Below are 266120 nucleotides of genomic sequence, written 5' to 3'. Positions count from 1 at the left end.
GTGGTCAATTGTAAACCATGTACAATCTGTATAGAATGAAATTAGTGGAAGCTTGTGGGAAAGCAAATACATTTTTGCAATGCCGTAATTTATTTTTACTACTGTTTCAGCCCGATGACTGAGAAAATGTCACCTTTCAGCTTTTTTTTAAAGCTCCTGACCAATTTGTTTATGTGATACAAACTGTGTAAGAAGCTATTAAAAAATAAACAGTCTCTAATAAAGTTGTTTTAAGAAGTCCATTTGCTTTCATTACCTTTTGCCCTCTTGTGGCACTCCTTGGTAATGTCCTCAAATAACATGGAATCTTGTCTAAGACTTCCTTCCCACTGCGGGAAAGCATAAACACAGGGACTGTATTTTAAATGAACAAGGCCTGAATGACCACATTTGTTCTAACCACTCCCACTCATAAAGGAACTCAGGCCAAAGGTTTTTGACCCCAATGTAAGTAGAAGCATAGTCTTTGTTGACAGAGCCTACCTGTTATGTACTTCACATGTTCACTACCAAACTCCTGTGTCTTAGTTTACAGAAGTGCATAAGCAAGTCAGAGGTGCTGAAAGATCCCACCAAATGCTTTCATTCAAACTGCAAGTAAAAAGTGCAAAGAGCCAATTTTGCCTACCCTGAATATACAGGGAAGTGTCTAAAGGTACATAATTATGTGGGAGCAGGCGAGCTACTTTTGTGCACACACACAATGATGTCTTGGTCTGGACACTACATGAGTACATAATGGCTTTTTCCAGGAAAAGCTGCATTCCCTAAGAGGTAATCTTCCAGGTAATTCTCTCTACAGATAGAGAAAAAGTGCAGAAAGGTGACATTGGCGGGATACAGACTGCCCCTTTCCCCGATGGATCGGGGCCTCAGCTGCCACAGCGGCAGCCCCAGAGGCCCCGATCCGCCACTTTTCCTGGCCTCTGGAAGTGGCAAAATGCTGCTTCCCCAGGACCTGGAAAGGGGTGTCCTTGGGGCTTCATGCCCCAAGGACACCCCGACAGTGGCGGGGAAAGGGTCCGCTCAGCCCCTTTCTCTTTGTATAGCTGGCACGGCTGTTTAAAGGCCGTGGCAGCGATACGCACGGCCGAAGGAGCTCCTTCTGGCGCCTCTGAAAGGGCGCCACAAGCACCCTCCAACAGCGCCAGGACGTCATGTCTGCGCTGCGCTGTTTGGCTGCGGTGCAGCTGTGACGTAATGGCGGCGTCCATGTGGGGCATCTGGAAAGGACGCCCCGAGGCAACCCTAGTATGTATCCAAGCCGGCGCTTTGCACCTGTCTGGATACCACCTTTATTAATATTGTTACCTCTTTGCGACTCCTTCCCTCGCCAAATCATCTGTTCACCTACCCTTCTTCACAGGTCAGACTGGTGATTTAATGGTAACAAAAACAATGCTGTGGGCTCAGAGGATGTTTGCTGTGGCCTGGATTTCTCTATCCAGGTGACCAGTTACCACTCTGTTTTCTAGTGATCCACTGCCATAGTTCTGTTTACCATACTGAAGACACTCTGGTTTTCTAAATATAATGTGAAGCCTACAGGAGTCCTTTTGAAACTGAACATCACAGAAAATAAAGAAGATATAAAAACAGTCTACATCTTACTTCATTTAGGTGGATTGCTGGGCAATTATCACAGGCCAACATATTGCACAAAGGGATACTTTGTTTTTGTAATCTGCACTGACAGGAATTATGTTACGACAGTGTTCAACAACCACCAGGGGTTCCCCACAAATTATGTTGAAAACTCAGCAAAATACCGGGGATAAATCTTTTTATTTTATCTTTTAAATAGAAAACCATTTTAACAGGTAAAACTATTGGATTACTCACTTTGTTGAATATAATATGTATAAATAATTAAGCTCCGTATATGATCTTGCGGCTTTGCTACTTCTTACGGCCCATCTTTGGCGCCTTCCCAAGGCCTTCAATGTATTGGCGAGGTATATGATAGTCCTCTGCAACAGAGTCAAGCATCAACTAGCAATCAGACTGTATTCAGCAACTGAAAAGCTTAGCACATCATGAAATCTCACTGAAAAAAATATGCCACTTTATTTAACAACACAGCCCTATTTTATGCCTCTTCACCTAGAAATAAGTTAAATCTCTATTTTAACTATTAAAATATGTAACTATTAAATTATATAGCTATTATTTTAACTATTGTTTATAAGTTTATTTAATGGTGGGGACAGATTTTAAAATTGATCAACATATTTCAAAAACTATAACGGTGGAAGTTCTACAGCCCATCAGTTGACCTCCAACAAGCTGCAGAACTTTGGAGAAGAACTGTTTTACAGGTGAGCTAAAAGAGAAGGAGCGTAACGGAAGTCTTGGATACAACACCTTATTCTCACAAGATGACCCCATAAAGGCCAAACGTATACCAACACTGAAGCTACCGTAGCAATTGTCCCTGTTGGCTGGCACAAAGCAAAAGGTCCTAGCCAGGGGCAATTTCTCCACCATGGACTTGTTCCTTCCCCCTATATACACCCTCCCCCCCTTAAGAGAGTTCTGCTCAGATGTAATCCTATGTGCATGCATCAGTGAGTAAGTCTCGCTGAATAAAATAGGGTTGACTTTGGCATAGATCTAGATCCTTATCACACTACACTGTTACAGCACTATATTCTGCTTTAACTGCCATGGCAACATCTTGTGGAATTCTATGAGTTTTAGTGAGGCTGAAGAGCTCTCTGGCTGAGAATTCTAAATAGCTTTGCTAAGCTGCAAATCCCAGGATTCCACAGGCTATTGCCATGGCAGTTAAAGTGGAATAATAATAAGACAAACACAGGCAATGATGAGGGATTATAGGATTTGCAGTGTAATAACATCTAGAGTGCCAAATCCTCCCTCCATCTACGATGTACAGAATTACATGAGTTATCAAACTGATTAAGTGACTAATAGTTCTACTTGCTAATAAATCTTATTATAAGCTTGCCATAGATATAATTACCTAGCAGCAGCTTAGCAAGGTGGTTGATCTGATTGCCTTGTATCTGGACTTGTAATCTGTCTTTGGATCCTGGGACTGTGCTGACAGTGGCACTAGCTTGAACTTTTTGCTGGAGAATGTTGGCAACAACTTGTGGGTCTAGACCATACAGCTCAAGATTCGTAATTATTGTCACCTGCAAGCCAAAAGAGAAGGTGGTATTACTCTGCGGAATATTATCTGATGGGGGCAGTAAAGAGTTAACTAGTTTTTTGGGTATCATTTCACTCTGGAGTGTACATCAGTTAAGCAATTAGAAAAGCTGTATATAGATCCTTTGGTCATATCTTAGCGACTATACCAATACATGCATACCTCAGTTAAGTAAGCCTTTAACAAGAGCTTCTTTTTACAAACTTTACAAAATTTTACAAAAGCTGTTGTGTTTTGAATAAAGTACTGTATGTTGTAACATACTGAACTGCTCTTTTTTTTTTTTTTGGTTGTGGTAGTGGTGTTGGAACTACCCCTATTCTTTCCATGTTATTTCAACCTTTGGTATCAAATTTTCTATTAAAGTAATTCCCAGGAATGTAACTAGTTCATTAACTGAGGTATACCTATATAGGAAATAAAAGCAGTATACATGTTGGTGATTAAATGGACAGAACCATGAAGTGCTTGGTGACACTTGTGGGCAGTTATCCTGATACAGGCCAGTAATCCACTATGGGCACCTGTATGCTGTGTCCTACAAACAAATCGCAGTTAGGAGAAAATGGAGTGGGGTGAAACACCAGTGTACTTCTGATCAAATTGAAACCCACCAGCCCCAAAGCCCAGGAAAGAAAGCTAACCCCTTGTCCAAGAATAGAAAATGTCTGAGACAATTCAGTTACTGTAGCTGCTTCTTTATCTTTCCAAAACCTATTTTAAGATTTCTCCATTGAGAAGAAGGTAAGTAAGGAGACTTGCATTAATAGTGAAGTAATACAGGAAACGTTTTAGTCAACAGACTTCAGGTAATTCCAAGTGGATTATCATTTAGTCCCATATGGACTCAGCAGCAGCAGCAATAGTGATTTAGCCGTGTGCTTGAAGGCCTTAGGTCCTTACCTTTTTATTGGATGATCTCTGTGCTATGGTCATGTTAATGGGATATATCTTTCCTTTTCTCACAATAGGTTCATGTCCAGCAAAGGTTACCTGATGGAAGGTCTGTAGTTGGTCCAGACACCTGCAGAAAGTTGGCACTAAAATGTATACTTATCTCTTATTACCGGTTTAACCATTCCTGCAATAGACTTAAATTAACTGTTAAACTAATGGTTATTCAACCGTTCAGCTGGACCTTATTCACCCACCCCCCTTGATTTTGCAGCCCAGCATGCAGCCCTCCTTGCAAAAACAAAGAAACCCTGCTCCAGAGGGTATACTAACTCTCCGGAGCAGATTTTGAAGGTAGAAGGGTGATGCAGGGGATGGGGAGAAGAAATCACATTCTTCCTAGTTCTGCTGACTGAAGCAGTTATATCAACAGAATGACAACACTGAATCCCACTCACATATAAGTAAATAGTATTTCTAGTGAAAGAGAGCCATGTAGTGTAGTGGTTTGAGCGCTGGACATGAAAACAACAACAAACTTTCTCTGAAAAAAAATCACAAAGAAAACTATGTGCCATAAGGTTGTCATAATTAAAAATTGACTTGAAGGCACTTAACACCAAAAAAATTCTCCTCAGAAAGTAAATGGGGATGCACCATGCCTTATCTGTCTTACAAAATGATTCTGGATCCTGTATTTATGGATCCACATGGAGGCAGAACAGAGTGATAAGAAAATATGCAGAATAGGCCACTAGGTTATGATGCTATCCTGGAACAAGTGTACTGCAGGGGATGTAGGTCTGAAGACTGTCATTATCCTTGCTTAGAAAATTGTTTGCTTTCTAACAGAGTACACTTGAATCCTATCAGCTGTCTCAATTTCATCTAAAAATCAGTTTCACCTCAGAATATAAATCAAATAAAATATCACAATCACCTTTAGGTGATCCCAGATTGAAGTGGCAACTGGTAAAAATCAAGCAACAGAACACTAACTTGTAAACAGAAAAGCACAAAAAAAGAACATAGGAAGCTGCCCTATAATGAAACAGATCACTGGTCTGAATTATCAAATCTCTCTAGTGGCAATGGCTCTCCATTATTTCAGGAAAATCCTATCCTAGCTGTACTGGGAGATCTCACATCTAAATGATCTCTCATTTAAGATTTACTGTTCAACAGTGGAATCAATTGTCTCAGAGAGATTCTGGAATTCTGTGTTTCTAAATATCAAATTAAGCACTGAATGAGTCTTCAGAGAGCATCAGGACTTATGGAGCATGCCAGGAATTAAGTTGTATTTTTTTTTTAATTCAGTCTCCATAAGTTGCAGAAATATGTTTATCTGAATGCTAACTCTAATTTCAAATTCTCTTAAAAGGTTTAATATTCTTGCCTTTAAAGAGGAGAAAGGGGATGGATAATTTTAGCATGCAAAGAACATATGGGCACACTGTTCATATCCACACTGCCTCATAAAATGCATACATGCAACAAGTTCACTTTGTATATACACTATATAACATCACTAATCTAAGGCCTATGTGCACTGATTTTGTCCCTATGTACACTAAAGAACATCTCTGACATCCCACTGCAAATATTAAAGGCACTCTTAACAAACCACAATAAAAAAGCATGGCTTATGTTATAGGAAATATCAAAGAAAATATATAAAGCAGCAACTGCACTCGCCTCACCTACTCAGTAGATCATCCCATTTGAGCTTTGAGATTTCATCTTGCTCTGATTTGTTCAACAGGCAGTCACATAAGACAGGATTCACCTTTACAAAGCTGTAATCAAATAATGTAGATTAAAAGGGCATAGGTGTCACCATGATCTGCTCACTGAACTGGGAATGCAGTGAAGTCAAGAACATACAACACTCTCCAGCAGTGCTTCTCAAGCTAAATGATGAGGGGACTTGCAAATATTGTTTCTGATATGTCAGGGACCAGTACCATATTTGTGCCCATTGGCTACAACTGAAAATTCTCCATGGACTAGAAGACAATGGCTTGTGGACCAAAAGACCACTATTTTGAATAGCACTGCCCTACAGTTTCTTCGGATGTTTTAAAAATTGTTTTCTGCTATTTTGAAAACAGCAACAGGACTTCTAAAAGCAAACTGCCTTTGTACTATAATATTGACAGCTCATGTTACAGTCTTTACATCACAGCTTGATCGGTGAAATCCAGCATTATTCAATGATTACTTAGGGCCCAAACAGACAGGCCAAAATAAAGCTGCATCAGGTCAATTTGGAGGTATGCTGTTTAAATTGTGCATGTGTCCTAAGAGTCTGAAAGTCACACCAAAGCCACGCTCCAGTCCTAAGGACTGGAGCACAACTTTGGTGCAGCTTCATGCCTCTTAAGATGTGTCATTTAAGCAGCATATCTCCAAAGTGACCCGAAATAGCTTTATTTTGGCCTGTCTGTTCGGGCCCTTAAATAACAACATTTTATTTCTTACCCACCTCTCCCCAAGGCTTGAGCAGGATACATTATGGTTGCATGACAACAAGTTCATGACAAGAAATTATTATTATTATTAAACTTTATTTCTAAAGCGCTGTAATTATACACAGCGCAGTATAAAGGAAATATCAATCTCCTGTTCAAAAACAGGTGTGAAGGCCCCATACCTATTGCACACCTGCTACTCATTTGAAGGGGAGGGGGCTATTTCAAATAACCTAGAATAATATATAAGATCCTGTGGCAGCTTAATTACATCATCATTATTATTATTATTATTATTATTATTATTATTATTATTATTATTTTGTGAACTACAGCCCACTTCTTTAGTGCATGAAGTACAATCTAGGGCAAGAGTGGGCATCTGCAGGAGAAAATGTTCTTTTGGGACTCTCCTGGCATGGCTTGCCAAAAAGTCCGATCAAAAAACTGAAAGTGACCAGAAGCCCACTTCTAGTTTTGAACAAACAGGGAAATTTATTATCTTCATTTTCATTATTTATTTATTTGGATGTTAAACAATGCAGGGAGCCTGTGTAACCTAAAGTACTAGAATGTAGTGCGCCAGTTCATCACATCTCCTCTGTAGTTTCCACATTACATTCAAACTATTAGGCACACTAGTAGGGCACATCTCCACAGATTCTTCTGTGTGCTGCACAGGGTCACATCACCATCTGAGTATATTCACCCTGTACTGGGGCCTTACTATATGGTTGTCCCCATCAATACTGCAGATAGACTTAAGAAGAGGACCCAGATAGGTCATTCAAACTTTATAACCATGTGTTCACCTATGGTGCAGGGGGACACAGATTAGAGAAAAGTACACATTCTTTCTAATAGTGTATCCACATTTGTGATTTAGTGTTAAAAGATACTATACCAGGAGCATGGAAAGGTACAGTGAAAAATTAGTCCTTCAACCATTCTGTGTTAATCAGTAAAGAACAACAAAATTGGTATTCCAATCTCTCTGCTCAAGGAAGTTTCAATTTTTACATACTTTTTGTTGGTTTCATCAACCAACTCGTTAGTTTTCACATAACTGATGATGGCGCTTCTCACTTCACTGCTGGTTAGGGTGTGGCCTTTCCTAAGAGAAAACAGTATATTTGTTACTTTCTCAAATATGCTTGAGAAACCAAAGTAAATACTACTTATAGCAAATCAGAGATTAAAATAAAACCCGTTGTAGTAAGGAAGTGGATCCCACTTTAAAACATTTTAACAAACACATGAGATGCAGCTTGACCAAATCAAAATAAACTCTTGAAAGTGGCACCAAGAAACCTTAATATTTTAATCCTCTAACCCTGATAAACCATTTTTCAAAATCACCTTCATAAATATTACTGCAAGAGAAACCTCTTAAGGAAGAATCTAGATTATATATCAGTGCTCTTAAATCAATGTTAACAAGTATGTCAAATAGTTGTTTTAAACTATGGTAAGGCTAAGGTAGATTTCCAAATACAAGGAAATCCAAATGGAACGCAGAAGGAAAAATACAAATAGCGCAGGGGTTCAAAGAAAAGAAACACCATGCAATCAAAGCAAAAATGATATAGAAAGAAAATTTACTTTTGATAGTTATTTAAGCTGGAGATTAAAGTGTAAAGTACAAAATGAGGATTGGTGTTAAACTAGAAAAAGGAATAATTTATCTAATGTAATATCTAGACACAACTGCCTGACATGGAAAGTAGGTATTATGACATGCATTAGTTTGCTGTTTGATAAAAATATTAATAAAAATATTTAAAAAATAAATAAAATATTACTGCAAATCTATAGGAGGGGTGGATAGCTGCAGTGGTTCCAGGGACCAGTTTTCTGTTCCTGGATCCCTTCAGGGGCCATATGCTGTGCAAAAAAATACCTCCCAAAGGGGGAAAAAATCACTTCTGATTTTGAAAAATAGTTGTTGTTTTTTCAAGTAGTAGAACAGGCCTTGCAACTTATTTAAAGGGTGAATTTTTGTGCTCCCCTCTATGTACACACTCTTTTCAGGGGACCAGATAAAAGTCAGTCTGGGAAGTCTGGAGTAGCTGAAAGCCACAAAAACAGCTCTGGAAGGCTGCATGCTGCATCAAGGCCACAATTTGCTCGCTCCTAGCCCAAAGCTTCTTTTTTCCCCTCTGGAATCTCTCACTACCAATTCTTTAAAAATTCAGCTTTTCTTTCTCTTCAAGTGTCCTTAGCCCATAATGTGAGGGGGAAAGTACCAAGATAAATGCAAGCCAAGCATTTGGTTTTCTTGTATATTCCTTACTTATATCCAGATTCCTGGAACAATGGAGCCATTTTTGATGAGATGCCGTAGAGTGGTGTGATCTCAGGAGCATGGTATGGCTGTTCTCCACCACCACTTCTACTGTCTTGGACAGGTAATTCAGATTCTTCTGTTTCAGGTACTACAAAGGATCTAATGCTTAAATTCAAAGGGAAAATTTATTTCACAATGTACTGGTAAAAATAACTGATTACTGCACTGTGAAGTATTGCATTCTTTCTATCTCTCAGGCAACAAACACCTTCAGTAAGTTCTCAGCTTTGCATGTAAAAATCCTCCAAACACAACTTTATTTGCAAATCTCTCAAGGTTATAACTGCTCCCTGAAGATTCTCAAAGCAATGACAACAAAAAGAAAGAGAGAAATACTGTACATGTTGCCCTGAAATAAATGCTGTGAGTGTGAATATTGAACAGTAGGAGATTTTACAGGCCATTAAATCTTTAATAATAATTAAAATTATTTGTGTAACATTTCAGAGTTTGAAGAGCTGCACAGGTATTATCTTGTAATATTTATGTCTTGTAAGATAGAACACTGTTACCATCCTTGTACTGTATTTGAAAAGGGAGAAGGGCATGAATTTGTAGCAAAGGTAAGATTCAGAGCACAAACTTCCTGAATCACAGCTCAGCCACTTTGCCACAGTGCTACACGAGCTATTTGATATATAATTTGGCAATAACAAGAAAAAGTCCCACAAGTGTTTCCTCACAGAGCCTGCATAAGATTTGCAACCTGAATTTTGGAACTAATAATTTAGAGTAATGATTTTAACCCTTTGATTCTCCAGATGTTTTGAACTTCATCTTCCAGAATCCCTACCCAGCATAGCTAACTGTCAAAGATTTGGGGCACTACAGTCCAAAACATTTGAAGAGCTCAAGTTGAGAACCACTGACTTAGAGCTTCTTCTGACTCATTTTGTGTTACCAAGAAATCTGTAAGGTGATTCAACTGACAGTGGGCCATTTAGTTGGCAGAGACTACAGATGACATCCTTGTGTGCCTGGTTAGCTTCCTATACCCAAAGTGAGTAATGGAATGCTCACAAGCTACATGAGCATCATGTGGTTGAGTATGAATATTTATTCATACTAGACACTTCCATGAATTGCATACTCCACATGGGCCATAGAACTGCCACTCCTGGAGCCACAACTGAGAAGGGCCAGCATAGTCAATAGCATCATCTACTTTTAACATGCTTTACAGTCTGGTGGGCATTTGACACATGAACAACCCCTAATCCTCTCTGAAAAGATACTCCTTGAGAGTTCCTGTTCATTTTGATATTTTTTTTTAAAAAAAAATCTAAATGGATACTTTAGCTCAATTGATTGATACACACACACACACACACACACACACACACATATATATACACTCATTCGGGATATTCCAAAATTTTGTTTTTGCTTTCTCTCCAAGTATTACCCCTGCTAACCCTATAGTGTACTAGGTTTTTTTCATTAAAAGATATGAATCTAGATTCCTTCCCCTCAAACTCAGAATTCAACACTGGATATTCCAATCCGAACAAGTTATCATTTTAATGCCTTATCATCTTATTATCTGTTGGAGTTCCCCAGGGCTCTGTTCTGGGTCCCCTTCTGTTTTCTCTCTACACACTGTCCTTAGGAAAACTCATTAGCTCTTTTGGCTTTTCCTACCATCTGTATGCCGATGACACCCAGCTGTATCTTTCTGTCCCCGACCTTTCTCCAAGGCTTGAACAGCAAGTTTCATCTTGCCTCACAGCTGTCTCACAGTGGATACGCCATCAGCGTTTGAAGCTCAACATGTCCAAGACAGAGCTTCTTGTCTTTCCTCCTAAGCCCACCCTTCAACTCTCCTTTTCTGTCTCTGTGAACAACATTTCTATTCAACCAGTCCAGCAAGCCCGCAGTCTTGGTTTTATCTTTGACTCTTCTCTGTCGTGTATCCCTCAGATCCAGACCACAGTCAAGGCTTGTAGATTCTTTTTGTACAATATTGCCAAAATCTGACCATATCTCTCCGCCTCTACTGCCAAGATCCTGGTCCATGCCCTAGTGATCTCACGACTTGATTACTGTAACGTCCTCCTGGCTGGGCTTCCTCTTTCTCACCTCCGTCCTTTAATCTCTGTTCAGCATTCAGCTGCACGCATTATCACTTCCACCTACCGCTCTGACCACATCTCTCCTGTGTTGGCATCCCTTCACTGGCTCCCCCTCCCTTTCCGCATTGAGTATAAGCTCCTGCTGTCGACATTTAAAGCCCTCCATGGACTGGCCCCTCCTTACTTATCAGACCTTCTTTCTCCTCACCTTCCCACCAGGGCCCTCCATTCTGGTAGTCAAGGTCTGCTGTCTCAGCCCAGGATTTCCTCTGCCCCATCCCGGATTCGCCCCTTTTCACTTGCTGCCCCTCACTCCTGGAACCTTCTTCCCCCACAAGCAAGAGCCATCACTTCTTTAACCAACTTCAAAACGGAGTTGAAAACCATCCTGTTCAGAGAAGCCTTCCCAAGCATTGCATAATTGTCGCTTACTATTTGATGTTCTTTTGGTGCCTGTTTACCAAACCATTTCCTGTATCGCTATGTACTGTATATGCATTATCCTACTTGAGAGTATGTTTTTCCCTGGAAAATGATTAACCATCCATTATGAAGCTAAGCCCTCCCTCCAGGCCATCTGCCTTGGTCCAGGCCTTGGAGGTAGAGAGGAACTGCTGGACCTCTTACCCTTTCCCTCCACCACTCCCTTCTCCTTCTGTGTCATGTCTTTTTAGATTGTAAACCCGAGGGTAGAGAACCGTCTAACTAAAAAGATTGCATGTACAGCGCTGTGTAAATTTACAGCGCTTCATAAATAAAGGTTAATCATCATCATCATCATCATCATCATCATCATCATCATCATCTAGTGCCCTCTTAATTTCAGTACTGGAAGCCACAAGCCACAACACAAGGCTATTAAGTGGTAAGCAGGGTCCTTCATTCCTCATCCCCACTCCAAGATGATGGCTTTCTGGCATGAAAATGGGAGGAAGCTCATATTACTAGGGAAAGCTTTTATTGCCAGAGCACAACCATATTCTTCTTCGTGGCAAAGGAAAATAGAGAAAAGGACAAAACAAGCTGGCAGATAAGAATCAACAACCTTGCATGGATACTAATAGGAGCCAAGAAAACATACTAGGATATAGGGTGGCCAGATGTGTTAGGAAACAGGATTCCTCACTTTTTTCATAGTTGGGGGAAGGCCATCCTTCCTCTCTTGATAAGTCTTCACAGTGATCAAATAAATGGAGATTGGGAAGCGTAAAATAGGAAGATCAGTCTCTGAATATTCTCAGAATTAGTCTATAGTAAAGAAAACTATGCAGAACCAGCGTAGTGTAGAGGTTTGAATGTTGGCCTGCGAATCTGGAGACCAGGGTTCAATTCCCCACTAAGCCATGAAAACCACTGGTGACCTTGGGCAAGTCCAATGCTCTCAGCCTCAGGGGATGGCAATGGCAAACCTAATCTTGCCAATAAAAATTCATGATAGGTTCACCTTAAGGTCACCATGAGTCAGAAACTACTAGCAGGCACACAACAACAACAAAAGAAAATTACAGCCTTGGAGTCCAAGAGAGATAATCTCTGGAAAAGTGGAAGCACTGAAAAGTGCTTCATTCATAACTTTAGGTTTCAGTTCTTGCTAAACTCCAATACAGACGTAATCTGAATGCCCCCCCCCCCCCATAAACAGTCTGTGAGATTCCTCGACATCACAAGTACCCATTGTGACAGAGTTCTTGCACTGCACTGCCTGTTCTAGCAAATTACTGTAGGAACCTCTGACATCACATCTATCAAGGGGCAGTAAAAATGAGAGCTTCTTAAAGAAACTGTAAAATGCTAACTTCACAATGCTATGTGTATGTGACATCATAGATGGGTGGGGGAGGAGAGAGTGTAGAACTTCCTGTGGGAAACGAAGACCAGCAGTCCAGAGCCAAGGGTCCAACACCCCACAAGACGATCCTGGAGGACGAGAAGGGAGACGAGGGGCTGCAGTGCATATTCGTCAGTACCAATCCACTGCCACTTTTAGCCGAAGTGGGAGGAAGACTTGCGAAGAGAGCATGGGCAGCAGTAGCGAGAGACGACAGGTAGGCACACCAAGTTCCAATTTTTACAGGAAGAGAAGGGATTCACATATGGGTTGAGGTAGGAAAGAATAAAACACAAAGGGCTGTTCTGTCAATTCTTCTCCCTTCACCATCATCATTGCTTTCTACCAGAGAAGGGCAATGGTGGCCCTCCAGAACCTTCCATCCTGCAACTCCTATGAGCCCTAGCTCACATAGCCAATGGTGAGCTTTTACAGTAGCTGCTGTACAAAAACCTCTGGAGGGCCACAGTTTTCCACTCCAGAATACACTTGTTTTTTGCTAATATTCTGGTATCAAGAGCTTTTCTGACAATAACATGCATGTGATAAGTCACCCACTATATCAAGAGATGAGCTGAATCAGCTTGCATCTTTAATGAGTGTTAGTGTCATGGGATCTATATATGTGTGACCTAAAGGTGCAAGCACCATCAACACACCAACCAAATTGGTTGTTGTTAACTGCCCTTGAGTCGACCTTGACTCATGGCAACCATGTGGATGAGACATCTTCCAGACTGCTTGTCTTCTACTGCTCTGCTTAAGTTTTACAGACTCATGCCTGTGACCTCCTTAATTGAACCTAGCCATCTGGTGTGCCATTTCCTTTCTTTCTTCTACCCTCAACCTTTCCCAGCATTATTATCTTTTCTAATGAGTCATGCCTTCTCATGATTTGGCCAAGGTACAACGGCCTCAATTTGATCATCTTGGCTTCCAGAGGTATTTCAGGCTTGATCTGTTCAAGGACCCATTTGTTTGTCTTTTTGGTTGTCCACAATACCCTCAGCACTCTTCTTCAGAACCATACCTCAAATAAGGTAATATTCTTTTTATCTCCTTTTTTCACTGTCCAGCTCTCACATCCATACATAGTGATGGGGAATACAATGGCTTGGACGATTATACTTGATGCTCAATTATATATCTTTACTCTTTAGGATCTTCTCTAGCTCTTTCATGGCTGTTTTTCCCATTCCTAGCCTTCTTATCTCTTCACGTCAATCTCCGTTCTGAAAGATGTTTGATCCAAGGTACGAGAAATCTTTATTTCAATTTCCTCATTGTCTAATCTGAATTTATGTAGGTCCTCTATGATCATTATTTTTGTTTTCTTTATCTTCAGCATCAAGCATGCCTTTGCACTTTCTTCCTTGGCTTTCCTTAGTAATTCTTCCAAGTCCATGATGTTTTCCCACTAACAATAGTGTGTAATTGATGTATCTTAAAATGGTTGATGTTCCTTCCTTTTATCCAGCATTCCTTGCTAGCATTGGCTAGCAACTAGCAAAAAAGTCCAAATGTCCATGGCTGAGCAAAGACTCAAACGCATGACTCTAAGGTCCTTAATAATTACCACTTCAAGGGATTTGTGGGGTAAAGGGGCAAAAACTGAAGAATCATAGAATCGTAGAGACCACAAGGGCCATCCAGTCCAACCCCTGCCATGCAGGAAAAGACCCAACAGATGGCCATCCAGCCTCTGCTTAAAGACCTCTAAGGAAGGAGACTCCACCACACTCTGAGGGAGTGTGTTCCACTGTCAAACAGCCCTTACTGTAGGAAGTTCCTCCTAATGTTGAGGTGAAATCTCTTTTCCTGTAGCTTGCATCCATTGTTCCGGGTCCTAGTCTCTGGAGCAGCAGAAAATAAGCTAGCTCCCTCCTGAATATAACATCCCTTCAAATATTTAAACAGGACTATCATATCACCTCTTAATCATCTTTTCTCCAGGCTAAACATCCCCAGCTCCCTGAGTCGTTCCTCATAGGGCATGGTTTCCAGACCCTTCACCATTTTAGTCACCCTCCTTTGGACATGCTCCTTTATCTCAATGTCCTTTTTGAATTGTGGTGCTCAGAACTGGACATAATATTCCAGGTGGGGCCTGACCAAAGCAGAATACAGTGGCACTATTACTTCTCTTGATCTAGACACTATACTTTTATTGATGCAGCCTAAAATTGCATTGGCCTTTTTAGCTGCCACATCACACTGTTAACTCATGTTCAACCTGTGGTCTACTTGGACTCCTAGATCCTTCACATGTAGTCTCGTTCAGCCAGGTGTCCCCCATCCTATAGCAGTGCATTTTATTTTTCTGCCCTAAGTGCAGTACATTACATTTCTCCGTGTTGAGTTTCATTTTGTTATCTTTGGCCCAGCTTTCTAGTCTATTCAGGTCATTTTGAAGTTTGATCCTGTCCTCTGGAGTATTAGCTATTCCTCCTAATTTGGTGTCATCTGCAAATCTGATAAGTATGCCCCCAATTCTGTCATCCAAGTCACTGATGAAGATGTTGAATAGCACTGGGCCCAGGACTGAGCCCTGTGGGACCCCACTGGTCACTTCTCTCCAGGATGAAAGGGAGCCATTGTTGAGCACCCTTTGGGTTCGGCCAGTCAACCAATTACAAATCCATGCAACAGTTGCCTTGTCTATCCCACATTTTACAAGCTTGTTTTCAAGAATGTCATGGGGAACTTTGTCAAAGGCCTTACTGAAATCAAGATATACAATATCCACAGCATCTATCAAGCTCGTAATTTTATCAAAGAAAGAGAATCTTTGTCATAATCATTATCCTCCTTACATCAACTAGGTTAACATACATTCTAAAACTTCAAAGACTTATAAACATTTTGTATAATAAAGCTAGAGGGATGGGGTGGTTCAGTGGTTAAGACACCAACTCTGATGATTGCAAGATCAGCAGGTTGGCACTTCGAGGCCCAAGTGCCACATGATGGAGTGACCTCCCACCATTAGTCCCAGCTTCTGCCAACCTAGCAATTTGAAAGCATGTAAAAGTGCAAGTAGATAAATAGGTACCAATTTGGTGGGAAGGTAACAGCATTCCATGCAGCCATGCTGGCCATGTGACCATGGAGTTGTCTTTGACAACACTGACTTTTCAGCTTAGTGATGGAGATGAGTACCACCCCCTACAGTTGGACATGATTTGACAACCTTGTCAAAGGGGAAACCTTTACCTTTACCTTTATAATAAACCTACATTATACAGTGGTAAGAACTACTGCTTACTTGATATCCACAACACTGATGGATAACAAAAGGAGGACAGTTTAGGACTGGCCTATATTTTGCATGTCTGATTGCAAAAAAGCTGCACATTGGCATAGATGGAGAAAGAATGATAACGATTAGGCTTTTCTTAAATTCTTCTGTGCCCTTAATAAGTGATATCAAGAAACAGTTTCAAAAGATATGATTTGATCTGTTTCAGCAGCAGAGAGCTAGCTGAAGGCATTGGCTTTTTCTAACACAATGCAGTTTTTAAAAGACACAAGCACTATCCTTAATCCTGCACATTGCAGTCCTTGACTTGACTATTCTGTTTTGGTGTTTATAAGTAAAGAAGCACTGACCAACCATTGGTCTACTCTAAACTGTTTTTTGTTTTTAGTACTGATGTAATACTATGATAGAAACTGAAATGTGAGTGGCTGAGGAAAGTCAGAAATATAAACAAGGTTATTGTTTTATTGAGGAAGATGTAACCAAACTCTAGCAAAAGTTTTAAAAGATTTGTTCATATTGCATCTATACAAATATATAATGACAGAGAACCATGTATATGAATTACCAGAATAGTGTCTAGTTTCAAATATATAAATTTGGGGATCAGTTTTAAAATATGGATTTAAGATGCTTGTTTCTTCAAATAATCATGTAAGCAAAGCTTTTAGAATCTGTGATTCCAAGCCTAGACTAGTCTTTAATGGGAAACTGATATTACTGCTGCTGATGCCTTGTAGTTAATTTCACCATCCTGAATACGTCATCTTTTCTTTTAAAAATTATGTTTAGCCTCTGAAATCCCAAAACCCAAGCAGAATACACTGACCAGGATTTATTTATTTGTTGGATGCCATGGACCTGTCCTAGATGGGACATGGCATTATCCTTTCATCAGAGATTCAGAATAAAATAGGAAACCATTTTAAAAAGTCTATACAGACATGCTACATCTCAGCATTTGTACAGGACAGCAGGCTTCCACTTTTTTTGACAAAGAACATTTCTATTTATTCCTCTAGTGTAAAATACGCACACACTTTCCCCCATAACATTTCCTCCTTAAACATTAGCAACAGGGGGACAAATATGGGTTGATTTGTGTCATTTAGATTATAAACAGGGATGGTTTTGTTTAAAATTTTCTATCCCTTCTCTAATAAGGCCCCAATGTTTTAATATTCTTCTTCAATATAGCATGCTGTATTTCTTTTTGGAAAGCTGCATCAAAAGGCATACCCAGTATTTGAACTAATCATGTGTAAATAATAGCTGGGAGGAGTTCTCCCCACCACCATCAAAGAGCATGACTTTTTACTCAGTGTAGACAGTGCAATTCAAGACACTGGTTATATCCTACAAAGCCCTAAATGGCTCAGGTCCACATTATTTGGCAGACCATTTCTCCTGGTATGAACCTGCCCGGACTCTGAGATCCTCTGGAGAAGCCCTTCTCTCCATCCCAACACCTTCACAAACAAGGTTGGTGGGGACACGAGAGAGGGCCTTCTCAGTGGCTGCCCCTAGACTCTGGAACTCCCTGCCCAGGGAGATAAGAACGGCTCCCTCCTTGATGGCTTTCCGACGGCAGGTGAAGACCTACCTGTTCAAACAGGCATTTAAGGAATCACTATAAGAACAGGCAGGAATGTTGGACTAATTTAATCATTCTGTTTAATGCATGTCATTTATCTATTTATTTTTAAAAATGTTTTAATTGTACTTTCTGTTTGTTTGTTTTTTAATTGCTGTAAAGCCGCTCTGAGTCCCAGTCCTGGGAAAAGAGAGGGATATAAACAAACAAACAAACAAACAAACAAACAAACTATCTGGTCAGCATTTACAACCAGAATTGCATCTGATACTTAGTTATTCAAGCTTTCTCATATATCAACATGCTTTTGTAGCTTAATAGTCTGCTTTAAATGTCATATTTTTGTTCTGGCTGTGAACCTTTTCCCACAGAATTAACAAGACTTAGAAAGCCCCCCCCCCTTTTCTAATTACTTCAGTCATGCATTCATCTCATCCTCATCCTCAGTTCTCCAATACAAACTCAACCTCCATCTGTGAAGCTTATTGATAAGCATATTGGGCAGTCCTACTTGAAGTTATGCGCAGTGTACATTTATATCTTCATTTGTAAAGAGGCCTTTGTGACAGCTGCTTGCTTACATATTTGGCTCCTCAAAGTGAACCAGACACATAGAAGCTGGTCTAGGGTATTAACTGCATCTTCTATATAGAAGAGAGAAACTTCACAAATGTGTGTGTGTGAGACAGAGAGAGAGAGATAGACAGAGAGAGAGAGATAGGAAAGAGAGAGAGATGGATCTCTTGCAAAAGGAGCAACTTTGGTCTTAAAACACAACTCAGCTCATTAACCACTTTTAAAGTGCTTCAGACAGAAAGCACACAATTATTCAAAACTCTTTCCCATTTTGAGAACAGCTCATTTAGAACTTCTTCTCCAAGATATTAATTCTTATACATGGCTCAGAATTTTACCTGTCATGCCTCCAGTCCACATCCACAATGCTCTCTACCCCCTTACTCAGTTCTTTCACCTGAAGGATCTTCTGTTGTTGCATTGACTGCAGGAACTTGGAGAACTATGACAGAAAAAGCCATTAGAATTTATAGGCTCATACAATCCTGCACAGAGTCTATGGTGTGAAGCACATGGGCCAAAAAGATCGGCTCAAGACAGCAGTGATCACACAGCTTGCACTCAAAGCAGGCCACCGCTGCAGTCGCAAACGGGCAGTCAGCAGGAGCAAATTTAATCCACTCCTGAAAAGAGCAGCTTTTGCTGTCTCAGCGCACTCTTGGCATGGCTTCCAGCTGCTTTGGGGTGCATCGTCTAAATACCATGCCCCCAAAGTGTCCGGAAGCTGTATTATTTGATCCATCTGCTTCGGGCAATTGTTGCAGTGGCAGTGTGAAAAAAGGAAAAAGCTAGTCCAACTATAGTTCCCACCAGAGGGAAGGAGAGGCCCAGGTCTGTGCACTACAGGTAGTATGTCTGCAAGGAGGGTTTGCAACAGACTATACAGATACTATACAGGTACAAACTAATATAATGACCCTGCATACAGTACAACATAGGTCCTTTCCCTTGCTGCTTCTTGATTGGGACGCAGTAGCATCACCAAAATACTCTTGGACCACTGTCAGGTAAAAGAGGGGTACTACAATTGTAATACCAAGTGAATGGATATCATCAAATCATGCAAGTACGTCATCCTCAGTTGCTTACAGCACCCTATAGGGAAAGTTTGGATGTGCAAAACAGTATAGTGGAGTGATGTTCTTTATATGAGTGCATTCATAATAGACAAGAAATGTTAAAAAGGGTACTGGTGGCGCAGTGGTTAAATGCCTGTACTGCAGCCATTCACTCAAAACCACAAGGTTGCGAGTTCAAGACCAGAAAAAGGGCCCAAGCTCGACTCAGGCTTGCATCCTTCCAAGGTCGCTAAAATGAGTACCCAGACTGTTGGGGGCAAATTAGCTTACTTGCTAATTAGCTTACTTGCTGTTCACCGCTATGATCTTTGGAATAGCGGTATATAAATAAAACAAATTATTATTATTATTATTATTATTATTATTATTATTATTAATTATTATTATATAGTAGTTTAAAACATTAGACCCTGTCAGCAATCGTCTTGGGAAACTTGAGACCTCGTGGTTTGAAATACACAAAATTATTATTGACAATTTCTTGGCAAAAGTATGTATTCTTTTTAGCAAAGTATGGGAGATGAGAAGTCATTTAAAAGCATTATTGTGCAAATCTGGCAAACTGTGTTAACCTTTGCAAATATCTGCGGTAAGGAGGACATTGTTCAAGAGCAATGATGTTTTGAATTGTACAGAAATCATAGTAGATATTTAAAGTTAAGCCTTTTTTCTAATGTATCAGAAATCTCTTATTTTGTACTACTTTCAAAAATATGTTTCAGTAATATATTAATCTTACATTAACTTTTAAGATATTCAGTACTGACCTCCATGTAAATCCAAGGGTCACAAAAGCCCTTTTAATAATCATGATATTTTTTCAAAAAACATTTTGAGGCTATATCCTATGCATACTTATTTTGGATCAAACCCACTAAATACAGTGGGACTTATTTTTTGGATTGCCTTGTTAATCTAGCAAGAAAAAACATTAAAGACTTCTGTCTCGGGCAATAATCTGTAAACAGATTACAGCTGTATGAAATGCATAAATAAATTAATGGCTCTTATGAAAGGAGTGCAAGGAGATATCCACTGGAAAAAAGATTATCATCTGCTCACACACTGTGCAAGACTGCACAACGTTGTTTCATCTTGTATTCTTGTATTCTTGCATTAAGTAATTATGATGTAGTTTAAAAAGGGAATGCAATTACACCTTTCTGACCCATTTTTTTCATGATGGGCAGTGGAAATGATAGATGTATTTACAAATAAATGACAAGGAGTAGAATAGCCACAGGGCACTTTTGACTGAAGCACCACATGTACACTCTGAAAATGTCAGCACACCTGAATTCCCTCCCCACCCCAACATTGTATTACATCTATATGAGGGACAGATATTTGGGAAGCTGACAACTAGAAAAATCTTGATTTTAAATCTAAGAAATAGTTTTTCCTCCCTAACTTTCATAGTACAGAAAAACAATTACTCACCTTTTTGTAGCTGGATTTCTTTATGTCAAGCTGCTGACCATTTGGACTATTGGTAAGTTAAAGAAGAAAACAATTATAACTAAAAAGGACATCAGGCCTAAGCATCTGAAATTGTGTTTGTATCCCATCCCGATTTTTCTTACTAAAATACTCTTAGAAGACAAACACACTGAAATTTAGAACTGTTGTTGGGTGCCTTCAAGTCATTTCTGACATAGGGCAACCATAAGATGAACCTATCAAGGGACTTTATTGGCAGGAGTTGTTCAGAGGAGGTTTGCCTTTGCCTTCCTCTGAGGCTGATAAAGTGTGACATGCTCAAGTTTACCCGGTGAATTTCTATGGCTGAGCAGGGATTTGAACCTATCTTCCAGAATCATAGTCCAAGTCCAACACTACATCGCACTAGCTCTCTCTGAAACTGGAAACAGAATTTAAATTCCGTATAGAGTTATGAAATGCAGTTTCCTTCTCCACTAGAAATTATTTTTTAAAAAATCTCATTAAGTTTCTATTGGAACATAGGTGCTCTTCTTCCTTGTGTATGATCCAAGAACACAAAGTACCACATAGATACATAATGAGCCTTTTCAGAGCTAAGCACAACAATGCTCTATGTGAAGAAACTTTTAATCTTCATTCTTTCTTGAGTATACCTTAACAGACTTTGATCCACACTAAACTTCCTGTAGTAGTAATCACTATGGCCCAAAGCCCTAGCACTTCTACTGGTAATTCTGGTAATTGGGGCTCTTTTCACATTATTAACTAGCAAGTATAATTATATACTTCAGTTTCAGTGTGGAAGCCCTACTTAAGTATGAATGGCTGGCTTCAGTTTAATCCAGAATCTCCATACCCACAAGGGAACAGTGGTGTATGCATGAAATCCCTGTACACATGAGATTCTTCACGGTCTGCATCTTTTTAGTTCAGGGTTCTTAACACTGAACGCCACAAGGAAGACCTGTAGGTGCTGTCTGTCAGCACAACCACTGGGGTCCAACAACCACTGGCAGCAACCCAAATGAGCCCTAGTAGTTAAATCAGACCTTTGAGCAGAGCTAGCAATTTTAGAAGCAGAACCGTGGTTCCAAAGGCAGTTGAGATAACAGCAGCTGGATGTCTTCCAGGAACTGAAGAAATGCAGGAACCTCCGGGGACACACAGCAAACCTATGCCAGACTTCTTCTGATAAGCCACCAGAGAAGCTAAGTCTCCCGAAGTGCTCTTTATTCACAGTGCTATAATACAAAAACAGATCTCTCCAAACTCCACAACGCATACCAAACCAACTCCTACTACAAACCCACAAGCTATCACTTGCAACCCCTGGGTTTATATAGACTCCAGACCATGTGGTCTCCCAAACCCAGTGAATTCAGGTGTGTAACCATGACATGTGTCCCCTGTGTAATCCAGGCACATGTTTCATCATCCATGGCTACGTGCATGGGAGAGCTAGCTGTAAACTGCTTGCAGCTCAAAAGATTCATGTTTATCACTTAATGGAAGGGAGGAAGGTATACCTTTGGAATGGCACCAAAACCCAACCACTGTAATATGCATATTTCTCATGCAGAAGATTACAAGCTCAATCACTGGAAACGCTGGTTAAAAGATGGCAGAGCTGAGAAAGACATTTGCATTAAGACTCTGGAGGGCCACATCTGGTTGGGATAGAGTGAATTGAACTAAATGGAATAATGTTTTGTCTCAGCACATCAGCTCTATTGCATTGTATCCAATTTTATCAATCAGCTATTTCAGGGGTGGGTAAAAGTGGCCTAAGTGCATCACCCAGGGCCTTCAGTGTGGCCTCCCAGCACTCCCACACCAATGCTCCATCCAATTTCTTCTGATTGATATTAAAAGACTCATACTATCAAGATGGCACTGGAGAATAATTTCACCATGTTCCCTTTTCCCTGGTCTGTTTTACATTCAGGTGAGCCTGTTTTCTGAACTGGAAGAAACTAGAAGTCACTTCTGATTTTGGAAATGTCCCCTCCACCCCTGAAACAGGCCAAAAAAAGGCCTAATACCTGATAAAATTACCACACATGGACCCTATAAGGCACAAAAAGGGGCTTTTTCAGTAATTTTTTTTAACTGAAGGAAGGGCCTAAACAACCTAAAAGCACCAGAGCCTGTCTGATCTTAACAGCTAAGTATGCCTGGTTAGTACTTGGATGGAAAACCACCAACAAATACCAAATGCTGTAGGTTATATTTCAGAAGAAGGAATTGGCAAAACCACCTCTGAGCAATCCTTGCCTAAGAAAACCTATGAAATTCATGAGGTTGTCACAAGCAGACAGGTGACTTGAAGGAACATTCTTTCTCTCTCTCCCACACACACACACACACACACACACCATGCAGAAAAGTTGAAGCTATTTGACATCTTTGTAAATTATACTGATATTATTTTGGACTTTAAAATATTCACTTTGTATTAACATAATGATTTGGTGTACTATACTTGTCACAGTCTTCAGCCTGAACAATAAACTGAATGAATTATAATGACATGAAAGGCACAGGGAACTCTGAAACAAATCAGGAAGTTCAAATAAAATGCAACATTCTCCAGCAAACTTGCACCCAGCTTTCATAGTGGCTAAGGAACAAATGCCCTCCAGGTATTGTTGGATTGCAACTTTCATTAGGCCAACCGCAATAGTCAATGGTCAGGGATGATTGGAGTTGCAGTCCAACATCTGGAGGGTTACAAATTACTACACAATCAGACTACACCTACCAGCATGAAAACATGTAGTTACGCAGAAAGCTGCTGGCCAACAAAGGGAGCTCTGACTTCTTCACTTTACATTTTAAGGCATGGAAGAAGCACTGATGAAGCAAAACATCCATTTGTTCTGTTGAAAAAAATACAAAGACAGAATATTTCCTCATCAGCACCAGCGCAAAACAATGGTGTGGCCCAATTTACCACAGATCACTTGTCACTTGGTGAACCCTCTCTGCCACTACTTTATACCCCATGTAGTGTCTAAAGACAGGGAATTTTTTTTTACAGGAAACACAACTGCAAACTATTAACATGTAAGTCTTGTAATGGCTTATGCCCCCTAGCTTTGCCCAGTTAATACTGACATTTGAAAAAGACAGCACAACTTCCCAAAGGTAGCAAGATGTATCAGTCTGTCTTGTTATTTAAGCAAACAATTGATATCCTCAGCAGAAAGTTGTTACTGGAACAGAAATGCCTAGCCACATCCCTGCAGTTATACCTTGTGGACTCCTGTCTTCCATCTCCTGAGAAACATCTGGGTTTTCTTCTCTGACAGTTTCATCAGCTCCATCTTCATTTAGTACCTCTTTTCTCCTTAGGTCAGCACACTGAGGAATTTCTTCCATGTTTAGATTTCCAAAGTTTGTCTGCAAGGATGAGTCAACAGAGAGGCTGTTTTCCAGTACTTGGCCCCCTTCTTCATCCTCTTGTTCCTCTTCTTCAGCATCCATCACCTCTGAAGGTTCTCCTTCTAAGGGGGCAATGATGGGTGGGCATGACTTGTCACCAACCCCCCTTTTTAATTTAAAAGAAAACATGTAAAATATTACTCCGAATTCCCATTTGAGCAAAAGAACTGTTCACAGCCAAGAGTCAGGACAGGGCCAATTAAACTATTCACTGGGGAAAAAAATCCTGTTTCAAGGAAACAGGAACAGTAGTAGATATCTGAACACATCTACTCTCAAAAATGTATGGATAAAACAATCTGGAAAATCAAGATAATCAAGGATAACTGGGTGGTGATGTGAGCCATCTTCAAATATCTGAAAGTTTGTCACATTTTCTGTTGCTCCAGAGAGCAGGACATGAACCAATCATTTCAAATGACAAAAAAAAAGAGATTTCAGCTAAATATTCAAAAGTTCCTTCAGATAGTAGAAGCTGTTTGACAGAGGAATAACTACCTGAGATGCTAGTGGATTCTCCCTTATTGGAGGTTTTTAAACAGAGGTTACATGGCCAAGTCTCCTTCCTTAGAGATCTTTAAACAGAGGCTGGATGGCCATCTGTCAGGGATGCTTTGGACTGGATGGCCCTTGTGGTCTCTTCCAACTCTATGATTCTATGATTTTATGGCCACTTTTCAGGGATACTTTAGATAGATTTCATACAGGGGGTTTGATTAGATGACTTCTAGCATTCCTTACAAATGTACAGTTCTATTATTCAGATTTAATATTGTTAATTTACAAGCAAATAACACACTCAAAATAAAACCCTACTTGCACATTCCCCTATAAAGATGTGATTAGATGTGGCTTAAAGCTACCAAATCCCACATCCTTTGAGCTGCATGTTTCATTTTGTGTCTAACACAGGACACAGCATAATTTCACAAGATAACAAGAAAAAAAACAAGAAAAAAACACAAGATAAGCTCCTAATATTATAAAGTCTATGAAATTATTAAAATGCATATATGCAATCTATCATTTGCGATCCACCTATGGATTTAGACAAGAAAGAAGGGGAGACCCAAGCTTATGATATGATCGGTGGTGCAAGATATTTCAGAGGAACCTGCCCCTCCCCAACAACGATGCCACAGAGAGGGGAAGAGTTGTCATGCTCCACCTAAGTGTTCATTGAAGTTTAGGGATAGAAGCTTCTTGCTAGAGTTCAGGGAGAACCTTGGCATAGCAGTTAATGTAGAGCTTTTGGTTGCAGTGTATTATTCATTACTAAATTATCAGTATTTATAGACTACACTATAACAGTAGTTCTGGTCAGCTCATAGTAAGAAAGATTCTGCGTTTGCATTGTTCTCTGGATTCTACTGAACCTAACGACAGCTGCCTACAGGTCATTTTGTGTAAGCTATCATGCAACTTTGGTTAAGCACCTACCATAAGTGATCCATATAGGTATGAAGCACTGTGAAGCCTTTTCCTTTCATTTCAGCTGCCACCATTTCTGCAGTGGACATGTTAGCTATTCCAATGGCAACAGGGGCACTGAAAAGAAAAGAATACAGTATGCTGAAAACAAATAGTATGATTCTTACTTTAACAAAAGAAAGTTATGTACTCGTGGCTCCTGGAAAGAGCGCCAACATGGTATAATGATGTGAGTATTGGGCTGGAGCTCTGGGAAACTAGGGTTTGAATTCTTATTCACTCACTGCGTGACCCTGGGCAAGTCACACACACACAACCTTAGAGAAAGGCAATGACAAATCTCCTTTAAATACATCCTGCCAAGAAAATTCTATGATGCAGCCACCAGAAGTCACAATCAATCTGAAGGCACATAACAACCACCATCTGCCAGACAAGAAAGCAGTTGGTTTAAACATCATGGCCAAGCTGGGGTCTAGCCATCTGTGATGTACTTCAGGTTAATGTGTACTTCTTTTGCTTTAGTATTTTGATTCCCTTTTACACTTCATACTTTGCAGTAACCAGAGGTTACCTTAATGGCCAATTCAGGCAAACTAGCTTCCCTGAAAACCACAGTTTGCCTCTGAACAAGAACCAGAAAATTACCTGAATCAGCATCTTGGTAGCCTATGATAACCAAAAAACAAGACGTGCAAAAAAGAATCAAAACATTTAAAGGAAAGAGGGAGAAAGCAAGCTCTAGCCTGATTCATAATACATGAGATGAATAGTACATAAAACCTAGTTGTACTATTAGAAGCCCTGATGGGTTAGACTGGCATATTGTCACACAAGCACAATCCCCAGAATAAATGGGAAGCTCTTGCTTTCAATTTGTCTTTCTTTGAAACCAAAAAGTAAGTGATAAAACCAGCTGTTCAGAGAAAGAAGAGAGAACTCAGTATGAAGCAGCCTTACATGTTCACACTCATCCACATGTTCCTATACAGCTATGACCAAATCCAACTGAAACATTTGATCAAAACTCACAGATATGTGTGAGAAGCTTTTATGTTTCTGATCAGAAGAACCTAACTCAACTCTTCAAACTTTCAATTTCTAAAAAAATATGTTATTTTTTATTTTTTACATTTTAATGAAATAATTCTTCAGAAGGACTGACAGCCGTTGGGGAAAAGAGCTCAAGAGGTGTAAAAGACAAGCCACAAAAAGCAATAGTGAGGGCTTACATGTATGTTTCTTAAACATAAACTTGCTTAAAATCAAAGCACCATACAGTCTTCACACCTACAAAATTTAAAGAGGAACTAAATATGAACAGGTTAGTCTTAAAAGTGCCATTAAATGTCTCTGGTTATTTTGCCGAAATAGACAAACAGTTTATCCTTTTAAAAACAAAACTGATAATACTCTTGTGATTTTTTTTTTCCAGAACAATTTGCTTAGTCTCAACTTGTCCTTCTGTTGGCCACAACTGGCTTGATCTTTTGTTTACCTTCTCAAAACACACAGTACAAATCCACCCATAGAGTTACAAAACCCCTTCACATTTGTTTTCAAGATAACTCATACCTGTTTCTTGCCAAAGTAACAGAACACAGCGTACCACGATCTACCTCAGGAAGACCACAAGAGGGCACTACAACCCCTGGGAGCATTAGATCTGTAGAAAAAAACAATAATCAGGATCTCAGCAATTTTTTCCAAAACAGTCATCCCTCCTCCTCCATTAAAAAAACAGCAAAAAGAGGGAAAAGATACATCACAGATCAAACATAATATATTATTAATACCAATATCATCTTCATTTATATTCCAACTTTCCCCCAAAATTGGAATGCAAGGCACCTTACAAATTAAAATAATTACAATATATTTTAAAACATACAAAAATTCAACATTAAAATTGAATTGCAGTTTTCACAAAATTAAAACAATTAAAAACCTTCACTTAAAAAAAATAAAAAGCAGTTAAGAACTGTATTGTTTATGCACCACACTGTGAAGCTTTTTTCTTAAAAACCTTTACATCTAAAAGCCTGTTGGACAAAAAGGAAGGGGCCATTCTAACCTCCCAAGGGAGGGAGTTCCAGAGCCGAGGTACAGCCACCACAAAGGCCCTGTCTTGTATCCCCACCAATCATATCTGTGAAGGTGGTGGGCTCGTAAGATCACCTGATGATCTCAGGGTCCAGAGAGGCTCATATGAGAAGATAATTTCTGTCAGACAGCCCCTGTGAAGTTGCCAACCCCTTTAGTAATGTATTACTTCCAACCATAGGATGCCATACAGTCCATGAGGCTTTCTCTTCCACCTCCTTACCTGCTCCTCCAGCTAGTTTATGCAACACAGGTGGCCACGTGGAAAAAGCAGGGAGAATGTGAGGATAAGACCACAAGGTATACACTGTCCCAAAGAGAAAGAGAGAGAGAGAACCTTCTGCATTACTCAAGCACTTACACTCATTCCTTGTCTTCATATCTCCCCCATTTCTCAGACAGTGCAATTATTAATACCACTTCAGTTTTCTAGTTATTCATTTTATTTCCCAATTCCAGAGCACACATGAGAACTTCAGTTTCAAGCAGTCTACAGTATTAGCTACTAAATGGACTGTATTGAGTTAATTTGTGCAGCAAGAACCTTTTCAAATCAGTGATTTTCTTATTTAGCTAGAAATAATCAAATCTGCTGGCAAGGAAGATTCAACAGTAAAGGAAAAGCAGAACTTGTACCAGAAATTGTGTATTCATATGGGATAAAGCCCCACTGAAGATAACAGGATGTGGGCATTTCTTCAGAGTAAGTACATATGGGAAAGCCAGCAAGGTGTATAGGTTTGAGCGTTGGACTACAACTTTGGAGACCAGGGTTCGATTCCTGCCTCGACCATGAAACCCCTTAGGTGACCTTGAACAAGTCATACTTTCTCACATTATGATGTGAATTCGCAGGAGTCACCCTGGTTACTAGCCAGGATATGAACTGATGCCTGGGTCTCTGGCAGAGAAATGTTAAGCATGTTAGAAAAATGTACACATGCAGTTACATTCAAAATTTTGGAAAAGTAACAAGGATGTGTAGCAGTACCCCCCAATGAACTCTTATCCATAACTAAGAAGATGGCCCTATGGATTTAGCATGGGGATCCTTCTTCAAGCCACCCCGTATTATGACCTCTTGAGGTCTTGAAATCCCACTCCATTGGCAGGGTTCTACAGGTAAATTATCCACCCATGTCATAGGTCAGCACATTGAGGGGTTTCAAAGTAAAACAATGTTTCAGGGGTAGCATATGAATATATGCCACCTATGTCTAGCTGAATATATTTACATAGACTTGAATACCCTGAAGATACTAGATCCTGTCTGATCAAGGAAGCTAAGCAGGATCAACTTTAGTTAGTACTTGGATGGGAGACTATAAGGAATATCAGGGGCTGTAGGCTATATTTCAGAGGAAGGCATTGGCAATTCTGATTATTCCTTGGCTAAAGAAACTCTAGGAAATTCATGAGGTCACCATCTGTCAATAGGTGACTTGAAGGCACACACATACATATATAACTTAACAGAGAACACTCTTCCTATTTTATATGTAGAAATGAGGTTTAAAATTATGATGCAATTAAACAAAAGTATAACTCAATTAAAACTTTCCTGGTCCCACAGTAACAAACTGTTCTTTGTAACCTCTTTCCATACCTGTGGGATACATTGTCTTCTCCACTTCAAAAAGGATTGGATTCTTGATGTTGGCATAAACTGTGACAGCATCTCCTTTGTGAGTGTATAATTTAATAATATTCAACTCCTCTTTATTTGGGACAACCTCAGATAACTGTTCAGAAGTGAGGGATGGAAATGTTGCTGCAACATCATTTCGCAGTTTCCTCCTACAAAGGTCAATCGCATATACTACATGTTATTATACACATCACCTAAATAGTCTCACCCTGAAATTTCACCTTTGGCAAATTACAACCTTGAGTTACATGCACTTCCCAAACTATTTGTATGATCCCAACAACAAAAAAGGCAATTTGCTTTTTAAACAGGTTGCACTGAAATAGGTATTATTCAACATTTTAAAATACCAATTTTTCAAAACCAGAACTGGACTTCTGACTATTTACAGTTAGGAGAAAGGTTGAGTTTTTGGCAATTGGTATGGCCTCCAGACAGTCCTAAGGCAGAATATTTACCTCTGGGTCTTCCAGAATTGCCCTTTTTGGCACAGAAGATCCTCTCTGGAATGTGTGGGTGTATGCTGAGGTGGGGGCAAAGCTTATTGTGAAGGGTAGAGTCCTAGTTCTGTGTTCTTCTGCACATATTTTGGCCCACTTGACAGTGCCTATACTCAAAGAAAACATTATGGTTCAATACTATCACACAGAGAATACTTTCTTCCATATGTGGTTATGGCATTTAGGGTGGCTGAAATGTAGCTTTTACATTTATGACTAGTGAGCAGAGGAAAAGAGTGTAAGTACAACAGAATGTGAATCTGCTACTTGAATGTTACAACTGTAATGTTTTGCATATTTTAAACTGAGTGTAGAAAACGGAAGGCAATGTTAATTAAGAAACAGAAATATTCCCTAATCAAATACAGCGAGCCCTTGGTATCCGCTGCGTTTTGGTTCCAAAGCACCTCATGGATACCAAAATCCATGGAAGCTCAAATCCCATTAGATACAATGGCATAGCAAAATGGCATCCCTTATTTAAAATGGCAACATCAAAGTTTTATTTATACATTTTATACATTTATATATACAGTGGACACTTGCCTTACGCAGGGGATCCGTTCTGGACCCCCGCATAAGGTGAATTCTGCCTATGCTGGAACCCCATTCATTTGAATGGGGCTCATGCGCATGGCTGCACACACCCCATTCATCTGAATGGGCTGTGCCATCCCTTGCGCCCCACGCGCTCCCCGCGGCTTGAGTGCATAAGCTCAAAACCGTGTATAAAGCGGGCGCACTGTGTTTAAAATATTTTGCAAACCATAGATGGTTGAATCCGTGGATAAAAAATCCATGGTTATGGAGGACTGGCTGTATAACAATCAGATAAAATTCTGTAACAGCACATTCTAGCTACAAATGCTAAAAAATTTCTTGATCGGAAGATTCCATCTGGAATAGTTGCATGTTGTAATTAGTGTTTGATGCACTGAAAAGAAGAATGGATAGGCAAAGGCAAATCTAAGAGAACTTGTGCAATTATACTACTACATTTTAAAATCTATACCCAGTATGTGCACAACTAGGAGGATACTATGTAGGATTCAGATGAGAGCCAGTGTGGTGTAGTGATTTGAGTTCTGGACTATGACTCTGGAGGCCAGGGTTCAAATCCCGGCTCAGCCACGGAAACCTACTGGGTGGCCTTGGACAGATCATACTTTCTTAACTTCAGAGGGAAGCAAGCTCTGAAGAAACTGGCCAAGAAAACTCTGTTCGTTTTAGGGATGCCATAAGTCAGAAATGACTTATGGCATCCCTAAAAACAACAGAATTCAGATAGAGAGAGACTGACACTCATTCACATTCAATTGCATTGATCACAGTTTAAGATTTATCAGTTAAACAGAGATTCGATAAAATTAAACAAAGTGCTGTTTCATAAGAAAAGTTTAAAAGATGTGCCTCCAAATATACTGGTCAGACAATCCTTACTTATAACTTTAAATGGCTATAAAGACAAAACCATTGAGACAAACTAAATGATAAACTTTCCATTTTATACGATGCACTGTTAAGACTGCATTTATGTTGGGGAAACCATTTGCATGAGTCCAGGCTGACCAGAGGTCCTCCTTTTCCAGGGCATGTCCTCCATTTCAACCGTATGTCCAGGAGAATTCTAAAATGTACTCCCGTTTAAGACAGACTAAGAAGCATGAATTTATATTTCTATGAGTGTTTTGAGCCCCCATTTGGTCATGTCCTCCATTTTTCTTGGAGGCCCTCCATTTTGCAGTGCCTGGTCCTCCATTTTGCAGTGAGGACACATCTGTTTATGAATTCCCATTTTAAAAGCAGACCTTCCTTTTCGGTCCAAAACGCACTGCAGAAATAATAATCCAGTTTGAGACCGCTTTGACTGCCCTGGGGTCAGTGCTAGGGAATCCTGGGAACTGTAGTTTATTGTGGCACCAGAGCGCTCTCTCTCTCTCTCTCTCTCTCTGGCAGAGAAGGCTCAATGTCTCACAAAAATTACAGTTCCCAGAATTCCCTAGCACTGAAGGGCAGTTAAAGCGGTCTCAAACTGGGATGTATTATTTTTTCAGTGTGTTTTGGACCTTTTCAATACGCAGAAACGTTATGTAAATCCCTCATATCGTGCGAGGTTAATAATAATACTAATAATAACAACTACTTTTATTTATATCCCGCCGCTCCCTACGGATCGAGGCGGGTTACAAATACTGTATAGCCAACAAAAGCAAAGCAGCCTTAAAGGGTGAAGACAGACAAGCACCTGGAATAAAATGAAAGGGGAGGGAAACACAACACAAGCAAGGCTCACCTATCAGACCCTTTGATAGCCGTGTTGGATTTCACCCTGAAGGCTTTGGCAAACATGGTCCCAGCAACCCCCAGCCTCCAAATGGCGACAGTAAGGTCCAGAGGCAGCAGAACGGCGAGCTCCAGCGCAGGGCTCTTCCTTCCTTCTCACAGAATGGAGGCGGCCATTTTGTGGTGCAACCCTGAAACCGGTTCGTGCAGCAACACACAGAGGCCTGCCATGGCTGCCTCCTCCTTTACTGGCAGCACAAGAAACACACATACACACAAGACAAGGCCTGATAGGCTGAGGGGGGGAGCTGCCATTTGCATCCGCACTGCAAAAATAACGCAGTTTCACACTGCTTTAACTACCATGGCTTCATGCTGCTAATGGAGTTCTGGGAATGGTAGTTTGAGCGGGACCAGAGCTCCTCTCATAGGAATATAAACCCATGCTTCTTAGTCAGGCTTAAAAGGGAGGACCTTTTGGAATTCCTCCCGGACAGAAAGTTGAAATGGAGGACATGCCCTGGGAAACGAGGGCCTCTGGTGATGCTGGACTCATGTCAATGCTTTCCCCAACGTCAATGCAATCTTAACAGTGCTATCATAAGGAATGGAAAGTTTATCATTTAGATTGTCTAAATTTGTTTGTGGGTCTGTTCTGGTGCCACAACAAACTACAATTCCCAGAATTCCATAGCATGGAGCCACGGCTGTTCAAGTGGAGCCAAATCACATTATTTCCTCAGTATGAATACAGACTAAGGTCTAGAACACACTGCAGAAATAACCCAGTTTGGGACCGCTTTCACTGCCCTGGCTCAGTGCTAGGAAATCCTGGGAATTGTAGTTTATTGTGGCACCAGAACTCTCTGACAGAGAAGGCAAAATGTCTCACAAAACTAAAGTTCCCAGCATTCCCCAGCCTTGAGATAGGGCAGTTAAAGTGGTCTCAAACTGGATTATTTCTACAGCCCTGCAGAAATAATCTGGTTTGACACCTGCTTTAATTGTCATGGCTCCAAGCTGTGGAATTCTGGGGATTGAGGTTTTGTGAGACATTTATCCTTCTCTTTGTCAGAGAGCTCTGGTGCTACAACAAACTACAGTTCCTAAGATTCTGTAGCATGGAGCCATGGTGGTTGAAGTGGTGTCAAACTGGATTGTTTCTGTGGTGCGGACGCAGCGACACCCTATCCTCCACTGCTCTGCTTAGGTCTTGTAGATTCAGGCCCATGACACACACACGCCATTGACTTTGGCCAGTTAGGACATCTGGTCAAACTGCAAAGGAGGACAAAGCACCACAAAATGTAAGACATTCAATAAAAATGGAAGACATGCCCCCCCAAAAGTTCGAAATACTCATATAATATACTTATCATGTACCTCTGCTATTACTCTCTCCATTCGTGACTGGAGTCTGTGTTGCAGTATTTTGAGCCTAAAAACATACCGTTATTTGCAAGGCTGGAGGGAGATGCAGCTGGAGAAAGACATGAGATTCTCTGACATGGCAGGAATCCAAGTGTAGCACTTGGCGTGAATCCATACCTCCTCCTCCTCCCCCCATGTCACAGATCCTTGTATCTCTCTCCAGCCATGTCTTTCACCAGCCTCACAAATGAATGAAGAGGAGCACTGCTGTCACCACCTCAAAATTGGATTTTGGAGCATTTTGTCATGTGATTTACTTGTCTCATTACTGTACTAGTAAGAATTCCGGTTGCCACTGATTTGTAAATATGTTTTTAATAGACATTGTGTCACAGATAAATACTAATGGTACTGATATTTGTGACTTGTTGGTTAATGTTTAATGCCAGTTTGGTACATAATAAAAACCAACCCATTTATGATTTGATAAGGCATGAGAGAACTTAACACGTATTGTTAAGAACTAAGTGAGTGAGATGGGAGGTTGGGGTGACTCATATTTTCCCATCTGGGTACTCTGTGTAGCATCACCCTAGGATGCAAAGTTCAATGGGCTTGGTTTGGAAATTTCAGTTAGTGCAGAATGTGAGAGCCAGGCTGTTTAGTGGTGCCTCCTACCATGCATATGTAATGGTAAAAAATCAGCAAACTAGGGGTCATTCGGATGTTGGGTTTTTTAGCACGGCAATGCAAATTATCTCACTCACGCCTTCCAGGTTTGTTATTCACACTATGGAACTGCATTGATGTGCATCTCTGTTAGGGTTGCCATACCTCCGGACCTTGAAACCGGGGAAAATGTAGGACAAAAATTTCAAATGTAGGACACACAAACATGTGTCCTACATTTGAAATTTTTCTCCTACATTTCCCCTCGCCGCTTGGGCTCCGCCCCCGCTGCAATCGCAGCGAGGCCCAGGGCCCAGGCGGGGAGGGAAAGCCTCCCTGAGTGAAGGATTCCCTCCCCGCTTGGGCCCCCGGCCTCGCCGCGATTGCAGCGGGGAGCGGAGGCCCAAGCGGCGCGGGAAAGCCTCCGCCTTAAGGAGGCTTTCAGTCGCCGCCTGGGCCCCCGGCCTCGCCGCGATTGCGGCGGGGAGCGGAGGCCCAAGCGGCGCGGGAAAGCCTCCGCCTTAAGGAGGCTTTCAGTCGCCGCCTGGGCCCCCGGCCTCGCCGCGATCGCGGCGGGGAGCGGAGGCCCAAGCGGCGCGAGAAAGCCTCCGCCTTAAGGAGGCTTTCAGTCGCCGCCTGGGCCCCCGGCCTCACCGCGATTGCGGCGGGGAGCAGAGGCCCAAGCGGCGCAGGAAAGCCTCCGCCTTAAGGAGGCTTTCAGTCGCCGCCTGGGCCTCCGGCCTCGCGTGATCGCGGCGGGGAGCGGAGGCCCAAGCAGCGCGGGAAAGCCTCCCTCAGCTTGCCACATCCTGCCCGGGGGCGGGGGCAAACCGGGGCGGGACCGTGCAGACCTTCCCCAAACCGGGAAAGTCCCTCCCCCAGGCGGGATATGGCAAGCCTAATCTCTGTGAGTTTGGCTGCTCACATTCAAATAAAAATGGAGTCAATGATGCAGGTGCATTTGGAACACATTCAAGGCATGCAACATTTTCATATCATTTATTCACACTATTGATGATGCAGATCTTTTTTAAAAACTCAGGGGTAAACCCGGTATATGGCTTATTGGGCTTCAAGGACTATGTAACTATATTTGATTGTGATCAGATAGAGATTTAAATAAAAATATTTGACCAGTCAGTTTACTGGATGTGCAAGCAACTAAAAAAAAAACGATTTCAGGATATTGGATGCTCATATAGCACTGTCTGGGTGCTTTTCACCCTGGATATTTCATAACATTTTATTTACTCCATTTAAAAAAAAGCTATGTAACCCAAAAATTAATTTACCATAGGCCCCATACAGACAGGCCAAAATAAAGCTGCTTTGAGTCACTTTGGAGATACGCTGTTTAAATGATGCATGCATACTAAGAGTCCGGAAGCTGGGCCAAAGCTGCACTCCAGCCCTTAGGACTGGATTGTGGCTTTGGTGCGGCTTCTGGACTCTTAGTACTCATGCATTAAAAACAGCATACCTCCAAAGTGACTCAAAGGAGCTTTATTTTGGCCTGTCTATATGGGGCCATAGACAGAGAAGTTTGTATCTATTAAAAATAAGGTTCAGCATGTGTTGCAGGCAATAATTACACATTGTTATTGTTATTCAAGATTCCATAAATCAACCAGCCTCCTCTTTTCAGAATCCATGTTACAAATTCCCTAACATTTTTAATGGATTGCTCACAGTGTAGCAGTGTCTTGGGGATTAGTTGTTAAACCCTGAAGGCTCCAGGACAATCCTAGGATTTTTGCAGCATGGCTGAGTTCACAGACAGCCTAAAATAAAACCTGTTTTAAGAATTTACAGATGACCCAATCATTCTGGCTCCTCAGACTGTTTTGCCCCAAGGATTAATAACAATGGACCACCGTCTGACTGCATGGGATGATAGCTGTGGCAGCATCTGCAAATATGGCTAGTGGCAACAGATCCAGAGCCTGTTAAGGACAAAGTTGCAACTCTCCAATGCAGTGACTTAAGAACTGGTCACAACAATAGTAGCTTGGGTCCCACACTTTTAGCAGACTCAAACATTTCACAAGTCGTGGGTGGTAAAGTTTAAACTAAGGGGAAGGCTGCATAGAGAGAAACGGGACATGATTTGTGAAGGAGTCTCAATTTGGGGGAAAGACAGGATATATTTTATATATACAATATCAATAAATTGATGGATGGAAGGATAAAAGGATTCTGCCAGGGACTAATTCACACTACATAATGAAGAGCAGGATTTCTTATTGAGGAGAAGATATTATTCTGATTCTGTTGTTGTGTTCTTTCTCTTTCGCTATCCTTGTCCACTCCAGCAGAAATCAGGGGCCCATTCACACTACAGAATTATAGAGTTATTATTTCACTTTAAGTGCCATGGTTCCATCCTATGGAATCTTGGGACTGATAATCTGTTGAGGTACTGAGAATGCTAAATGCCTTTCCCTAAACTGCTAGTCCTAGAATTCCATAGGATGGAACCACAACAGTTAAAGTGGAACAATGGCTGTATAATTCTGTAGTGTGAATGAGTCTCTGCTGGAGTGGACAAGGATATTAAAGGAGGAGGAAAGCTGAGACAAGATCAGACTAATGACTTATTCTCAGTCTGAAATCATGCTCTTTATCCTGGAGACAAGTGACCAGTGGGGTGCCTCAGGATTCTGTCCTGGCCCTCTGTTGATTCTGTTCAACATCTTTATAAATGACATAGATAGTGGAATAGAAGGTACTGTGTGCTTATTAAATTTACAGATGACACAAAATTAGAGGGGGTAGCTAGGACCTTAGAGGACAGGATCAGGATTTGAAATGACCTTGACATATTGGATAGCTGTGACAAAAATAACAAAATTAATTTTAGCTGGGGTAAACGTAAGGTAATACATCTAGGTAAGAAAAACAAAATCCAGAAATATAGGATGGGTGACATCTGGCTTGAAAGCAGTACATGTGAAAAAAAATCTAGGGATCTTAGGGGTCATTCACACTACGAAATAACCTGGTATGGAAACCAAGGCCCGTTACAAATGGGCACCCTAGTACGCGACGAGCGTGCACTAGGGTTAGAAAGGGGCGTCCTTTCCAGACGTCCCTAACCCTAATATGCGCTCTGCGCGTAGAAAATGGCGGCGGCCGGTCCACACGCCTGCCGCCATGACGTCACGACCGCGCCGCCTCCAAACGAGGCGGCACGGTTGTGACGTAATGGGGCCGCGCGAGGGCACCTAGTGCGCCCTTCCCGCGGCCCTGGAAGGAGCTCCATTTCGGAGTTCCTTCCAGCTTTGCATCGCTGGGCACAGCCTTTAGATGGCTGCGCCAGCGACGCAGAGGAGAAAGGGGCCAAGCGGCCCCTTTCTCCTCCTCCCCGCCGCCGCAGGGTGTCCTTGGGGCTTGAAGCCCCAAGGACACCCCTTTCCAGGCCACGGGGAAGCAGCCTTTTGCCGCTTCCCCGCGGCCTGGAAAGCGGCAGATCGGGGCCTCAGCAGTTGCCGCTATGGCCACTGAGGCCTCAATCCAGCGGGGAAAGGGGCGGGTGCAGGCCGCCGCTTTTCAGCGGTCTGTAACCCGCCCAAGTTATTTCAGGGTTGTTCACAATGGTCCCGAGTTGCCTCAGTGCAGTTTGCGGGGAGGTGGCACTGAAAGGCCCATTTAAACCGGTGCATTTGGTACTGGATCCCTTAGTGATTCTTTTTTTAAGAACTGCAACATTTCACATCTCCAATAGTGTGAATGCGCTATTGGATCGATTCAGATTGCACAGCTACTGTTCAGGAAATGGAGGTACCTCCATTTTGATCCAGGATGGTGGCGAATGGGAACTTCAAATTGGATTTAAATGCTACTGAGTGATTTGCTGCCTTAAAACGTAGTGAGAATGATGAATCGATTTTGAATCAATATACAGATGTGAATCTCTCTGTGAAAAAAAAAACATCAGTGTGAATGACCTCCTAGTAAATCACAAGCTAAAAATGTGATATGGGTTTAGAATGTGTCCAGAGAAGGGTGAAATGGTCTAGAAACCAAGCCCTATGAGGCACAATTTAGGGATCTGGGTATGCTTAGCTTGGAAAAGAGAAAACTGACAGGGGACATGATAACTATCTTTAAGTATCTCAAGGGATGTCATGTAGAATATGAAGTGAGCTTTTTGTTTTGTTTTGTTTGGCTTCTTCAGAAACTAGAACATGAAAAAATGGGCTCTAATTACAAGAAAAGATTCTGCCTAAACATTAGGAAGAATTTTTTTACTGCAAGAACTGTTCAGTAGCGAAATATATTGGAATAGGTTGGATGGACATTTTTAGAAGTGCTTTAGTTGTGTATTCCTCTATGGTGGGGTATTGGACTTTATGGCCCTTGTGGTCCTTTCCAACTTTAATATTCGGTGCTGTGAAATGTCTTGGGAGAAATAGCCTCCTCATTACCCTGAAAAAGAAGTCCCTCCAGAAATCGCTCCATTTAACTGTTTGTATACATGCACATTGCACAGTCTGGCTTTGCCAAATGGATTTGTTTTACATAAAATCCCTCTAAAGATACTTTCAAAGGAAACTTTTTCCAAAAAATCTTGAATCCAGGCATTACAAAGTAGTTACTCAAGTGTTAAGTTGTTTTATATAGTTTTTATTGTTTTTAGCCTTACCAATTTTGTGACTCTTTAAAAATACCCACAGTTCACTTGTTTAATTTAAAAAATAGCTTTGAAAACTAGGAGAGTCACATAATCTATATTTTCCAAACTAAACATTATTTCAACAGGAATGAGCAGATTGTTAAGCATACATGCTACTCCCTCCCTCTCCCCACACCTCCTGTTTTGAAGTGTCTCTCAATATTTTGATTTTTCTAGCTAGTATTTATTGCTTTCTTGTCTTCAAATATATGTCAATTTGTATGAAAGGGGAATGGAGTGTGTGTTTGTGAGACAGAATATATTGGAATGATCTTCTTCTCTTCTGAATCAAGCAAGGCATGTAAAAATGTAGATGTGGTAGTGTGGAGAGTGTGCACTTCTTTTTTTAAAAAGTGAAGTCCATTTCACACGTAATGCATAATTATAGGATGGCAATGGCAAACCCCCTCTGAAAAAAACTTGCTAAGAAAACTCTATGATTGGTTCACATTAGGGTTGCCATAAGTAAAAAATGATTTGGAGACATACAAGGACAACAAATAATAACTAACATTTTGTGATCTGTGTGGAAGGAAATGTGCCTGTGACATGATCCACACAATAATGGGCTGCCCTGCAGTGCGCCCACTTATGGAAAAAGGAACATAAAACATTCAAATAGAACAAATGACATAATCCTGAAGAACATAATCTGAAAAGTTAAAAGCTAGGTGGACATTTGACTTAAATACTCTAAAAGGACCAGATCCCATCTGATCAGCTAAGCAGGGTCAGTCCTGGTTAGTACTTGGATGGGAGACTGCGAATGAATACCAGGTGCTGTAGGCTACATTGCAGAGGAAGGAACTGGCTAAACCACCTCTAAGTAGTCTAGGAAAAGGCTATGAAATTAATGGGGTTGCCCTAAACTGACAGGTGACTTGAAGGCACAAACACCCACAGATGGAAGAGTCCTTCTTTTGTTTTCCTTCAGTCAAATGGTGTGATGCAGCATGTATGCCAAAAAAGACTTGAACAGGGGTGTTATCCCTGCTAACAACACCAGATGGCTCGCAGCTTTGCATCTGCAAAACAATTCATATGTCCTTGAAAAGTACCATAAACGCCAATGATTGAATTACTGATCTTATTCAGTAATTCAGTAAACAGTTTCAATAAGGACGGGGAGGTACCAATTTAGGTCTCCATACCGCCCCAAAACGGCAGCCTGCACTCACCCATTTTACCTCTGGAGTGACACTGCAGCCACCAAACAGTGCGGCATCCCTCCGCAGTAAAAAGAACCCGGAAAAAACGGATTCTTTTTACTGTGCTGGGCAGACGTCATGAGTGCACCAATGGCGCACTTGTGACATAAACAACATGCAGTGTGTATATGCTGCGTCTCACTTACATCAAGATGGCGGCGCCTGTATGGACTGGATGCCGCCATCAGGACATGCCATGCTAAGGACTGTGTAGTTGGTGCGCGATCCCTAACCCTAGTATCGCCACTGCCACACACCTTTCGGTCCATCTGTCTTGGCCCTGTATCTGTTATCACTGTGGTTGAGCTTTTTTAGTGATTACTCAAGTCACACACACACACACACACACATCCCTAAACTGTAGGTCCTACAGCAATAGGAGTATTCAACAAAATGAGGAAAACTCTTAACAACAAAGGATGTATAAAGCACACTGTCTCAGCCTAAAATGTTTAAGATAATGGCAATATTTTCCATTCTTAATACAGAATCAGCTTTTATACAAGCAAGATTTTTCTCTGCATTCCAAACCCTTTTTGTACCAAAGCGCAGAAGTTCTGTATAGAGCCCAAGAGGTGATATTTATCTGAGATTTCTTTTCCTTAAATGTTTTTGTCATATAAAACCTTTTACTTTTACTGGTATGCGATAAAAGCATCTTAAGGACAACTCACTTATTTGTCTAAACCTATAGCCTCTGTAACAAGAAGTCAACAGACTTCAGATTTGTTGGTGCTTTTTGGTTAGGACCCTCAAGTATCTCAACTAAAATGTTCACTCAAGGTTTCTCTGTTTGTACATGTACACTTACTTCATGTACGCATTTCAGTCTGGGATCTTATTTTCAGTACTAGAACATAACTCTGTTTTTTCACTTGAATATCTTCCCCTAGGTTCTTTCTAAGATTTGTTCCATAAGCTTAAGGAGGAGGGGCAAAGCACTTGTTACTGCTATTGTCTGTTGGTGATCTATTGCTATTATCCACAAATCTTTCAATCTAATAATTGTAAGCTGCTGTGATAGCCTTTAGGGCTGAAGTTTGGGGTATAAGTACTATAATAATAATAATAATAATAATAATAATAAAATGTCAGCCCACCCTAGATCAACACAGTTTGAGGGGCCCTCCTCTCAAGTAAAGGTGTCATTTTAAAACACCCTCTTCTTTGTGTTTGTTTAGCACATTGTTGCTGTTGTCGTTGTGAATCACCCTCAAGTCAACCTTGACTCCTGGTGACCCATCTCCAAGACCCCCTTTCCTCCTCTGCTTTGCTCAGGCCCTGTAAATTCAGGACTGTGGCATCCTTGATGCAGTCTAGCCATCTGTCCTGGGGTTTCCCTCGCTTTCTCCTGCCTTCTGCCTTTCCTAGCATCACTGGACATTATCAGACAAGGGAAACGGGAAGTATAATCCAATGGCAATCCAAACGCAATCAAGGGGTTTCATGTTGTTGCGTGAGAGGTGGTCACATGCAATTTTGGGAAATGGCAAGCTATTTTCAGGCAATGGGAGTCAGTTCAAATGCAATTTGAATTCACGTAAATTAGGTGAACCAGCGAATTCAGCTGAATGCTTTCTGGCCCCACTTTCCTTTCATTGGAAATGAAGAGAAATTCCTCCTGTGTGATAAACTCCACTGACTTCTCAAGTGAGTCCTGCCTTCTCTTGATGTGGCCAAAGTACAAAGCCTCAATTCAGTCATTTTGGCCTCCAACCCAAGGAGGTTCCAGGCTTGATCTGCTCAAGGGCCCAGTTGCTGGTCTTCTTGGCTGTCCATGGGATCCTCAGCGCTCTTCCCCAATGGAAGGGTTTCCTTCTGATCCATTTCCTTCACATCTGGCATCCGTTGCTGATGGGGAATAAGACTCTAACTTTGCGCTCTTTTCTGGTTCCCTCATAGCTGCCCTTCCCACTCCGACTCTACAAGGCCCAGAGTGCCATCGCAGCAGGGAAGCCATTAAGAGCGCTCCCAAGCCGGATTATCCCTGCAATGTGTACGCAGCGCCCTCATTCCCCTCAGGCGCCCATTCCCTCCCTGCCTGCCTGCCTGCCTCCCTCCCTGCCTGCAGTGCGCAGGCGCAGAGCGAGCGGCCCAAGCGGAGGTTCCCTTAGCAACCGCGCCCTGAGCCTGGAAGCTGCCTCAGTCAGAGGAGCCGAGGCCAGGCCAGGCGAGGCGAGGCGAGGCCAGGCGGGTGATGGGGCGCAGGGCTGGAGGGCTCCCCCGCGGCCGCCATGATGCTCCTCAGCCGGAAGCCGGAGGGGCCCCTCCCCGCAGGAGGTAACAGGCGCCGGAGGGAGGGAGGGAGGGAGGGGGTCCCAGGCGAAGATGGCGCCCCCGCCGCAAAGGAAATGGCGGCGCCGCGGTCGCGTGGGCTCCGATGGGCTCCCGGGTCAGGGCCGGTCCTGCCCGCGTTGCCTCCCGGCCTCTGCTCGGCCTGCCTGCCTTTCCCCGGACGCGTCCTGCCTGCCATCCTCCCCAGTGGGGTGACCCTGCTGCGTCCTCCTTTTCCCCGGACGCGTCCTCCCTCCCGACCCTCTCTCTCCAGGAGGAGCTGAGCGTCCACACTGCAGGCCTTATTAACCCGGTTTGACGCCAGTTCTTTAGCTGCCTTGGCTCGATGGCCGTGGAATTCTGGGAACGGCCGTTGGAAGAGCCCTAGGCTTTCTCTTGGCGTTCTCCATTCCGTGGCACCCGGTCGGTCGGCCCTGGCGTATCATAATCCAGTCTGATACCGCTTTAACTTCCCTCAGCTCAGTGCTGTTGGGGAATCCTGGGAAGTGTAGTTTGTTGCGGCACCAGAGAAGGCTCAGTGTCCCACAAAAACTACATTTCCCAGGATTCCCCAACAGCATGGATGCCAGGGCAGTTAAAGCGGCCTCCAACGGGGCTGTGTTTTGGATCCCCCTGGAAGGCCCTTGGCGGAAAGTGTGGGGCTGAGTGACAACCCTCCTGGAAATGCCAAGCCCTGCCCAGAATGGAGGCCTCTTGGCGCCCCTTCTCTCTGCTGCAGCCGTGGTGGCTGTGTGTGTGCCTTCGGGGGCCACTTGGGCTGCATCCACACTCCAACTCCCAGGATGCCAGAGCCCTGGGCCAGACCCGGGCCAAAGCGGGCTATTCCTCCTTGCTGGGGATGATGGGACCCAGGAACATGAGGGGGCTGTTTGTGGGGACCCAGGCATGGGGCTTTTTGAAGAGCAACAGCAGCCGCAGCCGCCAGACAAAGCGCCCGGGTCTCAACGGCTCTCCTGCAGCGGAGGCGGCTCACAATGGGCGGCGAGGAGGCTGCTCCTGCTCCTGCTCCTGCTCCTCGCAACGGAGGCTTTGTTACGTTTCCCTTAGTCCTAAGGAGGGCAGAGGGAGGGCGGAGGGTTTGGGCTCGCAATGGCCTCCTGGCATCCAAGGCATCCTCCTCTTTAAGAGACCAAACAGGGCCAGGCTTCTCTCCTCCTCCTCCTCCTGCTCTTCTCTGCCGGATTTCAACGCAAGGAAAGGGTTTGGACGTTTTCCTTCTTCTTCTGCCCTTGAGTCTGTTTTCCTCCCCACTGCCTTTCTCAGGAATAGCACAGAGGTCCCCAAACCTTGAAGAGCTTTTTTTCGGGGGACTACATCTCCCAGAAGCCTCAGCCATGCTGGCCAAAAGTGTGGGATTCTGGGAGCTGAAGTCCAAAATCCCTTCAATAAATAATAATAATAACAATAATAATAATAATAATTTATTTATACCCCGCCTCTCTTTTCCAATCAAGGCGGGTTACAGAAGTACAGTTGATGCCATAAAATACATAGTAAAAGCAACCTTAAAAAATAACCATACTTGCCCATCCCTCCCATCAAAGGAAAAATAGTGACTAATGAAAATGCAGTTTAATAACAACAACAACAACAAATTTGGGGACCACTGCATGTAGTTCATAAACACAGGGCACTTGCCACAAAGAACTGATACCTTCTAATAATGTCTGTGTGATCTAAACATTGTCTTCAAGTGAATCGGGTGCAATCTGGGTTGGCTGGGATATAATATGTGATCCAGTCCAAGGTAATCTTAGACAAAATACAGTTGATCTGAAGAAAATAGTTACATTTTATCTGGAAGCAAACTCCACTGGTTTCAGTGAGATTTGCCTCCAGGTGTGTGTGTGTGTGTGTGTGTGTGTACGTAGTTGGCCCTCCACATCTTCAGCTTTGACTTTTGTGGATGTAATTATTTGTGGATTTGATTGATGCATTCGTTCTCTTTTGGAATCTCTAGGTTCTCCAGCACAATTCAGTTGGAAATTGACCGTATGGCTGTGCTGGAGGACTTAGGCGTTACTAGAGGAAAGACCTCTCTAGGCATTTTTCCATCCTCCAACACAATTCTGCAGTCGCCTTCTGGCAGATGTTGGCCACAGAGTTGCTCTAGTCTAGAGAGATTCCCAGAGAGGTGTTCTCTTAGGTAAAAAGAATAGTGGTTTTTTCTTATTTGGGGTTTTTCCACCTTCATGGGGGATCCTTCAACCTTAACCCCAGCAAATGTGGGGGGACCACTGTGTGTGTGTGTGTGTGTGTTTAGGATTGCTGCTTTATTATGAGTAACCATTAAATTTATGTTCACTTCATGTTTAAATATGGTGGTTTTGAGGACTATCGAATTTATGACACCAATTCTTTCCAGTTAATAGACATTGATTCATGAATGCTGAAAGAACAGTGTCTCACAATATGTCCTATTTTGCTGACTTTACAAAGACTGTTATCTCATATTTAAATGGATATTATAGCATTATTTTCCTCCACCACCACCTTTCTCTTTAACCTTTTGTTCAGGCAACTCAAAAAAAGATTACTGCCATTGAGTACCTTAATCTAGACTCTTTCTTAATCCCTCTAAGAATCCTGGAGTATTAGAGAGTGTAAAAGGTTCCATAGTCACAGAAGTATTTCTGGGTGCAGAATCAAGGGGACTCCATAATACTCAGATACACAGAGACAGAAAACACATTCACATAAGGTAACGTGTTTGTTCTGAATAGTTGTCATTTTTACAGACACTCACACAATAACTAGCAGAAGTGTGGGAAGTTGATAAAACCTGGGGATGTTATTACCTGAAGAACTATAACCAATGTCATTAAATGTCTGGAAGTCTACTTTCTATGAATTTTGCAAAAAGAAAAGAAAGAAAATAGTAATAATGTGACTCTGGTGGACTAAGATGTCCCATCTGTCTGGATGAGGATTAAAGTATATTGCTAAAGTGAAGATTTTAAGACAGAAATTTCAGCAAGTGATGTGGTCCCACTTTGAGAATTTACTCTTTTTTAAAAATTCCTAACCCGAAGGAAATGTTTACCTGAAGACACTGGTATAAACTCCATAGCTGTGGTAGTAGTTTCTGTGCTTTTATTCTTTGCAAATGTTATGCTTTTCTTAAAATAAAATGAAAAATGGTGTGTGAATATATATACTAATTGGTGTTAGTTTTGACTGACCATCTTGTTATTTCCAGCCAGGTTTGGAGATGGCTTGTATGATTCCTACATGAGAATAGATCAGATTAGATACTCAGATCCTGCAAATGAAGAATGCGCTCCTTCTGGACTTCCTTCACTGGGGAGACCTAATGTAAGTAACTTCAAGCTTTTTCTCTTGTTATCCAGAGCAGCACAAATAGATGTATTTTATAACTGGGTGCATTAACAAAGTACAATATTAATTCAAATGTACAGTCGGCCCTTCTTATACACGGATTTTTTATACACGGATTCAAGCATCCATGGTTTGAAAATATTCAAAATATTCAAATATCAAACCTTGATTTTCCATGTTTTATAAGGGACACCATTTTACTATGTCCTTCTGTTTAATGGGATTTGAGCATCCGTGGATTTTGTTATCCATGGGGGATCTTGGAACCAAACCCCATCATATAACAAGGGTCCACTGTATGAAAGAGACTGTAATGGAGCATTGACCTAAATCCAGTGCAACGCTAGCAATAGCATTCAATTTTTGGGTCTAACTGCTTGGAGGCCTCAGAGCCTCCTGAAACAAGCACCAGTTTTTCCTCTGCCCTCTAGAGCAGATTTTGGGGGTGTTCAGAGGTCTGTAGTGGAGGGGGACACTTACACCTCCCTTATACTGGATTCTAACCTTATATGAGTGGAATTTGAGAATTGCAACACGTTGTGTTCTCGTGTTTAAGAATGTTACTTAATAACATGTTGAAAGGCATGATACATATATGTCTGTTGATGAATAACTCATTCCTGTTTTACGGAGTACAGCTTGACCATACATTATACAAGGGTCACTGCATACTTACAGTTCTGCTTGCCTTACTATGCTTATTTCGTTCCTTGTTCCATTGTTGCATAGCCTGGGAGAAGCCTGTCTGCTGTTGGAACTGGTTTGGTAGAGTTGGCCAAATAATATCTAGTATGCCTTGGTAAAGAAGAAGAAAAAACAGTTTTCCCTTACCAAGTACAGATCAATTCTTGTAGCAAAACAAGGATCTCCTTGTAAGAGAGTATGATCTTATTACTTTTTCATTCTTTTTTTCGTATTATTTATTTACTATGGATATGCACATTTTAAATAATAAGAATTATCATCACAATCATCACCTCATTAACTATTTGCTCCTACCTCCTGCTCCGGTCAGCTAGCTGAAAAAACAGTGAAATTTATTAATAGTACATAAGCTTCAGTTTTTCCAACATTTTCAGCACTTAAATATGTTTTGAGGAGAAATATCACTGTATAAAATTAATAATGCAATATTCATTCAATATTATGTTTGAATTCATTCTCTCCAAGCAATTTGTAGTGTGACTGTGGCAAGAGTAGTTTTTTCTGTGGCTGGCAAATTTGAATAGTGTTTTCTTCAGGCTATTAAATAAATCATTGACCTAAAGAAAGAGAAACTTTTTAAGACTGATTTTTTAAAGTGCCCAGGGAAATAAGCAAGTGGTGAAGAAAGTGACTGATTATTATGTTCACTTTCTGTTTGGTTTAAAGCAAGAGAGAGAGAGAGAAGTACAGCTACAGCACACCTCTGCAGATTGCTGTGCCTGCTGCATTTGTATATGAACACTTGTATGTTCAGATCACTTTTCAATTCACATAAGGGAATGATGTCATGTTTTCCTATAAATAAGCATTTAAATAATGGATTTCAAATTTGTGAAATGTATCTAAAGTGATCCTTAATACCTCTGATAATGTAGTTCTGTGCATAGATGTTGGAAATAAGCACCATTGAAATCAGTGTGAGGTTGGGGTCTGAGTACATATGCATAGAATCCAACTGTAAGTTGGCTACCCAGGTTTACAAACCTTTGTGATGTGCCAAATGAAGTGGCTTCACATAAACAGAATATATGTACAGCAGGAATGGATAACTATACTGGGGGGGGGGGGGGGGAGATTTTACCTCCCAACACCAATCTGGCGGGCCATACCAGCAAGATTCAGCGTGCATGATGTGATGTCACTTCTGGCTTCCATTTTTTGCCAATTTTGGGGCATTTTCTCTCTGTCTTTTGGTGTTTGGAGAAGGTTTAGGGGGCTTTGCAGGGTTAGGGGAAGAAAAAATGCTGCATTTTGAGACATTTTTTGTCCTGTTTGGAGATTTAAAAAAAAAATTAAAGAAACCAGTATAACTATCATGGTTGAAAGTAAGAAATCCATCCGCTGTTTAAATGGGTATGCAATTTGTTGTTCTGTTATGTAGATAAAATTTTGAGGGTGGAGAACAAAAATACAGATATCTCAGGCTAAAATTGGTCTGAATCCAGTATTTTACTGGCAGGGCCTTTGGAACTTTGTTCAGCTCCCCTTCTCCTTGCAGCAGTACCCCATACTGTTTTAAAACTATCTCCAGGGGATTTCCCAACCCTCCAAAGCTGGTTTGGGTAGGCATGTAGGGTCTATATTGGAGATGCTCCCTATCTGCGCCATTGTATACAGTATGAAAGTATTGTACATTCAGCGTACAGTCTTGCATGCAGTGATTTAAACAGTTCATCTTGCAAACCATTCAAAAAGAACATTTGGTTTGCATTACTACCTTTTGAAGGGAGTAATTCACATTTCACTACAATGCAAACATAAGCATATCTGCTCAGAATTAAGTCTTGTAAAATTGAGGGAGCAGCAGTTTCCTGAGTCTGCACCTATACTGAGAGCCTTCAAGACATCTAGAGATGACCTGAACAGTACACACCACTTGTGTTGTCAATCAGTTCTCTTGGCTGCTAACAGCTAGGCTATGGGCTAAATAAACTATGTGGTCCAGCTTTTGCAAGAGGAAGTGTTGGATGCAGAGTGACAGGTTATTCTGAAGTCATCTGATTGGAAATGGAACTTGATGTTAAAATTATAATGTGGGTTAGTCTGCCAAAAGTCGTCTGATCATTATCCAGCTGGTTGCTCTGCTTGAGCAACCAGCGACTTTTCCTATCCCAGCTGTTGCAGTTCAGTCAAGTCCCCAGGGCAGAAAAACAAAATACTGTATACAATTCTAGCTAGTTATGAAACTTATTGATAGATAGCTGCAGTGAGGGAGTGGATGTTTCTTAGCTTCCCTGTTAACCACATTCACCGTGGGAAGAGAGGTTTGGGACATCCAGCAGTCTCCCTGAGGATTTGGCATAAATCCTCTGTACTGACAATTTTGTTTGAATATCAGGACTGTCCTGGCACAACTTCACAGATCCTTTAGCACATCTCTGTTTTGGCATGATATCCCATCAGCATAAGAGATAAAGCATTTGGTGTAACTCTGCTCGAATCGGAAATGTGACGTGGCTTCTGGCTCCCTAAACCAGTTCTGATCAAAAGTGTTCTGTTCAGGCATTTGCACGTTTAGGCATGTGGAAGTCTAATGGATGTTGTGGGCATGGGTGTGCATGGCAGCTCTGTTTCCTGAATGGTCTCAGCCACATAGCAGTATCAGGAACTACAGGTGAAATCACCAGTAAACCGATGTCTGAGAGAAACTGTCTCAGCACTCCAAAATTATTCTTAAACAGTTAAAAGCGAGGAACATACTTTGCTTTTGGAAGCACTGAAGAATTTTAAAAGGATTTTAAAACTCCAACTTAAATTTATATGTGGATTTGAAATCCCAAAGTTAACGTAAGATAAAGATAAGAATATTGCAGTTCAAGGGGTTGAACTACTGAGATGAGAGAGAGGAATTTTATTTACTTGTTGAATACACAAAACATAGTGATCACCATTTAGCAGTAGAGGAGGAAGTGAGTGGAGGAAATTTGATTCCCATTTAAAATGCATTTAGCTCTAGCGTAAATAAAGCCAGATGGAAAGAAACACTGGCATCTAGTGGTCAGGAGGATAAATTACAATGAAAAGTAGATCTAAGTCTTACATAATGACACCCAATGACGAACAGTGGCATCCCCACTGGTGTCACCTGGCACCGGGGGGGGGGGGGGCTGCTGGGGGTGGTGGCCAAAAGGGTGTGCTCACTCCTCTGCTTTGCTGTGGTGGTGGAGTCTGAGGCAATCTGTGTCGCTGCTGCAAGCCAGAAGGACCCAGCGGGTGTCACTTGGTGTGGGTTGCACCACCTTAGTGATGTCACTGGTAATGAAAAGGATAAAGTACAACAAAACAAATACTTTTTATTTAAAATTTGACAGCTGTCTAAAATGGCATCTTTAGAGAAGAGAATTAAACCATTGGTCCTGAAGGAGTTAAAATAGATGAGAGAATGACTTAAAATATCTTCCAATCTTTCTTCCACCCCTTCCTTCAGATCCTTTTAAAAATCATTCTAAATATAGCTTCTCTAATGCAGTTCTATGACCAGTGTCTGATGTTGACCACAGAGGTGCACTGGAGGACCTAAAGATTTGTTTATATGTTACAGAACATATAAAATCCCTACTACCCTCCCCTCCTTAAAAAAGTATTAAATCCAATACAGTAATAATAATAAAATTTATATGTTTATATGTTCTGTATTTTTAACTTTGTTAGCCGCCCTGATTGTTCTCAGAGGGGTGGGATACAAATAATTTATTATTATTATTATTATTATTTATTATCTTGGACTCCCCGGGCTAAATCAACTAGTGTCTGTAGATCTTGTGCTCATGTCAGTGCTCACACTGTGTTTCATAGAAAAAGAGAGGGCGGTTTCCCTCCACCTCACATGCTGCCCAGTTTTTGAACCTGTTGTGTTAAGGTTCTGGGGAGGACAGAATAGTAGGAATCCACATAGTTGATTTGCCAAATATTTAGAATACACAGTCTAACACTGTTCTTGTGGTTCTGAATGTAATACTGAACAAAGCATTACTAAAATGTTTACCATTGTTGATTTTTTTCTTTCTAACATGAGACAAGATTCATTTTTAAGGTTCATCGAAAGTATTTTTCTAGATCTTTTGTATGGTTATTTGTCAATTTATGTAATTATTTAAATGGATAGATCATCATGTAAGCAGGTGGTTAGAGTAGCTACCAATTATAATCTTAAAGCATGTGTATTTTCAAGGGGGCTTCAAGCTGCATCGACATGGTTGGATGCCCTTTTGACAGTTCTCGATTAGAAAACAACACAGGAAAGATGTTGTGAGGGTTGTAGCTTGTTTAGGAGAGGTTACCTTTAAGGTATGTAACAAGAAATCTCTGAAAAGTGGATAGATATTTTAAAGAAGTTGCTTTTCTTAATTAATCCTTTTCAGTTATCTTCTCCCATCCCAGGAAATAGTTTGGAAATGGGCAGAATTATGTGTGGAATTATAATAGGTTGAACTGTTTGATACTGTGAATCCAGGTTTATGCCTTACTCTTAGAGTAGTGCAGAAAAATGAGTGGTGGAGGTTTTCCAAGCTAATGCCTTCTGTGATAGTTCTCTGTGTGCACATAAGTGTGTGCGCACTCTATATTTAAGTAAAAGGCTATTTTTAAAAAAATAACATTGAATTTGAAACCTGTTTTTATCAGCATGACCTCGGTTTATTTCCTTCTCGGTTAACTGACAAAGTGAAATATATGTTGTGAAACAAATTCTGCCCCAGGAGGTATAAAGCCAAATCATAACCAGAGCAAAGGAGGAAGAGGCAGCTGTGCCATAGGTGACTGCATTGTTGCTCTCATGATACAATAGAGTCTTCCCTTGGCAATATGGGGGAAGGGTGTGGAAATCAGTAATTGACTATGAATAAGTATTTGCAAATATATACTTTGGGAAATTAAATGTGCATGAGTGTGATTGTATCAGCAATTGTTAATATATTTTGGTCTTCTACAAATATATGTATCTTGACAATGAAAAAGAATCTGTAAGAGGCCAGTAGGGTTCTGTGCCTAGGGCCTGAAACACTCTGACGTCATGATCTGGTCCTTTGGACCGGATCAAAAAGGAATGGAAATAAACCAGCTCCTGGCTGCAGCTGGCTTGGGATTGCTGTTTTTGGAAATGGGCTTTGAGGTCGCCATAGTCCCAGTATGATCGTGGCCAGAGCGGCCAGAAGCTGCTTCTCTCCAGGACATAAAACCCCAGGACATAAAAACCATTTATTGAAAAATGGGTGTCGGTATTTTGTAGCTTACTTGCCAAATCCTATTGACTTTCTAGCCATTCAGCAAATGTCATATTTTCACTAGGCAAGTATGCATGTTGGAGTGTGACAGTTAGACATTTTGTGTTTTCTATTCAATGAATTTCTCTTCTCTTGTTCTGAACCATATTCCATGTGGCACAGCCTGTAGGCAAAATTACCACCACTCTTGAGACAGACAGGTTACATATTGGATCCAGTAATGTTTCTCCTTTTGTCTACAGGAAAAAGTCCCAGATAATTCAGTTTGAGACATCCTGATGCCTCATGTGGTGTGCAGCTCCAAAATGCTTTCTTTTTCTTCTTGTGAGCCATTGGCCAGCTACCTTGCTGTAATTTCCTCTCGTTTAACTGATTTCTTAAGATCTTCTTTCAGTTTTGTGCCTCTTTAATTATTGTGATGTATATCACAGCTATTATCAGTTTTTAAATATTATTCTCAGTTCTGGAAATGTTTTTTACCTCTCCCTGTCCCCACATCTTACATTGCAGCTAACATTTTTATGCAGGATGAAAATTACAGTCCCAAATTCAGTTCCAGTTGGACTCTGTACTTCTAATCTCTTTTTTTCCTGCCTAATCTGACTACAAAATAAAAAGAATCTGCTTGGCATGCTATTAGAATTGGCAAGCATATTTTTTCTGGAATCAGAGTTTTTCTCTGACATTCAGATTTCTTCACAATTCACATTTAATTGGTGCTGTTTTTATTTATGTGCTGTGCGTGGCCAATTTATTCAAGATTTTACAGTGTCTGTCATTTTTTCTCTGCAGTTCAGCCATAAGCCCAATGAAGAATGTTACTAAAATGCTAATTCTCTGGATCATATTTTCTATGAGTTCCTCAAAAGGTGTGTGACTTAAAATACTGTCTACATTTTCCAGACAGATGTAGCAGTTAAGCAGTGATTGGGTAGAATATATTTTTTTGCATTTTTTAAGAAACTGCATTTTCTGAGCCAGTATCATAACTCTCTGTGTTGACATTTCAACGATAAGGGGTATGCAAGTTATGTTCTGCAAGATTCATTTTGCCGCTGTTTTATGTTGCTGCTGTGATAGACAGTAGGTTGCTGTAAAGGAATGGGATAGCATAACTCATCTGCTATCATCCACTTACTTTTACTGAAATGTACATTGCTATTTTCAGTTACAAGAGCTGGTTGTAGTTTGAAATTGAAGGTTAGAACGCAAAACAGATATTTCTGCTCTACCACCAATTGATGTACAATGTAGCAGAGCACTTTATAGCAGTCTCTTAATGCAGAAACAAAGGCAATAGGAACTATAAGTGTTCATTTTGCCTCTCATAAAGAAACTTAAATTGCCATGCATATGTTATACTGACCTCTAATAGATTTAAAATCGTATTTCATGGTGTTTTCTTATTAATTTAGGTTTGCTCTTTTTACTAGGGAAGCTATTTCATCTTGTATTGGCGCAGGATAGCAAAACTTCTTTCTGCAGGGCCAAATCTGGGTCAAGGTGATATTTTAGCAGATATGCAAAATTTATTGAGTTGTATCTTATACAACTGCAGATGAAAGTGAACAATGGAAGAGCTATCCGTACATATTTAAGAGTAGCATGGAGTCCTTGGTAACCAAATTGCTGTTCCTCTATCACTCTACTTGCCATTCTGTCCTCCCCTTTGGAAAGCCACCTTCATAACCTGCTTCTGCTTGTCCATTACTTCTGCATGTTTATTTGTGGTGTTATGTGTTTTTTTTCCCCTCCTTATAGCAAATTCCCCATGGTTCTGAGCTAGCAAAGTCACATACATCAGTTGTTGGCTGATTTATGTTAAGCCTTCAGTGTCTGCCCTTATGCTATTTGAAGAATACATTGCATAGCTGCATATTATGCATGCTAATGGAAGACTGGTTGCACCTGGATTAGATCAGAATTAGTATCATTTTAAACTCCCAAGTTGTTAAAATGAGAATTCTGTACTAAAGACTTGTTTCATTTTTGCAGGTAGCTACTAACACAGTCACAATGAAGGATCATCCTTTGACTGGGAGCCAAGTCAAAGTTGAGCAGCTGTTTGAAGACTCCGGTAACAGACGGAGTAGTACTCTTCAGACTTCTGGAATAAATGGCTCTGAAAGGTCTTTTCCAACTCCAGCGAAAGATAAAAGCTTTGATAGTATAACTATATCCAAAACCAGTAGCAGTTCAACAAAAATATATAAAACTGGTAGTCAATCTCCAGACCAAGCTCTGAAGCAATACAAGCAGCAGTTAACAACCTATGAGCAGCAAGAAATATTTAACTTTCCTGAAATTTATTTTGTGGGTCCAAATGCAAAAAAAAGACAAGGAGTCATTGGTGGCCCAAACAATGGTGGATATGATGATGAACAAGGCAGCTACATCCATGTGCCTCATGACCATCTTGCCTACCGATATGAAGTACTTAAAATAATTGGAAAAGGCAGCTTTGGCCAAGTAGCTAAAGTTTTTGACCATAAACACCACCAGCATTTGGCCTTGAAAATGGTAAGGAACGAGAAGAGGTTTCACAGGCAAGCAGCAGAAGAAATACGGATCTTGGAGCATCTCAAAAAACAAGATAAGACTGGTAGCATGAATGTCATTCACATGCTAGAGAGTTTTACCTTTCGTAATCACATATGTATGACTTTTGAGCTCTTGAGCATGAATCTATATGAGCTGATCAAAAGAAATAAGTTTCAAGGCTTCAGTGTACAGCTTGTGCGCAAGTTTGCCCACTCTATCTTGCAGTGTCTGGAGGCTCTTTTTAAAAACAAAATCATACATTGTGACTTGAAACCTGAAAACATTCTCCTGAAACAGCAAGGACGAAGTGGAATCAAAGTAATTGATTTTGGATCCAGTTGTTTTGAGCACCAAAGAGTCTATACTTACATACAGTCTCGATTCTACAGGGCTCCAGAAGTCATTCTGGGAAGCCGCTATGGGATGCCCATAGACATGTGGAGCTTTGGTTGTATTCTTGTGGAACTATTGACTGGTTACCCTCTCTTTCCAGGAGAGGATGAGGGTGATCAGCTAGCTTGTATGATGGAGCTGCTTGGAATGCCCCCTCAGAAGCTTCTGGACCAATCCAAGCGATCCAAAAACTTCATCAACTCAAAAGGTCATCCTCGCTATTGCACAGTAACAACACAGCCAGATGGGAAAGTTACTTTCAATGGCAGCAGATCACGTAGGGGTAAAATGCGTGGTGCTCCTGGTAACAAGGACTGGGTTACAGCATTAAAAGGCTGTGATGACCCCTTGTTTATAGAGTTCTTAAAAGAATGTCTTAATTGGGATCCTTCTGCACGGATGACTCCTAGCCAAGCTTTAAGACATCCTTGGATTTGTAAACGAGTACCTAAGCCACCCAGCACAGATAAAACGTCAGGCAAGCGGATTGCTCATTATACGAGCTCTTTCCCAGGGATTGGTTCCAGATTACCCCCAGTTGTTGGGGTAGCCAACAAACTGAGAGCTAATCTAATGTCTGACACAAATGCCAATATACCTCTATGTACTGTGCTACCAAAATTGGTCAGCTAATAGAGAATTACATATTCCCAGAGTACATATGCTGTGTTTTTAATTATCTCCCTACAAAGGTCTGGAAGGGGGGACCCTGAAAAGAATTTTTATTGAACAGTAAATCTTGTATAAAAAACGGAATCAAAAAATAAGCATTTTAAGGGCTGTAATTGTTTTATCAAGTCATTTCAGCTGGAATATGGTGGTTGTTACATCACTTCTGATAGGTCAGCACATGTGTTTGTTCAGTGAGGTTATGCACTGTGTAACAGATGGATTTTATAGCATTGTTGTAATAAAACTCTAAAACCACTTAACAGACAGTTTGCTGCAGACGAGTTTGAAAATAAATAAACTATGCACTTGATTGATCAGCTAATGAATAATCACAGAATAAGGGTCAAAGCACAAGTTTTTAATATCTGTTTTCTCTGTGGGTTAATGCTCACAGGCCATAGCAGTAAAGCACCCATGAAGACAGAAGATGCTATGAAGAGATTGGTCTCAGGGCTGTAGGTTTAATACATTTGATTCGTTTTCATTATCTGTCATACTCAGTTCAGTGAACTGGGCTTTGCAATTTGGCATAGATATATGGAAGTAGAAATGTGTCCAGAAATATTTCCTTACTTAGCACAGCAAGTTGATCTTAATTATAATAATTTATTTGACGGGCAGACTATGGTGTTGGCCTGTGTGGTTCTTCATGTTCTAGCATTCTAACTAGAAGTTAGGGCAAGCAAGAAATGTCTAATAGGGCCTGAACAGACAGGCCAAAATAATGCTGCTTTGGGTCACTTTGGAGGAATGCTATTGAAATGATGCATGTGTCTTAAAGGCCGGAAGCCGCACCAAAGCCATGTTCCAGTCGTAAGGACTGGAATGCCACTTTGGCACAGCTTCTGGCCTCTTAAGATGAGTGTGACATTTAAACAGCATACCTCCAAAGTGACCCAAAGCAGCTTTATTTTGGCCTTTTTGTTCGGGCCCATAATTAATCTTAAAAATGATAGCCTGCTGTCCCTGAGTAATTGAAATAAGCAGGTTGGTGTTTCTCAAACAGCAACTAGTGTCTGAATGCTGTAAAATATAAAAAGCAGCAAATGTATTTTTATGGTACAGCAATGCTTGCTTTTGGGTTTAATTGTGCCATAGCGTCCCTATTAGATATTTTGTCAGCAACAAATATTTTTTTTTGCCAAATCTCTTAATTGTTTTCCATATACCTGAGCCATGTACATATACTTTTATGAACAGGTGGTTCAAACTTACTGCTTTTTCTGAATGAGGCTTCTTGTTCAGAGAAGATGCAAGTGTTACTTATCCAGCCAAAAGAACTGTTAGTGTAAGTTTGTGTCAGTTGTTGACCAATCCATATCTTAACTGTTACTTAATGTTTTTTTGTGCATTTGATTTGTTGACCTACTCTGGAACATTGTTTAAAGTTGTAGAATAATAGCCAGTCACTGACAGATACATTTGCTTCAACTTTTTGTAATAACACTTAAAAGCAAAACAACATGCAAACATTTCTTCTGTTCTGCAAAGCCCTATCTGTTATAAATTGAGATAGCTTTTGGTCTATAGCTGTAATGTACATTCAAGTTTGTACTGAGCTTGGATTACCCAGCTACTCACTGGTTAAGTTCTGTTTCATTTACTCATAATTAGTTGGGCTTTGCTCATTTAGATTTCAGTCATTCTTGCTTTTGTTTAACTGTAGAGCTAGTATTTTAAAAAGTGAGGAGTTTTCAGGCACTTCTGCATGTGGGTTCATCAACAGTTCAGTGCATTTAATATCAGTTCAGTGCATTTAATACCAGTTTTGCTCACAGCTTACTCATATTAACTCACATTCATTTTAAAATACCATAATTTCCCCATGTTTGTCAGATGGACTGTATTGCGGTATGTCTGTCTACATGGGGCTCCTATTTGGAAGGGGGATCTTAATGTAGTAAATTTAACAATTAACCACAGTACAGATATATTTTTAAAAGTGTTAAGAACCTGGTGGCTAACAAACATATTTTGTGGTATTGGTTCTTTGGGTTCTGACTGAGAGGTGAAAATAATCCTGTAACTGTGCATTCCTATAACATGACTTTTCAGAAATAAGTCCTATTGAGTTCAGAAGGACTTTCTCCCATGTAGGTGTGCATAGGATTGCAACAAAAGAAAACCCTTTTTTTGCCCTTTTATGTGTTTGTGAATCTATTTGGGGCTTAAAACTGGCACTGAATTCAGTTACAGGGGAAATTTCTTTCATTTAATGTTCCTCAATGTTGATCTGCTTTCAGAAATGGTGGGTGGATGCTGGAACCTACCAAAATCTCTTTAAGATACATTTTCATATCATTTTGAAGATGTTTAGAGTATAGACTACTGCCCATAAACTATATGGCCAGTTGATGGTGGTTTTTGCAGGAAACAATCAGCATTGAAATTTCTTGCTAATGTTGATATATTGGCTTTGTCAGAACCCATACAATTTGGTGGGGGTGGGTAGTATAAAGAGAATTAAAATTAGTGTTCCTCCATTTTGTCAGTGCTTTGAATGTTACCAGCTCTATACTGTGTGTGCTACTTTTTTTTAAGTGCATGGGCTTGAGTTATTTACTTAAAATAGTCAAATAGGGCATCCATATTACAGCTAAGGAAACAGTTTTCACATATCTGGACAGGATTAGCAGTCTTCTGCAAGACTTACAAAAGCATTTATGCATTTCTGTACATCCTACTAGCTAAAGCTTTCCAAGTGGTGTACAAATGAAGATTTAATCATAAGACACACCAATATGATCAGATTAGCATATAGTTTGGTTGCATATTCATACTTGATTATAGCTCACTTCATGCCATTGTGATCATCCTTATCAAACCTGGTAAGATTTAACTTCTCTCAATGATATTTACAGGTTATTTAAACTCAGTGAGGTATTATCTGTGGCAGCTGTATTCCTAGCCTGTATAGATTCCAATGATACTAACTTATCTGTTCCTAGGGTTCGAATCCTAGCTCAGCTGTGAAACCCACTGGGTGACAAGCAAGTCACACTCTCTTAGCCTCAGGGGAAGGCAATGACAAATATCCTCTGAACAAATCTTGCCAAGAAAACCCTATGATTAGGGCTCCCTTAGGATCACCATAAGTCAGAAACAACTTGAAGGCACACAATGACAGCTAATGTAGGTGCTGTACAGACGGGCTGTACGGGGCGCCGTCGTTGCATGCGAGGGGCGGCGTTTCCAGACGTGACTCGCCCCTCGCATGTGACGAGGGCGTCAAAATGGCAGCGCCCTGTACATACAGGCGCCACCATTTTGATGTGATGGACACGTAGCGTCTGCACACCCTGGAGCCTTTGTGACGCTGCAAGTGCGGCATCACAAAGGTACCACAAGAAGAACCCGCTTTTTGCAGGTTATTTTTGCTCCATGACGTAGCTGTGCAGTTTGTCCACTGCGGCTCCCTTGTGGAGCAAACCAGGGTGGCGGGAGACCGCCCTTTTTGGGCGCCGTAGTTACAACACCAGAGTGAAATCCAGGCCAGTTTGGGAACCCCAAAGGTTCTTCATAAAGCCCTTAATAACTTTTAGGATGATGATGATGATGACGACAATGAACAATCTTGTAATGTCTTTGGACAATCTCATTAAAACTGGAGACCTTCCAGCAGAAGAACCCCTTTTTCCTTTCTGTATAAAAAGGCTCTTAGATGATCATTACTAATTCTAAAAGAACAAGTAAAAGGCTGATTGTGCAACCAAAGCTTTGTGCTAAAAAGATTAGCTGCAGAGTTCTCTCGCCTAGAATAGATTGCTGGAGTTGTGGAATCGAAGAGCTTAAATGCCTCTTCAATGATTCGCACTACCTAGTTACTCTGTGTAGGAAGCATAAAGCTATTGCTAAAGGATTGTGTGGCTATTCATTCTGGGAGGACATCCCCCCCCTTCCAGTGTGGCTTGGCTTCCATCCATCACTGTTAATGAAGGAAGTCAGTAGCTCTGCCGTCATTAGGTTTTGTTTTTAATCTCTTGACTAATCAGTGGTTTTCTCCATTAAATAAGGGTTGAATTAGGTGGACTATGATTCTGTGCCTAAGAATATATGAGGATTTTCCTCAAAGATAAATTTCTGTTAATCTGTGTTTTGCTTAATGGGGCTTTTTGCCTGAATTAAAACAACACCAGCAACACTAAGCAGATAATGTACTTCACTGAGAACACTTTCAAATGAGGCAACTTTTGACTTACAATCTGCATTTTAGAGTACTCTTACTTCTTCCACAGGTTAATTTTTTCAGCTTCATAAAAGAGCTCCAACCCAGAAATGTTAATTGATTATGTTACCTTTCAGAAGAACATTGGGAAAAGTTAAGTTAATCATATGGTATAATTGCTGTTACTGAGTTCCCCTATCAAGATTCCACCTTATTAGTCATATTACATATTGTCTTCATTTTTGAAAAGGGAAATGTCTTAAATTTTTGGAAATGTCAAATACTTAAAGAGTCATTAATTGCCTTACAAAGGATTGGCCACTTGGTGCTTTTGTGATTATTTTGTTTACAATCCCCAATGTTCCTGACCATTGTTTAAGGGTGGGATGACCTAAAATACTTAGTTGGCACCAGGTTGTCTACCTGCTTATATGAAAACAGTGACTGCACAGATGTCTAACAGAATTATCAATGAACTTGATTAGTGAGTGTACACTGCTAAAAACAGTTTAATGTTCTCTGTTCTTGTTCACCATGCCTTAACTGATCTGCATCCATTTTCATGCAGTACTGTTCAGGATTTCTTGTATGTTGCAAAATGAACGCTTAAAATCTGTCTAGATTTGTTGCAAGCCAGCTTTGTTCTTGTTTATTATTTTGAATGTAGCAATGAAGCATCAACATGGTGCAAAATGTAGTGCATGCAGAATTGCATGCTAACCCAGAATAATCATTACAGAGGAACACTGTAAACATAAAGTTCCAAATGTATCCAAATGCAATGGAAAATATTTGCTAAAATGACATGTTTTTTAAAAAATGTAACTATCGTTTTCTTTAGCATTGAATTGTACATTTCAGTCCCAAGTGTAGTGCAAGGAGCAGCAGTTGCACTACATGCATGAGGACCTTAGAGAGATCCTGGTGCAAGTGGGCTGGGACAGAGTTAAGAGATTCAGCCACCATCTTACTGGCATCCCTCAGTGTTGCAGGTGACAATATTACTTACCAGAGCTTGCAAAAATTCATTTTTTGGGCTACAACTCTTACAGATTTCCAACCTGGTCTACCACTGGCTGTGTTGACTTTGGAATGCTGGAAGCTGTCCAGTATTTCCAAAGTATTTGGAAGTATTTCCAAGCTCTTTTGCTTACTTGAGTTCTAGCTATGAGGGAAATTAAGGGTGTACATAAATAAAACAACTACCACCATGACAACAATAATATACTTGAATACAACATTACAGCGAATACATCTTGCAAGCATTGGTCATGTTTAGTAGGCTATAATTGTGTGTATATATTCACTGAATGCAATCTTCATATAATATGTTACCTGAACTAATGTACCTGATTTCCGTTTTGGTCCCATACCTTTCACTGTTCACATTTCACTTACTGAAGTCATTGGTAAGCCTTCACTGCCATCTTCAGTGGCACTGTTTGTATCTTCAGATACATGATTGCACTCCTTGACACATTAAAGAAAACATGTGATATCTAGCTTGGATTTCAGTATATAGTTGCTGAACGTGAGCTCTTTTCATTCGTGCTGTGGAACTGGACATCCTAGAATCTTACCATAGCATTCTTGTGTTGTCATTATTCAAAATTAACTCACAAACTTAGAGTGCTTTATTTATTTCTGTGTTGGAAAGCAAAAGCTATCATGAATCACTCAAGACTGATTTTCTTCAAGTCAAAGTATGCTTTGGTACAGGTAACTCAATTAGATTGGCTGCATAGTTTGGCGCTGAAATTACATACTGTAAAAAGGCATGCTTCACAGCTGTGAAACACAAGATGACATGCTTAGAGTTTTATGTAGAGGAAGTTAATCTTCATGAGGTTAGACACTCAGTAAGTAACCAGTATATATGTGGATTACTTTAAAAATGTTTCAGGGCACCTTCAAATACTGTACTTTTATGCATTAAATTGTCAAGCCTAACATCTGTGTTTGGCAATAGACATGCTGTGAGGAAGGAAAATTCTGAGTCTCCCTTATCCGAAATGCTTGGGACCAGAGGTATTTGGGATTTTGGAATATACATAATGAGATATCTTGAAGATGGAACCCAAGTCTAAACTCAAAATTTATTTATGTTTCATATACACCTTATAAGAGAGTCAATGTGGTGTAGAGTGTTGGGCCAGGGTGTGATTACCAACTTGGCCATGAAACCCACTGGGTGACTTTGGGCAAGTCACATGCTCTCAGCCTCAGGGGAACACAATGGCAAGCTGCCTTGGAACAATTCTTGCCAAGAAAACCCCATGACAGCTTTGCCTTAGAGTCACCATAGGTTGGATGCAACTTGAAGGCACACAACATCTTATATACATAGCCTGAAGGTAATTTTATACACAGTATTTGTAATAATTTTGTGCATGAAACACCGTTTGTGAATGTTAAACCATCACAAAGCAAAGGTGTCACTGTCTCAGCATCCATGGGGGAAAAATGTGTTTTGGAATTCCAGATAAGGAAGATAACATCTGTCATCCTATAACAGAAATGCATTGTGACACCTCGATTTTTGAGGGCAAACAAACTATAGTCACTTGCACAATGGTGTGCGGTAAGCTCCTCTGATTCTAAATTTTACAGATAAAAGAGTACCTTTTTGCCTTAACCCTACACTTCAACTTGAAAATGCACCTACATTTTGGTCCTTGCCTATCTGTGGTTCAGGTACATTTCATAGTGACCACTGAACTGGCCTTTCAATCATTTTTCTTAATAGTTCAGAATAATCAAAACTGATTGTCTGCACTGCTTGGTCTGAGCTGGTATGTTAATTAGGTAATGGTCAACTAATCAGAATTTATGAAAAGTTGGAGAATGTCTTCATAAATGGGTGATGAAGCACTTGAGATTTACAAGATACGAGAAGTGGGAAAGAGTGAAACTGATAGTTTTGTCCATTCCTAATGCCAATAAATTCATTAACATAGCTAGAGGAATATACAGAAGAAGGATATAGGCCTATTGTTTGATGAAATCTTTGTGATCTCACTTCTGCAACTCGGTGTCATCAGATTAAAGATTTGTCCTTAATCCTTTTGGACTTCACTTTAGCTCCTTATATGTACAGGCTTGAACTGCAGTAGTCTGGAGCCAGCTGTGTCTATGTATAGCAAGCCATAACCATCTGCACGTTTATTACCTTTGTGTACTGTACATTCTCTTGAGTCTCTGACAACACTGTGAGAAAATGTTGAAGAATCAGCTGTTTTAGTCTCTCTAAAGAATGAAGGGCCATAGATTTTGTTTTAGCTTTTACAGGACTGTTTGAATATAACTGCTATTTGTTTCTATTTTTTTCCTGGAGAATAGAAAAAGAGTCATGGCATGAAAACAATGCCAAACATAATATTATGAAGCAAATGACTTTGTCCCCCCCCCCCAACTAAATAATTGCTAGTACTTTTAGCCAAAACTTGCTAATTGCTGAACACATCTTTTCTTTGGTAAGAAGACAGAATGTTAGTGTAGCATACTGCCTTTGGCAAGAGAAAAGACATGTTCAGTATTCTGTTAACTGCAGGTAAAACATGTTATTCATACCTCCACACACACCCTTCCCCAATCAGACCTGATAACATACACATTTTAACTTGCCTTCTAAACATGGATTGAGTGAGGGTGGGCACTTGGCACATTACCAAAAAAGAGGAAATAGATTTCCATAACATTTGCATGCTTGAAAGCTTAAATACAGTTGGCTCTTCGTATCCACAGATTCAACCATCCACGGCTTGAAAATATATATTTTAAAAAAATATAAATTCCTAAAAGCAAACCTTGATTTTGCCATTTTATATAAGGGATGGCATTTTACTATGCGATTGTATTTAACGGGTCTTGAGCATCCACCAGTTTTGGTATCCACAGAGTGTTCTGGGACCAAACCCCAGTGAATACTAAGGGCCCACTGTAATTGTGTGTTTGTGTGCCTTGAAGTCACCTGTCAACTTATGGTGACTCCATGAATTTCATAGGCCAAGAAATACTCTGAAGTTCCTTCCTCTGAAATACATCCTACAGCACCTGGTAATTAGTAGTGGCCTCCCATCCAGATACTGACCAGGGTTGACACTGCTTAGCTTCCAAGATCAGATGGGATCTGGTACTTTCAGTGAATCTGTGCTGCTTTAATATAAATTAAACAGAATCACAGTAAATCTTGCCCTGGTAGGGAAGACTGACAAAGGTGATGGTTCACCTAATAGTTTTTTAGATTACACTGTATTTGGACAGCCCTTCAGAGAGAGGTCTGTCCTTTATAAAATAAACACATGGGCCATGGTAGATTGGAAAAAAACACTGCCTGAAACAGCCCTCATTAAGACAGAATTCTGCATCAAGGTAAGTCAGATTGCAAGCCTAGCAAAACAATAGTGCCACGTGCAGCATGGGGCTTCTGGCTATCAAAGCCCATGTGTATTTGCTAAAATTGCAGTGATGATAATCCAGCCTACTAACTGAATTTAAAACAACTTCACTATTTGGGTGGTGGTGGCGTTGCAAATTATACTTGGTTCCACAGATGTATCCCTCATCACAAACAGCAACTGCTGCCCTGTTGCTCTCTGATTCTGTTTTTATGGCTTTCATCTAAAACTCTGAATTCTGAGTAATGCTTTTCCTTTCTACTTTTTTTCAGTGATAGGCCCATTTGGGATACCTGCATAATTCACCACAGCATTGCACCATGGTCTTGGCACCTGCTATGCTATTACAATGTTTGGTTACATTTATGCAATTAAAAAAATGATCCCAGATCATTGCAAGGTTCTGATGACTGATAACATAAATGGAATGATATTTGAGCTGTGGATATCTAATATCCATTCTATAATGTCATCAGGCTGGAAAGGCTGTATGTATAATTTACACCAGAAGTGTTCTGTCTCAGCTTGCTGCTAAATGGGCTCCGAAATGGAAGTATAATAAACATTTGCAAGTGAATCAGACAAGTTATTGGCATATCGTGCAATCTCCCTTTGTTCTTGAAGTGTGTAAGATTATTCCAAGAACAATGGACTCCCACTACAAATTTAACATACAGTGGTATAGAGTATCTGCTCTTATCTAAAACTAATCAATGCATCATTTCTCCCTGGAAAGTTTGTGACTTGGCAGACATACTGTTTTACATGTGTGGTGTTGAATAATTCTTTTATATGACTGTATTTCCTTAGTCACTGCCCATGTTGTGGTTACACCCTCTGCTGAATATTTTGTATATATAACTTCCTTGTTTTTTCTTAAAAAATAATGCACATCCAGACAATAAAGGAGGAAAGACAATGAACAAGTGTCAATTCAAGAGGTTTCTGCAATTAGTACCAACAATGTGAAGTGGAAGGCTTTCATGGCCAGCATCCATGATTTATTGTGGATTTTTCGAGCTATGAGGCTGTGTTCTATAAGAGTTCATTCCTGACGTTTCACCAGCAGCTGTGGCTGGCATGGGAGAAAGTGGGTTATATAGACTGTTGGTTGAGAGGAAGTGATATACATGTTAATGTGTGTATTGTTTTATTGTTGAATGGTAAGGCCTCATGGTGTCTATTTAATTAATTATCCTTTGTTTGCTGGACAAAACCCCTCACCCTGGGTGGTTTTCATATGCATTTGCTGGGTCAAACATGAATCAAGGAACATGAGAGACACTGCAGACTGGGTCAGCCAGAAAAATCAGCAGTAGCAGAACATGTTATAAACCATCCAGGGCATAAAATGCTGGACCATACCAACAACTATCAGGTCAGAATGCACAGGGAAACCATTGAAATCCATAATTTATTATTATTGTTATTAACCTTAATTTATAAAGCACTGTAAATTTACACAGCGCTGTACATGCAATCTTTTTAATTGGACGGTTCCCTGCCCTCAGGCTTACAATCTAAAAAGACAACACAAAAGGAGAAGGGAGTGGTGGTGGGGAAGGGGCCTTTCTAGTAGGATAATACATATAAAATACATAGCAATACAGGAAATGATTCAATAAAACAGACAACAAAAGAACATCAAATAGCAAGTGACAATTATGCAATGGCTGGAAACGCTTCTCTGAACAGGATGGTCTTCAGCTCTGTTTTGAAGCTGGTTAAAGAAGTGATAGTTCTTGTTCTCAGGGGAAGAAGGTTCCAGGAGTGGAACCTGGAACACTTGGACAACTTCAACAGGAAAGAAGAAAGCCTTAATTAGACACAGGTCTTGAAAAACACCAAAATCAAGACCCAGCAAATGCAAATGAAAACCAACCAGTGTGAGGGGGGTTTCCCAACAGACAATGGATCATTAATTAAATAGACACCCTGAGGCTATTCAACAACAGAACAGGACACAGATCAACATGTAAATTGCTTCCTCTCAACCAACAGTATATATACTGTACCCCACTCTCTTTCATGCCAGCATTCTCTGAAGATGCCAGCCACAGATGCTGGTGAAACGTCAGGAATACTCTTCTAGAACATGGCCTTATAGCCCAAAAAAACAGTGCCAAAAATGTCCATTCAACATGACCTTCTGTGTAAAACTAGAACCTAATACGTGGGATTTCTCCCTACTAATGTGGCACCAGAAAGTTACTTCATATTCAATTATACTCATTTGACAAATAGGCAGGTTTACCTAACTTCTACAAACTTGAATTCTCGGATGTGAAGTAAGTGACCAAATTGCTTTGATAATCTGTTTTACATGAGGATGCTGCTGCCTGCCAATTGGGCAGAGTGCAGTACTTTGATCTGGATGCAAATGCGATATGTCACTGGAGCAGTGGGAAGTGACCACAGAGCTACTGAAAATGTTATTGTCAACTTGTATTTCAGAAAAATCTGGCTGAATATCTAAAAAATGCAACCTGCCCTACTGGGTAAAGCCAAGCAAGATATTTTCCTAGCCAGAGCTGAGGAAAATCATTTTTGAGACTATAACTCCTAGAATTTCCAGCCACCATAATTATTGGGTTTGCAGGTTGGTGGATTTTTATTTTATTTAGTAGTCCCAAAATAACTTTCCCAATCTCCATCTATGCTTCTGAAGGATGGAGACAACTGGGAGGAGCTCAGCCAAAAGATAGATCCAGATGCAGACAGACTGGAACTGAGAGGTATTGATCTAAGTATCAGTTTTAAGATTAACAGCATTTCCATTGGAATGTGGAGCTGAATAAACTATTAGAACTAAAGGCATGGGAACCCACAATCAGATGTAAATGCTATCTTGCAAATAGAAGTTTCCTGATAGTATGGCATGATTCATGCTTCCCTGTTAAGTATTTCCAAAAATCAAACTTGCAAGACTGCTCCCCCTCCTCCCAACAGTGGTAAATATACCCTATAGAAGCATACTGTAAGTCAGCCTTTGGTATCCATGGGGGATCTGTTCCGGAACGCCCCCCTCTACAGATGCCAAAATCTGCAGATGCTCAAGTCCTGTTGTCCCTAATGGTAGTGTGACCACATGGCTTGCTGCCATTAAAGACAACTGGACTGAACTCCCTCCCTCCCTCCCTCCCTCCCTCCCTCCTTCCTTCCTTCCTTCCTCTCTGCCCCCTCCTTCTGTCCCCTCCAAGGCTTCTGCCCTGGGCTTGGCATAGGGGGTGGTTAAGAGGTGGTGGCTGAAGCCCTGCTGGCTGGAGGGAGCCAGAGTTGAGTTTGGGTCTTGGAGCCTGGAGGTTATGTCCTGGGTGTTGGGCATGGGGCAGGGCTCTGAGACTCAAGCCCTGGCCCCAGTTCCAGCTCCCTCCAGCCAAGAGGGCTCCATCCTCTGCTTCTGAACTGCCCCCAAAGCCAAGCCTGGGGAAGAAGCCTCAGAGGGGGAGAGAACAGGGAGGGAGTACTTCAGTCCAGTTGTCCCTAAAGGCAGCGCGATCATGTGCATGCGCTGCCATTGGGAACAATGTGGGCTTACAGTCTGCAGATGCTTGAATCTGTGGATACCGAGGTCCCACTCTGCTGTGTCCACTGGGATTGTTCTACACAGAGAAAATGTGTTTAGGATTACAGCCTGTTAATGTTCCACACCTGATTTGTACTGTTTATGAACCCTAGTGCCAACTATGAATTATGATTGCACTGAAAATACAGTGTTGCCTTTTTGTTTTATTCACACATTTTTCCCCACTGCTGTTTAGCTGTTACATTGCTCTCCTGATAACCAGACCCCTGGCTCAAAAACAGCCATATACCAGATTGATCTTGACTGGCTCTTGTGTGTATAACCCATAATCCAGTAGTTGGTTTATATGTATTATCTCTCAGTCTAAGCACAGCCTAGATTTGCAATGGATGGCCAAAAAAGGGGGGGAGTCAAGTGAGAGAATCCCTAGTAGTGAAGAAGGTTAGAAGAGTGATGCTTGATTCCACTCCTCCTAAAATGTGCCATATCTCCTTTTGTTTTACCTGGCAAATATCATGTTTAAATTCACCATCTGACCTTTGTTGATTTTGCTGCTAAATGTTACAGGCCATTGTGTAGCATGCCAGCTTTGCATAAAGCAGTTTCCTGTGCTATCTAATGTAGGAAACCAGCAATTATTCCCCCACTGGATATCCTCCACTCATGGGTTTCCCATAGGTATCTAGTTGGTCACTCTGGGATGCTGGAGTAGGTAGACCTATAGCCTCATCTGTTAGGGCTCTTGTATTCTGAAGCAAAAATTCTACTCCTAAGTGGGTGAACCTTTATGAATTCACATAAACATAACATTATCTGAACAATATACAAACAGATCCTCTGTTCTGAGTAGTACTGCAAATTATCTCAATGCGGCCAAACTGGAAACACAAGTGAATTGTCCTTGGGAAATTGTTCTTGAAACTGTATCTTATGGGGCCAATTACGAAATTATAAGCATGTTATATTATCCAGAAAACATGGGGAAAGAAGCATGTCTTTCTTGCACTTCCTTTCTAGCTATGGGCCTATGTACAGCATCAGCATCTGCAAGTATAAGTTAATTCTGTTACTAATGAATGAGAACTGGGTATAGGAGGACACTATCATGACCACTGCAAGTACCTCCTTGTATTTTCGAACAAGTTTAATAAATGTCATGGTAATGACTGACTTTCAGTAAGTGGGAGATGGGATAGTGGGACAGTGCAACTAATCATACATTCCACTGCTGTGTTTGGAGATGCATGTTGCCTTGCACCACTGTAATGTTCCAGACACATATACTCAGAATGTTTCAAGAGGGACCATGCATTATGAGTACATCTGACACCCAAAACTACAGAGCAGCCTAAACAAAATAATTCTCTGCAGTTCAGTCTTTGGCATCTCCATTGAAGGACTCCTTGACTAGTAAAGACCTTCTTCTGGGCTGCTGCCTGTTTTGCTAGACTGTTCTAGACTAGAAGGATACCATAGCACCCTGAACATACTGAGTCTCATCTGATTTTGGAAGCTAAGTAGTGTCAAACTTGGATTAGAACTTGGCTGGGAAATCACCAGAGATCTCCAGGTTGGACTGGATTCTTTAACTCTGCAAAATTGCTCCCAGTCAAGACATAGTTCAGTTTAAGGGATATTACCATTTTTCTATGACAGGTGGCTAAAGTACCTAGACAAAAAGCTATTTCGTCAGCTCAAAGCAGCCTGACATTCTTTGAACTTCTGCGTTCAAACGTCTTTTAATGGGAGGGTGAAGTGCTATCTGGGCACATTATCTTTAATGAGGATGTGCTGACCCCTAAAGAAAATTATTTTAAGCCGTTTATGTTATAAATATGCACACTTGAAGTCTCGTGTAGTTACAGTTATGCTAATAAGAGTGACCAGCTCAATTGGGGAAGCAGGCACAGCGTGTGTTCAGCTTAAAGTATTACCCAGTTGAGTCCACCCCCAACTGGGACACAGTCCATCCAGTCCTCAATGTATCATGAAAACAGGACTCATTTCATGCCTTGATGATTTCTGTTGGTGTTGAGCCTTGTTACTGAAGATGACCTTTCACACCCAGTCATTTAAGAGTTGTGTTTCAAGCCTGGGTTGCTGAGATACAAGCAAGAAAACAAAAGATGGGAGTCATTTCTTTATTTTACTTTTGCTTTATTTATATTTGTATAGAGTTTTTAAAACAAAAAACTTATGCAAGAGCCATAACAGCCGTTGAATTATCTTAGGAATATCCATCAAATAAGGGCAATTCTTAGAAGTTAAGCAAATGAAAATCAGCATCCTGCTATTGAGTCTGGGGAGTCTCTAAAACAACCATCTGTAACACAGATGCTAACAATAGCCAAGCTAAAGATTTTTCCCATTTTTTCAAAGCTGGAAAGTGATGTTCTGTTTTCCTCTCCAAATCACATGTTCCCCAGCCTTCTGCACTAAACAGGACATTTAAAGATGCTTGTCATGCATTATACACACATAGGCAAGAAGCACCTCAGTAGGGACATTTGAATGCAGATGCAGTGGATGTGGAAGTGTTTAACAGTACTGTACTCTCTTCTGCTGTGTCTCAACTCCTAAACTGAAACCTTAATTTAAAATGTTAGGGTTCAGCCATGTTGTTTTTGTTACTAGCTTTCATCAAGTCAACTTTGACTCATCAACCGCTCTGCTCAGGTCTTGCATATTTGGAGGTGTGGATTTCTTACTTGACTCTATCCAACTGGAATGTGGTCTTCCTCTTTCCCTGTTGCTTTCTACCTTATTTAAGGGGCTCTACAGACCACCCTTTTTCGCACTGGATTGGGGCCGTGGCAACCGCATGCCGCAGCCCCAATCTGGCCTTTTGGGGGTGCAAAAAGGAGCCACAAAAAGTGGCTCCTTTTTGCGCCCTAAAAAGAGTGCCATAACCACAGCAGCGTGGCTATACAGTGCTCCTTCAGCACTGTGTTGTATGGACAAAGTGCTGTAGGAGTGCCATGTCAGGCCGGTCTGTACAGGGCCTAAGTTGTAGTGTTATCGTTTCTAGTGAGTTATGTCTTCTCATGATACAACAGTCTCCATTCAGTCATCTTGGCTCCTAGGGAGAGTTCCAGCTTGATTTACTCTAGGACCCATTTCTTTGCCTTTTTAGCAGTCCACGATATTCACAGAACTCTTCTCCAGTCCCTCATCTCAAATGAGGTGGTTCTTTTCCTATCGGCTTGTTTCACAATTGCCTGGCCATGCAATTGTGTACATTATGAGCTCATTGGGTGGGAAACATATAGTCCTAAGGCCAGATGCTGGCTTCAGCTCAGTTTCAGGTGACCAGTTCACATTTCATGTCTGGGAATTTGTTCCTTAGTTCTACTGCCATGGAAATGACTGGTTTTACAAGTTTTACTGGGGGTAAAAGGAAACCACTCTGCTTCCCTTTGTCCCTATGGTTACCATGTGTATTCATATTATTGTTGCAAATATGCCTAATGATTGATTAAATTAAAGTGGCAGTCAGAAGAAATGGTAAATAGTATTTTTTGATAAAATAAAAATATTATAAGTTTAATGAGGAGGTCCAATAGAAATTAAATTTAGTTTGTTTGCTCAACTTGATATGAAATGAAATGGGCAACAAAATAATAGCATTTGCTCTACCTCACAATATAAATGAAATTGCAATACAATAACCTATGTGCTTTGTTTGTGAACAGAAGAAATATGACTGACAAGTCAAATGAATTCAAAATTGTATGTGCACATGTGCACACAGTGAGAGATTTTATGTTTAATGCTTCAAATTGGGAAAGCAAATCAGACACCTGGCAATAACGATGGCCAATTGGGGCAGCAGGAACGGGGAGGTATTGATAAGAATCAAACAAATAAGCAGATGATGCCTCAAGTTGACAAAAGAGAGTAAATGAAGAATTATGCTAGGCTACTCAACAAACCTGGAAAGTGGGGAAAAAAGACAGAGAAACCAAGCTCACGCTGCAGAATGAATGCAATTTGACTGCTGTCATGGCTCAATGCTATGGAATCCTTGAATTTATAGCTTGGTGGGGCAGAGGACTTTATCACATGGGGAAAATTGGGGGTTTAAACAGGAATTATTCAGAGATATATGCGCAATTGCAATCAAGATTTTCACACACAATTGCAATTAAAGATGACCTATCCTGGGAATAAGTTATTCCGTGGTTATTCCTGGGATAAGTCATCTTTAATTGCAATGCATGTGAAAATCATCACTGCAATCGTGTGAATATCACTGGATAATGCCTGTTTAAACCCCTAGTTTTCCCCACGTGTGATAAACTCCATAGAATGCTAAATCACAAAACTACAAATCCCAGTATCCCATGTCATCAAGCCATGGCAGTTAAAGCAGTGTAATGTAAAACTACATTAATTCTGCATTGTAGATGCAGCCAACAACAACAATCAGTAACCACCTAAACCATCACCACAGCTCTCTTAACAGCTGAATTGGCTAAATGAGTGAACAAAGGCAGGAGCCTATACAACTTCAGTGATGTCAATCCCTCCCCATAGAATGCGATTGGCACATGCTGGTGAGATTCTTGTATCAGATTGAAGATAGAACTTCCATTGAGAAAAGTCCAGCTCCTCTTTACCATTTTACATAGAGGAATGTGGTGCTTTCCTCATATGATCATATTAGAAACCCTTTCTGTACTGACTTTTGAGGTAGGAATCTTTGGATTTGTCCAAATTGCTTCAGACTGTGTTGGTACACCCCGGAACTGAATTGGGCCAATCTGATTAAATCTGAACCTGATACTACAGTAATCAGTATGAATCATCCTAACTTGTTTAGGAATTTGGCTAAATCAGCTAGTCTGGTGGGCATCTGGTTTACAGGCCCATCCATAGGATGTAGAACTGAAAACAGAATATGATGCCATTTCTTTTCATATGGTCACATACATCTAGCATCCTACAGGACCCAAATTATGTAAATGCCAGACAGTGACTGGGACTGTCTGGCATTTTAAAGAGTGAACATAACTAAGATCAGACCTAATTTCCTCCTTGTTTCAGTGTGAGAAAAACTGGCAATGGGGAGGCTCTGGCATTGTAGAGGAACAGAGAAGAGGAGAATTGAATATACTGGCAGTATTCCTCTCTTAGCCAGCTGGTGGTGTTTCATGACATTTTTGGCAATGACAGTTGTGGAAAGTTAAGCTGCCACGGGGAGCCAATTCAATGCGACTAGGGTCATTCTGAGGCAAGCGACATGTGGCTCCAATTTCTAACTGCTGCTGTTGCTTTTTCATTTTTTTCTGGGCGAGACTGATGAGACCATTTGGCGAAATAGCACTATACACAACAATTAAGTGTGGTGTTTGGTAGGGGGTAGATAGCATTCATTTTCTCCTCCCTTTGATGGTATGCTTAATCACAACTGTTTCCATCTCCCTGTCCTATTTCTAGCAACCCTAGGTAAAGCTGGCTTCAAGCATGACCTGTTGACACAACTCCATGTGACAGAATGTTTCAGGAACAGCAGCTTGGGGAAGAAAATAGCCTTTGATATACATTTCCCAGAGAACTGAACCTTCAGTGTCATGTATTTTCTGGTTTAAAGGAACTGGCTAAATTTTTAGGCTTAAATCCAATTGCTAATCCTAACTAAAATAGGCCCATTGAATCAAGGGGATTTACTTAAGTGTTGACTTACCATTTAGCAATTCATTCAATGTGTCCACTCCACCTGGAACTAACAATTGGATTTAGACCTTACATAATTGTACTCCATTGCTAAATTGTATATTTTTCATACTTTATTTTATTTATAAGTTTTCCTATGGAAGTCAGTAGCAGATGAGCAGTTTGGACTACTGGATTGTTAAAAATCATAGTGCAATGTCCACATTAAATGCCATCAGTGAGGAAAGACAATTACACAAGAATACTCTCATTCGAAAACATCCTGATGCATACGTTTTACAAATCTAAATATTCAAATATATAGATAGGCACAAAAGTTCAAATCCACAGGGATACTAATGCAGTTAATGGGTGATTTATCCTTAGCAAATCTATTCAATGGGTACTAAAAAACCCAAGGTGGACTAGCACACCATAAACTCTGAAGGTGATAATCCTATATGCACATTCTTATCTGAGTCAATAAGTAGGTCAGCCTGACTGAACAAAACATTTTTTAAAAATAGGAAAAAAAGACCTAATAGTTATGAAGTGGCTTTTGGCTGGTACCTTTAAGAACTTCCCATCTCAAAAAACCCTGAGGCTGTTTTAAATACTTAGAAAATGAAGCAAAGGTTCTTTGAAGTGCTGGTAGCTATTAACTGTAGTTTTTGTGACTCTTAAAGAAAGGAAAACTGGGGAACTGTCTGGGGCTACAAGTTTTGCTTGTTGTGTGCCTTCAAGTCATTTCTGACTTATGGTGATCCTATCATTAGATTTTCTTTGTTCAGAGGAGGTTTGCCATTTCCTTCCCCTGAGGCTGAGAGCATGTGACTTGCCCAAGATCACCCAGTGGGTTTCATGGCTGAGTGGGCAATCAAACCCAGGTCTCCCGATTCACAGTCCAACACTCAAAACAGTAGAATGCTCTCATAAATTTTTAAATTTAAAAAATATCATTTTTAAATAACACCACCACCACCAAGCACGAACTACCTACCCTACACAAATCCACTTCAAATGTAAACAAACAGTGCATGGGAGTGTGTGTGAGTGTGGGGTATGCTAACAAGCCCATGAGAGCAAATAGGAGGAGGGGGGAAAAGGATATATATGCCTCACCTAGCTAGAGGTTGCTATTTTGCTGGTTGCTATATAAACAGTTTTATTTCTGGCTCATAGCACATACCAGGTTGGAAGTCACGGTCATGTAATCCTACATGATTGGCTTATGGTTATGGTGGACTTCACCTACTTCACGTTCAGATGAAAGCTTCTTCAGTGTTACCCAGGAGCAGCAGTTGTTCCGGCCACAGTCATAGCAGTTGCTGTCTGAAGCCTGCGTTGCTGCTGGTCTAAATGTTTTTCCCCAGCAACTGAACATGGATGGTATTCTTTCCCCAGTCCACTCCTCTTCCTCCCGCTGACTCTTCAGCAATGTTGAAATAGCTGCCACCTGCTAAGGAATGCTGCAAAGACCAGCCGATGACAGGCCGGAGGGATATTGTCCGGCAGGGTGGAGATTGCTAGAAACTTGACAAAATGTTTTCTAATTTTAAGCAGCGGACAGGGGAGTGGACTAACATGGGGAAGATGAACTTGCTCAGTTGTACTTACAAACAACATGAAAGGAGGATCTATACTGATCAATTGCATATTTAAAAAATGACTGAAAGACAGCAGTTGCAAGCATCTTCCCAGAAAGCACATTACTGCAAAAATGCAAAACAAAAAACAGACAAAAAACCCCCCCACACACCTTCAATGGCACATCTGAGCCTTTTAGCATTGTTATGGTTTTGTTTTTCAGCCATGTAAACATTTCTAATGGAAAAATAAAATGGAATACTGCATTTGATGAAGATGAAGGTTTTGTTTCCCCAAGAGAGAAGAAGAATGATGTGGGTAATAATGTTTTCCATTGTTATTGTTGTCATTAGACTTACAGTACCAATATTAGCTCCAAAGGCCTATTGGGTTGTTTTGTGACCTGCCTCTTTCTACTTGGGAAACTATGACTACAGTAGAGCAGTACTACTCCATTACCCTTACTAGTCTACAGGTTTTCACACTGAATTGGAGCCAAGAATAGATGGCCATTACACCAGAAATTAATTCTTAATTGTACTGTACTGTAAATGGATTCTTGATTGTGTTACTAATGCATTGAGGAAGTTCCTTACGGATATCGTCAATGCATCCTTCAGGGAAGGACATATTCCATCTTGTCAGAAGGAAGCGGTTGTTAGGCCACTTCTGAAAAAACCTTCCCTGGACCCCCTGGATATGAACAACTATAGGCCAGTCTCTTTGCTACCATTCTTGAGCAAGGTAATAGAGAGGGTGGTTGCTCTTCAACTCCAAGCTGTCTTGGATGAAACCAATTATCTAGACCCATTTCAAACTGGCTTCAGGACAGGCTTTAGGGTTGAGACTGCCATGGTTGCTTTGACCGACGATCTGCGTCTGAGCATCGACAGGGGCAGTGTGACCCTGTTGGTGCTTTTAGACCTCTCAGCAGCTTTTGATACGAAAAATCATGGCATCCTCTTGGATCTAAAGTCCCTTCACTGGCTGCCCATTAGCTTCCAGACCCAGTACAAGGTGCTGATTATCATCTTTAAAGCCCTAAATAGCTTGGGTCCAACCTATCTTCGGGACCACCTTCTCCCCTACAATCCTCCCTGCGCACTCTGCTCCTCTGGGAGAGGCCTACTTCAGCCACAAAAATCTAGGCTTTCGACTACCTCCCAGAGGGCATTTTCCATCGTCGCCCCCAGACTATGGAATGGCCTGCTGAATGAGATCCGTCTACTTACATCCTTAGACAGCTTTAAAAAGGCTGTTAAGACAGATCTCTTCCGGCAGGCCTTCCCAGAATAGAGAACCCGGCCTTAGAAAAATGTCTGGGAAAGATACTGCTGCTCCCACTGGTTGCTTGTTGGTATGATGTTGTTGACCTTCTGGTCAGTTTTTAACTTGTATGTTTGTTTGTTTGTTGTTGTTTTTTTGTTCTGTTTTTTAAATATTGTATTGAATTTAATACTTTTTTAAGGAGGGGAGGGTACCAGGGATTTTATATGTTTTGTATTTTTAACTTTGTTAGCCACCCCGATTGTTCTCAGAGGGGTGGGATACAAATAAATTTTATTATTATTATTAATATTAGTTAATTGTGTGCAAATTACATTGGCACTTTGAACTCTGTTAGCAGCAAAAAAAGCAAGTTGAAGACAAGGGGGGAAAGTGGGAGGAAGAGACTAAAACTGGAACCTTTTAAAAGCGGCTAAGAGGGATGACAGAGGATTAAATGGGACTGTCCTTGCCAAATAAGGATAGCTGGAGGATGTGCCATAGCTTTTATGCCACCACTGCATACGGGAAACATTGTTTGTCATTACTGATGGCAATGCCCTGATGAAAGGTCTAATGCAATGGTGATATCATGAAGCCGACTATAATTCTGTAGCCACCTGACTTCATTAGAATCACACCTTGAACCAAAATCACAACATGGTGTTCCTACATGGGCATTATCCTCACCCTCCTATGCTACCAACAGCAGGAGAGAAAAGTAAAATAGGACTAACATTCTTTTGTCACAGGGCACAGGTTCAGACAGAACAAACTCTTGAGTTTTGGGAATTACAGGCATTCTCCCCCATCTGTTTTGTTGTATAATATCTCTCTGTCTCTCTCTTTCTCTGTAGGAGATGTGGAAAACTTTTCCACCGACATGACCAAGTCCAGAACAGTTTTTATTCCTGCAACCTCTTCTAGCCTGCCTTTCTTGAACAGATAATGTGTGTTGGGACCTTACCAATCCTGGCACTCCTGATACCAGTCATATTCTCAGACAGGGACTACTTCTGTTATTGTTGAATGGAGTCTGTCATATGGTATAACTCAAACAGTATCATTAGTTCACCCTTTTGTTGTATAATATGTGTATTTGCTGGCTCATGATGCATTTGCAGAATATGCTGTTTAGCTTGCAGAAGGTGTGGGTAGTGTTGATGTAGGGTAAACTTGAGATCCCTGCTAAGGTGGCATTTAGGTTAGGCTTTTTTGAGAAGCTGCTGAGGCAGGAAGATCGAAGCCAGGCATAGCCTGTATCAATTGAAGGTGTGTGTGTGTGGGGGGGGGGAACAAATTCCCCATATTCAGTGAAAACATTTTGCATTAATGCTTGAAGCAGGGTGGCAGCCTTAGTGCTAATGAGAACTGGAAGCAAAACAGGATGTGTGTGTGTGGGGGGGGGAACCTGCCATGCTCTATTACAAATGGATTTGAAGGAGAAGGATCAATGCCTGACAAGTGGCACTGAATTAATCAGCAGGGTTGGGATTTAATTTTCTAAATACTGCTGAACAGTAGAACAAAGTGTAGGAAGAGAAGGGCAGAGATGAAGCTTCAAAGGGCTTCATTGTCACACTTAACATATTTATTCTAGCATAAATACTCTTGCTGTTGAAGGCAGATTCATATTAAGAATGAATCTGAATCAGAATTTATGTTAGGAGAAACATCTGTGTACATGAATCTATTAACTGGAAATTTGCTTTGGCTGTGGGGATTATGAAAAACTTCCGTGGTTCTACTAAATCAATAGAAATTGTACCCATATATCATACCCTCCAACACTGCAAAGATTAAAACTGGGTCACATGTGGCCAAAGAACATCAGAGTCTGGTCTGGTGAAGATGGCAAAAGTTATGAATGAGAACACACAAGCTAGTAAAAGCTGTAGCTATTTGCTTTTGGCTGAGCCTACTCTGAAGGGCAAGATTCTTCACCCTCCTGTCATCTCCCCCCTGCTGAGTTAACTGAATACAAAGTACTTTTGCACTTTGAACTCAATTTGCAGCAATTGAAGTAAGCCGAGGACAAAGGAGGAAGGTGGGAGGATGAAAGGAAAACAGGACACTTTAAAAAGCAGCTGGAAAAAATGGGACGATAGAGGTGTCATTGGGAGTGTCCTTCCCACATTGGGCCTGTTGGAAGGTACTTCTTGATTTGTTTCATAATTGGTAGCTTTCTGAGGATTGGCATGTCTGTGGCAATAGCAGTGGCAGCCTATTTCTTGTCAGGGATGATGGGAGTTGTAGCTCTTCACCTCTGGCTCTAACTCACCACCTTGTTATGCAGCGGAGCTGACCAGCTTTGATCAGTGGTTAGTGCTTTTCTCCAAAGCAGCAGAGTTTCAGAGAATAGGCTGAAGACCCTGACAAACTCTCCAAGCCTTCTCACTCTTCTTCCTCAGAAGTCTTCAAACTTCTCCAGGATCCTGCTGGCTCTTGTATCTTCACTCAAGACACCAGACAACTCAGTAGTCTTATATAAAAGATCTACTTTATTCTACTATATACAAAAACTATATGCCCTACAAATCACAATCTCTACAATCTCCAATACTCCAAAATACTCCAACTACCCACAAAATACATTGGCAAACATAGCAATTATTATAGCCATTGTCAAACACCACCCACTAGTCAGTTTCCACCCAGTGGGCGTGTACATTCATTTTGATTGGTTCTCATAGTTCCACCCATACTTAAGGATTTCATCATTTCACCTTGTACACTTAATGAATCTCAGGTGTTTCCAATTGTACATTCTACAATTCTGTCCTTGACATTCAGGACTGCTAAATTACATTAGCTTTTTCACCTGTGTGGCTTCTTAATTGCTTTTGCTTAGTCACTGTGACTTTCACTTACATGTTTTATTTCTTCTACTGTATATCCCATGTTGCATTTTCCTTAACATTTCTTCCCTGTGTTTATTTGGCAGTGAGGATGAAGGAGTCCAGGAGTCCTCATTAAAAGCAATGCACACAATGAAAACTATTAAAAAAATTCAGTCCAATTAATTGGTCAGTAGTTTGCTGGACTAACAATAAGTAATATAAATTAGCTTACTTGCTAATTAGCTTACTTGCTGTCCACTGCTATGATCTTTGGAATAGCGGTATATAAATAAAACAAATTATTATTAATTATTATTATGTGGCCATGTTCTAGCAGAGTTTCTTTCTGATGTTTTGCCAGCATCTGTGGCTGGCATTCTCTGAAGTGACCATGGAAGAGCTACTGAAAACCCACAAAAAACTATGGATGCCGGCCACGAAAGCCTTCGACTTTACAATATGTAGTTTATTTTCAGTATTTAGAATTCCTCTTAGTTTGCTGCCGAAACAATGGAAAAAAAACCATCTGTAGCCCAGCTGTGCCCTGGAGTGTATGTCAATAAATGCAATAAATGCTACCACGTGGGCCACATGACCTGGCCTGCATATGTCTTCGTGGATTAAGCCCAGCAACTGGAGCTGCTTATTGCTAATGTAGCTAATCTCAGTAAATCTTGTCAGGCAAATATCCTGTTGGCTGGCTGGCAGAGGGGTAAGGATTTGGGATTACATGCAGTTGCCAGCACACACGCCTTTGCTCTTTCATGCTGCTTGAGAGGCTGGAAATGAGCAGCTCAATTTATGTCAGTACGATGTTGCTCTAGTCTGAGCACTTCAGTGATGCTAAGAAATCACTTTAGGGAGTGTCTGAAGACTCTTGGGAGAGAATGAGCAGTCACGCTGCAGACCTAACCTGCCTTCAGTGATCTATATAACCCTGAATCTCCTTTGAATGGACAACAGCCTGTTCATTGCCTCCTTGATAGTAATGTTCAGTTATGCCACAACTCATTAAGAGAAGATGATGGATAGGAAAATTCTAAGTGGATTCTGCAATTGTTTTCCACAGGAGGCGTTAATGCATCTAAGCAGGTATCTTTGTATTCCTAAAGGAATTCTTTTGGCAGCAGCCAGGTCAGTGTCAAAAGATTCATCTCAAAATTAGATTATTCTCATTACAAGGTGGTTGCCAAAATAGATAAGTGTGATCAGGATCGAAGCCATTAAAATGATTTTAAAAAGGAACAGTACATCATTACCACTTCCTCCCCATGAAAAGTTTCAGTGCCTCTAAAAGTGTGCAGCAGGTGGCAATCAATTCATTGCTTCTTTGCTTGGGGCCTTTTTCTACCCTGTCTCTTGTTGGGATTCTGCCTTTCTGTTACTTTTTAAAAAAATTATTTTGTTGTTATTGTTTTTCTCTGGTCTAAGTCTGGGTTCCCTTGTGCGCGCCCCCCCCATATTTTTTTTTACTTTTCTTCTGAAACTCTGGAGTTTATCACACAGGAGGGATTTCTTTTAATTTCGAATGAAAAGAAAGTGGGGCCAGAACACATTCACGTGAATTCGCTAGTTCATTCATTTACTTGAATTCAAATTGCATTCGAACTGACTTCCCATTGCCCAAAAATAGCGTGCCATTGCCCGAAATTGTGTGTGATCACCTCTCACGCAATTACATGAAACCTCATGATTGCATTCAGACTGACCTCCCATTGCCCAAAATTGCGGGTAGTAGTCTATCACACAATAACGTTAAACCCCATGATTGCATTTGGATTGCCATTGGATTATACTTCCAATTTCCCTTGTCTGATAACATCCTCTATAAAATCTGGGATAATCTGTTCATATGTCTAAACAGAAAAGGCTGACATACTAATTCTGAATATAACTGAAAATTGGTTGCTTTATTCTGAAGTTTATATTTTATAGGTGAAATAAAGTACACACCATTTTTGTTGTGGGCACTTTGAAGGGCTCTGCTTGATTCTACATGACAATACATTTTCACAAAATGTATATGGGTGTTCCACTTACTGTGTACACCAGTGCACAAGCTGAGAGTCAGGTTGCCCAGCCACACCTCCAACACTGCACATATGAAGTAGACCTGCTCCTGGGTACACAAACATATGTAGAGAAGGGCTCTGTGTATACATCTATACACATGGAGTTCTCCACACAAGCCAGAACCTCAGTCCACATGTTTTCAGTTCACATAGTGGTCCAACATGTATGTATGTATGTATGTATTTATTTATTTTATTTTATTTTATTTTATTTTATTTTATTTTATTTTATTTTATTTTATTTATACCTCTCCCATAAGGGATGCAAGGGGGCTTACACCATATGTTAAAACAATACAGCTAAGGCAGTCTGAAATATAACTTTTAAAAAGTTAAATTTCACTTAAAACATTATTATGAATTAATTTAAAAACACAGTTAAACCCCCTATACATTAAAACCAGTGTACTCATTGTACTTTATTGTTGTTGTGTCCCTCAAGCCATTTTTGTCTTATGGCAACCCAATCATGGGGTTTTCTTGGCATGTTTCTTCAAAGGAGGTTTGCCTCTGAGGCTGAGAGAGTATGACTTGCCCAGGGTCACACAGTGGGTTTCATCAAACCCTGTTCTCCAGAGTCATAGTGCAACACTCAAATAACTACACCACATTGGCTCATCCTATTGGACTATTCCAATGTAGGACTTTATCACACTGGGGAAAAGCCAAGATTTAAATTGGGATTAAAAAGGCATTTCAGACACATCACAATTAAAGAGGACTTATCCTAGGAAGAAACAGGAATGCTCAAGCAACAAACCATTCATTGGGAAAATTGTTGATGTCCATTGCCATGAGGCGATGGGGATAAGTGACATGATTTTGTGAGCCCTGCTCTAGACTCTAATGTTGGTTGAGACTAGGGTTGCCATAACCCGCCTGCAGGCGGGACTGTCCCGGTTTTGGCAGAACTGGCTTGGTCCCAGTCCGGTTCCGCCAATTCATGGGTTGGGGCCTGGATTTTGGCTTTGCTGCGGGCCAGGCGGCGCTCCTCCTCCTCCTCTTCCTCCTCCTCCTCCACCTCCACGCGCTCCCACAGGGGCCACCCACCTCCTCCTCCCCGCCCTCCTTCTCTTTTGCGACTCCTCTTCCTCGTCCTTTTTTTTTAGTGTGTTGAGTGCAGCGTGCAGCGCACCTACCTCTTCCTCCTCCTTTGCGCGGCCGCGCCGCCCGTAGCACTTCTGCAGGGCTGCGGCCAGCGCCAGCTCGTGGTTGCCCCGCTTGCGCGCGTGACCATATGGAGAGCTCATCCCCTTCAGGCTGGCTGGCCAATGGCAAAAGGGCAGGGGCAGGGCTGTTTCCAGCCCCAGCTTACCATTGGCCAGCCTCAGAGCCTCAGAGGAGGAGGAGGAGGAGGAGGAGGAGGAGGAGGAGTGAGCCTCTGGGTGGGAAAAGCGCCCTTTCTTTGTACATGGCGCCAAGGAGGAAGAAGAAACAGAGGAGGAGGAGGAGGAGGAAGAAGAGGAGGCTAAGGAAGAGGAGGAGGAGGAAGAAGTAAGAGGAAGAAGGGGAGGAGGAGGAGAAAGAGGAGGAAGAGGAGGATAAGGAAGAGGAGGAGGAGGAAGAAGTAAGACGAAGAAGGGGAGGAGGAGGAGGAAGAGGAGGAGGAGGAGGAAGAAGAAGTAAGAGGAAGAAGAGGAGGAGGAGGAGGAGGTGGGTGCCCATTTCTAAAGGTTTATTTCCATTTTTTAAAAATGTGTCCTACATTTGAAAATGTTATCCTACATTTGTCCTGGTTTGGAGGTCCTGACTTATGGCAACCCTAGTTGAGACCCTTCATGGGGAATCATTTTGATCCTGGCTAGACAACAGCCCCCAGGAACAATCCAGCAGGCTGGATGATGTCTGAGAGCAAGGCTCCACAGGGAAAGTCATTAGGATGCTATTCTCTGTCCACAGAGAATCACTTTGTTATCTCTAACAAATGACCATGAATATCAGAAGGATCCACTTCCCACTCTGCTTTAAGAGGCATTTTCCACAATGCCCACGCATTCTTTCCCATTGTCAGAACAGTCACTCAATCAGCCAGTCTTGTGTTGAATAACCAGAACTTTATTGAAGGAACCAGGGTCAGCAATCCACTCTATTCAGTGTTTAAGCTAAGACTGCCCAACCCAACCCTATATCACACCTATAAGCAATTGTAAAGCTCAGCCCACCCTCTCAGCCAAAGCCTGTAAACTTCCCATAGTTCAATCCCCCTTAACCCCTAACACTCCAAGGCACGTTACAGACCGCCAAATTGCGGCGGTCTTCTGCCGCCGCCGGTTGCTGCATCCGGGAACTGCAGCAGCCAAATGGTGTGGTTCCCGGACACAGCAAAGAAGGAGAGTGAAAATCGCGCTCCTTCTTGCTCCCCGGAAGAGACGCCGCAAGGCGCTAGTTGCGCACTCACGACATCACTTCCGGGGTGCCACATGCAGACGCAGATCTTCCGTTACATCAATATGGCGGCGGCCGTGTGGAATGGCCACCGCCATTTGTTACAGACTCCTAAGGACGTCCCTTATGGCGGTGTGTAACGTGCCCAAGTGAGTAAACTAAACTCTCAAGGCCTCAACTGATAACAGCCACCTGGAGATATTTAGCTCTTACATGCTCAGTCAGCCAAACAGTTATAGTTGAGGCAACCACCCCCGGCTATGTGTATGAGCATCTAAGCGTATAGCTTGCACATACAGATATACATGATTATCTGGTAGAATCCATGGACCGAATTTATAACATCCATGGATCCTAACACCCATTCTGCATCACAAGATCTGTGGGTAGCATACAAGTAAAATCAACATAAACAGATTAAAACAATTTAAAACAATGAAAATAATTTCAATGGATTAAAAGCATATTAAACACATCACACTGCAAACTACGATGGATAAAAGAAAATCTGCATGTGCGTTATTATGTACAGGAAAGCCTTCGACTGCATACATCTCGAAAAGCTATGGCTTGCTCTTAGAGGAATGGAAGTGCACCAACGTCTTATTGTCCTGATGTACCTGTACTCAGGACAAGTGCCTGCTGTTAGAACATAATAGGGAGAAACAGAATGGCTCCCGATCAGCAAAGAGGACAGGAAAGGCTGCATACTATCATTTCCTTTATGCAGGAAATATCATACACAAAACAGGCTTATATTCAGACGCAGAAGGAGTAAAGATCGATGGAAGGAACATTAACAATCTATGATACGCAGATGACACAATACTACTAGCAGAAACCAACAAGGACCTGGAGCAATTACTAAAAAGGGTTAACTGATCTAAGACAGGAAACAGTGTGTTCTGTATTAATTACAAGTTTACTATACAGAAGAAACATGGAGGGATTTGCATAAATAAATAAATAAATAGGGTTAACAAGGAAAGTACAAAGGTAGGATTAATGCTGAATGTGAAAACAAAAATAGTGACCATGGAAGAGCTACTAGAATTCATCCTAGATAATGAGAAAATTGAAATACTCAGAGTTCCTATACTTTGCATCTAATATTGACCAGAATGGAGACAGCAGTCAAGAAATAAGAGGACTAGGACTGGGAAGGGCAGCCATGAAAGAACTGAACAAGATCCTAAAGTGTAAAGATATACAGTTGAGCACTAAAGTGAGAACTGTCTAATACATTGTATTCCCCATCACCATGTACAGATGGGAGAACTGGACAGTGAAGAAAGCTGATAGAAAGAAAATCAACTAATTTGAGATGTGCTGCAGAAGAGTGCTGAGAATACAGTGGACAACCAAAAAGACAAACCAATGGGTTCTAGAACAGATCAACGCTGAACTCTCCCTGGAAGCCAGGATGACTAAATTGAGACTGTCATATTATGGCCACAGCATGAGAAGGCATGATTCATTAGAAAAGGCAACTATGCTGGGAAAGGTAGAGGGCAGTAGAAAGAGAGGAAGACCACATACCAGTTGGTTTGTCTTTATCAAGGAGACCACGGCCCTGAGTCTGCAGAACTTGAGCAGAGCAGAGCAGAGCAGTGGAGCAAGGTCTTGGAGATGTGTCATCTACAGGGTTATCATGAGTTGATGTTGACTCAAGTGCAGTTAACATATTAAACACATTGACTAATATTTAATAAATGGATAAAATAGTTAAAACAGTTTTAAACCATGTGCATATGCATTTTTTTAAAAAAATATTTTATTATTAAAATATCATACAAATATATACAATACAACAGAAAACAAAAACAAAAATACAAAAACAAAAATTACAAAATAACTTACACATAAATACACAGAAAATTTAAAGCAAAAACAAAAAAGAGAAAAAAACATTAAAAACAACCTTCCCATCTTTAAACTGAATATATATATCATTTCTATGACTTTCCTTTAAATCCTCTTAAATTTCCTTACAAAATGTTTCTTGTTCCTCCTTTAATTAAATCTTCTATTTCATACATACATTTTCAGCATATGCATTTTGAAGTAGAGCAGCTGGGTGCAAAGGTTTTAGTAAACACCTGCGTTTTTACTTGGTGCCTTAACAAAGTTAAAGCTAGTGTTGGAGCCAGTCAAGCCTCCAAGAGAGCACTGTACAGCTGAGAAAGCACTTCTCCACGTCCTCCTAGTTGACCTCAATTGTAGGACACAGAGGAGCTGGAGGTTTCTCTTCCCTGGTAAATTATCGGACTAAAAGGTATTATTGTTACTGACAAGTGAAGTAGTAACCATGCAGGTCTGAACAAATTTAGTTTGTCTTCCTGATACAGGACATTACAATATTCCTTCAACTGTTAAGGTCCATTCAACAAAAAAAAAAGTCAGCTCACATCACAGCAAGTTGCCTAATCTTCACATGCCTCAGAGCAGACTTCCCAATTTACCCTACTACTTCTGGTATTTTTGAACATTATAAATTTGCCATGAGGCAGTTTTTCTGCATCAGTTTGTTGAAAGACATGTGGCATAAACTGATATTTTCAGGCCAGGGCATATAGTGAAAACTTGTTAAAATGTGGTAAATGCCAGGTTTTTTTGTCATTTTCAAATAAAATGAAGCAAAGCAAAGCTATGATAGTAATCAGAACAATAACACGGTAGTTTGGTACGAAGTATCTTTCCTGGGGAGAGAATGGAGGACTTAAGTCATTGCTTTTGAGACCCAGCATGAAGCAATATGGGATTATAGATTCATAGGCGGGATACAAACCGCCATAAAGTACGCGCTCCGCGCGTACTAGGGTTAGGAAGGGCCGTATTAGGGTTAGGAAGGTTCTTACCTTCCTGACAGCCCTTCCTCCCAGTACGCGCGGAGCGCGTACTTTTTTGCGGTGCCCATCCACATGGGCGCCGCCATGTTGACGTACTGGACGCTGTGCGTCCAGACGTGTCGCGGCGGAAGTGACGTCGCGAGGACGCACTCCACCCCTCGCAGCGCCACTTCCGCGTTCCAAAAAGGAGCGGCATTTCGCCGCTCCTTTTTTGCTGCGCAGGGAAGCCTCGCGGTCTGGCAGCTGGGGCTTCCCTACGCAGCGAATGGCGGCGGCGGGAAAACGGCCCCTTGAGGGCCGTTTGTATCCCGCCTTAGATATAGACCAGAGTTGTGGTCTATAACTCCCAGACCTAGCTCCCCATCCAGCATGGCAAGGAAGGCCAAAACATCTGGAAGGCCAAATGTTCACCAACCTAGTAGTGATTAGAAGGTGAGACTAGGAGTGAGATAAATCCCAGTGTAACTCTCCACTGAGACATGATGCCCAGTAAATGTATTTGGCCAGCCACTGTTTCCTAGACCAGACTTTATAGTACTGGCTCCAGATGTAATTAAATATTATGCACAGAATCCCCAAGTAATGGTTTTGCTGGTTGATGGCAACTGAAGTCTATAATACATCTGGAGTGCACCAGTTTGTAGAAGGCTGCCAGACTAACCTACCCCACAGGCTTTTTGTGAGGATGAAATTGAGCTGGGAGAAGAACTAGGAAAGCCAATCTATGTTCTTTCTTCTTGCTTGAAGGAAAAGGAGGATATAAATAAAATATATAATAATATTTCTCCTGTACAACTTCATCAGTACACAGCCTCATGAGCATGTAAGTTTCACTGCACAAAATCACAAAACCTCTATTACTAAAGTAATAAAGATGCTGTACAGACCAGCGCTTTGCACCAGCCTGCACACGTACTAGGGTTGCCTCGAGGCGTCCTTTCCAGACGCCCTGCAACCCTAGTATGTTGTAATGGCAGCACCCATTCTACATGGGCACTGGCATTATGACGTCACGGCCACGCCACCTCCAAATGGAGCGGCATGGACGTGACATCCTGGTGCCGCAGAAGGGAGCATGTGGCGCCCTTTCTGCAGCACCGGAAGGAGCTCCATTTTGGAGCTCCTTCCTGGGTTTGTGTCGCTGGCACAGCCTTTACACGGCTGCGCCAGCAACACAAAGAAGTGTTTCCCCACTGCTGTTGGGGGTGTTCTTGGGGCTTGAAGCCCCAAGGACACCCCTTTCCAAGCCGCGGGGAAGCGGCCTTTTGCTGCTTCCCCGTGGCCTGGAAAAGCAGCGGATCGGGGTCTCAGGGCTGCCGCTATGGCAGCTGAGGCCCCGATCCATCGGGGAAAGGGGCGGGTGCAGGCCGCCCCAAAGGTCGGTCTGTACACCGCCAAAATTATTACAGCCAATGACAATCATGTTGGATCATTACTGTGACGTTTGTGTTACTTCATGCAGAATTGCCTAACAACTCCCCAAAGGTGGCAGCTACTTATTATCAAAACCTGAACTTTTCCAGTGGATTTGCATGGAAACTTTAGAGTTATGAAAAAAATCTCAGTGTGAGTGGCCAGCCTTTGGTTCCTGCAGCTGTGCACTGGGGTGTGGATTTATGTTCGCATTGCTGGCATCTCTTCCTATCGCTCCAACTGCTATTTGGTGTGCACAGTAATGCACTAGTTATAGCTAAGGCCATTTTGAGCTGGTGTCCAGGAATGGGACCAACTTTTTCCAGGCAGGTAAGAAAACTACCAGAGGCTCAGTTGTGAAGGCAGCAGAGCTACATATACAAACAACAAAGACAGATGGTGTTGAGCACTATTTAAAACTGAACAGCCACAAGGAACAAGCTAAATTTGACTCCTCACACTGCTCCCTGACTCCTCTGATTATTTGGGTTTAATTGAAATAGATTTACCAATTGGTGTGTTTGCCTCCAAGCATGAGCTGCTAAAACGATAAAAACCTGAACTGGATTAGAAATAAATTGCTAATCATTTGGTTACTGATACTGTACAAGTTTAAACATACCATTTAGCTGTAAGCCTTGGCTGTGCACAGACACAGCCAGGGACAGCCCAACCATTAGGCAGAAAAAGCAAATGGCTGCAGTTGGCAAATGCTGGGATGGGTGGTGGTGATGGCCGTGGCAGCTTCCCTTCCCACAAAGCATTTCCCCTTCTTGAGGGACAGGTATGTGTATGCCACATAGGCTGTCCTGTCCTGCATCCCCTAAATTGTCCTGCTGATTTTAGATGAGGATGCCAGCTCTTCTCTAGTAATGAAATGTTTTGATAGGCCTGTTTAAACATTTGAAGGGATGTCATATTGAGGAGTGAGCAAGCTTGTTTTCTGCTGCTTCAGAGAACGGGACTCGGAACAATGGATGCAAGCTACAGAAAAAGAGATTCCACCTCAACATTAGGAGGTGCTTCCTGACAGTAAGGGCTGTTCGACAGTGGAACACAGTCCCTCGGAGGGTAGTGGAGCCTCTTTCTTTGGAGGTTTTTAAACATAGGCTGGATGGGCATCTGTCGGGGATGTTCTGATTGTGTATTCCTGCATATATGGCCCTTGAGGTCTCTTCCGTGATTCTATGCTTCTAGGATTCTATGACCCTGCTGTTACCATAAAATTTAACCATCAGTCTAGTCAGTTTTTGTACATGGAATGAAGGGGAGGCATCCTTTTGTCTCCCTCTGCCCTGGCAGCAAAATGCTTTGGACCAGTCCTGATATCAATCTGCCCATTTAAAAAAAAAAATCTGCACAAAAGACCCTTCTCTAGCAGCCCTGCTTTAAGAGGTTAGATGAGACAAAACCAGGGAGACAACCTTCTCTGTTGTGGCACCCTGTTTATGGAATGCCAACCTTGGACAGATTTGTGAGGCAAGGTCACCAACTGTTCACATAGCTTTTCTCATATGTTATGTTAAATGTATATAAAGGAGCAGGGGTGGGGGTGGTGGTGGCAGAGCTGGTATAATCATGCTTCCCATTCTAGAAGCAGTGAACATGCATGTAACAGTGTAGTCCTTTCCCATTACAGAGGCCTCTTGGTATCTGCTGGCGTTTGGTTCCAGGACACCCTGCATAGTGAAATGGTGTCCTTTGTGTAAAATGACAAAACTGAGCTTTGCTTTTTGGAATGTATATAATCTACTTTCTAAATATTTTCAAGTCATGGATGCTTGAATTCATGGTTATGAAGGGTTGATTGTATATGGAAATAATAATCAAGCCTCCACCACCCAACACCAAAGAGCCCCATCTATGTTTTATGAACTTCCTATGCCAGTGGTAAATCTGGAAGTATTATGCTGAACCTTTGTCATCTTAAAAACAGAACTACTGGAAGGAGGGGCGGGGGAGATGCAGGTTGTTGTGCACAGCACCAGATTATTTTGTTTCTCCGAAAGCAGATCCAACCACTAGGGATCCTTCCCATCTCATCCTGCTGCCAACAGACCTGTCATTCAAAAAATGGTGGCTGCACAGCCTGCCAGGAGATAGGGAGGGAAGAAGTGAGAGTCTTTTTGTCTGCTCCCTGTCACTGAAGTGCTAATTAGAGTAATTAATAGAACATAAGGTTAAAAAAACAAACCAGACGGTTACAGATGGCCAAAACCAAAAAAGCAAAAATGCTACTGAAAGATTTCCATCAGGAAGCTGTCATTTCAATCCTTCCACTCCCCCACACTTCAATGCCATTTTAGTAGAATTTGGCAAAGCGCTTTCTAGATTACAACTCCCAGAATCTATAGTTCAGGCTGGCTGGAGGATTCTGGGTCCTGTAATCCAAAATATAACATCGTCAAGCTCTGCTTTAGTAGTGGTTTATGTGTCTCATTGGAATGGTTTATCCTGATTTGGTTTATTTTTTAGTAAGTCAATATGGATAATATTTCTTTATGAATTCATACAACTTGTTGATTTGAATATGGGCCTCTGTGCCACTGCCCACCGCTGCATCCCACATATAACCTCAAACAGATTTTACTCTGAGGCTGAGCTTTCTAAATCCCTGGAAACTGAAGCATATAATGGAATTGCTGACATGAAGCTGCCCAGCAGCCAGCCACATCAAGAGAGCAGAGTTTATTATTGTCATAACTGGCTTAGTGAATAGCTAGCTTAGCTGGCTATTCACGCAACTGGGCCAAGAGGCTCCTTTAGCTCACTGCTTTCAACACAGGGAGGCAAAGGGAAAAGAAACCCTGTGCCTTTTGTATGACCTTGTCTTTTAACGTCCAAGAAAAAACTTGCCCATCTTGGTTTAAATTATATGATACATCCATTTTAAAAGGGAATAGAAGAAGTTATCTTTTTACTATTTCATATGAACACTTAATTGTTGCAGTTTACTACAAAATACACTTGGAGAAAGCTACCAGCTAGACAAGGAGGCCTTTCAACCATTACTCTCAGGGAGATCTCACCCCAAAACAACAGAAGGGTGCCCCCAAAGTGAATTTAGAAGTGACTTTAAGGTGTGTGTTTTTGGAAAGTCACTTCTGCAACCTGAAAATGGTAGTAGTGCACTGTATCTGAAAGTCGAAAGGAGCTAAAAATGATCTTCTGACCCTTTGATCATGGCCACTTGGCCAAGAGCTAAACATTTGCTCTCAGTGCTGGTATGTACAAAAAACTGCTGTTTTAAACACAGCCATAGGAAACCAGTCTAAAAAGCTAGCAATTGTCAATCCCAACTGCACTATGTGCCTTCAGGGTATCTGTTGAATTGTGACAGCCCCATGAATTCCATAGGATTTTCTTAGGCAACAAATGCTTAGAGGTGGCTTGCCATTGCCTTCAACTGAAATATAGCCTACAGCAGGTAATATTCCTTGGTGGGTCTCCCATCCAAATGCTAACCAGGCCTGCTCCCTGTTTAGCTCCCAAGATCAGACAGAATCTGAAGTGATTTTCCCCCCATGGTTGTTGAAAACTGAAGTGATGTTTGAAGATTTCCATATATACAGAACATTTAGGATTTGGCACGGACAGTACAGATTAATCCTCAATTGTCCTACTTTCTCAGCTACTTTTAAAATATTCTGGTTTCTCTCCTCTTCTGCCGCTTTTCCTCTTTGTTCTTTGCTTACTACAAATGCTGCAAACTGAGTTTGAAGTGCAAAATCAGTTTGCAGACAAGTCAGCAAGAAGGAGAGTAGAATAAGGGGCAAAAACCTGCCCTTACCAGTAGGTTCAGGCAAAGCAAACTGCTGCAGCCTCTCCTAGCTTGTGCAGTTTTACTCTATAATAACTTTTGTCATCTTGATTGCACCCCACCATTGCTTGTCCACGCATGTCCCACTTTTCATCTGTGAAATGTTTGAGTGTATTAAACTTAAAATATCTGCAACTCCACATTTCTTACATCTACGCATCTGGCTTGTCGAAAAGCTTTAATCTTCCATAGAGATTTCCTCTATGGGTGGGAAACCTCAAGTATTACTGAAATACAAAAAGCTCCCAGCGTTTTTTCATCATTGGCTATGCTGGCAAAGACAAATATAACCAGCACTCCAACAAAATTTAGTAATGTTTACCTTAATAGGTTCCTCTAGAGATATATGGATCAGGGGAGAATGTATATCCAGCCAATTTTTGTAGGCATATCATGTAATTAATAAATTTAAAAGGGAGCCAGAGTGCATTTTGCTGTTTTGCTATTTCATCAAGGATGACATAAAAGGGTTCTCTTCCTCATGAAATCCATTTGTCATCTGAGAACACCATGGGTGATCCATGCTTAATGCAGGTTAGTTTTAAAACTCCTATTTAAGTGTAGCCTTATTCAGGTATTCAGAAACTGTCTTGATCAATGCAAATTCCATATATATATATATATATATATATATATATTTATCTGCATCTGCTTTGATTTTTATAAGCCACTTTCAGTTCCACTTCTGAGGAAAGAGCATGATACAGATGAATTAAAAATTAAATAATAAAATCACAAGAGTATTATTTCTTTTTTGTGACCTGTTCAATTTGTCCTGCATCTATTACCCCTGTTTGGGCCCCTTTCACACAACAGAGTTATAGCATCATGATTCCAGTTTAACTGCCATGGCAACATAATATGGAATCCTGGGGTTTGTAATTTGTGGAGCTATTGGAGATCCCAGGATTCAACAGATGGAACCATGGCAGTTAATGTGGAATCACAGCCTACAGTGATGTAGTGTAAAGTGGCCCTTGCGGTTTGTGACAGTCTAATAATTTTCCCATTGATGTCTGATTGCTCTTTGCTGCTAGAGACTTCAGCTAAAGGGAGGCAACTTGCTCAGCAGTAACTTGGAAAATGGCTAGTTGTTGCCCCCTCCCGGGCAAAAACCCATAAATCTAGGAGTTCCACAGTTTAAATAGGGACGTATGTAGGATTTTAGGAAGGGGGGGTCCAGACTAAGTGCCACCATTATAATGGGGCTTGGGTGCAGTGGCGCAGCAGCACACACCATTCATTTTTGTAATGGAAGGGGGGGTCCGGACCCCAAGAACACCCCCCCCCTTGGCTACATCCTTGGTTTAAATTGTTGGGTTGAATCAAAGGTTAGTGACAACAATATGAAAGAAGAAGGTCATGATGATTGGTTTTTCTGGAAAGGCATTTGGATTCCTTTTCACATCAAGGCAGTCCTAGGCATTTTGCTGCATGAGGCAATGTAAAAGAGCTGACCTCCACACACAAAAGGCTACTGGATTTATAGATGAATTTTACTTCAACACAGGCAGCTGGGCATTATCCTTAAAGCACCAGACTTGCTTTTTTGGGGAAAGAGGCAAGTCCATGTCAGCCAAATGATATATCAGCCTTGCTTTATCTAATGGCAAAGCTGGCCCTGTTTCACAGTTAGATTTACTCATGTTGATTTCCATATTTCTTCTGTCTGTCAAGAAGGCTCAACATGCAGCTCAAACTGTGTGATCCTAGAAAGACTGGCAGCTACAAGAAAGCAAACAACTGTTTAGTCTTTTCTTATTTACATAGATAATAAGGTGTTGTCCTCTCACTATCATTAAAAAACAAAAACAAATGAATTTTAAAGATACACACACCTCTCTCCTATGCTGATTGCATAATTCCAATTCTCTCATTGCTTTAAGGATGTTAATAAACCATAATGGGGATCAACAGTATCTTTTCAACTCAATTACCCCTGCTCTGAAAGCAGCATGCAACCTTATTTAAAGGGTTTGTAATATTTTAAGCACAAAAGATTGGCACTGTCAGAATTAAGCTGCATATGTGCAGTCTTAACCATGTTTATCCTAATCTAAAAGGTAATTTTTAAAATCTCTGTGTTGTATCCCATCTGGATGCCAATAAAGATGTAATTTACTGAGCTAAACACTCTTAGTTTGTAGATAAGAGTACATATAAAAATGAAGCAGAGATTATCCATTGCCTTGTTCTCAGTGGGAGATGATAATTAATAATAATAATAATAATAATTTGTTTTATTTATATACCGCTATTCCAAAGATCATAGCGGTGAACAGCAAGTAAGCTAATTAGCAAGTAAGCTAATTTGCCCCCAACAGTCTGGGTACTCATTTTAGCGATCTCAGAAGGATGCAAGCCTGAGTCGAGCTTGGGCCCTTTTGCTGGTCTTGAACTCGCAACCTTGTGGTTTTGAGTGAATGGCTGCAATACAGGCATTTAACCACTGCGCCGCCAGGGGAAGAGATGGTGGGGAAGAGAGAGCTTCCACTAATTTCAATCCACATACATTTTTAAAATGGGTAGAAAATGGAATTACCACTAAATTATTTCCTGTCTCCTTTAAAAAAGTGTGATCTTTACATTGCAGTATTCTTGTACAATCTGCCTCATATCTCAGGCACCAATAACGCATATATACTCACCTGCATACATAAATACATATTAAAAGACTTCAAAGAGCTGTTGAAAATTTGTAAAGGATTATAAGTAGACCTCTCAAAATAGAAAGCAGCTGTCTCCCTTTTAAAATGTTTAGATTGTGCACGATTGTTTAGACTATGTATTATTAATTAGGTATGTACATGTTTTTGTATTCTGTCTTTTCCTTCTTAGTGATAAATAGGCATGTTAGACTTTACTACTTGAGTGCCTATATAGACATCTAGATAGATTGTTAACTAGTAAAAGCCTGGTATATAGAGTAGCTACTTAGCAGGATATCTGAAAGACCATCTCCTTCTGCATAAACCTCTCTTGGCTTGAAATCTGTTTCACAGGGGCTTCTGGGCCTACATTGGTGGGAATGTGGGGCTTTCTCTTTGAAGGCACCCTGATTGTGGAATTCATTCCTTATTTGTTTAGCTTAGGCGTGTGGTTAAAATCTGTTCTGCTTGCCTTTGGAATACTCTTAAAAAGTATTAGTCCTCCTCTTTGTCATTATATAGATTGCTTTGCCCCCGTTCTTAATTTCCCTGCCTGTGATGTTTAACCTTTCCAAACTGGTTTTAACATTTTAAACTGTAAGTCACCTTGAAAGTCCCAACTGGGACAAAAGGCAACTCAGAAATAATTTATAAACGCACACAAAGTGAAGTATTATGCACTGCCCATAATTGCATGTCCAGATGAATTTATGCTGCTCGTGTAGATATTAAAGGCACAGAAAAAGGTGGCAATTAAATTATTCTTACACATTTTCTGCTTCTCCAAGTTGGGACACATCTGGGGATAATGCTTACCCAGGTATGGCTTGGTTTAGAGGAATCTGGAGGCTTACAAAGTTTTGAATTAATATTTGACTTGGTTTACAAATATACAACTTGAGTATAGGTGGGCACATTCAGTGTAACATTCCTGCAATGCATCAAATCCACTGCCCATGTTAATTCATTAGAGAAGCACTTTGGATGCGTTCAAGACTCAAAGCTTATCCTTGGTCTGTCTCAGATTGTTGTATTCTGTGAATCACTCTCAATGCTTGAAAATGTTATTTATAAGACTAAAAGTCCCAGAATTCCCCCAGCCAGCATAGTCATATAGTCCCATAACCATGATTCTATTTCTTGATTCCTTTTTAAATACATATACATTAGATCACATAATCTTTTGCTGGAATCCCTCTATATCTGACCCTTAGAGAACACTCTGGAAACTGTCCAGCGATATCTATTGAGAAGAAAAGCAGTATCATGGCAGTTCTTGATCATTTGCCTACTAGGAAGGGCAAGATTTCTCCCCCTCCTCTCCTCATCCTCCCAGCCAAGTCTTTTGCACTTTGAAATCAGATTGTAGCAACTGAAGTGAGCAGAAAACAAACGGAGAAAGTGAGGGAGGAGATAAAAATTGGGAGATTTTAAAACAGCTGAAAAAGTGGGATGGCAGAGGATTAATCAGGACTGTTCCTGCCAAATCAGAACAGCTGAAGGGTATGGATACTGAGTCACATTGTTGGTGCATCTAGTTTAGTACCATCTTCTACACAGACTACTAGCACCTCTCCACTAAACTCCAGCTTAGTATTTAGCAACTCAATTTCTAAGGAATGGTTTCTCTTTTCATAATTTAGGTGTGTATTTAAGTTCCAGTCTTAACTGGACAATGTGTAAAGACCTTATTCATGTAATCATCTTGAGATTTGCTGTTTTAACCATGGCCCTTATCACACGGAGGTTTTTGCAGCTCTGATCTGACGTGACTGCGGGTGAGCGGCTCCAATGATGCAAATTCACGTGATAACATGATATATTATTACACGTGATTCCTTTCTATGGGAGCTCCTTCCGTGGTGCTTCCGCAGTGAATCCAAAGTGACTCTTCATTTTGGTGAATTTGGTAAAAAGTGAATTCACAGAATTCGCATTCAAAAGCTCACTTTGATTTCACTCCAAATTGGTCTGGTGTGGAATACAACTTTGCTTCCATCCCGGTACACCTCCCCAAACCTCCAAGGTCCCACATTTCCCATGAAGTCAAACACGCATTCTAGACTTTAGGAGAGCGAATTTCAGTAAACTTAGAGAAGTATTGAGGGCAATTCCATGGTCAGAAGTACTAAAAGATAAAGGAGTTCAGGACGGATGGGAATTTCTCAAAAGGGAGATAATGAAGGCACAATTTCAAACAGTTCCAGTGAGAAAGAAAAAGGGGAGGTGTCTCAAGAAACCAGGATGGATGACCAAGGAACTTTCAACCGAGCTAAGTTTGAAACGGAAAATGTATAAGAAATGGAAAAAGGGGGAAATCACAAAAAAGGAATTCAGAGAAATAGCAGGCATTTGTAGGGGTAAAGTCAGAAAAGCCAAAGCGCAGAATGAACTCAGGCTTGCTAGAGAGGTTAAAGACAACAAAAAGGGTTTTTTTTGATATGTCCGCAGCAAAAGTAAGAAGAAGGAAACGGTAGGGCCACTGCATGGAGAGGATGACAAAATGTTAACAGGGGACAGAGAAAAGGCAGAATTACTCAACACCTTCTTTGCCTCAGTCTTCTCAAAAAAGGAAAAGGGTGCTCAACCTGAGGATAATGGAGCAGAGGACAGAATAGGGGAATTTCAGCACAGAATAAGTAAAGAGATAGTAGAGGAACACCTTGTGATTCTAAATGAATTTAAGTCTCCAGGACCAGATGAACTCCATCCAAGGGTATTAAAAGAACTGGCAAATGTAATATCGGAGCCATTGGCAATAATCTTTGAAAACTCCTGGAAAACAGGAGAAATCCGAGCAGACTGGAGAAGGGCAAACGTTGTCCCCATCTTCACTAAGGGGAAAAAAGAGGATCCCACCAATTATCATCCAGTTAGTCTGACATCAATACCAGGAAAGATTCTAGAGCAGATAATTAAACAAAGAGTCTGTGAACATCTAGATGGCAATTCCATAATCACAAAAACTCAACATGGGTTTCAGAGAAACAGGTCATGCCAGACAAATCTAATCTCTTTCTTTGATAAAATTACCAGCTTGGTAGATGAAGGAAATGCTGTGGACATAGTATATCTTGATTTCAGTAAGGCCTTTGACAAGGTTTCCCATGACATTCTTGCATACAAGCTTGTAAAATGTGGGCTAGACAAGGCAACTGTTACATGGATTTGTAACTGGTTGACTGGCCGAACCCAAAGGGTGCTCAACAATGGCTCCTTTTCATCCTGGAGGGAAGTGACCAGTGGGGTCCCACAGGGCTCTGTCCTGGGCCCAGTGTTATTCTACATCTTTATCAATGACCTGGATGACAGAATTGGGAGCATACTTATTAAATTTGCAGATGACACCAAATTAGGGGGAATAGCTAATACCCCAGAGGACAGGATCAAGATTCAAAATGACCTGAATAGACTAGAAAGCTGGGCCACAGCTAACAAAATGAAATTCAACACGGAGAAATGTAAGGTATTGCACTTAGGGCGGAAAAATAAAATGCACAAATATAGGATGGGGGACACCTGGCTGAATGAAACTACGTGTGAAAGGGATCTAGGAGTCCAAGTAGACCACAAGTTGAACATGAGTCAACAGTGTGATGCGGCAGTTAAAAAGGCCAATGCAATTTTAGGCTGCATCAATAAAAGTATAGTGTCTAGATCAAGAGAAGTAATAGTGCCACTGTATTCTGCTTTGGTCAGGCCCCACCTAGAATATTGTGTCCAGTTCTGGGTGCCACAATTCAGAAAGGACATTGAGAAACTGGAGCGTGTCCAAAGGAGGGCGACAAAAATGGTGAAGGGTCTGGAAACCATGTCCTATGAGGAACGGCTTAGGGAGCTGGGGATGTTTAGCCTGGAGAAAAGAAGGTTAAGAGGTGAAATGATAGTGCTGTTTAAATATTTGAAGGGATGTCATATTGAGGAGGGAACAAGCTTGTTTTCTGCTGCTCCAGAGAACAGAACCTGGAACAATGGATGCAAGCTACAGGAAAAGAGATTCCACCTCAACATTAGGAGGAACTTCTTGACAGTAAGGGCTGTTCGACAGTGGAATGCACTCCCTCGGAGGGTGATAGAGTCTCCTTCCTTGGAGGTCTTTAAACAGAGGCTGGATGGCCATCTGTCAGGGATGCTTTGATTTGGATTTCCTGCATGGCAGGGGGTTGGACTGGATGGCCCTAGTGGTCTCTTCCAACTCTACGATTCTATGATTCTATGCCGTGCTGCAATTTTGCTCCATTTGCTTCTGGTACTCCCCCCCCCCTCCACTTCCATTGCTGCCGAGGGGAAATGCAGTTGTTTCCAATGCCACTGGGGAAAGGGCAGAGAGCTACTGGAGAATGAATGTATTCACATTTTAACATGGACAGGAGACATGCTGGTGAGGAGGGGGAAAGCAGCTGTTTCTGATGCCACTGGGGAAGGCTGCTTGGGTGACTGGAAAAAAACGGACCATATCTCCCCGAAAAAGAGTGCTAGTTTGGGTGCCAAAAGGGACCATATCTCCCATAGAATGGCTCCTTATGTGGTTGGAAAAAAACGGACCATATCTCCCTGAAAAAGTGCTAGTTTGGGTGCCAAAAGGAACCATATCTCCCAGAAAAAGAGTGCTAGTTTGGGTGCCAAAACGGACTCTAAATCCCATAGAACCTGAAGCTGTCATTTACATGAGGCTAGCATTCATGTGAAAATGGAACTAGGAAGTGGCCCCTTCTTCACCTCAGAAGTTCAAAGGTTCATGATGCGTTCAGACCTTCACTGAGCATGCACAAGGGTCCCAATTTGAATCTTTGAATCCGCATGATATGCACCGGTGTGGTAATACAATGTGCACTCACTCTGCTTTGCATGAATCCGCATCACATTACTTGCCTTGGATTCGATTCCCCCTCGATTCGGAAGGTCAACCAGGTGTGATACAAAATGTGCGTTATAATGTGAATTCACATAGCTGAACCAGGAGTCACCCCGGATCTGAGCTACAAAAATCTCCGTGTGATAAACATCCGTGTTGGTGTTTGGTTATTGCAGCCTTTATCGAGGGTCTTTTAGAGTTGGGGAGGAAGCAAAAAAATTGCCTACATGTACTTAATAGGTAAAACTCTCCCCATTCCTACACATAAGACCCTTATCCAATCAATCCATCTTCAAATACTGTACTTTCTATTCTAGTTCTTGTGTAAGAGTTTGGAATGCAAGCATGTGATCAAATATATTTCTACTATAACTTCCTGTTGCCACAGAGAGAGATTTCAGCGTTATTTTACAGCAGGAGACCACAGTGTAATAGCCAGCTGAAGCAATGTTGCTCTCTGTGGGTGAGGCTGCAGAATTACAGCCTATCAAAGATCACCAAGGAAGAAAATTGAACTGTCTTTTTTAATCCTGTTGTTATTTTTGTTGATCAATAAAGTAATTGCCTAATTTTCTTTGAAGGCTCAATATAAACCCTAATTTACTGTACTGTATTTCCTAATCAGGAGGGGGCCAAATCCTTGTGCTGCTAAGATGCTGAGTGTGCTCAGATCAAACAATCAGGTCAAGGCTCAAACATTTTGAGGCAGAACAGCAAATGGCACCCCCTCTCCAACATGTACAAATGCCAAAATATTTTGCCAGCTAAGTTATGTTGTCACCCGAAGAAGGTAAATCCTGTAAGCATCAATTTCCATTCAAGGCAGTGGGGAAAAATAAAAAATTAAGTAAGGAACCCCTTATGTGCTTATATTTCAAAATATAGCCATGTTAGTCTGTAGAATCAGTATCTAGAGAGGTCTTGCAGCATCTCTGAGACTAACTGAAAGAAAGAAGCTGGCAGCATGAGCCAACTTCTTTCTTTCAGTTAGTCTCAAAGGTGCTGCAAGATCTCTCTGGATAATGCTTATATTTTGTAATATTTTACTGAATGTGCATTAGCAAGATTTTACACGGTGTCAGGAGAAAATCAAAAAGTAAATTTTAACAAATGAACTAAGCATTTCCTAGAAAGCTGGTGTTTGAAGGAAATGTCACAGAAAACATGAGAAAGTATAATCAGAAATTTCAGTTGTATTTCACTGCAATTGCAGAAAGATGAAAGATTTGAGTCAGTGCTAAACAGACCTGACTATTGAAATGATCACTCCTAAATGTACTCTCTGGCCCGTTACTAACTGGGCCCCTTAGCATAAAGGGGAGCCCAGGGAGCTGAAATGAGAAGGACAATGACTGGAGTGCAGATGGCAAAAAACTCGATTTATGTCCAAACAGACATGCTGTAGAAAACATCTTCACTCCTATAAGGTGGCAATATGTACAGCAAAGAAAGTTTTTTACTCTGCATGTATTGTGTCTGCAAATTCGCATCTAGCTGAACTGTTCAGGGTGGTGAGAAGTTTAACTCAATGGTAACAAATGGCACTGAGAGGTCCAGCAGGGACACACTCCCCCTGACAATGCTCAGGCAAAGACCATTGATTAAGGTGACCATTGGGTTACCTCTATATCAAGTTCTGAAACTTTAGTTAGTTCAAAACTAACTGAAACAGCCAGATTCTTTACTGGGATATCCAGAAGGGATCATTTTACATCAATATTAAAATAACTCCACTGGCTGCCAATTAGTTTCTGGTCAAGGGGCAAAGTGTTGGTTATTGCTTTTAAAGCCCTACATGGTCTGGGTCCAGGTTACCTACAGGACAGCCTTCTCCCATACAATCCACCCCAAACACTCAGGTTCTTTGGGGGACATTTACTCCAGTCAGGCAGGACTAGGTTGGCAACTGTCAACCAGAGGACATTTTCTTCCATCGCTCCTAGACAGTTTGATGCCAATGCAGGCAAAGAAAAATGTTTTATTAATATTATTATTAATTATTAATATATATTGTAATATAACTAACAAACCAGATGCTTTTGTGGATTGGGCAGAGTTGTCAATTGTTGATGCTCTCAGCAGGATACACATGAAGCAGGGTGAAGCTCAGAAGAAACTGAACTGATTATATACTGCATAGGTTTCATTATACAGATGCAAGTTTAAAAATAGTTATTGTAATTTGCATAGAAATGCAATCTATTTTACCATAGTGGAGAATAGTATGACCCAATGACTAGTGTGCCTGCTCAGCTTGCTATCCAAGTGCTAACAGCTGATATGCATCTTTAAGCCCTTTGCGCTGCTTTCTTAATGGTTCTGGTCTTTAAGCCAAACTTAGACTTGGTAGCTCTTCAAACAGAGAATGCCCAAACAGTGGACAGCCATCTGTAAAGTAGGACACATGATTTCTGTGAAAGAAGAAAAGAAATCTCATAAAGATATCTATGCTTACTGGAACTCAGCAAGGAATTAAAGATACACAATCCTCTCTTTTTTTTTTTTAAAAAAAAAAACATTGTGGATTCAAAGTACTGTTGCTGTTATTGTTCTTGCTGTTGTGTGCCTTCAAGTAGTTTCTGACTTATTGAGACTCTAAGGTGAACCTATCATAGGGTTTTCTTAACAAGTTTCTTCAGTGGGGGTTTGCCATTGCCATACTATGAGGCTGAGATAGTGTGACTTCGACAAGGTCACCCAGTGGGTTTCCATGGCTGAGCCAAGATTTGAATCTTGGTTTCCTAGGGTCCTAGTCCAATGCTCAAAGCACTACACCACACTGGCCCTAGCTAATACAATATTGTATATTAATGCTTGTCATTTGGGAATGAGTCTGTGTAAAAGAAGGACTGAAAAAGCTATTTATTAGCCCAGCATATATGGTCAAAGATCTGTTACAGTTACAGTCAAATCTTCAGAAACAAAACTGAGCCCCAGTCCATTACTGTCTGTTAAAATTGCAGTTCAGAATGCTGATGCAGCTGACTACCAGAGGAATAGATATTTACAGCATTAATGGATCTGTTATATCTGAAAGTGCCAACATGTTAGAGAAACCTTTGGATACCAAGATGCTAAAGAAGCAGAATAAGAAAATCTCTTATTAAAAGTAGAGACAAACATTTTTTTAAAAAAGGGGGACTTTAAAAACAGCAGGAACAAACATTCTAAACTAATGGGTAAACCATCTCTGTGCAACCTAGGAAAAGCTATTTTGAGCAGTATGTAGAGAGATCTTGTAGCATTTGGAAATAGACAAGTGTATGAAAGCTCATGCTGCCAACTTCTTTCAGTTGGTCTCAGAGGTACTACAAGTTCTCTCTACATACTGATTTTACAGACTAACATGGCTATAGCTTTGTATTCTACCACTATTTTGAACAGTTATAGTAAAGGTTGTATAATGTAAAGTTATGCAAATGGTGTTTTTATAATTTTAACATATGTAGCATTTGTTTCTACACTTCCTTTTTCTGTGGTAACATTTTGCAAAGGTGTAAAGCAGGAAGATTTACAGGAAGGATTGGCTATAGATCCCAACCGTATAGACATGTAGAAACAGCATGATCGCGACTGTATTTTGCCAGTCTCCTAACCTCAAAAAGCTTATCACCATCAACACAGGACACATTACATGGATGCAAACAAAAGGGCAACAGCATTATAGGACCTAAGACGTTTAGGAGAAATAGGACAATCTATATAGGCAAATAAATAAATAAATAAATGGAAGCAAATCTAACATCTGAAGGGGTATATATATATATATATATATATATATATATATGTACACTGGTGACTGATAGCACTTAGTCTCCCAGCTAGAGATATGAAGGTGTGTGTGTGGGGGGCTTTTTCCCATTAAAAATGGGAAAATGGATTATGGAATATTTTCTTTTACAGTGATAAATAAAATGTTTAAAACAAGATGTTCACATATTTACTACTCTACGTGAGAGGAAGGGTTTTATGTGAGAAAATGTACATTTCCTGGACATTGCAATTCCTGGTCATAGTATTCTTTTCTGAGTCCTTTTTTACAAATGCTTTATATCTGTTTGACACTATGGAAGAATATAGGAGACAATAATTTTCTGTTTTTCTAATGTTGATGATGTCTTATATTTTTATTGCTTTTTGCCTGCTCTTAATAAAGTGGTAAAATTAAAGAGGTTTCTTACAGTTCAAGGTCTTGTAGTTCAATTTGTAACAAAACAAATTTTGAAAAGGGGAATGGTTTCGTCACTATTGTCTAAATAAGATGTAGTTTTAACATAGCAAACATGAAAACTTTATGCCAAATAAAGTTATGTAATTTTATTCATTTATTTATGGAATGTGTTTATGACCTGCTGACACAGAAGTCATCAGTCACCACTGTCTCCTAGGATGCTCTATCACAGACCTCAAAATGAGCACTGGAATTTGAAAGGAATATTTGAGTAGGAGAGAGCTGGATCAAGGTACATTGACAAGTTCCTATCATTAACCAAAGGTCTGAATGCATATGTTGGTTATTGCATTTTAAGACCACAGGGTGGAGCAGGATTCTATGTAGCCTTAGCACAATAGAACCAAACAAAACAGACAGACACTTATAAACAGGACTCATCAACTTCACAAACAGAAAGATAAACTGGAATGACAGACTGCTGAGCAAATGTTTGCCTCAAAATGTGTGCTATGTATTAACAGCCTTATTTATTGCCAGGGTGGTTGTCTATCGCCAACAGTTTTGTTAATACCTAGTAGGGCTTTATCACATGTGGCTTTAAAACTGCGATTTAATTGGAAGGGAAGTGGCATCGGCAGCACTGATCGCACAATACCACTTCCCTCCCATAGCTGCCCTGTCTCCCAGCTGTCCCTTCTTATTCACAGAGGAAACCCATGAATGAGCTGCCAATTGCGCAATGTCCTAGGTGCAGAAAGCCATTCCCGGTGCATTCATGCAATTGGGAGTCACATGCCACATTACCGCACTACACTCTTATAGTACTGCTATTCCACTTTTACTGCTCTAGCTGCTTCCTGTTGCATTTTTTGTAGTTCAGTGAGGCCTAAGAACAATCTGGCTGAGAATTCTAAATGCCCCCTCCCTAAACTGCAAATCCCAGAATGCAACAGGAGGTGACCAGAGCAGTTAAAGTGGAATAGCAGTGCTATAAGAGTGTAGTGCGGTAATCTAGATGATGTTGTTCTTCCTCCTCCACCTCACTATTTTTAATTTTTTTACTCATTTTTTATGCAATTTTGAAGCTCTGCAGCATCAAGATTTTATTTAAATAAATTAAACCATTAAATCTGAGCTGCAGAGCTCCAAAATTGTGCGACAACTGTTAAAAATAAAATAAAATAAAACAAAGGCATGCTGGAGAAGGAGGGAGGGCAGAATTTAGGGACAGGATGGGGAGGAGAGCCTGATAGGGGCAGCAGCCCCAGTCTCATGAAAAAAATACAATGCAGTAAAGGCAGCAATAAAAGTTGCCATTTTAATTTTGTTCAATGATTGCAGCAAGAAAGGTGCTGGTGTGGTAAAGCCCCTAGTGTCAGGGGCATCACAAAGGGGTTGACCACACCAGTGACACCCTAAAGGGGGGAGTACCACCACTGCTCCCTAAACATCTGCCTATTGGCAGAAAAAGACTGTGGTTTTCAACTTAATCCCTTGAAAATGATGAAAAGATGGTGTGAATGGGTTGAAGCCTAGTGGAAGGAAAAAGGAGAGGCCACAGGTTTTAAAAAAATAAATTTTAAAATTGTAAATTTTATTTTTTTATTTTTAAATTAAAAATTAAATTGTAATTTAAAAATTATTTAAAAACATTTCATTTTATCAAATTTTACTTTAACCACATGAAACTACATACATGTAAAACGTTTAGGCTGTGCACATGATATTGTAATTTAAAGATATAATTTTAATTTTGCTAGTTGTTTATGTCACAACTATAACCATTACATTCAGTGATATATGGGAATGATGATTTATGAGTAACATTACTACAAAAAAACATTACTAAGGGTTCTGCATGGTGTGGTGTGGGAGGAGGTCAGTGTGGGGGGTGACACCATGAGTTACTGCACCGCATGATGCTAACCCTAGTGATGCCCCTGCCTAAAGTTAAAACTGCACTTAACACATTTTCAACCAGTTTTGCTCAGATTCTACTCCCCAATAAGGTATATACCTAAAACTCTAAGATTATGCTACATGCCTGTAAACAAATGAGAAGCAAATGTGGTTTGAGAGTTGGATTAGAAATTCAGGAAATCAGGATTTGAATCCCCACTTGGTCATAGAAATCTACTGGGTGACTTTGGGCAAGTCTCTTTATCATGGAGGAAGACAATGGTACCCCCCCCCCCGGCTTGCAACAGATCTTGCTAAGAAAACCCCATGATAGATTCACCTTAAGATCACCATAATTCAGAAATAACTTAAAGGCACACAAGAACAACTATGAAAAAGTAGACTGTAATCCCCCCAAAACTCATGTTATAATCTGCTAGTCTTAACAAGACTCTGGCAAAATAGATTAATACATGACCTCTGTTAAAAAAACCCCAACCCACTAAGCCTGTATAGGTATCTGAAGTAGATATCAAATTTCTGTAACTTGGAATTTACTTCATTTTCATATGAAATTAATAATCCAGTCAGTAGCTAACTGCATTTTCTTTACTCTTTGGCACCACCTAGTGAATAGCTAGGTAATACTTTTGTGGGTTTTTCGAGCTAGGTAATACTGTACATTGTAGCAGATGTGATAATGATAAGTTATCTGACTTAAATACCCTTAAGACATCAGAGTCTATCTGATTCTGGAGGTTATGCAGGGTCAGAGAATCACAGAGTTGGAAGAGACCCCAAGGGCCCTCCAGTTCAACCCTCTGCCATGCAGGAACACAATCAAAGCACCTCCAAAAGATGGCCCTCCAGCTTCTGTTTGGCTAGTTGGACTGGCAGTGAATACCAGGTGCGGTAGGCTATATTTCAGAGGAGGGAACATGTAAAACTACATCTGATTGTTGCTTGCCTAAGAAAATACTATGAAAGTCATGGGTTCACCATAAGTCAACAGATGACTAAGCACATAATTCAAACACCTATCATACAGTGGCAGATGGGTTCATTCTGGTTGATGGGGTGAAGGCACAGCCAGTGTTAGGCAGAATCAGTGATGAGAGGCAGAATCCTTCTGCTCTCTCCTCATCCTTGGCCTCCTCTTTCTCTAGGGTGCTTATGCCAGGGCAAGTATGCTAGTATGGGATGGAGGTGTAACTCCCTATGAGCATTTCCCAATGGTTGGGAAAACCACAAGGAAGGGACTGTTTGAATTCAGAAGGAGTTGTATTGCCTGAGCTGGTGGGGAGCTGCAGTTGCCAGGGCCAAGGAGTAGGCCCTTTTTACTTTGAATAAGGTAGTTGTATTTTCAGTTGTGCATTTAGGAGAGAATAAAAGGGTAAATTCATTGTGGCAGTCAGCCCTCTGTATTCACAGATTCCTTATCCTCAGATTTAAGCATCCACAGATTTAAAATATAAATTCCAAAAAGCAAACCTCAATTTTGCCATTTTATATAAGGGACACCATTTTATTCTGCTATTGTATTCAATGGAACTTAAAATGGCAGAATAAAATGGTGTCTCTTATATAAACAAAAAAGTCTTGCAATTAAATCCTGCATCGATACCTCATTGGATGCATGGAACTTTTGGGACAGTGCATATGTGTCAAATTTAATATATAATATTTTCTATTGTTGTTAAAATGTATATTTTGAGGTTTAAAGTGCAATTGTGTTTGCAATACAGGTTGTCTCCCTTATTCAGAATTCAGAATTCTGAAATCTGAAATACTCCAAAAGTGTCCCCATGGGTGGCTGAAACAGTGACACCTTTGCTTTCTGATGGTTCCGTGTACAGCCGCCCCGATTGTTCTCAGAGGGGCGGGATACAAATAAATATTATTATTATTATTATTATTATTCAAAAACTTTTTGCACAAATTTATTTAAAATATTGTGTATAAAATTACCTTTGGGCTATGTGTGTAAAGTATATACAAAACATAAATGAATTTCATGTTCAGCCATTGGTCCCATCTCCAAGATGTCTCATTATGTATATGCAAATATTCCAAAATCTCTCCCCCCCCCCCAAAAAAAAAATCTGAAATCCAAACACTTCTGGTCCCAAGCATTTCAGATAAAAAAAGACTGTATTAAATTATAGTTGGCCCTATAGAATCCAGAAATAGGTTCATTCATATACTACAGAGACCAACTTTTCTGGAGTAAAGCATACATACCCAGAGTGAATCTACACTACATGGCTGTAGCAATGTGAAACCATTCTACCTGTTCTGGCTGTGCCCAGTAGAATCCTGGGATTTTTAGTTTGGTGAGGTACATATAATTCTCTGCTGGACAGCTCATGTGCTTTAAGAAGAGGGTAGTCAATAGCAGAGATTTTTAAGTACCTCATTACTGTACATTGTACACTCGTGCTCTCAACAACATGCGCATATCTTTTAAAACTGGAAAAAAAATTGTGAGAATAGGTTGTTAGTATTTCTTCAGTGCTCCTGCAGAAACCCGAGGAACATTCCATTCATTCTACATTTGCTGTTGGTTTTTTTCTCACAAAAAATATGTCACATCATATGTCACATCAAACCAAAAAAAAATTGTTTGCTGATACCTAGGATACAGAATTTCCAGTTGTCTCCCTCAGGAGATGCCAGGTTGCTGAGTGATAAATTGGTTCCAAGTGATTGTCCTTTATCTTTAAAGTCCAGTTCTGGGGCTCACTGGCTTGTTCATTGAATTTGGTGCTGCACATGGGCATGCATTAATTTGCTGCTGCTGGGATGTGCTTTGTTCCTAGCAGAACTCATTCTCACCTCTTGGCCTTTCTTTGACACTCCAGCTTGCCTGCTCTGTTACTCATATTTCTTCCTTACAAGAGAATTGATCATAGATAAACACTCAATGGAAAATAGGATGCTCTGGCCAATACAATTATTAACTCACTGACTCTTTCATTTGTGGCATGCCGGAAATACAATGGATAAAATCCAGTAAGGCACTTGTGAAGTGAAAGCATGTTTGGGAAGAGAGTTCTTCTTCAACCAGGTATTTCCGAACATCTTTTGGTGTGATCAATAACAGAACCAAGAAGATTTTTTTATATTCAATGTGACTGAAATACTTTTGGTGGAGTGGAAGCCAGGGACAGACATATATATGCCATTAGTATTTGAGAATGTCAATTCAAATTCAAAGTCCTTTGTGTATGTGTATTGTCCACTTCACCAAAAGCATCTGAGGAAGTAAACAGAAGTCTACAAAAACTCATGTTGCCAACTTCTTGCTTTCAGTTAGTCTCAAAGGTTCTACAAGATCTCTCTACATACTGACTCTACAGACTAACATGGGTATATCTTTGAAATACACTTGTTCAACTGCCCTCCTGATGGTTATGTGGATGATATACACCCATCCATCCATCTATGCATCCATAGCTTTTACCTATTGCCTCTCAGCATTCAAAGCAATGTGTAAGAGAGAAAAATATTTAAACCATTAAACAAAAAACATTTAAAAACAGACTAAAATAACCTCTTTAAAAATGGTTTAAAACCAAAGATGAAAGAACTAGAACAATGCCCCCTGATTTTAAGAACCAAAGCCCATGCAAAATAACATAGTCTAACGTTGCCAAGAAAACCCTGTAATAGATTCATCTTAGGGGCACCATAACCCAGAAACCACATGGAGGCACACAACAACAAGCATCCCATTTAGAAGGGACACTTGCTTGCTGTTCAATCCTTTTCTTCTCAATAATTCTCCTCCCTTCCACTGCTGTATTTCTTTTCATTTCCTCAACTCTGTATCCTTTCCCTACATATGGTGAATATGTAATTCTGATTATATCCAAAGGTGATTTGTTCAGGTTTTAACAGTGATGTCTGGGGAACTCCCTAAAACTCTAAATTATTCTCAAACAAACTGGAGTCTTCAGCATGAAACTGAGTCTAACTGCAAATCAAATGACCCAGTTGGTTGAACTTTACCATTTATCCCTGTTCCCTACATTTTGTACCATATTGCATGATAAAGCACTCTGGAGAAATGCCTGTATACTTTTCTGCCATTTTGAATCATACCAAAATGATAACATTGCCAAATGGCAGACTTCGCTTTGTTCTCCTGGACAGCATAGTTACCTTTGTTTTTCTTATTCTGACAACAATCTTATTCCACTCTCCCAAATGCATCTGAGGAAGTGGACTGAAGTCTACGAAAGCTCATGCTTTCAATTTATTTCTGTCAGTTAGTCTCAAAGGTGCTACAGGATCTCTCTACGTACTTATTCTGACAACAGTTTGGGATTTGCTTCTATAACAGCTTGCCAAACTGTTATTATTTCTTTTTAAAGGGCTGGAGCAAACCTATGTTTTTGGAATGTGACACTAAAGGAATGATGAACCAGCTTGTTTGAAAAGATTTTTCTTGTCCAAATATTATGTACAAACATGCTGAACACACCTCTGAAACAAGTCAATGGCCTGTTACAGACAGCCAAAATAAAGCTGCTTCGAGTCACAGTGGAGGTATGGTGTTTCAATGATGCATGCGTCCTAAGAGTCTAGAAGTCGCACCAAAGCCATGCTCCAGACTCTTAGGACGCATGCATCATTGAAACACCATACCTCCACTGTGACTCGAAGCAGCTTTATTTTGGCTGTCTGTAACAGGCCAATAGCCATTCAGTTTAGAAAGAAACATTTCATCAAATTGTACTAGAGAAGGAGAAAAAGAAGAGATATGAGCCCTGTAGACTGTTATACTTTGCCCACATCATGAGAGGGCACAACTCATTAGAAAACACAATAATGCTAGGAAAAGTAGAAGGGAGTAGAAAGAGAGGAAGACCACATGCCACCAGATGGCTAGACTAAATCAGGGAAGTCATGGTCCTAAATCTGAAGAACCTAAGCAGAGCAGTAGAGGATCTTGGAGATATCTCATCCACAGGGTCGCCATGAGTCAGGGTCAGCTTGAAGGCAGTTAACAATAAACAAATTGACTTTGCTGTAAGCTAGGCAACAGCTATCCCATCAAGCTACAAAAGAATGATGAAAGAAAAGAAAGTGGGGTTTCAGGGAGACTCAGGGCACTTTCCTGTGTTGCAGTGGCAACATCCTATAGAATCTTGGGATTTGCAGTTTAGGAAGGAGTACATATTTAGATTTCTCTGCCAGAGAGCTCTATTGCCTCATCAGACCACAAACCCCAGAATTTCAAAGGATGTTTCCTGGGCAATTGAAGTGGAATCATGTGTTATAACTGTGTACAGTGGACCCTTGTTATATGCTGGGGTTTGGTTCCAAGATCCCCCGTGTATAACAAAATCCGTGTATGCTCAAGTCCCATTAAGTATAATGACATAGCAAAATGGTGTCCCTAATAAAAAATGGAACATCAAGGTAAATTTATACTTTTTTGGAACATTTTCAAACCGTGTATGCTTAAATCCGTGTATAAAAAATCAGTGTATAAGAAGAACCGACTGTAGTATGAAAGGGCCTAGACTAGCAACATATGACTTTTCCTGTCCTTGAAATGCTTTCGGTTCCATCTGGGTAATACAGAACCTTTATAATGGTAAGAACTGGTGCCTGAACACGTTCCCTCAACCCCTTTTCCTTTTATGTCCAAATAAATAATAGAGTAGGTGTTGGATTAAAAACCAAATCTATATCAGCAATAAGTTCTTTATCAGCAATGAGTTTATCAAGAGGCAGTTTTCACATTAAAAGGTTTATATTGGATAGTAGTCAGTTATATTCTGTCATGTTGGTATGGCCTTGGCATGATTGACTTGATACTTACAGTTGTATAGTCCAGTGCAGAGCTGGCAGAATTAGAGCTAGCACAATTCATGTTGCAGTTTTGGTACTGAAATTTCTGGTACTACATTTTATGGTGCTTAAATACCACCAGGATATTTTAGACGCAGAACTTAAAATATTTCATTGTGGGCCCTATGCACTTTTACAAACAGCATCCAATGACTTGGTGTGATGAGGGACAGTGTTGGTTTGATGTGACTTAGGAAGTCACATTTTCCATTCTCATCCTTAATATTTTAATTGCATTCCCTACTTCAAAGGATGTTTTCTGGCTTCAAGCTCAACAGAAAAAGAAAGCCATTTCATGCTGGCTGGGGAATCCTGGGAGTTGTAGTTCTGAAAAGTAACTTTTCCAATCCACAGTGAGAAGTCAAATAAATTGTCTTGCTGGAGTTGTTTCCTGCCCACCATTTTGTTATACTGCTACAAGACTTTGAGATTCCATTCATACGCCTGTTCTCTCCCAACTGGCTCACTTTATGGGCTTCTAGGCAAAAGATCATTTTTTGAGGTCCCAGTCCTACACTTGCTCCAAAGGAAGAGCTACTCTTTCCATAGGTAAGGTGGGAATCATGTGCCCCTCCAGAAGCTAGTGAACTGTAACTCCAAGTAGTCTCAGCCCTCATAACTGATGCAAAGGAATGCTGGAAACTGCAATCCAACAACATCTATATTGCTGGACAATTCCCATCCCTTCCATAGATGATTGATGCTTGGGAAATATTTGGTTGGGGTCAGCAACTTCCAAAATCCTTTGGTCAGCATGACTACTGGCCTTCCCGGCTGGGATATTCTCAAACTTGTACTCCAAAAATAATCCACTTATGATTTGTACCATAACAGTGCCTGCACTTTTCTGAGAGTCTGGAAGCTTGGAAAAGTTACTTTTTTATATTATAGTGTCCAGAATCCCACATTCATCTACCACCAGGGGTATTTTCCTGCTTTGAATTATCATGCAGAACAAGAGAGCATCTTCAGTGCTGTTAGCATGTTCTTTTGCCTGTCTGCTGGCAACATGTCAGACAGAACTGAAAAAAATATTGCCCATGATAGCTGTGCTACATTGACTGCTACTAAGGGTCTTCCCAGCTTCCTCATGAAGAACATGACAAGTGTGTGCTGTTTTATTCCACCCTTCGCTCTAGCTTATGTCAAAAACAAAAGTGGCCTTTCAGAAATGCCAAAGGCTGGCCTGACGTAGCCTTTAATATTTGCCTTCTGTTTGGTTTGTTAGAACATAAGGGAGCCATTTACTCATTGTTGGCATTTTCTGCACCAGATATCAGTATTATCTTAATCAACATGCTTCGTGTTGAGAACATTTCCGTAATTTGTATTGACTCAGCCATCCTTTTCCATCCCACATATTTTAGGCTTGCAAATTTATGAGATTCACACATGCTGAGGGAATGGAGGCTAAATCCCTCAGCCACCCCCACCCCATAACCCTGATTTATAGACCGATCTTTTGCATGATTTTTTGTCATTGCAATAGCAAACCTCAGCACTGGTGCACTGTGTGAGGATGGTTGCAAAGTTTTACTATGTTACAGAAAATGGTTTATGACAATGGTGGTAAGACGAATGGAGAGGAGTACCTTGGGGGAAAGAATGAGGGCATCCCGCTAATAAAATATTTATTCAAATTTCCCCAAATTTCTAGTGCAGCAGTAAATCGAGCATTTAGAAATAAAGCTTAGGTCCAAAACACGCTGCAGAAACAATCCAGTCTGAGACCGTTTTAAACTGCCCTGGCTCAGTGCTAGGGAATCCTGGGAACTGTAGTTTATTGTGGCATCAGAGCTCTCTGACAGAGAAGGCTAAATGCCCCACAAAACTACAGTTCCCAGAATTCCCTAGCATTGAGCCAGGGCAGCTAAAGCGGTCTCAAACTGGATTATTTCTGCAATGTGGACCTTGGCTAGTGAAGTAGTGAAGATGGCTAGTGAAGTGTTCTCTCTAGGAATCTTTAGGTCCTTTGGTGCGACTTTTGGTTAAAGCTGACCACAGAGTTGCACTGGAGGACCCAGAGATTCCTAGAGGGAACATATTAATAAAATCCATGAATAATCAAATCTGCAGAAGTCAAATCCACAAATGCGGCGGGACGAGTGTATACACAAACCAGATAGTCCAACAGGGGGTATAGGGTGAAGGGGGCATGTATGGGGGGGCATGATTGTGCCTTGCCAATGTGTCACTCGCACATCAATATCCTGTACAAGTGGAGCATTGCACATGTGACTTTGTGGCCGATCAAAGAGGCAGCCATGCAATGGGATGGAATCTGGACAGATGTGGGAGGTACTTTGAGGTTGCTGGTGTTGTGTTTGTGCAATAGTCCGCGTGGTGGGGAGGTAACAAAATAAAATTATCCAGGAACGTGACTTGACACTGTGCTGTGTGGGTGGGCCATTGGTATTTGGACTGCCTTATTAATAATAATAATAATATTTATTTGTATCCCGCCTCTCCCTGTATTGGATCGAGGCGGGTAACAACAAACAAAAACAATAAAATCAAACATGACTATCAATCTCCCTCCCACCCTAAAATACCATTAAAAACAATTCCCAATAAAATGGTTAGTAAAATAAAACGAGATCAAAGTCCGGTGGGTACCTCTAAACAAATGGAGGGGAAATTCTGAGATCAGTTTACGAAGGTCTGCTGGAAGAGATCCATTTTTATTGCCTTCTTAAAGGCTTCCAAAGATGTTAGATGGTGGATCTCATCTGGCAGGTCATTCCAGATTTTTGGAGCAACAACAGAGAACATCCTCTGGGAAGTCATCTTCAGTCTAGTTCTCTCTAACTGCAGTAGGTTCTTCCCAGAGGACCTGAGAGTGCGGGAAGGATTTTATGGGAGGGGGCATTCCCTCAGGTAAGCTGGGCCCAAGCCACGCAGGGCTTTATAGGTAGTAACCAACACCTTATACTGTGCCCTGAAGCTAGTGGGGAGCCAGTGTAGGGATTTTAAGACAGGTGTAATAGAATCAAATTTGGAACTCCCTGTCACCAGTCTGGCTGCCATATTTTGGACCAATTGCAGCTTCCAAACGTGGCATGGGGGTTGCCCCATGTAGAGCGCATTGCAGAAATCGAGACGACAGGTTACCAGAGAGTGTACAACCATTTCTAGGGTTTCCCGTTCCTGGAAGGGTCGTAGCTGGCGAATCAGCCGAAGCTGATAACAGGCACTCCTGGCTGTCGCATCCACCTGAGATGACAGCTGAAGCGAGGAGTCCAGGAGCACCCCCAAGCTACGGACACAGTCCTTTAGGGGAAGTGTGACCCCGTCCAGGACTGGAGAGCTTATCACTTGGGAGTGGACCATGCAGAGCCACTTTTGGAAAAAAGCAGGACCCAGCTGCTTCCTCCTGTCTGCTCTGGCCCATTGCGTGGCTCAGTTCATACTTAATGCAGGGACTTCGTATTCTTTTAATAAGTCGTCTATTTTAATATTCTAACTATTTAATTCTGTTTTTAATGTTTTTAATTCTATTATTTTTAAATGGTGTGAGTCCCAGTTCTACAAAAAGAGCAGGAAACAAACAAATAAATATAATAATAGCAACATTATTAATAATAATTTTAATGGGGGGGGGGTGAGGGGAAGTTCAGTAGGATTTTCAGCAGACACAGGACCACAGTGCTACCAGTCTGGAAAGAGAGAGATATGTCTGTCTGTCTGTCTCTCTGTGTTAAAGCCCAGCAATGTGTGTAAGGCTGTCACCCAGTTGTCAGGCTGCACAGTTGGCCCTCCATGTTGGTAAGTTTAACATCTGCAGGCTGGAAGTTTCTCTTCCTCCTGTTTTGGGTTTGTTTGTTTTTCTCCCCCAGAACAGAGCAGAAGGAAAGGCAGAAAAAGCAACCCAGGTCCACACACAGGCTGCATCCATACTGGAGAAATAACCCAGTTTGGCAGCGCTTTAACTCTTTGTCTGGCTCTTTGCTATGGAATTCTGGGAGTTGGAGTTTGTTGTGGGGTCCACAGACTCCCCAGCCCCCTCCCCTCTGACCAGGAGCCCCTCTCTCCCGCCCCCTCCCCACCTAAGCCCCGCCCCGGCTCCGCCCCCTCCCCTGGGCCCAGCCAATCAAGGCGAGGCTGTGACATCACCACAGGGAAGCCGACCCGGGGAGGAGGAGGAGGAGGAGGAGGAGAGTGCTAGAGTGTAGCGATTCCTTTTCCTGTCTGGGCGCCTGAGGGAGGAGGAGGCGGGAGGAGGAGGAGGAGGAGGAGGGCCGGCGGCAGGGGCCAGGAAGGAAAAGAAGAAGGAAAGCAGAGGAGGAAGGAAGAAAAGGAAGAGGAGGAAAAAGGAGGAAGAGGAAGAGTAGGAGAGGAGAAAGAGAGGGAGAAGAAGAAGAAGAAGAGGGAAAGGAGGGAGGAAAAAGAGGAGGAGGAAGAAGAACAGGAGGAGAGAAAGAAGAGGAAGAAGGGGAGGAAGAAAGGGAGAAGAGAGGAGGAAGAGGAGAGGAGGAAGAAGAAAAGGAGGGAGGAGGGAAAGAAGAAGGAGAGGAAGAGGAAAAAGAGGGAAGAAAAAGAGGAGGAGGAGAAGAAGTAGAAGAGGCAGGAGGAGGAGGAGAGGAAGAAGGGGAGGAGAAAAAAGAGGAGGAGGAGGAGGAAGGGGAGGGCTGCTCTCTCTCTCTCTCTCTCTCGGGGCGCCTGCTGGTTGGGGAAGCTGGGCGCCTCTTTGCGGGGCCGCTTTAACAAAGGAAGCACCCTCCCTTTTGGGGGGAATCCCGGCGGAGGAGCGGCAAGGAGCCCGAGTTTCCCTCCTCCTCCTCCTCCGTCTCTTGGTGCGGAAAGTTGTTGGGGAAGAAGGGAGCGGAAGGAGGAGGGAAGCGGGGCGCCGAGGGCGAGGCGTCCAGGGCAGCAGGGTCCTCGGGCGGCTGCCACGATGCTCTCCAACTCCCAGAACCAGAACCCGCCGGGACTCTTCCCCGGCCCCCCTCCGCCGCCGCCGCCCCCTCCGCCTCCCCAGCAGCAGCAGCAGCTGCAGCAGCAGCAACAATTGGCTCAGCAGCAGCAGCAGCAGCAGCAGTTCCCCCAGTTCCACCTGAAGTCTGCCCTCCCGATCAAGAAGAATGCCATCACGGACGACTACAAGGTCACCACCCAGGTCCTGGGGCTGGGCATCAATGGGAAGGTGCTGGAGATCTTCAGCAAGAAGACTGGGGACAAGTTCGCCCTCAAGGTAAGGAAGCAGGGCTTCTCCACTGGGTGGGGGTTTTTGTGGCCCCCCAAAAGCTAAAAAACACTCCTGGGCTGCATCTATATGGGGAAAATATCCACTCTCATACCGCTCTAAGGTGGCGCTCTGGTGCCACAACTAACTACCATTCCCAGAATTCCACAGCCTTGAGCTGTGGACCTTAAAGCAGTATGAAAGCAGATCATTACTCCAGCCCTCTTTCGCCCTGCTCAGAATGGAGGACATTTGGAATTCCTCCTGGACTGGAGAGGCTGGAATGGAGGACCTGTCCTGGAAAATGAGGACACCTGGTCAGCCTGGGCCCTCTAGAAGTTGGTATTTCTAGGCGGCTGGAAATCTGAATGGAAAAAACAGTGATCCGGTTAGGATCCAGTTCGGTAAGAGGCTTGGCGACTCAGGATCATCTCCAGTGACCTCTGAATAGGAACAATATTTTCCATATAATGTAGCCAGAGGTAGCCATCTTGACCAAATGTGTGTGTATTGTGTTCCTTTGAGTCTTTTCTAACTTATGGTGACCCTAAGGTGAACCTGCTTTGTGGGTTTCTGGAGGAGGAGGTTTGCTGTCGCCGTCCTCTGAGGCTGAGAGAGTGTGACTGGGCCGAGGTTGCCCAGTGGGTTTCATGGCTGAGCTGGGAATCAAACCCTGGTTTCCAGAGTCTGGCACACAAACCACTACACCATGCTGGCTGACGACAATAACAATGACAAGAAAGGTACCACTGCTTTTGTGGATTTGGGATGTCAGCGTGTGAGTTGTAGTCATCCTGTTTCACCTTGTGTGCATACATAACACCCACACACACATACAGAGGTTGTATCCGCACTGGAGAAATAATTGGGTTTGGCACCACTTTAACTGCCATGGCTCCAAAAGGTGCCACAACCAGCTACCATGCCCAGAATTCCATAGCATGCAGCCATGGCAGTTAAAGTGGTACCAAACCCAATTATTTCTCCAGCGCGGATACAGCCATAGAGAGAAAGAAGAAGTGATCCAGTGGAGGCACTGTTCTGTGGACTGTGGGAAGTTCTCTCCATACTATCGGAAACTTTTGTGCCTTCTTCCTCTTTCTCCCATTTTGAAAACATGAAAGAAGGGGCATCACTTGATGTGGTAATCCCCTCCTGGATCATCTTCTCTTCCTCCTAACCTGACCATCTTTCAGCCGAATCCAGCAAGTTGAAGGAATCAGGAGTTTCCCAAGGGGAGAACATGGGAGTGAAAGAAAATCCCAGAGAGAGATGCAACAATGCATTACCTTTCAGGCCTAGGCATGTTTCAAGGGGGCCCTGAAGTGTTATTTTTAACATGGGAGGCCCTTTGACGCTGGCAGGCAGGTGGGTATTTGTTTGGCCTACTGTTTGGAGGGAGAGCAAATGACTCCCCCCCATCCATCCTTAAAAGTGACCACTCTTACAAGCAGAATGGGTTCTTATGGGGTGACCAGATGCCCTGACCACAAAGGAAGATAAGGCATCCCCAAATGGAGGATGTCCAAGAGAAATGAACGAGTTGACCAATTAAATGCTAAAAACACTCCTATAAATATAAATTAATGCATCTTAGTCCTGCTCCGAATGGAAGTCATCTTGAAATTTCTCCTGGACAAAAGGTTGAAATGTGGGACATGTCCTAAAAAGGACATCTGGTCACCCTCAATACCCAGAAATGCCCTTGGTGTGGTCTGTGGTGCTCACTCCCTGGTAAGTATAGACTGGAGGCAGCTTTTATTATTCATTCCCCAGAGATGTGAACTTGGGTGCATCTACATTATACAAATAACATAGTTCGACACCACTTTAACTGCCATGACTCCCTCCTACAGAATCCTGGGATTTGTAGTTTTGTGATGCCTCAGCATGTTTTGGCATTTGTAAACGACAAATCCCAGGGTTCCATAGTCTGGCGCTACAGCATTTTGAAGTTGTGTCGAACTGCATTATTTCTTCCACGTAGTTGTACCTATAAGTACAATCAGGCTGTTTTTGGGCTTTTCTTATTTAGTACCCTTTTGATTGATATTTCCCGAGAAGGTTCAGCTACAAAAAAGTAACGGTGTTCCAGTTTTGTCCAATAATCTCAGGGGGCCCCAGCCCCGCAGCCTTGTGTGTGTGTGTGTGTGGAGGGGCACTTTGGGCTCCACCTGCCCCCCCCTACTCTGGGATCCATTCATCTTTTCCTGGAGGCAAGGTCATCTTGGGACCTGACATCTGAATGGAGGCATATAGGTCTGAAGTGTCACCTATATAAATATAAGGTGTTTCATTCTTTATTCTAGTGTTTTAATACATTTTGTGAATGTTGGTATCCTAGGGTGCATCTACGCTGTAGAGATAATGCAGTTTGACACCACTTTAATTGCCATGACTCCATCCTAGAGAATCCTGGTGTTTGTAGTTCTGAACCCTCTTTGGCAGAGAAGGCTAAATACCTTGTGAAACTACAAACCCCAGGATTCCATAAGGTGCAGCTACAGCACATAAAGTGGTATCAAACTGTATTATTTCTACAGTGCAGATGCATCCCTAGCCTCTAACACAGTGGAATGGGGGGATGGGAGGGATGTGAAGAGCAGCTGTTCTTGGCTTCCCCATCTTGTGAGGCTGCTTGAGAAACTTGTCCTCAGTCCCCAGGGAATGAGTTTCTGTTGTGGTTTGAACATATACACATTGTCCTCATTCACACGAGTGTGGTTCCTCTCTCATTCTCCTAGCCCTATTTTTGTTAAAGTCCCATTGCTGTGTTAACAGAGGCCTCCCAAACGGTTGTGTGTAGATTCTTGGAAGGGGGAGAGATGGTTAGTTTCATCATCACCCAGATAAACTGCTTGTGGCTCTTCATCCATGGAGAGTGTCAGAGGGAGGGCAGGAAGGCGAGGGTGTGAAATTCACCAGCAACAGTTTTCTGCTTAATGGTAAAAGGAATGTGTAATTGCCTTTGGGGAGGGCCTTCGATGACGAATCTTCTCCTGAGACAGGTCACCTCCTCTCTAAAGGCTATTAAAGAGAAAGGCCTTCAGATACAAGCGTTGCCCCATGTAATAAACATGAAGCGCTTTGCAAAGAAAATTGAGACTCTTATAATAATAATAATATGGTTTATTTGTAATCCGCTTTTCCAGGGTTTGATTATATTATCATCTTGTCATGTATGTTGACAGGTTCTCTCAGCTTGGGCAATGGGAATGGAACGGGAGGTGACTTCGCTTTCTGGATGCCTTCTAGGGAGTCATATTCTTATAAACACTTCTAAATATGTCCTCATGCTCATACACTAAGAGTATCTGTGGAGCCTTTCCTACATGATATTTAACCCCCATGTGAATTTGTGGGGTAAAAGCAGAAGAGAACCACTAAAAAAATTCAGTGTATATTCTAAATATGAAGGCATTTGGATAGGAAATGGGAAGACTGGTTTGGTTACCATTTTAGTGCCAACTTAACCAGTTTGCCAGATTAGTGGACAGACAAAAACATGGCGATATTTGACTTCTTACAATTTTTGGGATAGAGTTCGTCAGTGGAAAAAAAACATGTACAGATTTGTTTATTGATGAAAATAACATGCAAAAAGAGAGAAATTGCTTGCATGTAAACAAATCTGAAACACTCTGGTGTAGTGGTTTGAGTGTTGGATTTTGATTCTGGAGAGCAGGGTTCAGATCCTGGATCAGCCATGGAAACCCATTGGGTGACCTTAGGCAAGTCACACACTCTCAGCCTCAGAGGATAATAATGGCAAATCCTCTTGAAGAAACTTGCCAATGAAACCCCATGATTAGTTTGCCATAGGGTCTCCATAAGTTGGAAATGTCTGGAAGGCAGACAACACACAGCGTTAGTGGAAAATGGCACAGAAAATGCTTATATTAGGAAATTAAAATGCATACAGATTTTCATGTGGACTTCAAAATTTGACAAGTGATGTCAGAATGAGGTAGTAAACCTGACTAGAAAAATGGGAAATTAAGAAAACCCCAAAGGGACCATTTTGTCTATCTCTGATTTGAACACATGACTTTAAAAGCATATTTGCATTCCCTGTAATGGGGCTATAAAATATAGCTTAGGATCTGCTGTAAAAAAAACAACCCTTCTTCTGGTTTTTATCTTTATTTGCCGCATTGATTCACATATACAGTCTGTGAGAGAAGTGTCCCTTAGGAATACTTGTTAAGAGTTTGGTTATTTGTATAGTTCCTAATAAGTCAAGGAAATACAGGAAATATCTTATTTCATAGTTCATAGATGGGTACTGAAGCGGAGAGTTGGAAAGTAATCATCCTGCTGTACCACAAGGCAAAGTTGCATAGATTATTGGAAGAGATTTGAACCTGGGACTTCCTGTTCCACATCCAACCATTCATCTATGTCAGGATGGCTGTGACTTTTTTAAAAGACCCACGTGGACCAGAAGACCAACATTTAAATCTCTGCTTGGTTGTCATGTTGACAGGCTGACCTTCAGCCACATTATTATTATTATTATTATTATTATTATTATTATTATTAACGATCAGTCTCTCAGCCTAGAATAAGGTATGCTGAGAACTAAAGCAGCTTCGTAAAGACTGCATAAGTTACTGGGTCACAGCATTTTTACTCATTTGCCTGCCCTCACCTATTTTTGGTTGAGTGCCATGTTCCGGCTTGTGGTAAAAGGCGCAAAGTTTTCAGCATGTGGTTGAGCACTTAGTTATTAAGAGTGAGTGACCTTTGTGCTTTTGTGGATGAGGCTGAATGAAGTGGGAATGAGCTCATTGAACCCTGATGTAGCAGAACAGATGCAGTACCTTATGTTACAAGATCAGTTTTATATCTCCCCTCCATGTGTTTAAAAAGGTCAACTGATGAGTTCAAAGCACTTCCCTGCAAACAGAAAAGCAGCACTACAGGGAGTTTAGTAGGACAGTACCTGTCTCCTTCATCAGGGAGATATACACACAAAATAGGACTTACAAATGTGAATTTTTAAAAGGGGGGCTAATTGTTATCAATATTGCTTTCTATTGATGTTCTGTTATTAGTTAGTCGCATCCACCAATCTTTTATGGTTAAATATGAGCGTTGTATTTTTATATGTTGCAAGCTGCATTCTGAGGGTTGGGCCTTACTTAAGAGGTGATCTAAATTAACTTAAATGGAAATACAAACAGATTTTAAAGTAGCATTTTTAACTTGGAATTTGCACCGCCTGTTAAATGGACTTAGGATTCCATTACCCCATTCTCTACTGTCTGAGGCATGGGCAGATCAGTCTCTGATATAGAAATAACACAAACCTATCTTGCAGGGCTGTTGTAAGAGGGTGCAATAAGACATAAATTAAATGAGATAATTAAAACTCCTAGTCTTTCCCAACCTCCCTCCTGGTACTTTCTCAACCTTCCTCTTGATACTGATTTGAATAATTTATATTCTTCGTGGCTATTCCCCAGTGGAAATTTAAGTTAAAAGCTCCACATAGGCCTGAGCAATCTCATACATCCTAAAATTTGTTGTATTTTTGTTTTGAAACATTTTTTTATTATTCCTAACATTTTATTTAATGTTTGTCTGTCTCTGCCCTTTTCATTTCGGAAGTGTCTGGGTGTGTGAGAATGGCATGCAGTTTACTGTATACTAAGGGGAAGGTTATAACTTCTGTGAGTGTGTGTGGATTTTAGATATTACTAGGGTGTATCTTTATGGGTTGTCTTCATAATAGACTAATAAATCTAAGACATTAGTAAACAAAACCAACACAACTCAAGCCCACAGTTTTCAAAAGAAAAATGACTTGAGTATGGAGAGGACATAAACCAGTAGATAATCATTCATGTTTCTTCTTATATACAGTCGTATTAAAAGGAGAATTGACATCAGAAGGGCTAAATCTACTGTCTCCTAAAAACTATGGAATGTGACTCATTAGATGTCCATCATGATTTCTAATTATTGCATAGCCTTGATTAAAGAAGGTTGAATTAGAATGCTGTTGGTCAAAGCTTTGTGGTATTTCATCTATTGTGTCAAAGGTTGTATGTGTGTGATGACTTTGGAAGGACTTCCACTAAACTTTATATGACTATTGGAAATGTAATGCACACTTTTAGGTGCTGCCTGTTTCAGAAGAGCAGAACATTCTGTGTTTTAGATATAAATTTGCTCCCACACATTAGTTGCTCAGAAATGCTATATGTTATCCTGTTAATTGCAAAAATAAAAGAAAAAACAAGTCTCCTTCTGTTGCAATTAAATCTTATTTCCTCTTTTTCAAAAAAACAACTGCTTTAAAAGCAACTGAAAAAGAAAACTCAGGCATTTCTCATACAAAGATAAATCCGCCTGGTTCCTCCATCAGATTGTCAGTGTAGCAGCCACAAATGCTGCGCTTAAGAAGAAACTGTTTAAAAGAAAAGAAAGAAACCCACCTTTTACTAATTCAGCTGAGTGGCAGATTCCTGTATTTGCCTGAAAACATGAACATTTATCAGTACTAATATCTGAGCATGCTAATTCTGTCTCCTCCTTACACACTGTAAATGAGTAGGCTCAGTCTCTGTTTTGTCAGAACACTCTTAACCAATTTAGCAGTTGCTTCAGCCACTCAATATTGTATCTTTCTAAAACTCCCTTATGTGAAACAACCAGAAGAACAAGAGTTCCAGCAGAATAGGAGGAGTACTAGCAGCTCCATGACCACCCTGTGTGAAAATATCAGTTAGACTGGCCTCTACCTCCACTCATGTTGTCAGCTGTGGAGCATAGTCCTGAATTTTGCTTTGACCTTTAAATCGTTTGGATTAAAATGAAGTTTATAGCCTGGGAATAAATATATATCAGTGTGGTGTGGTGTGGTGGAGTGGGAAGTGATAAGTTACAGGATGTTTAAACTTTGTGCTTAGAACCTTGGTCTAAATAATCTTCTGTTACTTACAGATACGAGAAATATAATGTATCAGTCTAAATGCGGTGGTGATCAGCAATGACTGTACTGTATTAGCTAATAGTTAGTGAAACAGAGCTGAGTTAGGGGGTCAGATAAGATCCCCTTCCTCTCCCCTCTGTATACTCTCATCTTTCCAATAAATAATAAAAGCATTCATGTACCATGTTGAAAGTTCAAAGGGCTTCACCTACATAATTTTAGTAATCTGTACAGCAGCCACATAAAATTACTCATAATGTCCTGCATTCAGCATCATGCTAGTTGATGGCTGCTATCACAATGGCAACAGCTTCCCCTTCCTTCTCCCTGCAGCCCTCTTCCACATGTGAACAAAGGCTATGGAGAGGTTCCCAGTCCATGAGAGTCAGTTATGAGAGTGCATGAATTGTCCTCTCCAGGTTCCACTGAAAGAAGCAGTTCCATCAGCAGAACCACTCTGTTGGATCCTGGCCATGACCCACAGATGGTAAATGGGAAGTATTGGCCACAGGTAGTAGCTTGCTTAGTGCCAGTGTCCTAAGTTTATGGCAAGGATGAGATGTACTCGTTAGCTAGAAAGTGGCAAAATTCCATTTTTGGACTACAATTTTTAGACTCCTTCAGCCAGCGTGGATACCTATTTGGCAAGTATAGCACAGCCATAAGTGACCTCTTCTATTTTTATTAGATGCTGAATTTTTGAGACTTTTAGCAGATGAAACGACTCTATATATTACCCCAACTCATCAGTGCAAGATATTTTTCTTGATAGGTGCTGATAGAGGCTTCTAGATGAATATGTACAGCCAAAGAATGGAAATACATGGCTTTCATCCAGTCATTTTCTGTATACTGTAGAACTTAAGGGAACAATTTAGCAATGTCAACATAAAACCAATAACTGAACAAACCAGATACCAGGAACTAATTGCAACAGAACTTGTCTTGTTTCCGGTGATGCTGCTTGTTGCCAGGAGCTAAAGCTGAAACTTTCCGTACAGTTTCATATTGCAGCTTCCTGCAAGTATTGCCCATCTGATGTTTTTGTTGTCATTTATAGTTTCCAGCACTCATGAGTATTATTAATGCAATTCCTCTTCAAAGGGGAAAACAGCTGTAAACCTTTTGAATGTTAGATTATTGCTTCTGGTTCTGTTTGAGCTTGTTGGGACTTCCATGGAAAGGATTGTTGTTGAATATGTTCCCATTTCATGTACTCTTACATAATAGTGTATAAATCATCTCTGGCACTTAGAATAGGAATCATGACAGTAAACAATGGCACTAGTAGTCTCTGTCATTGGTGTCCATGCATGCTTATGTTAAATAAAATATGAAACTTTTTTAAATAGTCAAAGTGTATAGGTTGACAACATTTAGCATATTACATTATTTTAATTCAGGAGTGTGAGAGAAAAATCTTAAAGATAACTTTGAAGAAATGTTGACAGGTCACTGATTAATGCAGTAAACTCTAGCCTATTGTAAATGAGATTTTCATCTGGACTGAATGCTTCTCCTCTAGGCAGCAATGCTATAAATTGGCAAGGGAATTGTTCACTTTCCATTGGCACTGAGATCACACCATGGCAGTTATGGCACCTGTTCTGCGGCACAAAAAGAAGCCCCTTTTCGGGCTTCTTTTTGAGCCATGTGCAGGCCGCAATGTGTGGTTGCTGCGGCCTGCTTCTGGGGCAGAAAGGGGTGGGGTCTCACAGCCCCTTTGTGCCAATCTGTCCAGCCTCGCAGACTGTAAATTCTTCCCTGATCTGTGTTTACAATTCAGATTTATATGTGGTTCAGGATCAGATACATGAATGACTTCCTTAATTCAGCTTCTTATGAAAGAAAATCTTGGTTGGGTGGAGGATGCTGGAAGCTCTGTTAACCCTATGTAGATATATGCAAAACATTTTCTTTGGGGTGCATTTGCACTATGCTTTGTGGCTCTAAATTTAAAAGTGCTTAGAAATGGGACTTACCTTCAGTAAATTGGCCCTGCTTTATCTTTGAAATAATTTTAGCTGTCAGATTGTCGTACAGCTCGACAGCTTTTGTTCTAACTCTCCATTATTCAGCCTTTGTTCTAACTCTCCATTGTCATTTGTTACTGAAGATAAGACAAATTGAGATGGCTAAAACTGTTTTCAGCATTTTTCATGCTTTATGATACTCTTGGTGTCATGAATTCTACACTATCTTTGCGGTTTCTGACTATCTTTGAATATTGTTATTAATATTTATATTTAAATATTGCAGAGCTCTGTGGACAGGCTTAAGGTCTTAATGGTAATATGTATGCTTATGTGCACTTGGAAACTCTAGGTTTTTTACCCAACTTACTGAATCTTCTTGCGACACATTTGTGGTTTCTTTATTTCACTGAGTGTAGAATATCAAAAAACAAAACCTGCCATTTACAAACATGCAAGTCTTCCACTTTCAATTCCACCTTGTACCTGACTTTAAATTGTCCTGCACAGAACAAGTCTGTTCATAATGATAGCTAGGCATTGTATAAGTTTGTTACTGTCTTAAGCCAGTCTCATTTTGATGTGGTTAATCCATTTGCTGCTGATTAGTTGTTCAATCAAGCATTTCATTATGGCAGTCAGCCCAGTCTGTTTCAGAGCAAGGTACTTGGATTTATGCTGATTCACTCTGAAGGGGATTCAGTCAGTTTAAACTGAAAGATGGTTTCACCAAAGAGGTTAAAGAGTGCCTTTTGTCTGAATTGTGACTTGGAAATGTTATGCATGATTCTGAAAGTGTTGGGTTCAATCAGCGTAGTCGGTTTCTTGCTTGATTTGGATTTAGACATAGGGAAACTGAAAAAAGATATTGTGCGTGTCACCTGTTGAAACTAGTGTCAGTATTCTGTCTGGATGGGGATTTGCATTTAACTGCTTATTTTATTTCATTGGTTTGGGTTATATTTAAAATTCCCAGTGTCCAAGCATGATTTTCAGATCAGGAATAAATTTTTAGCTTATTTCTTCCTTCTTTGCTTGTCATTTGCCAATTCCCTCTTCTGTTTTGTGTTGTTACCATGTTTTAGTGTTGGAGTTTGTGGCACAGGGTTTGAATAGGGCCATTTTTGCAAGTGCTAATTGTTGTTGATTCAGTTATTTCCACTTCTAGAGGAGATAAATAACTGGATCTCATAATTCAGGTTCCTCCCCCCCCCCCCCCCCCGGCACAGAATTGTGTTCCAGGGCTGCTTCCTAACCCATCAAGGAACATGGAACAGGCTGAATTTCAGTCATTTATATATTTAATCCCATTTTGAATGAATGAATGAATGAATCTTTATTTGTATACCGCTATTCCAATGATCACAGCGGTTTACAATCAGTTAAAATATGATACAACAAATCCAATAAAAGAAATGCCCCCACATTAAGCAATAAAATACAACAATAAAAATATCCATCATTCAATCACCTTTTAAAACCATTAAAACTAATAACAGCAATAACCCCAAAGACATCCATTACATTACAATTACAACAGCATAAAGGAGAAGAGTGGAATTAAGGGACATGGGGGAAAGCAAGGCGGAAAAAATGAGTCTTTAGGTTTTTTCTAAAAGACTCTAGGGAGGGGGCTGAGCGGAGCTCAACAGGGAGAGAGTTCCAAGCCTGCGGGGCCGAAGCAGAAAAAGCCCTATGTGCAGACATCACATATCTCGTGTCAGGAACTCTCAAAAGCTGTTTCCCACCCGACCGGAGAGTGCGGGGCGGATTGTATGGGGAGAGGCGGTCCTCCAAGTACCCTGGGCCCAAGCCATTTAGGGCTTTCCCCCTCTCAGTCATATTGTTCAGTGCAAGGAGCATTGTGGAATATAAAGCAGTAATTTCCTTACAAGGACGGTTAGACTTCAGGCCCATTCAGTACCCATTTTCTCTGACAGGAATAACTAGACATCTGCTTCCTAATAATACAGTACTAATCTTTCAGGAAGAGCAAAACAACTGATTTTGGATTGAAATCCATCCTGAATTAAAAATATGGAATTAGATATTTTGAAGAGGTATCAGTTTTTGAAGATGAGTGTAATCAGCTATGATAAGTGGGATGGGTTATGGGTGTTAACTCCATAGTAGATTATTCTTGAATCACAGTCAAAATTCTTTGGGCCAGAAAGGTTTCCTCATTTGTCTCCTAATGCAAATAAGTCAAAAGCACAGGACAGGAAACAGCATGGCTGCTGTTCTCTTGTGCCTCTCAAACACTGCCTGGGCTTGCTGTGTTGGATCCTGGGGAATGCCGTTGCTTTAGGTTAAAAAACACCCCTTACCTCTCTACTGATGTATGATTTTCTTCTATCCAGAAATCAGAAAAGTTACTTCTTTAGACCATAACTTCCAGAATCCCCCAGTCAGCATGGGGGATCTAGGGAACGTAATTCCAAAAAGTAACTTTTCAAAATTTTCTTCATTCTCTTCATTGCTGTGTATTATGAGGAACATGTCATATTGGATTACTTTAGTGAATTGTTCATACCACTGCCTTATTCAAGCTGATCCAGAACCTACAACTGGTCTTGTCTTCTTTACACTGAGTCCCAGTTCATTTCAAAGCCCAAGTGAAAGTGCTAGTTTTGACTTCTAAAGCCCTTTCTGGCTTGAAACATCAATACCCAAAGGAACTCCTTTGCCTGAGGGAACTTGTATCATCAATCAGCTCTTCTCTATGTGCCTCCTCACTCTAGCTGCATCCACACTGCAGAAGTAATCTGGTTTGACACCACTTTAACTGCCATAGCTCCTTGCTAGAATTCTGGGAATTGTAGTTTGGGGAGATATTTAGCCTTCTCTGTCAGAGAGCTCTGGTACCACAATAAACTACAAATCCCAGATTTGTACCTTTCCCCCCCACAGTCAAGATTCATGGCAGCTTGCAGAAATTAAAACAGATACAGATTACAAATGCATAGAGGTAAAAACTACAAAAGATTATTGTTAAAACATAATTTAACTATATGCAGAATTTTATAGAAAAGATTTTAAACATGTCAATTAAAACACCACTACTCCTCAGATATTTGCATTTTGGCAGAAATGGGCTGTTTATCTGTTTTTGTTTAAAATGCTGTAAGAGATGGGGTGAGTGGGGTGAGGCTAAGTAAAAAGAGAAAGGGGAGGCCCCAGATTTTTTTAAAAAATAAAATTTTCAAATTTCAAAATATTTAAAATTTTAATATTTTAAAAATTACGCTTAAAATATTTTATAATTTCCTTTAACAACATCACATTTTACCAATGTTCACTTTAACCACATTAAACTGTGCTTATGTAAATGCATTTACGTTGTGAATATGATGATTTAAAGATATAATTTTAATTGTGCTAGTCTTGTTGTCACAACTACTGCTGTTAGATTAAGTGATATATGGGAATTATGATTTATGAGTAATATTCGTACAAAAATGTGACTAAGGATTCTGTATGGTTTCATATGGGATGAGGTCAATTGTGGGGGTGACACCAACCCTAGTGATGGTACTGTATAAAAGGCCAATTTTTATATATAAGTGCAGCTGAAAATTGAATTGCGGAAAAGTGACTTTTGTTGAACTGTCACTCATAGAATCCCCAGGACACCATGGTAATTGTAATAGTTTAAAAATGTTTTTCTCAATCTGTGACCCAGTGAAGATCTGGGTATATTTTTTGTTGTTAACTACCATCAAGTGGACTTTGACTTATGGTAGCCCCATGAATGAGAGACTTCCAGATCACCTAGCATCAACATCCCTGGTCTGATCTTGCACACTCTGAGCTGTGACTTCTTTGAATTGAGTCTATCCATCTGAAATGTGGTATATAGTCTTATTAAAACTATGTTCAGAAATGACTGCCTCATGGGTATAAGAGATGAGATGTATAAATCTCTCTCTTACAGCAATTTTAACTCTCATATTAACCTCCATTTATTCCGGCCTTATGTTGGAGCTATATATTCACTGCAGTGATACAATGATGAATTGCTCTAGTGACCAGCTCTTCAAATAAATCTCATTTTACTGGCTGTGAGTTAAGCCTTTGTCTTAAACATTTTGTATAGCAACATGGGCACTTCACTTTGTTTTCTAGTTACAGTTTTCCCCCAGGAAGCCAAAGTGTGTGTTTTTCCGCAACAGTTTCAAAATTTCAAGTAAAATGTTACCTAGGAGACTTTCTTGTTCTCTTGTTCCTTTCTCTAAGGGCATGTGCAGATTGCCACAAGGTTAGTTTTTCTGTGTACTGGTTGGCTTCTTATTCCTATGCGTAATTTTAAGTATCTCAATTTACTTGATGGATGATGAAAATGACGATCCATGTCTCCTGAACTTCTGGACATGTAGCTCTATTCTGTGTCTGTTTGTGTATTGAGCTCCCTACTCATTGTATACTAATGCGGGGCTTGTGTTTTGCACTTTCTACCTATAGACTTAGAATCATAGAATCATAGAACAACTCCAGAGTTGGAAGAGACCACAAGGGCCATCCACTCCAACCCCCTGCCATGCAGGAAATCACAATTAAAGCATCCCTGACAGATGACTATCCAGCCAGATAAAGATGGTGCTATTCAGCTAGTAGAGCTGGTAGAGATCAATTCATACAATTAGTATGCATTGCACAAACAAGCTGTGAGAAAGCTTATGAAATTACTTGAAAAGTGGTTTGCAAGAGAGTCTTCTGTAATGTTTTTTGTTGTGTTCTAGTGGCACTTCAGCCACTTGGAATAACGAGTCACCTTCCTGTAAATGCATAGCAAATTCTCATCCATTGGCACAACAGGCTTGCAATCCAGTCCTACTCAGAAAGAAATGTTGTAGATTCAGTGGAATTGGCAAGTACGTGCAGGAGATTTATCTTCAGGATTGACACTATAGTTGGTCCTCTGTATCCATGGATTCATCATCCACAGAATCAACTATCTATGGCATATAGATCGTGGGAACGGCGGTATATAAATAAAATTTCATTTCATTTCATATATATTCCAAAAAGCAAGCCTTGGTCTTGCCAGTTTATATAAGAGACACAATTTTGCTATGTCATTGTATTTAATGGGATGTGTATGTCCACAGATTTTGATATCCATGAGGGTCCTTGGAACCAAACCCTAGAGGAAACCAAGGGCCTACTGTATTTATTCTTTTATCACAGCAGCATGGAAGTCACAAGAGCACAATCCTTCTCTTGCACCATCAGAGTAATGTGAAAAGCCCTGAATTATACAAGAGGGAGAGCCAGCGTAGTGTCTCCCTCCCCTGCCAATGTTGTTCCAGATTTTTAAGATCTGAAGTGACAATGTGAGCCTTTTCCATATGATGTAAGGAACACACCATTTCTCCAGTAATATGGGAAGGATAGCACTGCACTGCTCCTGTACCAGTGAAGTAAAGACAATATCAAGCTTTTTGTAGCAAAGGTAAAAGAAGAAAAACAGTGAGTTTCTAGGAGAAAAGTTAAGGCTCATGTGTTCATTATAACAACCCCTTTTCTGGGCAGCTAATCTCCTTGTTTCTTATGTCTACTGGCATAACTAACCCACACAAATTTATAACACGTGCCATGCTCACACTCTAGGACAGGGGTGAGCAAATTGTAGGCCTCCATATGGTTTTGAAGAGGAACTCTTATCAGTTCAAATCAGCATTGTCAGTCCAGCATGACCTTGAGGGGCCACGCAGTGCCAATGCTAGCTTTTCGTGCTAGAATTCTTTTTCTTAGCTATTTATAATTCACTCATACAGTTCAATCTTCAGAATTGTCAGAGTTTGGAAATACTTTTATCTGAGCCCTTAGAAAATAGCTGCCAGTTAAAGTAGACAATACTGGAAAAGATAGGCTGTTGGTGTGACCCAGTCTGACAGTCTCAGATGTGTTCAGTACCCACAGTTATTTCCTTGAGATCAGTGATGGCTATGTCTATAAGACTGAAGTTTGTTTTTCTGTAGACAGTCTGTAGGCATTCATTAAATCTGCACTCCTTTCAGATCCAGGCTAATTTCTTCACATTTATTTTTTTCTCTTTCTGACCCATTTTGTAACATCTTTCCTCATTATTTGATAGGACAATATGTTACTTTTGAGTCAGTATAACATGTAGGCCAGTTCCTGCCCAAGTTTAGCAGGCTTTAAATGCATTAAAGCACTGTACAAAAAGTGCATATATGGAAGACGAAGATATGGAATATGTGGTCTGTGCTGTATTATCTGCATGTTCTACTTCACTGTAAGGTCTGTGCTGAAGCACTAAGTAAGGGTTGCACCACAACAATGTTTTATGTTTTGTGTGTGAAAACATTTATTTAGGTTAGAGTGAGCAAAGTGGGGGTCATCCAGGTGCACATGTGTATTGGTGTACATATAAATGCATGTATGGTCTGACCAGGTTCCATCAACCCTAATTAGAAAAGCCCATGGAATTGTATGAATCAAATGGTCCCATAACAAAATTTAGTCCCCTTTTCTCACCTGTAAATCTTGCCTCTAATTTAATTGTTTTGCTACCATTTTCTAAGTCATGGGCTGCTGGATCTGCAGCCCAACAACATAATTTGCCCACCTCTGTTTTATATGGCTGCATTTTTTTCAACTATATTAAATAGGTTGGAGTCCTAAACACACACTAGATAAGTGCAATGGAAGTCTGAGGAGGCAGAAGAGGTGACGGTGAGGTGACGAGAATAAGCAGACATTGCTGAAAAATTTACTATATTATTATTATTATTATTATTACTACTATTACTATTATGCTTTATTTATATAGCACTGTAGATTTGCACAACACTGTATATACAAACAATAAAATAGATAAGAGTAAACCTGCCCATGGCGTACAATACATTAGGAAAGACTTAACTGGGAAAAATGGATATTGATGGAACACTTACAGGAGAGGAATGATATGGTTAGGGGGATAGCTAATCGATCTGTTTGAGCTGGACACTAATTCAAATAGCCTTGGTGGCAAAATAGCTGATATCGAAGTGGGAAGGGGAGAGATGGATGACTTTCACTCACGGTTTGGACTCCAGTGGTATTTCCTGCTAAATGTGATCAGCTGTGGTTCCAAAAATAGCCTGCAACAAGGCCTCCTTTGGCACCACAGAGGCCCTCTTTATTTATCTTTTTGTTTACAGACAGCAGTGACAACTTGACATGGATCCAGTTCTTGATATTACGATTGAGGGGGGTCTTAAATGTGTATCACTCCTTAGAAAAATCTCCTGTTTGGAAAGTTCAGAAAATGTTTCAGCATTTATGTGTAGAAAGTTATTTCTGAACAGCATAGGTGTGTGGATAGAAGGGTTGCATTATGACTTGAGAATGTTAATAAACAACTATGGAATTGTTCTAGAGCAGCATGTGACTATAGTTTTTAATGGAAAAGTATCAACAATTCATAGAATAGAATCTGAACAGAAAAAAGAATCAACGGGCTAATTTTGTGGGCTGGGCATATTGAGGAGTAGACTGACATATTGAAGAACAGACTGAGTCAGTGAAAGACAGACTGAAGATAAATCAGTCTTTACTAACACTAATTCACCCAGTTCTATCTATTGCACCATTAATTGGGCAAAATGGCTATAGTAACAAACTACATACAGTACTTGTTTACATAGCTATCTCTATCTAAATTAGAGATAGCTATACAAGTATGCACAGTTTGTGTTACTATAACCATTTTGCCCAATCTAGAGTTTGGAAAAGTTCCCTTTTTGAACTACTTGCCTGGGAGTTGCAATCCAAAAATAAGGAATGAATTTCATGGTGAGTATGGTGCTTAATGATTTCTGTTCCAAGCCCCTATAAGTGGAGAACACTAGGTATTACATCTCTGCTCTGTGCGGCTGGCAGTGCTAGTGAGAACTTCTCAGTTAATTAATTTTAGATTTCCAGCAAATTCACATATGCATATGTAGTGCTTGAGCAGCACTTAGAAAAAGCATGATTAGAATAAATAGTAGCTATGACTAGACACTAGTTATGACTAGTAGAGCCATTTTGTCACCTCTCTTTGAATACAACACTTATTAATGAACACGCTTCAAATGCATATTTGTGTTCTCCAGTGATTCATTGACGTTGATTCATAATTTTCACCTTCCATTCCCATCCCCCATTCCCACTGTGCATTCCAATGCACACATACTGTAGCAAAGCAAGAAACAGTACACTGTGTGTATAGACACAACAATATTTTCCAATAGTAGATGATTTTTTTTTTTGGAGGGAGGTTACAAATAGGCTATACTTTTTCAGGCACGAGTACATCTGACTGCTCAGGAATCAGTGTATCATCTTGACAAACTCTAGTGGTTTGTGGACAAACTTTAGTGGGTTTAAGCCTTAAATGGTCATTCAGGATCTAATGTATTCTCGTGCTTAAACAGTTGCCAAAGAAAACTACTACCATGGGCTAGAGAAGGTCAAAAATGTCCCTGGCTCCAGTGATGGGTGGAGAATTATTTTTATTATATTGTACCTGTTTTAATTTTAAGGCTCCCTGTCTCTTGGTTTTGGGAGAAAGGTGGAGTTTAAATAAAATGAATAATAATAATAATAATAATAACAAGCACCACCACTGTACTGTATAGGCTCAGTATAACTCTCTCGTACATTTGGACAACCTTTAATCCCAAGAAACTCATAACACTATTGAAACAAACTCCAGTCATATGGAGCTAAGGCTACCAATGCATTGTGGGTCATTGTCTTACCATTGATATTCAAAAACAACAAATTTTGCTCCTTTGTATCTGGCTTTGTTCTGTCAGGATATATGATGTAATGGTTAAGCAATGGGTAACCTGAAATTTGTTATGCAATATTCTAATAGAGATTCTCCTCCTCTTTTGCTGCTTGGCATGTTGCGTAACTTAATTCATTTTCTTCTTTGTAGGCCAAGGTAACAAACAATTACTTTCCAAGCTAATCACTGTATAGTCTAAAAGGTGCTAGCTACAGGCTAATTCTGATGTTAATTTGTGTGAACTTTATGGACAGTGAATACAGATCAGGGTCTCATACAGCAATCACACATTCAAAAGCTAGTTAAATAACTTGCATAATTAACTATGGAAGTATGGGTAATGGAGGCAAAAACAAACAGCTTCATTTATATACCACTTCATATTGAATTAACAGTGTCTAAGCAGTTTACAAAGTGTAAGCTAATTGCCCCCAACAATCTGGGTACTCATTGTGGTGACCTCGGAAGGATGCAAGCCTGAGTTGAGCTTGAGCCCTTTTGCTGGTATTGAACTCATAACCTTATGGTTTGTGAGTGAGTGGCTGCAGTACAGGCATTTAACCATGACACCACCAGCAAAATGCTTCCAGGAACACTCTAGGTCTATACTATAGGCTGAATTACTAGGAAGGTCTATCCAGGGAAGCAAAATGTTTCATTTTGTCAGATGTTTTGATTTCAATACTTGGCAGGGACAATTAAAATCCCCAACAGTGGTGTCATGGACATGATTAAACAGGGGCCCATGACAGTATAGCATATAATGCCTCTTACAAGAGTCCTTGATAGATAATCTTTATTGCCAGTGCAATTATTTTCTTTTTCCCAGTACTTGTGTGGTTTGCAGTCTGATTGCTGAGAAACCACTGTTCACAGAGTACACTTCCTGGGTGACATCATCTGGACCAAATCATGATGTCAGTAAATGATGAGTATTTGGAAAAACCCCAGTTCTGGTCCAAGCAAAAAGCTCTGTAATTAATACACCATCAGTTAGCACTCAATGTTACTTTCATTCTATAACTGAGAAATAATTACTCTCTGAGCCTGTTTTTGCCCCTATTAAAAATCATTACTCTGCTGAATGGATTACACAAGAGGTGGACAACCTGATGTCTTTGAGATGTTTTGGACTACTATTCCCTAAATTACTGACCATTAAAAATGATCCAGCTGAACTACAAACCCCTGAAGCGGAACACCCAGCACTATAATATAAGTTGAATTGCTAGGAAAGTTAACAATTTAGCTTAATTAGTTATTGTTAGGTTAAAAACAGGGTTTGGGACACCCAGCTGTGTGAAACTGTGTGAAATTGATGACTTGTACATACTTGAAAGATACTGTGATTGGGTTCCTTAAGATAGCACAGATTGCAACCCTGCTGCTAAGGGCCGTCAAGACAGAATTGGGTGAAGGACCGTTTGGTGTGTCGTCTGTGTACATAAATAGAAATAAATGATTTGATGGCAATTGCACCATGCATGGCTGATGTGTAAATAAAATAGATCAAACCAGGTGCTTTATAGAGCAGTCATTTCCTCTTCTGCCTCATGGCTCTGTAGTTAAAAAGTCATGCTCTGGCTGTGGGCCTCTCTCAATCTACTTCCTAAAAATTTTTTGTCCCAAAAACTGAAAATTAAAGAGAAGAGTTCAAAGCTCTAAATCAGTGGTGGGAATTTTGCCACCCTCCATTGGACTCCAGTTTCAGTCAGCCTCAGCCAGCGTAGTCATTGATGAGGAATGTTGGGAGTAGCATTCCAACAACATCTGGAAGACTGAATGAATACCACATCTGCCCTGAATCACTGGCAGGCTGGCAGTTTTACAGAGTGTAATTTTTAATAAGTGAACTGTGGTTGAAATAAAGTTGAGGAGCAGTTGCCTTAGACAATAGAATTGTTTTCAAGCCTCTCTTTGTGTATCCAGAAGCAATAATAATATTCATAAAATTATTGCCAAACATCATTTCAGGGTAATGCAATGAAAGCTCCATTGTTAGTGTCTTCATTCAGCTGCCTTTTTCCTAGAACCTATCTAAGAAATTCATGGGGTTGCTGTAAGTTGACAGGCAATTTGGGGGCACATACACACTCACTAACAGACAGACCTATTTCATTTGGCTCAAACTGTGTTATAGTGAGATTGCTTTAGGAGCTTAGCACATAGCCTCTGCATGATTTATTTCTGAGCTCCTCAACATGATGCTTATGGGTATTCTGTTGCTGTATACTAGGATTACTGTCCTTGTATTTGTCACTGTGCTGCAAAGCAACATGCTGGTTTCCAGCTCTGCTTTCATTTTCAAGACCACCCTTCCCGAGGTCTCAGAGATTCTTAGAAAGTAAAAACAACACTGTAGCTCAGTGCTTCATTTTGATGTATTCCCATAAAAGTGGAAAAATGAACTGAGAGGGCAGTACTTTGAGAAGCTAGAGAGGATAACTGGAAGCTGTTGTTTTGTGCCTTCAAGTCATTTTTTAATCTGTGGTGACTCACAGGTTTTCTTGGTAAGATTTGTTCAGAGAGAGCTTGACTTTACTTCCTCTGAAGTTGAGAGAGTGTGACTTGCCCAAGGTAATCCAGTGGGTTTCCATAGTCAAACTGGGATTTGAATTCTGGTCTTCAAGGATCCTAATCCAACACTCGGACCACTACACGATATTGGCTGGGACTAGAGACTAGGGACTAGCCTGAAGAAGAAGAGCCCTCCCTCCAGTCCATCTGCCTTGGTCCAGACCTCAGAGGGAGAGAAGAATGCTGGACCTGATCCCCCCCCCCCCCCCACCATTCCCTTCTCCTTTTGTGTTGTGTTTTTCAGATTGTAAGCCTGAGGGCAGGGAACCGTCCATTATCCCCTCTGTTGTAAGCCACCTGGATTCCCAGTGATTGGGCGGCATATAAAGAAATCCTATTATTATTATTATTATTATTATTATTATTATTGGGGCATTGTTTCTGTTTTATCTGGCTTGCTTTTTCATCTTTTCGATGTGTAAAATAAAAACAAAACATAGCCATATGATATATGAGTAGAAAGAAAAATCAAGGTTCAGGGTAATACTGCACTCATCACCCCAGTTTGTATCTCTCACATGTCACAATCAGTTTGAGTTCTCAGGTTCATCAGAAATCTGCTTCAGGCTTAGATTGTCCAAATCCTGTAACATTCCCTCCACCCCCTTTTAACTACCTAAATGTTAAGTAGCATTCTAGTGAATCACAACATTCACCTGGCTTGTGACGTTTTAGTGATCCAATAAAGGTATTAGTCAATACTTGGTCGGTGTGGCATGATACATATTCTGCCTGGGGTGTCTTTCTTTTGTGCATATGTGATGTATGTTTTTCTGGGTGGGTGGGTATTTTGCTTGTATGTGTTTATGTTCCAATGGATGCTGGAGCAGAATGCTGGGGGCTCAAAAGAATTTGTTTCTTTGTTTTTTGTTCAGAGCCCATTGGTGGCTTGTGTTCATGTTCTTGGGCAAGTATCTTCTATTCTCAACAATTTGCCTTCTCAAAAGTGCATATCTTGTGATTAGCAGCTATTTTGTGAAGTTGCTCAGAACACACTTTCAGAGTGGCAGCTAGGGGTGCCAGGTCATATATGGGATAGGGTCTTGACCACTTTAGACCTTAACAGGTCATGGAGCAGGACAGGTGTTGTAAAACTCCATCAAGCTGGAAAAAAGTACCTGTCTACCTCTCCTTCTGAACCTCGATTTTCAACTGCAGTTGTCCCCTCTCATCATGGCAGAAAAAACAGAGCTGAGTGCGCCTCCATACCCCCCACCCTCCACGGGGGGGGGGGGTAGCCAAATTGGGAGGGGACAGTTGTGGATGAGAGTTTAGGTTTGGAAGCTGAGGAAGGACAGGTAACATGTCCTCTCTTGATGTGCCTTTATTGTACCTTATCCTGCTCCATAATCCACTAAAGACAGAAGTTGCAAGAGCTCAATCCTATATCCAATCTGGCAACCCTACTGTTCCCAAAGTTTGGTGATCTTTAGTATAGCAAACTGAACTTACTGGAAGCTAGTGTGACTGAACTGAGGCTATTATCGTTTGAACATCATGAGATGACATGACTCATTGGAAAAGACGAGAATGTTCAACAAAGTGGTTTGTTGTTGTTGTTGTTGTTGTTATTGTTGTTGTTGTTTGCCTTCAAGACCTTTCCAACTTAAGGCAAATCTAAGGCAAAACTATCATGGGGTTTCTTGGCAAGATTTGTTGAAAGGAGGTTCAGCAATGGTAGGTAGTAGGAAAATAGGAAGGCCACACTAGCGGTGGATTGTTTCAATAAAGGGAACCCTGGGTGCCCTGCATTTGCAAAACTTGACCAGTCCTGTTGATGACTGGGGTTCTTGGAGATTTCTCATTTATAGATCCACCATGAGTTGAAGCTGGCAAATAAACAACAAAGTTTAGCAAAATCTCTGTGTGGGTATGAGTGTACATTCCATCCAATTAGTTTAAACTTCTTTTTTCAAATTGTTCAGTATTACTCACAATGGGTTCAACAGCACTCTCAGTCTTGACAAAATCAAGTACGTACTGCATAGCAACACTGTAATAAATAAAGATTTTCTTGCTGGGAACATGTTCAGGTGCAAAGGCACTCACTACAAATGATCCCACATTTCCCTTGAGTTTTTCATGGTTCTGGATATTTCCTCTATTGCATATGTTATTATTGTGTGCCTTCAAGTAGTTTCTGACATATAGTGACCCTATCATGGGGTTTTCTTGGCATGATTTGTTCAGAGGAGGTTTGCCATTGCCTTCCCCTGAGCCTGAGAGCATGTGACATGACCAAAGTCACCCAGTGGGTTTCATAGATGAGTGGGGAATCAAACCCTGGTCTCCAGAGTCATAGTCCAACACTCAAAACACTGTGCCACACTGGTTCTCTCTGTACTGTGTATTTGTTGTTGTTATCCACCTTCAAGTTGGGGCGACCCTGTAGATGAGACATCTCCAAGACTCTCTATGCTGCACTGCTCTGCTCAGGTCCTGCAAATTCATGCATCCATCTAGCATATGGCCTTCCTCTCTTTCTGCTTCCCTCTACCTTTCCTAGCATTATTGGTTTTCCCGGTGAGTCGTGCCTCCTCATGATGTGCCAAAATATGACAGCCTCAGTCTTGTCATCCTGGCTTCCAGAAAGATTTCTGGTTTGATCTGCTCTAGGACCCATTTGTTTGACTTCTTGACTGTCCATGGTAACCTCAGCATTCTTCTCCAGCACCACATCTCAAATGAATTAATTCTCTTCCTATCCGCTTTCTTAATTGTCTAGCTCTCACATCCATACATGATAATAGGGAATGGCTTGTATGATTCTAACTTCTGTGCTCAGTTGTATGTCTTTACATTTTAGGATATTTTCTAGTTCTCTCATAGCTGTCCTCCTGATTCTTAGTGTATAGCCTGCTAGAAATATCTTGTGATGTCTTTAAATTGCAAATGCTGAGTCTTAAGTGGTCGTCTGGTGAGGACACATATAAGAAGGAAAAGATTTTTTTTGGGGTGGCTGGTGTATATATTTTAGCCTCAGCTGTTCTGACTGATAGGAAGCAGAAACTCAAGAGGCAGCCCCACCTTTTCTCCCATCCTGCTTGTGTCACCTTGAATAGTAAACAGTGACAAGATGTTGCCTATTCCATTTATGTCTTTGTGTCTGCTCCAGTGCCTTGATGAAGCCCCAAAAGTGTTTGGCTCGAACCTCTTGGTCTTTGCTGCATGGAAAGGAGGCTTGCCAGTAATTTTCAAATTGGGATGTCTCCTTGAAATCATCATGACAATAAGGCTTCTTTTTTTTTTCTATTCTTTTTGCATGAGTAAGGCAGATGATTAAGTCTGTCTGTGTATGAGCCATGTGGGTTTCCAGCAAAGCTTGCCAGCTGAGCAACTGTGTAATTATCCAAATGACATCAGCATCATGAAATGATGACTCAGCAGCTTTGAGCCCATGGACTTGCCTGCCACGGTTTTGCTCAAGGCATCCAGAATATTGGACTGGCTCTGCATCATGGATGAGAGCCATCAAGGGAGTAGCTCACACAGAGTATCTATATTAATGGCAGAAGTAGTTAGATTTCCTTCAGAAGGGCTTGCCTTGTGGTTATGAGCAGTGTTGCCTTTACTGACAGCCACACTTTGGTCTGCTAAAGAACTGTGGAATCTGAGCCCGGGGCAGCCTTGGTGCTATTCTTGGGTCTGGTAATAAACTATCAGATGCTCTGCATGTTCTCGCTCCCTCCCCCTCCTCCATGAACTGAGTAAAATGAGAGTGACTGCTGGGTGATCCAGCCTGGCTGTCTTTATCTTTAATTGGTTTAGCAAGGGTTCATTTTGAAGGTCACGGTGTTGCCCTACAGGACATCAAAGAACTAGCCTGTGCAAGCTTCTTTCATGGACAGATTTGGACAGTAGTATACAAGTGACTTGCTACTCTCTATTCCTAAAAATGTGCTTGTGGTCTAGTAATTAGAAAGCATCTCTTGCCAGTTTAAATGCTGAAATATAGCCGCTGCATGTGTGCAAAAATGGAACATTTAGTATTGTATTTCAGTACAAATGATTCTAGATCACTTGTCTTAAATGAATGCAGAGGTCCTTGTCCTCCTTTGTCCTTTTCAGCAGACAATAAAATCGAGCCTATCCCATAAAAAATATCTGCCTGTTAGAACAGTTCTACGCTAGTGATGTCATGAGTACTCCTCCTTGGTGGTGAACTGGCCTCATCTGTTCATAAAGGCTATTAAAAAAAAGTTGAATTTATTAGCAACTGGACACTATGTCTCTTCACACATCATCCATAAAGCAAGTAGTTAATGAAGTCTGAAACTTGGCCATGCTTGCTGTGGCGTTCTGGGAGCTGTAGGCCAAAAAGATAACTTTTCTTGGCTCTGAAATAGAGTAATAACAGTGCTTTGATCAGGGCTAAACACAAGTAGGAGCCTGCCCTACTGAAGCAAAGCTTCTTTTGTTGGATTCTTTCATACATGGGTGGCCTTGGCAATAAGCTTGCCTGGTGCTGGTGAACAATAGCAGGTGCCACTCCTTAAATGTCCTATAATGCCTCAAAGTGAAGCTACTTTGGGGGCATTGTGGGTAATGAAAGTGTAAGGGGGGGTTGTTCACCTTGACCTACCTGACAGTGAAAGCCCCAGAGACCAATTCAGTAGTTCAGCCTTCTGGGACTCTTGTGTCTAGGTGGCTGCCCTTGGGTGCTAGGTACAGATGTCAGCCCTGATTACTATTCCATGACATTCCTTGTTTTGCATTGAAGCTAACTGAGTCTGAAATATACTAATCTCTAAGAAGCATAACACAGTGTTGAATCCTGCTAAAATCTTTTACTTGGCTGAAAGGTGAACTTATATTCAATGTTACACAACTTAAGAATCAAAAACTTGTGCAGTACTAGTAGTCCTTAACTGAAAATGCTCACATATGATAGTTTTACACACACACACACACACACACACACGAACGAGTACAGGTTAAAATTCTCTACCAGCCACTGTTTAAAGTAACACAGAACAGATTTATTGTTTTTTAAAAACTTTTGTTGGGGTATGCCTTCAAGTCATTTCTGACTTACACTAACCTATCATGGTATTTTTTGGGCAGAATTTGTTTAGAAGAAATTTTTGTGCAACTCATTCTCAAATATAATGTGCCAGTTTCTATTCTTTGCTTAGATATTGATGAATAAAGGTGAGGTAGTGAGTATGTTTTAAAACAAGCCTCGAGTCACTTGAAATCATATATCTCTAGCAACCTACAATCCCTGTCTTCCTACAATCCACATGCTTGCTGGGCTGATGAGAGTTGTAGATGGGCCAATGGTTCTCTTGTCCTTCACTACAAAATGCCCTATAATTGAACTTTATTGCATTCAGGTTAGAATGGCCCTTGAGCGTTCTTAAAGGGATCGTTCTGGGGACGGAAGGCGGTGGGGAACGCTGTATATTGCACAGCGAGAATGCCTCTGCCGCCACCGAGCATTCCCCTTCAGTTCTGGGAGCGTTCCCCAGGGCCGATTTTCGGGAACACTTTTTCAAGCGTTCTTGAAAATCGGCCCTCTAGAATGCTTCCAGAATGGAAGGGGAACGCTCAGCAGCGGCGGCGGCGTTCTCGCTGTGCGATATACAGCTTTCCTTTCCGCCTCCCGTCCCCAGAACAGTCCCTTTAAGAATGTTCAAGGGCCATTCTAACCTGAATGCGATAAACAACACTGTGTCTGGCTTTGAGCAGGAGGTAATCCCTGAATTCTCACAGGATATGGCCTTTTAGTGTATGAAGGTGTATATTTAGGAGTAACCCAAAGCTACTTGTATGCTTTCTTCATAGATGTAATTGTCATGAGGGCATCGTGCTTCAAAATTGAAGCTTCCGGTTAGACACAATGCCATGATATGGTTCCCCCCACTCTGTAGGATACATGATTGGATTGATTCCCAAATGAGTCTTCCTGAAATCTGAGCTCTTCAGTGGAAGCCCTGTGGAACATCCCAACACCTCACAAATCCCATGCAGATGGGATTGGGCTTTCTCTGTAGAAACACCCCGCCTCTAATTGTTTTAAAATTATTTTAAAGGACTATCTCTGTAAAGTTCTCTCTAAAGTCTTAAAGAGTATTTTAATTTGATTTAAATGCTTTTATCTTTATATTGTTTTAAATGGTTTTACCTGTTTTGCTTCATTTCAGGGGAGCCTGATGGGTTGGGAGGCAATAGATAAATGCTTAAATAAGTACATTGTACCAAAGACCATTTTGGCCTGTCAGGAAGTGCATGCTCCAGTTCCTTATTCAGGCTTATCATGCATCTCTGTGCCGACTACATAAAGCTGAATGCGGAACCAACCTCAGGCATATGATGCAAAGCTTGTGGGCCAAAGGCATTTACTGTAGTTGCAACACCTAGTGACACAGTGTATCAAAAGATACTTTAATTTCTGGGGCATTTATTTATTCAATATCCCTCCTTTCCCCCAGAACTGGGATTCAAGTCAGCGTCTAAGAGTAAAACAGATAAAAATATACAAACGGTTACCAATGTTAAAATGCAGTTGAGCTAATTATTGCTCAATTATTTTATAACTAAAACCAACCAAACACATCCATTAAAAATGGAGAAGAGCAGTAAGGCATACATATGCCTGTTAAAAATCTTTTTCTTAAAGAAAAGCTGTTTGCTGAAGATATGCTGGAATTAAAAAAAAAAAGAAGTCTTTGCCTGCTGATGGAATGAAAACATGGGGGAAGTCAGGCTGCCCTACCTTTAGAAGGGGTCTGTAGTGCCAGGGAACAGACACCAAGAAAGCCATCTGTCGTGTCCCCATTGGAAGAACGTGTGGGAGAATATGGTCCTTTACATCTCCTGGATTCAAGCTGTTGTATAGGGCTTTGTAGCTCTAACAGAACTTTGAATTGTGCCTGGAAACAGTGTGGTATTTGATGGAGTTGTAGCAAATGAGCTGTACGCAATCTTAACATTCTTTGTCAGCAGTCAGCCTTTGCAGGTAATGATATTGAACCCGTCTTTTGATGGCTGGGAAAGCATAGGTGAGTAACAAAAAGAAAAGAGGGAAAACCACAAAAGAAGATTTCAAAGCACTGCAAGGTCACCAGTATGAAAATACATCTTCGTATGTGTTAGTGATGAAACATGGCTTCAAACAGAATTGTAAAGCAAAGTATTCTTCACTGTCTTATGTTGAGTGACTGAATGGAATAAATGTACAAATAATAGCTCATTGGGACTTGTTCTTCTATACCTGAATAGGTAAATGGAGGAAATTATACTGATCCTTGGCTGGAGATAACATTTTGTTTGGATTGTATTGGTTTTGATGGCAGTAATTCCCTTATCCACTTTTAGTGGAGAACTAGTACTTGCCACTTTGCTAGGTGAAAAGATCTGCCCATTTCCACATGGAAAATCACGTAGACCTCAAGATGTTTCTGGGCTGCAACTTCCAGCAGTTCTAGCCAAGAAAAAAAATTGCTGGGGGCTGCTATATGATTCTCAGCCAGTCTTAGGCTGCACATTCTGTTTTTTTTTTTTTTTTTAAAAAAACATCTCCTCTTTTTTCTCAGTTTCACTGTGATTATAAAGATAACAAAGCACATACTACATACCACTCTTATAACATGATCTTAACTTTTAGGGCCTGTGTATATTGTATTTTTACATGACAGAGCAGTCATTGAATTGGGTCTATATTTACTCATAGCATTGGAAGGAGTCACAAGGGCAATCTAGTCATGTAGGATTGTACAGCTAAAACAATCTTGAGAAATGGCTGAGAGACCCATTGATTTTAAACAAAATCTGGATCTAATTTATAAGATCCTGCACCTGCAGTTGATGTATGTATTCTGGGCATAACATATGAATCTTTATTTCAGGCCATCATTCCTTAGAGGAGTTCAGAGTTTTATACATCAAATATGGTGCAGGAAGAAATGAAGTCCAGGGAATTCAAAAGTCAGAATAATGGGCCACAAAAATGGCATGAATTGCTGGAGGATTCTGCTGATCATTTTCATTTTACTAATGGCCACTTGGGCATATTTAATGCTATGTTTGTGTGTTTAATCCATGCCCAATGGATAAATGTAGTAATTGTTTAGCAAATCAGCTAAGTCTCATATCGAAATGAGTTGCACTTGCCTGACCTCGAATTGCCATGTCAGGCCTTGAATCAAATGGTGGATGGAGTGGACTTGCATAGCCCTACCATGAAAGTGTTCTCTGAGGTGTTGTCAGGTGCCTTCCTTATATTCATTTTATTAGCAAATCGAGATTCTTCTCTTTACTAAGTCTTTTGGAAGTGCATGAGTGGAGAAAAGAGTAGTAGGAGGAGAGGGTGCTGTTTTCCCATCCATTAATGAGACTGTGAATCAAACTTTCATTTTATTTTGTTGACAAGTAAACTGTAAGGCCTTGGTTCCCAAACTTTGGTCCTTCAGACTTTAACTCCCAGAATTGCTAACTGTTGACCAAGCTGACTGGGGCTTCTGGGAGGTGATGTCCAAAAAACTTGGAGGACCAAAATTTGGGAACCACCATTGTAAGCTGAAGGGCAGGGAAACAACTAGTGTAGCATATGAATTCAGGGATTTTGTGTGCTTCAGGAAAAAGTTTTATACCAGATATTTTGTGCAGGAAGAAATGAAGATGGTTGATGGTGGAAGTAGGTAGGTAGGGAATGGTGATGCTACTGGCTGGACCCATTTGATCTGCTTCCTTACCACCAATACGTCAGTCCTTTTCAAAAGTGTGTTCCATGTAACTCCAGGCTCCAGATGTAACATTGTACACTAGCCCAACCCAGGTTCACATGTGGACATATGAAAGGTATACAGCTGCTGGTGCGTAAAACATCCCATTGAAGTTAGCACTGTACAGATGATGGAGAGATCATGAAAGCAGGCATATCTCTTTTCTGTCCTTGCTACTCATTCAGATACAGATGATGTGGAGGAGCTCTAATAACATTGATCAGAAGATATGTGATATGGCCTGTGTGTGGACACCAACCTGTAACCATGATAATGATTCCCTCTGTACAGTAATTACAGGATTGTAAGTTCTTTAACTAGAGTTTCCAACCAGTGAAGTATTCACTGTTGGTTGTGATTTCATAGAATCATAGAGACCACAAGGGCCATCCAGTCCAACCCCCTGCCATGCAGGAAATCTAAATCAAAGCATCCCCAGCAGATGGCCATCCAGCCTCTGTTTAAAGACCTCTAAGGAAGGAGACTCCACTACACTCCGAGGGAGTGTGTTCCACTGTCAAACAGCCCTTACTGTCAGGAAGTTCCTCCTAATGTTGAGGTGGAATCTCTTTTCCTGTAGCTTGCATCTATTGCTCCGGGTCCTAGTCTCTTCGTTTTCTGTATTTCATTATCTCATGTGATTATTTTTTGGGAGCACCTCACAGACGTGGTACTGACAATGTAGTTTTAAAATACTATTCAGAACAACAACAGACTAAATGCATGAACAATTCAATCTGGAATATGAGAACTGAACTGGATGGTCATCCACATCCAGGTGGATGCTGAGTTTTCTCTTAGTCATATGTTTGAAACTGTATTTTATATTTATATTTTAATTGTACTTTTTTATTAGCCACATTGAGTCCCATTTTTGGAAGAAAGGTGTGTGTGTATTAAATGAATATGTTATCTGGCCAAAGCTAGACTTGCATTATTTTGTTTTGTGTCCTAGCTGTAAAATCTTGCTGTATCTCATAGTTCATAATGTCCTTGACAGAGTTGGATAGATGACAAGAGGTTGCAATCTACCAGCTCATATTAGAATCTCATTCACATCAGCAGGTTGAACACCTCTACCTTCCTGTTAAAAAAAAAAAATACCCCACTGTGCCTGTGTTTGCAGGGGAGCAAGTGTCCAGATGAGGCAAGTCTAGGTGGGGTAAAATTAGATTTCAGATGTTATGGAATGTTATTTATATCCATCATTTATTTATTCATACGTAATACAGTACAGCATCAAATGGGAGCCAGTGTGGTGTAGTGGTCTGGGTGTTAGGTCTGGGGACCAGGGTTCAAATTCCTGCTGAATCAGAGACCCACTGGATGACAACAGGCAATCAAACTTTGTAAGCCTAAGAATAAGGCAATGGGAAACCCAAAATCTTGCCAAGAAAACTCTAGGATAAGGTGATCATAACTTAGCATCATCTTGAAGGCTAACATCAACAACAACAACATACAGCATGATAATTAGGAAGCAAGATGTAAGCTTGGAGGGAACACAGGACAGGGAGTTCTCTGTTGTAGAAGCCCAATAACCAACATTCCTCTTATTTTAATGCAGTAGTTAGGGAGGTAATCAAACAGAATCTAATATTCAACCCCTACCATGTTTTGTGGCCATCATTTTTATTTTATAGATGCTTTGGAGTTTCTGATTCTGGGATTGATAACTAGCTTTCCAGATACTGTTGGACTGTAACCTCCTCCTGCCCTAGCCATCATAGCCAATGATGAGGAGTGATAGAAATATATTACTGAACTACTCATACTAGCAGCAGTGATTGTGCATATGGAGTGAAAACAAGCCCCATTCCCACTGGTGGGTTTGCTCCTGAAGGATCTGGGAAGATTTTTTTTTGGGGGGGGGGCTCCTGAATCTCTCCGTTAGTAAGTGCCCACTACAAGAAGAGGGGCATTTTAACCCGAATGTCTTCTTCAGAAATTGGGTTTAACATGAAGGCTTCTGTTGTCAATCTAGCAATCATCATAGGTGAGACGTTTGCAGCACACATTGGGGCATCGGAAGTGTGCTTTCCCCCCTCCTTTTTTTTAAAGAGCCAGGCACAAAATGCACCAAAATGCGCACATTTTGTCAAATTTAAAAACCTCTTTTGTGTGTGTGTGTGTGTGTGTTGTGGGCATTTTCAACCCCAAAATGCAAGCTAATGCATCATGTATCCCCCCCTCCTTGCCACCCCAGAATGCCTTTTACACATGTAATAATAATAATAATAATAATAATAATAATAAATTCCTCACCTCGGAAATGCCAGAAAAGGATGCGATTGCCATGCATTTTTTTTTTATTTTTTTTTTTGCTCTTAAAAGCAATTCAGGGCTATCCCTGAATTCCTTAGAGACAGTAGCAAAAACATGTATCATTTTGCCAATTGGCCAAACTGACAAGAGCAACAAATTTAACATTCGAATTGTAGCATTCCATTCGCAAGTCTTGCCCATTGTAACATTTCCCCTTTGCTGGGAGAGAGCAAATGAAAGGGAAAGTGAACCAGCAGCAGCTACCCATCTTCTATCTATCTATATATCTGCCTCAAGCCAAAAAAACAAACAAACAAAAAAACAAACATGCACGTATTTTGTCAAAAATAATTTTAAAAAATAAAAAAGGGGAAGGTGCCTGATGGGAGCTCCGTTCGTGCCCTGCCTGTGACTTGAACTGACCTGACCCCTTTCCTCCTGCTACATTCTCTTCAGAGGAGCTTTGCCATTGCCTTCCACTGAGGCTGAGAGAGAGTGACCTGTCAGTTCCAACTGACCCATGGAATCAATTGGGAATAAAAATGAAATGCAGCACAGGCATTCTGACTGTAGCATCCTCATATAACACTAATAATAATAATAATCCAGGAGCAAGAGGAAATGAAAGTAGCACAAGCAAGCACACAGACATGACACCCAAAAAATCATGCACATAAATTGTCAAAAATAAAAGCCTGATTTTACAGCCTGATTTCCCTATATCCCTCCTTCGGCTTGGCCCCGCAGCCCAATTTCCCTTGGCAATCCTCCTCCTCCTCTTTTCTTCTGACCCTCCCCTCCCTCTGGGAGCTGCCCTGACTCCTTCCATCTTCCTCCTGCTCCATGCCCTCCATGGCTCCCTTCTTCCCACGGCTCCTTCATCCTCCTTCATCCTTCCCCTCCATCACTTTCGCCACTACCTCCCCTCCCTCTGATAGCCGTTTGCAGCCCCCGTCAGTCACCTTGATTTCCCCTTTTTGCTTCCTGTCACTCTTTCCTCCAGAATCCCCTTTTTTCTTCGGCTCTTTCCTCCTCCTCCCCCTCCCCTCCGATGAGGGGAGGGAATGCTCTGACCTCTGCCTTCCCTCTAGCCTTAATCCCTCGCTGAATTTGCCCCGATCATGATCGAGGGGAAGTTAATATTTCGGGGAACCTGGGTCTTTTCAGAAAAGACGGATTTTAGCCCGAATCTCGATAGCCTGCGCTAAGGGGCATTTACTTGTGCAAGCCTCGACATGGATTGTGACAGATTCGGGCCCAATATGAACTTCACGTGGAAGAATCGATTTCAAAATCGGGTTAAAAGGTAGTATGAATGGCCCCATACATTAACAGGTTCCCAAGTTTTCTGGTGCTTTTTAGGTACTTGTGCATATTGCCTGCAAATTTGCAAATATTTAACAATAAGGTGTTGAAGCTAATAAGCATAGGAATGCATGGACCACACTGGGAGTACCTTTGTGGTCTTGCTCAGCCATCTTATTTGCAACCAAACTATTCAACAAATAACTTTCTTCACCTGGGGAATCTAAATTCTTCTGGGGAATCTATAGGTCATCTAAGAACAGCAGAGAGCTGAAGTAGTAGTTCTTAAGTGTCTACCCTGTTGACATTTAGACTTTTTAAAGTGCGTTGAGAGACCATTTCAGAGTTAAAAGGATCATGCAGTAATCATTTATTCCCTAAAAGTTTTGTCCTTCAGCCTCTATCACTTGTGCCCACCATGGCTATTCATAAGGGTTTGTGAGACTTGTACTCCAAAACATGTGGAGGATGTTAGCTAATCTTTCGACTGGGGATGCTGGGGACAGAACTAGTTCTTTCTCCATCACTGAGCTTTTTAATATTTTAAGTGCTCTAAAAGCATTTTTTCCTGCCCTTACCACATACCAGGCCTGATTACTAGCAGTAGCAAGCTATTGGAGACAATTAACCTCATAAACACCCAGTACTAACCTTTAAAAATAAAACCATCTGGCATATATGGAGCCTTTTAATGTATTGCGCTACAATTACACAAAGTTGTCCCAGGAGGTTACATGGAATGACAGCGATTTTCATAGCCCTAGGGCATAAAGCAAACAGTTCTTTAGATGATGAACAAAAATCCCAAGAAGATTGCATTATAAGAATTTAAACTTCTCCAATCCAGGTTATTCAAGAAGCATTATGAAAAAGAGTTTAGAGCCTAAGGAATGTTCAGCCTAGCCAACTTTTAAACAATCCCTCTTCTATAAATTTCTGGACTTAGCTTACCTTTTCTAGGATGTTTATCCCAGTGCTTGCACAACCAGTGTCACCAGTAGCTGCATGGAGTAGAATATTTTTAAGAATCTCCAGATTTTTTTTTACTTTCATTTACAGTTCAAAACAGCTGGAGGGCACTTGATTTGGAGAAGATATGTGATTTGAACCAGAGAGGCAAAAATGGCCTATGCCAGCCAAACTATAAAAATAATGTATTTTTCTATTCTTATTTTCTATTCATAATCTTATCCTGGCTTTAGTCAATGATTTCTAGTGTAATTCAACTACTGCTGAAATTGGAGCAGTATGCTGCTCACATACCAGTTTCTGAAGTCTGGCCAGCCTCCACTTTTATTACCTTACCTTTTCAGAAAGCCAACAAGAATAACAAGCTATTTATATGCATGTGTTTCCATTTGTGGATGTATATATATGTGTGTGTGTTTTGCAATTTCTTTATGTGCTCCTGAGAGCCAAAACTATAAGGAATCCGATTTACCTCCTTCCCTTACCAGGTATTTACAGAAAGATGTTTGTGCATTTCTGTACCCTAGGAGACTACAAGTTGTTCTACTGGAATTTTCGAGTTCAAGTGCCAATCAGCTTTGTTGTTATGGGGCTTTGAAGCCATGCTAACCTGGAAGTGCTCAGTCATTTCCCTGGAACTGGGAAAGCCTATTTGCAGAAGGTTCTGTAATTAGTTCATTCCAAATCATGCTGTCACTTGCCCAAATACTGGGAAAGAACATGACAGAGACTTTAGAGATTGAAGTCTCCATTCATTAACTTACAATGGTTGGTGAAAGGCACAATTATTACTACTTTTTTGTTGTTTCCATTAAAAGGCTCAAGGTGCCAAAACAAAATCATTGCACAAAACAGCTAGGATGATTTCATACAGACTCAGAAGAAACATAGAATCCTTATGCTCCTAAATTTGAACCTGGATCCTTGTGCATTTAAAACCTAAGTGATATTGCTCAGCTACAGCTTCTCCCACAACACTGTCCTGGTTTCCATGACTACGTCTTGGACTTGAAGACAAATAGTTGGAATCTGCTATATGCTTCATCAGTGCATTGGTTCATGTAGTCCAGTACTGTCAATTCTGACTGAAGTCGATAGATCACCAGGATTTGAGCCACAATATTCTTCTAGCCCTATCTGGAGATCTCTGGTATTCCCTAGTGGTTTCATAACCAGGTATTAATCAGCCCCAACTCTGCTGAGCTTCTGAAATGAATTGAGATCAGGTGCTTTCAGGATACTCTGGTGTTTATAGGTTTTTGTGGGGTTTTTTGGGCTATGTGGCCGTGTTCTGGAAGAGTTTATTCCTGACATTTTGCCAGCATCTGTGGCTGGCAACTTCAGAGAATACCGGCATGGAAGTGAGTTCCATGCCAGCATTCTCTGAAGATGCCAGCCACAGATGCTGGAGAAACATCAGGAATAAACTCTTCCAGAACATGGTCACATAGCCCAAAAAACCCACAAAAATCTAGGATGCCAGCCATGAAAGCCTTCGACTTCAGCTGTGGTGTTTCTCATCTGTTGTTAGTATGGGCACCACTCTTCATCCAGCAAACAATCTTGGCAAGATATGTAGATTGTCTAGTGCATGCTGGTGAGGTGCTAGGTACACATGTCAAAAAACCTCCCTGACTTCCCTCATTACCACTGATTAAGCTTATCTAAGAACTTCATTGCTCCAGGAATTTTAAAAGCAGCAAAAATGGGAGAGGAGGTTACACAGGCCAATAACTTTACAAGACTGGACAGTGTTGACTCAGATCTGCAACATCTGGCTTCAAAATCCCAAACTTCCCACATCGTTTAAAGTTTCTATTCTTGCACAGTGGGAAGTGACAAGATACTACCGTTAAAAAAATAACCTAAAACTGCAGTGGTATCGACTGACCTCAACTTGATTTCACACTGGCATTCAGTCTTCATCCAAAATCAACACAAAGGTTTGCAGCAGTACAAAGGCACCCCTAAGGAATCAGAATAATTTCCTGCATGACATGGTTTTGAGGACGGCCCCCCATCTTTGAAATGAAACATATATCATCTGTATTTCCTGTATTTAATATAGTCTGGGCAGAAATATAGTCTCTGGGTGGTACTTGTTTATCCAGTAGAATAAGAATAGCATCTATTTATTTTTTGTATTGGTACCAGATCTAACATGTTGGCTGTCAAATGGTAAGATGGGAAATGGTGGTATTTTTGGATCTCTGATGGTTTGACATCAGAGACTATATATATGCGCATAGTACATAAAAGCAGAAGTATGTACTTTTTACGTTCCAAAATTTTAGTGAGGCTTAAGCAAGTGATACTCAGAAGTGTTTTTGTCAGTTCCTTCCTCTGCAATAAAACCTACATCAGCTGGTATGTATTGCTACTCTGTCTTAAAGTAAAATTCTATGATCTACATGAGATATTTCACAGTGTTTGAAAATGGCTTCTGTTTGACTTCATGTACACAATTCAACTTCTTGGTTTTTTTAGGTGAATATTCCTCATAGAATTCTATAAAACTGCTGACATTTCAGTCCTATGGATTACATGATCCTTATCACCAGTATTTAGACTTTTGTCCCAGATAGTATGAGATAGTCGTGAGTCAGATAAATGCTTTATTATTATTGTTATTGCTACAGCAAATAGCATTGTGAAGTTTGCTCACATAAAAATTCTTGTAAATGCAATAACACTAGTACGGTGAGAAGTCCTGGTGGCACAGTGGTTAAATGCCGGTACTGCAGCCACAGAGTTGTAAGTTCGATCCCTACAGGGCTCCAGGTTGACTCAGCCTTCCATCCTTCTGTAGGTCTTTTTGGGGTCAATTGGCTAACAGATAGTAAACCACTTAGAGTGTGCTGAGTTCACTATTAAGCAGTATGGAAATGAAAATGCTATTACTACACTGGACCCTTGGTATTTGCTGAGGTTTGGTCCTAGGACCCACTGTGGATACCAAAATCCATGGATACTGAAGCCACATTAAATACAATGGCACAGTAAAATGGTGTTCCTTATATGAAATAGCAAAATCAACATTTGCTTTTTGGAATTTATATCTTTTTTGAATATATACTAGCATTACAGATCCAACTAAATTCTACCACAATTGCTAATAACGACAGCTATAAATTATATTGTTAGATTTATGATTGCTCAAAAAGTCCGTAAATGGTTTCCAATCTTTTTTCTTTAATCTTTTTTAATTGGCTTATTCTTTAGAACCTGGGGGGTCAAGCAGACCAAGCTTGGAGTGGCTTCTGGCTGCTCCAATCCCTGTTGCTCCCCATTTGGCACAGGACCGCAGTGCCAAATGGTCCTGAAGACAGCTGCCACCACAGTCCCTAACAGGCTGCTGGCAAGGAGTGGGTTTTTTTGGTGCTTCTCTGGGTGGTAGCCTTGGGTTGCCTTAGGTGACCGTGGTGCACCTTCACTCAGATCCAGGGGCATTTGTCATCTGTAAGCCATGCCCCCAGATCAGCCTGAAGCCGGTGCTTTTAGCTTGCATGTTTTGGGCCCAAGCTAGCTTGGTGATTTGAGCTAACTCAGCCACCTTGTCAGTACCTCAAGTCCATTTCCAAGTTTAGGCAAACAAAGTTCTTACTGATGTTATGGTTATTATGTAATGAAGTAGTAATCTTTATTTCCTGTCCAGTTCCTTGTCTATAATGTCCAAGAGAAACAATTATGGTAACATTGCAAAATTTAGCATTATGATTTTTTGAATTTACATATACAGTGGTCCCTTCCCTTATGTGGGAAATCCATTCCAGACCCCCTGCATAAGGGAAATCCCACGTATGGTGGAGCCCCATTAAAAATAATGGGGCTTGTGTCCATGGTGTGGCACACCATACACCCCATTACTTCTTCCTGGGCATGCCATGGCTTCTTCCAGGGCAGCTTTCAGCGTATGCTGAAAGCTGTGTATATCACACCTGCATATGATGTGGGCATACTGTAAATCTTAGATCAGTAACTTTTGGCCTTCTTACAAGTCCGACACATATGAAAAAAGGAACTCTTCTTATCCCAACAGCCCCAACATTGGTTCAAAACAGTATTGAATATTTTTGACAACTTATATGGGGTTTGGTATCATCCGTACATCATCTTATATAGGTTTTCTTTTACATATATTTCTACATAAAGTAAATGTTATATCTTTGGGCCACATCCCCCCCTCCCCCACATCCAATTGAACATTATGCCCAAAATTGTGGACTCACCTTATCATGTAGTTTGGTGATATGTTTTAAACTATATATTGGGCAATGATGGATCAATAAAAGAGCATGTACATTTTAACGTTTAAGCTTGGAAATCTGAATACACATATGCATACCCACACCCATACAGATATATAAGAGAGCTGGTGGGGTCTAGCTTTAAGGGCTGGACTATGACTCTGGGAGTTCAGGATTCCCAGCTCAGCTATGGAAACTCACCAAATGGCCTCAGGCAAATCACACTCTCAGCCTCAGTTGAAGGCAATGGCAACTGCCCTCTGAACAAATCTTGCCAATAACACACTGTGATAGATTTGCAACAAATCAAAAAGACTTGAAGGCACATAACAACAACAGCAACAACATATCCATCCCTTGACTGCCAGAATGCTTTCTTAAATGCTCTCGGGCTTTTTAAATGAGTTCACAGATGGCTGTGTGGGCATTGATTCTCAAGGTTAGGATAAAAAAAATGAAACCAGCAGAAAACCTAGTCAGTCAATGTTTTCAGGATATTACCTACAATATTTTTATAAATTCATTTTCCTTGTTCCTCTCCACTATCTATCTTGCTATGTTCTCCTACTGGTTGTCCATTCCTTTCTAAGATTTTGCAGACCTTTTTTGAACAGTGGGAATGGTCTGAAGGCTTTTCCTAACTAGAGGACTGAGGTAGCATGCTGGCTTCTCATGCTACTGGAAGAGTGGTAGGTGCCTTATGTACAATTAGGGTTGCCAAACTGAAAAATTGAGACAGCTCTTGCACCTACTCATTAGGCATGGATCTTTGGGGTGTGTGTGCTTACTCACAAAGATCTTTGCCCAAAGAGTAGAAGAAGCCACTGAAGACTATCAGCACAAGAATGAAATAAACAGAACAGCTGATGTTAAGTGATTACTAGGTAAATATTATGCAGCTCAGATACAAGGCCTTATGGTTATCTGTGAACAAAACAAAACTGTCTGGATTGTCATTTTTCCAATTTGGTTCTGTGTCTATATTTAATGTTTATATCTTTTCAGATTTGTCAAAAATAGGTTCTCATAGCAGCTAAGAAATAAAAGACACATAATATAATAGATGTATTAAGAACAACATAACTACTGTACATACTCATGTATAAGTCTAGAAATTTTAGTAAAAAAACTGACCCATAAAACCTGGGTTGACTTATCCAAGGGTCAGTGTAAGTACTGTACTTTTTAACTCATATATATATATATATATATATATATATATATATATATATGGAACCATCCCCTTTCTCTGAATAGAGTGATAAAAGGCGAGAGCTTAGTCCATCCTGGGAGCACCAAAAAGAATCATAGAATCATAGAATCGTAGAGTTGGAAGAGACCACTAGGGCCATCCAGTCCAACCTCCTGCCATGCAGGAAATCCAAATCAAAGCATCCCTGACAGATGGCCATCCAGCCTCTGTTTAAAGACCTCCAAGGAAGGAGACTCTATCACCCTCTGAGGGAGTGCATTCCACTGTCGAACAGCCCTTACTGTCAGGAAGTTCCTCCTAATGTTCAGGTGGAATCTCTTTTCCTGTAGCTTGCATCCATTGTTCCGGGTTCTGTTCTCTGGAGCAGCAGAAAACAAGCTTGCTCCCTCTTCAACATGACATCCTTTCAAATATTTAAACAGGGCTATCATATCACCTCTTAACCTTCTTTTCTCCAGGCTAAACATCCCCAGCTCCCTAAGTCGTTCCTCATAGGGCATGGTTTCCAGACCCTTCACCATTTTTGTCGCCCTCCTTTGGACACGCTCCAGTTTCTCAATGTCCTTTTTGAATTGTGGTGCCCAGAACTGGACACAATATTCCAGGTGGAGCCTGACCAAAGCAGAACACAGTGGCACTATTACTTCTCTTGATCTAGACACTATACTTTTATTGATGCAGCCTAAAATTGCATTGGCCTTTTTAGCTGCCGCATCACACTGTTCACTCATGTTCAACTTATGGTCTACTTGGACTCCTAGATCCCTTTCACACATAGTTTCATTCAGCCAGGTGTCCCCCATCCTATATTTGTGCATTTTATTTTTCCGCCCTAAGTGCAATACCTTACATTTCTCCGTGTTGAATTTCATTTTGTTAGCTTTGGTCCAGCTTTCTAGTCTATTCAGATCATTTTGAATCTTGGTCCTGTCCTCTGGGGTACTAGCTATTCCTCCTAATTTGGTGTCATCTGCAAATTTGATACGTATGCTCCCAATTCTGTCATCCAGGTCATTGATAAAGATGTTGAATAACACTGGGCCCAGGACAGAGCCCTGTGGGACCCCACTGGTCACTTCCCTTCAGGATGAAAAGGTGCCATTGTTGAGCACCCTTTGGGTTCGGCCGGTCAACCAGTTACAAATCCATGTAACAGTTACCTTGTCTAGTCCACATTTTACAAGCTTCTTTGCAAGAATGTCATGGGAAACCTTGTCAAAGGCCTTACTGAAATCAAGATATACTATATCCACAGCATTCCCTTCATCTACCAAGCTGGTAATTTTATCAAAGAAAGAGATTAGATTTGTCTGGCATGACTTGTTTCTCTGAAACCCATGTTGAGTGATTATGGAATTGCTTTCTAGATGTTAACAGACTCTTTGTTTAATTATCTGCTCCAGAATCTTTCCTGGTATAGATGTCAGACTAACTGGACGATAATTGTTGGGATCGTCTTTTTTCCCCTTTTTGAAGATGGGGACGTTTGCCCTCCGCCAGTCTGCTGGGACTTCTTCTGTTCTCCAGGAGTTTTCAAAGATTATTGCCAATGGCTCCGATATTACATTTGCCAGTTCTTTTAATACCCTTGGATGGAGTTCATCTGGTCCCGGAGACTTAAATTCATTTAGATTAACAAGGTGTTCCTCTACTATCTCTTTACTTTTTCTGTGCTGAAATTCCCCTATTCTGTCCTCTGCTACATTATCCTCAGGTTGAGCACCCTTTTCTCTGTCCCCTGTTAACATTTTGCCATCCTCTCGACACAGTGGCCCTACCATTTCCTTCTTACTTTTGCTGCGGACATATCCAAAAAAGCCCTTTTTGTTGTCTTTAACCTCTCTAGCAAGTCTGAGTTCATTCAAGTACGGATCCCCTCTACTCTTTCATCCATCCAGCCTTTAGGATGAGCAGTTACACCTGCCAGAAGTTTCTAAGTTCTTTGGCATCATTTTCCTTTACATCATCCTTTACATCCTTCGTTATATACTCTTAAGTTTTACCCTTGACTTATCCATGGGTCATAATAAGCTCCCTAATTTTGGCCCCCAACCTGCCCTCGAGTTTGACATGAGGTTGACTTATAGTTTAATATATATGGTATACAATCCACACATACCCAAATTGACCTATAGAAGCCAGAAGTTGCTGTTGAGGTTGTGAACCAATCTTGTGTTTCTCTTTTTGATATTTTTTTTTGTAGAAATTGTCAGTGTTCAAGAATAAACACTGGACACAATAGGGACTCAGTGCTTATTTTCTGTGTAGGTTTGTTTAAATGGATGAGAACTCCCTTCCCATTTAGGAAATCTGGCTGTTTCTTTTAAAATGTTTATCTCACCTTTATGATAATGAAAAAAGACACTGTTAAGGACTCACAGTAAAAATAAAACAAATGCAATTAAAATAAAAAAAAGGAAATTGAAGGAAAAAATATATACCAAGCACCCAAACAGTTACAACCCTTTCAACAGCAACATAATTTAAAAGTGCTAAATTCTGTTGGTGAGATTGGGCCAGCTATCCTCTGCAGACTATATAAATTATTTTTATGAGGGAGGGAATATGGAAATATATTATTTTTATGAGGGTGGGAATATGACAATATATGGAATATATTACAGATTGAAGCTACATTTCTAATTGAACATATTTCTAATTGCAAATTGTATGAGAAATTCTGGATTACCATTACAGCTCCCACAATCCTCCAGTCAGCATGAGGGATTGTGAAATTTGTAATCTAGGAGGTAATTTTTTAAAGCTCTCGTCTGTATAAGTACAAGTACTTACAAAGCTGTGCTAAAACTCAGAATGCATTTTTGTTTGACTAATTACAAATACACTATCAACCCCTTTTGTGTTTGTCAGTAAATTTACCCTAAAATAACTCAGTGTGGCCTGTGTTTTCAGGGTTGTACTCCTGTATACATGAAGCTCCACTACAATCTCATTGTCTTTCTGATTGCATGTGGCAACCCAGTATTCATCCCTGCACAAATGTTAAATCCAACATTTGATCCTGATTGTGTAAGCCATTGCCCAAGCAGTTTCATAAGCTTTCCCACAGCTTGTTGTGCAGTGCATTCTAATTGTATGAATTGATCTCTACTGGTTGTACTAGCTCTACTAGCTGAATAGCACCACCTTTATACTTTATCTGGCTGGCTGGCCATCTGTCAGGGATGCTTTGATTGTGATTTCCTGCATGGCAGGAGGTTGGACTGGATGGTCCTTGTGATCTCTTCCAACTCTACAGTTCTATGATTCTATGATCTATTTATGTAATATTAGCTGCAACTCTATTGAGATAGCATCTATACAGTGCGCCCGCGCCATACGCGGACTTGAGCGTACGCGCTTAAGCCGCGGTGCGCACGCGGGGTGGAAGGGGCGGCGTGTCCCATTCAATTGAATCCCCCATGTAAGGCGAGGACAGACTGTACAACAAAGACTATCCATCCAGTGTTCATCTGTTCATTTATTGAAAGTAAGTAACTCCACCCCCAAATTTCTAGATTATACATGAATTTCAGGAGATCAGTGTACTTACACATCACTAGGGCAGTCACAATCTCGGATGATTTGCAATCCAAATCAGAATCATCTGATAACTACTTAGAATGAGTTGGATCCAATAGACCTGTTCTGATTTTTCTGTCAGTAGAACCATGGGGAGGCAATCCCATGCACCCTTGAAACTTGCTCTAGAGGACTAGGAAACTTTTCAGTGCGGGTTTTCTCCCGGAATGGAGAACGGCAGAAGGAAGGGAGCAAAAAAAGTCCGTTAATGCTAGTAGTCAAGAAGGTAGTATGTCATTGGATGTAGGCCAGTAAGACTGCAGGATCTGTTCTTTGACTTTTACTAACAAAACTTGGAAACTGACAGCACAAAATAAAATATGCAGTCATAGCCTTTTAGATTAATTTATTTCCCCCTTCATTTTTCAAGGACATCTCTGTATTAAAAATGAACTAATGAAAAGAAATAGGATTCAAAAGATACTAGCCCTGCTGCCAGCCTCTACTAGTAGCTGTTAGTAAACTTTTTGCAGGTACTTAGATATAAAAACTTCAAGTGTCAGTATGTAAATCACTTCTTGCCTCATCCCATTTTAAAGATCCCTTCTGGGATTTGATGAATTAATTGAAACAATAATCTTCCTCATTCATGTCTCCTTTCCTTGTATACCTGACTTCTTGCCAATATGACTGACATTGTAGTAATGAAAGGGGAGATGCTGTGGGTATGAATGTCCTTTAGACATACAAACAGCCACCCTTGTAAATAATGTTGATCCTGTGCTTTGCTAATTGCATGCCTAGGCTACACATCTTCTTGTTCCTTCATCTTGTTTGGTTCAGAGCCAGGTAAACTATTGCAAAATATCTAGTTATGTTCTGGTTTCCCCTAATACTGGATGCTTGCCTTTTAAAAGGCAGGGAAAGTTTGCATCACAGCAGAAGGTTGATATGAAGAGAGTGACACTGACTTGGGTGGGTTCTTCTCCTTTGTCATGAAGCAAAGGATTGCCTCTGCCTGGAACATCTTTGCGTAAATGAGCTTTTGAGTTTATTTGTGTCTCAGTTTGCTTGAAGGCCAAATGAAGTAAAAATGAATGCTCTGAAATCTAAAAAAGACTTTGTATTTCCTCCACTAGAAAAAAAATCCCTAAAAGTGATATAAAAATAAATATCCATTCTAATGTTGGTTTCAATATAAAACCGAGATTTCCACATTTGTCACATTAAAACAGCTGTTTATAATGCTGCATTATATTTGGAAGGATGTTGTTTCTTCCTCTTAGTCTATATGTGGAGTAGGCAGCTTCATGAGATTCTGGGATCTTATGGACTGACAAAAAGCCAACATCAATCTAGAAGTGGTCAGAGGTCCACTTCATTTGTTTTTTTTATTTAAATAGCTCTTTAAAAATATTAAATGTGGGGAGAGGGCACCACAATCTATTTAATGGGTGAATGATAGTTCCTGGCAGTTTCTATGAAAGGAAATTCAGTCCCCCCCCCCCCCCTTTTATTTTTGCCAGAGAAAGCACATTTACAAGGAAATCATGGCCACAAAATTAACCATGGCACTGCTGTCTATTATTTTCTATCAGTCATTTATTCACTTACTTAATTTCTGTTTGCCAGTTCCAACATAGGCCACACATGTGCAGAAAGGGATTCTTATTTCTGGAACTGCACCAAGTGTTTCAACTGCCTTTTTACTGCCTAACTTACAGGGAAGGGTGCAAGTGTTCTTAAGAGAAAGTTACAAATGTCCATGATTCTACAGTCTTTATCAGTGGTGCCTCGGCCCACCCGCCATCATCCCAGAGCCTGAAAAGGCAACGGAGGACTCAGGTGGAGGCTGATTGTTTTGATTGTTTGATTAATGGTTTTAATGATTTATTTTAGTTTTTGTTGTATATTTGAAGCGGGGGGGGGGAATAATTATGTGTATTGTGTTATATTATATTAGAGTTGTATTATATTGTATTACTGTATTGCATTCCATTAGAGTTACATTTGCTATTATATTATTATTATTATTATTATTAAGCTTTTTACACAGCACTGTACATATATAATTTCTTTTTACTTGTTTTGCTCTGTTAATTTTATGTATTTTGCTTTGTTAATTTTATTGTTGCTATAATTACTATGTATTATTGTTGCTATATTTGCTATGTATTTTTGTTATTTATTGCTATTGTTAATTGCTACCTTATTTTATTGTTATTTAATGTATTGCTATGTTATATTTGTTTTTAATTCATGTTTATTGTTATTGCCTTGTATTATCCCCTCTGTCGTAAGCTGCCTGGATTCCCAGTGATTGGGCAGCATATAAATAAATCCTATTGTTGTTGTTGTTATTATTATTATTATTTGAGAACAAGGGGACTGTGTTTTAATAAAACAAAAAATGGGCCTGTGGTCTTAGTTGCATCACTTGCTTCAGTAAACAGTGGCCTTGAGTGATCCCTTCCTCTCTCTCCATTTTACTATCCCCAGCTGTAAGTAACAGGTGTGTGTGTGGAATGTGGGACCAAAAATCATAGTAACTTACTGTGTAATATATGTAAGGAAAGCATTCTGTTGATGAAGTTGCCATGGGAGCAACAAATCTGCCATAGTAGGTCAAGAAAAGATGTTGCCTTCGCTCCAGTTACTTTGCAGTCTGTGTGAATTAATCAGGCAAGCATGCTGAACAATCTTGGAATACCCTTTTTTCAGCTGCCCATTTTTCTTGAATATTAACGGCTAGCTCTTTGTTATGAAAAGTCTCGCTACTTTGCAGAGGTATGTTGTGTTGCAGGTCTGGATGTAGATCCATTGGCACATGGGCAGACATCTCCTTGGCGAAATAGCTGGGCCCTTTTAAAATCGAGGAGTATGTGCCTTTGCATTTATATCAGCTAGTAGAGACTAAAAGTATTTCCACAGCTAGCATTACAACACACCCATTTAATAGAAACCCCACATTTGCTGGGATGTAAACTCTGTTCCTAAGAATAAAACTGGCTTCTCAGAATATTTTGTTGCTATTCATAACTGCCTTGATCAACAGTCATGCTCAGGTCATGCAGGGACGTAGCTAGGATTTTAGGAAGAGGGGGCAGACTAAGTGCCACCATTATAATGGGGCTTGGGTGCGGCGGCGCAGCAGCACACACCATTCATTTTTCTAATGGAGGGAGGGGGGTCCGGACCTTGGCTACGTCCCTGGGTCATGCAGACTCAGTGCTGTGTCTTCCTTTATTGAGTTTATCCATCAGGGATGTGGACTTCCTACTTTTCCTACTCTTGTCTGCCTTATAAAGTATTATCATATTTCTACTTGGTCATGTAATAGTTTCCCTCCTGTTCATAGAACATCCCCACTGTTGGTTTAAATTTCCCTTTGATTTCATGGATCTTGTGGAAGAGGTGTCCTGTTCTTCCTTTTTTGTTGTCATCTTCTGTTTGTTTACATTGATTATAATTTTAGTTCTTATTATCCCTGTGCACAAGTCATTAAACAGTTGCATTCAGGGTTCTGGTTCTATTTCTGTCACCTTTCACTTTTGTTTCTCTTCTTTCCTTGACTGCATCAACAGTTTTATATGTCATCTACTGAGACTTTTCTTTGGCTGCAGAAAGTGTCTTTTTTTATTCCTTCTTGACAATGTCTCTAGCTTCAGTCCAGAGTTGGATCACTCTTTGCAAAGTCTGTTTGCTATCCAAAGTGGTATTTGGACATGGCATGTTGTTCACAAGGGCATGTTGGACATTTTAGATGCCTTGGGAATGCTTATACAAATGAAGCTTTGGTCATTCTGAGGCAGAAATATCAAATAGCACGTCTGTATTTCTAAAATCCACTATGATTGCATGTAATAATAGTTCAAATACCTGACACTTGCTGCCCTTGAATTGAAAACTGTTTTATTGTGCTTTTATTTGTAAAGTGCAACATACAGTGATGGTGCTATATAAATAAATGATAATGACAATGACAACAAAATCTTGAATTCTGCTGCCTCACAAAGACAGGTCTTCTTTCCATGCCTGTTATAATTTGGCACAGGTATCAAAGAGGAAGAGATGCCAGTGAAAAATTAGTTGTGTCTATGAGGCATAGACTGAGATGGCTAGTGAATTGTGTGCAGATGTTGAAGAGAGTCAGCATCATGCCCAAACAACAATAACTTAACTTCCCAGTAACTTAGGAGTCATAGTTTCTAAGAACCTGATTGGATTTCCAGTAATTACTACAGCTTTGGATATCAGATTGCTAATGACTGCCTGCTGCAACAAGTAATGGTTGCTACTTTAAACACATTTCTTTTTAGAAGACTGTTTTTATACCTGGAATTATTCACAGTGAAAGAGGACATGCATGCCACACTTTAGGTTCAGAGATGCTCCACAAATCCACATATTTGTGTGTGACTGAAAGTTGTGTGTGTAAGCGTGTGTTTATTTATTGCTTTATTTGGCAACAGCATGTGGGAAAACAGTAAATGAAAGGCAGCGTGTTATAATGGTAGGAGCATCATATTATAACCGAGGAGACTCACGTTTTCATTCCCCCTTGAGCCAGGCATTATCTTATAGCCATACCTATTTCTTGGAATTCTTTAATGGATAAAATACAGATGTAAGAGAAGGAATGGTACAGAAATGCTACAAAAGAAAGCATACTGTTGCATAAAATGCTCTGGAATTAATTTAGCTCTCTAGCAGGCATCACTGATATATTTCTGTGCCCTATCATGATAATGGCATATGAACCCAGGGAGGAATGGAATGAACTGCCTGCATTTCAAAAATCTGTTGTATTTTCCAGAAACTATGTTAGGGTAGTACTGTACTTTTCTTAAGATAGTCTAAAAGTCACAAAACTAGGTGCAAGTTTTCAAGTTCCTCAGAACTTTCTGTCAGGTAAATAAACTTTAAGGAAGGGAGGAAGAAAAAAGGTGGCTGCTGTTGAAACCATAGAGCAAGGATGGGCATCTGTTAGGGTTGTGGGGGGCATTGATTCCCTCCCCTGGCATTTTGGAGGGCTGGCCCCTACAAAGTTGATTATTTCCCCCCACATGGATCCAAAGGGCAATTTACTATGATTTTGGATACGCTGACCCATTTTAGGCCTAGAAGAGACCTTCCAACCAAACAGGAATGATCCTGTTGGAAAAAAGGCCTGTCCTAGACCTAAAATGGGCAGAAAGTTCCATGCCAAATTGCCTCTCACACCTTTTAGGGGTTTGGGGGGCATTTTTTGAGGAAACAATGAAAAAAATAATTGGCACATCTTTCATCACAATAATGACCCTGTCCATTTCCTACCTCTGCCCAAATCTGGATTTAGGATCTTTCCAGGCAGTGGTTTTACCCTGAAACCTGGATTAAAGATGGGGTTGTCTGCAAACATTTACCATTTATAATCCTCCTGTGTTTTCTTATTTTTCTTCTGTTCTTTTCCAGGAAAAAAAAAACAATTAGGGGGAAAAGTGGAGTAGATTGTAACTGATAATGTCAGAAGCCTTCCTGTTTGAATTGTAGTTACAGTCTTAAAGTAGAATGTGGGGGGAGGCTGCAGATCTTCAAATTACCCTGTTGTAGGTGCTGTAGTTATGGAGAGTGGTGGCCCTCATTTGAGGTCTCTCTGGCCCAAATGGGAGTCACACACGGAGAGTAGAATTTGTCCCTTTTCTTGCTTAAAGAGAATTACACTCTCAGACGAGTTCAGTTTCTACATTTTGAAGTGAGTTACTGTTTTGTTACTGCTAACATCATCCTCATCAGCACTGTTTCTCTGAAGATTAAATTCTATTGCCAAATGAATGCTGCAATTTCTGCATCTTCTTGGCATCATCCTACATTAACTTGCAGTAATTAATTTTTTAAAATTTGCTTGTGATTGCAGGGAGATTGAAGTGATATTAGTGACTCCTATGCCAGTGTTGTTATTTTTCCATGTGGTTGTTTCTACATTTTGATATTAACAAATCTTATGTAGGAGGTGTGATCACTTGGAATACTGTATACACTCCTGGTCGCCACATCTACAAAATGATTTTGTAGAGCCAGGGAGCAAAAATACAGAAAAGGGAAGGCGAAATAAATAAAGGCCTACTGCAAGGGTGAGCAAAGCCAGGTTTCCAGATGCCATTAAACCATCTCTGAGTACTCCTTGCCTAGGAAAGCTCTTATGAAATTCATGAGGTTGCCATAAGTCGACAGGCAACCTGAAGGCACACACACACACACACACACACACACACACACACACACACGGCAACCGATGGGTATTAGTCATGATGGCTACATGTTATCTCTGGTATCAGCAACACTATACTTTTGAATTCCATCACCTAAAACAAAAAAGTGCATTACACTCATGTCCTGCTGTGGGTGTCCCATAGGCTCCTGATTAGCTGCCATGGGAGTAAAATACTGGTCTAGTTAAGCCTTTGATAAAAATGCATGGCTCTTCATGTGTTCCTTGGAACCATTGGAATTTGACATATTCCAAGTAGTACTGTTTCTATGAATCCAGTCACTGTTTGAGAGAATGTGGTTTAGTGGTTTGACTAACTTTCTCTGAATAAATCTTGCCAAGAAATCCTTATGATAAACTGAGGTCAACTAGACGGCGCATGACAACAATGATAACAACAACAAATACTTCTACTACTACCACATGCATATATTTAAGCTGTAAGCATCTATTTAGCTGTGAGAGCTAGTGTGGTGTGGTAGTTTGAGTGCACTATGACTCAGGAGTCCAAGGTTCAAATCCCAGCTCAGCCATATAAGTCAATTGGGTGTCCCTGGGCAAGTCGCATACCCTCAGCCTCCAAGAATGGTAATGGCAAACCCCTTCTGAAGAAACTTGCCTTAGGGTTGCCATAAGTTGAAAATGACTTGAAGGTACACAATAACAACAACAACAACAAAATAATATAATAAATAGATTCCTATTTCTTATAGCCTAATTATGGAGGTTACTTAAGACCAATAAATATTATTAAAAATTATACCTTTAAACATTATTTTGCCATCTACAGACATACTGAATATGATAGACTTTTCTATCATAAAATGCAAAAATGATTTCCTTTAAGTAGGTTGGGATATTGTGTAAGAATACACTATGCTTACTGTTCAAAGCTAAATGTTAGTTTTATATATTATCTGTAAAGACAAGGAAGATCCTAGCAAAGTTAATTCCAAGGAAAATCCCAACATCATCATTCCAAGGAGATAGGAAATAATACCTTTTTGTAGTTCCATGCGAAGAACTATTTTTAGTCCATTTTGTGGGGTCATATCCTGTTTTTCTGTTATTTCAAACCACACACATAATTGGTAAATACATGGATTCATTTTGGCCTGGTTTAATAGCCCTTAAGTATTTGTGGCCACCATAGACTTCCCTTCTTCTTTCAGGTGTATTTATCCAAGAGGGAAGAGACAATGTTAACCTCACACGTTGTACCAGATGTTTGAGGGGATTACAAGTAGTGAGAAGAACTTGTGTAAAGGGAAGACTTGAATGAACCAGATGACTCCAAGGGAGATTGTGAAGTAAGGCTAGAAGGAATTCTAAAGTCAGACAAATAGAATGAAAGCATCCCCTGCTAAACCTATAACTTGGGGCCAGTCTGTCTGAAAGACCATTTCCTGTAGACGACCCTGCCTACATTTTCAGATCTTTAAAGAAGGACCTCCTGACAGTCCTGTCACTATCAGTGGGATTTCTACTGAATCCATGAGATGCCATTCTGTGCGGCTATTCTCGGAGCTTCCTAATGAGGGAAACTATGTTGGCTCCCTCTCTACTGTCCTTTATCTGTCAGGGAAAAATATTTTTATTCAAGCAGGCCTTTGGCATTGAGGCCGGCCTGCTAGTGAATGGAGTCAAACTGTTGACTGCTGGCTTTGTCTTTTATTCTTGGGTTTAAATTGTGTTTTAATGCATCTGTACTCACTTATTTTATGTTAATCTAGATTTTTAAACCTGTATTTTATTACTGTAAACCGCTGAGTACCTTTTTGATAAAAAGGGGATAAAATTAAATATAGTAAATAAAGGATTGCTCACATTAGGGGGAAATATCCCATAATCTAGTCTGAAATTTGTTATTCCAACTTTGTTTAACTAGAAGTCATTCCACAATAAGATTATGTTTAAATATCAGGGTGTCATATTTCCAGCCTTGCTGCTAGTCCCCTTCTAATCTGCCTAATGGTCAAAAGAATGTCTAAACAGAGGGAAGGAAGGGAACAATATTTTTTCAAATTAAAAGATGCAAAGTTTTTCCTTCTACTAGAAAATAGTCGAAGCAAATGTCTTCCCCTAGTTTATCCAATGCCAATTAGGGAGCTCTGAGATGCCCATCTCTGTTTCTTTTCATTGTTTTCCAGAAGATATGTGACAAATTAGAAAATGTCCAAACTGACTGTGTTTTGTTCAGAAGATATGAATTTATATTTGACTGGCCTAAGATGTGTGTAAGCCACACTGCAAGCGATCTCCTCTCTATGCAGCAGTCAAAACGTCAGCTACCTAGTAGCAAGCTCCCTGATTTCATTCAAGTGCCCTTGCTGCCATCAGCTATTGATGTTATGTGCCTTCAAGTCAATTCCAATCTATGTTCTTCCTATTATAAGTTTTCTTTGGCAAACGTCATTCAGAGGAAGATTGCCATTGCCTTGCTTTTAGGCTTAAAGAGTGTGACTTCTCCAAGGTATATGAATGGCTGAATGGCATTCAGATCCTGGTCTCCTTGAGCCAACATTCAAACCGCTGTACCACACTGGCTCTCAGACTGCCATGGATGCTTATCACAAAGAGTCTATTCTGTTCCCTCACCCCTATACCAAGTTCTCCTCTCAGGAGGACAGAGCATCACAAAGGGAAGTTCTCATCAAGCATTTCTCCAGCCCTTTATGTCTTGAAGGGCTTGTCTCCTGCTATTGGAATTCAGTCATGATACTCCAAAGGAACCAGATCCCAGCAGATCTTGGAAGCTAAGGGTGAGGCCTGTTTAGTACTTGGTTGGGAGGCTGTCAAGGAATACCAAGTGCTGTAGGCTATATTTCAGAGGAAGGAACTGGCAAAACCACCTATGAGTATTTCTTACCTAAGAAAACCCTGTGAAATTCCTGGGGTTGCCATGGTCCACAGAGTCATTGAAAGCACATGGACACACCCATCATGTGCACACACAAACAATCTCCCAGATCAGTATAATTTGCCCAATTTATGTGGTTCCATATTCTTCCTTTTCCAATAGAACTCTCTCTTCAATTGCCACTCCATGATATTCATTGCATGGGCATTTCATTTGTGACCATCTGTACAAGTTGTAAGCATTTTCCTTGGTGTATTTTCTCAATATTGTTATCATTATCACTGTGCCAACTTGTGTTCCTACACCCTCTTTGTCCCAAGTGTTTATTAGGGGAATGGGGCATTCTGAATGTCAGCATGGCCATGAGATCCACAAGTTATGTTTTATAGTTTTCTGTTTCTTTAATAATAGTGGAGGTTGTAAGACAAATTCGGGTTAACCTGGGTTCATAATGAACTATGGTTAAAAGCAGGAGTGTGCTGTGTTGTATCACCTTGGTAACTTGGTAATTAGATAATTATTTTTGATAGCATCTTCAAAAAACAGACAGACAAACAAGCATCTTGTGAACTAGGCTGATCTTGTTGCACAAGGAACAGATGGGACATCAAAGCTAGAAGAGTGGGTGAGGTAGCCAGCGATGAGCCTGTGGCTGACATATAGTATGAAGCTGGCTTTTCTAGGTCTCACATCTGATATTACCTTTCTCAAGACTCTTGAAGGCCAAGTGTTTAAAAAAGAAATTGAAAAAATTAATAGATCATATGCCTGAAAATGTCCCTACTCATAACTGCTCAGTGAAGCATCCCTTGTTTCTCTTGCGTTTCTCAGAGCCTGGAAAAGGTAGTTTTTGACTACACCTCCCAGAATCCCCCAGCCAGCATAGCCACTTGCACTTCACAAAAAAATTACTGTTCCTAGCACCGGCACATTTTAAATATCTAATACAGTGGACTCACAGCAGGAGCAGACTATTGCCTTGATCCTCTTGTTTGCAAACTTCCCTGAAGTGTCTGATTTGCTACTGGAAGAAACATAATACTGAACTAGATAGCTGTTTGATCTCATTTAGCAGAGTCTCTTTTTAGCATAAAGTCGAAGGCTTTCATGGCTGGCATCCATAGTTTTTTGTGGGTTTTGGGGGCTATGTGAGCATGTTCTAGAAGAGTTTCTTCCTGATGTTTTGCCAGCATCTGTGGCTGGCATCTTCAGAGAATGCTTGCCTGGAAAGGAGTTGGGTATCTCTTTTTAGCTTTGGTTAGCATCATACAGTATTACAGGCATGCAGCAAGTGCAGCTGAATGTTAGCAAGGAAGTTGCAAAATAGGAGATTGATTTGTAAGTTATTGTTCTAGTCAGTGGGGCATCTTTTGACCTTCAGAGGGTTATGTATTGTCTACAGTAGGGGAAGGGGTGCTTTCCTCCCATTTTTTTAGCCCAAGGGGTGAATTGGCTTTGCCCAAGCAGGTTGGATGGGTTGCATGCTAGAAGACATTTAACTGCCCACACGAAGTTCTCAAAGTGCTTGTCAAACCACATTTACTAACACACACTCATATCCATTTGTCAACTTAGGGTGACCCTATCATGGGGCTTTCTTGGCAGGATTTGTTCAGAGAGGGTTTGCCACTTCCTTTCTCTGAGGCTAAGAGATTGAGACTTGCCCAAGGTCACCAGGTTGATTTCATGGCTGAGCAGGGATTTGAATCCTGGTCTTCCAGAATCCTAAACCAGCAAACTATTGTCCCTCTTCCTTCCTAATTGCTTACACCCACATGCAGACATAGTGCTTCTCACCAGCCGTTACTAGATTTAAAGAACCTCCATAGGACCCAGTGGAAGTGTTTGTTTGTTTCTTGGAAGCCTTATTGCAATGGAAGAGAGGCACCTGAAGAGGGTTTTTTAAGTGCTTCCATCCCCAAATATCCCCTATACCTATAGCCTCCATTAGAAGCAGTGAAGGCTTTCTTAAAGCCTTAAGATAGGTAGAATGGAGGATGCTTTATCTCTAGTCAGTGATAGGAGATTATACATCAGATAAGTTTGCAAGCATGACCTCCCACTGGCTTCTGTGATTTGTTGTGATGGCAGCAGCTCTCCAGGATTTCAGAAAAGGTTTTTTTTTTTGCCTTCTACCAACATAGCAATTCGAAAGCATGCAAATGCAAGTAGATAGATAGGAAGGTAACAGCATTCAGTGGGAAGGTAACAGCATTCAGTGCAGTCATGCTAATCACATGACCACCAGAGCAGTCCTCAGACAATGCTGGCTCTTCATTTTAGGAATAGAGATGAGCACCACCCCCTACAGTTGGTTACGACTGGACATTCGTGTCAAGGGACTATCTTTACCTTTACCACTACCTACAGATTTCAGCAAACCACTTGTGTTATTTCCTTGGGGTTTGGTAGGGGTCATAATGCAAGTATGCTTGTACGAATGGGGAGAAAACTATTTATTTATTGATAAACATTTTAATAATCACACGTTTTTGTTTTAGAATAACAATATCAAACAAACAATTAATACATAAATAACAAATAACCTTGGAGGTCTGTATGTAAAATTGCATAATAGCTAGCAAAAGTGTCCTTAGCTGTTTTCAGGTACTGTAAACTAATTGCAGTCAAGTCACTCCAGATTTAGCAGAGGAAACAGATTATCTGGACCCATTTCAATCTGAGGCCAGGATGTGGTACCCAAATAGTTGGGATTGCTCTGACTCATAGCCCTCCTGCAGGTGATACTTTGTTGATCTTCCTGCGTATTTCGTTCGTTTTTATGCTGTTGATCATGGTATCCTACTGAACCAACTCTGTTTGGCGAGAGTAAGAGGCACCATGTTACAGTGCTTCTGCTCCTATCTGTGGGGCTAATTTAAAAAATGGCATTGAACCCTGTGGTCAGTAAACAATGGGTTGCCACAGGGTTCCATTCTCTCTCCCATGTTGTTCAATACCTATATGAAGCCATTTGGAGGTCTGGGTTTTAGTTTTCCTTGTCATGGAATCAGATGGGCCTTAGCAGGGGTTAGAGCAGAATCCAGATGCTGTAATAGGCTGGATGAGGGCCAGCTGACTGAAGCTTAAATCCCAGTAAAATGGAGTTGATTGGTGCTTTTCAAGTTATGGAACTGGATGATTTGCCCTGGATAGCGGTGTTCCTGAGGGAACAAGGACATAGCACGAGAGTAGTCCTAAACCTGTCTGTGCCACTAGAAACCCAGATGAACTCTGTGGCTTGGAGTGCTTGGGTCTAGCTTTGATTGGTCAGTTACTGCCTTTTCTGGACAGGGGTAACTTAGCCATCCTAGTTCATGCATTGGTAATTTCTTGACTTGTGCATAGCAGTCTGCTCAGGGGTGTAGCCAAAAGGAGAGGTTAACAAGATTGTTGCCCAATAATAATTTTGCCTCTCATGAAATTTTTCTTCAGTCCCCAAATTTCTAGCATTTCAGTAACTTTAAATTTCAGCTGCTCATTTAGAAATCTAGTTTAGTCCAAAACCCAAAAGAAAAGGGGTAGGCAAAATTACCAAGAATATGCAATCACAACAAATATAAGAAGTCTACATATGGCATAATTTTTGTTGCCTCATTCTCTGCAGTGTCAGAAATATGGGCAGTGTAGGAAAATGTCATTTTGAGGAGTAGAATTTGTTAAGTTTATTGCACAGGCCCTAAAACGGGCCTGTTGTGTTACAAAAAGGGGGTGTGATGGGAACCGGATGGGGCGAAGAATGCATCTTACTGCACAGGAGAACACCACCTCCGCCAGACGTTCCCATCGCGTTCCACATCCGTCCCAGAGGGGGCGATTTTTGAGAATGCCTTTGAACAGTTCTCAAAAATTGCCCCTCTGTGGGACAAATGTGGTACATGATGGGAATGTCCGGCGGCAGCGGCGGCGTTCTCCTGTGTAGTAAGATGCATTCTTCACCCCATCTGGTTCCTGTCACGCCTCCTTTCTGTAATGTGACGGGCCTGTTCTAAGGCCTGTGCGATAAACTTACTTATTTGAGGGGCAATGCCCTCAATGTACTCTTGCACCTCCCAATAGCTATACCCCTGTGTGGGCTGAGGTGTGCACTTGCAAAATGCAGCAGCAAAATTGCTGACTGGAACATCATATAGAAGATAACTGCCTCCGGTCTTAAAGGATCTTCGCTGCCTGGCAGTATGCTTTTAGTGCTAATTCAAATAACAATTTGACAGTTTGTGATAACAAAGCCCTAAATGGCTTGGGAACTCAATACTTAAAGAAGTACATCTCCCTATATATGCTTGCCCAAGAACTAAGGTCGTCTGTCTGAGGAGCCCTTTATTGTGTCCCACCAGTGGGATCAATACATTGTGTGAGGGTGCGGGAGAAAAAAGCCTTTTCTGTTGTGGAACTCTTTTTATGGAATGCTAGTAGGCCCAGTTAGCGCCACTGTTCATTTCAATAACACATGGCTTTTCATTTAAGACTCTGGATGTAAGTGATTTTATCCCACAGGTTCAAGCTGAGGTTTTCACTGTTTAAACTTGTCAGATAATTTACAGTCTAAAAGCATACTAAACCATCTTTTAATCTTTTAAATTGTTTTAAATTTTAAAAATTGATTGTATTATACACTGCCCTGCGATATTTCAATATAATGTGGAATACAAACATTTTAACAAAACAATAAGTAAATGCCCCATGGCCACTACTCCAGCATATGCAGATCAAAGCTTTTGCCTGTTCTGGTAAAGATAATTTTCTAAAAATGTATTCTCTGTGTAGCTCAGGTGCTCTCCATTCTCAGTTATTGCTCACTAAATAACCAGCTGGCACAACAAGTTGCTTTCAGCAATTCAATCTTCCTGTCTTTGATTGAGGCAACTTCTCTTCCTTTCCCTTGATGAGTTCAATTTGCTCTGATCTATTTGTTTCCCCTGCCCACTGTGTCCTGTACTGTTTCTCTGAAATGTGTTGACTCATAGTGGCCTTGTTTTCATGTGCTCTAACTTCTCCTACATGAAAGCCACAGAAATTTGGCTGCCTGCTTACCTCTGGGGAGAGGAGTCTTTTTCCATGTTTCACACTCTACCTTTTTAAAGCAACCTGTAGTGGTTTACTTTACTACCTATGATACTCAAGAGTACACTTTTCAAAGAGGCTTTGAGCTGTTTTCCTACCATCTTTCAAAGCAATATTACATAGTTGCCCCTTAATATCTATGGATTCTGCATTCACAGATTCAACTACCCATGACTTAGTTTACACACACACACACACACACACACAGAGTATATATATTCCAAAAAGCAAACCTTGATTTTGCTATTTATATTTGGGACACCATTTCATTATGCCATTGTATACAGACCCAGCTCCATCAGGGATGGCCTGAAGGAAGAGGCTCCTGGCTCCTCCCTCCTTAACTGTCATCTTCCAGCCTGAGAAGGAGTGATCAGGCAGGCCCAGCTCCACCAGGGATAGCCTGAAGGAAGAGACTCCTCCCTCCTTAACTGTCATCTACCGGCCTGAGAGGGAGTGATCAGGCAGGCCCAGCTCCACCAGGGATAGCCTGAAGAAAGAGGCTCCTCCCTCCTTAACTGTCATCTTCCGGCCTCCTATTCCCCTCCAGCTATGCTCTGACTGTGTGGGGGAGAGGCTTGCGTACACTAATGAAGTTGTGAACTATGCTGGCGGTGGTATAATAGCCACCGGTAGGGCCTCCCATGCCAGACAGGTCACAACTGAAGGGTCTGACCAAGAGCACCAAAGGGCAGGATGGGCTTTCTAGCCTTATGGCAACCATCTTAGGAGAAGGAAAACACTAATCCCAAACCCGGGCAGATGGTGCTCATCTAACCTTGTAAGGTCAACCATCTAAGAGAAGGTAACTCTAATCAAATCTACGACCCAAGGACCTCGCTGCCACTGTCCATGCTTGTCAAGGCCTCAGCAGACGAACCTCTGGTTTAAAAGGTGAGGCCAGTTCTGTGCACGCTGCGCTCCACCAGAAAAATCCATTGCACATGCTCGAAGGATACATCCATCATCATCAACGCGCTTGTAGAAAGCACGGATGAGTCCTTCCTGAATCTTCGTTTGTGAAGTAAAGCCTAGTAGTAGTAGTAGTAGTATATAATGGGGCTTGAGCATCCACAGATGGTCCTGGAACCAAACCACACTATAGGGGCCCACTGTAGTGCTTGTAGGAGTTGCAACATTATACTCTTTGGAGGTGGAAGAGTGTAAAAGTCCTGTGATTTGTTAAAAGATCAAGGGAAGAGGGAGTCTACATTTGCACCTAATGATAAGCTAAGTTATTGTGTGATCGCTTTGAGCTTCTTGTGTCCAAACCTATTCCTGCTGACAGCCAGAGTTTGCTCTATAACAAGCTGTGGCTTCATGGTTTGGAAATAAACCTTTTTTAAACTGTAGCTGAGCTATTCCCAGAACTATGGTTTATCTCTGGCTTGTTCCCAGGTTTGGATCCAGAGCTGACCAAACTGCAGGAGAAAAGTGGACCAGCAACAGGGAAAACAATCTTAATGCTGTTTAAACATCTGTAGGACAGATTTGTGACCAGAAATAACAAACCATAGCTAACATAAATCTTGGCTTGGCATGACATCTGAATGCAGCCAGTAACAGTAGAGGATCCTTACATTTGTTCGGTTTCTCATCTCAGTATATTTGCTTCTCTCTTACACCCACCTGAGTAGGAAGGATATGAGCTAAATTGGAGCAAAGTTACTGAACATGATTTGGGTCAAAACATGTTATAAACTCAAGACTTGCACCAATCAAGCCTTCCTTTCAGCAAAATAGCAAGCACAGGAAGGCTGATCTGGACCACAAAATGGGATATATATATATGTATGTGTGTGTGTGTGTGTGTGTGTGTGTGTGTGTAAGATTGCCCTTCTCCCACAACTAGGACTCCAGTTTAAATTGTCTTCACCTGTTACTACATGAATGATACCAATGTTTAGACAGAAGGAAAAGCATCCCCCAGGGCAAATACTGTAGCTCCAGCATAAGTGCATTAGTGTCCCCACTCACATTATTCTGTTTTTCGTTATTTTCTCTGAAAGTATGCATACAGGTGAGCATATTGGAGAACATGGGGTTTAGATGCTGTAAAGATATATAGATCAAAGAGACTCTAAAAAGTCTCTTTTACTTCCATATACAGAAAGAAACTGTGACTTTTTTTTGCAGAGGACAGTCTGCCAGCCAGCCAGCTAGTACAGGCTCTAACCTGGTTAAAAAATGACCTGGCAGGCAGCAGTAATCCCTGCCCCAGCCCAGAATGAGTAAAGAGGCATGCAGAGTTTAATCTGCTGCATTCAACTCTGCTTTGTTTAGCCTTTGGGGACTGGGGAACTATAGCTAGGAAGATTCTCCAAACTTGGCACAGTACCCGGCAAATCCGTTTCTGAATGAACAAACTGTTGCCGGTTAATCCTCTTCTTCTACCCCACGTAATGCAAAAGGGCAATTGTGTAATCCATCTGCATGCAAAGATGGCAATTTCTCTGCCTTGTAATGTGTGTGTGTGTGTGTTTCTGTCAAAAATCTGCTTAGCCATGGTGATGGTATATCAATTTGGTATAGCAATTTGTAGTGGCCTCGTCCAAAATATGAGTGTCTCTTCTACCTTTTTAAAATGTTCAGGGCTCTAGAAGTGATGCCTAAGCAACCTGAAGGTAATTTAAAGAGTTTCCATTAAAGCTTGGGTATTAGAGGATGGGAGCATTTGGTTCAACTCAGTTTAGAATCACTTTGTTTTTATGAGTTTTGGGGCAGGCTCCCCCATTTTTTTTAATTGGGTGCTATGTCTTCCAGAATGTATGTTATTGCATTGCCCAATGGAAATAGTATTTCTGGTACCAGACATGACTAAGAATCAATTAGAAATTAAACTTTCCCAGTTTTGTCACACACACATACCCCCCACCATCACTTACCATTGGATGGCTTATTTAGCAGTATTTGTGAGAATTTCATTTACATTGTAAACTATATCTAGTAACCCAAACCTTTACATTTGGTATCCCCCCCCCTTAAAACAAACACTTGTTGTGCATTCAGGGACAACAAGTGGGAAGTTAATACACATTTTTCCCCTCCATATAGCAAAAAAGTTTTATAATATTTTTCTTGTGTGCAGTGTGTCTATTTGTATCTGGTTCCTCATTACAACAACCTGTTAAATCAGTTTCTGCTGGAGGGGATTACAGTTATCCCTAGCGTTAAAAACAAAACAAAACATAGATGTATCAGTTCAGTCACCAAAATGGAAAACAGAAGAAATGTGGCAAATGGGGAAAAAAACACCCTTGGATACATTTTAAAAAAGCCTTAAAGTGGTTTCTAAAAGGTTCAGCATGTTTTGATTTGCGTATACAAGGCTTACATCTCCTGGATGTTTCATTTCACATGTGTGTATTTGTTTAGTTTTATAGAATAAAAAAGTTTAGTTGAGCTGCATATTTTTTTTTGTAGTCCAGGAGCCTTTTACAGAAAATTGGGTACCAGAGGCAGAAATAACGTGGAAAAATAGCAATAGCTTCCTACACCACAAGAAAGAGCAGTTCAGCATGTTTCAGAAGATATTTTATTCAAAACTAGCTATACACACATGTGAAATGAAACAACCAGGTTATGTAAGCCTTGCATAAGGAAAAAAAAAACCAAAATGTATTTTGAACCTTCCAAAGACTACTGAAAGCTTCTTCCAAAATGCATCCAGGGACCACTCTTTTCTTCCACCAGTCTCTGTTTTCCTTATGGTTTTGGTTGCTTTTTAAACATGCTTGGGTATCAATCATGGAAGCCACAGCTCTGAGTTTGCAAGGCCTTAGGGTTGCCATTTCACGGTAGTGGGCGGGACTTTCCTGCCCCCTGGGGGGCGTGCCCGGTCCCGCCCCGCCCCCACCCCCATTCCCGGGTGGCTGCCCAACTCTGAGCTCCCAGGGCTGCTGCCTGCCTTCTATAGAGTGCTGCCTGTGCAGCTTGTCTGGAACAGCAGCAGGAGGACTGAAACCAGCAGGGGCGGGGTCTGCTGCACTGCCCTGCCTCTATTGGCCAGCCCTCTGCTTCCTTATTTGGGCATGATGCTCCAAATTCCAAGCGGAGAGGGCTTTGCAGGCAAGTTGCTTTTTGTTCTTCCCCTCTTTCTCTTTCTCTTTCCCCTCCTTCTCTTCTTCTTGTTATTCCGTTTTTTTTCTTCTCCTCCTTTTCCCCTCCTCTTCCTCCTCTCCTTTTTCTTCCTTTCTTCCCCCTCCTCATCTTCTTTTTCTCTTGCTTCCTCTCTCTAAGCCCCCTTCCTCTTCTTCTCAGGGGTCCAGGGCTTCTCAAAGCTTTGTCCCCATTAGAAAAGAAAAAAGGCTTTGGATCTGTCCCATAAATCCCTCCTAAGTTGAGACATACCTGGGAAAAAGAGGGGGCGAGGGGTTTGGGGGTTGGAGGGGGCAAGAAAAAAGAGGAAGGAGGGAATTCCTAAGAAGGCTTGGGAGTGAGAAATGTAGTTTTCAATGACACAAGGGACTGCCTGTGATCTTGCAAATGCTATGCCTGCTTGGAAGTGGGAAATGTAGTTTTCAATGGCACAAGGGACTGCCTGTGATCTTGCAAATGCTATGCCTGCTTGGAAATGGGAAATGTAGTTTGCAGTGGCACAAGGGACTGCCTGTGATCTTGCAAATGCTATGCCTGCTTGGGAGTGGGAAATGTTCTTGTAGAATTGGGGGGGGGGGGTGTTTGGCCAGAAAGAGAAGTACATTTCAGTCTTCTGTCTAGGAATAATGCCAAAATGTCCTCCATTTTGAGCATGCCTAAGAAACATGCATTTATATTAACATTTTTAAAAAATTATCAATTTTTTCAAGTGTCCTCCATTTTAAAAAACACGTGTCCTACATTTGAAAATGTGGCCCTACATTTGTCCTACATTTGTCCCGGTTTGGAGGTCCTGCCTTATGGCAACCCTACAAGGCCTGAACTGGACATTTGGTGACCAGAGATTTTGGAAGTATCTTATTCTTAGAGGCACCATAAATCAGTCGATCTGATAGCAAATAACAATATTTCACAAAAAGTAACTGTGAGGGAGCATGGTTTGGCTGGGAACGTGTTGGGCTCTACTAGATGCAAAGAGAATAGGAAGTTAATGGAGGTGGACCAAGCTAATAGATGCAGTATCAGATTCAGATGATTCTAGCTGAATTCAATAGATTTGGACAAAATCATCATATGTCCAAACAGAAGCAAAGCTCCTCCAAATTACAGTGGGTTTGAGTTTATGTGTACGACAAGCCTGGGAGAACAAAATAGCATGCGTATCGCAGGCACATGCTACCATAGAAGCCAATGGAATTTGAGTGCACACATTTTTCCAATACCTCGGGGGGGGGGGGTCTGGAATGGAAGGGTCCACTGTACTCTGAATTTGTCTCTAAATATTGATACAGCCACCCCAGACTCTCTCTATAAAGCAAGAGTGGGTGACTGTGGAGGTGTTTGGAGCCACCCCATTGGGGTCATCACATTACTTCTAATGCTTGGAAGTGACTGAAACAAATGTTTTTCAAATGCCTTTTCAGTTGAAATTATAATAGTAATAAAAAAGCAACATTGGGAAGGGGGTCTGGAGGCTTTGATGACTTCTAGGAGAGGATGCAAACTGGGGCTGCATGAAGTCCATGGGCTGCACTTTCCCCACCCAAGATATAAAGAAAAGACCTGGTAGGAAGAGGGTGAGAGAAAAGAGGAGTGCAGTTTTGTGACTGGCAATTCCAGCTTCCAACCACAGAAGAAATCAGGGCCTACCTTTTTGAAATGTTTCAGGTTTCTCTCCTAAAGACTGTTTTAGGATGTATGCTTTTTTAAAGCAGATACTGCCTGCCTAACTCAGTGAGGAGTGTATTCCAGTTTTAGAATTCTACAATTAAAAGGCTGAATTGTAGTTGTATGAAATATGGCAGGCTTCAACCTCTCATAGGGTTGCCATAAATCAGGACCTCCGAACCGGGACAAATGTAGGACAACATTTTCAAATGTAGGACACTTTTTTAAAAAGCAGATCCAAGCCTCTCTTTCCCAGTTTCACTTTCCTCCCCCGCCCCCCCAACCCCTTCGGGGGAGAGGAAATCCCCAGAAAGGAAAAGCCTGGGCAGCGGAGGACAAGCCTAGACCGAGGACGCAGGCTCCTGAGGGACTTGTGTGCTCGGCCCAGGCCTGTCCTCCGAGGCCACTCTCCTCTTCCCAGACCTCCCCTTTCCCCCAAAGGGCTCTTTGGAGGGAAGAGAAGGAAGGCAGGAAAGGAGAGGAGAGACCTGGGCACTAGCCCAGTCCTGCTCTTCCCAGACCTCCCCTTTCCTGCAAAGGGCTCTTTTTGGAGCCCTTTGAAGGGAAGGGGAGCAGGGAAGGAGAGCCCCAGGCCTCTCCTCAGAGGCTTCATTTTCCTCAGGACAAAGGGAGAAGCCTGACCCAAGCAGGGAAGGTAAGTAGGGAACTAGGGAGGGAAGGAGGGAGGGAGGGAGGAGACAAGGTGAGGGAGTTTTGTCCCCAATCCGATGTCCCATGCTTCTTCATCGAGACTCTACTGTACACAGAAAGTGAACTTTGGGGGGGGGGGGGAACCTTTGAAAATGGGCACCCACCTCCTCCTCCTCCTCCTCCTGTTTCCCCCTCCTCCTTCTCCTCACCATGCACTAAGAAAGGGCACTTTTCCCTCCCCCTGGCTGGCCCAGAGCCTCACTCCTCCTCCTCCTCCTCCAAGGGTCTACCTCTTCCTTCAGGCTGGCCAATGGCAGAGTGGGGCTGGAAACAGCTCCGCTCCAGCTGCTGTGCCATTGGCCAGCCAGCCTCAAGGGGACGAGTGTTCCCTTTAGGCGCGATGGCTGCTGGCCGGGCCCAAACCCAGGATTTAGAGTGAACCAGACCGTGACCGTGCCAAACTGCAAAAACCGTTACAAACACGGGCACAGCAGGGTTATGGCATCCCTAACATCTCAGAAAGTGCCCCTGTGCTTGCAAATGTCATTTTATTCTGTTAAAAAGGCCATAGTTCATTTCCAGTGATATTCAGTGAGGAGTCACTACATTTCTTAACATCTGAAGATGATTTGAGAGACAGCAATTTGGCCTAGTTTCTGGTGGCATTACATGTCTAAGTCTAGGCTGCACAGTTTCAGTCTGGAGGAGGCTCATCTAAATGGATGCTTGCTCATATGGTTGAATTCTTTACGTTTAGAAAGCAAGTATGTCTGAAGTGGATTCTAGGGAAGCCTTTCCCTTAAGATGCTGATTTAGTGTGTTCAGATATTCCTTTTATAATTTTTAATTTTATTTATATGCTGCCTTTCTTCCAGAGTGGGACCCAAGGAGGCTCACAGATGAAATTAAATATACAAATTATATGTAGCATGTAGTCACTTAGAACTGCCTTAGAGTTCAGCACTTCAGTGAAAACTAGGTTTTAGATAGGCCATGGCTGTGGCATATTGAATCAGAGCTTCTCATATCTTCATTACATTTTGTTTGGACTATTGTAACTTAGTCTACATGGGGCTGTCTTTGAAAAGTGTTTGGAACTTTCCATTGGTCCAGAATATTCTAGCTAAACAATTGACCTGCAATGGTTATGGAAAAAATATGACACCATTTTTATGGCTGTTTCATGTGCTAATATATTTTCCAGGAAAAATCTAACATGTTTGTAGTGCCTTTCAATGCTGTATGTGGTTAGCATCAGTTTATCTAGCACATACAAGTGAGGGGAAAAGGACTCCCATTTTTTAGTCCCACAACACCTGAGGCATTTTTGAGAAATATTTCTTGGTGGCCATTCACAACCTTTGTTAGCAGCCTTGAATGCTTTGGTGGGGGAAGAAAGGTAGAATGTAACTGTACTTGTTATTGTTATTGTAAATTTGATAAATAATGTTTAGAACTCAAGGATATAGCTGTGTTAGTCTGTAGGATCAGTATGTAGAGAGAACCTGTAGCACCTTTGAGACTAACTGATAGAAAGAAGTTGGCAGCATGAGCTACCCACTTGCTTATGTTTTGGATCCAAACCAAAGTCATATGTTTCCAGTATTGGTTTTGCTCTTATTTTTACCTCCCATGAAAAATATTCTTGGTAACCTTTTTGAAAGGGCTATGTGTGTGTTTTCTTTCTACAAGATAAGGGTGAGTAGTTAGTCGACACTGGAGGATCTTAGTATTTCCCCACTCCACACACAATATGACTAATGAGTTTTGTAATGAAGCACAGCTTGGGCGGAAGCTGCCCCTTGTTTACACAAGCTGCTTTCAATGCATAGATGCAGGTTTTGCTTAAATGAAGGGGAGCAGGCAAGGGGCCCCTGGCAGGTGGTTCCTATTTAAACACAACTCACTTTCTGCCTTTGTGCTTTTGGTGGGGGCTTTTGTTCTCCTCTGAAAAAGCTGAATAGCTGCCACATCTGTCATTCTGGAAGAGTGACTATTTATGTGTGTTTGAATAAAATTCTTAGCAGATGCCCTGCTTGGGTGAGGGCCTCTGAATTCCCTGCATTACATGTGCACCTTGAGGTGCGTGTGCTGCTTCAAAGCTTGGAACACTGGAATGCAAATCAGAACACATGTCAACATGGTGGGCTTATCAAAATTGTGTATGCTTCTCTTCCCTTTCATTAAGTGTACAGAGTATTTTGGTTCATCTGTGCCCAACATGTGGGAGCAATACATTATGTGAAGATGCAGGCAAGGCCCTTCTCAGGTGTAGGACCCCAATTGTAAAATGCACCCCCTGGGGGGGTTGTTTGGTGCTAATATTGACCTTGTTTCACCACAAATTTAAAACCTGTTTTTTTCAACAGAGCTTTTGAGGCCTAAGCATTATGACCTTGTTAGACTGTGTAGCTCTGGCAGTGTAAACTCTTTCGAACCACTTAAAATAGGTTTCCTGTCTATATTCCACTGTAAGACCTTTTAATGTAGGATGAGAGGGGCCCTGCTGGCTTGGGGATTCTGAAAATTGTAATCTAAGACATAATATTTATAAGATCTTTTTAAAATACTAAATGGCTGAGATTTCTTATGGCATGCTAATTATTCATGAACTTGTTTTGAACTCATGTATGTTAGTCGAAAGACCTTCTCTTTACATAATTTATTAGCTGAGGTGACAGTATGCTTCTCCAAACCTAGACATTGCTGTGTTTTTAGATTGGGGAGAACAACTTAAAGCCTGAGGGCTGTATATGACCATCAGATCAACTTTCATGTAAAGCATAATTTTCTGGTTTTGATATAACATCAAACCATACTTTTTTGCAAACCAAGAAGTAATTGCTATGAGGCCATTTCTAAAGATGCCAGCCACAGATGCTGGTGAAACATCAAGAATAAACTGTTCTAGAACATAGCCTCATAGCCTGAAAAACCCACAAAAAAACTATTACTAGGTGGCCTTAGACAAATCTGTCTATCTGCTTAAATTAATGTCACAGTTGCAAATGGTTGTGTGTAAAAAATGTGATAAACATAAAATTTACCTTGATTCATTGGAGGGAGGATGCTGTTGAGCACAGATTAAATGCTCTTAACTTTGGGAAGACTGTATAAGAATAAACTATTAGAGGCAAGATTGGCATGAGTATTTAGAAGGGAAAATGTGAATGTGCTCTGTTTTACTAGCAAAAATGTAAATTAGGCAAAATGGAACTGTGCCTCTCAAGTGATTCTTAAAATGTTTATTCCCTCCGAAGGTAGTTAGTATAAGCACATCTCTGTGCTCTGTGCTTGCAGACATTGGCAGACCTTTAATGGAAACTATGGTGATTATAACACAAAATTGACAAGAAAGCAACACTGTGGAAGAGATAAATGAAGGGAAAATTACTTACTCAAGATAGGGAAAGCTACAAAGCTGATAATAGAGCAATGACCTTCTGACTATTTTAGGGATTTCCCAGTTGCATTTACATTCAAGATCTTCATTCATTGAGCCTGGGAGTGCTCAATGAATGAAATCTTGAATGTCCTGAAGTCTTGGTCTGCATGTGCTCAGCAGTATTTACCACAATGACAAGATTGGCCGATGGCAGCTGTCCCATTCTATATACAGGAACAAACTGGGCTAGTGCTTCAACACAGGGAATAGAAGTGTTAACCATAGTCCTGAGGGCAGCAGGCTAATTTGTGAGCCCTGTTTCCACTACACCAATGGTAAAAAAATGGAGAGGAGAAAAGCAGAAGTGACAATATCTGTATTCTCTTTTCAAACAGAAATTGGAAGATGAATTTGATTAGGGTTTTTCTTCATGGTAGAGCTTAGTTGCCCTTGAAGAAGAAAAATAGTTAATATATGTATATAGAGGAAGGTGTCAGATTTCTAGATATAACATGTTGATTGCTGACACATGCAAGATTGAATTAAGATTTGCTTGGGCTCTGTAATCAACTCTGAACAAAACAGATATTGTATGGGTTAAATGTAGTTATCTAAAGTAGTTGTTGCTTCCTCATTTGTGATACTGAGTGTTTTAGAAATACTTGATGTGTCTCAATATCCTAAACTCTACGATCCTTTTTTTAAAAAAAACAACCATCCAGTGTTAATTTTCTATGCTTTTGGAATTATCTTTTGGTCCTCTCTGACCTATCAAGGCTGAAAATGTCATAAACTTTCTTTATCTTATGCTTGGATTTTAATTTGTTTTGCAGGACTGCTGGAAGAGTAGGTATTTGATTTGTTTTTAGACTTCAAGATTAGGTGGGCACAGGTGCCCCCTTAATGACGTTTATCTCTTTTTTTATGTGCTACATGAAGTAGTGCAGCATTCAGTGTCTCACAAAGTTGTTCAAGTGTTGTGCTCTGTGATTGTCCCCTTGATAAGTACTTTCCAAATGCTAAGTGGCAGCTTTATTATCTCTTCAGTGTGTGGCTACCCACCACGTCATTGTGAAATGTCACTACCATTTATGGTAACACATTAACAGAAGATGGAATCCAGCTAGGTGAAGTGTTGTAAACTCAGAGCTTGGTTGTGGTGAAGTTTGATCAGCAACTGTGGTTGCAATATCCTCTTCTTGTATATATTTAAAAATAGCAGCCTGGATCTGGATACATCATTGAGATTCCAGTGATATGAATCCAGTTTCTTTTTTCCCCACAACAGACTTGTGCAGGCTGATTCACACTTGGCTGTTGTGTTTACTGTGTGCTCAATATCCTAAGTGTTCATGTTGAACACGTTGCTGTGCCAAGCAGTCAGGTGTGTGTAGGATACACACAGATAAACATTTGGGGCTTGTTCTTGGAAGCCACAGTTGGCTGCAGCTTCCTGTGGCTTGTTTGTTAATAATATTGTATAAGAATGTGTCCATTAAAAATGTGATATTGCTAAAAGTAAGGAAATACAATCCCTAATGCACTGTCACAACCCATGTAGAATGTTTTTTGTGTGTGTTATAAGACATTGTATTTGCATTTTGATTTGTTATATTGCGTTACAGTTAGAGATGCTGCATTTTCTATATTAAACTTTTATATACCATTTCACTTTCTGATTTGCTTTATGTATTTTTTAGCCTAATCTTGCATCGTAATCCAGTTGGTTTCTATTGGGATATAATTTATTTTTGTATTCAGATGCTTGCTGTCCTAACCTAACATACCTACACTCCTGATAAAAGTGACCAACAAATATAAATCAAATTAAGGTTGACATTAATGAGTATGTTCAGTGTTCCTTGTGATATATAGGTATTTATGGGGCGTGCTATGCTATGTGCTATAAACCTAGCCATCTGTTGATACAGATTTTTGCTTACTGGATAAGGCAGAGGCCAAGTCATAGCTGGAAAGAGTTAACATTTAATCGAGCTTGTGGTAGTTGCAAGAAGAGTTAATGGAGGTGAATGGATTTTCTTGTCTTTTTAGTGCCAGAGATAATGCAATAGAGTTTTGGAGATGGTTATTAAAAGCCAAAATGATGAATGATCCATTAAATAATAATAAAAAGAGATGGCTTTATGCTATTTTCACCATTTTAGGTATGTTCACTATGGAGGGAAAGACTGGAATTGGAGGAAAAAGCCTTTTAAAATACTTCTGCTTTAGGTGATGTATTGTCTGGCTGTTACCAAGTAGGTTGCTTTCTTTACAAATTAATTTTACCTCTTTAAAGTATGACTTCCTGTTCTCAGATGTGGTGGGTCACTTAGCATGAGGAAATGCATTTTCATTTTAATATCTTTGGGAGCGGTTGTACATGATGACAGCTGCAGTTCTTTTTTTTAAAAAAAAAAACTCTTCACTTGCCCACTAGGCTTAATTATTGGGTATGTGTGATCAGAAATTATTTATTGCTCAATCTTCATCATTCTGTTGAACTATGTGCTTTACAAAAAATAGCTTTCCCCACCAAGTCAAATTCTGTTTGGCCTGGAAATGGTAATGAAGCCATTTCTAACCCTTAAAGAAGACCTCAAATACCCCCATCTCTCTCTCTGCATTTTTCATGGTTCCTGGTGGTCTGAACACTCCTGTGCAAGACATAGTGGTGTCAAGGCCTAAAAATAGCCCCACTGTGAGCCCTTCCCATTGCTAGTGGCTGAATCTGAGTCAGAGATAGGGAAGAGTCCTTTTCCAAGGGGGAGGGGGCACAGAGGCTGTACCCACATGACAGGTGTTAATAGCTCGACTATATTATCTGCTGTAGACTACCATTCAGATTATCTTGGTTGCATGAAAATGTTGCATTGGATACTCATCTGTCAGATGTTCTTGCTGCAGGTAGGGAAACTGTAAAGCCAGATTCTTCTCCAGCTGTCTGTGCCAGGTGTTCTACTTGGTGAAGTGGTGACCTTGTTCATTGTCCCTATTTAGAATCTTAACTTTTGCAGACTTCCTCTGAGCTCAATATAAAACACATTTGGATAATATCCTCCCTTCAGTTTGCTTATTTTCCCATCTTCCAGCTCCTCAGATGGCTTTTTATGTAAAAAACAACAAAACCCCAGTATGTGAGGATGGCACAATTGCATGTTGGAAACAGAACAGGAAAAATGGTGAAAAAAATTAAAGCTTGAATAGCTATTTTCTTTTTGTATATATTGGTACAAACACCTAGTCTTAGGTGGGTTACAGACCTCCATTTCGGACGTCCTCAGGATGTCCCAGTTTGAAAAAGGGGTGTCTCTTCTAGACACCCCTTACCCTGTTACGGACAGAGTCCGTAACAAATGGCGGCGGCCGTTCCACATGGCCACCACCATTTTGACGTAACGGACGCTCTGCGTCCACACGTCGCGTGGCGGAAGTGATGCCGCGAGTGCGCGCTTTGGCACTTCCGGCGTCTCTTCCGGGTTGCCGGAAGGAGCGCGATTTTCACGCTACTTCTTTGCAGCGTGGAGGAGTCGTGCGGTTTGGCTGCTGCGACTCCTCCGCGCTGCAACCGGCAGCGGCCCAAGACCGCCCCTTTTGGGCGGTCTGTAACGGGCTCTAATTTTGACTTTTATCTTTTCCTCCTGTCTACTCTTAGTTAGAGAGGTTGTTTGTGACATTGAGTGTTTTTCTGTACATTTCATTTTGATGTTGGATCATTTGTGTCCTGACAGACCTGGACGAACAAGCAGAGTGACATGATGTGAATACAACAATGTTGGTTAGAAGTCTACCAAAGTTATAGTTTATAACCAGAAGTCAGGCTAATCCTTAGTGGAGCATGATGAAAGCTATTAACCTTGGGCTCATGCAATGCTCTCTCATGCAAGCAAGTTTGGAAGTTTTGCTTTCTTTTCAATTACAGTTCAGCTTTCATCCAACCTAAACTCTGGCCTATATTTACTTAACAAATCAGCTTCATAACCCATAGTTTGAAATCGCCTTGCTTTAAACCAACCACATTTAAGATCTGGAAACCATGCAACCCTATGAAAGAGTGACTTAGGGTGCTGGATGTGTTTCTCCTGGGGAAGAGAGGTTAAGAAGAGGCATGATAGCCATGTTTGAGTATTTGAAGAGATGTCATACTGAGATGGAGCATGCTTGTTTTCTGCTGCTTCAGAAACTAGGACACGGAGCAACAGAACTTCAGGAAAAGAGATTCTTGATGGTAAGACCTGTTTGACAGTGGAACATGCTGCCTTGGAGAGTTGTGGAGTCTCCTTCTTTGGAGGTTTTTAAACAGAAGCCATCTGTCGGGACTCGGGAGTGCTTTGATTGTGTATTCCTGCATGGCATAGGGTGGGATAGGATGGCTCTTGTGGTCTCTTCCAATTCTCTGATTCTAATGCATAGTTTTGTTTGACAGTCCAATTGTAGCTACTTCCCTGTTTCAAGGATGACATTCAGGAATGTGTACTTTGAGGCCTTGTTATTTCCTGGCAGTCTCAGTTTCCAATTCTGATTAGTTTTAAATCAGATGAGATTTTGCTTGTCACCTGCAAGTGATATCCCAGGCACATCCTTTGTTCAGCCTAACTCATTTTCAGCCTCATTCATTGATCAAACATGTCCTGTTAGCATATGTTTAGAGACACAGATCAAAGTGAAAAGGGATTATCAAAATGGCAAGTAGTAAGCAGCAAAGGTAGAACAGAATAAGTGTCACTTTACTATACATATTTATACTTCAGCGAGGGCCATAGATGCCAGTGGACTGCAGCCATGAATATAATTTGCCATGATCTGTTTGAAGGAACTAGAGGTACTTGTGTGATGTTTGTTGTGGATATTAACTGTCTTTAAGTTGGCTGTGATTCATGGTGACCCTGTGAATGAGACATCTCCATGTCTTCCTATTCTCAACCTCTCTACTCAGGTCCTGCCGGTTAGGACGTATGACCTCCCTTACTGAGTTCATCCATCTAGCATGCAATCTTCCTCTCTTTCGACTGCCTTCTACTTTTCCTTGGTGTGATGTAGTGAGTGTGAAAGCTGGCAATACTATCCTGAGGTAGAGATAGGTTTACTTTTAGTGATGTAAGTTTACTTCTAGTGATGTCTTGGAAAGGAGCGGGTTCTGAGCATGACACATGGTGAATCAATCAGTTTGTGTATTTGTTATTAAGGAAGTGGTCTGAGGTTTTTCTGAAGGTGTTTCTCCCATGACTTCTCTTGAAACATCTATTCCTAGCTAACTCTTCTTGGTTTGTTGACCTGATGTGTTAGGAGTGCACTGGGGTCAGAGAGGGGGTGGTGGAAAATGACTGATCTGTGTGGCAGAAGCATCAGAAGAGAGTCTAAGAATAGGAACAAAAATGTCAGGAAACTCACTGGCAAGTTGCTGTCCTCTTTTGGAGTTCAGTTACATCCGGAGGCCTGTGAGATAATGGGTATGCTAGTGCTGTAATGGAATCCAGAGGTGTTGAAAAATGAGATAATGCTGCAGAGTGCCTGGAAAGGAAAAGCCTCATTTTCTGTAATACCAATTCAGTAATTTGATTCCTTAGTTTAATGCAGCCCTTTAAAAAATAGGAATCAAACAATTGGGAGTAGAGTAGGGGGCATATGTATGCTGCAGCTTTAAACTACCTTTAAAAGTTTCCTCTCTCCAAGGAACCCTGAGATATGTAATTGTGTTAACTTGGTGTAAAACCATTGAAAGTGTCCAGCCTAGGTATGGCTAAAGCAATTTTACCAATGGGCCACATAGTGAATCTGGGCCACAAAATGTAGTTAACAAAACACCATTGTGATGACTTTTTTTTTTTAATAACTGTTCACCTTTACTCTTGCTATTATAATTAGAAGCAGAGCTAATTCTCTGTGCATGAAAGCCAATTTGTCTCTGAAAATTTATCTCTTAAAATAGATGTCTTTCCCTTTACTGTCAAGACCTTTGCAGCTCTCGTTTGTTGTTGTTGCATGCCTTCAAGTCAAGACTCTAAGGCAAACCTATCATGGGAGAAAAAATTAGGTGTGCCACATGTTCTTCTTTGGCATCACCCATGCAGCAGGCAGCTCCTGGAAGGATAGCCATAAGGGACTATAGCGCTTGAGCTGAAAAATCTTCCCCAGTCTTGCTTTAAAAGGACACACACTTTTAAAATACATAAACACTTTTTCTTTGCTGTTATTCTCCATACTTTGCTACTACATGTTCAGTTTCCCTTCTGGAATGCTAAAGTCAAAAATAGTCTAAAATCCAAGTTATTACGGATTTAGGAGGACCCTGTCCACATGGATGGCTGAGATAGTGAGACCTTTGCTTTCTGATGGTTTAGTGTATGGAAACTTTGTTTCATGCACAAAAATATTGAAAATATTATGTAACAAATTATCTTCAGGTTATGTTTATAGGATGTATTTTGTTGTTGTTGTTAACTGTCCTCAAGTAAACTCTGACCCATGGTGATCCTGTTAAAAGGTATATATGAAACATAAATGAATTTCATATTTAGACTTATCTCCATGACATCTCATTATGTGTATGCAAATATTCCAAAATCTGAAATCCAAAACACTTCTGGTCCCAAGCATATTGTATAAGAGAGACTGATCTGAACAGAGCAGTGGAAGGAAAATTTAAGTATCTATCCACTCGCCACCCCAAACAGTTGAGTGGCAGCAAAGAGAGAGCTATTGAGTCCAAAGCGCCTATCTCAAGCAAAAAGTGTTGTTGTTATTTGCCATCAAATAGACTTCAGATTATGGTGACCTTATGAATTAGAGACCTCCAAGTCTGTCCATCCTCTGGTCATCAACTGGCCAGCTCAGGTATACAAACTCAGTGTTGTGTTTTCCTGTATGTAATCAATCCTCTGGCTTCTGCTTTATCAGTATTTTTTTTCTAATGAGTGATGTCACTTCATGATGTGTCCAAAGTATAATAGCCACGATTTAGTCATTTTCACTTCTAGTGGGAGATCAGGCTTGAATCCTCATCTCATACACACACACACACACACACTTCTGCACAGCCTTTGCCCCCGCCTCTCATTGTATCTCTTTTTCTTATAACTCCCTTTTGTCTTTGCTCAGCCAAAAAATGGGACTTCAATCTTCTCTCATCCCTGTTCAGAAACCAGCCAGTGGTGATGACAAATGTGATGCTCTAATCAGAGCAGAACATGAGAAAATGTACATTTTGGACTACAATCCCAGAATCCTCCAGCCAATGCAACTACTGACTGACTATGTTGGCCAGAGCATTCTAGGAGCTTTTATCCAGAAAACATAATTTTTCCAAGCTGTGGCCCAAAACCACCATCCCAAGCAAAAAGTGGCTTGGTGCTGACCTGAAAAACTTGTGACCCAAATGCCAGAGGGAAAATTGCTTCCCACTCTGGCCTACCTGTCTCCTAAGATTTACAAAGGAGACCTTGTACTCCTGTATAACAATGAGGTGGAAGAGGCTTCTCTATTGTGTTGCCTCATCCAAGGGTTTAACTGATGCTGAACTTGCAAACCCTGTTGTTTGTGCCTGGGCATTGTACACCGGTTAGTCTGTTTTCTGCTTTTTACTGGCTTTTATGAATAATAAATAGATAATAATAAAACTTTTATTTTTATCCTGCTTTTCTGTGAGGAGACAATCAAAGCGGCTCACAACACATTAAAATATCCACATTCACATTATATCCCAAATTCCCCCCTCCCTTACATAAAGTGTGTAAGAACCAGCATGGTGTAGTACTCTGAGTGTTGGACTAGGATATTGGGAGACCAGGGTTCGAATCCCTGCTAAACCATAGAAACCCACTGGGTGACCTTGGGCAAGTCACACTCTCTCAGCCTCAGAGGGAGGCAGTGGCAAACCCTTCTGAAAAATTCTGCCAAGAAAACTCCATCATAGGGTCACCATAAGTCAGAAATGACCTGAAAGTACATAACTACAACAAACATAAAGTGAATTTCTAATATTCTTATCTAAATTACTGCACTATTTATTCACTACAATATTTATAAAATGCCTTTGCTCAAAGGTTATCATGGCAGCCATGAACAATAAAAATGTAATAAAAATGGCAACATTCAGTACACATTGTATTCCTTTCCCATCCTGTCTGATGGGTTTAGCGTATGTTACTGAACATCTATATTTTAATATCATGCCCAAGCCCACTATTTTACCTATTGATATGGATATAAAATTGGAATAAAAGCATACAGAATAAATCCTGAACCCATCAGAAAGGATGGTGAAACAATCTAATTAAGAAGGTTCATGCTCAAGGGACTTCTTCAGTGTTTCTCATTCTTTTATAACCACTGAATGGCATATTGTCTCATAGCTTTAGTCAAGTTAACTCTAAATGAGTTTGTAGAGTTGGCATTTATGAATATAAACTCACTTCTTTGGTTGCAGTACTATGTGGTATTATTCCATCAGACATAAAGCATATTTGTACAGTTGTGGGAATGGGATAGAATGTAATAGGACCCAGAAAGATGCAAATCATGTCCCTTACCCTACATTGTCAAAGGGCTGTATTAGGTGATACAGGTCTTTCAGATGGTTACAGTGGCCAGTTAGTGTTGATGTGTGAAAGCGATAAATCTGCTTACCAAAAGTCAGTTTCTAGGGTCCAAAATGCTCTCTCAGAACATCCCTTTTGTTACATGTGTAGCAGTGAGGACTCTTGTATTAATATTTCTAGCATCCCATGAAGACCATTTGACATTGTTACTCTTACCCTATCATGACTCCCCCTCTTAAGTAAGGAGAGGTAATCCTTCCCTCTGGCTACACCAAAAGCCAAAGATTCCAGTTTCTTCCTCTCCTTCACATGCACCAATATAAACTGGCAAAACAAACAAATCTTTCCTTAGGCAATGCCAAGAGTGCAATTGCTTTCTTCCCCTCCCCACTCCTCCAACCAAGTAAAGAAAACCTAGTATATTCAGCTTTTCTTATTCCAAAACTTCAACATGCCTCACCTTCTTCAGCTTCTCACTTCTCCTGCCTTGTTCAACTGCACAGGCACATTGGAAGTGCTTGCAGAGGAAATATAGATTGATTTCTGGAGAAATGTTGTAAATAGGAGTGATGCAAATTGAGGCTGATCTATATAACTAGACAAATGGGAGCCATCAGGCAGACCAGCAACATCTTGGACTGCCTGAAGGAAGAGGCCCCTCCCTCCTCAACTGTCATCTCGGCCTCAGAGGGAGAGATCAGGCAGACCAGCAACATCTTGGACTGCCTGAAGGAAGAGGCCCCTCCCTCCTCAACTGTCATCTCGGCCTCAGAGGGAGCCATCAGGCAGACCAGCAACATCAGGGACTGCCTGAAGGAAGAGGCCCCTCCCTCCTCAACTGTCATCTCGGCCTCAGAGGGAGCCATCAGGCAGACCAGCAACATCTTGGACTGTCTGAAGGAAGAGGCCCCTCCCTCCTCAACTGTCATCTCGGCCTCAGAGGGAGAGATCAGGCAGACCAGCAACATCTTGGACTGCCTGAAGGAAGAGGCCCCTCCCTCCTCAACTGTCATCTCGGCCTCAGAGGGAGCCATCAGGCAGACCAGCAACATCTTGGACTGCCTGAAGGAAGAGGCCCCTCCCTCCTCAACTGTCATCTCGGCCTCAGAGGGAGCGATCAGGCAGACCCAGCAACATCTTGGACTGCCTGATGGAAGAGGCCCCTCCCTCCTCAACTGTCATCTCGGCCTCAGAGGGAGCCATCAGGCACACCCAGCAGCATCAGGGACTGCCTGAAGGAAGAGGCCCCTCCCTCCTCAACTGTCTTCTCGGCCTCAGAGGGAGCCATCAGGCAGACCAGCAACATCTTGGACTGCCTGAAGGAAGAGGCCCCTCCCTCCTCAACTGTCTTCTCGGCCTCAGAGGGAGCCATCAGGCAGACCAGCAACATCTTGGACTGCCTGAAGGAAGAGGCCCCTCCCTCCTCAACTGTCTTCTCGGCCTCAGAGGGAGCCATCAGGCAGACCCAGCAACATCTTGGACTGCCTGAAGGAAGAGGCCCCTCCCTCCTCAACTGTCATCTCGGCCTCAGAGGGAGCCATCAGGCAGACCCAGCAGCATCAGGGACTGCCTGAAGGAAGAGGCCCCTCCCTCCTCAACTGTCTTCTCGGCCTCAGAGGGAGCCATCAGGCAGACCAGCAACATCTTGGACTGCCTGAAGGAAGAGGCCCCTCCCTCCTCAACTGTCTTCTCGGCCTCAGAGGGAGCCATCAGGCAGACCAGCAACATCTTGGACTGCCTGAAGGAAGAGGCCCCTCCCTCCTCAACTGTCTTCTCGGCCTCAGAGGGAGCCATCAGGCAGACCAGCAACATCTTGGACTGCCTGAAGGAAGAGGCCCCTCCCTCCTCAACTGTCTTCTCGGCCTCAGAGGGAGCCATCAGGCAGACCCAGCAACATCTTGGACTGCCTGAAGGAAGAGGCCCCTCCCTCCTCAACTGTCATCTCGGCCTCAGAGGGAGCCATCAGGCAGACCCAGCAGCATCAGGGACTGCCTGAAGGAAGAGGCCCCTCCCTCCTCAACTGTCTTCTCGGCCTCAGAGGGAGCCATCAGGCAGACCAGCAACATCTTGGACTGCCTGAAGGAAGAGGCCCCTCCCTCCTCAACTGTCTTCTCGGCCTCAGAGGGAGCCATCAGGCAGACCCAGCAACATCAGGGACTGCCTGAAGGAAGAGGCCCCTCCCTCCTCAACTGTCATCTCGGCCTCAGAGGGAGCCAGCAGGCAGACCAGCAACATCTTGGACTGCCTGAAGGAAGAGGCCCCTCCCTCCTCAACTGTCATCTCGGCCTCAGAGGGAGCCATCAGGCAGACCCAGCAACATCTTGGACTGCTGAAGGAAGAGGCCCCTCCCTCCTCAACTGTCTTCTCGGCCTCAGAGGGAGCCATCAGGCAGACCCAGCAACATCAGGGACTGCCTGAAGGAAGAGGCCCCTCCCTCCTCAACTGTCATCTCGGCCTCAGAGGGAGCCAGCAGGCAGACCAGCAACATCTTGGACTGCCTGAAGGAAGAGGCCCCTCCCTCCTCAACTGTCATCTCGGCCTCAGAGGGAGCCATCAGGCAGACCAGCAACATCTTGGACTGCCTGAAGGAAGAGGCCCCTCCCTCCTCAACTGTCTTCTCGGCCTCAGAGGGAGCCATCAGGCAGACCCAGCAACATCTTGGACTGCCTGAAGGAAGAGGCCCCTCCCTCCTCAACTGTCATCTCGGCCTCAGAGGGAGCCATCAGGCAGACCCAGCAGCATCAGGGACTGCCTGAAGGAAGAGGCCCCTCCCTCCTCAACTGTCTTCTCGGCCTCAGAGGGAGCCATCAGGCAGACCAGCAACATCTTGGACTGCCTGAAGGAAGAGGCCCCTCCCTCCTCAACTGTCTTCTCGGCCTCAGAGGGAGCCATCAGGCAGACCAGCAACATCTTGGACTGCCTGAAGGAAGAGGCCCCTCCCTCCTCAACTGTCTTCTCGGCCTCAGAGGGAGCCATCAGGCAGACCAGCAACATCTTGGACTGCCTGAAGGAAGAGGCCCCTCCCTCCTCAACTGTCTTCTCGGCCTCAGAGGGAGCCATCAGGCAGACCCAGCAACATCTTGGACTGCCTGAAGGAAGAGGCCCCTCCCTCCTCAACTGTCATCTCGGCCTCAGAGGGAGCCATCAGGCAGACCCAGCAGCATCAGGGACTGCCTGAAGGAAGAGGCCCCTCCCTCCTCAACTGTCTTCTCGGCCTCAGAGGGAGCCATCAGGCAGACCAGCAACATCTTGGACTGCCTGAAGGAAGAGGCCCCTCCCTCCTCAACTGTCATCTCGGCCTCAGAGGGAGCCAGCAGGCAGACCAGCAACATCTTGGACTGCCTGAAGGATGAGACTTCTCCCTCCTTTAACTGTATTTTTATTGTATTAACGATTTTACTGTACACCGCTATGATCATCGCGGAATAGCGGTCTATAAATAAAACATATTATTATATTATTATTAAATGTCTGTCTTCTACCTTTCCCTTCAGAAGACTAGTATCTGGTATACCTAATGAATTTTGGGGTTTGTTGTTTGGTGAGGCGCTAGAACTCTCTGTCTGAGAATTCCAAATACTCTTCCTTAAATTATAAATCCTAGGATTCATTACGATGTTGCCATGGCAGTCAAAGTGGAATCAGAGCGTCATAATTTTGCAGTTTGAAAGGACCAGTTGCTCAAGATTTGAGAATTATATCTTGAGTTGCTCCACGTATGCTCTATGACTTCCTGATGGACAGCAGGGATAGGCAACATGGAGGCCATTGTGGGTACCCAGTACTGATGCTTTTGCCTTCAAAATCTCTGGCTAGTTAAGGGCATGCAGGGCATTATTTGCTTCTTCCCTAGCTCCATTAAGCTGCTTACAGATATACAACTGAAGTTAGTATTGTCTCTGCCATCATATTTCCCATTACTGTGTATGGATGTGAGAGCGGGACAGTAAAGAAAGCTGACAGAAAGAGAATAAAATATTTTGAGATGTGGTGCTGGAGGAGAATTCTGCAGATACTATGGATGGCTAAAAATACAAATAGGTCCTAGAACAAATAATGCCTGACCCTAGAATCCAAGATGACTAAATTGAGGCTGTTGTACTTCAGCCACATTACGAGAAGGCAAGATTCACTAGTAAAGACAAAAATTCTTGGATAGGTGGAAAGTAGTAGGAATAGAGGAAAATTGCATTCCAGATGTGTAGACTTAGTCACAGAGGCCTTGGCCCTAAATCTGCAGGAACTGAGCGTCTTGCAGATCACAGGGTTGCCATGAGTCGAGCTTAGCTTGAAGGCAGTCAACAACAACAACTAATGTGCAGTGGGCTCCTGGTATCCACTGGTTCCAGGACTCGCATGGATACTCTTCTCCAGCACCACATTTTGAGTGAGTTGATTTTCCTCTTATCCTTCTTCTCAACTGCCCAGCTCTCACATCCATACATGACAATAGGGAATACAATGGCTTGTACGATTCTAACTTTTGTGCTCAGTTGTATATCCTGAATTTTTGATCTTCTCTAGCTCTTTCATACTGTTCTTCCCATTCTTAACCTTCTTCTGATTTCCTGGCTGCAGTCTCCATTTCTATCAAGGTTTGATCCCAGGTATGATAATTCTTTTACTATTTCTATTTCTTCGTTGTATAGTTCAAAGTTGTGTAGTTTTTCTGTGGTCATTTTTTTGTTTTCTTTATGTTCAACAGTAGGCCTATCTTTCTTCCTTGATCTTTTATGGTAGTTGTTCCAGGGCTTTGAAGCTTTCTGCTAGTATTATGATATCATCTACGTATCTCAGATTGTTGATATTGTGTCTCCTTTTTTGTGGATGGGGATGTATATCGATTGTTTCCAGTCTGTCGGCCATCGTTTTGTTTTCCATATCTGTTGACATATGTTAGTTAGCACTATAGTTGATTCTGTCAATTTGGATTGCAGCAGCTCAATTGGAGTATCATCTATTCCTGGTGACTTGTTTTTTGCCATTTCTCTTATTGTAGCTCCTACCTCATTTTTTAGAATTGGCTCTTCTTTCCATATGCCCTTAATTCTGCCATCTCTTTTATATAGCTCTTTTGTGTATTCCATTCATCATTTTTTTTCCCTTCCTGGTTTTAGGATTGCTTTAGAGTCACAATAAGCTGGAAACTACTTGTGGGCATATAGCAACACCAAGAAGAGTACATCAGATTTCTCCAGTAGTAGATGATGAAAGGATTTGACCAAATTGGGGTAAATGAAGTGTCTGAAGAAACACTACCCTACTATTAGTTTCTTGAAGGGGAAAATGCTATAAATACAGTTGAGCAAACTTCTCCATTGAGAAAATCTTGATCCTTAAAAAGAGCCACACCCCATTTTTGAAATCATGGGAGGCCTAGCAGTACATTTTTGCATGTATGCTGCTAATAAAGAGGGGATTATTCCAGCAGCACTGCATTTAAACTCAGTCATCATACATTTTTGTGTGTGGGGGGAGACTGGGGGTGTCCCGGTTTCACAAACTGTTCATGGGAGGCTATGATATGACTTCCTCTTGCCACTTATGACTTTATTATTTCCTTTGCTGTTTATAGTGTTGGCATTTCCTGTTTCCGAATCAGATTTAGAACTGCTTTGGAGAACACCGTATTCATCATACACAAGGGACTGCTTAAAGGGATTGCTTTTCAATTTTTAAAAAAACTATTTACATCGCAAAGCTCCTAGAATCACAGATAGAGTCAAAAGGGTCCATCCTATTATTCGAATCTTCTATAAACAAATGGATCCCCTTCACAGCAGTTTTGTTTCCTTGACTATAATAATTAGGCTGTTTTCTGTGTTATTCACCCAGCATTCTCCTCTTTCTTCACAGATGGTGTGTAAATGGTAGCTGGCAGATATAGCCTACCATTTCCAAGGGAAATGATAGGAGAGTGACAGCTCTCATAGGCAATGTTGCGTTTCCATTACAAGGAAAGCTGGTGTGGTTGAAGAAACCAGAGATATACAAGAGAGGCTTAAGTGTGGCTGCCATAGTGTTTTCCTACAGTTTTTGTGCTCATTAATAAGAGTTCAGTGCTTACTAGCTAGGGTCGAGCCTCCCATTAGGTAGAATGAGGTAAAGGAGCAATGGGGAGGAGGACTGTTGGGGAACAAATCTGTGTGTGATCCTGACAGCCTGCCCTGCTGTCCTTTGGTGTGCTGGGTAATGCTGTCCTCTCAGTATCAAACTAAGATTCACCTGCCAGTTTTCTCAGTCTTGTAGGTTGAAATGGGGGGAGGCAACCACCTTGTCCTCAGGCAAGAAAATGTCCTGGGTTGGTGCTGGGACCTGCTCTGAGTTGTTCACCTGCAGGCAGTTGCCATTATCTGTGGCAATTTAATAATCATAAGTCCTTGTAGCATAGTTGTCCTTTACCTTAAAAAATCTTTTAACTCACTCCTGCCTTAGCTCTTCAAATATATTAATAGAATGTAATCCTATTACTGCTCTGCTTTTTTCTTTTCTCTTTCACTTGGTTAAATGGGGACATCTTAGGGTGCATGCAGACTGAATTGAAAAGTCCCAGATTTTCTTTCCAATTTTATTCTGGGTTAAAATAAACCAGCCTAGGGTGTAAAAAGACTCGTGATTGTATTGGCTGCTGAAAGAAAATATTCTGCGATAAACAAAATGTGTGTTGCTCGCCAAAATAAAACCAGAAAGAACAGAAACCAAATCTGGGACTATCTGGTCTTTTTAATCAGCCTGGATGTGCCCTTGTTAAGCATTTTCTCAAAGGAGTCATCATAGTCTTTCAATAATTCTGTTTCCCCCCCTTTATTTTCCAATAGATATGCATTGTCCATTTCTAGGGCAAAACAACAGTTGTGATGTGACAAAAGGAAATTAATCTCCAATGTGGCAAGCCACTGTAGTGATTGTTAAGGCACTTGAATTCACTGAAACATATTTTGGCTATATCTGAGAAGGGCCATTTTATGTAGAAGTAAGTATAGAAATCATCTACCCTATAAATCGAGATTTTATTATTTCATTTAAAAAATGCCTAGGTTGTATAGGAAAGCTACAAGTATGGCTCTTTTGAGATTCCTGTCCTCCGTAACTCGTTGCACTGCTACATGACTAGCAAAAGCAGAATAATGTTTAGTTGTTTAACAATATATGTCTGCTTATACTTTACACAGGTTGAAGACTCCAGCTAAAGCACATCATATAAATTAAATGCTTTTTAAAAAAGGGAATTTTCAACCTGATTATGGCAGTTTAGCACAGTGTACCCAAAATTTGGATGACAGGAAAGCAGAACATTACTTGTCTCTAGGAGGTGGGGGTGGGGATAGCATGTACTTATAGTAGTTCAAATACAGTTTGGTTTAGCAATCTGAATGAACTCTTTCTCTTGAAGAGAGATTCCCTCCCCCATCCCTTTTATTTGTAGCAAAGAATTTCGCTTCATTCCAAAATACCAATGAATTTATTTATTGCCATGAATTCCCCTCTTCTTCCTCTCACAGATTTTGACAGTGTTGGCCTCAGCCAGCACCTTCTCTTTCTCTCCCTATGTTGACCCTGTGCTGAGTGTATGCCTGGTAGCTGGTTCTGTCACATACATACTCCATGGACCACGTGCTGCATTCTTTCCACAAGCTGTCATAGACTTGTTGGTCTGGCATTGCTGGTTGCAGTTGGTGCTCTAGGGAAGCCTCTTTATCTGCCTTCAGTAGAGCAATTGTTAGTGTTTGAGGATTTTACAGTAGCACCAACAAGCATTACTGTCACTTGGTCAAAAGGAGAATGCAGTTCTCCCATTTCTTTTTTGCTCTTGTTCCCTCTTATTCCATTGCAAATTTTGCAACTTCAGAGTGCAGTAAACTTATTTTACTTATATTTACTTAGCTATAAACTTATATGCCATAGCACTCACAACAGTCATACTGGCTGGTGATTTGTGGGAGCTATACCATAGTTCAAAACCTCCTGAATATTTACTAAGCTTTGGAATGCTTCCTATTAACAGCACTCAACATCTTCTTGCTTGTTACCTGTCAAACATGTGGCGGGCGGCGGCGGGGGGGAGAGATATTTAACAATCAATATTCATGTGCGCAGATTTTTTTCCCCTTTCAATTTTTTTAACAAGTTGGTATTATATGTGTGGACACAAGAACATTAGAAGGTTTTGTAAGGTTTTGCTGCCTAAAGAAGATTACATGCATGCATACACATGCTTAATAGACTGGTAGAGGTGAGTGATAGGTGCAGACAATTTGGTTTACTGCATAGAACTTGGTGGCTGCTGATTAGAAAGCAGTTTTCCAGGCCCCACCCTTTAGCCTTTGTCCATTTGTTGAGCAGGAAAAGGCAGAAGAGCATAGGTATCCTGCATTAGGTTTGCAGACTTGAGCAAACTACATTTTTAGAACACTTCCAGATTTTCCAACAGCTTGACCAGTGACCATGCTGACTGGGGGGATTTGGGGGTTTGTTCATGCAAAAAAAAAAAAAAAAAAAAAAAAAGAACTTTTCCAAGTTCAGATTTGGTTCTAAAGATACCAGTGATGATTCCAGTTAAAAGAATTCATTTATACAGTGGGCTCTTGGTATCTGCTGGGGTTTGGTTCCAGGACCCCCTATGGAGACCACAATCAGTAGATGTTCAAGTCCCATTAAATGTAATGGTGTAGTAAAATAGTATCCCATATAAAAAATAACCAAATCAAGATTTGCTATTTGGAATTTATATTTTTTAAAAATATTTTCAAGCCCTGGATGGTTGAATCTGTGGATAAAGAATCCGTGGATACAAAGGGCTGACTGTACTTTCTCTCTTTCCTCTCCCTATTTGGAAGGGAGGTACATTTTTGGTGGGGGTTCTGTATATGAAAGGAATAAGAAAATTAGAGCTTCAGTTGTGAATGGACAAAGTCTTTCCTCAATTTGCTACACAGTTGATTTTCTTCCTTTGCTGATTACTATCTCCCTCCCTAGGCTGCACCCATACTGCAGTAATAATCCAGTTTGACATCACTAAGGCTTCATCTTATGGAATTCTGGGAACTGTAGCGTGTTGTGGCATCAGAGCTCTCTGACAGAGAAGATTAAATATCTCCCAAACTACAGTTCCCAACATTCCATATCATTGAGCCTTGGCACTTAAAGTGGTGTCAAACTGGATTATTTCTGCAGTGTGGATGCAGTTTTAGTGTGTCATTTTAAAAAAGTGTTTAGTATTTACTTCCCCAAAGCACAACCCCACTTCACATCATGGAAATAAATGCTAGTTTATAGCAAGCCCAGTTTGGATATCTGGGTGCAATAATTTTAAAAGGATTGTCAAGAACCCAGAATGATGCCAGGGGATGGTGTCAGAGATGGAGACCAAATGCTGTGGGGAAGAAATGGAAGCAGTGGAGAATATTTTGCTAGGAGCAGAGATTATTAAATAGCAATATGACAGCCATCTTCAAGTATTTGAAGGGCTGTTGCATAGGTGATGGAGCACATTTATTTTTTGTTGCTTCAAAAGTAAGATCCAAATTAGTGGATTCAAACTGCAAGAAGGAGGATTTACAATTTGTGAAGAAGTGTCATGCGCTGCTCATCAGCAGAACAACTTAAAGGTGGTGAACTTTCCCACACTGGATATTTAAGTGGAGGCTGAAAATAATGCCTCAAGTCCCATGCTCTCAACCTCAAGGGAAAGCAAACCTCATCTGAACAAATCTTGCCAAGAAAACCCCATGATAGGTTCACCTTAGGGTCCCAATAAGTCAGAAACAACATGAAGGTACACAACACACACAAGTTGAATAGATTTGTGTTTCCTGTTATTGGCAGTGGGTTCAGCTAGATGATCTTTGAGGACCTTTCAAACTACTAATTCTGTTCTAAAATATGGATTCTTTTCCATTCTGTTCCAAATTATGACTAAAGGAAACTCAGAAATGGAGGAGGAAACATGTGCATAGAAGAGAGAGATTTGTCTGCAGTAGGATTAGTAACTTGAAGCAGATTTTAGAAGAGTGTATGCTGGATGAGGAGATTCTGGGTGTTGCAGTAAAAATGTAGCATCTGAACTGGTTCTAAGTATAGCTAAATAAAGGCGAGGCTTACTATTTCTCCAATTACTTGCTCACTTTTGGGCAAAAAGACTTCTCTTAGATTCTTTCCCATCCTCTACCAAGAAGACTTAGACCTTAAGGTTATTCTCTCACAAAGAGAAGGACATGGTGACCTTCACTCCTGCGTCACAACAGTGTACTAGTTTAAATAAACATCACCATCACCATCCAGTTTGTGCCCCACTTTCCCAAATCACTATCAAGTGTTCTGACAAAAAAAGCAAGCAGGTCAACATAAAGATACAACAGAAATAGTTCTAGGTGTATCAAACACATTTTGTAATGCCTTTAGATCTCCTTCATATATATTTGTTTTATATTCTACCTTCCCTCAACATGGGACGCAAGCTGTATATCAAAGCATAGATTAAAACATTATTATTAAAAAAAACTATTAAAGTATCGTATTCAAAATAACAGTGATTTAAAACAGTCTAAAAGTGTTTAAAATCCAGTTTAAATAAAAATAGCAAACTAACAAAAACATTGCATTTAACATTTTCCTAAACATATAAAAACATTGCTTTCTTAAAGTTTTAAAACTTTATTAACTATCTGATCTAAATAATCAGGAGCCTTTTCACTTGACATAATTAAAGCATCTTAGTTCCACTTTAACTGACTTATGGTGACCCTAAGGTGCCCATATCATGGTGCCTTCTTGGAAGATTAGTTGAGAGGTTTGCCATTGCAATCCTCTGAGGCTGAGAGAGTGTGACTTGGCCAAGGTCACCCAGTGGGTTTCTATGGTTGAGGAAATTTCTCAATGTGTGTCAAAACACATTGCTCTATTTGGTTCATGTGGCATTTGACATAGATACAGGTATGTCTAGACTATAGACTTATAGTAGTGTGATACCATTATAACTACTATATCTGTTATAATAGTTACTATAGCTTTTAATCTGCTTATTTCCCAAGTAATAAACCTGTATCTGTACTTTTATCTCACACCCCCCCCAAAAAAAAATGCAGGAAAGAGTTCATGTGGCATCATCCTCCACCCGAAAAAATCATATCATATGATAGCTGACATGCTATTTTCTATGTGGAGGGAGTTTTTAGTTTCTGCACTGAGATATAGTTATGTGAGCCCCTATCTTCTGCAACCATAATTTAGGCTACACCCTAGACACAGGCTCACTGCCTCAGTGCAAAGTAGGCCTTTTGCCAGTTGTTTTTAATGCTAAAACACCCTTTCTCAGCTTTTCTCTAAGGGTAGGGAAATGTTGATGCGAACAACAACAAATCCTCCTTTGATAGCCCATTATGCAAGTCCCAGAGATGATACAGTTCCTTGAGAAAGAACTGAGGAAAAAAAGCTGTATATTGTTGGACTGCACCATACTGCCTGAAGGGTTTGAGCATTTGTAGAAAAGGGGAGGGTGGATGGACAATATTCTCACTGTTTCACTGACATAAACTGAGAGGACTAAGTTGGCTAATAGCAACCATTACTTCATCATCACTTTCACTTGCTCGTCCTGTAATGTGATATATGCCATCCTTTGTCAAGAATGCCCTTCAACACTCTATATTGGGCAAACAGGTCAGTCTCTGCGCCAAAGGCTAAGTGGACATAAATCACATATTAGAAATGTGAATATTCAGTGCACAAAAACCTGTAGCAGAATGCATTCCATCTCTGACCTCAGATCCTTACACAACAAGAACAACCACAACCAAAACTACAAAGGAATTTTGAAAAGAGAAACAGCTAAGCTAGAATATATTCACAAACTCCAATCCATCAACTGTGGGTTGAACAAAAACAATGGCTTCCTGGAAACATACACATATTATTATTATTATTATTATTATTATTATTACAATAATGGATGCTCTTAGCCAGTTTAATGTATTTTCTTTCCAGTTCCCAGCCTGCACACACCACATTCCAACATTTCCGCCACCATTCATATGGTCATCCACCCAACCTGGCTTCAGGTAACATCTTTCCCCCTGCTTTTGTCCTTCAAGGAACATAGTTGAAACTGAATTTGAATTTGCATTTCCATGGCTATTCGTACAATCTTATCATCAGTTCATTCCATGCATCTAAGGAAGTAGACCATGTCTACAAAAGCTGTTACTACAACTTCTTTCGCACAGTTAGTCTCAAAGGTGCTACAAAATACCTGTGCGTACTGATATTCCAAATTAACATGGCTATGTCTCTGAATTCATCTGCATGGGTTCGTGATGCATGTTGCTGTAATATTGCATCTACTCTTCTGATACCTTAGGTTGGACACTTCCTTGCTGTTTATGCTATTGTTTGGTTGAAGTACAGTTTTTATAATTTTGCATCTTGACAGGTGTTGCCAGGCTTTCAAAATAGCAATAGAGAAAAGTCAAAATTCATGATTTCAACAGTTGATCAGGAAGTGGCTGTTAACATATTTGTGCTCTACCTAAATAACGACCACAGGTGATCCATACAACTTTAAAGTAGATGCTGATGTCAGTGAAGACATCAAAAGAAGACTCGGAAGGAGCTAGACAAGATCCTGAAGTTTAAAGATATATAACTGAATACTATAGTTAGGATGGTGCATACCATATTATTCTCCATTTCTATGTATGTATGACTGTGAAGGGTGGGACATTGAAAAAAGCTGATAGTAAGAAAATCAGATGTGGTACTGGAGAGGAGTTCTGCAAATACCATGGACTGCTAAAGTGGAGGGCAATAGGAAAAGAGGAAGACCACATACCAGATGGATAAATTCAATCAGAGAAGTCATGGCCATGAACTGCAAGAATTGAGCAGTGCAGTTGAAGATAAGGTCACTTGGAAGTCTCTCATTCATAGTCAAACTCAACCTGAAGGCAGTTGATAATAATAATAATAAAATTTATTGATATCCCGCCTCTCTACACAAAGCAATCGGGGTGGCTTACAAAGTTAAAATATACAGTCCAAACCCTCAACCCACCCACCCCCTTAAAATACAATTAAACAGTGTGGAATTAAAAACATAAAAACATACTTTAAAAAAAACAGCAATAAAACATGGGTGGGTATAAGACCACTTTCACCCTTTTAAGTGTATGAGAAAGGGCTTTTCTTTAATGCCTTGTCTCAAGATGTGTAAAATTGCCCTTCTGTGAATTGCTGTTAGAAGAGTACACAGTGAAATCCAGGGCCATGAATGTGAAGAGATTTGCATCCAATCTAAACTCCATTAGGTGGAGGGCAACAGCTTCAAATTTAGACACCTTAATGGTCTGTATTTACAAGCCTGAAGCATATAATTAACTCTGTCTTGTTTGTGCTCCCAAACAGGGTAATAGACTGTTGGTTACACACAAATGTGAGAGTGGCTGAGAAGCATTTCCTTTGGAAAAGAAAGTGATCTTGTTTAAAGCAAAGAGCTCCTCCTACTGGAGAAGGCGAAAACATTCCTATTCAAGAAGAGGGATGACATACTCTGTAGTAAAATAGTAAGGTGACTACTCTTGCATGTGTATGGGTGTAATTCAGAGCTGGAAGAAATCCACAAAGAGCAATTAAAATGATCCAGAAGCTGGAAATGGGATTGTCATTGTGTGAATCAATGGTGTATGGGAAACATTTGGGATTTCTAATCCCCTCCATGAGGAATGGAGGGATGTGGCAGAGCAACTTTCCTCAACCTAATATCCCTCCATATATGTTGGACTGTGTGTGTTTATACATTCTTTCATGTCACCTGTTGACTTATAGTGATCCTATAATTTTATAGGGTTTTCTTAGGCATGCAATACTCAAGAGTTAGGTTTGCCAGTTTCTTCCTCTGAAATATAGCCTATAGCACCTGGTTTTTTATTGGACTACATTTTCCATAATCCAGGATCAGATTACATTTTGATGAGTGTTGTAGTTTAATATATCTGGAGGGGAGCAGGTAGAGGAAGGCTTGACAGTGGTTTATAAAAATATACTACTTATGAAGAAAACGGACACAGAGAAAGTTTTTCTTCTTTTCTTGCAACACTAAAGCCAAAGCCACAGACTGAAGTTGAATACCAAGAACATTTAGGGCACAGAGAGAGAGAGAGAGAGAGAGAGAGAGAAAGGAGGAGGGGAGAGGAAGTACTTTTTCCCAACTTAAGTATTACGTTTATAGATAATTTGTGCAATGTATTGCCTGAAGTTGTGGTGATGGCCACCAACTTGGCTCCAAACAAAAATTAGCTTCGTCCTGCAGGAATTTGTCAGTGGGCACCACTGTCAGGATCAGAAAGAGTCACTGAGGGAAAAATAACTGTGAGTTGGAGGGACATGACAAAGTGACCTTCCTCTCATGTCTTCCTTGTGTGCTTTCCATAGGGATCTGGTTGACCCTTGTGGCAAACAGAATGTGGGACTGAATGGACTTTTGGCCAAAGCCCATTTGCAATTTGAATACACACAGATGATCATATTTTACAAAGTGCAACCTGTTATTCAGAATATTGTAACTACTGACCCAGGATGCCTATCTGAACTAAATGGTTGAGTGGGAGATTTGAACTCTGACCTTCCTGGTCCTAATCTGACCTCAATGTTGTTAGTCTGAGGAAGAGAAGATTTTCCTCTAATTTGGGGCATCAGACATGTGGGTTAATCTCTGCCACTGGGTGGCAAAATAGGCCCTATAATGAAGTTGGCATACAAAACAGATAATTTCCAATGCATTAGTGATCTGCAGAGAAGACTACTGCTATAGCAAGCACCTTTCTTCCTGCTTATTAGTGTCCAGAACGTATTAGTTCTCCTCTTACTAGAATCTAGTTATTGCTTCAAGGTTTGTGAATGTTAGCTGTCTGCATAAGTGAGCAGAGTTACCTTTTATTACAAAGCTAACTTTTCTAAGTTTTGAAGAACGTTGTACAGAAAAGCTTTGCCAGCCTCCACATTTTCAAAAGAATTAAATTAAGGGAGGATGTTAGAGGACGGCTTTAACAAAATTCATGAGTCTCTGATCATCCCACCCCTATTTTAGCCAAATCATGGTTCATTGATAGCTCTGAAACAGAAGCAAAGGGGGCTGGGGATAATAACTCCACAGTCGGAATATTCCTTTTCAAGAACTAGTTGTGGGGAATGAAACATGCAGGCTTCCTTCCATCAGATTTAATATAACACAGTGATGTTTATCACACTATACTCTTAAAGTGCTACAATTCCAGTTTGACTCCTCTAGCTGCCTCCTGTTGCATTCTGGGATTTGCAGTTTTAAGGAGGGGTATTTAGAATTCTCAGGCAGAGAAGTTCTGTGCCTGAGAATTCTAAATACCCCTCCTTAAAACTGCCAATCCCAGAATGCAGCAGGAGGCAGCTAGAGGAGTCAAACTGGAATTGTAGCACTTTAAGAGTATAGTGTGATAAACATCACAGTTTGGTCAGTTAATTGAGGTGTCATGGATTAATGCCCATGGGATTACTAGGCATGGTTATAACTGGAAAAAAGTCAGCATCCACCTCAATTACAGTATCACAAATAAAAGAACAATGGAATAACAATGACAGAACTTTTTGTATACTCATAAAACTATGTTTTATGATATGGATATTCTATGTATATACATTACAGAAGTCCAAAAATGGTGGTATCATGTCATACTGCAATAACAAATTACTATTCAAAATTCTTAAAAAAAAATCCTTCACAAAGTTAATATGGGATGTATGGCAGGAATTCTATGTAGTACAGAAAACACATGGAGAGAGATGGCAAATCCGTTATCGAACTGTTTCGTAGTTCTTCAATCCTTATTTGCAAACAAATTCTCTGAATTAACTATGGTAGGTATACCACCATGCCTCCTTCAATCATGAACAAAAATACTATTTATACAACCAAACTATTTACCAACACTTTTCACTTCAAACAGGAATGTCCTTGTCCTTACCAATGTTTTTCTTCATTCTGCAAACATGTTCTCTTCATTACAGTTCCTCTTTGAATTATAATTAAAAAGAAATATTATTTCTACAAACAAACAACTTACCAACAGCATGCAAATCAACCAGTATTTTTTCTTTTTCACAGATGTTTATTTTCTTAGTTCTAAGATGTGTTATCTGAATCCTGCAATAGCTTTGTATATGTTGCTGTAGCTCTGATGAGGGAGTTAGGCACAGGAGCAATGTTGGTTGACCTTAATTGACAGCACATTGTGACTAATTAAGTAAATGAAACATTCCAAGGACTGGTTTTCATTTAACCCTTTAGGTGTTAAACTATCCTGATATTTTTGTGTTTTTGTCCTACCTCCAAAGCACATAATGGTTATAACTGGACTGTTAGTTTTACATTTTTCAGATCCATCACTGAGTTTCCAGTTTATTTACTCATTTCTCCACAAAGCCTTTCTTTAAGATGCCTGAAGCATCATTAAATGACATGGCATAAAGAGCTGAATCAGATGAATGGAAGCTGTAATCCAGTATCTGCTGTAATCCAGTAGCAAACAAAGGAGAAAGCATCTCCGGCATGACCTATGCATGATTCTAATGCCTTGGCACAATGAAGCATTGGAGGTCTGGTACAAATAGAACCAGAAGCACCTGAAGTGAAAATGTACCCTTTGGCATCCAAGACAAGAAGTATCAAGTCACAATGTTTTCTATCATGAGCACTCTGTTCCTAGTGCAAACTATTTCCTGTGTGCACTGTAGCTTTCTTATGGGGGGTTTGGTTACTGTAGGGTTCCAGTCAGGATGAACAGATGCAAAAGAGGACGAGCTTCTGCACTTTTGAGAGGTGTGTTGATGGTGGAATTTAAGCAAGTCTGGCATGTATGATAAACTATTCTCAATTCTTCTCACCTGTCAAAAGGTGCAGGAATCCTGTCCTCTTTTGCATCAGGCCAACCTGGTTGCTATAATGAGCATGGGTAATCCTGGGATTTGTAGTTTATTATGGGGCCAGAGCTCTCTGATAGAAAAGGCTAAATGTATCATAAAACTACAGTTCCCAGAATTCCCTAGCATTGGGCCAGGGCAGTTAAAGTGGTCTAAGACTGGATTATTTCTGCAGTGTGTTTTGTTCAGTTTGTTTTGTTCAGATTACATTCATGCTGGAATGTGCATGTCTGACCCAACCCTTGACTGCGGATAGCATTCATCTGGAGTGCTCTGGCCCTCATAGACCAAAGTGCTTGATTTTCACTCCTGCACCACAAGATGGCAGATGTGAATAACATTCACACTTTGTACTCTTTGGACCCCCTTTTACATCTACATGCAGACATCACACACACCCTCTGACATAGTATATAAATAAAAATATTTTGTTTATTTAATGTGCATATTTTCATTTGCACATTCATGTATATTCATATTTTAACATTTTATAAGGAAGTGGCATCATTCATATTAGAACAGTTTTATTTAAGTAAATTCAGTATTCAACTCTTTTATGTGTAAATTTTACACATAAAAAAGTTTGGGAAAAGGAGGAGGGATCAAAGCCTCCAGGTCTCGCATCTCCTTTGAATAACTTTTGCACCTCCTCTGGGGGTCCTCCTCCACCATTTGAGAACCACTGGTTTAAAGGTTTTGGAGGCAACCTCCTCTGAAAATTTCTTGAGTTGCCAACTGTACACATGTCTTTTGACAAAACTAATTCAAATCCCAGCATGTTTTTGAAGATCACAGGGCTTTAAACCATCTTTTACCTGCCTTTTGTAGTACCTGCTTGAGAAGCTAGGAGATAATAGGGTGGGAAATTACTTACTTATTTTTAATTTAACGTACTTACTTATTTTTAATTTACATCCCACCTTTCTCTCAAAATAGGACACAAGGCAGCTTACAATATAACCTAAAACAAGAATATATAATACAAAAGTAAGCAGTCTGATTAAAACACATTTAAAGTGTAATAAATATCAGTACACTCTATTAAAAAGTTCCTTCTGCCCTAGCCAAGTAAAGGCTGAAGGACTGTTTCAGTTAAATAAAAGTCTTTGCCTGCCAGCAAAAAGAAAGCATAGAAGGGACTCCATTCAGAGAGAATTATTTTTCCTAGGAGCCAACACCAAAATTATCTCCTGCATCCTCACCAGATGAGACTGTAAAGTTGGTGGGAGTGAGAGACAGCCTTCTTCCAAAGATTATAAGACTTGGGGCTGGCTTATGGGGGGAGGCATGGACGTTTCAGATGGACACGACCTAAGTCATATAAGGCTTTATAGATCATAAATAGGATTTTAATTGTACTTGGAAATGGACCTATGAAGCTGTTTCAAGAAGGGAAATCTAATGACAGCACAGAATGTTCAGTATTAACAGTGGGATTAGATTTTGTTCATTTATTGTAAGTTAATCACTTGTCATGAATAATTTAAATAGCTGATACATAGCTGAAAGGGTTTGTGTTATGGGATTGCTATGGGGGGGGGGGGAATGCAAACTATAAAAGTGATCTCAGGAAAATTGGTTTCATTGAGCCAGTGTTGTGTTCTATCCAAGATGATTCTCAGACCCAAGAGACCTGTGTTCAGATGCCTTGCCATCTGTAAACCGACTATTTGGGTCTTGGGAACTCTGTCTTACTTCCCATTCTGTTAAATGGGAATTCTGATATGTCTTACTGTTGTGAATGTGATAAATATAAACATCTATAAATCATGCTACATTAAAAAATGTATTCATTTGACAAATTGTGGGAAATCCAGATTCCAAAATGGTAAGTCAACTTCTTCTGAAGTTTTTCCTGAAGTAGGTCAGTTATTCTGATCAAGATGTTAATTCTTAGTCAAAAAGTTTATAGAAGCAACTGGGCTAGCTGAAGCAAAGGGGAGAAAAAAGTCTTACAGGTCCTTTTCCTTTTCCAGATGCTGCAAGATTGTCCAAAAGCTCGCAGGGAGGTGGAGCTTCACTGGAGAGCATCTCAGTGTGCTCATATTGTGAAGATTATAGACGTCTATGAAAACCTTTACCAGGGTCGAAAATGTCTCCTGATAGTCATGGAATGGTGAGTGTTGCTGACTGTTGGGACAAAGCAGGCAGTGTAGTTTATTCTACTTTGGCACCATCCAAAACTTAGAAGTTATAATAACAAGGAAATATGAAGTCGAAGGCTTTCATGGCCAGCCTCCATAGTTTTTTGTGGGTTTTTCGGGCTATCTGGCCATGTTCTGGAAGAGTTTCTTCCTGACGTTTCACCAGCATCTGTGGCTGGCATCTTCAGAGAATGCTTGCCTCGAAAGGAGTTGGGTGTATATATACTGTGTGACCTGGGAAAGCAGGAGTGATTTGCATGTGTATTGTTCTGTTGCTAATGGCAGGCCTCAGGGTGGGAGGGTAATGCAAAGGAGGATTAGTGTCATGCTTTCCCTCTTAAAAATGATTCTGTGTGAGCCCCTATGTGACATTCTTATCCTCAAGAATCTGTATTTAAATCCAGAACATTGGATCTATTCCCTCATGAAAAGGTTACTGTATCAAGTGGTTCTTTCTAATCATAACTGTCCTAAACATACAGAGATAGCCGTATTGGCCATATAGCAAATCCAGTAACATCAAAAGTCCACCAAACTGAGATACCTTTATTGGGACAACCAACATGCACACTATGCATGTTACAAGCTTTTGAAGCGCTGCTGGCTTCTTCATCAGGCAAGGTGTTAAAAACTATACAGGAGAAAGAAATTGAAGGTGTTAGTCATAGGCCTGCATTTTGCTGTTTCTGTTCTAAGTTCAGATGGTTTGGATGGATATTTCTTGCAGGCTGGCACCTCCTCCTTCTGGCCATGTGGCTACTCTTAAAGTCCATTCCTTGTTTAGTTAAGCTGATTTAGGTTTTAAGAGCTTTTATTTAAATAAATAAACTAACTGCAGTGTGTGAAGCAGGATAAAGAACTAAATTTACTAATTTCCTGATTTCTACATGTATCTCTTGAGTGGAACATTCCAAATTTTAATAATAATTAAAAAAAAGTTTATTAGTTTTGCTTAAATTCATGGATGGCAGGGATAATTTGTTTTATAAACTTATTTTATTAAACATGGATAGTCTACATTTTGGCAAGGTACTTGAGCATGAAAACCCACTGTGTGGCCTTGGGCTCTCGTTCAGCTTCAAAGCATGGCAATGGCAAACCCACACTGAAGAAACTTGCCAAGAAAACCCTGTGATAGGGTTGCTATAAGTCAAAAACAAATTGGAAACACATCTCAACAACAAACATACAATTATAAAATAATTGGAACAAAATCACTTTTTGAAACAGTGAGAACTACTGGTTCCAACATAGCTAAAAGATAGCCCTATCAGGAAGAAAAGGGCAAATTATGTTCTGAGTTAAAGCATTTCTTATGGCAAAGGTCCATCACCATTCTCCATTCCCAGACTTTCTTATCCCTTAATCCTGGATCTGTCTGCAGCAGCAGCTTTGGAGAGAATAGTGTCAACTTGTGACAGAAATCTGCAAGCCTCCTTCTATCAGAAGTTTTAAAGCAGGCTTGGAGGACTTATGGGTCCTCTAGATGTTTATGGACTGTACTTGCCTGTACTGGTGTTGGATAATGGAAGTTGTGAGCCAACATGTGGCACTCCAAATGCTAGCCACTCTAATGTTAAGAAGAACATTTAAAGAGGGCATTCTGTATGTATAACTTGAGCTAGAAATGGCTTTTGTTTTAAAGCAGTTTATTTACTGTGATACACAATATACCTCTGTATGTCACTTGCTAGGAAGTGTAAGGTGGAGGGTGTAGTCACATGTATGTTTTGCTGGCAGGATTCCTGTAGGCAACAGATTAGCCAGTATATGAACAGGATATTGGACTAGGTGTGGCTTTAGACTGATCCAACATGGCTGTTATGTATATTTTGTTTTGTTTTATTCAAACATTACTTATCTGCACTATAATTGAATATCCAAAAGTGGGGTGCAATCAACTTGAAAACAATTGAAATAATTTTACACAATAAAGAACAATCCAATACAATGAAAATAGAACCTTCAGTCCAAAAACCATGCCACGATGACAAAACTTCAAACATTCGGGTTTTGAACAGAGTGCTACACCTCAGAAGGCCCTTTCTCATGTCTCCTTGTGGTGTATCACTCTTAACAGTGGGTGACAGAGGAGTCCCCTGTCCTTCACAGTTCTTAATATACAGACATTTATATACAGGGAGAAGCACTTCCTCAAGTACTTAGAACCTAATCCATTTAGCGCTTTGACTATCATTCTAAGCATACTGGTAGCATATTGAAGCCAGTGCAATTTCATTGAAATACATGTCATGTGCTTTCTATAAGATGTTCCCATCACCAGTGAAGATTTTGTGTGTAATACTAGTTGCCTGGGCTTCCAGTATGACAAAGATGGATTCTGGATTCTCAAATATGGGAATTACTGATCCACAAAACCACAACATGAGTTGAATTCAGCTTCAGTGTATTGGCCCTCAGCAAGCCACCTATACCCTGATTCAGGACCTGAACAACCTCAACCAAATCTGATGGCAAAAAGAAATGCAGCTGATTGTGATCAGCAAACTGCTGGCATCCAACCCATCTACTCATTAGTGTCATATAGATGCAAAGGCATAGAAATAAAACTATATGGAACCCACAACTTAATAACAGTGGGTTTGGTTGAATTTCCCCAATGCTACTTTCTGTAACTGTTCCTATAGACAGGAGCAGGAGCAGAATCACTGTGAATACCGGCTCTCTTACCTCTGCTTCTCAGAGTTAGTCCAGTTAGATACTGTGGTAGGCACAGGGCACTAGACTTATTGTGGAGAAGCAAAGGGTCTGTCACAGTGTTGATAGCTTCTGTGTCACTGGGCAGTGAGTCCACTCTGGAGATATCCCCTGAGAGTTTCCAGCACCTTGGATAGCTTTATTAAAATTCAGACTAAAACCCAGACCAGATCCACTGCTTCACTAACATGGGAGCCACCTACCACCATTGCTTACTGTTAGTGCCTTCCCAGAGTTGAAACCTAATTTTATAGGAAACGTCAGAGCCCCAGATTTATGAGCTAAAACATCTGGATAAGAGAGAATGTGTAGCCAAAGCTGCTCCTTGAAGAGCTGTTTGAAAAATTGTCACATATTAGCACTTCCTTTTTAGTGACAGAGTCCACTTCTTTTTTGTGTTCACATAGGATGGGTGTATATATGTTTTGCTTTGTTTGGATACAACAAAATTCAAAATCCACAATGTTAGAGTCACAGGCCTACATTTTGTCTCAGATATTACCTCTGACTTCAGACACTTGGGTTTTAGATTTTAACATGGTGCTCCAGTTAGGCCTCCACAACCGGGTGCTACAGCTGAGAAGGCCCTGTCCTTTGTCCCCATGTATGGGATAAAATTTAGTCTTGTGTCTCTGTCATCATCACTTTTCTCCTCTGTATGATTCTAAAATATCTTTGCCTGAAAAGCTTGCATGATGTATTTTGTACTTTTTAATTGCTTCAATAAAGGCATAATTGTTTTCTGGGTTTTGTATTTTGTTGAATTTTGCTGTATGGCTAAAATGCATTAATCTACCCTGAATATCTTTTTCTGGATAATTCACTTGTAATCAACTACAGGCTGGTTACCTTTTTGTTGCTATTCTGATCTTTCAGTTATATTTATTAATGATCTTTTGCATTTGTCTTTGTTACTGCTTGGTTGGAAGAAGTCTGAACAGTTTTTCAGTGTTGTAAGTGAAGTTAACAGTTTACTTAAATTTTAGCATCCCATTGTTGTGGTAGTCTCAAACATATTGAGATAGATGCTGACTGTATTTACTACCTCAGTTGCACCAGGGACGTAGCCAAGGGGGGGGGTTCTTGGGGTCCGGACCCCCCCTTCCATTAGAAAAATGAATGGTGCGTGCTGCTGCGCCGCTGTGCCCAAGCCCCATTATAATGGTGGAACTTAGTCTGGACCCCCCCCCCCCCCTTCCTAGAATCCTGGCTACATCCCTGCACACACTTAAGGCAATCTGAGCCCCCAAGATCTTAGATCTGACACAAACAAAGCCCAGGAGAAGAGTACACTTGAGGCTCAAGCAAAGAAATGTGCTGATAGTTTTGTGGTTTTCTTAGGGAATAACTTGTATTGTAAATGTTCTTGTTTGCAATTTCTAGTTTGGATGGTGGGGAACTCTTCAGTCGAATTCAAGACAGAGGAGACCAAGCTTTCACAGAAAGAGGTATGAAGGGATACCACATGTTTCTCAAAGTTTAACAAGAATTTGCTGTACAAATCGTGTTGTCTTGTAGCATATGGGACTGAGTCTGAAGATTGTATTATGAGCCTGTACAGACAGGCCAAAATAAAGCTGCTTTGGGTCACTTTGGAAGTATGCTGTTTGGAAGTCTTTAGGTCTGGAGTGTGGCTTTGGCGCAGCTTCCGGCCTCTTAGGACGCATACATAATTTAAACAGCATACCTCCAAAGTGACCCGAAGCAGCTTTATTTTGGCCTGTCTGTACAGGCTCTTATAAGACATCAGGCAAAAGACTATCTTTTAACAGCAGAAGTGGGTAATAACTCAGTTCATACACAGTCAGTTCATACACCATGGCATGATTTAGAGACATGGCATGGGCAGACTTCAGGTTTGTTGGATCTACTTTTTTGAAAAACTAGTAACCCTGAGATTCATCAAGCTGAAGGGGTTTGTACTAGTTTAGGGAAGCTTTCCAACTTACACCCTGATTCTGATGGTTGATAATGTGTTTTATGGCGTATTGTTTTATAGTTTATTGTTTTAGAATTACGTTGTTAATTTTATAATTTCCTGCTTTTCACTCTTTGACTGTATACTGTGGGCTGATTTTTTTATTTTTTTTATTTTGCTAGCTCATTATGTAAAGTGCCATGTAAACATATGGAAAACAACAACAACAACAACAACAATGTAGGAAATGGGGCTGGGGTTGGAATTGGTTCTAATGGGTTGGCTCAGGGCTTGAAGCCAATTACCCATTACACTCCATGAGCCATAACAACAATAACAGTGATGACAATTATTTCAATTTATTAGATTTCCTTTTCTTACAAAAATAGTCAGTGCATCCTGCAGTATTAAAATACACAAAAGTTAAAAGTACAAGTATGAATCTATATCAGAATTCTCATGGGATTCCAACAAGCTTTGATCTAATTTGGAAAAGTGGTATATAAATAAACATTATTATTATTATTATTATTATTATTATTATTATTAAGCTGACTTAGAAGGGGGAGAGTTGCTTTGCTATTGTCATGCAGCCCATGCCTGCCTGCTCAGTGGTACACAAAGAGATCTTAATCTACTTTCTGCCTACCTTGGACTGGATTCTAGAAGACCCACAGGCTTGTTGGATCCCTGTTAGCCAAAGCTCCCCACAATGTCTGAATTGCCAGACTGTAGTTAATCTTTTCCCTTTATGTTTGTGCTGAACATGAATTCCTGCACATTGCCATGCCATTGGAACTGGAGGGGCATTTCAGTTGGTTTCGGGTTCTGGGCAAGTTCTTAATATATAGTTTGCTGATTTGGGAAGCACGATAAAGTGTGAATAGCATTGAAAATAAAATAAAAGGGTTTTTTGAGGGGGCACATAGCCTGGGAGCTTGTTTCTGATCCAGAGCTTGGGAAAGTTAATGTTGGGGGATTGCAGTCCCAGATTCATATGGCCAGTATAGCAATGGCCTTGATGGCTAGTGGATTCTGAAAAGTAGCTTTTCCAAGCTCTATATCTGATCTTCTGAATCATGGTTGAAGATCGACTGAATTAAGCAGTTGTATAGAACAACTGGCTTTATCTTACCTTCCATTCCAGCAATAGCCAACAGTGTGGAACAAAGGCAAGGAAGTGTGCTATGTGTTAATGTCAAGACAAGGTATACTTTGTTTAAATGTTTAGAAAAAAAATACAAGAGACATGGAACTTGTACTGAAGTTGGAAGTCACATGTCATATTCCCTTCTTCCCTTCCATGCCAGGACTTGCATTTTCAGTGGTGGCTTCATGTTTCTTGTAATGTTTTCTTCAAAAATGTACTCAGTAAATTTTGTGACTTGGCTCTCTAGTATCTTTCTGTGTTAGATGTTGCCTGTTTAGTAATGGGGAAAAGTGATCTATTTTCTTTCTTTCTTTCTTTCTTTCTTTCTTTCTTTCTTTCATTCAGAGGCTTCTGAAATAATGAAGAGTATTGGAGAAGCCATTCAATATTTACACTCAATCAACATCGCACACCGAGATGTTAAGGTACTATTGGCAATAGGTGTCAGAACAGAGAAATTATTGTACTTGTTTGGGTGTTTTGATTATCCTATTTAATATGTTTCCTTCATTGGTAGGACGGGTGTGCAATGGGAAAAGGGAAATCCCCTCCCTGTTCACAGATGGAAATACTAGCAGTGGCAGGGGTAAATTGGATGTAGCCCATCATTATTGTCCCAGAGGAAACTGGACATATCACTTTAAAAGTATATGCAAGAGATTGATATAACTTTAATGACTATGTCCTCCTCCTCCTCTCTGATATGGCTATACATAGCTGACTACGCAACAGGAAGAGGATGCTGCGAATTTATTGATGTAACTGATACATTTGCTCATGCATCACCTCCAGTCCCAGGAATTGCCCAAATACAGTACAACCAATTTTCATGATGAAAGGGGGCAGCAGGGGAGGAGGCAGTGGATCCAAATTGCCATTCTGTTCTAGTGATTTGGGTATTTTGGGAAGGGTTTTTTTTTTCTGTTGAGTGAAAAATAATCTGGGGGACTTTGAGGGTTGCAAACTGGCTCCCAGGGAGTATATGTACAGTTGCCACTCTGTTTGCGCAGACTTAACATCCATGACCCTTGCTTATTCATGAGGAGCAAATGGAGGGGATTAAAATGGGATACATGCCCCAGGAGTGCACCCGCAGCTGCTCGCAGACATGCACCCCCATTTAAGCCTAAGGGGCTTGAATATATGTGACTTTCCATTTTCGCAGGCGGGTCCGGGACGGATCCCCCGTGAAAACAGAGAGTTGACTGTATTTTCCTACCCCAAACTTAGGCGGGATACAGACGGGCAGGAGAAGACGTCTTGGAGGTGTATTCTGCTGAATACGAAGCCTCCAGACCGCCCGCCCCGGGGGCGTGGCTCAGGAGATGGGGCTTCCACATGGGAGGCAGTGAAGACGCCTCACCTGGGGCCGTTTCAGACCCGGAGTTTCCAAACCGCCGCCTCGGAGGACGCTGCAAAGAGAGAGGCAGCTTCCTCACGGGCGGCCAAAAACAGGGCTTTTTTTTTCCTTTGCCGGCTGGCGGATGCGCTGCTGCGCAGCTGCAGCGCTAAGCAGCGGCGGCAGAAAGCCTATGGGCACATTTAAAGTGCCCAAGCCCCTTTAAAACTTTTTTCCCTGCTCTGCCCAAGAACAATAGTGGTCTCCTGCCAGCTGGTGATCAGCTGGTGTTGGCATCCTTGTCCGCTTGCACTTTGCCAGTGTCACCAGCATCATAGATGCCTCCTCTCCTTTGGTCCCCGCGCTCTTGCTGAATCTGCAATGCACAGCCACAGCTGTCGCCGCTGCCACCGCTGTCCCCTGCCATCCCCCATCACCTCCCTTGTACATATGTAAATATTTAAAGTTTTAGGGTTTTTTTATTGTTAGGTGAAAATGGCACAGGAATGTGTGTAGGGGTTCACTTTAAAGTCCAAACTTTCCAAGCAGCGCATGCGTACATGTTGCTCTAGGGTTAGGGTTAGGGTTAGGGTTAGGGTTACGAGCCTTAAAATGCGCTGCAGCTGTGCTGCAGCTTCCACACCTGCATGGCAGCTGACGCTGCAATTAAAGCCTGACTGCAAACTGCGCATGTTCCAGGACCCCGACTCATTATGCGACACAGCAGACACGGAGCTTTTAAACGGGCAACTTAAATTAGCGGCGTAGCAATTCTGACGTACCGGTGCAGCAGCTTACAGACGGAGCTGCGCAGCTGCGCATCAAACGGAAAAGAAGCGGAGAAAAGCAGCACCTTTTTAATGCCGCTTCTTCCCGCTTGGGGCGTGCGGGGGGCGTGTTCATGGCGGCATTCAGGTAAGGCCCGTCTGAAGGCTCTACCTTCATGACGTCATGAATACACCCCTTTTTGCCCGTCTGTATCCCGCCTTAGAGATATAAGAAATCAGTTTTTTGAGTGTTTATGTGCTCTTCAGTTTCCTGAAAAAGTAATGTTCAAGAGAGATTCCCACTGTCTGGCTTTTACTGAGAACTGCCACTGTACTCCATATATAGAGATACAGTGGTCCCCCGGGTTGCGAAAGTAATTCGTTCCGCCGCCGCTTTCGTAACCCGGAAACTTTCGCTAGCCGAAATGCCCATTGGCGCTAATAGCGAAAGCCGCTTTTTGGTGCGAAATCGCGCCGAAAAGCACCAAAAGTTTTTTCGTAACCCGAAAAAACTTTCGTAACGCGGAACAGTTTTTTTAAGTAAATTTATTTCGTAACCCGGAAATTTCGTATCCTGGCGCATTCGTATCCCGGGGTACCACTGTATAATGAATTTACATCCCTAAAGCCAACTATTGTCCTCAACATGAATACACTTCTTGTCTTGGTTGGTAATTAGTAAATCAACACTTAACATAAATCCCATTGCTTCAGTTAATATGTTTTGGGCGGGAATAGTTAGTGAATTTAGACCATAGCATTCTTAGACATTTAAGCAAAGTGCCATATTCATTTCCTTCCAATTGTTGGTATAATAAGCCATTCACCTCCATGTTTATACTCCATCAAAAGATGTTTGATTTGTACACTGATTTCCTCAGTAATCCTAAAAGCTGTACCTTATCAAACCAACAATTCAGCTGGGGCACTTTTATCAGATCTGGCTATGGTAACACATCTTGATTATATTCCATTTGGACTACTGTAACACACTCTATGTGGGGCTGCCTTTGGAAACTGTTAGAAACTTCAAAAGGTTCAAAACACCACAGCTAAAATGCTGACAGGGTCCAGTTATAGGGAGGATGTAACAAACTGGTAGCCAGTGAAGCTGTTTCAACAAGGAAAACAGCTTAATGGCTACCAGTTTGTTTCCAGGCACAGTTCAAAGTGCTGGTCAAGACCTATAAAGCCCTACACAGCTTAGACCCAGATTATTTGAAAGACTGCATCTTCCCATACGAAACTGCTAGAGCCCTAGGATTTTCAGGGGAAGGCTTTCTTTTGTTCCCATCACCATCCCTGGCACCCTTGGTGGGAACATGAAAGAGAAACTGCTTGGTGACTGCTCTCAACTTCTGGAACTCCCTTCCATGGGAGACTAGACTGACTCCCTCCCTGCTTTGTTTTTGCTGGCAAGCAAAAATGTTTTTATTTAGGGAGACTTTTTAACATAAGAATCATGACAGAATGGTTTTATATGGGTGTGTGTATGTGTTTTAGTTATGTTTTAACTTTTTGAATGTTTTATGTTAATTTTATACTGTTTTAATTGGATGATTTTTACTGTTTTTAAATTCTTACCTTAATTTTAAAAAAATGTTTGTGTCTTGTGAGTCACCTTGGGTCCCTTTCTATGCTGCCTAGGAGAAAAGCAGCATGAAAATGAAATAAATAACAATATTAATTGATGTTGCTACATCTACTAAATGGCAGGATATTGTCAATGCAGATGACTAGGTGGGTCCTGCTCCATCTCCCATGCCTTTTCCCCCCCATATAGAGGAAACCTGTGAAGAGGGACATGTGAATATGTCCTGAGTTGAATATCCTGTGCTTGTTTTGCTGTCTCTATTGACATGATGAGCAAAGTATATTATCCTGCTTTTGCTCCTGAAAGAAGTGGCAATCGAAATTGACAAACTCTAGAAGGATTGCATATGATTCTCGTGAACCACATTATAAGAGTCACCACTGGCTGCAACATTCAGTTAAGCCTAGACATCTGAGCGAAGCCTGCATTGCAACCATATTGCAGAACACCAATTAACACAGTTGCTCAGGATGGACAAAAAAGGTTTCTTGAATCTGGAAAGAATTCTAGATGATTTACAACAGATAGTTCCTTACAACAGAATTGGCTCTTGGGATATCCTTATTTGCAAGATCATGTTGTATTCTCTGTCATAGCTTAAGACATTCCCAAGTGTCAAAAGCCTGGTTTTAAAGAAAGCAACTTCCTTGTAGAGTGGGAAGACTCTGCAATGACTTAATTGTGGGAATGATAATTCACAGCCCCCCAGGCAGCATAATGGGCTTCGCAAGATTCCCTTTCCTTGCTTGTTACATAATTGCACATCAGCTAGCTTAAAGCCATTCCTTATTTGGTCTGTGGCAAGCATGCATCCTCTCCAGAGTGAAATGCCCTCACCAGGAAAACAAGTTCTTGTTTGTTCAAAGGCTGTGAAATTGGATTATAAGTTTGTTTTCTTTGGCTCTATTGCAGTATATGTTCCTGTTATCATAAGCACATGAGCACATGGGATTCAGACTTTACTTCTCACTGTGATGTATCAGTTCCAGTGCAAAGTCTACAAAAGTGTCAAAATTAACTCCAGTCCTCAAATCATTTTGTTCCACAAATAGACTTGATTCACAAAAAACTACTCCCCAAAACTATGAAATCATTTCAAAAGATCATCAGCAATGTACACATTTCCATTATCAACAGATCTGGAAGAAACATCACATTCTGGTGAAACTTTCAAAGGACACAGTCTTTAAAAATTCTAAATGAAATAAAATTCTAAATATAAATTCTTAATAAAATACAATAAACAATTCTAAATAAATGGAAAAAATAATAATGTTTCCAAAATCCAATTTATGCTAAAATACAAACCTGAAATTGTAACACATGCACAAACCACTTACCGTCTATGTATCTATTTCTGGTCTCATTCATAACATATAACATCTGCTGAACAGATAGTTAGGGAGGGTTTCGTTCAGCAAACTGAAGTCAGGAGCCTAGTGGTCAAGAGGTTTGGATGCCACCAGATGTAGTGTTTCATCAGTTAATATAATGGCTGGTCTCTTTTTTGGTGGATGAATTTTTGTTTCTTGTAACCTGAATAATATATGGTCAATGTGCTTAATGGGTTGTGGTCTAGTAACACTTTCCTTGCCCTTCTTGATATATAACAGCCTTCATCAACCTGGGGTTTTCCAGAGGTGTTGGCTGGGTATCATATGTGCTGACTCTAGCACAACTAGGGGACACCAGATTGGGGGCAAATGGCATTGAACAAGGAGAAGATAAACTGGGTCTGGGAGGCTATTATAAATGCCTCTATAAGAGTGGGATCTTCTGAGGTTCAGTAGCCTTTTCAGTAGTGGCACCTTTTGGTGGGACTTTTTTCATCTCTTCAGTGCCAAGCAAACACCTTTGCCAATCTTTAAAATATTAGTTGAATTATTCTAGCTTGTCCCTACTCTTTTTGTATTAGTCTATTTCTCCTTTTCTCCTGCTATTTTTACTGTTCTTTTGTTTTAGTTGTTTCCAAGTAGTAATGTGTATTGAAGATACAATGGAAAATAGTAAGAATTAATTAACGACTTCATGCATTGGCATATTTTTCAAATCTACTGTGAACATATTTGTTCTTCTTGTCTCACAAGGTGGCCTTTGCAAAATGATGAAGTAGGAAGCATTCTTTTAAGCTGATCTTGCTTATTATCTCTTGCAGCCAGAAAACCTCTTATACACTTCAAAAAGACCGAATACTGTATTAAAACTAACTGATTTTGGCTTTGCTAAAGAAACCACCACCCATAACTCCTTAGCTACACCGTGCTACACACCATACTATGTAGGTAAGTAAATCATGTGGGAATACTCTTCCTGTTTCTGAGACAAGACTCTTACAAGCTTCCATCAGCTTCTTTTCACATTGGCAGTGATGGTTAGCTTTAGGGAACATGCACACTGTAAGCAAAGAAAGGATAGATCTAAGAACAAAGCTTTTCTAGCCTGCAGCTTTTGCACTGTATTGCTTTTAAGTTCAATACATCATTTACATTCAATGGCTCCCCAGTGACTGCAGTATATATTTTCCTACCCTCTTTAGCTCCAGAGGTACTGGGCCCAGAGAAATACGACAAGTCCTGTGACATGTGGTCCCTTGGCGTCATCATGTATATTTTGTAAGTAAGCTTCCTCTTCTTTACTGTGTTGTTTGGCACTATACCTTGATTGTATCTTCCACTCTTGTATGTTCTCACAGTAGGGTGGAATGGCAGAACTTAGTTATGGATGCTCAGACTCCCCCCCCTCCTGATTCTATTGAGCCAACAAACTAGGGATGTAGTATCTTTAGCATGTTCCTAATCCTTATTCAGTCATTCAATTCAGGAACATTCCTGGATGCATTGTGATAAGGAATGGATAACAAGGTGGCTCATCCATTCCATTTCAGGAGCAAATGCTAGTTGCCCAAGGTCACCCAGAGGATTTCTGTGGTTGAGCCGAGATTCGAACCCTGGTCTCCAGAGTCCTAGTCCAGTGCTCAAATCACTATGCCATGCTGTCGCTTTCAATTTTCCCATGCACTTTTTCAAATTCTGCTCAACTTTCAAAATGCCAACTTTACTGTTACATCCTAACCATTTTGCACTCCCCTGTTTGTGCAACACCGTCCCTTTGGGTCAGGAGTCACTTAATAGAGTGAAAAGTATAGATTAATCTTATCTGGCTAGAATTTACAGTACAAGTAAACAAACATTTATAGTTTTTTTTTAATAGCATGTATATCAGATCATTTGGGCATTCAAAGCCAACTGCTCTTCTGCATGTCTTCTGACCTTTTTTCTCTTATGTACAGACTGTGTGGCTATCCCCCTTTCTATTCCAACCATGGCCTGGCCATTTCACCAGGCATGAAGAAACGGATCCGGATGGGTCAATATGAGTTTCCAAATCCAGAGTGGTCTGAAGTATCAGAGGAAGGTAAATGTGTTCTTTTCTTGAAAGGGTGGGGAAGAAAGAAATTTAAAAAATGGGCCCAGAACAGACAGGCCTTTGAGGCGCCCTCATCACGTGCGAGGGCTGCCCGGTGGGTGGAGTGCCCACATGCCCGGCAGCCCTCGCACGTGACGAGGGCACCACAGCTGCAGCGCACCTGCCAGACATGGCGTGTGAGGGTTACGGCGCAGATGCACCGTAACTGTACTGTCTCTGGTGCTTTGCGGTGCTGCAAAAAGGAACCATTTTTGGGCTCCTTTTTTCCTGCGCAGCAGCACCGCACAATTTGTATGCTGCAGCGCTCCTGCGCAGGAAAGAAAGGCGCTGGGGAGGTGCCTCTTTTTGGCAGTCTGTACCCCGCCATGGTTTCCAAAACTACATTTGTGATGGGATAGAAACTATGCAATTAATGTTTTAGCAGTTGCAAATATTTTTGAAATAATGTTTAAAATAAAAGCAAAATGAAAGCAGTAAGTTAGAATTACCCTATAACATATGGCTCTAGTGAGTTTGCTGCGGACTGTATCAGATTCCTAGTAGGTAGCCTGCTCACACTTTTGTGTGTATGTGTGTCTGAAACTGGGGGCAAAATTACATTGATATGCTGTTCATGACCCTGATGGCTTCTGTGGGTGTGATTTGCCATTTGATGGTGACATTTTCCAGAGTAGGAGTGTTGGAAGGTGAGTGCTGGTTGCAGCCTACTGTGGCATAGGAGAAGATGCTCTCAAATACTCAGAGGTTGGTCACTCCAACTTACAAAATGCAGAAAAAGAACATTAGTTACAAATCACCTACACAACCTATCTTCCCAAGCAGTCCATGAGGTGGAGAATAAAAGGAGAAAGGGAAGAAGGGGTTGTGGGGGGAAAAAGAAAAGAAAAAAGAAACAGTGGGTGGCATTCTTTACTCTTTGCTGTAACCCATCCACAACTACCCTCAGCCCTAGCCATGATGTAACATGCGTCCGTTATGTCAAAATGCCGGCGGCCATGTGGAACGGCCGCCACCATTTGTTACGGACTCTGTCCATAACAGGGAAAGGGGCGTCTGGAAGAGACTCCCCTTTTTCAAAATGGGACATCCTAAGGACGTCCCTTATGGCAGTGTGTAACCCGCCTTGGATATAAAATCCTGGCAGGCCACCATTATAAAACTGCTGTATGTGTATATGTTTTCTGTTCTGCTTCAGATAGATCCATTCTCCTGTGTAAGTGATCCCTCCCTTCTCTGGGTTTCTGCTGCTTTTGAAAGATGATTCGAAATTTGGAATGTGATGTCCAAATATAGAATGTATTGTTTAATGCTGCTGTTTTCCTTCACTTTCAGTCAAACAGCTCATTCGAAATTTACTGAAAACAGATCCAACCCAGCGAATGACTATAACAGAGTTCATGAATCACCCCTGGATCATGGTAAGAATATTATTTTATTTGTTATTGTATCTGGGCAGGTCTTTAGGGTGAGAAGCATGAGATGAGATTGTCTATAGCACCTTCATACAGAGGCTAATTCCCAGCTTGTTTTCGCTCTGCAGCAATCAATGCAGGTGCCACAGACACCACTGCACACTAGTAGAGTTTTGAAAGAAGAGAAAGACCTCTGGGAGGATGTTAAGGTGAGTTGCCCACTTGATTTAGCTCACATATTTCCAACTGTTATGGTGAGTGTTATGAACCTCCAGGAGTTAGTGGCTACGAGTCTGTCAACCACTGCTGAAGCCCATTGACTAGATGATGAGACAGATTCAGCTGTTCAAATGAAACCAACTGTTCCTCGGATTTAGAAATTTGAAAGCCTGGAAGATAAACAGAAAATTCAAGGGGGGGGGGGGGGAAATTCCAGTTTCCTCAGCCATTTTTCCAAAGTGATTTATTTCCTGGAAAAATTGAGAAATTTTAATTTTTTTAAAAAAAGAAGAAAAAAGTTAGATTATGGAATTATTTTTTAGAATGATTCATAACAAATTTAAGGAAAGTGTTCAGACAATAACTTCCCCAAAATTATTTTGGAAAACTATGTAAAAGAAGACTTTTATGTCACACAATATATTGTATCAGATCACTGCAATTTCTGGTCTTAGGGCCGAAACAGATGGCCAAAACAGGGCAACTTTTAAACTGGACTGGGGCTGTGGCAAACAGACATGCGGCCCCAATCCAGACAGCTTCTGCCCCAAATAAGAGCAGGGAAAAAATCAGCTCCTATTTGGGATGGGAAAAAGCCACCCCTTTGCCTCTACAATCGGCTTTTCATTAGCTCTGGGGCGAGTGGTGTCTAAACACTATGCCTCCAAGCTGGATGGAAGCTGGTCAGCATGTAATCGCTGGTGTGTCTTTTGTCCGGATTGGGAGCGTAGCGCATCTAATGCCACACCCCTAAGCGAGCACAAAGCTATCTTAACTGGGGTGTCTATTTTGGCCCTTGGTTTCCTTCTCTCAGTTCTTTTCATGGGAATGAGGGCTTTATGTTTGCTTGACACTCTGGAGAACTGGAACAAAATCATTTTCTCTGTTTCGCTATTGTTGATGCTTTCTTCTGTCTGCATTGTTGGCCAAACCAAACAGGTTTCTTATAGTTGAGAACCTTGTAGCACTCTTTGTAACTATTGTCTGAATAATAACAGTTATTGTAATTTTAATTATCACAGTTTGTAATTAGTGTCTGAATAAACTGTACTTTCCATCAAGCAAATACAGTAATTTTATGCCAATCAAAATTTTACATAATGCATTTATGCCTAAAGCAACGAAGTGAGTTTCAATCTGTGAAGAGTTCTAATATCACATTTCCCCCAAAGTTATCTGAAAATTTCCATTGTTTCCCCCCTCTCTGCTTGGTTTTAATCCTTACTTTGAAGTAGGCTATGATGTTTATTGATGGGTTACAAAGAAGAATAGCATCCTTACTCTGGATAATATTTCAGATTCTTTTCTTTTTTAAAAAAAATAGTTGCAGGATTTATCTGGGTAGTAAGGGTTGTTCAACAGTGGAACACACTCCCTCGGAGTGTAGTGGAGTCTCCTTCCTTAGAGGTCTTTAAACAAAGGCTGGATGGACATCTGTCGGGAATGCTTTGATTTAGATTTCCTGCATGGCAGGGGGTTGGACTGGATGGCCCTTGTGGTCTCTTCCAACTCTATGATTCTATGATTCTAGTAGCATCTTGTGAAATGTGGCTAATACTTACAGGCTACAATCCCTTGAAAGATTGCTTTTACCCCAGGAAGGAACCATTGACACCAATGGTAGCTTCCTGTTCCTCATGAAAAACAGTTTTGGGTACAGGAGATTTCTGTCAGGAACATGGGATTACATGAGAGGGGTAATCCAGGAAAGTGAAACCTCTGGGCCCATGGACTTCTTCCAGACTATGGAAGTTCTCCATCTAGTATGTGAAAGTCCCTGGGCAAGTCTTCTATCCCTTTTCAAGGGCTCTTCCTGGAGGCCACTAACCCATCCTGACACATTTTTAACTTCCTTCAGAAAACCCCGATTCTTGAAATGCAGTCCCACTTATCTTGCACCATATAGTTTAGGACTAAACATAATCTCTAACAGAATGAGTAAAAATCCTTGGTTGGGAACATGTTAGTTTGATTCTTTCTTTGCAAATATTTGCTGCTGGCCATTATTGAAAAGGTTACCTATTCAAAAGGAAATGCAGAATTTAATTCTTGTCTTGATAATGACTAATTGGGAAATTTAAAAAAAGGGATTTCAGCAATATTCTAACGATGCCTATAGGATTTCTTACAGGACTTGCAATATCTCATTGCATGTGTTTGCTGAGAGTTTAGCCTAAATCCAGTTGATAATTCCAACTAGAGTAGACCCACTGAATCAAGAAGCACATGGGAAGTCAGCAATTATGTAAATTCCTGTTATTCAATAGGTCTCCTCTAATTCATCGAATCTAACTCAATAAATCTACTCTGATTGGGACTAAGAACTGGACTTAGGCATTCATCAGACACATCTTTGTCACTAATCAGATGGTTTCTTCTTTACCATGCTTTTAGGAGGAGATGACAAGTGCCTTGGCCACCATGAGAGTGGATTATGAACAAATCAAGATTAAAAAAATTGAAGACTCATCTAATCCATTGCTTATGAAGAGGCGAAAGAAAGCAAACCCCCCTGAACCTACAGCACTCCCTCATTGAGGGCTCAGTAGACAAGCCTGGTGGTTGTCAAAGCAATAACTATATCTATATATTTTTAAAAACAAATCAGAGATAAGACTGTCATATCAAACGCATGGAATTCAGATCTTTATACCAGACTAGTTATTTTTTTAGCTGCCCCTCATGATTCTGGCCTTTATGGGGTCAGGCAAGAGACAGCTGTGTTCTGTACAATACCTAATGCTACTTTATTTTTATTTTTGTCCTGTAGGGGAAAAAGCTTTTGGTAATTAGATTTTTATTGGTAAAAATCTCCCCTTGGTTTTTCCCCTCCAGAGACACTGAAATTCCTCTGATCTGCATATTTAAGAGTGTGTGTACACCCACACCCACTCCCACTCCCACACACCTGCTGTAGGGCTGAAATCCAGACAGTCAGAGTCCTGTACTAAGTACTGTGTTGTTGTTTTTAGAGTGAAAGGCTATCAGTTTGTGTCAAAGAAGAGTCAAGGCTGTTGAAGAGATGCCACTTGAAGCGAAGGTATTGTTGATACTGTGGTCTTCATTTAACACCAGGAACTGTTCCTTTGCTGTTGGACCTTAAGTGTAATTCAAGGTCCTGGGAGTCGCTCAGTTGTCCCAAGTACAAGACACCTCTTAACTGGAAACCTTTTCTCTCTCTCTCTCTCTGGGTATGCACAGGATTATTATGTGTGAATTTGTGGATTAAATACAATAATGTTCCAGGATGTATACTGAATGTCTGTAATGTCTGTGTGGGCAGAAAGGCCCCCCCACTTTTGTAGTCTTGAATTTATGAGGGGCTCTGGAGTGTAATCTATGATGCACCCAGAATTCAGTTATGATCTCAGGGTTATTTGGGTGACTGGGGTGAAAAGTTGTGTGATTGATGACTGTTTCACTAGCTGAGGTGACCTTCCCAAAGCACTACACCAGCATATATCCTGTTACCCAGTTTCCATCACCATCTAATAAAACATAAAAGCATAAATCCTGGTGCAGTTTAAAAGTCCTGCTGTCAAAGGCTGCAGGCTCATGTCCTCCATATCAAGGAACATTTTCTAGTGGCTACTGCATTATTGTTCTTACAGCTGTTCACAGCCACGACTTTACCAAGAACCTACAACTCGCTGGAGTGCACAACAAAGGCTGAAATCTGAGCTATGCATCCCACTGCAAAATAGCATGAGGCCTTTAAGGGTACAATCTACCATCTCCACACTCTAATGTGAAAAATGGGAATACCTTAAAAATATGGCTTTGCCGGGTGGACTCTTTGGTGTCCTTTGGTGTTGCTTGACCACATAGCAGAAATGTTAATAATATATGGTAAGATTATAAAGGTTTTGTCTGTGAAACCAAAAAGGGTCAGCTGGAATTTGAAGGAGACAGGATAGAACCTGTATGGACTGTAGACCAGCTGTTATTCTAGTTTTCTGCTAGGACACAGTTGCCTAAGGTCAAGCCTTCTTAAGTCTTACTCTAAGAGTACGTTCTACAAGAAAAAGGTAAAGGATCCCTTAACATAAAATATTGCCTCACTATGCTGGTAGTCAATCCATTTGTATGACTCTTTCTGTATATTGTTAGTCCATGAATGAATATTTTTGCCATGTTTGTTTCACTGGCATTTTAATGTTTTCTTTTTTAAACCCACACTTTCTTTTTTCTTTTCTTTTTTTTAAAGAAAGGTTTAGGTTTAGGTGACATTTTAGACACTCTATGAAATTTTAATTTGTAAAAAAAAGTTTCATTTTTTTTGGTTGGTGTCTCATTGCTGAAACAAATTATTTGATCTGCTTACCCCATTCTGGATTAAAGACACCTAATACATCAGACTTGCCTTTTGTGTGATCCGTTATAATGAAAGCATGCTGTTTTGAGTAACCATCAGGCACTGAGCCCAAGAAGGTTTTGTTGGAGCAATTGCTGACAATATCTACAGCAGAAGAATCTAATCAAAGTCCTTACCAGTTTTTACACACATTAATACAGCTCAGTTTTTCCCAAATGTTGGACTGCAAAAGATACTAAACATACATGAAAGCAGAGAGTTCAAACATTTACCAGAAGTGGGTCTTTCAACTTATGAGACAAAGCCAAAGGGCTGGAGCAGTATTGCTTGGGAGAATTGTAGTATTAGTACACCTTAACTACACATCTCTGCAAGATCTGAAGCAACTATGGAGCTGTGCAGACCGCCCCCGAAGAGGCAGCCTGCAGCCACCTCCATCTTCCCCAGATCGGGGCCATGGCCACTGCATGCTGAAACTGGTCTTTCCAGGGTGCAAAAAGGAAAGGGCATGATAGCCACGCTGCAGTGGCTTTAAGGTGCTCCTTTGGCACTATGTTGTGTAAACACAGTGCCAGAGAAGCACCATGACACTGCCATGGGGGCGGAGTCAGCGCATGCATCATGGCCACCACACCCTGACTCTGCCCCCAGGCTGGCCATAATGGGCGGTCTGCACAGTCCCCTAGTTCCTTTGCACACAATCCTTTTCCTCCCAGAGCCCAAGCTTGCATTGGGTCTTGAACTGAACTGAGGAACCTCAGATGGGAAATTATTCCTATGTAGCTCTAGATTTTTGTACATTCTAGGTGGTGCATTAAAAGCAACGTATAGCAGAGTAATAAATGTAGATAGAGTTTATGATCTCTGTTAACAAGTGTAAAATACAAAATAAGTGGTCACTAACTAACAATCTTTGGCGTATGATAGAGGTGTGTGGATTTGTAGTGCTATAAATGATCTGTCAGCTATATATAATGAAATTGTAAGAGTGTGGGGGGGTATTAAAAAAAAGCAACGTATAGCAGACTAATAAAACCATACATTCTAACTATAAGAGTACAACTGCTAACATGTTTCTAAAAGCAGTGACAACAAACATTGCTTAAAAACAAAACATATTAAACATGCAACAGCAAAATTAGACTTTGTTAAAAACCCATAAAAGTCTTGTTAGTTTCTGCCAAAGGGGATAATCTGATGGATTTCACTTAGGAGAGTATTTCACAGTCATGAGGGAGAGGCAGGGAGACTCTACCTGTCAGTTCATTGCTGAAAGATCCTGAGATGGTAAGAGTGCAAAGCACCTGATGTTATATTTAAATCACAGGGAGATCTATATGGGAGCTATTAGCTCCTAATAAACCTTGGTTCTCAGCTGTTTTGGTTTTAGAGCAGGGATGCATTTCATTTGGCTCAGGGGTTTCACTTGACTGCTTTGTTTAAAGCAGAGTGTGTTAAGAGAGAAACAGCATAGTGTAGTGGTTTGAAGGTTCGATTACAAGTTTGTTGAGCAGAGTTTGAATCCTCACTCAGTCATGGAAATCCACTGGGTGATTTGGGGGAAGTCATGTTCTTTTATCCTCAGGGGAAAGCAAAAGCAAACCACCACTGAACAAATCTTGCCAAGAAAACCCAGTGATAGGGTCACCTTAGGGTTGCCACAAGTCAGAAATGACTTGAAGGTGTACAACAACAAAGTCTTGATAAGAAAGGTCCACTAGATGGAGCCATTGATACAACCTTGGTCTTAAACTGCCCTTAAGTTAGCAATGGCGCTGTACAGAAGGGCCCTCAGGGCACCGTCGTTATGTACAAGGGGCGGCGCTTCCAGACACGACTCGCCCCTCACACGTGACGAGGGCATCAAAATGGCAGCACCCTGTACATATGGGTTCTGCCATTTTGACATGACAGATGCATAGCGTCTGCACATCCTGGCGCATTTGTGATGCTATAAGTGCCCCATTGGCGCCTTGCAGAATCACAAAGGCACCACAAGAGCTTTTTGCGGGTTCTTTTTGTTCCATGACAGAGCCGCACGGTTTGTCCACTGCGGCTCCCTCGCGGAACAAACCAGGGCGGCGGGAGACTGCCCTTTTTGGGTGGTCTGCATCCCGCCATTCAGACTTATTTCAGTTTCAGAAAAGAGTTGAGTGAACAGGTTTTCAAAAGAGTTATTGAAGGGATATCATATTGAGGAGGGAGCAAGCTTGTTTTCTGCTGCTCCAGAGACTAGGACCCGGAACAATGGATGCAAGCTCCAGGAAAAGAGATTCCACCTCAACATTAGGAAGAACTTCCTGACAGTAAGGGCTGTCCGACAGTGGAACACGCTCCCTCGGAGTGTAGTGGAATCTCCCTCTGTAACAGAAATTTCAGGAAACTTAAAGATCTAGGCCTGGCATAACAATGATTGACAAGAGGACCTAGTAAATTGAAAATCCATAAGTTTATTTTCAATTGTTGACAAAGGAAAACATTGAACTCAGCGGAATTCAAGTTCCAAAAAGCTGAGATCCCGAACAAGACAAAATGGCTCTTTTTATATTATTGAAGGCAAAGAAGCTTCTTCAATACACCTGATTGGCTAATTACAATTTAAACATACAAAATTCTTACAATCAGAACAGAAATACATGCATATATTAAAACTGCATCATCACTCCTTACCCCCTCCTTTAGGAATTTAGTAGCTTTCCTTCTAACCTTGCCTCTGAACATCAACAATGTATCCCTATCTTAAATTGTGTATATTATGTCTAATTTTGTTGGTGCCAGCTTCTTACGGGTCATGATGCTCTTTTTACTCCTTTGCTCTAATTTTTTTTCTAAACTCCAAGCCTCTATTTTAAAAACCTATTTTTCTTTAACCAAAGCAACTCCATGTTTCTTTGGCTTTTTATTTCAACAAGGAATTTCCACCACACCTCTTTGGAGGTCTTTAAACAGAGTCTGGATGGCCATCTGTCGGGGATGCTTCGATTTGGATTTCCTGCATGGCAGGGGGTTGCACTGGATGGCCCATGTGGTCTCTTCCAACTCTATTATTCTATGATTCTGTTCCCTCAGTATTTATAATTTGTTTTATTTATATACCGCTATTCCAAAGATCATAGCGGTGAACAGCAAGTAAGCTAATTTGCCCCCAACAGTCTGGTTACTCATTTTAGCGACCTCGGAAGGATGCAAGCCTGAGTTGAGCTTGGGCCCTTTTGCTGGTCTTGAACTCGCAACCTTGTAGGTCTGATTCTCACAGGCAGTATTTTCTGACAGTTCTGGCCAAGAATATCTCTTTTAAAAACAAATTGGGAAAGACACAAATAAAAGGACTAGGTGCCAAACACTTGTCTGCTTTGTCATTATTTGCCTTTAGTCAGCTCAAATGGTCTTATCAGAGGGTTTTCTTGGCAAGGTTTATTCAGAGAAGGTTTTCTATTGCCACCTTCTTAACGAAATGACTCATCATCCTGTGGGGTTCCACAACTGAACATGGATTGAAAACCTGGTCTCCCAGAGTCCTAGTCTGCCACATGGATCACTATACCACACTGTCTCTCTGCCAGATGTTTAGATATCTCAAATGACTACTGATGTAACTATTGCTCATCTTTAATATGATTCTTCTATCACTTCACCTTCCAATACCTCTTACCCCTCTAATGTTCTTAATCACTTCTCATCTATCCTTCTACCTTCTCTTTTCAAGAGATGTATGCATCTTAGCTTTCCCTGGAAGGGAATTCCACAACATGGGGTCAGCCACTGGGAAGACCTTTTTATGCTGTATATTTTTTTTGGAGTAGTGCTTCAGTCTGTCAGCTCTTGATGGTATCTTGCCTCCTGATACAGAAATACACTGCTACTAATGAAGACTATGTTGCCTGAGTGAGGTTTAAGACTTGTTGAGGTCAGAGTCCCCAGAACTCCCAGGTAAGTATGTGGTGGATGGATTGTATGTTGCCTTGTTATTCCTGTAAAGCTTCAGCAACAATTGCTGTCTTAACTTTTCTTTGTGTTTGATCATTTAGTACCCTTCGATTGAGAATGCTTGAGGAGGCATAGACATCTTGGTGATATAATTTTGCCCAGATCATTTGGGGGGTGGGTTGGGACTCAGTCCCTCCAGCCTAGTCTCTGAGTGGGAGGAGGCTCAAGCACCCACTCAGACAGTCCCTCCTATTCTGGAGTTTGTGGTTGAAGTGTTTCCCTCCTATGCAATCTCTACAGAGAAGGAGGTGAATAAAGATGTGCATGTTAAATCATCTCCCCTCAACATTCCTATCTTCTTTTACATGTGAAGGGCAAACACCCATTAAAAATCAACCATGTGTCTATGGAGATTCTTTGCATGTTTTTTGCGGGATGGAAGAAGAGGTTTTTAAAATTATGAAGAGAGCATCCATGGACAAAGGGGCACTCTTTGGCAGACAATAAAGGATGGTGAGAATGGAAAGGGCACATTCATTTTTATTCCTTTCCTTATTCACAGAGTTTAAAAGGGCTTTACATAGGACAGGAAATTTTAAAATATTTGAATTCCTTCCTGCCCTGATGGATCCAGTGTGCAGCCTGGGTAAGTGACATTAGTTCAGGACTTCACTGAGAGGACCATATGGGACAGTGTAATGAGTTGGGTCTCTGTCTTCAGGCAGATGGGTTTTAGGATCTTTGCTAGTATCATGGCCAGACATGAACAGCTGCCCAGTATAGCAGGAGCTATTGAATGATTTTCTAGATAACTTGCGGTTTAGCATGGTAGTTCAAGACTGAGAAAAGAGGAAAGGTTGAGAATAGAACAGGGGAATACATATCTCTCTGTTACCAACCTACCTGTACAGTTTTCATAGGTCTTGGGTGAGAAGATGGGTCACCCTTACACATGTCACTTTTTTTAGCTGCTCTTGAACTATCCAGATCCTGGGAATAATGTTCTTCTATTCCTTTTGTCTGGGGGAACAGAATTAGTTGTTCTACCTAGGCTGCATCCACACTGGAGAAATAACCTGGTTTGGCACCGCTTTAAGTGTCTTGGCTCAAGGCTATGAAATTCTAGGAGTTGGAGTTTGTTCTCCGCTCTGGGTCCACAACAAACTCCAACTCCCAGAATTCCATAGTCTTGAGCCAAGACACTTAAAGCGGTGCCAAACCGGATTATCGTTCCAGTGTGGATGCACTGCTAGACAGAACAACTATGGTATAATCTGGGTGGAATTAGCTGTTTAGCTGTCAAATTCTATTGACGGCTGTGAAGGGATGCTGGACCTCATCAGATAGAGAACCAAGATGTTTTTTCTACTAGACACCACTAGCTGCATCATCTGCCACCAGTAAAGCTTATCGTGTTCGTTTTCAGTACCAAATGAAGTATTTGGAAGGTCTGGGGCTGCAACCCATTCCCGTTCAAAACAGGCAGTCACATGCAACTCCTGAATCCAGAGTTCAGTCATTTGGACTCTTTTTCTTTGTTTCTTTTTTGATAAGACTTCTAATTGCCCCTCAGACTACTGACTAGGTTCAACTTACTATTTTCTTAATCTTGCATTTTTCATCTTATCTGTCCTTCTGTTTCATGTTTCCCTGACTGTTCAAAATTATCATACAAATAACTGTCATATGTTCAGATACACTGGTTTGGAGTGATCCAGTTGATGTCTAAAAAGAAAGAAAAAATAAACAATGGGAAGAACCCCTTTCCCCTATATTTAGTTGTCATAGGACAAACCATGAAAGTGTACTGCTATGTTGTTGTGTGCTTCAAGTCATTTCCTACTTATGGCAACCCTAAGGCATTCACCTATCATGGGGTTTTCTTGGCACGTTTCTTCAGAGGGGCTTTGCCATTGCCATCCTCTGAGGCTGAGAGAGTGTGACTTGCCCAAGGTCTCCCAGTGGGTTCAGGATTCGAACCCTAGTCTCCCATTGCTCTAGTCCAATGCTCAAACCACAACACCATGCTGGCTCTCTCTTCTGTTATTATAAAGTACTGCTATAGTCTTCCCTAATCTGGGGCCCTGTAGGTAGCTTGGACTACAGTTCCCATCAGGCTTGCTGGGGCTGTTTAGCATTGTAAACAAGCACCGTTGGATAGTATCAGGTGGGTCAAGGCTGGCTTTGACATTTTAATACTATGCAGCATGTCATGATGGGTTTGTGTGGAAAGGGAACTATGAGTCAGAATGATTAAGTCCTTGGGGTTGCAACTCTGTATTGAAAAGTACAGCACACCCTTTTTCTCACGCTTTGCTCTTGAGTGATTATAATCGACACATGTATGATGAAGAGTTAAACACGTGAAAAATGCCCATATCTCTGAAGGTGTCATTTTTAAAAGGAATTATTTTGTCATTGAGTGGGAGGTGGCGAGAGCATAAGCACAAGTGAACTCATTTCAGTGGGTTCAAAGTACAGTTCAGTGAGGTCTATTGAGAAGGTTCTCAAGCAAATTCTCCTTTCTCAACTGGGGGTGGGGAGGGAGGGTAGAATCCCATGTATAATTTCCTTAAATAAAGAATATAACCTATTCTAAATAATGACCATTTAAACTTTTCAGGAAGTAATGCTGAATTTTACAGAACAGCACATTCAGGTATGAGAAATGGTTAAAATAAATATATATATATATAAACACAAAATGACACCAGAACATAATGGCCAGTTGAATAGTGCAATAAAACAACTGCCCAAAATATAAGACAAGAAAATAACAAAATGTAAAATAACCAAACTCTAATCATTATTGCAACATAACAATACAAACAACTGGACAACCCAACAGTCTGGTGGGGCAGGGAGAGAAGGGTCCCTAATGTCATCAGCAACCTGCTACTGGCAGGCAAAGTTGCAGACAGAAGGAGGTGTGATGTGGCTGCACAGGAATGTATATGCATGCTGCAAAGGATGAAAGGCAAGGTAGATCAATTGGGAACCTGGAGTGATTGAATGCCTTGGCTTGGATCACTCAGATCCAGTATGCTGCATTAATGGAGCCACTAACACAGAGAAATTGTGGGCTGTACATACAGCCGCCCCTTCTTCAGCTGGATCAGGGCTGCGGCAACCTCATGCCATGGCCCTCATCTGATTTCTGGAGGGCGCAAAAGGGAGCTGCAAAAAGCAGCTACTTTTTGCACCCTCCAAAGGGCGCCATAGCTGTGGCTGCACGGCTGTATGGTGCCCCTTTGGTGCTGCATCATTTGGATGCAGTGCCAGAGGTGTGTCATGATGCTGTGCACCATGTGAGTGGCACAAGGCATCAAAGCACCTTGAGGGGAGGAGTTGGGCACGTTTCAAGAGGCTGTGCCCCGACTCTGCCCCCAGGCTGGCCTTTTAGGCCGGTCTGGATAGCCCCTGAATTTTGAAAAGATAACTAGGAGACATGCATATTGAAACTGGTTTCCTTTCAGTGACTGTGCCAACACACACACACACACACACACACACACACACACACACACTCTATATCTGTACGACGTTAGTATCGCGCCGTGACGTGTGGAGACTAAGCATCCATCACGTCAAAATGGCAGCATCCATCTGTACAGGGCACAATACGTACTTATTGTGACGTACACAATACATGCTAGGGCTGCGGGGCGTCTGTAAGCGACACCCCGAGGCAACCCTAGCACATCATCAAGACGTGCGTCGAGGCCCATCTGTATCGGGCCTTTGATACTCTGTACTGGGTCTTTAATACAGTCTGTACTGTATTAACATGTTTTAATCACAAATAAAATTATTTTGCCATCAGTATTAATTCAACAACATGCTTGTCAATAATAACAATAACATGCAGCCATGCAAGTTTACTATATTATATGATAAGGATTAATCACCCCCTAAATCATGAAATTAGTTTAATGAATGAAGGCTGCACCAAACCTTAACAGGAATCTCGCCAATAGATAACTATTAAATCATGGTGTTTTTTTTAAAGGATGGTCTAATGATAATCTCTTTCAAGGATTTAGAAGTAAACATTCTAATAAAGGTGTATTGGTCTTAAATTTGAGAAAGGCAGCCAAAACCTCTTCAGTGTTGTAACCAGATGTGAATGCAAGAGCTTCAGGAGTACATGGAGCAGATGTTCCCACTTTCATTGTCTATGACCTAAACTGAAATCAGATGAAATTCATCCAAACAACTGAAGTAGCACTCAAGAACAATTGTGTTGGCTACCTGAGTCAAATTAGAACCCCAGCAATCGAGTATAAGTTCAACAGGATAATTTGCCAGATGAGCCAGAAATTCCTCTATGGCAAGGTGGAAACTAGTAAAGCCAGTGTGGTGTAGTGATTTGAGTGCTGGATTTGGAGAACCAAGGTTTGAATTCCAATTTGGTCATGGAAGCCCAGTGGCTGACACTGAGCAAGACACTCTCAGCTCTAGGCAATGGCAAACCCACTCTGAACACTTCTTGCCAAGAAAACCCCTTAGGGGTGTCTTGAAGGTACACAAGGCACACAACCAGAACTATGGTGGAAGCAAATTGCATCCAGCAGCTTTCAAGGGTTTATTGAGTGCTACACCTGAAAATATTCTGATTCTGGATTAGTTTAGTAAGTAATAATTGGTTATGACAAAAAGAATCCTAAAATGCTATTCCATAGATCACCTTCTTCCGATTTGTCATAACACTTGATGGAATGTAACTTCAAGCATCAGAGAGTTGCACAACTCACCTGGGCAGAGACTTTGCTGGCCAGGGTGTGAGCAGAAGACCACAGGTCCTCCTTCATGTAGGATTAAAGTCTTCTTCCTATTATTATTATTATTATTATTATTATTATTATTATTATTATTATTATGTTTTATTTATATAGTGCTGTAGATTTACACAGCGCTGTACATACAAACAATAAAATAGATAAAGTAAACCTGCCCATGGCATACAGTCTAAGAAATAATAGCATAATACATATAAATAATACATAACAATACAGGAAAGCATTCAATAAAGCAGGCAACAAATTAAAAACATCAAATAACAAATAATAGTCACGCAATGCCTGGGAACGCTTCTCTGAACAGGATGATCTTCAACTCAGTTTTGAAACTGATGTGTGGAGCACTATTGCTCTTGGACAAGTAATGGCCACTTATGTTTGTGTACTATACTGGAAATATACTTGTGAATGAATGCAATAGGGAAGACCCCACCAACCTATCCACAAACAAACAAACAAACAAACAAACAGGCTTAATTTATATACTGCTTCATACCACCTAAGTAGTGTCTAAGCAGTTTACAACTGTAAGCTAATTTGCCCCCAACAGTCTGGGTACTCATTTTAGCCACCTCGGAAGGATGCAAGCCTGAGTCAAGCTTGAGCCCTTTTGCTGGTCTTGAACTTGCAACTTTATGGTTTTGAGTGAGTGGCTGCAGTACAGGCATTTAACCACTGCGCAACCAAGGCTCCTACAGCCTGAGAAGTCTAGTAAAAAGTGTTGACAGTCATCTGGTGGTCTATTTTTGTCATATGGCCAAATGGCTATGACATGCATCTCCATTGGGAGGAAGTAGGCAGAATAGGCAGTAAAATTCACAGTCCAGGGACCATGCACATAAGCAATAGGAACTGACTAGCTGTCTATGTTCAGATCAGTTAATTCCACTGGGTTGTTAATCTATATTTCTCATTGTAAGATGTACTAATTATCTGAGTTTGGTTGTTGAGTTAATGTTGACCTATAATTCACTAATGGTTTGCAACTTCAGCTGGAAACTGAAGATAACATAAAACAAGATTTCAAAGATAAAACAAAGCATTGATACTATTTTGCTGTTTCATAAGTATAACAGGAATCATGGCAAACTGCAAGGCAGATATATTGTTTATGACTGTATTTCAAAGAACCTGAGAAAAAAATGACACTTTATTTTAATGAGATAGAAATGATAGCAGACACAACAGTGTGCCATAAACAGAATGTGCATAAAGAGGATTTTTCAGATGGCATATGTGTATATGGTATCTTGTATATCTTGGTTTCTTTACATAACTTCCTTTTTTATTAGAAAGCCAAGAACTATGCAAACAATAGAAGAGAAGTGACTTTTTAAAAAAGTTAATAGAAAATGACAGATATTAATAATGCAATGAAACTAGGGAACAAAGGGTCAACCAAAACATGCACATGCCTGCTAAATATTCACTCGCTTCAACATTTTTCAACAATTTGGCAATAGTTGTCCTTTTTCTGACTGAGAATATATAACCCCTGGGAAAATTGGGAGGAGACTTCCATTATTTTTAGCACCTTTGCACAGGATACTGAACATTCACGGACCATATATGTAACCATATTGTATCTATCCAGAGTTAAAATTCCCTAATATGACATTCAAATTAATAAAGCTATCAAGTTAAAGTTGATTCTAAATGAAAACAGTTCCAAGTATTTCCACCAAGAAGAGATGTGCATATAAAGAAATTAATTTGTATGATGCCTCTGAAAGCATGAAAGTATTCAGCTTAATGTCTGAAAAGTACAAATGCCAACCCACTACCATCTCCCATGATTCTCAAGGCATTAAACAAAAGCCTCTTCTTGGAGAAGGAAGACAGGATAATAACTAGCTGAGCCCTCCAACAAGAATGAAAAAAAAATCCTTACCTTGCTAAAAATGAAGTACAGAGTGATATTTCTTGAGAAATTATGGGTCTTGTAGTCCAACCCATGTTTGTGTGGCAGAAAAAAAGAGAACTTAATTGCAGCCTCTGGTCAGTCATTTTGCTCAAATGGTATATAGATACTGGCTGGAGTAATTTATTTTCTAGTATCAACAACCATACTCCCTCTCTCAATGTCTTACAATTGTCTTGTTTAACAAACAACACAGCCAAGACCATCGCAGGCAATCTGTTCTTCTAAGAATCACCAGCCAGAAAAAGCAGGCCACATGCTCGAGACACTTTCCCAAAGTTTATTGTTAACTACCCTCACATCAACACTGTCTCACATCAACACTGTCTCACAGTGACCCTGTGGATGATACATCTCCAAGACCCCTGTTCTTCAATGCTCTGCTTAGGTCTTAGATTCAGGCCTGTGATCTCCTCAATGAGTCTAACCATCTGATATGCAGTCTTCCTCTCTTTCTACTGCTACCTGCCTTCCCAAGCATTATTGTCTTTTTTAATGAGTCGTGCCTTCTCGTGATGTGGCCAAAGTATGACATCCTCAATTTGATTATCTTGGGCCCGTTACAGACGAGCAAAAAGTACGTGCTGCGCACATACTAGGGTTAGAAAGGGGCGTCTGTTCTGGATGCCCCTAACCCTAGTACGCGCTCAGCGCGTACAAAATGGCGGCACCCATTCTACATGGGCGCTGCCATTTTGACGTCGTGGATGCCTAGCGTCCGCATGTTGTGCAGCAGAAATGATGCCGTGAGTGCGCCATTGGCGCTTTGCGCCCCCATTTCTGTGCTGCAAAAAGAAGCCACTTTTTGCGGCTTCTTTTTGCTGCGCGAAGGAGCCTTGCGGTTTGGCCACTGGGGCTCCTCCGCGCAGCAAATTACAGTGCTGGCAGACCACCCTTTTTGGGCAGTCTGTAAAGCGCCTTGGCTTCCAGGGAGATTTCAGGCTTGATCTGTTCAAAGACCCATCTGTTTGTCAAAGACATTGTTCCTATCATTAGATCTCACAGAATAAAGGAACTGTAGAATTGAAAAGGACCTTAGTGACCAGCTAGTCCAACCACTAGCCTGTTCAAAACATGTGGTTATCAAATAGCACAAATTATATTGAAGCCATTGTAGCCTCAGTGTTGCACCTAAGAACATATGCAAATAATTTTATACACAGAGCACCTCACAAATATATCACAGCAGAATACAGATTCAGAAAAGGTTACAATAGGTCTGTTTCCCCTCTGTGCTCACCATAGTTTGGAAATGTTACTGGCCATGTTAGATAGAAGATTTGGGGAGTTGCAATCCAAAAATGTATCTTTTCCAAATCTTGCCACCATTCCATCCTCTGTTACAGCATCCATATAAATACCTACTCTGTGGGTTTGCTCTTGGCACTTAGAAATTTTTGTTCACAACAATCCTGTAAGTCATGTTATGAGGTAAACAAAGTGATCAGCTATTACATACACCCCCCCCCCCCCGAGAGACCTAGCATGTTAAGTACCTGAAGTGCAGATTGGATGCCCAAGACATTTAGTGTCTAAGGCAAAATACAAGATAGACCACCCCCCACCCGATCGTACACACAGAATCCAGCTGATATGGCAGTGAAACTTGAAACTTATAATAGGATACTGTCATCCAAGAAGCTCGGAAAAGCTGATTTTTTTGACAACAGCTTCCAAAATCCCCCACATAGCATGGCCATTGGATTCCCTCTAAGAGTTATAACATTTCCAAGCTCCTGTCTGCTCTTGTCTTGTTTCCACTAATGAAACAAATTAAGTTTTCTGCTACAGAAGGAAACAGCCAAGAAAGTTAAGGAGCAGGCTACCAGCAGTGGCTACCAGCATATACCATCTCAGGGAAATTCTTTACTCTACCTAATGATAGGATCAGTGATGCTGCAGTCCCATTGTGGCAGACTGTATCTATGATCTTGGGGGTAAGGGAATGATGGAAGCATCCTTCCATCCTCCCTCCTCTATTAAGTTTATAAATGACTCATTTATTCACCATTTCAGGTTCCTTACTTGTTTGTGTATATATTGTCCCTTGCCTAAAGTGTTTAAAATGTTGATTAGTTGCAGAAGGAACAACTATGTACTCAGTACATTGAAGAACAGTATGTGTCTTTTAGTTCTAGCCTGCCTAGCACACCCTTCAGAAAGAGCATTGCTATCATTATTTTCCTCACTTCATTGGTGGCCCTGTGCCTTTCTCAGCAGTATCACAGACGAGAAAATTTAACAATGTACATTTCTTTAATAGGGGGAAACTTTAATAGGATGAACTTGTGTATGTCCTAACATTGTTAGACGTTTGGGAATCTTGACACATAGAAAAACCCCAATGATCTGAATAATTTGTGGTCTGACTGAAGGGCATTTCTGGCCCCTTGAGTTCTCTCTCATGTCTCTGTGTTAAAAATATCTCTCAAGGGAAGACAGAAGTGGTCACCACTGGTGATAAGAAGGGGTTTTTGGTTTTCCCTACTGTTCTTTTATATGGTGTTATATAAGTAATATAGTCATGTTGACTCACTTTAGCCAACTCACATTTTAATTTCCAAACCAACATAGCATGTGATTTTCGGGCTCTTGTCACCAATCAAATATCATATTGTTATAGAACTGGTAGCTGATAATCAGGGAATTAGAAAGGAAAAAGTCTTGTACTTAAAGAAATTGCACCATATTGTTTATTTAATCTTAAACTGATAGCTTTCATCACCTTGGTGGATGACGTATGCAAGGAACTGGACAGGATGAGTGTGTCCCTTTTGTTTCTGTGAGACCTCTGAGCAGCTTTTGATACTATCAATCATGATGTCCTTCCAGGCTGCCTTACTCAGATAGAAATTAGAGCCACTCTTTTACAGTTCCTCCCTGTAGGGGCAAACCCAGGAGGTAGTGCTGATGGTCTCCTGTTTGGCCTCCTAGCCATTGGCCTGTGGGGTTCCTCAGGGTTTTGTTTTGTCCCCCATGCTACTTGACATATACATGAAACTGCTGAGAGAGGTCGTCTGAGTTTTAAGGTGCAGCTCTATCCATATGTAGATGACATCCAACTCTACTACTAATCCCCAATTCAAGGAGAATGTCTTGGTCTTAAACCAGTGTCTGGCATCAATAATGGACTGGATGGGGACAAACAAACTGAAACTTAATCCAGACAAGACAGAAGTGCTTCTGGTCAGTTGACAGGCAGATCAGGGAATAAGGATTCCATCTGTGTCGGCTGGAGATACCTTTCTTCTGAAGACTCACAGTTTTGGTGTACTCTTAGATTCAGCTTTGAACCTGGAGATCCAGGTTTTTGCCATGGCCAGATGTACATTTGCATATTTAAAACTTTTGTACCAACTACACCTGTTTCTTAAGATGCTGGATTTGGCCACTGAGGTACATGCCTTAGTTACATGATTTGGACTCCTCTAGTGTGCTCTTTGCTTCCTTTGAAGAGTGTTCTGAAAGTTCATCAGGTCCAAAGAGCTTCAGCCAGACAGGTTACAGAGACCATACTATGCCCCTGTTAAAATAGCTCCACTAGGTGCCAGTTTGTTTCTGGGCACAATTCAAAGTGCTGGTTACGACCTATAAAGCCCTATATGGCTCACATCCAGCTTATCTGGCAGACCAGATCTTCTCGTGTGAGTCAGCCCTGGCCCTGAGATCATCTAGATGCCTTTCTCTCAGTCCCATCATCATCACAAGCACAATTGGCAGGAACGCAAGAGAGGGCCTTCTCAGAGGCTGCCCCTAGACTCTGGAACTACCTTCCCAGGTAAGGCCAGTTGTCTCTCTAATGGCAGATTTAGAAATAAAACAGAAAGTTGTAAAAGGATGGCTAAGGAATGCTATATTGCTTTAACTGTTTTTATTCTGTTCTAATGTTCACTTTCTTTATGTTTTTAATTGTATTGTACTTTTACATTGTAAGTGGCTTTGAGCCCTAATTATGTCAGAAAAGCAGACTACTACTACTACTACTACTATACTTATTTCCTCTTTTGTATTGAAAGAAACACACAAGCATTTAAAAGGCCACATACTTCACTTTGATTTTATCAGATAGCTCACTTGCAGCTCCCTCCTCAAGCTCTTCACCAGAGAGAAGGAATAGGAGAGTTTATGTCTAATAATATTCTGCAAACTATTTTAGGCTTTATTATGTTACAGGGGTTGGAATATGTTACCAGGGATCCATTATGGGTCTTGGGACCCTCACTCACCCCAAAAAGCCTTGACACCTCCCACCATGATTTTGAGCCATACAGTCATTTTTTGGCCAGTGTCTTCCACATATCTAGAATATTATTATTTTTTTGCAGTTCTATGACATACTGGGTTGTTTTGGGGGGAGGGGAATCCTAACCTCAAATCAGCCACTCCTCAGTGGCCAAAGAGGACTGCTGCCACACTGCAGAAATAAAGCAGTTTGACATCACTTTAACTTCCATGGCTCACTGTTATGGAATTCTAGGACTTGTAGTTTGGTAGGGCACCAGAGCTCCCTAACAGGAAGGCTAAATGTCTCAGAAAAATACAAACCACAGAATTTCACAGCATTGAACCATGGAAGTAATTTTTCCACCCTCTGTGTAGTGATGGATAAATTTTGGACATTGCTAGTTTCCCATTATTTAATCTAGTAATAGTTTCTTTTCACCCAATTTCTGCATCAATTTGTGATTTAAAACACACACACACACACAACTACACATCCCATGTGTACACATATGTACTACACATCGCTACTATCTCCTTGAACTTTGCATGTATTTTGTATGTATTTTGTGTATGATTTACATTTTGAATTCTGCACTTTGTATTTAGGTTCCCTTAATTTATTTGGTTTGTTATGCAACTTTTTCTAATATACACAATCTTATATATAGTTTTTGAACTAAGAACTGCACCACAACATTCAGTGTAATATGCTGTCTCAAGGATAATGTATTCTTCTTTTAAAATGGGACCTACTTCACCATTTTACTTCATTATTTATTTCATGACAGCCTTTAATACTTAAATAAATAATAAAATAAAAACTTTATTTATATACCGCCCTTCGAAACATCAGGGCGGTTTACAGCAATAAAACTACATTCAATACAATACAATTTACAATTTAAAAACAATACAATTAAAACAATAAAAGAACTTGTGCCAAATCGTAAGTTGCTAACAGAGGGAGGAGGGCTCTCAGGGGAAGTATCAGGGGTAAGCCTGTTTAAAAAAGAACGTTTTCAGCCCCTTCTTAAATTGGGCCAGGGAGGTTGCTGAACGGAGCTCGATGGGCAGCGAGTTCCAGAGAGTAGGGGCCGAGGTGGAAAAGGCCCTTCTGGTGGTGTTGACTAATCTGGTCTCTGGAACTCTTAGCAGATGCTGCCCAGTAGATCTGAGTGTGCGGGGCGGATTGTACGGAGAGAGGCGGTCCTTTAAGTACTCTGGACCCAAGCCATTTAGGGCTTTATAGGTTATGACCAACACCTTGTATTGCGCCCGGAAGCGAATAGGCAGCCAATGTAGGTCTTTTAAGACCGGTGTTATATGACTGGTCCTAGGTGTATTAGTGACCAGTCTTGCTGCCATATTCTGCACCAATTGCAGCTTCCGGGTATGGTACAAGGGTTGCCTCATGTAGAGCGCATTGCAGAAATCCAACCGAGAGGTGACCAGAGCGTGTACCACTGTTTCTAGGTCCCCCCGGCTCAGGTAGGGACGCAGCTGGCGTATCATCCGAAGCTGATAGCAGGTGCTCCTGACCGTCGCATCCACCTGAGATGTAAGGCGGAGCGACGAGTCAAGGAGCACCCCCAGACTGCGTGCAGAGTCCTTCACGGGAAGCGTGATCCCATTCAGGACAGGTGGAACCACCGCCATCCCTGGGCCAGGAGGACCTATCACAAGTACTTCCGTTTTGTCTGGATTCAAGCTGAGTCTGTTTTCCCTCATCCAGCCCATTACCGACTCCAGACAGGCCACGAGAGGAGAGATGCCATCCCCGGTCACTGCATCAGTCGGAGACATAGAGAAAATTATTTGGGTGTCATCAGCGTACTGATAACCCCGCGCCCCATGTCTCCGGATGATCTCTCCCAGCGGTTTCATGTAGATGTTAAAAAGCATGGGAGACAGAATGGCTCCTTGAGGGACCCCAGATGTTAGGGGTCTCCTGTCGGAGCACACATCTCCCAGCTGCACCATCTGGAACCTCCCAGAGAGGTAGGACCGGAACCACTGGAGCGCAGTGCCCCCGACTCCCACCTCTGCCAGGCGCTCCAGAAGGATACCATGGTCAATGGTATCGAAAGCATCTGAGATGTCTAAGAGCACTAGCAGGGACACGCTTCCCCTGTCAATGCCCAGACGGAGGTCATCGACCAAGGCGACCATGGCAGTCTCAACCCCGTAGCCCGCCCGAAAGCCAGTTTGAAATGGGTCTAGATAATCCGTTTCATCCAGGATCGATTGGAGCTGGATCGCAACTGCCCTCTCGATCACCTTACCCACAAATGGCAACAGCGATACAGGCCGATAATTATTATGCATCAGGGGGTCAAGGGAGGGCTTTTTTAATAAAGGTCTTACAGTGGCCAATTTTAGTTTTGATGGAAATTGCCCATCCCTAAAAGATGTATTGATAATCCAGTGTAACATTGAAGTTACCACCGGTCCCCCCTGAGCCGCCAGCCATGAGGGACAGGGATCGAGAGAGCAGGTCGTCTTCCTAACACTCCCAAGGATCCTGTCCACATCCTCGGTACTCACAGACTCAAAGTGATCCAGCTTAACCAAGTCCACAGAGGCTCTGGGCACCTCTATTCTGGTCTCTGCTCTAATACTGGTGTCCAGACCTTCGCTTATCCGAGAGATTTTGAACACACCTCTGTCATTGCCTCCCTTTTGCATTTGGCTACATGGGAAAGGATTAATTACATAGTTAGATTAGATAAATGTGAGGTCTACTACATCCCTTTCTAACTTAACCATATATACAGTTTCCCAAATGTGGGTAAGCTCTGACGTACACCTGTACGTCTGAAAAAACAACAACACCTATTTCTGCTAGCTAATAATCTCACTGTAACCTCACTGGTTACTATATTGCTGGTGTACCCACTCAGCATCCTTTGGTTAGGTGAGACTTCCCAAAAAGCACCCTGTCTTCTGTGCTAAGGTGAGTAGTTGTATAAGTCACAAGACCCTTTCAGTGGCTGTGGTAAACCACCTTGTAGTAGAAAAATAGCTGCACAACTAATTTAACTGAGACCACGTTTATTTCTGAGAAACACCCTAATGACTACAGCTGTGTTGAGCCTTGACCTCATCTACTACACAGCAGCTACCCCAGTTTCTTTCACCTATGAAACCAAATGGGAGAACTTAGGAGAACAAAGGCTGGTGCCACACTGCAGAATTAATGCAGTTTGACACTGTTTTACCTGGCATGGCTTTATCCTATGGAATCTTGAAATTTGTAGTTTGTTGTGGCACCAGAGGTCTCTGACAGAGAAGGCTAAATATCTCACAAAATCCCACAATTCCACAGTATTAAGCCACGGCAGTTAAAGCAATGTCAAACTGCATTAATTCTGCAGTGTAGCTGCAACCCAGGTGGTCCATTATATTCAAATAAAGCAGGGATGAGAAAATTCTACCCCCATTTTGACAGTTCCTAAATCCCGCTGAATCCTCCGAAAGCCATCAGATTTCCCCACTTCAATATTTTTCAGCACAATAATTTTCATAGGTGCAATACAGACCACCGAGAAACAGCAGCCTGCCGGTGCCCGTTTTACTCTGGAGGGACAGCGCAGTCCCCAAACCGTGCGCTGTCACTCTGGAGTAAAAAGAACCAGGTATTTCCAGGTTCTTTTTGTGGTGCTGGAGTGATTTCACGAGTGTGCCGCTGGCGCACTCGCAATATAAGCAACGTACAGTGATGTGCAGATGCCGTGTGTCGCTTACATCAAAATGGCAGCACCTGTAGGGACAGGATGCTGCCATTAAAGGGCTGCTGTGCTGTACTAGGGTTAGGGACCATATGGTTGGTGCGTGGTCCCTATTCCTAGAATCAGCACTAGCACAGTGCTTCATGCCCGTGTGTATCAGGCCTTTGACACCTAAACTACTGCCTAGAATATTTTAAAAAAAACAACTGAATCACCAAGGTTTGTAATTTTCCCAGTGATGTATTCTTTTAGTCCAAGTCTTGAGGCACATCTCAAGTTTCTACTGTCAAGTCTCAAGTCAAGTCTCAGATCCTTGCAAGATACTTTAAAGTCATGTCTCAAGTCAAGTCTCAAGTCAGGGAGCCAACATTTAACAGAAAAAAAGGAAGCAGGGTGTGTTTCTCAGAGAGAATAGCAAATGTGTTAGGCAATGGGCTTGAGACAGGGATTGTGATCTGTTGGCAGCCTTTTAGAAAGCTTTAGAAAGATCTTTCCACCTCAAGCCTATTACTTAATGCATTTACTGTTCCCTTTCAAGAAATGTGGCCTGCAATTTGGGGGAGGTCTTGCTTGCTACTCGAAATGAATGGCACCACCAATTCAGTCACTAAAAATATACAAGTTCCAAGTCAGGTCAAGTCAGTGAAGCAACTTAGGTTTTACTTAAGTCTGAGTCAATTGATTGAAGTCTACATCCTTGAATATTCTTATCTCAGTTTTTGGGATGAAGACTGATCCTGTTAACTCTTCTGTTTTCCATGACCATAGAACTCTAGAGGACTTGGTAAGCTTTTGAAGAGATTAAGGAGTTGGCAAGGCTGAAGAAATATTCAGTTTCTACTACTAAGTTGTAGTGAAGAGGAAATCCAAGGGTTCTGGTATTGGAAAAATAGTTTTTCTTGGAGAGGGGGAAAACGGCATGGGGGATGGCAGCTTTTCTCAGAGGCAAGAATTTATTAGACATGACTCCCTAGAAAAGACAATAGTGCTAGATAATATAGAAGGCAGCAGAAAAAGAGGAAGAAATGGATAGACTCAATCAAGGAAGTCCCAGAATTTGAAAGACCTGAGCAGGGCTATTAAGGACAGGGCATCTTGGAGATATCTCATTCATAGGGTTGCTATAAGTCAAGGCTGGATTGAAGACAGGTCACACACACACAGACACACACACACACACACACACACACACACACACACACACACACACACACACACACACACACACACACACAGAGAGAGAGACCAGCAGTCATTTTTACTTTGTTGTTGTGTGCCTCCAAGTCAGTTTTGACTTGTGGTGGCCCTAAGGCATACCTATCCTAGGGTTTCTTTGGTCAGTTTCTTCAGAGGGGGGTTGCCATTGCCATCTTCAGAGGCTGAGAGTGTGTGACTTGCCTAAGGTCACCCAGTTATTTTATGATCAAGCAGGGATTCAAACCCTGATCTCCAGAGTCATGATCCATCACTCAAGCCACTACACCACACTGACCCTCTGACAATTCCTGAGAGAAATTTAAGATTTCTTGACATACTGAACAAATGATGTTTTATGGTTTCTAAAGTTATATGACACAAATCTTTTGGACCAAGAGTATTTAAGCAATAATAATCAGATAAGTACCAATTAGTGAATTCTGGAGTACAGCCTTTACTGTGTTCATTATTTTCCCCCACAGGGTCTGTGATGGGGGCATCCTTTGACTCATGAAAGTGAACTGAGGACTAGAATCACTACATGAATATGTCTCATTTCATTTATGTATATTAAAAATGGCTTAGAGAAGTATTTCAGTTAAAAATATTAGTCATTTTGAGAAAGATTTTTTTTACTTGACTGCCCAGCTACCTGGACACATCTTGTACCTTTTCTGTATTCACACACACACACACACACACACACACACACACACACACAGTGCCAGAGTATGTTCTCACTATGAGACAGAAGCTGGAGTAGCTCCCTTTCCCAAGCACTGGAGGAGTAAAGAAGTCAGATAATAATGCCGGCCTAGTCCAGCAAACTGTTTCTCATGGTGACCAACCTGCTGTTTATAGGAAATTCACAAGCTGGACACAAGCACAAGTAGCATCTGCTTACCAATATTTCCCACTGACTAGTACTCAAAGACACTGCTTCTGATACTGGATTTACTATACACCCTTTATGCTTAGTAGTCATTGATAGCCTTATCCACCATGAATTTGCCTAAACCAAATTAAAGTCATCTTGGGGTAGCAAATTCTACATTGACCAGTTAATGGACTCTGATTATAGTAAACTCCAGTGGCATCATTAGTGTGATAACCCTGTGTGGTAACTCATGCTGTCACCCTCAGGTACCCCCTCCACCAGCCAAACCACCTCTGCTGTGGTAAGGGTTGGGCAGCCACTTCTGGTTCTGGGTGAGCACTTGCCAGCAGCTCTACAATACCCAGAAGGCAGCCGTTTCCCACTAGTGGCCACTGGTTGGGGTGGCCTGCTTCTACTGCCTGTGGAAGGTGAGAAGCACCTCTGCTAAGATCTGCCTCCAGTCATGTAAGCAACAGTCACCTAGTTTTTCTGTGCAAAATGCATCAGTGCTCACAGTATTGCTTAGATAGTGATCAAAATGTTCAAAAAGCCTACATGAAAGAAAAGCATCAGCTAATTCACATACTGTCTGTCTCTCATCACACACACACACACACACACAGAGAGAGAGAGAGAGAGAGAGAGAGAGAGAGAGTCTATGGAGGAAATACCCATATTTAAATATACAATTTCCTTTGTTAATAAGTTTGTATTCAGAGGAGTTTATCACACTGGGGAAAAAGATGGGAGCATAGCAGCATGCTCCTGTCAATATCACATGATTTGGCAAAGATTGTCACACGACGTCGTGTGACATTGCAAATATCCTGAGATTATTTTGTGAATAAAGAGGAATTATAGCACTGCTTTTTATTCATGGGATTTTCCTCTTTATTCACAGGATAACTGCGGGATATTTGCAATGTTGCATGACATCGTCTGATAAACTTTGCCAAATTGCACAATCCTGCTATGCTCCCATCTTTTTCCCCAGTGTGATAAACTCCTTGGTTAGCTTCCTGGCACCAAAAGAAGCAGGTTTGCCTGCTGCATAGTGAGCATCAATGTATAGCTTGCTTGGGAACTCTAGAAGATGCCATGCTACCCTGAGGAACTTTCCGTTAGAGATGTGAGATGTTCAAATTCATCTCTATCTTTTCTGTCAGATTGTTTCTTTTCAGGTGCCAGGGAATATACATACCACAATTATTTTGCTGAGTTTATACACACAGTGTGTTTGGTATTTTTCAGAAGCAGAGCCACTTAAAACAATCTCAAGAAGATTGCTCATCTCTAAATATGTATGCTTGGGTAAATGAGACTAAAAGGTGAGAACTTTCACACACAGCCATTTTAATAATTTCCCACAATGTTGCCAGTAGCATGCCTGCTGAATGTATTTTGCCAAGTGTGCATAAAGAGTCTAGCATGCTTAGTCCCCATAGCTTTGGGGAAATCTCTAATTGGAGAGAAACAAGAATCCTGCATCAACCTCTTAAGAACTGCTTCATTTGACAAACTGTATGACTTTCTTTGCTAAGCAAGTCTACTTTTGGGAGTCCATGCATGTTCCAGAAAATGACTGCTGTGCCTCTTGGTTTGTGAGTATCCAAACTGGAATCAATCTATTTCTTTATGTTGGTCTCTAGGCAAAGTAGATTAATCTATCTATCTACCTTTTTCACTACCTCTTTTGGGATATGTATATCTTTCTAAACAAACTTTCTGACTTTGGATCTGATTTTACTGGTGATTGTGCAACTCTAACAAGCCTTGATGTTGACTCATCCTAGAAAGTTATGAATCAATAGGGAAGGAATCTGAGGAAAGCCTTTGACCAGTGATGATTAGTAGTGGTGGGGCATTCTCATTCATGGATCTTTCTAGTTGCAGTTTCTTCTTTAAGGATGTGCCAGTGGCAAGAAACCAAGAGGACAGAGGGTGATATCCGTTTGGACTAAATGTGATATTGGATCTTAAACAAAGGTTGTGATATTCCACTTCTTCAAATCCATGCATACAGTTTTCATATTTTGCAAATTACTACAATTATACACATTATTAAGTTGATTCAAATGATAAATATTCATCATCAATTGTATTTATGCAAGCTACAGGAAAAGAGATTCCACCTCAACATTAGGAGGAACTTCCTGACAGTGAGCACTGTTCAACAGGGGAACACACTCCCTCGGAGTGTGGTGGAGTCTCCTTCTGTGGGGGATTTTAAACAGAGGCTGGATGGCCATCTGTCAAGGGTGCTTTGATTGTGAATCCCTGCATGTCAGGGGGTTGGACTGGATGGCCCTTGTGGTTTCTTCTGATTCTATGATTCTACCACAGTGTTTCAGCATTGGTACCATTTTTATAATAATTAATCTTCTGAGGGAACTAATAGAGAAATGTTTAAGGATCTGAACTTGGAACACAAGACACCAGCACAAATTCTTGTTTGGTTATGAATTTACCATATGATCAATCACTATTTCTCAGTGAATCTACTTAACAGGATTATTGTGAGGTTTACTAGCAACACAGCAACCATGTAAAGTGGTCGTGCACATTCCTGGTGGCATAAACAATAACAGCAACAACCCTTTGTCATGTACATTCATTTTGAATGCTATCATATCACTGAGCTGTTTTTGCTATCAGTTTTCTTACTGATATCAAAAAAGGTATAGCTCCATGAAAATATCACAGGAAGCCCCTGAAAGTAATTGCCACCTGATTTCCAAGGGAAAATACATAGGGAAGTAATGAGAAACATACAGACGATACCTCCTTCCCTTGTACTTTACATGACGTTCCACCCACTTCTCTTGCTTTTTGTACCTCCCCACTGCACCTCTCCCTCTCTTACCTCACTTTGTGATTTCATGCCCCCTGCCTTACTCCATGGTGTGACTTCTCTCTATCTCTGCCTCACCTTGCTTCTTCACCATTTCCCCACTCATGAGATCCAGTACTTGGATCTCCAATCCTTTCTTCCATCCTTGCCTTACCTCTCTCTGTCTTGCACATTCTATCACTTTATCCCTACTTCTCTCCTTCTTCCCTCTTTTCCCCTTCTTGCCTCACCTCATGCCTTTACTAAGCCCCCTTCTCTTGCTTTCTGCACTCTGCCACTTGTATATCTTGCTTTCTGCACTCTGCCACTTGTATATCCCACCTTCCCTTCCCTTTTTGCCCTCTTCCCCCAGCATCGCATGCTGCGAAACCTGCACAAAACTGCCAATGCTGTTTTAAATAGAGGGCAGGAAACAAGCCAGGGAAAAGCGGTGGTGCAAGAGAAAGAACATGAGCAGTGAAAAATAAAGCAAGGTGGAGGAAATGGTAGCAGGAGTAGAGCTATGAGAGGAGTCAAGGTGAGGTGGAGAGAAGGTAGCAATAATGGCCCCCAGAAAATTTAGCATTTTCCAGAATATATATATTTTTCATCAGAATGGATACAAGAAAAGGGCTTCTTTGGGATTTCTTTTGTGGCTTTCTTGCATTACTCCTATCAAGGAGTTTATCACACACACTTTTAACCCAACTGCAGCTGGGATGCAGGATGCAGGTGGGAATTATCTTTAGTTTTTTGTGGGTTTTTTGGGCTATGTGGCCATGTTCTAGCAGTTTCTTTCTGACGTTTTGCCAGCATTGCTGGCGAAACGTCAGAAAGAAACTCTGCTAGAACATGACCACATAGCCTGAAAAACCCACAAAAAACTATGGATGCCAGCCATGAAAGCCTTCGACTTCACATTGGGAATTATCTTACTTAATTTGCATTAAATTTTGCTGGCGAAGCACAGCCCAGCTGCATCCCAGGTCCCAGGCACCACTTTTCAAAGTTGGAAAGCTGCCAGCTTTGAAAAGCAGCTTGCTGAGCACACCTGGGAGCCCGGATACAGCCAGGCTTTACTCTGCTGGCGAAATTAAATGCAAATTAAGTTTGATAATTCACACCTGCATCCTGTATCCTGGCTGCATCCTGTTAGGGTGCAGTTGGGTTAAAAGTCTGTGCAATAAACTCCCTAGTGTTGTGCAGCTGGGGAATTTGGTAGTGTAGCTCTTTGAAAAGCTGGCTTTCAAGACCATTTCCTGCAATATAAATGTTCTGGCTTCAGCAGGTACAAGAAAGTGGTTTCTGTGAATTTTTAAAAATGATTTTGTCTTTTTGTCTTTTGCATGATAAATTTGGAAAGGAATGGTTTTCTTAAGGTTCCTTCATCATTTTTATGGATCCCTGCATAGCATCAGATGCAAACAACTTAAAATTTGCACATGAACTCCTAGAGACAGTGGTGGCCAAAACTGTCAAGGAGCTAGAAGAGTGGCAGGGACTTTTCCTTGCCCTCTCACTGCCCAAATGACGGGTGTGATTGCTAGGCATTGTACCCTAAAAGGACTCTGGGAATACCAGCTAATGTCTCTAATGCCCTCCCTTACTTTAACTAATTTTCCCATGCAGTATCTGTAGTATCACTAACCTGTTCCTGTATGTATGGGTGGGGTAGTGATCATGGCACACTGTGACATTCAATCAGCTTTCAAACTGTTGCTGGTTTACCAAGACTTTTTCTGCCTTTTGGTGCTTGTGTTCAACCATCAGTGGTATAGCAATAAGGCTATGCCTAGGGGGTTTCAATGTCATGCCAGCTTCAAGACCTTTAGCACATTTCCACCCCCCCTCTGGTAACATATTATTTAGAGAATTTGCACCAGAATGTGTGTGTGTGATTGGGCCAGACATCATCCAGACTCCCTGTTGAGAAGGCGTGTGCAAAGGAGAGGATTTTTATTTGACTCTTGCAGACAAACCCTGTGTATCATATGTTCAGGGAATAAAAGGGCCCAGCTTCTCTCATAAAAAGTGGTCATATTATTTTTAAAGATGCAAAACATTATGGCTGGTGTTACAGTTACAGGATGTCTCTATCCTTTAGAGAGTTTGAACATTGTAACATAAGCATTCTTAATTTAAATAAACAACTGGCATTACTCAGGCGCGTGACTTTGAGGCTTGGCAGGAAGAGGATAATCTTAATGAAGAGAGGAAAGTAAAGGACTGAAGCCTACTTCCTTTATCAACCACCTTCTTTACAACAATACATGTGTTAAACCAATATGCAAGCCAGTATCTTAATTTGAACATTTTCTGCAAACCTCAGACTTTCAGTGAAAAGGTCTCTGAGATCTGGGACACTGATCAAAGATTCTCTGTGGCCACCGAACTGCACGGATTATTTTGAACATAGCAGAGAGACTTATTAAATTCAGGGTTGTACTGTCTTTCAATTGAACACAATTCGGATTCAGCACAAATTAATTTGTAATATGAGAAGCTGAATTCCATAAGCCATCTGGGGTTGCATCTGGACTGCAGAATTAATGCAGTTTGACACTGCCATGCTTCAATGCCATGGAATTCTGGGATTTGTAGTTTCATGGGACATTTAGCTTCTCTGTCTGAGAATTCTGGTGCCACAACAAACTACAAATTGCAGGATTCTATAGGATGGAGCCATGATAGTTAAAGTGGTATCAAACTGCACTAATTCTGCAGTGTGGCAGCAGCTTAAATTTCTTCTGCAGTTTAATTGACATGGGACGATATCACATGGGGGAAATTGGAAGGTTATCCCAGGGTGAATGCAGAGTCAATCAGGGGGTTTCACATTATTTCGAATGAGATCATCAGGCGAATATAGAATGCAATCCAGAGTCAATCACAGGATTTCACGTTATTTCGAATGAGGCCATCACACGTGATCGAAAGGAATGCTGGGCCATTCTGAAAGCAATGACGCCTAATTCCAGAAATGGGTAAATTTGCTGATTTACCAAATCTAAAAAGCGCGTTGCAAAGCAAATTTACAGTCAATTTGCAATGGCCATAGTGTGGAATGTTTTTGTGGATTGCCCCTACATTCCCTTTGATTCCCACGAGCCTCCTCTCTCTCCTCCTCCTACCCCCTCCATCTGAGAGAGTGTGACTTTCCCAGAGAGAGTGCCTGGCCCAGAGAGTGTGACTTGCCCAGTGAAGAGTGACTTTCCCAGCGACTTTGGCAGCGGCTTGCCGTTTCCTCCTCCTCCTCCTCCTGCTGGCTGCGGCCCCGCTTCAGCTCCAGCAAGTGATCCGGGGGGGGGGGTTTATTCGTGACTCCACTTCTCTCCTCCCTCCCTCCCCGCTGCCACCACTTTAACCATTTTTGGGATGGAGGCACACAGGTCACCGTGTGATATCGTCCATACACCTTATAGTAAAAAAATATATGCAACGAGCTGAAACTCCATTGCTGAAAGAGAAAGGAAGAGAGAGAGGGAGAGAATGCACACAGGGCAGCTTTTCACAGCCATAGTGTTTCTGTTTATTATTATGCATGAGACCAAAATGCTGTGCTGCAGTTGATGTATCTGTGCTTTCCTCTTCCTCTTTCTCCTGTCCTGCACAGAGACAGGAACCACTCAAATAAGGGATGATTACAATGTCTCTAGCCAGCAAACACATCAGCACAGTGTGTGCTTTTAGCAGGGTCACTAGATGTCCTCTTTTCCAGGACATGCCCTACATTTCAACATTCTGTCCAAGAAGAATTCCAAAATGTCCTCCACTAAGAGTATGTCCTCCACTGAGTAGCACCACGTTTGCTGTTCCCTTCTGAGGGAAGGGATCAGCAGCCTGTTCTCCCTGTAAATAGAGGGATATGATGGATCCTTCTAAAGTTCTGTTTTTGTAGGAGCAGCAGCAGATAAGACTTGCCCCCAGAACTCAGGGCACAATTGTTTCTCGCAGGGGAAGAAGAAAGCAAATGGCTTAGGCAATGAGCTGCTTGAGGACACAATGCAAATGTTGAGAGGATGTTTTCCTTAATTTCTGCACAACTGACAAAAGAAAGGAATAATTTAAATGTAGTTTCAAAGGTTTGTTGCTAGTAAAGTACAATTTTAAGCATTTGTCTTGCTTAGAGTTTTATAAGTATCTTTCAAGCCAACAAGGCATTTTAATGAAGTTCATCAGAAAAATATGACTGAGTACATAATATAGCTGGAAATAAAGCATATGAAATCAATTTATATTAGCGTTTTTAGCTTTCATTTTGGAATGCCCTACAGTTTTCTTGAATGCCCTGCATTTGGTGGTGCCTTGCCCTCCTTTGTGGTAATGACATCTGATCACCCTGGCTTTTAGAGAGTAAAGCCTGGGCATGCAGAGGAGGAACAGGTCAACTGATTCCTCCTCCTTCCTAACTTTTTATTTAGTTAGCAGAAAGAAGCAAATGTAGGAAATTGCCTTATACAGAGTGAGACTAGTGGCCCATCTAATCCAGTAATGTCAACTCTGACAAGCAGTGGAGCTCTACAGTTTCAGGCAGGATTATGTCATCAAACTACCTGGAGATGCTACTGGAAACTTCATACTTTCTGAAACTGAGGAGAACTCCCCCACCCCCAGGCAAAAATACTACCTAAACTATTTCTATTATATCCCCAAAGGTGAAGAATGACATAAGTTTACATGTTTGTTCTGCAAAAGATGCAAAGTCAGCAAATATTTGCTGCTGCAGCTGAAATCAGCATCATATCTTCCCCTTTTCTTGAAACCAAAGGGGAATGTGGCTTTTTGATATTCATCTAGAAAGGCAGCAGCTTCTTTTCATGCTTGGCTTTTCTATCATATTCTGCTTTAATGATGACATTTCCTACTCTATTTCTAGTGTTTGTCAGCAAGAATGTGGCAGGGAAATAAATACTTTTCAGTGGCCCTTGACCTGATGGTGAGAACCTGTTCAGTACTGTGGGTAGTATTGTCTCTAATCACGTATGTTGGACTATAGGTCCTGTTATCCATTTGTTCATATGGGCTGGAACTGGCTGTGGCTGATGGGAAATGTAGTCCAAACCATCTGAAGGGCACCATGTTGTGGAAGGCTGGCTTATATCCTTCTTAAGAGTGGATATATTACTCTAGGTGAGTGCAGAGTAAAACAGAATTAATACACATTGTGACATGTAATAATAAGTTGCATTCAAAGACATAACCATGCTTTCAGCTGGCAAAAAGGTGGCTTTTGTTGCCCCACCATGGTCCCATGGCAGTTTCAAGCTGCTCTGGTGGTGTGCAGCGTAATAAATGGTGTGCTGCTGGAGCACCTTGAAGTTGTCCATGTCTGGGTGGCCACCTGGCTTCTGAACAGCTTCAAGGCATCATCATGACATGCAGCATCTAAACATCTCGTGCTGATGATGCCCTAAAACTGGCTTATTTGGGCCATTCTGGTCATAAAGAAAAAGAAAGACATTCATATTATAAACATATGCTTTGTTGTTGTGTGGCTTCAATTCATTTCCACCATACAGCAATCCTAAGGGGTTTGCTTGGGAGGTTTCATCAGAAGGGGTTTGCCATTGCTATTCTCTGAGGCTGAGAGTATGATTTGCCCAAGATCACCCAGTGGTTTTACTTATGCTACAAACTTCTTATCACACTACACTGTTATGGTGCTATTATTCCACTTTTACTGCTATGGTTGCCTCTGAGGTTTCGAGTTTAGTGAGGCCTAAGAACTCTCTGGCTGAGAATTCTAAATGCCCCTTCTAAAACTGCAAATCCCAGGATTCCACAGGAGGCAACAATAGCAGTAAAAGTGGACTAATAGTGCTAAAATAGTGTAGTGTGGTACTGTCTCAAAGGTGCTACAAGATACCTTGGCAATGTGTTAAAACTGATTTAGAAAATTCACCCAACTCTTTTTGCTCTTTTTTAATGGAAGGAATATATCCTCCTCAAATAATACATTTTTCCAAGCTTTTTTTTTAACATTTCACAAATTTTGTGAAATGAGCTTTTCTAAGGCATCCAGTGCTATATCCTTGTATCTTAGATTTGCAGCCAACACATATGATTTTGAGTTTGCTTAGCATTAACTCTGATTTTGCTCTCTGACCATAGATAAGCATAGGAACAACCCTGTTGGACCAAAGTCAGGATGTTCATCACTATCCTATTTTTCAAAACAGCCACTACTAAGCAGTTTTTCCTATCAACATGAAGGGACACTGCACAGTTTTCTTCTCTCAGGGGCTCTACAGACCACCCCTAAGGGGTGATGGGACTCTGCCCCTTTTCTGGCAGGATTACGGCTGCAGCAGCCTCACGCTGTGGCCTTGATCCTGCCTTTCAAGGGTGCCATAGCCGCAGAGGCATAGCTATATGGTGCTCCTTCGAGGCTGCATCATTTGGAGGTGCACCATAACACCATGTGCTGTCTGGAGCAGTGCGCAGCGTCAGGGCACCCTGGAAAGGCAGAATTGGGCATGTGTTGTCAGGACACTGCACCCTGACTTTACCCCCAGGCTGGCCTTTCAGGCTGGTCTGTGAAGGCCCTCAACCACTTTTTTGTCAGAAAGCAATAATCTTTTTTCCTTGTACAACAATATTAACCAAGATTAAGCCAAGGTTTCAGTTTTACTCATCCATATTTGAAAACCATTCCTATCAATAAAGTCAAGAACTATATTGTGAGTAAAAATACCTAATACTGAAAAGCCATGACATGATATTTAAAAAAGGTTAATGTATTAATGGTCAAGGCTGGAATTCACTGAGGCAATTATGAATGCATAACCTAGAGCTACACATTCATGACTGATAACATCCAAACAATGATACCTTTATTGAAACAACCACATTCCACAATATACATATTGCAAGTTTTCAAAGCTCCACTGGCTTCTTCATCAGACAAGGTGTTAAAAACCATACAGGAGGATAAAAATTGAAGCTGTTATTCATAGGCCTGCATTTTGCTGTCTTTGTTCTCAGGTGGTATGGAGGGGTATTTCTTGCAGACTGGAACCTCCTCCTTCTGGCTATGTGGTTACTGAGAGATTCTCAAAGTCCAGGAATATTCATGACTGCTTTGTAGTCATGATCCTTACATATTTACTCATTTAGGGAATAAATAGGGACTGTGAGTATTCCCCATTTACTGGGCAATAGTTATTGTGAGCAGTAGGGGTCTATTCCCCTGTCACTGAAAATGCAGCTGACTGATGTTCCCACCCATCCCTTGTTTGAGCAATCTCCAGTATGAGAGGAAATTGTGACAGGGACCCTGTTTCTCACTGTCACACAGAGATAACTCATTGGAGGGGATGGAAAGGTCAGTTAGCTGTTTCCCAATCAACAGGAGAACAGACTCCATAGGAGCAGTTGTCTTGTAAGTGTGGATTGAGGCGGTCAAGCCAGAAGACAATAAGTAGCTATGGCGGGTTACAGACTGCCCATTTGGGGCGGGCTGTACCCGCCCCTTTCCCCGGTGTAACGGGGCCTCAGCTGCTAGAACGGCAGCCACTGAGGCCCCGATCCGCCGCTTTTCAGGCTGCGGGGAAGCGGCAAAAGGCCCCTTCCCCGCAGCCTGAAAAGGGGTGTCCTTGGGGCTTCAAGCCCCAAGGACACCCCGTGGCGGCGCGGAGGAGGAGAAAGGGGCCGCTTGGCCCCTTTCTCCCTTGCTTCACTGGGCGCAGCCGTCTGAAGGCTGCGCCCAGCGACGCAAAGCGGCGCCGCAAACCAGGAAACGGAGCTCCTTCCTGATCCGCGGAAAGGGCGCACTAAGCGCCCTGGCGCGGACTGACGACGTCATGTCTGCGCCGCCCCATATAGAGGTGGCGCGGTCGTGACGTCATCATGGCGGCTCCCATGCGGAAGGGGAGCCGCCATTTTGTACGGACTCAGTCCGTACTAGGGTTAGGGGGGTGCGGTGTAACCTGCCTAAGTAACTAGGAGCTAGTCTAGATGTAAGTGTACAATGTGAATTGGTGTACATTTTCTCAATTCACAGATATTTATCCTCCCTCTGCCACAAATGCTCAGCCATCTGAATGCATGTGAAGCAGATGGATGGCCACATGTGCGATAATGCAAATTTCTGCAGATTTCAGTAGATACTCTGCAGTTTATCAGACAAGGGAAATTGGAAGTATAATCCAATGGCAATCCGAACGCAATCATGGGGTTTCACGTTATTGTGTGAGAGGTGATCACACGCAATTTCGGGCAATAGCAAGCTATTTTCGGGCAATGGGAAGTCAGTTCGAACGCAATTCGAATTCATGTAAATTCGCTGAACTAGTGAATTCACGTGAATGCGTTCTGGCCCCACTTTCTTTTCATTCGAAATTAAGAGAAATTCCTCCTGTGTGATAAATGACAAAGCCTTTTCCATGGAGTTTGATGAGTTTTGGGGATAGGGAGGGCAGGTTGCAGAGAGCCCGAACACCTGTGAATTGTGTGTGGCCAGATCAAATTCTATTCACCTGGAAAGAGGAGTATTTTAAGTGTGTAGACTAGCCCTAGGGTGGTTACATAGGTTAGGAGGTGATACAGAATTCTTGCCCAATACTTCACACACAAAAAAATGGAAAATTGAATATAAATTTCTAATACATGATTTTAAAATCTGTTTTGGCTTTTATTTATTTAAATCATTGACACCTTTTAATGATCCTGTCTTCCTCTCATCTTTTTCCTGGTAATGTACTGACTACAGTGTGATGTATCCAAAAAGGGGATTGGATGAGATGACCCTTGGGAATCCCTTCCAATGCTAGGATTTCACCCCCATCCCCTTCTTCTCTCCTCTGAGAATTTGAATGGCAGAAGATGACATAAAGGGGAGAAGGTCTTATCCACCACCACCACCTACCCACAAAATGCTCTCCCCTTTTGTTCTCTTTTGTTTTTCAAAGCAAAGCTGTGGGCAAAGATGGGGGAACATCACCCTAACAAAGGAAATAGCTTCTGGTAAAACCCAGCATGAATGGTAGCTTTTCTTACGCAAAATACGCAAATCCTGGCCATCGAATTGTCAGCTGAAAGGTCCCGTCTCTTCACTTCATTTGGAAATGATTAAAAATCAAAATTCTTACTCATTGATCACGAAGTGCTCAGAATTTCTTCTCTTTAAAATGCTTTCAAAATTTTTGAATAATAGGTATTTCTACCAGTTTTTGAATTTTGAAGAATATTCGTTACATCTCTAGTCGCAGCATTAGGAAGGTTGGGAACCACTGCTCTAATGGCTCAAAGAGCCCTTTGTCAGAGGAGGGACATCATAAGATACAATCCCATAGAAAGGTGGGCATGGTTATATTTTTAAATACTGGAGTAACAGAAAATGCATATCACACACACACACACACACACACACACACACAGAGTTGGGGGGGGGGCTATGTGTGGTATTTTTTGGATTACATTGTTCAGATTGCTGTCTTTTAGATTATAGCAGTTTCCATTTCCAGCTCTTCCAGATAGGGCTGGACAACCCTCTGTTAGAAACTCTGGGAAGCTGCTTCTGGCCAGTGTGGCCAATACTGGGCTGGATGGACTAAAGGTATGTTTTAGGATATGCCATCTTTCTACACCAGATAAATTTTAGAGGTACAAGTGGGGTTCAGAAAAGGAAGAGGCACTAGAGACCATGTTGCAAACATATGATGATTAATGAAATGCCCTAAAGAATTCCAGAAGAAAATCAGCATATGCTTTATAGACTATACCAAAGCCTTTGACTGCATGGATCATGAAAAGCTATGGAAAGCTCTTAAAGAAATGGAAGTGCCACTACATTTGATATTTCTGATGAGAAATCTGTACTTAGGACAAGAGGCTATTGTTAGAACAGAATATGAAAAAACAGAATGGTTCCCAGTTGGCAAAGGGGTCCGGCAAGGCTGCATTCTGTCACCCTATTTGTTCAACTTGTATGTAGAAAACAGCATAAGAAGAGCAAGATTAGATTCAGAAGGAGGAAAAGCGAAAATAGCAGGAAGAAATCTAAGCAATCTAAGATATGTGGATGACACCATACTAGCAGAAAGCACCATAGGCTTGGAACAGGAAGATGAAAGAATAAAGTTCAAAGGCTGACCATATCACTCTGCCTCTACTCCCAAGATTCTGGTCCATGCCCTAGTGGTATAATGACTTAGATTTAGATTTCCTGCATGGCAGGGGGTTGGACTGGATGGCCCTTGCGGTCTCTTCCAACTCTATGATTCTATGACTTGATTTCTGTAACATCCTTTTGGCTGGGCTTCCTCTTTCTCATCTCCGTTCTTTAATTTCTGTCCAGCATTCAGCTGCACGCATTATTACATCTGCCCACCGCTCCGACCATATCTCTCCTTTGTTGTCATCCTTTCGTATTCAGTATAAGCTCCTGTTGTTGACTTTCAAAGCCCTCTATGGGCTGGCCCCTCCTTATTTATCAGCCCTTCTTTCTCCTCACCTTCCCGCAGGGGCCCTCCATTCTGATAGTCAAGGTCTGCTGTCTCAGCCCAGGATTTGCTCTGCCCTGTCCTGGATTCGTCCCTTTTCACTTGTTGCCACTCACTCCTCGAACCTCCTTCCCCCACAAATATGGCTCATCACTTCTTTAACTAGTTTCAAAACTGAGTTGAAAACCATCCTGTTCAGAGAAGCATTCCCAGGCATTGCATGACTACTATTTGCTATTTGCCGTTTTTAATTTGTTGCCTGTTTTATTGAACCCTTTCCTGTATTGTTATGTATTATTTATATGTATTATGCTGCTATTTCTTAAATTGTACACCATGGGCAGCTTTACTTGTATCTATTTTATTGTTTGTATGTATATCGCTGTGCAAATCTACAGTGCTATATAAATAAAGCATAATAATAATAATAATAATAAGAAGAAGAAGAAGAAGGAGGAGGAGGAGGAGGAGGAGGAAGGCTTATTGCTGAACATAAAGTAAACAAAAATAATAACCATGGAGGAACTACATAAATTCAACCTAGACAATGAATTGAAATAAAAAGTTTCCATACTTTTGATCAAACATTGATCAATATGGAGACTACAGCCAAGAAATCAGAAGAAGACTATGAATGGGTAGGACAGCTATGAAAGAACTAGACAAAATCCTAAAGAGTAAAGATATACAACTGAGCATGAAAGTTAGAATCATCCAAGCCATTGTATTTCCCATGAACAGACGTGAGAGCTGGACAGTGAAGAGAGCAGATAAGATGAAAATTAACTCATTTGAAATGTGGTACTGGAGAAGAATGCTGAGCATACTGTGGACAGTCAAAAAAGACAAACAATTGGCTCCTTGAACAGATTAAGCCTGAAATCTCCCTGGAAGCCAAGATGATCAAATTGAGACTGCCATACTTTGGCCACATCATGAGAAGGTATGAGTCATTAGAAAAGACAACAGTGTTAGGAAAGGTAGAAGGTAGTAGAAAGAGAGGAAGTTCACATGCCAGTTGGATAGACTGAATCAGGTCGGTCATAGGCCTGAAATTACAGGACCTAATCAGAGCAATAGAGGACAGGGGCGATTGGAGAAGTCTCATTCACAGGGTCACCATGAGTCAGGGTCAACTTGAGAGGAGTTAACAACAACAACGACAGCATCTTTCTATATTTCTGTATTCCATTTATTTGACCATCATACAGGTATGCTTCAAAACCATGGCTTATTACCTTCTAAAAAGAATTTCCTGGAAAAATACAATGATTGGAACCTTCAAATAAGAGGAAAATAATGCTCTGTGCAAAAACATCAGTACATTATGTATCAGGTTTTCCATTTTGAAAAAGTGTAAAAAATGTAACACATGGATAAAAACTGAGGTATCTGAGTTAATAAATACATTGCTATTGATTGTAACATGTTTTGCACCATTTTCCATCTTGGAGCTGCATAAGGATATGCATAACAGTGTTCCCATTGGAAAAAGATTCCACCACTTGTAATTTCATTTTCTCATCTTCATCATAAGGTATTCTTCAATGTAGTTAATGAAGGTGTCAAATTCTCCTATTGCTTTGTAGATGCCTTTATCTTGTAACTGAGAAGGAAAAGAAAGCAAGATTACTTTCATGCTGAAATAACAATGACAACAACAAAACAACAATATAATGGCCGGAATTCAGAATCATATTTACTGTTACATAATCTGGAGTCATGCCTCTGCAGTGGATGCATATTCATGGTTTCTACAGAGTCACAATTGTGGTGCTATTGTCATGATCATAATTACCTCTGAGACCTACTTTACCGTGCAGTGAGAAGGGGATCAATTCTGCTGGTGATTGGGGAATGGACAAATAATATTACCATGTCCCTCCCAGCACTGAGCAAGGCTATGACAATGAGAATCACCTCTTGCACTTGAATCTTGCATAAAGAGAAAGGCAGGGCATAAACTGAACAAACAACTGAACAAACAAACATTCCTGTAGCAGCCTTACTTGCTGGTGGGATAGGGAAGAAAATGTCATCTATCCATGCCCTTAACACCAGCAGAATGGACCCCTGCTTCTTTCCCCATGTCGGGTGTCTGGAAAAGTAGCTTAGGCAGCTCAGACCAGGAGACGCTGCTTAGCAATGCAATTAATATAATGACATAAACTAAGTACGTAGTGCATGTAGAATTCTGGCCAATATTAATAATAGACTGAATACTGTTCAGCATTTGTATTCTACTTCAAAAGTTTGTGTGGTTTCTTCCAAAGAATGAAACAACACAAAACCATCTAAGTCTGTACAAAGAATTCAAATGGGCAATCAAGATGAGAAAATCACTGATTTTTTTTTTAAAAAATATTTCTGAATGTTATCATGTGGAATATTTAGCACACATTGCTGGTGCAGGAAGAGCTACTGCATAAAGTGTGCCCCATGTACCATACTCATCCCCAGGGCCTCTTTGTCTCTACACTATGCTTGCACCCCACAATACCCCACAGTTTCAGGCTTTTTGGGTGTAAAAGATGCCAACACTCAAAAGACGAATAGCTACTCAATGACATTTTAAACCACTCCTATCCCAGCATTCCAAAAGCAAAAAGAAACAAATCAGTTATATTTAGAAATATAAACTAAAAATCACCCCCAGTTTTGTTTTCAACCCTAAACTGGTGGTTTGATCTGCTGTAGGGATAAAAACACCAATCACAATTTGCCCACCTGTGAACAATATCAAGTGAGCAACCCACATGGGTTCTCTTTTTAGACATGACTGAATCAGTATGCAACACAGGCAAGTGGGAGACACTCTGGATCTGGGGCCCGTCAGGACACTTTCCCCCCTGAAGTCTTAACATAGTAGGAACTAAATCTTAACATGTATGTTTGGATTGAACATCTGCATGAAGATGGATTGGATTAGCAAAAGAAAGAAAGATACGTTGTACAACTAAACTTGTGTTTTGCCGATCTTTTAGATTACATGTTCCATAATCCACATTTGACCAATTTCTATAGTTCCCATAAGTCTTCACCATTGTCTGTAGTGTTTGGGTTTAATAGGATATATAGTCCAGAATACATGTGTGGGTACTAAGATCTGTTTTCTAAAAGCTATCATTTCCAAAAGTCTAGAAACCATATATATGGACTTGTATGGTACATAAAATGAAAGGGTCTTTTAAAACTGAATACTCATTTTAGAAACTTTTTCATTTTGGCTGAAAGAACTGAGAAATGTCATGACGTACACAAATGTTTGTATGTGTGTTTGTTGTAACTGGTGGCAACCAGCATGGGGTAAACACTGCATTTCCTGGCTGGTGGCTGAAAGGCTCTGTGTAAATGCGGTG

The 266120-nt window shown here is 41.1% G+C and overlaps 4 protein-coding genes across 11 annotated transcripts in view; 2 read left to right on the top strand and 2 right to left on the bottom strand.

Moving 5' to 3' along the window:
• Positions 1-1766: 1766 nt before the first annotated feature.
• Positions 1767-32597, bottom strand: LOC149315956 (eukaryotic translation initiation factor 2D-like). Of its 3 annotated transcripts, XM_089514478.1 has the most exons (15): positions 32161-32597; positions 29326-29516; positions 27943-28026; positions 27192-27282; positions 25626-25733; positions 23996-24291; positions 23503-23620; positions 20739-20784; positions 18558-18661; positions 8837-8995; positions 7568-7657; positions 5773-5868; positions 4079-4199; positions 2984-3158; positions 1767-1970 (listed from the first exon to the last, which is right to left on the bottom strand). In XM_089514478.1, exons 1-15 carry the CDS (start codon positions 32214-32216, stop codon positions 1900-1902), a joined length of 1806 nt encoding a protein of 601 aa, XP_089370604.1. In that variant the 5' UTR covers positions 32217-32597; the 3' UTR covers positions 1767-1899. The 3 variants fall into 3 exon arrangements, with proteins under 3 accessions (XP_089370604.1, XP_089370605.1, XP_089370606.1); XM_089514479.1 differs by lacking the exon at positions 27943-28026 and having other exon boundaries at positions 32161-32595; XM_089514480.1 differs by lacking the exons at positions 27943-28026; positions 29326-29516 and having other exon boundaries at positions 32161-32578.
• A 9636-nt stretch (positions 32598-42233) lies between these two features.
• Positions 42234-55506, top strand: DYRK3 (dual specificity tyrosine phosphorylation regulated kinase 3). 6 transcript variants are annotated; one of them, XM_089514482.1, is made up of 3 exons: positions 42234-42353; positions 45572-45683; positions 53630-55506. In XM_089514482.1, the coding sequence occupies exons 1-3, from the start codon at positions 42271-42273 to the stop codon at positions 55199-55201; spliced, it is 1767 nt and encodes a 588-aa protein (XP_089370608.1). In that variant the 5' UTR covers positions 42234-42270; the 3' UTR covers positions 55202-55506. The 6 variants fall into 6 exon arrangements, with proteins under 6 accessions (XP_089370608.1, XP_089370609.1, XP_089370610.1 ...); XM_089514483.1 differs by having other exon boundaries at positions 45568-45683; XM_089514484.1 differs by lacking the exon at positions 42234-42353 and adding an exon at positions 43778-44115 and having other exon boundaries at positions 45568-45683.
• Positions 55507-114872: 59366 nt separating this feature from the next.
• Positions 114873-228857, top strand: MAPKAPK2 (MAPK activated protein kinase 2). The gene is made up of 10 exons (XM_089514477.1): positions 114873-115844; positions 209791-209930; positions 214060-214124; positions 216090-216169; positions 221600-221726; positions 221981-222056; positions 222734-222858; positions 224203-224288; positions 224411-224491; positions 226896-228857. Exons 1-10 carry the CDS (start codon positions 115548-115550, stop codon positions 227037-227039), a joined length of 1221 nt encoding a protein of 406 aa, XP_089370603.1. The 5' UTR covers positions 114873-115547; the 3' UTR covers positions 227040-228857.
• A 35409-nt stretch (positions 228858-264266) lies between these two features.
• The window catches only part of IL10 (interleukin 10), a 9015-nt gene continuing 7161 nt past the window's right edge, over positions 264267-266120 (bottom strand). Inside the window, exon 5 of the mRNA XM_089518572.1 lies at positions 264267-264367. Coding sequence (XP_089374698.1) covers positions 264275-264367 — 93 coding nt within the window. The 3' untranslated portion in view covers positions 264267-264274. The remainder of the gene's footprint in view (positions 264368-266120) is intronic.

The sequence above is a fragment of the Sceloporus occidentalis genome, unplaced genomic scaffold (assembly GCF_023333645.1).
Source record: "Sceloporus occidentalis isolate IW3139 unplaced genomic scaffold, rSceOcc1.0.p SCAF_3, whole genome shotgun sequence".
Lineage (NCBI taxonomy): Eukaryota > Metazoa > Chordata > Lepidosauria > Squamata > Phrynosomatidae > Sceloporus > Sceloporus occidentalis.
This window is presented reverse-complemented; position numbering and strand designations above follow the sequence as displayed.

What these genes read in the sequence shown, in the direction of transcription:
- LOC149315956 (XM_089514478.1), bottom strand. Translation starts at nt 32,216, where the DNA reads ATGTTTGCCAAAGCCTTCAGGGTGAAATCCAACACGGCTATCAAAGGG. An exon ending in ACCTATATGGATCACTTATG is followed by an intron (nt 24,292 to 25,625) that starts GTAGGTGCTTAA and finishes TAAATTAAAAAG; the next exon opens with GGGGGTTGGTGACAAGTCAT. An exon ending in AGAAATCCAGCTACAAAAAG is followed by an intron (nt 18,662 to 20,738) that starts GTGAGTAATTGT and finishes TTTCTGTCATAG; the next exon opens with TTCTCCAAGTTCCTGCAGTC.
- DYRK3 (XM_089514482.1), top strand. Translation starts at nt 42,271, where the DNA reads ATGGGGCGCAGGGCTGGAGGGCTCCCCCGCGGCCGCCATGATGCTCCT. An exon ending in GGGGCCCCTCCCCGCAGGAG is followed by an intron (nt 42,354 to 45,571) that starts GTAACAGGCGCC and finishes ATTTCCAGCCAG; the next exon opens with GTTTGGAGATGGCTTGTATG. An exon ending in CTTCACTGGGGAGACCTAAT is followed by an intron (nt 45,684 to 53,629) that starts GTAAGTAACTTC and finishes TCATTTTTGCAG; the next exon opens with GTAGCTACTAACACAGTCAC.
- MAPKAPK2 (XM_089514477.1), top strand. Translation starts at nt 115,548, where the DNA reads ATGCTCTCCAACTCCCAGAACCAGAACCCGCCGGGACTCTTCCCCGGC. An exon ending in GTCTGAAGTATCAGAGGAAG is followed by an intron (nt 222,859 to 224,202) that starts GTAAATGTGTTC and finishes CTTCACTTTCAG; the next exon opens with TCAAACAGCTCATTCGAAAT. An exon ending in TGAATCACCCCTGGATCATG is followed by an intron (nt 224,289 to 224,410) that starts GTAAGAATATTA and finishes TTCGCTCTGCAG; the next exon opens with CAATCAATGCAGGTGCCACA.